This window comes from Podarcis bocagei (genome assembly GCF_964188305.1).
Source record: "Podarcis bocagei genome assembly, chromosome: 7".
Lineage (NCBI taxonomy): Eukaryota > Metazoa > Chordata > Lepidosauria > Squamata > Lacertidae > Podarcis > Podarcis bocagei.
Genome location: NC_138132.1, coordinates 79,129,344 through 79,415,631, shown reverse-complemented (window position 1 = coordinate 79,415,631; position 286,288 = coordinate 79,129,344). Strand labels below are relative to the sequence as shown.

Below are 286,288 nucleotides of genomic sequence, written 5' to 3'. Positions count from 1 at the left end.
AGAAAATATTTTTTTTAAAAAAAATATCTAAGTCCCCGGGGTCACAATTTCAGCAAAAATCTGACTTTTGGCAATTCCCTCAAAAATGTTGCCAACCGGTTGCAAATACTCCCCTGAAAACTTTGGCGATAGAAACAGAACGTTTTTTATCACAGGACAAGAAATCAGCCCTCAACAACTTAAGCAACGGAAAAGAATTTTGAAAAAATCCCTAAGCCCCGGGATCACAATTTCAGCAAAAATCTGACTTTTGGCAATTCACTCAAAAATGGTGGCAACCGGTTGCAAATGCTCACCTCAAAGGTTTGGCAGTCGAAACAGAAGGCTTTTTATAGCAGGACAAGAAATCAGCCCTCGACAACTTAACCGGCGGAAAATATATTTTTTGAAAAAATCCCTAAGCCCTGGGGTCACAATTACAGTTGAAATCTGACTTTTGGCAATTCACTCAAAAATGGTGCCACAAGCTTGCAAATGATCCCATGAAAGCTTTGGCGATGGAAACAGAAGGCTTTTTATAGCAGGACAAGAAATCAGCCCTCGACAACTTAACCGGCGGAAAAGACTTTTTTGAAAAAATCCCTCAGGCCCGGGATCACAATTACAGCAAAATTCTGACTTTTGGCAAATCACTCAAAAATGGTGCCAAAAGCTTGAAAATGCGCTCCTGAAAGGTTTGGCAGTCGAAACAGAAGGCTTTTTATCACAGGAAAATAAATCAGCCTTCAAAAACTTAACCAGCAGAAAACATTTTTTTTGAAAAAATCCCTAAGCCCCGGGGTCACAATTTCAGCAAAAATCTGACTTTTGGCAATTCACTCAAAAATGGTGGCAACCGGTTGCAAATGCTCACCTCAAAGGTTTGGCAGTCGAAACAGAAGGCTTTTTATAGCAGGACAAGAAATCAGCCCTCGACAACTTAACCGGCGGCAAATATATTTTTGGAAAAAATCCCAAAGCCCCGGGGTCACAATTTCAGCAAAAATCTGACTTTTGGCAATTCACTCAAAAATGGTGCCAACCAGTTGCAAATGCTCCCCTGAAACCTTTGGCGATGGAAACAGAAGGCTTTTTATCACAGGACAAGAAATCAGCCCTCAATAACTTAACCGGCGGAAAAGACTTTTTTGAAAAAATCCCTAAACCCTGGGGTCACAATTTCAGCCAAAATCTGACTTTTGGCAATTCACTCAAAAATGGTGCCAAAAGCTTGAAAATGCTATCCTGAAAGGTTTGGCAGTCGAAACAGAAGGCTTTTTATCACAGAACAAGAAATCAGCCCTTGACAATTTAACCGGCAGAAAATATTTTTTTGAAAAAAAACTCTACGCCCCGGGTTCACAATTTCGGCACAAATCTGACTTTTGGCAATTCACTCAAAAATGGTGCCAAAAGCTTGAAAATGCTCTCCTGAATGGTTTGGCATTCGAAACAGAACGTTTTTTTATCACAGGACAAGAAATCAGTCCTCGACAACTTAACCGGCGGAAAAGATTTTTTTGAAAAAATCCCTAAGCCCCGGGGTCACAATTTCAGCAAAAATCTGACTTTTGGCAATTCACTCAAAAATGGTGCCAACCGTTTGCAAATGCTCCCCTGAAAGCTTTGGCGATGGAAACAGAAGGCTTTTTATCACAGGACAAGAAATCAGCCCTCAAAAACTTAACCAGCGGAATTTTTTTTTTGAAAAAATCCCTAAACCCGGGGGTCACAATTTCAGCAAAAATCTGACGTTTGGCAATTCACTAAAAATGGTGACAATCGGTTGCAAATGCTCCCCTGAAAGCTTTGGCGATGGAAACAGAAGGCCTTTTATCACAGGACAAGAAATCAGCCCTCAACAACTTAACCGGCGGAAAAGATTTTTTTGAAAAAATCCATAAGCCCTGGGGTCACAATTACAGCAAAAATCTGACTTTTGGCAATTCACTCAAAAATGGTGCCAACCAGTTGCAAATGCTCCCCTGAAACCTTTGGCGATGGAAACAGAAGGCTTTTTATCACAGGACAAAAAAACAGCCCTCAATAACTTAACCGGCGGAAAAGACTTTTTTGAAAAAATCCCTAAACCCTGGGGTCACAATTTCAGCCAAAATCTGACTTTTGGCAATTCACTCAAAAATGGTGCCAAAAGCTTGAAAATGCGCTCCTGAAAGGTTTGGCAGTCGAAGCAGAAGGCTTTTTATCACAGAACAAGAAATCAGCCCTCGACAATTTAACCGGCAGAAAATATTTTTTTGAAAAAAACTCTACGCCCCGGGTTCACAATTTCGGCACAAATCTGACTTTTGGCAATTCACTCAAAAATGGTGCCAAAAGCTTGAAAATGCTCTCCTGAAAGGTTTGGCATTCGAAACAGAACGTTTTTTTATCACAGGACAAGAAATCAGTCCTCGACAACTTAACCGGCGGAAAAGATTTTTTTGAAAAAATCCCTAAGCCCCGGGGTCACAATTTCAGCAAAAATCTGACTTTTGGCAATTCACTCAAAAATGGTGCCAACCGTTTGCAAATGCTCACCTGAAAGCTTTGGCGATGGAAACATAAGTCTTTTTATCACAGGACAAGAAATCAGCCCTCAAAAACTTAACCGGCGGATTTTTTTAAAAAAAAAAATCCCTAAACCCGGGGGTCACAATTTCAGCAAAAATCTGACGTTTGGCAATTCACTAAAAATGGTGACAATCGGTTGCAAATGCTCCCCTGAAAGCTTTGGCGATGGAAACAGAAGGCTTTTTATCACAGGAAAATAAATCAGCCTTCAAAAACTTAACCGGCAGAAAACATTTTTTTGAAAAAATCCCTCAGCCCGGGGTCACAATTTCAGCAAAAATCTGACATTTGGCAATTCACTCAAAAATGGTGCCAGAAGCTTGCAAATGATCCCCTGAAAGCTTTGGCGATGGAAACAGAAGGCCTTTTATCACAGGACAAGAAATCAGCCCTCAACAACTTAACCGGCGGAAAAGATTTTTTTGAAAAAATCCCTCAGCCCGGGGTCACAATTTTAGCAAAAATCTGACTTTTGGCAATTCACTCAAAAATGGTGCCAACCAGTTGCAAATGCTCCCCTGAAACCTTTGGCGATGGAAACAGAAGGCTTTTTATCACAGGACAAGAAATCAGCCCTCGACAATTTAACCTGCAGAAAATATATTTTTTGAAAGAATCCCTAAGCCCCGGGATCACAATTTCAGCAGAAATCTGACTTTTGGCAATTCTCTCAAAAATGGTGCCAACCGTTTGCAAATGCTCACCTGAAAACTTTGGCGATGGAAACATAAATCTTTTTATCACAGGAAAATAAATCAGCCTCCAAAACCTAAACGGCAGAAAAGACATTTTTGAAAAAATCCCTAAGGCCCGGGATCACAATTATAGCAAAATTCTGACTTTTGGCAATTCACTCAAAAATGGTGCCAGAAGCTTAAAAATGCTCACCTCAAAGGTTTGGCAGTCGAAACAGAAGGCTTTTTATCACAGGACATGAAATCAGCCCTCAACAACTTAAGCGGCAGAAAATATTTTTTTGAAAAAATCCCTAAGCCCCGGGGTCACAATTTCAGCAAAAATCTGACTTTTGGCAATTCACTCAAAAATGGTGCCAACCGTTTGCAAATGCTCACCTCAAAGGTCTGGCAGTCGAAACAGAAGGCTTTTTATTACAGGACAAGAAATCAGCCCTCCACAACTTAACCGGCGGCAAATATATTTTTGGAAAAAATCCATAAGCCCTGGGGTCACAATTACAGCAAAAATCTGACTTTTGGCAATTCACTCAAAAATGGTGCCAACCAGTTGCAAATGCTCCCCTGAAACCTTTGGCGATGGAAACAGAAGGCTTTTTATCACAGGACAAAAAAACAGCCCTCAATAACTTAACCGGCGGAAAAGACTTTTTTGAAAAAATCCCTAAACCCTGGGGTCACAATTTCAGCCAAAATCTGACTTTTGGCAATTCACTCAAAAATGGTGCCAAAAGCTTGAAAATGCGCTCCTGAAAGGTTTGGCAGTCGAAGCAGAAGGCTTTTTATCACAGAACAAGAAATCAGCCCTCGACAATTTAACCGGCAGAAAATATTTTTTTGAAAAAAACTCTACGCCCCGGGTTCACAATTTCGGCACAAATCTGACTTTTGGCAATTCACTCAAAAATGGTGCCAAAAGCTTGAAAATGCTCTCCTGAAAGGTTTGGCATTCGAAACAGAACGTTTTTTTATCACAGGACAAGAAATCAGTCCTCGACAACTTAACCGGCGGAAAAGATTTTTTTGAAAAAATCCCTAAGCCCCGGGGTCACAATTTCAGCAAAAATCTGACTTTTGGCAATTCACTCAAAAATGGTGCCAACCGTTTGCAAATGCTCACCTGAAAGCTTTGGCGATGGAAACATAAGTCTTTTTATCACAGGACAAGAAATCAGCCCTCAAAAACTTAACCGGCGGATTTTTTTTTTAAAAAAAAATCCCTAAACCCGGGGGTCACAATTTCAGCAAAAATCTGACGTTTGGCATTTCACTAAAAATGGTGACAATCGGTTGCAAATGCTCCCCTGAAAGCTTTGGCGATGGAAACAGAAGGCTTTTTATCACAGGAAAATAAATCAGCCTTCAAAAACTTAACCGGCAGAAAACATTTTTTTGAAAAAATCCCTCAGCCCGGGGTCACAATTTCAGCAAAAATCTGACATTTGGCAATTCACTCAAAAATGGTGCCAGAAGCTTGCAAATGATCCCCTGAAAGCTTTGGCGATGGAAACAGAAGGCCTTTTATCACAGGACAAGAAATCAGCCCTCAACAACTTAACCGGCGGAAAAGATTTTTTTGAAAAAATCCCTCAGCCCGGGGTCACAATTTTAGCAAAAATCTGACTTTTGGCAATTCACTCAAAAATGGTGCCAACCAGTTGCAAATGCTCCCCTGAAACCTTTGGCGATGGAAACAGAAGGCTTTTTATCACAGGACAAAAAAACAGCCCTCAATAACTTAACCGGCGGAAAAGACTTTTTTGAAAAAATCCCTAAACCCTGGGGTCACAATTTCAGCCAAAATCTGACTTTTGGAAATTCACTCAAAAATGGTGCCAAAAGCTTGAAAATGCACTCCTGAAAGGTTTGGCAGTCGAAGCAGAAGGCTTTTTATCACAGAACAAGAAATCAGCCCTCGACAATTTAACCGGCAGAAAATATTTTTTTTAAAAAAAATATCTAAGTCCCCGGGGTCACAATTTCAGCAAAAATCTGACTTTTGGCAATTCCCTCAAAAATGTTGCCAACCGGTTGCAAATACTCCCCTGAAAACTTTGGCGATAGAAACAGAACGTTTTTTATCACAGGACAAGAAATCAGCCCTCAACAACTTAAGCAACGGAAAAGAATTTTGAAAAAATCCCTAAGCCCTGGGATCACAATTTCAGCAAAAATCTGACTTTTGGCAATTCACTCAAAAATGGTGGCAACCGGTTGCAAATGCTCACCTCAAAGGTTTGGCAGTCGAAACAGAAGGCTTTTTATAGCAGGACAAGAAATCAGCCCTCGACAACTTAACCGGCGGAAAATATATTTTTTGAAAAAATCCCTAAGCCCTGGGGTCACAATTACAGTTGAAATCTGACTTTTGGCAATTCACTCAAAAATGGTGCCACAAGCTTGCAAATGATCCCATGAAAGCTTTGGCGATGGAAACAGAAGGCTTTTTATAGCAGGACAAGAAATCAGCCCTCGACAACTTAACCGGCGGAAAAGACTTTTTTGAAAAAATCCCTCAGGCCCGGGATCACAATTACAGCAAAATTCTGACTTTTGGCAAATCACTCAAAAATGGTGCCAAAAGCTTGAAAATGCGCTCCTGAAAGGTTTGGCAGTCGAAACAGAAGGCTTTTTATCACAGGAAAATAAATCAGCCTTCAAAAACTTAACCAGCAGAAAACATTTTTTTTGAAAAAATCCCTAAGCCCCGGGGTCACAATTTCAGCAAAAATCTGACTTTTGGCAATTCACTCAAAAATGGTGGCAACCGGTTGCAAATGCTCACCTCAAAGGTTTGGCAGTCGAAACAGAAGGCTTTTTATAGCAGGACAAGAAATCAGCCCTCGACAACTTAACCGGCGGCAAATATATTTTTGGAAAAAATCCCAAAGCCCCGGGGTCACAATTTCAGCAAAAATCTGACTTTTGGCAATTCACTCAAAAATGGTGCCAACCAGTTGCAAATGCTCCCCTGAAACCTTTGGCGATGGAAACAGAAGGCTTTTTATCACAGGACAAGAAATCAGCCCTCAATAACTTAACCGGCGGAAAAGACTTTTTTGAAAAAATCCCTAAACCCTGGGGTCACAATTTCAGCCAAAATCTGACTTTTGGCAATTCACTCAAAAATGGTGCCAAAAGCTTGAAAATGCTATCCTGAAAGGTTTGGCAGTCGAAACAGAAGGCTTTTTATCACAGAACAAGAAATCAGCCCTTGACAATTTAACCGGCAGAAAATATTTTTTTGAAAAAAAAACTCTACGCCCCGGGTTCACAATTTCGGCACAAATCTGACTTTTGGCAATTCACTCAAAAATGGTGCCAAAAGCTTGAAAATGCTCTCCTGAATGGTTTGGCATTCGAAACAGAACGTTTTTTTATCACAGGACAAGAAATCAGTCCTCGACAACTTAACCGGCGGAAAAGATTTTTTTGAAAAAATCCCTAAGCCCCGGGGTCACAATTTCAGCAAAAATCTGACTTTTGGCAATTCACTCAAAAATGGTGCCAACCGTTTGCAAATGCTCCCCTGAAAGCTTTGGCGATGGAAACAGAAGGCTTTTTATCACAGGACAAGAAATCAGCCCTCAAAAACTTAACCGGCGGAATTTTTTTTTTGAAAAAATCCCTAAACCCGGGGGTCACAATTTCAGCAAAAATCTGACGTTTGGCAATTCACTAAAAATGGTGACAATCGGTTGCAAATGCTCCCCTGAAAGCTTTGGCGATGGAAACAGAAGGCCTTTTATCACAGGACAAGAAATCAGCCCTCAACAACTTAACCGGCGGAAAAGATTTTTTTGAAAAAATCCATAAGCCCTGGGGTCACAATTACAGCAAAAATCTGACTTTTGGCAATTCACTCAAAAATGGTGCCAACCAGTTGCAAATGCTCCCCTGAAACCTTTGGCGATGGAAACAGAAGGCTTTTTATCACAGGACAAAAAAACAGCCCTCAATAACTTAACCGGCGGAAAAGACTTTTTTGAAAAAATCCCTAAACCCTGGGGTCACAATTTCAGCCAAAATCTGACTTTTGGCAATTCACTCAAAAATGGTGCCAAAAGCATAAAAATGCTCTCCTAAAAGGTTTGGCAGTCGAAACAGAAGGCTTTTTATCACAGGACATGAAATCATCCCTCGACAACTTAAGCGGCAGAAAATATATTTTTGAAAAAATCCCTCAGCCCGGGATCACAATTTCAGCAAAAATCTGACTTTTGACAATTCACTCAAAAATGGTGCCAACCACTTGCAAGTGCTCCCCTGAAAGCTTTGGCGATGGAAACAGAAGGCTTTTTATCACAGGACAAGAAGTCAGCCCTCGACAACTTAACAGGTGGAAAAGACTTTTTTGAAAAAATCAATAAGGCCCGGGGTCACAATTTCAGCAAAAATCTGACATTTGGCAATTCACTCAAAAATGGTGCCAGAAGCTTGCAAATGATCCCCTGAAATCTTTGGCGATGGAAACAGAAGTCCTTTTATCACAGGACAAGAAATTAGCCCTCAACAACTTAACCGGCGGAAAATATTTTTTGGGAAAAATCCCCAAGCCCCGGGGTCACAATTACAGCAAAAATCTGCCAAAAGCTTTAATATGCGCTCCTGAAAGGTTTGGCAGTCGACGCAGAAGGCTTTTTATCACAGGACAAGAAGTCAGCCCTCGACAACTTAACAGGTGGAAAAGACTTTTTTGAAAAAATCAATAAGGCCCGGGGTCACAATTTCAGCAAAAATCTGACATTTGGCAATTCACTCAAAAATGGTGCCAGAAGCTTGCAAATGATCCCCTGAAATCTTTGGCGATGGAAACAGAAGTCCTTTTATCACAGGACAAGAAATTAGCCCTCAACAACTTAACCGGCGGAAAATATTTTTTGGGAAAAATCCCCAAGCCCCGGGGTCACAATTACAGCAAAAATCTGCCAAAAGCTTTAATATGCGCTCCTGAAAGGTTTGGCAGTCGACGCAGAAGGCTTTTTATCACAGAACAAGAAATCAGCCCTCGACAATTTAACCGGCAGAAATTTTTTTTTTGAAAAAAATCTCTATGTCCCGGGGTCACAATTTCAGCAAAAATCTGACTTTTGGCAATTCACTCAAAAATGTTGCCAACCGGTTGCAAATGCTCCCCTGAAAACTTTGGCAATGGAAACAGAATGTTTTTTATCACAGGACAAGAAATCAGCACTCAACAACTTAAGCAGCGGAAAAGAATTTTGAAAAAATCCCTAAGCCCCGGGATCACAATTTCAGCAAAAATCTGACTTTTGGCAATTCACTCAAAAATGGTGCCAACCGTTTGCAAATGCTCACCTGAAAACTTTGGCGATGGAAACATATGTCTTTTTATCACAGGAAAATAAATCAGCCTTCAAAAACAACCTGCAGAAAATATTTTTTTGAAAATCACAATTTCAGCAAAAATCTGACATTTGGCAATTCACTCAAAAATGGTTCCAGAAGCTTGCAAATGATCCCCTGAAAGCTTTGGTGATGGAAACAGAAGGCCTTTTAACACAGGAAAATAAATCAGCCTTCAAAAACTTAACCGGCAGAAAATATTTTTTTGAAAAAATCCCGAAGCCCCGGGGTCACAATTTCAGCAAAAATCTGACTTTTGGCAATTCACTCAAAAATGGTGCCAACCGGCTGCAATTGCTCCCCTGAAAGCTTTGGCAATGGAAACAGAAGGCTTTTTTATCACAGGACAAGAAATCAGCCCTCAACAACTTAACCGGCAGAAAATATTTTTTTGAAAAAATCCCTAAGCCCCGGGGTCACAATTTCAGCAAAAATCTGACTTTTGGCAATTCACTCAAAAATGGTTCCAAACGGTTGCAAATGCTCCCCTGAAAGGTTTGGCGGTCGAAAAAGAAGGCTTTTTATCACAGGACAATAAATCAGACCTCGCCAACTTAACCCGCAGAAGAAGAATTCTTTGTAAAAATCCCTAAGCCCCGGGGTCACACTTTCAAAAATATGTGACTTTCGGCAATTCACTCAAAAATGTTTCCCAGCGGTTGCAAATGCTCCCCTGCATTTGGTGGTCGAAACAGAAGGCTTTTTATCATAGGACAAGAAATCAGACCTCGACAACTTAACTTGTGGAACAAGATTTTTTTGAAAAAATCCCTAAGCCCCGGCGTCACAATTTCAGAAAAAAGCTCACGTTCTCCAATTCACTCAAAAATTGTGCAAAAAAAGAGTTGCAAATGCTCCGCTGAAAGGTTTAGCGGTCGAAACAGAAGGCTTTTTTTTAAAGTAATATTAGCTAGCTTGACTGGTGTCATGTACCACCTATGACTGGTGTCATGTACCACCTATATATCATTTTCATAATATTCTCTCTTAAGGCATTACATGCCATAAATTTTATACCTGTGGTCCACAACTGTTCCCAGTCAGCAAACATAATGTTATGGCCAACATCTTGTGCCCATTTAATCATAGCAGATTTAACCATTTCATCCTGAGTGTTCCATTTTAACAGCAAGTTATAGAAGGCTTTTTTTAAAAGTAATATTTATTGAAATTTTACAAACAATAAAAAGTTACAAAGTTTAAACATAAAAACTAAGAACAAAGAATAACCCTAATAAAAGAAAAAGAGATACAAAAATAGAAAAACAAAACACATGAAAAGTACAAAATAGTAAACAGTTAAGAAAGAAGAAAAAAAGAAAGAAATCAATATTTTCATGTCTTATACTTCATTTACTTGTTTCCTGACCTCCTCACACCTCCCTTTTTGTATTCCAGTTCACATATTTAATTCAGCAAGTCCTTACCCTCTATCATTTGTCCTTACTCAACATCTTAACCTATTATAAATATATATTTTCAACCATTATCAATCCATATTTACATATTCTTATTGATCTTTTTACCAATACCGATTGTTTTCAATCCAACATCCCTTTAACATTCATTAATTTTACAGTATTTCTGCAAGTAGTCTTTAAATTTTTTCCAATCTTCTTCCACCGCCTCTTCTCCCTGATCTCGGATTCTGCCAGTCATTTCTGCCAATTCCATGTAGTCCATCACCTTCATCTGCCATTCTTCCAGTGTGGGTAAATCTTGTGTCTTCCAATACTTTGCAATCAATATTCTTGCTGCTGTTGTTGCATACATAAAGAAAGTCCTATCCTTCTTTGGCACCAATTGGCCGACTATGCCCAAGAGAAAGGCCTCTGGTTTCTTCAGGAAGGTATATTTAAATACCTTTTTCATTTCATTATAGATCGTCTCCCAGAAAGCCTTAATCTTTGGGCACGTCCACCAAAGGTGAAAGAATGTACCTTCAGTTTCTCTACATTTCCAGCATTAGTTATCGGGCAAATGATAGATTTTTGCTAGCTTGACTGGTGTCATGTACCACCTATATATCATTTTCATAATATTCTCTCTTAAGGCATTACATGCCATAAATTTTATACCTGTGGTCCACAACTGTTCCCAGTCAGCAAACATAATGTTATGGCCAACATCTTGTGCCCATTTAATCATAGCAGATTTAACCATTTCATCCTGAGTGTTCCATTTTAACAGCAAGTTATACATCTTTGACAAAATCTTAGTTTTGGGTTCTAACAGTTCTGTTTCCAACTTTGATTTTTCCACCTGGAAGCCAATTTTTTTATCCAAATTGTATGCCTCTCTTATTTGGTAATAATGAAGCCAATCTCGCACTCTGTCTTTTAGTTTCTCAAAGCTCTGCAGTTTCAATTTGTCTCCTTCTTGCTCCAAAATCTCCCAATATTTTGGCCATTTGGCCTCCATATTGGGCCTTTTATGAGTCTTTGCCTCAATTGATCACAACCACCTTGGGGTTTTATTTTCAAGTAAGTCCTTATACCTTATCCTGACAATATGGTTTTTAAATGCTTTATGCGCTTTAACCTTGCCGTACCACAAGTATGCATGCCACCCAAAAACATTATTAAAACCTTCTAGATCCAAAATGTTAGTGTTCTCAAGAAGCAGCCAATCTTTCAACCAGCAGAAAGCTGCTGATTCATAGTAGAGTTTAAGGTCTACTCTTTCTTTTGCATCAGTTAGTATTTTAAATTTTATTCTGGGCTTCTTGCCCTGCCAGACGAATCTAGAGATGTCTCTCTGCCACTTCTTGAAACAATCCATCTTGTCTAAAATTTGTAATGATTGGAACAAAAATGACATTCTTGGCAATACATTCATCTTTATAACAGCAATTCGACCCAACAAGGAAAGCTTCAGATTTGACCATATTTCTAAATCCTTTTTAACCTCCGTCCAGCATTTTTCATAATTGTCTTTAAATAAGTTCCCATTTTTAGCTGTCATATTAATCCCCAAATATTTCACCTTCTTAACCACTGTTAAACCTGTCTCATTCCGAAACCTCTCTTTCTCAATCATTGTTAAGTTTTTCTCAAGGACTTTAGTTTTTAACTTATTCAATTTAAATCCTGCCACATGACCAAATTCATGGATCAGTTCTAATACTCTTTTAGTACTAGATTCTGGCTCCTGTGATGTCAATACTAGGTCATCTGCAAAGGCAGATTGTTTAGCTCCAACCATTATGCCTTTAATCAAACGGTCCCTTCTAATCATATTTAACAGAACCTCCAGGGCCGAAATAAAAAGTAATGGGGAAACTGGGCAGCCTTGTCGTGTCCCTTTCTCTATCTTAAATTCCTCTGTCACCACATTATTAACTATTAATTTAGCCTTTTGTTCTGAATAAATTGCACTTATACCATTTTCGAACTCTTGACCAACCTCCATCCCCTGAAGATTTTTCTTCATAAAACTCCAAGAAATATTGTCAAAGGCTTTCTTGGCGTCCACAAAGATTAAAACTGCTTTGGTGTTAATATCTTCTTGCAACTTCTCCAAAATGTTAATTATATTCCTCGTATTGTCAGACAAGTGTCTACCTGGGAGAAAACCGGCTTGGTCCTTGTGTATCTCTTCCCCTAGTACTTTTTTTAGCCTTTTAGCCAAAATGTCAGCAAATATTTTGTAATCCACATTTAACAGGGATATGGGTCGGTAGTTCTTACGTTCTGTCTTTTCAGACTCAGTTTTCGGTATAAGTGTAATATATGCTTCTTTCCACGACTCTGGCGCTTTTCCCCCCTCCAAAATTTCATTACAAACCTCCTTTAGTGGTTGAATTATCCAGTCCTTCAAAGTTCTATAGTATTTTGAGGTTAAACCAGCCGGCCCTGGAGATTTTCCCAGCTGCATATTCTGAATGGCACCTTCTACGTTCTGTTCCGTAATTTTGTAATTCAACATTATCTTATTTTCTTGAGAGATTTTTTGCAATCCGTTTGTTTTCAAGAACTGGTCTATATCAAACTCTTTCTGGGGCCCTTGTGTATATAATTGTTTAAAATACCTCTGGAAGCATTTTCTAATCTCCACTGGATTCTGGATATTTTTCCCTTCCACTTCCAAGTTGGTAATAGTGTTAAGTTTTTGTCTTTTCTTCATCTGCCAAGCTAACAGTTTCCCACATTTATTTGCCGATTCAAAAGTCCTTTGTCTCATTTGTTTAATTTTCCATTCAATTTCCTGATTTAGCATCTTCATATATTGCACTTGATATAACTTTATTTCTCTCAAAATCTCTTGTGAGTTGGGTCTCACTCTCAATTTCTTCTCGCCCTCTTTTATTTTTTCCAGGATTTTTTCTTTTTTCTCATTTTGAGCTCTCTTCTTTAGTGAATTCTGTTGAATCAGAAACCCCCTCATAACTGCTTTATTTGCGTCCCAGATTACTCTTTTTTCCACATTAGTTTTCAAATTTATCTCAAAATAGTCTCTCAAAGTTTTTTGGGCCTTCTTTATCACCTCTTGATCTCTAAACAAGGTGTCATTCACCCTCCATCTGAAGGAACCAGTTGGTGTTAATTTCATCTCCATTTTCACAGCATTGTGGTCGGAGCACGTCTTAGGGCAGATCTCAACCTTCCTAATCTTTGGTGCCAATCCTCTAGTTATCCAGATTTGGTCAATTCTTGTCCATGTCTTTTGGGCTTCAGAAAAGAAGGTTCCCTCTCTAGCCAAGGGATTCCTAGTACTCCAAATGTCAGTCAAGTCCATATTGTCAGTCAATTCAAAAAGGTTTGTGGTAGTCTCCATCTTTAGTAACTACCTGTCTCTGCGACTTGTCCATATTTGTGGATACCACTCCATTCATATCTCCCATCAAAATAATGTTATAGTCCATATAATCCAGCAAAGTCTCATGCAACTTTTTATAAAATTCAGATTTCCCCTCATTCGGTGCATATACTCCAATTATCAAAAAAAATTCTCTTTGTGTTTGAATTTCAATTGCAATAAATCTTCCTTGATCATCTTTAAAAACAAATTTCGGTGATAGGCTCTCTTTTGCATAGATAACTACTCCTCGCTTTTTAACCTTGTCTGGTGAAATAAATTCTTGGCCCAGTCTCTTATTAATCAATACTTTCCTATGTAGCCTTATCACAGGTGTTTCCTGCAAGCAAATCAGGTCCAATTGTTCCTTTTTCAATAAATGAAAAACTTTCTTCCTTTTCTCCGGGGAATTAAATCCGTGAATATTCCAGCTTAATAGTTGCAGAGACATGATGTATTTAAATTATTTTCCTCCAACTGCTCCCAATAAGTCCTCTTGTTCTGACGGTGGTATCACTTTCTGTAGTTTGTCCAATCCCAAAGGTGGTAATGCTTTGTCTAGTATTCCTAGTCGTAAGGCTCCTGGCTCTCCTTCCACTCCTTTTTGCAGGTCTTCTTCGTGATCTCTCAGAAATTTTTCTTTCTCCTCCACTGATCTTATTTTAAACTTTTTACCTTTAAAGGTAAAAGATAGGCCTTGAGGGAATTCCCACCTAAAGATGGTTCTATTTCCTTTCAGCAAGGTCACCAGGTCTGTATAATTGGACCTGAGGTCCAAAAGTTGTTTCGGAATGTCCTTAAATATCTCCACTCTTGAGTCCTGAATTGTCAAGGTATTCTGGTAATGCAGGTTCAATATTTTGTCTCTCTCCTCTTTTGATCGAAGGGTGATCAAACAGTCTCTCACCCTGTTCTTTCTCCCTTCTCTTCCAAGTCTGAAAGCCTTTAGTATCTTAAAGTCTTGCTTATCATCCAGTTTCCAAAATCCTGCAAATTCCTGTGTCAAAAAGTCACTTAAATTATCTTTCTCAAGTTCAGGTACCGCCCTGACCCTCAAGTTGGTCTGCTTCTCCTTCAATTCAATCATAGACAAAAGTGTCTGGTGGGCCCCAAGCTGTGACTGATGGTCCCCAAGCTGTTTACTTATCGGAATTATGTTTTCTTCTATTGCCACTGCTTTTTCTTTTGCTTCCTGAGCTGTCTTTTGATTTGATGCTGATTATTGCAGCAGTTTTTCAATTGATTCTGTATTCGAATTCACCTTCTGGCTCAAATTGTTAATACTTGTAGTATTTTGGTCAATTTTATTTGCTGCTTCTGTAACTTGTTTACTTAATTTATCCAAAGTCTCATAAATCTTACTTAGAACTGAAGTGAATCCCTCTTCTGATATCATCCCTTCCCCTTGTGGTGCAGGAGGACCAGATGCAGATGCTCTACGTTGCTGCGGTATTGCACTGGTCTGTTGGTCTCTAACCTTGCCAGATCTTGTTGTCTTTTCATCCATAACAGTTTATCTACAAGTCAAGGTCACTCCCACAGTCAGACTTGTTTTGCAGTGGAGCTTTCACAGGCTAGTTGTAAATGGAAAATTCCGCAACCAGCTGTAACAGTTTCAGTAAGCCTCTAGGGGGACAGAGTAACAGTCAATAATGTGGGATGTAAACACAGGAGCAGTCAATGACAACATTCCTAGAGTGTACATGTTAGAACATAGGGAGGGATGTCTGTCCAGCAAGCAGGTAAACTTCCTGGGGACGGACTTCCTCCGCATGTGACCAGAGGTGGGTGTGGCCTCACCTGTGCAGGTAATGACAAAAGCACAGGGCAGGCAGCCATCTCTCTCTCTCTGCCATTTTCCTTCGATGAGGAAGCATCAAAAGATGCCCTCTTGGTTCTCAGCCAAGAGAGGAGATAAGGTCTATCTTGCAACAAGATAGATTCTAAATATATGTAACCTTTTTAAGCCTGTCTGCCGTCTGGGATCATATTGTGAACAGATCGTGAGTAAACTCTTTTATACTTTTATAAAGACTGTGTTGTGTCTTGTATTTTAAGAGGGAACAAAGGGGAAATTACCAGAGTAATTATTATAGAGGTTCTAGCGAACCTGTGCACACGTTGCCGTTGCGAACTATAAACTCTGCTGATATTTTGGGAACTTGTTAGCACAAGTTGGATAAGGATATAATTAGTCAATATATCCTCTCCTGCACCCCAGAACATTCCCACAAATAATAATGCAACAAAATGTCTTGCCAAAAGCCCCCTTCAGCAGAATAGATAACAGCTTCAACAGTTTCACTTCCAAAATATCTCACTTGCTGAGTTAACTATCAGCAAGATATATTGTCCATAAAAAATGCGACTCACAATACAACAGTTCAATTTAATCTTGGCAGTCCGTTCTCAGGATTGGAGTGGTGGTCTTATATCTCTTAACCCTTCTCTTCTTTTTCCTTTCAATTTTTAAATAAGCAGAAAATACTTTCCCTACTTCCCTCTCTCTCCTTCAGTTCAGGGAGGGAATTCCTTTAGCTTGACGTTTGGATTTTGAGTCTTTTAAACACACCTCACCCGGTCTTAGCTTAAACAGTCTTTGCTTTGATCTTTATACAGAACGGAAGGTGGACTTCCTGTTTACACCTTTCCGTTTCAGTGCCAAATTTAATCTTATTTTCTCTTTAGTTTCCAGTCTTTAATCTTGACCTACTCACTGATTGTTGTTTAGTAGCCGAATTATCACAGGAAAAAAGGTCAGCGCTCTCCGGCAACAGCTGCGCGGCTTCACTCCACGGAAGTAGCGATTGACTCTCAGCATCGTGCCATCCCCCATTCCGCTCCGGAGCCCCTCGCGGGATTCCCTTGCTAGTTGGGGGGGGCGCTTTAGGTGCCCGCCGATTCCCACGGTCACAGGCTTCGCCCACCTGTGGTTTTCGACAGGGTCCCCGATTCGCCGTAGCAGTAAGACCCGATTTCCACGGAGCTTCTCCCTCTAAGCTAGAGGGAATCCGCCATTGCCGATGGCGCCACCTCCGGAAGTCTCCGAAACAGAAGGCTTTTTATCACAGCACAAGATATCAGACCTCCACAACTTAACCGGCGGGAAAAGATTTTTTTGAAAAAAAAAAATCCCTCAGCCCCGGGGTCACAATTTCAGCAAAAATCTCACATCCTCCAATTGCAAATGCTCCCCTGAAAGGTTAGGCGGAGGAAACAGAAGGGTTTTTATCCTAGGTTAAGAAATCAGGCCTCGGCACTTTAAGATGTGGAAAATCTTTTTTTGAAAAAATCCTTATCTAGCGGGGTCAGAATTTCACAATTCTCATTCTCTTTTTTTATATATAATATTTTTTATTGCTTTTTTCCAGGTTCAAAAACATAGACAGTCTCTCATCAAAAGCGACTTTACAGAAAAAAGAAAAAAGAAAAATAAAAAAAGAAAATGTTCATGTTTTCCATACAATTTTTCATAGTCTATTGGACTTCCCCACATCCTCCACACCCTGCATTCATTTCAATAAAAATAACAGCAAATTGTTACCTTGTTTCATGCGTTTTTTGTATTTTCATCTAATTGTATTTTAGATTTAGGGTACTTATTGTTAAATCACTTTTCCCCTAAAAGAAAGACATTACTCTAAACTTTGATTTTTTCATGGTTATAACTTAGTTTCCACCATTTTCAAATTTGATTACTGAAGCTAATTTCACCAGAACTTAGCAAATTCTCAACATTCATATAACTTATAATGTTTTTGTAAATAGTCCTTAAATTTTTTCCAGTCCTCTTCTATTGTTTCTTCTCCCCACAATTCTCATTCTCCACCCCCATCATTCAGCCTCACTGAGGTCCACCTCCAAAGGTCTTCTGGCAGTTCCCTCCCTGCGAGAATTGAGGTTGCAGGGAACCAGGCAGAGGGCCTTCTCGGTGGTGGCGCCCACCCTGTGGAACACCCTCCCTTCAGATGTCAAGGAAATAAATAACTATCTGACTTTTAGAAGACATCTGAAGGCAGCCCTGTTTAGGGAAGTTTTTAAAACTTGATGTTTGATTGTGGTTTTAATATTCTGTTGGGAGCCATCCAGAGTGGCTGGGGAAACCCCGCCAGATGGGCGAGATATTATTATGATTATTACTATTACTATTACTATTATTATATCTGCTTCTCCTATCAGGCTTCTCTCCCCCCCCCCCCACCAAGGGAACAAAACCTTCTTCACAGTCTATTTAATCCCTCTGGATTTTTTAAACAGGGTGGGAAATAGTGCCAGTCTGGGGATTTTTCTCTTCCGAGGGGGGGGGAAGAATCTGATTCTTCTGTCTATAAGCGAGGCTCAGGGCTCCCTCCGTTGTGGGCTTATCGCCTGGAACTGCGCAATAAGAGCTTGAGCGAGGTGTGGGGGAGGAGTGGGCGGAGAGGGGAGAAAAAAAGATTTAAAACTCTTAAAGAATCAAAGGATTAAAATCTTAAAGGGTTCACGTGCCTGGCACTCTTCAGTCGGCTCTGCCAGAATCCTCAGAGAGACACAACGTGCATCTCTTTATTACCAGTGACTGGGAGAGGGGTTTGGGGAAGTGGGGAAGAAGTATCTTTATTACAAAGGCTCAGTAATGGAATTGTGAGGCTGCAGGGGTAGGCAGACAGCTTTGGCAGATCTCTCCTTTCTTAAAACCCTCCATTTCACCTTGTAACTGCCGATCCAGCACTGGTGAAATGCCAGGCATTCCACACCCTATCTGCCTGGGCACAATAGCACTGCCACCATGCTGTGGACAGACTCGGTGCATTAAGGCAGCCTTGGGGAAGCTCAGGTTTATGGGCTGAATGAGGTCGTCTAGCCCTCAGGAAGCTCCCCAGGCCACATCGCCTCCTCCTATCCACCCCTTTCCCCCCATGCCATGCCCCCTTGCCAGCTTTGCATCCTGAGAATGTGTAGAAACCAGCCGACCATCCAGAAAGATAAAGTTTGTGCTCTTTGCTCCACCGACTTTTGCCTCTGGCTTCCCCTCCCATCCACTTAGATTGACTAGAAAGGGTTAGGAAAGTGTTCCCCCACCCACTTCAGGGCAGGTGTAAAGAGGAGGGAGTTTGTCGCCTCTCGGCAGGAGTGCCTGCTCGCTTTTGCCACTTCCTATTCAGCCTTGGCAACTCTGCTCCCTCTCTCTACCTGCTTCTCCCTTCCTTCTCCCTTTTGTATCAGGCTGATTACCGTATTTTTCGCCCTATAGGATGCACTTTTTCCCCTCCAAAAATGAAGGGGAAATGTGTGTGCAAATGCAGGCTTTCACTGAAGCCTGGAGAGCGAGAGTGGTCAGTGCGCACTGACCCGTCTCGCTCTGCAGGCTTCAGGAAGCTATCCGCAAGCCGTGGGAGAGCTGCGCGACTTCACGCAGCTCTCCCACGGCTTGTGGAGAGCTGCCTGCACCCCAAAGCCTGGGGGCACGCTGAGCTCAGCGCCCCCAGGCTTCGGGCTTCACACAGCTCTCCCACGGCTTGTGGAGAGCTGCCTGTTCTGGGGGCTGGGGTCGGGGGAAGCTCGGGCTGGGGAAAAAATAAATATTTTTTTCTTTATTTCCCCCCAAAAAAACTAGGTGCGCCCTATGGGGCGAAAAATATAGTACATTGTAAACCAGGCATGTCCATGATTTATGGTGCAACTTGTCTGGGAAAATTAATGAGCAGACGCTTAGATTTTATTTCCTCGGAACTGAGAAAGATGGCGCCTGCCGCCCGAGCAGGACTTTTGGATCAGCATGTCAAGATTTATTGCAAACAAAAGACTTACCAGCTTTTAAAAAGGGAGAGCATTACAAAGTTTACACAGAAACATAATAATGTTTACTTTTACTCGCCTGTGGAAACAACTCAGAGGCCATTAAGAAGGAAAAAGATAACAACAAGAAGAGCGAAAGATGGGATTGGTGAATACTAAAAGCAGCAGAAATATGAGATGACTGGACCCTTACTGAACTTGAAGCGTTTGAACCCCCAACAAAAATTTATAATTTGGCAAAATATTTGTACTTTATGATATGTATTGGTACAATTTGGAATAATTAATGTGATATGATTGGATTGTTAAATGGAAAACTTAATAAAAATTAATTTTTTTAAAAAAATAAACCAGGCATGTCCAAAGTCCTTTTCGGGGGCCTAACCCGGCCCGCCAGTTGGTTTAATCTGAGCCTTGTGGCAGTTTATTTCCTAGGAGTAAAATCCTAAAAAACAACTCCAATCTTTAAAAAAGCTCAACTACTTCAATACAATAAAAAGCTCAACAACTTTGGTCGGCCCTCATGCATGTACACTTCATCAAATCTAGCCCTCTTTGAAAAAAGTTTAGACACCCCTGTTGTAAACTTACAGGTAGGAACACCTGTTTTAAAAAAGAGAAAACTTCTCCCCTGTTTCCCAACCTTTAATTAAAGTCCCAGAGAAGATGATGTCATGGGTTAAGTCCTCCCATAGCACTGTTTACCCCCAGATCGGCTGCTGGGAAGCTGCAGAGCCACAGGGCTGGAGCAGAGGTCACCTGTACGGACTTACAGTACAGACTTATTTTATTCTAAACAGATGCTGTTCCAAAGCACCCAACTCGCATCTTTTGACGAAGGATTCATAGGACAGTTTGCTAGGTTTCCATAGGATTCCAGGGGTTCCAGGCACTTACCCAGGGTTCATGTTTCCTTTTAGAAATGAGACACAGCAAAGACTTTGGTGCCTTTAGGAGATCTTCTTCTTTGGAGATCACTTGTTGCCAAGTAAGATTGTCTTCCATGAACACGGTTTTAACAGTGAGGCTGTAAGTGACCGTGGAGGCCAATTCCGGATCCACACGTCCTTCCACAGTGGGGACATAGGTTTCCAGGCAGGAGTTGATCATGGTGAGGGTTTGCCAAGCGTGCCTTCCTCCTAGCACATTTCTCCCTTTCGTCCTGAGTTTGAGCGTCTTCAAAGTCCATGAGGCCTTTGGTCAAGGCTGTTCTCCAACTGGAGCACTCGCAGGCCAGTGTTTCCCAGTTGTCGGTGTTTATACTACATTTTTTAAAAAGATTTGCCTGTAGAGAGTCTTTAAACCTCTTTTGTTGACCACCAGCATTACGCTTTCCATTTTTAAGTTGGGAATAGAGTAGTTGCTTTGGAAGACGATAATCAGGCATCCACACAACATGACCAGTCCAAAGAATCATGGCTTCAACACTGGTGATCTTTGCTACTTAGGATATATGGTTTATTTGTACATATACGCAACCTGCACTGGAGGGATTCACAGCATTAACACCTCAAAAGGGTATTGCTTCTCCCATCGCCACAGCCTTGGATTCAAACAGAAATCAAACATTGCTCTCAAGCATTGCTCTGACTCTCTCCAGTTTACTGCTTTGCTTCTAGGACATATCACTCCCCTTTCAACTCTAAACTCAGTCTCTGCCCTCAACCCATTTGCTGTCCTGCATACACAGCCCTTTCCTTTGTTATTTTAATGAACTGTCACGCAGGTGATCATCTCAACACTGGAAGTTAGCCTGACTTATATCGGAACTCTTGCTGGATCCAGGGGTTAGGAATATCTCACATGCTGCCTACTTCCTCCCTGCTAAACTCATAACAATATCTATTTCTCTCAACTGTCAAAGATAATGCCGAAGTGTGTGTAATGGGAATTGGGGTTGCTTGTGCGTAAACTGCAAACTGCTCCAAGCTGGTTGTATAGCTAAACCTTTCCCTGGTTTGACAGCCCTTACAACGCGACTGTCTCAGTCACTGGCAGAATCCGTCAGTGGGCGTTTCCTAAATTTCCTCCAACATAAAAATTCCTTGACTCCAAGTCTCCTCCTAGATTCTCTGCGCGGAAGCTTTCTGCGCAGCGTGGGCATGCCAAGCGGAGGTCCTGTGCTCTCTCCGCTGATTTCACTGGAAGAGTCTCGGAGCCTCCCCTCCGCCGTACTCTCAGCCTCCCCTTTCTCCCTGGTGTCCCCTGGATTTCCTTCCCCAGTGGAAGCTCTCTCTCTCTCCTTGCTAGTTCCCTCCCCTGCATCATTGGAGCGTCTTACCTCTCCTCTCGCCTCTGATGGCAGTTCCCTGACAGTTTGTATTCTTTGTTTTGCATCTTTCTCTGTTTCTCTCTCTGTCTGTGCTGATGCATTTGACACATCAGTGGTAGCTTTAATTTTCCATGGCTGATATGCAAACAGACCACAACAGGAGTGGGGAGAGCCATCTCAACCAAGAAAGCAGACGAGATGTTACTGCTAAGAAAGGCTGGACTCACAGGGTTCAGCAAACGTTTTCAGCAGGGGGCTGGTCCACTGTCCCTCAGACCTTGTGGGGTGCCGGACTATATTTTGGAGGGAAAAAATGAACAAATTCCATGGCCCACAAATAACCCAGAGATGCATTTTAAATAAAAGCACACATTCTACTCATGCAAAAACACCAGGCAGGCTCCACAAGTAACCCAGAGATGCATTTTAAATAAAAGCACACATTCTACTCATGTAAAAACACACTGATTCCCGGACCGTCAGCAGGCTGGATTTAGAAGGCAATTGGGCTGGATCCGGTCCCCGGGCCTTAGTTTGCCTACCCATGGGCTGGAGAATGCTTATTGTTAGCATCTCAGGAATGGCAAAACAGTTCAGCAACTCATAGACCTCTTGTTAACTTTGTGGTGTCAATGAGCGAGGACAGTCCTCTCCTGTGCGTAGGGATGTCAGAGGATTCTGGCAGAAAAGGAAGTAGAAATTGCTGCAGTTCATTTGCCTTTGGTCAAGCGAGTATGGCCAGTATCCATTCACATCATCGTTGCTGGTTTCACAAAGTCCACAAATGATATGTACGGTAATTGATGGCTTTTCGAAAACATGCTTTTGGCATTTCCTTTACATTGAAATGAATGTAAGTGGTGTAATTTGTGTAAATACGGTAGTTATGTCAAGCTCCGTAACTTAAATAGTAGAGAGTGAGACAAATAATGTAGTGTTTGGTGCAAACCAAACTGCAGCGGAACAGAAATGGGAATTGTGATGAATATAGATCAGAATGGAAATCCCTGCCCTCCTGCATCCCTACATCCCTGAGAGCCAGTGTGGTGTAGTGCTTAAGAGCGATAGACTCGTAATCTGGTGAACCGGGTTCGCGTCTCCGCTCCTCCAAATGCAGCTGCTGGGTGACCTTGGGCTAGTAACACTTCTCTGAAGTCTCTCAGCCCCACTCACCTCACAGAGTGTTTGTTGTGGGGAAGGAAGGGAAAGGAGAATGTTAGCCGCTTTGAGACTCCTTCAGGTAGTGATAAAGCGGGATATCAAATCCAAACTCCTCCTCCTCCTCCTCTTCCTCCTCTTCCTCCTCCTCTTCCTCCTCCTCTTCTATGGTGGTAATCTTGCAGATCTCTCGATCTCTCCCCCCCCCCCGCTGCCCTGTTCTGGTTTTATTGGGAATGTCCCCATGCAATTTTCCGTGTCAGTCATTAACGTCATAGGGAAAGGTACAAAATGTGGGTTATTTTCCTTCCGTGGAGACTATGGAACATTTTGCCTCTCCACCTTGGCAGGCACAGTGACAGGGCAGGAGAGCGCGTGAGTTTGGAAATGAAACGATTTATTGCAGCCACGGCTCCTTGATTGCTGTAGAGGAGGTAAATGAAAGTACACTTTGGTTTATTAGGAACACACCACAGTAAATACTCAAATTGGTGCCAGCCTCTGGCTTGGCAGATGGTCAGGCAAAGCATCCGAGTGGAATTTTAATGGGTCTGTTTTGCTCAGAGTACATTATCCTGCCAGTGTCTGGATGGCGACCAGAAGCACGAGGACTGAGGACACCTGACTTTGAAACCCTTTGAAACCTCTTGCGGAAAAGCAGCAAAGGGTCTTGTGGCACTTCCAAGACAAGAGTCCTGCAGCACCTTGAGGATTGTGAGGTGTATTCAAATAAGTTATGCTCAAAGTAGACCCATTAAAAATGAACCTGTTAGTCAGGTTGTTAAGCATCAATGTGTCTGTTCTGAGCTTTGGATGCAATTCATAGGGACTGTGGACAGGACCTCCAGTAGGACATATTCAAGCAAAGGGCTGTCGAACCCGCATCCCTCCAGCTCCCATCAGCCCCAGTAAGCATGGCCAATGGTCAGGGATGATGACGGGAGTTGGGGGCTGTTATGTACTGAAGTTCTCACCCTGGGTCAGCAGGGGGATACTGTAGATAGTTCAGGTCCACATATGCAAATAAGGGATCGAAAGTGACGTTCAGTGATTGGATAGTTACAGAAAGTTGTTACAGTTACGTTGTTCTGGAGCTCTATATAAGCAGGCTGGCTGAACCCTTCAGTTCAGTTCTGATCTAGCCTGTGAATAGACAAGAGCTGTTTGAAGAATCGCTGTGTCGTCTGATATGTTCACCCACAACTTAACAAGGGCAAACAACATCTGGAGGGCCAAAGGCTCCAGGAAAGCTCAGAGGTTCACTATGTTCCTTTAGAATGAGCTTAGCCAGTGGCATAGCATGGGGTGTGTGGCCCCGGGCACAAATTTGTGAGGGGGCACAGCCAGGCACCCCCACGTCAGGCTCCCTTACTGAGGCCAGAGCTGCAGCGAGGCAAACTGTGCCCAAGCTGGGACTCTGGGGCTGAGGTGGTGACGACAGCGCCTCCTTCTCTTTGTGACTGGCAAAGGGATGCCCCATGATCCACACTCCTGGGCCAGCTGAGAGGCAGGGAGGGAGGGGGAGGGCTCTGCCACCACCCACCAAGGAGGGAGGGAGGGAGGAAGAGAAAGATGGAGAGGGGCAGGCCAGCAAAGGGACAGACTGCCACCAGGGGGGCGCAAAACCTGCCCCACCCCAGTCCGGGCGCCAGCAACCCACGTTATGCCCCTGGTCTCAGTCACTTGCAAAATGAACCAGCAGAGAGAGAAAGAGAGGCCGAAAGAGGAACACATAAAAAGGGGAACTGCCACCACTCAGACTAGTGGGAAGCAGTTATTTGGTCTGACATCCTTAGGAACGTAGGAAATGTGTGGTATTATTAAATCAGACCACTGGCAACAGCTCTCCAGGGTTTCAGACAGGGAGTCTCTCTCAGCCCTACCTGGAGAGGTTGAACCTGGGACCTTCTGCATGCCAAGCAGGTGCTCCACCACTGAACAATCACCTTACCCTGAAGACAATGAGAAGACAGGAAGCTGCCTTCTGCTGAGCCAGGCCCATTGCTCCATCTAGCTCAGTGTGGTCCGCACTGACTGGCAGCACCACTCCAGAGTTTCGGGCAGGGAGCATTCCCAGTCCTACCTGAAGATGCCAGAGATCCAGAAGCCTCCCTAGTCCAACATCCTATCCACTGCACCACTCCTGCTCATGCTACTATGATGACATGTTCTCGCTTCAGGTTTACAGGGTTGGCTGGTGTCACCATGGCTGGCAAAACGTCCTCTCTCGCACACCTTTTGTGTGTGCGCACACATGCGCACCTGCCTCTGGAACAGTCAGAATGCTGTAATTGCAATGCCATGGTGCACCTGGAGACAATTTTATCACCCTCGGTAAAATGTGTAAATACCATTAAGTTAGACAGATTTTCTCATTAATTTTCTCTCCCACCGACAGGCCAGGAATTAACACCATTGATTTCCCAGGCCCTGCTCATTATCAATCATTCTGGAACTTAGTCACATTTCATCTGTTCCACCTGCTCCCTGGCATCCATTTGAAGCCCTCAACATATATTAAACTAATAAAGCACAATGGGTACCACAACCCTCAGTGTTCGGAAAGCCGGGGAAAGAATAAATGAGTTAATTCTCAAGCCTCTGTGCTTCTAGGCTCCAGTGTATGTGGCCTTTACAAAGAGAAAATGGGCACCAGGGCTGGGAATTGCTACGCCAGGCCTGATTTTTTCGCTGGTCTTTTCCCAGACACTGTCAGGTAAATAAGTCTCAGGGAATATACAGCATCTAGCTAGAACCAGAGAGTATGAAGGGACATTAAGCATCACCATGCAATGCAGGAATCACACACAAAGCATTCCTGATAGACAGGCTTAAAATGTACCATATTTTTCACTCTATAAGACGCACCAGACCATAAGATGCACCTAGTTTTTGGAGGAGGAAAACAAGAAAAAAAAATATTCTGAATCTCAGAAGCCAGAACAACAAGAGGGATCGCTGCACAGCAATCCCTCTTGCTGTTCTGGCTTCTGGGATAGCTGTGCAGCCTGCATTCGCTCCATAAGACGCACACGCATTTCCCTTTACTTTTTAGGAGGGGAAAAAGTGAGTCTTATAGAGCAAAAAATACGGTAGTTATACAGAATGGGGAGAGGAGCCGTGTTGTTGTTGTTGTTGTTTGGGGGCAGAGTGATGCGTAAGGGAGGTTAAAGAACTTAGAGCCAGACCCCTTTGCTGATGCAAGTAAGGGTGATGATTTACTTCCTGCTGGGACTGAGGATTACATCCATATAAGGATCCAGCAGAGAAATGAAGAAAAACCCTCACCACAGTCTAGGGCATTGCCAATGGTTATGATAAAAAGAAACTGGTAAAGGCCTTCAAGGAGAAATTTGCCTGCAATGGTGCTGTGATTGAGCACCCAGAGTACGGAAAGGTGATTCAGCTTCAAGGGGGTCAGCAGAAGAACATAGGCCAGTTCCTGTTATGTACTGAGTTGAATAGGATCCAAAAGGCAGCAGTCTGATTGGTCCTAGAACAATAGGGTCCAGAATGCAGCAGTCTGATTGGTCCACAGGAGCCACCCAATCCAGCTCCAGGTGGAAGTGAATCCGCAACCTGATTGGCCTACAGGAGAATCCCGGAATTAACCAATCACGTGGGGCCCATTGTGTAAATAATGTATATAAGGCAGACATTCTGGGGGAGCTTCCATTCCTCCTCACCACTATGAGCTGAATAAAGAGCATGAAATCCACTCTCGACTCCAAGTATATTGCAGTTCCTCATTGAGATTGGACTGGCTAAAGACGACCAGCTGAAAGCCCATGGGTTTTAAGTGCCCATGGCTTGCCAAAGTCTCAAGGGGGAAGACTTCCCTGAGATGGGAAATTCCTTGTGCCCCGCATCACTAGTTTAAAAACAAGCCAGCTTGCATAATGTTCCCCTTAGTCTAGACTAGTGTAACTCAGCAATGTAATAAACTGACAAGAGCCACCCCCCTCCAAATGTAGTTACAGTGGTACCTCGGGTTACATACGCTTCAGGTTACATATGCTTCAGGTTACAGACTCCACTAACCCAGAAATAGTACGTCGGGTTAAGAACTTTGCTTCAGGATGAGAACAGAAATTGCGCGGCAGCGGGAGGCCCCATTAGCTAAAGTGGTGCTTCAGGTTAAGAACAGTTTCAGGTTAAGAACGGAACTCAGGAACGAATTAAGTACGTAACCAGAGGTACCACTGTATATGGTTTAGATTAGAAGTGAAGTCTGAGCTGCGACTCAGACTCAGCACATGTCCTACATCCCTAGTCACGGATGAAGCAGCAAAGGGAAGAGATCAGATAGCAGGGGGAAGAAAGATAACAGACTGGGGACCTGACCAGCTTATATAGGCTGAGCCCCTTTAACTGACTGGACACAGGGGGAGAAGCTCTCACAGAGAGGATTTCCTGCAGATCGCGTGAAATCCAACTTCCTCTGGGTGTGCCTTTCTGGCAATCATAAGTACAGTGGTACCTCGGGTTAAGTACAGTGGTACTTCAGGTTAAGTACTTAATTTGTTCCAGAGGTCTGTTCTTAACCTGAAGCACCACTTTAGCTAATGGGGCCTCCTGCTGCTGCCGCGCCGCCGGAGCACAATTTCTGTTCTCATCTTGAAGCAAAGTTCTTAACCCGAGATACTATTTCTGGGTTAGCGGAGTCTGTAACCTGAAGCATATGTAACCTGAGGTACCACTGTAGTTGGTTTTGACTATCTTGTTTTAGTTATCCCTTCACTTACATGCCCCCAGTTTCTAGTACAGTGGTACCTCGGGTTACAAATGCTTCAGGTTACATACGCTTCAGGTTGCAGACTCCACTAACCCAGAAATATTACCTCGAGTTAAGAACTTTGCTTCAGGATGAGAACAGAAATCATGCGGTGGCGGTGGCGGCGCGGCAGCAACAGGAGGCCCCATTAGCTAAAGTGGTGCTTCAGGTTAAGAACAGTTTCAGGTTAAGAACGGGCCTCCAGAACAAATTAAGTTCTTAACCCGAGGTACCACTGTATTAAACAACCATCCCTCATTTGATCCGCTGTATAATCTTATTGTGCCCCTTCTTCACAGCAACCCCCCCCCCCCAAAAAAAAACCCTTAGAAGCCAAGGAGTCATAACTATATACACCCACACATGGGATTCGCTCCAGCTCCTTGATCGTTTCAGTCCCCCTTTCCTGCAACTTTTCTCCAGCTCGACAATCCTCCCTGCCTTTATTTTTCAAGGACAGGCGAGGAATGACAGCCTGTCTGACTTTCTGTCCCTGCACTTAAATCCAGAGCGCATCTGGGAGGCTTTGTTTACCAGAAGCTCCGTGAGGCTGAACAAAGCAGCACTTAGAATTTGCATGACAATTCGGACCTGATGTATGCAAAGGCGCTGATAATCCCAAACTCATCGTCTCCGAAGGGAGGTGGGCAGCAGACAATGATGGGGGGGGACCCTCACAGGTAATTTGGCCCACAAATGAGCCGAGGAGAAGGGAATTGGCGGGGGGTCTCACCAGTGGCGTAGCGTGGGGGGTGCAGGGGGGGCCGGCTGCACCGGGCGCAACATCTTGGGGGGGGCGCGCTCACACTCGCAGCTCTCTGCCCCTACCTGGCTCACTCTCTCTCTCTCACTGCAGTGCTGGCTGTGTGAATCCGATCCGAGCCGCTGGGTCTCCGCCCACTGTGGAGGGGGTGGGTGCCAGGCGTGTGGTGCGCTTAGAGAGCGAGGGACTGTCTGGTGGAGGGACAGTGCAGCGGCCGCCCAGCGCAGCGCTGAGCGCGGGAGAGAACCACACCAGACCAGACCAGGCAGCAGCAAGAAGAAGCTGGCAGCGGCGGCAGGTTAGGGGTTAGGGGGCGCCAATTACTTGCCTTGCCCCGGGTGCTGACAACCCACGCTACGCCACTGGGTCTCACCTGTCATACATTTCAATCCCCTCCCCCTTTCCCTGAATCACCTGCTTTGCAACCCAGCCTCAATTGCATGAAACTCTACTAATTGGACGCCCTTTCTCATTCCCATCCCAGGAAAGCTGCTGTCTCAACCCTACAGGGATTAGGTGTCCAATTAAGGGGGAGAAGCAGCCACTAGATTGCAGATTTCTCTCTCCCTCCCTCCCTCCCTCACTCACTCACGCACACACACCCCTCCCTGCCTCTTAATATTCCTCTCCTGTCCCCATCGCCTAGCACTGAAAGTTTCAAAAGTCACCTCATAAAAACAGATTAGGCTCCCCTCTTAAATGGCTTCCATAAAGATTATCATTATGTAGTGATAATTCCGGTTTAGGCGCCCCGTCTGGAATATGGAGAAAATCCTACACGGAGGTACGAAGCTGTCTTATGCTGAGTCACAGCCACAGTCCACATCTAGTTCGATATTTCCTACACTGGCCGGCAGCAGCCATTCAGGGTTTCAGAGAAGGGGCATATGCAGCCCTACCTCAAGATGCCATCGGGGATTGAACCTGGGACCTTCTGTCTGTGATGCACGTACTGTACTCTGCTAATGAGTTATAGGTAAAGGTAAAGGGACCCCTGACCATTAGGTCCAGTCGTGACCGACTCTGGGGTTGCGGCGCTCATCTCGCTTTATTGGCAAAGGGAGCCGGTGTACAGCTTCCAGGTCATGTGGCCAGCAAGACTAAGCCACTTCTGGCGAACCAGAGCAGCGCACGGAAACACCGTTTACCTTCTCACCGGAGCGGTACCTATTTATCTACTTGCACTTTGACGTGCTTTCGAACTGCTAGGTTGGCAGGAGCTGGGACCGAGCAACGGGAGCTCACCCCATTGCGGGGATTTGAACCACCGACCTTCTGATCGGCAAGTCCCAGGCTCTGTGGTTTAACCCACAGCGCATCCCCCTAGCTCCACCAATCTGGCTTCAATGAATGTTTGGCTCCCTGCCTTCTGCCCACTCATCCCATTGCTCACCTGTCACTGCTGGATAAAATGTGATCGAAGACAGCAAATATTATAATTTAACGACCCAATATTAACACCATTTAAAGTCATCTCTGACCACTGCCCATGTTTGATGGGGCTGACAAGAGTTGGAACATTTGAAGCCCACAGCCTAGCTGGCCATCCTAGTCTGCTAACTTAAGAACCTTTCCTCCAATGGCTGCAATTATTCAGTAGTGAGAGAAAGGCACTTTGAACATGCTCACAGATGCTCATTTTCCTCCCTACATGCTTACTGCCTGGACCCAATGAACAGTCTCCCTTAAAAAAAAAAAAAAGACTCCTGGGCACTTCAATATTTCAACCCTCCATACCAGTCTCATGCTACTCGTTCCCCCCACCTTAACACCATATTTCACCCTCTTCCCATGGAATATGACTGTGCTCTTCCTCCGTGTTCAGGGGCAGTAATGCTTCTGAATTCTAGATGCTGGGGATTGCAGGAGGGGAGAGCAGCTCTGGCTGACGGCTGCGAGACGAGGGTGCCGGAATAGATGGGTCCCTGGCCTGATGCAGCTTCAGGGCTCCTTTTATGCTCTTGCCAGTGACATGTTTCCCTCGCCTTGGTGCGCTTGGATTGGCAGCTGTGATTATATCCATGAGGCTGGCACCGAGCCAAGGGGATCTCTCTTTGCTGTCACACATTTGCCAGAGAGTAGAGCAATTTATAGCAGATTGAAGTGGAGAGGCTGGACAAGCCAAGGCAAAAAAGGGAGAGCGAAAGCCTCATTCATTGCCATCCGTACTTCCACCTGCAAAACATGCTTTTGAGAGGGAAAGGGCACTGGAAATGAGCCTGAACGTACATTGAGATCTGGCAGATTTTATGTGTGTGTGTATATATATGCGCACATGTCAGTGAGTGCACACACAGGACACAATGGAGTTTGCCTCCAAGGGTGAATCACAGCGCCTGCTGTGGCTGCAGTAACTGGTAACTCACAACTGCTGCTTCCTACGTTATTTTTGCTGCATTAGCAGCACCCAATTATCTTTCCCGGGTTGCAAGATTGGGCAGTGTGTATGGAGGTCCTGGGCTGTCCAGATGCCCAGACCCCCCTCTAAGCCTCGCTGATGTGGTCCGATGGAAAGCAGAGCAATATGTTGATAAGACAGTGTGGCATAATGGTTAGAGTGTTGGGCTATGACCTGGGAGATCAGTGTTCGAATCACTACTCAGCCATGAAGCTCACTGGGTGACCTTGGGCCAGTCACCATCTCTTAGCCTAACCTACCTCACAGGGTTGTTGTGAGGATGAAATGGGGGGCAATGTACACCACCTTGAGCTGCTTGGAAGATAAAGGGGGTATAAAGGTAAAGGGTAAAGGGACCCATGACCATTAGGTCCAGTCGTGGACGACTCTGGGGTTGCAGTGCTCATCTCGCATTATTGGCCGAGGGAGCCAGAGTACAGCTTCCAGGTCATGTGGCCAGCATGATTAAGCCACTTCTGGCGAACCAGAGCAGCGTACGGAAACACCGTTTACCTTCCCGCTGGAGCGGTACCTATTTATCTACTTGCACTTTGACGTGCTTTTGAATGGCTAGGTTGGCAGGAGCAGGGACCAAACAACGGGAGCTCACCCCATCACGGGGATTCGAACCACCAACCTTCTGATCGGCAAGTCCTAGGCTCTGTGGTTTAACCCACAGCGCCACCCACATCCCATAAAGGGGGTATATAAATGCAATAAATAAATAACTATTTGGCACCAGCTTAGCTGCAGGAGTGGCAGGAAGGAGGCGTACAAGGCACCATCCAAACATCTTAGGGACTTCACTCCAGATTTGTGTGGGGTTTACTTGGAAGTTTCACTGCATGACATAAAAGCGTGCACACCGTTCTCTTGGAACCTTGCATTTTCAGTGCTCCTAAATGCTTAGCTTTGAAGGATACGGAACAGCTCGTTTCCTGCATGCCTTCTCCAGGGTGATTGGGTGAATTTAGGATGCAGCAGACAGGAACCCTGCTGCAGAAATAGCAGTGGGTCTTTTGCAAGGTACAAAGAGGCCCGCGCCTCTCAGAACTGGAGGAACTGTTCCTCCTTGCTGGTGTTCCTTTTCAAGCCCATTTCTCTGCAAAACAAAAAAACAAAACCACCAACTCAATGATTTCCTCCACTGGTTCATTCATCTCTGCAAGTTATTGACAACACCGGCTGATTAACTACCAGGGAATCTCCCTCCGATAGATCTGTGGGCGGCAACCACCTTGCTGCACAAAGGATTGCAAAATTAGGGCTGGGTTGGAAGGCGGCTGCTTTTTGATTAATCATCTATTTTTTCATCAATTAATTAGCTCATTGATTGTGTCTAAATACGTTTCTGTATTACACAAACTTTTAGCCTGCTTTTAGGATGAGGAGAGAGGAAACCACAAAGAAGGGCAGGTAAAAGCTGAGTTCAAAGTGTTTTTTAAACACTTGGATAGCCAATTGTCGGGGATTCTCGGTTTCTGCATTGCACGAGGTTGGAGTAGATGACTCGTGGGGTCCCTTCCGACTCTACCATTCTATGATGGCGCAAAGCACCATTTTTCAGGGCTCACCTTTACTCACGTGGAAGTGGATGGATCTGTTTTAGGAACACAAGAAGCTGCCTTGCGTGGCGAGTCCCCCTCCCCCCTTGTGAAATAAAGACAATGGACACGTTATTTAAGGTTAATGGGCATAAAAGGCCACAACTTTATTGATTGCAGGAATTGAGTGGTATTGGTATTGGCTTAGGCATTGGTTCCTATCAACTAACCGGCTTCCGCCCAATTGCATGAAAACGGGTAAGGGTTAACCACCAATGGGGGGAGTCCTGCTGAAGTACGTCAACTAGGATCCCCTCGGGGTCACTGCTCGGGGGCGTGCCTTAGGCCCACACCTCCATAGGCTTCGGACAGGGCAACACCCCCCAGAATCCTTTACCGGACTACCCTTTTACCTTGGGGAAAGGTGATGGCGCTCCCCCCCCCATCATCTACATAACAATACCACTGCCAATGCCTAACTGCCAATACCAGGAAAGTTGTGGCGTTTGCTACGAGGTAGGCGAAAAAACCAAATGGCTGGTGCCAATTTGCCAAGTGGAAAAATTCCTACCAGGCCCCTTGACGGCGACCAACCGTAGTCCATAGCAAGGTCAAAGGACTAATCCTAAGGGAGGGCGGGGTGGGAAACCGGAGCAGCTGGCACGGGAAACAGAGGAAAGTCCTCAGGCGTGCTAGCCTTAAATGGGCCAGGCCATGCCTCCCCGGCCAGCCGATTGGTGACGTGCCCGAGGATTCCCTTACTCTCCCGGGAGCTGTAAGCCAGCCCCTCCGTGCGTGGGGAGAGTGTGGGCCCACAACCCCACCTCCTCTCCAGCTTGGAAGTGGCTTTATAAGAAATTGGAACCATTGGCCTATCGGGCTCAGTACTGACTGGCAGAAGCTGTCCGGGATTTCAGGCAGAAGTCTTTGACCCAGTCCTACTGAGAGATGCTCTGCCACTAAGTGCCTTATATGAAATCAGAGCATTGGTTCATCGAGCCTGTTAACATTGGCACTTATTGGCAGTGGTTCTCCAAGGATTCATGCAGGGGATATTCCCAGGCCTACCTGAAGATCCTGGAGAGTGAACCTGGACCCTTCTGAATGAAAAGCAAATGCTCCACTACTGAGCGATGGCCCTTCCCTGTCAACTTTTCTCCCATTGCTACACACACACACACACACACACACACACACTTTAAAGGGAAAACTCATTGCTCAGCGGTGGAGCACAGGCATTGCAGGTTCAAATTCTGGCATCTCCGGGTGGGTCTGGGAAAGAATCATGTCTGAAATCCTTGGGGAATGCTCTCAGGCATCATAGACACTGCTGAGCTAGTTGGACCAAGCAGAAATTGGACGCGGTCGTCTGTCATGGATGCTGGAGTTGCAAGGTTCCTGCACTGAGAAGGAAGGGGGCTGGGATGGAGGACCTCAAAGGACCCGCTGTACAAATAACGTTGGCATTTCAACCAGGCTGTTTCAGGCAAACCTTTGGTACTCCAGATATTTGCCAAACTACAGCTCCCATCAGCCGCAGTCAGTCTGGCCAATGGACAAGGATAATGGGAGTTCACCAAAATCTAGAGGGCCAATTGCCCTCCCATACCTGGGCTATTGGAAGAGGGAATGAATTCAACAGGTGCAGCAGTAGCTTCAGCCTGGATTTAAGCTTAGTTTAGGGTCCTGCCAGCTCCCAAGCTGGCTGGATCAGCACACGGGTGTGGGTGGGTGTGAGTCCGACTTACCGTACTTTTCACTCTATAAGACGCACCTGACCACAAGACGCACCTAGTTTTTGGAGGAGGAAAACAAGAAAAAAAATATTCTGAATCTCAGAAGCCAGAACAGCAAGAGGGGTCTCTGCTTTCACTGTGCAGCAATCCCTCTTGCTGTTCTGGCTTCTGGGATAGCTCAGCAGCCTGCATTCGCTCCATAAGACGCACACACATTTCCCCTTACTTTTTAGGAGGGGAAAAGTGAGTCTTATAGAGCAAAAAATACGGTAATTCTTGCAGAAGCCTTGACTCTCCTTGTTACCACCCACTTCCTTCCTTCCTTCCTTCCTACACACCCACATACACAGAAGGCCCTGGGTGCTTTGTGGTGTTTAGTTTAATCTTCTGCACCAAGGGTGACTGACTCTAGCGCAGAAACTGGGACAGGTGGCCACATGTGCGGCAGTTTCCAAGGCAACAGATGCAGCCAGCTTGTGGCGCTCATGATGCTTTGTGCTGTTCAACAAGGCCTCTGGGCGCCTGGCAGAGTCCTTCTCACAAGGAACTTCCTGCAGTCTCTGAAGCGGAGAAAGGGAAGAAAAGAGGGAGATGAAAGACCGCATCTCTGTTGGCAGAGCAACTGCTCTGCATGCAGAAGGCCCTGGGTTCCGTCTCCAACGGCATCTTCCAGGTGGGGCTGTGAGTGACTCGTGCCTGCCAGTCAGTGTAGGCAGTATGGAGCTAGATGAACCCAATGATCTGACTCCGTATAAGGCAGATCTCTACATTCCTTTCGAAAACTTCTATATGCAGGGCATGTGTCCACATTTCCTGGACCTGCTGAAAACATGGGTGGGCCACCTCACTCCAGCAATTGGATTTCTTCCTTGACTTGTCCTCCCCCTGTGGAAATGATAGCAAATGTTTCCCTATGACTAGAATGCCCCAAGGACACAGAGTGCAATGAGATTGATTGATTATTTATTTATTTATTTATTTATTTATTTATACCTTGCCCATCTGGCTGGGCTTCCCTAGCCACTCTGGGCGGCTTCCAAAAAAATATTAAAATACTGTAATACATTAAACATTAAAAGCTTCCCTAAACAGGGCTGCCTTCAGATGTCTTCTAAAAGTCTGGTAGTTGTTGTTCTCTTTGACATCTGGTGGGAGGGCGTTCCACAGGGAGGGCGCCACTACCGAGAAGGCCCTCTGCATGGTTCCCTGTAACTTGGCTTCTCGCAGTGAGGGAACCGCCAGAAGGCCCTCAGCGCTGGACCTCAGTGTCCGGGCAGAACGATGGGGGTGGAGACGTTCCTTCAGATATACTGGACCGAGGCTGTTTAGGGCTTTAAAGGTCAGCACCAACACTTTGAATTGTGCTCGGAAACGTACTGGGAGCCAATGTAGGTCTTTCAAGACCGGTGTTATGTGGTCTCGGCTGCTCCCAGTCACCAGTCTAGCTGCCGCATTCTGGATTAGTTGTAGTTTCCGGGTCACCTTCAAAGGTAGCCCTACATAGAGCACGTTGCAGTAGTCCAAGCGGGAGATAACCAGAGCATGCACCACTCTGGTGAGACAGTCCGCGGGCAGGTAGGGTCTCAGCCTGCGTACCAGATGGAGCTGGTAAACGGATTGAGTGTTTTGGGGGGGGGAGGCTTGGTTAATTTCATTGTACACAGGTTGTACATTGACAATAAAGGTATTATTATTACTGTTGTTGTTGTTTTTGTTGTTGTTGTTATTTTGAAGGTCTCAGTGCCAGAAACCCTGCAGAGGTCCTGCTAACCCGTGCTAGATGTGCCATAGCTATCCTTTGTTCCTACGATGGAATGGAAGTTTGATGGGCGTTGGAAGATTCAGGACAGATAAAAGAAAGTCCACATGGCACCTGCTGAACCTATGGAACTCCCTGCCACATGAGGCAGTGGTGGACACCAACTAAGAGGATTAGATGAATTCATGGAAGAGGATTAGACAAATCCATAGAAGAGAAGGCTGCTGATAGCTAAAAGCCATGATGGCCAACTACACTCTGCCTCCACTGTTGGGAGGCAGCAATGCTTCTGAATAACAATTGCCGGAAACCACACGAGGGGAGAGGGCTCTTGAGGTCGAATCCTGCTTTCTGGTTTCCCACAGGATGCCCAAGCAGAGAAGCCATTGGCCAGTTCCTGCCTGCTCTTCTTACCATCCTACGAGACAGAGGAAGAGATTTCTCCTCTTCCTCAAATTATAAGTTGGAGGCACCAAAATGTCCTCTTTCCAAAACGGTGGCGGGTTGCCCAAGACTTCAAGAAGAAGCTGGGCTGTTCCTGCTTCTCCATTCTCCACACACACTCCACCCCGTCCCCAGCCCCTCTGCTGCAATAACACAGAGTTTTATTAAGCCTTATGAATTTTTTAGCAGTGCTGGGAGCTATAGATTTTTTAACTCAGGCAGATATTTCGCTCCACCTTAAAGTGAAAAACAGCCTCCTGAAAACTAGAGCAGCAATTCACCACTTAAGGAGGAAATCCCAACAGAGAGAGGGCAGAGGCAAAGAAAAAGACCTCTCCAGGCAAGGCCAGAGAAGGCCACTTACTGTCAAATGCTTTGGGGGAAGATTCAGTGAGCAGGACAGTTTGGGTCCAAGTGGGACCAATAGTTCTGTTTTGTTATCACCAAGGCCTACATGAGAAGGGTTTGTTGTCTGTGGATGACCTGTCCCAAACCTATCTCCTCTGCCCAGCCACTGGCTGAGCTTCCGTGATGTCATGGAATGTTCAGAAACACACTGGAGCGGCCAGTCTCAAATATTAAAAAAAAACTAAAGTCAACAGGGCCTGTAACCATGCGAAAAATAATAGATGTTACCCAGTAGACATAACAATTCAATATATAGTGACAGTAATGTATTATAAAACAGATATGCACTAGACTAATATTAGAACACATTGTGGTACATAGAATCACATATGAGACAGATGAATATGGTAGGCAACATAAAAATAAAGGCATTGAATGAGCTAAGAAAAATTCCATTGGGAAGGTCGATATCGGAAACGTATGTTGGGTTGTTGGTGACATCTCAGATTCTATCTCGTTTTTTTCCATCCAAGCCAATTTAGAAGTAATGGAAGGTGCAGAATCCTGACAACTCTGGTTTGTTTTCTTCTTTTGCCTCTCTTCTTTTTCTTTCTAAAAAAAAAGAAGCTACGAGTCCTCATTGAAATAAAATTTAAAATGTGGCAATGAGGTCGACAAAGGTTTTAGAGGATGAGGTCCCAGAGTCCTCATAGCCCATCTGCATGAAGGAAGTGTTGGAGAGAGAGGTTTGGAAAAGAGAGCCCTACTCTCCATAGCAGAGTTAAGTACAATGGTGATTGCTCCAAGCACATTAAAACTTGGTTAGATTTACATCAGCCCTCACCAACCCTTAAACAAATGTTCCCCACAAAAATACTTAGGCTAGAATAAATCACAGACACTTCGCTTTGCAGGTAAGAGAATATTTTACTCACAAAGTTTCCAGAACATACAACAGACAAATCTCCATCTCCTGGCAGTGAAACGAAGAAGAAAGCTTCCAAACGACTTAAAAAGTACTTAGTTTCCTTACAAAAATGATAATGCAATATTTGGGATAGCAGGCTGTAAAATCTCCCTTTTGGAGAGATTCGGTTTCTTTGGTTTTTCTTGGAGCTGGGAGCCACTGGCCGCATGGCTCCTTTTTCCCTTCTTCCACCAAGCATAAAGAGAAAAAGATTGAGAAGTGGGGAAGCAGAGCCTGCCAAGAGCCTGCTAAGCCACACTCACTTGCAAAGTTTACCCTTTCATGCTAACAAGTGTGCATCAGTAACTTTCTATTACAACAGTAAGGTGGTCTTCTCCTAGGGAATTCTGGGTTCTGATCCTGCTTGGGACCCAACAAAACAGACCAGTCCTTCCTCCAGATCCCCCTTCCCCCACTCGTCCCAACTTTGAAAGGTAAGGTGTGGGTGCCTAGTTTGTTTCCCTCAAGCCTTCTTCATTTATTTTATTTATTACATTTATCTCACTTTGCCCTCAAGGTGGTATACATGCTTCTCCTCATCCTGAACCCCATTTTACCCTCACAACACCCCTGAGAAGTGGAGACACTGGCCCACGGTCATTATGGCTTTATGGCCGAGTCAGGATATGAACCCAGGTCTCCCCAGGTTTCTTCATCCCAACCACTACGCCAAACTGCCTTTCTGCATCTTTCTGTGCACTCCTAAACCTCCGTCCTCTCCCTTTCCCAAGGCGAGAAGGCCTGGAATGAGGGCAGCAAAGCAGCCAAGCCGGGGCTTTTTATCTTCTCGAGTCACCGGTCCTCCTCATTACACTAATGTCATTAAGGCTTTTCAATTACATGCAATTTCCCCAACCATTATTTCCGAGAGAAGAAGTCTCCCTGGTGTGGTGTACGGCTGAGATGTTCCACACATTTGCTCGCCCCGGATAAATTAGCTCTTTAAGGAAAGACTTGACAAGAGGGGGAGGGCAGCGGAGAGAGATAAGAGAGGACTCTGGCTCCAATACAAACCAGATGAATCATCCTCCATGACCTTGCTCAAAACACTGGCCTGAACCAGCAGACCCGTTTGAAATGGATTCATATTTTTGTTATGCTCACAATTTCGGTGGGGGGGGGGCACATAGAATAATAAAATCATAGAACTGTCAAGTTGAAAAAGACCCCAAGGGTCGTCTAGCTCAGGCACAGGCAAATTTGGCTCTCCAGATGTTTTGGGACTACAGTTCATGGGAGTTGTAGACCAAAAACATCTGGAGGGCCAAGTTTGCCTATGCCTAGTCTAGCTCTGTGGGTTAAACCACAGAGCCTAGGACTTGCTGATCAGAAGGTCGGCGGTTCGAATCCCCGCAACAGGGTGAGCTCCCGTTGCTCGGTCCCTGCTCCTGCCAACCTAGCAGTTCGAAAGCACGTCAAAGTGCTAGTAGATAAATAGGAACCGCTCCGGCGGGAAGGTAAATGGTGTTTCCGTGTGCTGCTCTGGTTCACCAGAAGCGGCTTAGTCATGCTGGCCACATGACCTGGAAGCTGTCTGTGGACAAACGCCGGCTCCCTCGGCCCATAGAGCGAGATGAGCGCCGCAACCCCAGAGTCGGTCATGACTGGACCTAATGGTCAGGGGTCCCCTTTACCTTTACCTTTTAGTCTAGCTCTAGAGATGCGGGTGGCGCTGTGGGTTAAACCACAGAGCCTAGGACTTGCCGATCAGGTCAGCGGTTTGAATCCCCGCAATGGGGCGAGCTCCCGTTGCTCAGTCCCTGCTCCTGCCAACCTAGCAGTTTGAAAGCACGTCAAAGTGCAAGTAGATAAATAGGAACCGCTCCGGCGGGAAGGTAAATGGCGTTTCCGTGCGCTGCTCTGGTTTGCCAGAAGCGGCTTAGTCATGCTGGCCACATAATCCAGAAGCTGTACGCCGGCTCCCTCGGCCAATAAAGCGAGATGAGCGCCGCAACCCCAGAGTCGGTCACGACTGGACCTAATGGTCAGGGGTCCCTTTACCTTTAGTCTAGCTCAACCCCCTGAATTTCAGGTGTCACAAGCAAAGAATTCCTGACACGTGGCCATCCAACTTCTGTTTACAAAACCTCCAGTGAAGGAGCTGTTTGACAGCGGAACAGGCTTCCTCAGATGGTGACCTCTCCTTCATTGGGGGTTTTGAAACAGACATTGGATGGCTATCCGTCCAGGATCCTTTAGCTCTGATACCTGCATTGCAGCAGGTCAGGCCAGATGCCCCACTCAGAATTGTCTCCACTGACCAGCCATAACTCTCAGTGGTTTCAAGCGAGGGTCTTGCCCAGCCTTAGCCAGAGAAGCCACAGACTGAACCTGCTGCACAGAGTGGGTCTAGCCTCTGAGATATTGAATTGCGATCTGAACAAACCAAGTCTCAGGTAGGTGGTGAAATGCTACCACCTGCAGGATACCCAGAGGCATAGCCGCGTGTCCCTGAAAATTTTTACACACCACCTGGAAAGACAGGCAAACTAATGCCCGTTTACTGGAAGAAGCAAAGATCTCCAGTGTCGAAGTGATGATTCTTCAACATCAACTTCGTCGGACTGGTCATGTTGTGCAGATGCCTGGTTATCGTCTTCCAAAGCAACTACTCTGTTCCCAGCTTTAAAATGGAAAGCGTAATACTGGTGGTCAACAAGAGAGGTTTAAAGACTTTCTCCAGGCAACTCTAAAACAGAGTAGGATAAATGCTGACAACTGGGAAACACTGGCTTGCGTGCGCTCTAGTTGGAGAACAGCCTTTCCCAAAGGTGTCATGGGCTTTGAAGACGCTCAAACTCAGGATGAAAGGCAGAAACGTGCTAAGAGGAAGGCACGCTTGGCAAACCCTCACCATGATCAACTCCCGCCCGGAAACCGATGTCCCCACTGTGGAAGGACGTGTGGATCCAGAATTGGACTCCACGGTCACTTATGGACTCACTGTTAAAACCGTGTTTGTGGAAGACAATCTTACCTGGCTATGAGGGATCGCCAAAGGTGAGTAGTCAGTCTTTGCTCATCACTTCTTGCTATAATGCAGTGTTTCTCAACCTGAGGGTTTCCAGATGGTGTTGGACTACAACTCCCATCATTCCTAGCCAGCATGACCAGTGGTCAGGGATGATGGGAGTTGTAGTCCAACAACATCTGGGGACCCACAGGTTGAGAACTGCTGCTATAACGTGATCAAAATTTCACCACAGGCAGCAGAACATGGATAGTAGTATCCTGGAGTTGTAGAGTTGTAAGGGACCCCCAGGGTCATCTAGTCCAACCCCCAGCAACGCAGAAACCACAGCTAAAGAATTCCTGATATATGGCCACCCAACCTCTGCTTGTAAAGGTAAAGGGACCCCTGACCATTGGGTCCAGTCATGGCCGACTCTGGGGTTGCGGCGCTCATCTCGTTTTATTGGCCGAGGGAGCCGGCGTACAGCTTCTGGGTCATGTGGCCAGCATGACTAAGCCGCTTCTGGCAAACCAGAGCAGCGCACGGAAACGCTGTTTGCCTTCCCGCCGGAGCGGTACCTATTTATCTACTTGCACTTTGACGTGCTTTTGAACTGCTAGGTTGGCAGGAGCAGGGACCGAGCAATGGGAGCTCACCCCGTCGTGGGGATTCGAACCACTGACCTTCTGATCGGCAAGCCCTAGGCTCAGTGGTTTAGACCACAGCACCACCCGTGTCCCCAACCTCTGCTTACATACCTCAAATGAAGGCAAGTCCACCACTTTCCAAGTGAGTTTGTTCCTCTGTCACTTTCCAAGTGAGTTTGTTCCTCTGTCAAACAGCTCTTATCACCAGAAGGTCCTTCCTGATGTTTGGTCAGAATCTTCTTTGTCATTTGAACCCTGCATTGCATGGGGTTGGACTAGATGACCCTTGGAGTCCCTTCCAACTCTACAAGTCTATGACTTCATTAGTCCAAGCGCTATCAGAGTTGCCATCTTCTCTAGTTGACGGAAGGGGCCCGACATAACATCCTGAAGTTGCACACATGGCATCACAACGAGTCAGGGGGGAGGAAACCCACTCTCTTTGAACATTGAAGGGACCCGGGGGAGGGGGCTCAAAAAAATACATGGGGGGAGGGCAAAACTGCCCAAGCACAAGAGGGTTTTCCCCTCCCGCAGTTTCTTAAGCAACTGGTATTGAGAAGCACTGACGCCTCCAAGTGCATTCTCTACTCCCTTCTTATAACCATCCGTTAGCGGCCATCGCCAAATCCTGTGGCAGTGAGTTCCATAGTTTAGCCATGCTCTTTGTGTAAAGAAGTCCTTCCTTTTGTGTATCCTGAATCCAGCCTCGCTGGATGCCTATGGGTTCTGATGTTACGAAAGAGTGAAAGGTACCTCTCTGGCTTTCTCACCCTGACGCCCCACATGCACAGATGCCTCACGCACCTGGTTCAGCCCAAGAGTCACCTTTAATAGCCCTCCTACTTGTGCTGTCAGCACAGCCTCTAAGCCTGCCTTAATCTGATTTAATAGCCGGCAACATTTATATAGCGAGGGCTTCCTAAAAGTTGTGCAAGTGGCGTTCTCTCTTTCACATAACATTAGCTGAACATTGGATGACTCAAGACAGATAAAAACGAACTATTTCTTCATGCAGTACATAGTGAAAGTTTGAAACTTGATTCCCCCAGGAGGCAGGGATGGCCGCCAACCTAGATGGTTTTAAAAGGATCGGACAAATTCAGGGAGGAGAGGGCTGTTGATGGCAGCGATGCTTCTGAATACCATTTCCAGGAAACGGCAGGAGGGGTTTTGTGCTCAGATCCTGTTTGTGTGTTTTCCACATGCATCTGGCTGGCCACTGTGGAAGCAATGCTCTTATGTTCTTACGAACTTGGGTCCATTAATTCCAATGGGTCAACACTCTTGATGATGCTACAGTGGTACCTTGGGTTACATATGCTTCAGGTTACAGACTCCGCTAACCCAGAAATAGTACCTTGGGTTAAGAACTTTGCTTCAAGATGAGAACAGAAATCGTGCTCCGGCGGCGCGGCAGCAGCGGGAGGCCCCATTAGCTAAAGTGGTGCTTCAGGTTAAGAACAGTTTCAGATTAAGAACAGGTTAAGAACCACTGTACTAGTACAGTGGTACCTCATGTTACATACACTTCAGGTTACATATGCGTCAGGTTACAGACTCCGCTAAACCAGAAATAGTGCTTCAGGTTAAGAACTTTGCTTCGGGATGAGAACAGAAATCGTGCTCTGGCAGCGCGGCAGCAGCAGGAGGCCCCATTAGCTAAAGTGGTCTTCAGGTTAAGAACAGTTTCAGGTTAAGAACAGACCTCCAGAATGAATTAAGTTCTTAACCCAAGGTACCACTGTACTAGTATTCGACTTCCACTAGGAAGGCTAGCAAATCGAATCCCTCATCAAGAGGCAAGACTTGGGTGCTTTGGAATGCCATCTCTTGGAAACGAAACACTACGCAGCTGGTGGTGTGGCATTTGAGGGTGTGAGAAAACCAAGCAGGATTGAACGCCCAGAACCTAGCAGGATTGAACTCACCCTGCACCAGCTGGTGGGAGGAGGGTATGATGGGTAGGGTTTGGGCTCATGCAAGAGTTCCACGCGCAGGAAACACTCGCACACCTGGGCCAGAGAGGATTGAACTCCCTGGGCATCAGCTCTTGGCATGTCTGCGTGCTCCTCAGAGGATGTTGCATATGGTAAGGTAAAGGACCCCGTCATGGTGTCCTACTGTGCCAGAAGCAGTTTAGTCCTGCTGGCCACATGAGCCGGAAAGCTGTCTGTGGCAAACGCTGGCTGCCTCGATCTGAAGAGTGCCACAACCCCATAGTTGCCTTTGACTGAGCGTAACCATCCAGGGGGACGCAGGTGGCGCTGTGGGTTAAACCACAGAGTCTAGGACTTGCCGATCAGAAGGTTGGCGGTTCGAATCCCTGCGACGGGGTGAGCTCCCGTACCTCGGTCCCTGCTCCTGCCAACCTAGCAGTTCGAAAGCACATCAAAAGTGCAAGTAAATAAATAGGCACCGCTCCGGTGGGAAGGTAAACGGCATTTCCGTGAGCTGCTCTGGTTTGCCAGAAGTGGTTTAGTCATGCTGGCCACATGACCTGGAAGCTGTACGCCGGCTCCCTCAGCCAATAAAGCGAGATGAGCACCGCAACCCCAGAGTCGGTCAAGACTGGACCTAATGGTCAGGGGTCCGTTTACCTTTAACCATCCAGGGGTCCTTTCCCTTTACATTATGGGGTGCTGCAGTGCACGGCCTTATTCTCAGTGCTACTTAATATCTACACAAAGCAGTGGCCATTGGCAGTTTCAGGGCAAGATGTCAACAGTATGCTGATGACACTCAGCTCTATTTCTCCATAGGATCTGAAATCAGGAGAGGCTTTGCAGTCTCCTTTTATTAATTAATTTTATTTTAATTAATTAATTTTATAATGAATGATTTTAGAGTGTTGTTTGTGCTGTACTTTTGTACTGTTTTATTGTTGTTAGCCGCCCTGAGCCCGGCTGGGGAGGGCGGGATGTAAATTATTATTATTATTATTATTATTATTATTATTATTATTATTAATCCACTGCCTGAATGCAGTGGTGAAATGGACGAGGGAAAACAAGCTGAACTTGAATCCTGGAGGCACTCATGTGTTGGAGAAATTGATCAGCTGCGTACCATGGATGGGGTTGCACTGCCCCTGAAGGAGGAGGTTTGCAGTCTGGGGGTGTTTCTCTGTCACCAGAGGCTCAGGGGCTGGAAGTGCCTTTTAGCAACTGAGACGGGTTCTACTGCAAGCACTTAGCAATCATTTGCCATTATTTCTATGCAATTTCCCCCCATGCTTTGTTTACCAAGCAAAACTAAATTATACTGACTTAACCAAAATACCTTTTGAATTCCCAAGTCATGCTACGACATTTTATCACAAATGTGGAATTCGAAAGCTGAAAAATTCAATGTGCCCCAATACGAGCTCGGCACCGGAAGAGCTGTAGAAAACGCCCAGGAAGAAAATATCCCGTGCAGTCGGCCCATAAAGCAGAGGCGTAAATAATTCCTCTGTTTCATACACGTAATTTGTGTTGACACAGGGAGTGTGGAAACCCCAGCCATTATGGCACTCATTACAGCGGGGTTAACTGAGCTGGTTTGCTGCAAAACCAGCAGGCCTGGTTGGAGCTCCCTTCTGGTTACGACAACTAAACCGCAGAGGCTTCCAGGCAGCTAACAGCTTCCCCGCGTGGAGTCACCATCCCTCTTGCCAAGGGTGAGGCAGGCTCAATTTGTGACATACCTGCCCTCCTGCTCTGGAACAAGAGCGAGCCAGCAGGACCCAGTAGGAGGAAGACTTGACTCAGCTTGCCCAACCCTGAATCCGTGGGATGGGAACCCAAGGCTTGAGCTGAAAGTGATCACTGATGAAATAGGGCAACGTAAGAAAGGAGCAGGGAAAGGAAAGGAGGGACAACCTTCAGCAGGAGGAGAGATGAAAGGAGAAAGCCCTCGACATATCAGGCCACAGCATGGTTCTGCAACAAACCACCCTAAACACCAGGACTTTTTTTTTCAGCTGGAACGAATATTCCAGCCCCTCTCAGGTGGGTGCCATTGCTAGTATAAGAGAATGAGGGAGGCGTTCATGGCAAGTTCTGGCACCTTTTTTTCTAGAAAAATAGAATTGCAAAACACCACCCACAATCTGCCTCTGGTAGCTGTTAAGGTGAACACATCACAAGGGAAAGGCCGTCACTAGGCCGAGACACCAGTGGCTTTCCAAACATACATGGAAGATCACCTACTAACCGCTCCCAAAATTTCCTAATAATGCAAATTCGTCATTTCGGGCTGCCAGCGGCCCCTCACCACTCCTTGTCAGCTGACATATTTTGGGTGTCTGCAGGCATGAACAATCCAAGTGCACCTTTTCCCTCTCAGCCACCTCTTTTCAGGCAGGGGATGGGAAATTTGCAGCTCTCCAGATTTGGTGGGACTACAAATCCCACTATCCGTGACTATTGCGGCTGATGGGAATTGGGAGTCCCAACAAGTCCGGCTGGACTACAGGTGAGCCATCCCTGCTTTAATCAGTCTTAATTAAAAAACAAACAAACGGAGCAGCCACTCATACAGAGGCACAACAGGGAGTTTTCTTTGATGTTCCCAGCTCCCAGGGGCCTTTAGTTCAGGGATGAGAAATGGGTGGTTCTCCAGATGTTGCTCCCATCATCCCTGATCTGGCTGGGGCTTATGCGAGATGTAGTCCAAAAACGTCTGGAAGGGGTTGCAGGGTTCCCTTTAGGGAGTGCTGTAAAAAGGAGGGGAGTGGAGAACTCAGCTGCTGTTCAACTAAAGCTCTAACAAGCACCATTAGGAAGCATAACACTCCAGTAATTTTTGCAGCCTGGTATTTAAGGGGCCGTTTCTCCACCAGAGAGCACAAAAGAAAAAGGGACCCTGGTTCTCTTTTTTTAGGACCGTTTGTGATCCACCCTCAATACAAAACCGGTTGCCATTTCAAGCCTCATCACCTGGAGACACGGCAAAACAGCCAGATTTGCCCGTTCTGCTCACCTTTCAAACTCTCTGGCAAACAACATTTTTCTTAAGCCACAGGACGCCCAGTCTATGGCTTTAAACTAAGATAAAAGTTTTGCTTTATTTTTCAAGAACAAACTCTTCCCAGGAAACATACAGGAAGGAGGGGAGGAAGATCTTTCGGGGGCCCTATTCCCAAGAGGCCCAACCTACTGACCACCCCCACCAACCTCAATAGGCTCAGCACATCACTAAAATTAGAAACATTGCAACCGTCAACACCTGGGCTTCCAAGCGCCGCTGTCGCCACCACTGGTCCCTTGAGCTTTTTGGCAGTGGTTAAAGTGGGGTACCTGTTAAATAAGGAGGATGCCTATTATAGAACCATATGGAGGATTTAATAACCATCATCAATATCCAAAGGGTAGATCCGTCTTGGCACCCATTTCTCTGGAGAAGAGAGAAAATGAACCAAGGATTTCTGTGTCATGGCGTCTGGAAGTCCTTCCGATTAGAGGTCTGGTGGAGCTCCACCTACAGGGATGCTAAGAGGATGGGGAAGACACTTCTTTCTTGATTCAGGCTGTGCATTTAAATATTTGTTTTCTATGCCGTTATATGCTTAATTGGCCTTCCCCAAACAATTCTGAATCCAAACTGTTACTGAATTCCAACTAGGGCTGGGCGATATATATCATCCAAAACCAGTTTGAAGTCCATATTGTGCGATCCGTTTCATAAATTTTGACCTGGCAATATATCGCGAATTATGATGCGTGTGTGCTATGTAAAAATCTGTGTGGGGAAAACTGTGAAGTCAGCCAATGCCTTTACATAGCTCCATCCTTATTTCAGACATTGTGATATATCAGTAATATCGCAATGTTTAGCTGGTGATATGACACTGAAAACCAGATATCGCCAAAAATAATTTGGAGTAAAAATGATATGCAGCTGAAAATAAAATTTAAGGAACCAGGGGTGGGGGGAGAGGGAAGTCACAGGATTTGGAGAATCCCATTTTATGAATTTGATATTGTTTTTGTGTATATTTTTCTTTGTATTTCTTATTGTATTTGTTATTGTGCGTGTTTTGTTTTTGTTATTTTTGTTGAAAATTATATATGTGTGTGTGTGTGTGTGTGTGTGTGTGAGAGAGAGAGAGAGAGAGAGAGAGAGAGAGAGAGAGAGAGAGAGAACCAGATACCGCCCAGCCCTAATTCCAACTTGCTGGGCTGATAAGAGTTGGGAGTCCAACAGTTTTTGGATGGTCACTTGCCCTTACTACCCCCTAACTAACTCCTGACGTGTCTCTACCACGCCCAGATACCTCCGTCATAACTCAGCATTCTTTTAATGCAGCAATGGGCAACCTATTGATGACCTGATGCTGATGGACCACAACTCCCATCATCAATTGGACCACACTGGCTGGGGCTGATGGGAGTTGCAGTTCAGTGACATTTGGGCACCTGCTTGGCAAAGGCTGCCTATCCTTCAGGGTTCCTTGAATTCCTTGCTCAGCTTACTTTCAGTTTCCACTAGCTCTGCAAAGTACGGCACATCCTTCCCTAGAAAGCCGGACAGTTTCTTTAAACATTTATTTTCCAACTTTTCGGGAGTGGTGGGAGAACAAACAAAACATTGGGGGTTAAGCTTTAATATCTCTTTCCACAACCCCCCCCACTTAAAAGAAAATACTTTTGCAGCATCTTTACAGAGGGATCCCATGAGCAGGACTGCTGCAACTCCAGGTCACGGCCTGGCCACCTAAACCATTAAGACAAAAAAAATTAAAAAGCTCAATTGAGAGACCTCTTATTCTTGTTCTCTGAGAAAAATAACCCCACAAGCACTGCCCAGGCAGTGGAGGCTTGTGCCCACCGATACAGGTGTGGCAGAAGGCAGAGAGGCCCCCGAGAAGGTGGGGCCAGAGAGAACGACAGGTAGAACCAGCCAATCCCAGCTTTGCCCCCATCCTCCTCCTCTTCCTCCATACTGAGTTCTATAATGGCAATACTGAGACTAAGGAGGAGGAGGAAGCCGATAGCCAAGACCACCACCCTGGACTGGATGCAAGCCGAAGTTGGTGGGGCAGTGACCTCCACTGCACCCAGTTCTCAAGGGAAAACCCAGAGTTCCCAGCCACAGTCACCTCCATAGAACTTGCCCCCCAACTAGAGCTTCGGAAGGGCCCCCGGGGGCGCCGAGAGGATGGCGAAGACGTAGAAGAGTCCCAGCAAGAGGTTGAGCTTGGCTGTCCTTTGCGGAAGCTTGACGAAGCTCCGGCTGCGGAACTGCCTCTCCAGGGAGAAGGCCATGGGGATTGTGAGGAGCGGGAGGGCCATCGTGATGGTGTAGCGGGTAGCCAGGACGCAGAAGGCCAGGTAGGGCAGGAAGAGGAGGGCGTTGTACAGGAAGTAGGAGAACGTCGGTCCAATGAGGATGGCCAGGGTGACAATGCCGGCCTGCCGGTCCGACTCCATGTCCCGGGTGTTGTTGCTGTGCAGGATGGCCTCGGTGCTCAGGGCCAGCGGGACGGCGTAGAGCAAGGGCGAGACCGACAGGTAGCCCACCTGCACGGCATAGGCGAACATCACGGCCAGCGGCCCAAAGGTGATGAGGATCACCACGTCGCCCAGTGCCACGTACTTGAAGCCAATGCCTGCAGTCACGACAGAACAGAATGACAGAGGAGGCAGCGAAGGTGTAGTGGTTAGAGCGGCAGGCCGGGACCAGGGTTCGAATCCCTTCCCTTCTCCCCTCCCCATGCCATTAAGCTCTTTGGGTGAGCAAAGGCCAGGCACTGCCTCTCTCAACGTAGCCTAACTCACAGAGTGGTTGTGGGGATTAAATGAGAAGAACCACATGCACCACCTTGATCTCCTGGGTGGGGGGGAGGGATATAAATGCAATAAATAATACTATCATAATGAGAGCCCGACAGGATCAGGGCGAAGGCAACCTGATCTCATGGTGGCCAATCAGGTGGTCCCATCATGGGAACGCCACAAGCCAGACCCATGTGCAACAGCGCTCTCCCTGCTACTGATTCCTAGAAACTGTTGCTTGCAGGCCTGTGGCCTTCAATAGTGGAAGCAGAGCATAGCCGTTGTGGCTAGTGAGCACCGACAGCTTTATCACCCCTGAACTGAAGACCAGGAGGGTGGAAGTCTTAAACTTACAAAAGACCTTCTGCGGCTCAGAGACCCCAGATATTAAAAGAGTCGATTAACTCTTATGTAACAAACATACAAACAAACAAACAAAAACACCACCCCACAATTATCATATATAAATGTTCCTTAGCAGCAAACCAGTTGGATACGCAGTTATGAAAGGAGGAATGGAAAAAAGAATTGGGGATCTCAATCACAACCAAGCAATTGTGTTAAGTTCTATAACAAGGGTGTCTCTGGACCTCAAATTAAGACTCATAGAACAAAAAATAATTTTTAGAACTCCATTGCACTCATTTATGAAAGGATTATCTAAGACATCTAGCTGCTGGGGATGTAACAGGGATAATGCTTCTCTAAAACCTATGTTTGCAAAATGCCCTATATTGATAATTTTTTGGCAGAAGGCAACATAGATGATCAACGGCAAAAATCACAATGCAGGGAAAACTGTGAAGCCGATGCCTCTGCGTAACTCCATGCTTATTTCGGTCACAGTGATATATTGGTATCTCGCCATGTTCAGCTGGTGATATATCGCAATATTGAAAACGAGTTATCGCCCAGCCCTAAACCCAAAACAGAATTCTGGCGCAGAACCCCTGTTGCCTCAGCTACTGAACCTGGCTAGGGCTGGACGATATACTGATATATTGTCCAAAACCAGTTTGAAGTCCATATTGTGAAATCAATTTCATAACTTTTTACCTGGCAATATATCACGAATTGTGGGTGTGGGTGCTATGCAAAAATCACAATGTGGGGAAAACTGTGAAGGCAGCCAATGCTTCTCTCGATTGCTGCAGCCACTGTTAACTCTGCCGGCTGAGCTCTCCCCTGCATCATGCATGGGGCAGCGAATCAAAGAAGCAGATGCCAGCAAAAACCACGATGCAGGAAAAACCATGAAGCCAGCCAATGCTCCATCCTTATTTCAGACATTGTGAAACATGAAGATTCCACCTAAACATTAGGAAGAACTTCCTGACAGTAAGAGCTGTTCGACAGTGGAATTTGCTGCCAAGGAGTGTGGTGGAGTCTTCTTCTTTGGAGGTCTTTAAGCAGAGGCTTGACAACCATATGTCAGGAGTGCTCTGAGGGGGTTTCCTGCTTGGCAGGGGGTTGGACTCGATGGCCCTTGTGGTCTCTTCCAACTCTATGATTCTATGATTCTATGATACAGTGGTGCCTCGCAAGACGAAAAGAATCCGTTCTGTGATTCTCTTCGTCTAGCGGTTTCTTCGTCTTGCGAAGCAAGCCCATTGAAGGATTAGCGGATTAGCGCTATTAGCAGCTTTTAGCAGCTTATCTGCTGATCGGATCAGCTGATAAGCGGCTTAGCGGCTTAGAAAAAGGGGGGAAAGGAAAAAAAACCAGCAGGAACTCGCAAGACATTGTCGTCTTGCGAAGCAAGCCCATAGGAAATTCGTTTTGTGAAGCACCACCAAAACGGAAAACTCTTTCGTCTAGCGAGTTTTCCGTCTTGCGAGGCATTCGTCTTGCGGGGCACCACTGTATATTGGTATATCACCATGTTTAGCTTGTGATATATAACAATGTTGAAAACCAGATATTGCCCAGCTCTTCTTAAACAGCCTACACCTTACGTTTGGTGCCCTTCAAAAGCTTTGGACTCTCGCATCCCAGGGATTTGGGAGCCCCACACACCTGGAGGGCCCCACGTCGGGGAAAGATGCTCTGCAACAAGAAAAGGTCTGCAGGTGTTGGTGAGGATTCCTTACCTCCAGTATAGAGAAAGGAGCTAGAGAGCCCTCCGAAGTAGATCAGGGCTAGATGCTCCAGCTTGAGGGTAGAGAGGCAATAGAGGCAGGCCGCAGATATGCAGCCGAGGGTGTACAAGAAGACCCCAAATCTGACCACGTCCTGGGGCTCCAATATCTGGTCCACCAGGGTCCGGTCGTCGCTCTTCTTGTGATCGATCCCCTTGGAGAAGTCGTAGTAGGTGTTCACGAGGTTCCCGGCCCCGTGGACAGCCAAGACGGTCACTGCGCTGCCGACCAGGAGCCCAGGGTCCAAAGTCCCCAGGGAGCGGTAGGCGAGAGCGCTGCCTAGGGCCACCGGGGTGAGGGAAGCGCTGAAGCTCCAGGGGCGGAGGGCCAGGACATAAGAGGCGCACTTGTGCTGCCAGGTGCTGGGCAGGCTCTTCGGGCTGCCCAGCAGCGCCGCCCCTTGATCTTCCGGCTCGCTCTCCTGGTTGTTTTCACTGACAATGTTGATCTTTTCCATCTCATCCTCCGCCTCCATTGTTCAAACAGGCTGATGCAACGCCAGGTGTCAGAAGTGAACCTGAAAAGGGGAAAGGAAGAAGAGAAATTAGTGTGGTGGTCCATTAAATCTGAGGAAAACCTGGACCTTACCCCTTTCACAATAGCCTTCGCCTCCTCTTTAGGGGAGTTATTTCCTTGACGGAGAGAAGTGGGCACCTCTCTAGAACTGTGTAACACAGGGGTGGGGAGGCCTCAGGACCCAGGGAACTAATTTGTCCACTCCTCTCTTGCCCCTGGGACTCTCTACCCATCCCCAACATTTCCCGTTTTAAAAAATGTAGCTAAGTTGGGGAAAGAGCTCCGGCTTGAGATTTTGCAGAATGATCCAGCAACAGGCTGACTCACAATGCTGAATCAGGTCTTTATAGTCCTTTTATGGGACTCCTATGACTTAGTTCAGCCATCTGATGCCCTTCGGATGCTTTTGGTTACTGGCTGGGATTATTATTTATTAAATCTGTATGCCGCCCTTCATCCGAAGACCACAGAGCGGTTCACAACACAAAATGGGACTGGTGGGAGTTGTAGTCCAAAATATCTGGAGGGTTGCAGGTTTATCTAATAAAATTTCAACAGGTGCACCCCCCCATACCCTCTCAAGGACATTGAATTACAGAATCATAGGACTGTAAAGTTGGAAAGGCCCCAAAGGGGCTTTGACTCCAATCCCCTGCAACTCAGGGGCCATCTAACCTCTGTTTAAAAACCTCCAACGAAGGAGAGCCTGACACTTTCAAAGGTTTCAGGTTTGATTTAGTTTACTGATTAAAAGATTTTCACAATAGCCATTGCTTAAACCACCTTCCAGCCATTTTTTAAAAAAAAAAAAAATCCACATTTTCCACTGTGCTCCAAGCTTCAGAGAAGGCAAACGTTCTGCAATAGCACAGGGCACACTGGTCCCTGACAAAACCACATAGGACACGCCATAACAGAACATAAATCTAGTCAAAAAAAACACCCAAATTGAAACCAAGGAACAAAGCCTCCCTTCCCTTCACCAGCGTAGTGTAGCCAAAAACATTTGGAGGTCATAAGGCTGATGAAACTTGCCTTTAAAATGAGCACTGAATTAAAGCACGGGGATTAATCAGGAGCGGACTGAAATAAAACAATGTGATGGGCATTTGAAGCATTTCTTGCCCAACTTCCACCTGTCACCTTGTTGTTTTCCTTGAAAGTCTGCCTTAAGCCTTTACAAGCCAAGGAAGTCCCTGTGATCTGTCGGAGAGTTTCTGAGGTCTCTAAAATGTCAGAAGCGCACAATAATTCATAGCAGGCATTTCAGCAATAAGTTTTAAAGCAACACTTTTTAATGACCTCTCTTTAGTGGTTTTTGTATTGTTTTTAAACTTATTTTAAGTTATTTTAAAATGCATGATTGTAGAACTTACTGAGATTAATTTAATCTAATATTTTTACATACCCCCTTAACAACAAGACATTCTCCAAGTGGTTTACAAAAATAACAAACAGAATATGTACTAGACAGATAAGTAATGAAAGCATCAACCAGCAATTCAGACAAGTTTGATCCGGAACTGGTTAAACATTCAAACCATATATTTATTAAAGGTGACTAACAGAAAAGACATTTTACACCCTTATGGCAATATGGAAGCTAGAACAGTTTGCCTGTTCAACATTCAACATTCCTGTTTCATTAACCCCTGTAATAAATACAAAAGCAAACCAAAAACAAGCAAACCAAAAACTGGATAAACACAATGTACTATAATAGACTTCTTATTCTTTTTTGCTATTCTAAAGCTGTTTTAAACAGCTTTCAATATTGAACTCCGATGTTAAATGCTGGGTGCTAATAATAGCAATAACAATAATTATGCCAGAGTGGTTGCAGATTCAGACTATGACTTGGGTTCGAATCCCTATGATGAAGCTCACAAATGTAGACCGTGGGCTCTCGGCCGAACCTACCTCACAGGGTTGTTGTGAGGATGAAATGGGAGAGGGGGAGTGGGGGGGGGGAAGAAAGGTGGCATATAAATGTAATTGTTTTTGGCGTCTACCTGCCTCAAGAGACAATAGGGTCCGACTCTAGTCGGTGGAGGGTGGGGAGTTAAGTCAAATCCCTGGGTGAAATGATCTCCCCGGCAGACCCATAGCTATGTCTTTGTGTGTTTGTGTGTGTGAGCCAGGTGTTTTTTTTTTGCCCCAAATGAAGCCTCCAGAGGGGCACCATTGAGGTGGGGGTACGCAATTTTTTTTTTGTGTGTGTGTGTGTGTCAAACTGGGTCTTTGAGTATGGTTCTGCCCCTGCTCTCCAGACAGAAAAATCTAAATATACAATCTGTTACTACATTGGGAAACAAAAGACGAGCTTCTCAAAGCCTCTATGACACACTGGGCAATAGATAAAGGACATAATATAGATTTAATCTCTGGGAAAAGCTTTGGAAGAGCAATCTGAAGTTTACAGTTTGTTATTCCTTGGAGGAGAACTACCTGAAAATGATTCACAGATGGTGTGTAATTCCGAGTGGGCTTGCTAAGATGTATAAGACTGAATCAGATAAGTGCTGGAGGTGCAATGAGACTGAGGGTATGTTCTGTCATATGTGGTGGATCGGTAAAAGGTTAAAAGAGTATTGGGAAATAATTTATAATGAATTGAAAAAAATGTTTAAAAGTTCCCAAAAACCCCAGAGTCCTTTCTGTTTGGGATAATTCTGACGGAAATTCCCAGGTGTCAAAAAAGGTTATTTATGTATGCCACTACGGCAGCCCGTGTTTTGTTAGCCCAAAAATGGAAAATGAGCAAAGTCCCAACTAAAAAAGAATAGCAACTTAAACTGATGGAATATGCACAGCTTGCGGACCTAACATATAGAATAAGAGAACAAGAACATGCGTTTAAAAAAGACTGGAAAATGTTAATTGAATATATGGGGGGAAATGGTGTACACTGAAAATGTGGGCGGTATTAAGATAAATTCAACAGTGTAAATAAGTTTTGATGGATGTAATAATGGAATATTGAATGGTTTGGTTTATATGAAATATGCAGGGATTTATGTTATGCAAAATGTACCACGCAAAGAGAAGGGGGGAAGTCATTGACATTTTAAGGTTGTTTAAATGAATATTCTAAAATGCAAAACATAACATTTAATAGAAAAAATGTGGGGGGGGGGGACAAAATATAGGATATATAAAAGTAACATATATAGCCAAACTGGGTCATTGAGTCTGGTTCCGCTCCTGCTCTCTGGACAGAAAAATCAAAATACAGGATATATAAAAGTAACATATACAGTGGTACCTTAGGTTAAGTACTTAATTCGTTCCAGAGGTCCGTACTTAACCTGAAACTGTTCTTAACCTGAAGCACCACTTTAGCTAATGGGGCCTCCTGCTGCTGCCACGCCGCTGGAGCACGATTTCTGTTCTCATCCTGAAGCAAAGTTCTTAACCTGAGGTACTATTTCTGGGTTAGCGGAGTCTGTAACCTGAAGCTTTTGTAACCTGAAGCATCTGTAACCCAAGGTACCACTGTATAGCCAAACTGGGTCATTGAGCCCGGTTCCGCCCCTGCTCTCCAGAGAGAAAAATCAAAATACTGCACAGGATATATAAAAGTAACATATATAGCCAAAGTGGGTCACTGAGTCTGGTTCTGCCCCTGCTCTCTGGACAGAAAAATCAAAATGCAGGATATATAAAAGTAACATATGTAGTCAAACTGGTTTTTTTGAGCCCCTGCTCTCCAGATAGATAAGTCAAAATGTCGGATATATAAAAGTAAGCTATACATTACAACCAAGGGAATGAATTCCATACCGGTCACGCAAGCCCTACCCCGCCTTGTCCCCTTCTGCCGTCCGAGGAGGTGGAGAGACGCCGAAGCCCCGCTTGCCCGCCGCCTCCTCCTCCCGCGAGCCTTGAGGAAGCCGGGCCACTTCGAGCCCAGAAGAAAGGCGAGGCCCTCGGCCCGGCCCCTCCCCAGTCTCCTGCCTCCGCGGGGCGGCAGCCTCCGCAGCAGCGTCCTACCCTGCAGGGGTGGCGGGGCGCAGGCGAAGTCCGGGCGGGAGGAAGCCGGAAGGGGGGAACCTCTCCCCGCTCAGGACTCACCCTCCGCCCAGAGAAGGCGGCTCCCGAGCAGCCCCAGCTCCCCCGACGCCTCCGCCGACTCCGGCTCGCCTCTGCCATCGGCCGGTCCACTCCCTTCTCCTCGCCCCCGCCAACGGGCGCCCGAAGCGCGTGCGCTTCCGAAAGCGGCCCGGCCGGAAACAGAACTCCCTCGGAGTCAAAGGTTCCGACCTGGGAAGGCCGGCGAGCTGAACGCCCGCGTGTCGGGTCTGCTTGCTTGCTTATTTGGTCTTCCGGGGGGGGGGGTTATTCACGCCAGATTCTTCCTGGAACCCGGCCTTTCATTCATATATATATATATATATATATATATATATATATATATATATATATATATATATATTATAATATAATATATATATGTATATATATAATATAATGTTTGTGTGTGTGTGTGTGTGTGTGTATACTCACATATACATACACACACATTCACTATAAATACATTCACTATATTCACACACACACATATAGTATATATATATATACATACATACATACTATGTATTTATATATATATACACACACACACGTCCTATACACACACACACACACAGTATATACATACACTACACACACAGACACACACAAACACACTATACACACTATATATCATAGCTGTCAACTTTTTCCTTTTTTAAAGGGAAATTCCCTTATTCCGAATAGGATTCTTTGCAAGAAAAGGGGAAAGTTGACAGCTATGCTATATATATACAGTCATACCTCGGGTTACAGACGCTTAAGGTTGTGTTTTTTGAGGTTACAGACCCGCCGAAACCCGGAAATACTGGAACGGGTTACTTCTGGGTTTCGGCTGTCGCGCATGCGCAGAAGCACTAAATCGTGCTTTGCGCATGTGCAGAAGCACTGAATCACAACCTGCACATGTGCAGACGCAGTGCTGCGGGTTGCAAACGTGCCTCCCGCACGGATCACGTTCGCAACCCGAGGTCTGACTACACCAAACTGGGTGTGTCATCCTGGCTTCAGATTGCGTTTTCATTGACGACTGTGTGGCATTTGTAGTGGGGAGACACTGCACACCCCTCGCTTGTTCATACGTTGCAATGGCAAGGTGGTACAGCCCTGCCACAAGGGACTGTACCAGCTCAGTTGAAACTTAGGAGTCATTTTAAAAAATTATTAAAAATTTCTGAGTTTGCAAAAATCAGTCTCTTTTTTAAAGATGTATTTTCTACAGATCAGTTTCATTCATTGTGAGACATTGGCGTTGCATACAGTGTTAGGTTAGGAAGAAAAGAGGGATAAAGAAGGGGAGGGGGGGCTTAGGAGTCATTTACTGGAAAGCACACATTTATGGGCTATACCTCCCATACATGGAAAATCACACCCCCACACCAAAAAAACCAACAGGCTGGAAAGAAGGCTTGGGATCACCCTTTTCACGGAGGGTGCAATTTGCCGACAATTCTCTTCCCACCCCCAAAAAGGAGGCAGTGTACTTTTATTCATTCATGTTATTTATTAGTTTACAGTGTTTAGGGGCCAGACTGCATAGCAGAGAGATCTCCAGGACTGGGTCACCTCACTTATGCTCTCTCTTCCACGAATATCTCTTGCAATAGTCAGGTGAAAAGTCTCTGCAAGGCAAGGATGCTGACCTTGCGGCACTGCAGAGATTGCTCCCATCTCATCCATGGACTTTGGCTGTGCTGGTTGGGACTGACGGGCGTTGTACACCAGCAGGATCTGGAGGGCGACAGATGTTCCTCTGACTCGAGAGATGTCAAAAAGAAAAGTCATATAGGGATCCTGGCGCTATCCTTGGCACATGTGACAATAAATGTCAACTGTGTAAAACAGGGGTCAGCAAACTTTTTCAGCAGGGGGCCGGTCCACTGTCCCTCAAACTTTGTGGGTGGGCAAACTATAATTTGGAAAGAAAAAAAAATAACCCAGAGATGCATTTTAAATAAAAGCACACATTCTACTCATGTAAAAACACGCTGATTCCCAGACCATCCGTGGGCCGGATTTAGAAGGCGATCTGGCCCCCAGGCCTTAGTTTACCTACCCATGGTGTAAAACAATCCTTGATCATTGGTCACACTGGCGTCCAACAACCACTTTGTTGTTTAGTCGTTTAGTCGTGTCCTTCTCTTTGTGACCCCATGGACCAGAGCACGCCAGGCACTCCTGTCTTCCACTGCCTCCCGCAGTTTGGTCAAACTCATGCTGGTAGCTTCGAGAACACTATCCAACCATCTCGTCCTCTGTCGTCCCCTTCTCCTTGTGCCCTCCATCTTTCCCAACATCAGGGCCTTTTCCAGGGAGTCTTCTCTTCTCTTCTCATGAGGTGGCCAAAGTATTGGAGTGAATCTCAGCTTCAGGATCTGTCCTTCCAGTGAGCACTCAGGGCTGATTTCCTTCCAACAACCACTAGAGGGGGGCAATTCCCCAATCCTGTTTTATCTGGGATGAGGCGCAAAGGAATGTGGCAGTAGAGAGATGCTCGCTCTCTGCCTCCAGGGGTCGCTGTCCCCATTGGCCGCTTCCATGCATTTCCTTACTATTCAGAAATGTGGTTTTCCTCCTTTGTTTCATCGTGGAATTCAGCACACACACCCCTTAATGATGGCTGCCTGGGTGAATAAGAATAGAAAGCGATAGGCTGAGTAAACTGGCGTAGCCTCCACCTGCCTGCCACAATCCATCTTGTGCATTTGGGCTGTTCAAATGTTATAAGAATTTTAAGCTCTTTTATATTTAAAATAGGTAACGGTAAAGGGACCCTTGACCATTAGGTCCAGTCGCGGACGACTCTGGGGTTGCAGTGCTCATCTCGCTTTATTGGCTGAGGAAGCCGGCGTACAGCTTCCGGGTCATGTGGCTAGCATGACTAAGCCACTTCCGGCGAACCAGAGCAGTGGACGGAAACACCATTTACCTTCCCGCCGGAGCGGAAACTATCTACTTGCACTTTGACGTATTTTCGAACTGCTAGGTTGGCAGGAGCAGGGACCGAGCAATGGCAGCTCACCCCGTCGCGGGGATGTGAATCGCCGACCTTCTGATCGGCAAGTCCTAGGCTTTGTAGTTTAACCCACAGCGCCACCCACATCCCATATATAAAATAGATGTTCATAAATGTACCAAGGAAACACGTACAAATATGTAAACCACATGTCTGAAACCCACAGAAAAGTACTGAAACCATTTTCTCTCTCCCAAAATGACCTCAAATATTCCTTTGCAAGGTCGAAGGAAATAGGAACTCTCCCCATTGTCTCTTTCACAAATCCTGTCTTAAGGGCACATTTAAAAGGTGTGAGCCTGTGCCCTGGATTCAGGAACTGAATAACAAAAGAGTGGCTAGGATTCCCAAGTAATCCAATCAAGCAACCTAGCAGACAAGAGGAAAAAACCAACGCACTCAGATTTCTGTTGTAGTCCGCCCTTTCTGTGATGTACGTATGATGTTTCTGGAAGTGGTCTTGAGCTCCAGGGTGGGCAATTTCAAAGTCTATTTAAGGGCTTGCACACCTTTGTCCTGGGTCCTCCTCCTCCTGCGTGTGGGGGGAACACCCTGTTGCAACAGCTTTAATAAAGACCAGGCATATAGCAGCTTTGCTTTTGTATATCCTGGTCTGGTCTCTGTTCATTTCCCGACCGGTTTGAGCCTTAAAAGGTACGCTCTCTCCGAAGGTCCAGTCTTCCTTAAGAAGCTGAACCCCTTGAAGGGACCCCATTTTTATTCTTATTTCATCAAACATCCTTGGAGAGAGGAGGAAAGAGAGTTAATGGAAGGCCAGCAGCACCGTTACTTGGAAGCAAGCCCCACTGACTTCCGTGAGACTTACTTGAGATTAAACGGAAGGCAGCTCAGCGCAGGGAATCATTTGAAAGCTTGCAATGGAGAACTTTAAATGTGCAGTGCTATGCAGCTGGTCCCATCACCTCCTGGCAAACAGAAGGGGAAGAAATGGAGGCAGTGAGAGATTTTACTTTCTTGGGCTCCATGATCACTGCAGATGGTGACAGCAGTCACGAAATTAAAAGACGCCTGCTTCTTGGGAGGAAAGCAATGACAAACCTAGATAGCATATTAAAAAGCAGAGACATCACCTTGCCAACAAAGGTCCGTATAGTTAAAGCTATGGTTTTCCCAGTAGTGATGTATGGAAGTGAGAGCTGGACCATAAAGAAGACTGATCGCCGAAGAATTGATTCTTTTGAATTATGGTGCTGGAGGAGACTCCTGAGAGTCCCATGGAAGAAGAAGATAAAATAAGAAGAAGATCAAACCTATCCATTCTTAAGGAAATCAGCCCTGAATGCTCACTGGAAGGACAGATCCTGAAGCTGAGGCTCCAATACTTTGGCCACCTCATGAGAAGAGAAGACTCCCTGGAAAAGACCCTGATACTGGGAATGATGGAGGGCACAAGGAGAAGGGGACGACAGAGGACGAGATGGTTGGACAGTGTTCTCGAAGCTACAAACATGAGTCTGACCAAACTGCAGGAGGCAGTGGAAGACAGGAGTGCCTGGCGTGCTCTGGTCCATGGGGTCACGAAAAGACGGACACAACTAAACGACTAAACAAACATGCAGTTGTGCTGGACCCAACACAGTCCTTCTCAGAGTTGATCCACCGAAATTATTTAACCCAAGTTACTCTTGTCCACGAATGTCAATGGGCCTACTCTGAGTAGGACTTGCACTGCAGACAGCCCACTGCCTACTACTCAGAAGTAAGCCCTGACGATTTCAGTCTGAGTTACTCTTGGGTAAGCAAACCCAGGATACCCCCCAGAAAATGATTAAGAGGATAAAGAGCAAAGCCACAGCAGCTGTGCGTAAGGCCCTCTAAATCGTATGCAAATGAGCCTTGCCCAGGATTTCTATAAAGGGAGGGGCTATGGGAGGAGGAGGGGGACACGCCCAACTTCCATCTTGCTCCTCCCTTTCCTGCTGGTTGCTCAGCGGGGCAGAGACTCGACTTCAATTTGGAGCCTACACGGTTTTGTTTCCTGCACCCTTCCCAAGTCAGTATTATTTATTTTGTTTTATTGCCTTTAAATCCCACCTTTTTCTCTAAGAAGCTCAAGGTGTTGTACATGGCTCTGCCCCCTCCTCATTGAATCTCTACAACAACCCTGTGAGGTAGGTTTGGCTGAGAGATAGTGAGTCACCCAGTGAGCTTCATGGCTAATTGGGATATTTGAACCCTGGTTTCTCAAGGCCCTAGTCCGACACTCTAACCATCGCACCACACTGCCCCTAGAAGTTTTTAGGCAAATGAGGAGCCTCTTAGCTTTGGGCTGTTAACAGAGAACTCTGTCCCTTGGACAAAAAACAAGGACACCAGCCAGGAATACCAGAGCAAAACAGCAGCCAGTAGGCTTGGTCTTTATTGAAGACTTTCGCGACAGGACTCCCACCTGCCGCAAGGTGGAACAAGATGGAAGCCCCGAACAAAAAAGCCCCCAAACTTTTATTAGCTGCTTATCCCCATGTTACACCCCGCCCAAACTACATCACTAATACATCATGGTTACATCATGAAAGGAGTTCTGGAGGCAGTAATCTGAGCATCCTAGACCCTGCCCCATGGTTCTCCTTGCCCTCCACCAAACACCCATCAAGTGTAACAAAATAGATATTTACATTTCCCTGTTTCCCAGCCAAGTTAATCACACCCTTTTGTCTTCATCTGGGTTTGTTATTTCTGGAATGGCTACCTGTCTGGCACTCGGGTATCAGGATGCCAGGAGTCACTCAGGCAGAGAGGGCTGCTGAGTAGCTGAGCTCACATGTCTATATGAATTTCCGGTGTTTTCCCTGTGAGCCAGTACATAGATAAATTTATCAGTGAATTGTTACATTTGGCATCATGCAGCAAAGGCCCTTTGAATAGACAGGAAGAAACTGCGATGAAGTGTTTTGTGGGGATAAATCACAAAAGTCACAAAAGTGATTGTGCTGATTTTGGTAGTGGGCTCCATGTGCATATCTGCTGGAGGGGCAACCCCCCCAACCTATACATAAATTCCTGCAACTGGGCAGGACCCAAAGAATGAGAGAATTGAGCAGTTAAGCATCTTTAAGTCTCTCTAGCTAGTTTCCAACTCAGAGTAGACCCAGTGGAGTTAATGGACATAACTAGCAGGTTCATTCATTGCTATGGGCCCGCTCCTGAGAATAATTTAGCTGGCTACAACCCTTGGAATGAGAGGTTTTGCAAACTCCTCTCCCTCTTGGTGGTTCAGGGTGCCTTGGTGCATGTTAAGAGAGCTGGTGGAGTGGACCAGCCCCATCCCTGTTGCCAGTGTGCTCCCACTCACCCCCAAAAAACTCCTGTGTAGTGTGTATAATGGGAGAAAGTTACTCTTTACCCCCCACCCTGCCTCAATGAATTCAATATACCTCACAATCTATTTTAACCCAGATCGAAAAAATAAAAGGCATTTGGTTCCCCAGCCTTCTAAAAATGCAGCTGCAGAGTTCAGGAATTTTATACACAATGGACCAGGGATGGAATTTAGAGTTGTCTGGCCTGTCCACTTAATTTTAAAGGATGGGCCTAGCCTGCAAGGTGTGGCATCATGGTTAAGAGTGTTGGAGTAAGACTTGGGTTCAAATTTCACACTGGGCTTTGAAACTCACCGGGTGTGACTTTGGGCTAGTCACTGCCTCTCAGCAAAATGCACTTCGCAGGGTTGTTGTGGGGGGTTAAATAATGCGGGGGCAGAGCTGGGGTGCATCACCTTGAGCTTATGGAGAAAGGCGGGATATATCATCATCAACATTACAGTATCTGTTTATTTGTATGCCACTTTCCCACAAAATTGTGCCCAAAGCAGCTCACAACATCTCATGTCATCAACTAAGTACAACAGTTTTAAAAAATGCATGTTAGAAACAATTAGAAATAATAATATCGACCAATTAATAGATATAAATAATCATGCACATTTTATTTGAATGCATAATAATCGCAACGAAGGTCTGCCCCATGAACCTTAGCCAGCCCCTGCCTGCCTGCTTTTTTTTTTTACAACCAGCCCAGGGATTAGTACTGATTGATGGCACCTTCCTCCTTAAGACTGCAGAACTCAGCAGGGAAGAAACCAGACTTAGATGGCTCTCTTTGTCATTGGCGCCACCTACTGCTGGTCTCCCTGCATTCCAGCCTATGGGCAGCCTCCGTCACTGGGTGGCCCTGACACAGCAACATTGTGTTGCAAGGGCCTTCCTTGGCGTTGTCTATTTCCATGCATGCAGGTGGTATCCCAGCTCAAGTCCCTGTCATCATTAGGTAAGGCTGGGGGACAGTCTTGTCTAAAATCCTGCCAGTGGGTGCAGACAAGACTGATAGATCAATGGTTTGACTTAGTGCAAGGCAGTTTCTGGTATCTGCTATTTATGAGAACATCAGAAGAGACCTTCTGCATCAGGCCAAACACCCATTTGTCCAGCTTGTAGGAATCCCACAAGCAGGGCATGAGCACAAGTCTGACCCTCTTTTAAAGCCATCCATGCTTGTGCTTCAAATGGGAGAGAGTTCCACAGTTTAACTCTGCATTGCATGAAGAAGTATTTTCTGTTATATGTCCTGAATCTTCCTATAATAATAATAATAATAATTGTACTCCATCTATCTGACTGAGTTGCCCCTGCCTCTCTGGGTGGCTTCCAACGTATAGAAAAACATATTATAACATGTTTAAAACTTGCCTTTACAGGGCTAGGGACGCGGGTGGCACTGTAGTCTAAACCACTGAGCCTCTTGGGCTTACCGATTGGAAGGTTAGTGGTTCAAATCCCTGTGACAGAATGAGCTCCTGTTGCTCTGTCCCAGCTCCTGCTAACCTAGCAGTTTGAAAGCAAACCGGTACAAGTAGATAAATAGGTACTGCTGCGGAGGGAAGGTAAACAACGTTTCCATGCACTCTGGTTTCTGTCACAGTGTTTCTGTTGTGCCAGATGTGGTTTAGTCCTGCTGGCCACATGATCCAGAAAGCTGTCTGTGGACAAACGCCATCTCCCTCGGCCTGAAAGCGAGATGAGTGCCGCAACCCCATAGTCGCCTTTGACTGGACTTAGCCATCCAGTGGTCCTTTACCTTTACATACAGGGCTGCTTTCAGATGTCTTCTAAAGGTTATAGAGTTACTCATCTCCTTGACATCTGATGGGAGGGCTTTCCACAGGGTGGATGCCACTACCGAGAAGTCCCTCTGCCTGGTTTAGTTTCAGTGGATTTAGTTTCAATGGATGCCCACTTCACTGGATGTCCCCAAGTTCCAATGTTGGGAGAGAAGGAGAAAAACACTTCTTTATCCACTTTCTCAATGGCAAGCATAATTTTTATAAACTTTTATCATGTCGACTCTTACTCAGCTTTCCTCTAACCTTATACAGTGGTACCTCAGGTTAATAATAATAATAATAATAATAATAATAATAATAATAATAATAATATTTTATTTATACCCCACCCTCCCCAGCCAAGACCAGGCTCAGGGCGGCTAACAACCAATAATAAAAACAAGTTGATTAAAATACAACTTAAAGAGCAAGATTAAAATACAACATTAAAACATTAACAGGAGGAGAAAGGAAAAAAGAAAGAGGGGAAGGGAATCAAATTGATTCTAAGCCAAAGGCCAGGCAGAACAACTCTGTCTTACAGGCCCTGCGGAAAGAAATCATATCGCACAGGGCCCTGGTCTCATGAGACAGAGCGTTCCACCAGGCCGGAGCCAGTGTTGAAAAGGCCCTGGGTCTGGCTGAGGCTAATCTAACTAACAAAAGAGGGCCCAGGACCTCTAGGGTGTTGCTATTTATGGACCTTAAGGTCCTCTGTGGGGCATACCAGGAGAGGCGGTCCTGTAGGTACGAGGGTTAAGTACGGTGGTACCTCAGGTTAAGTACTTAATTCGTTCCTGAGGTCCGTACTTAACCTGAAACTGTTCTTAACCTGAAGCACCACTTTAGCTAATGGGGCCTCCCACTGCTGCCGTGCCGCCGGAGCACAATTTCTGTTCTCATCCTGAAGCAAAGTTCTTAACCCGAGGTAATATTTCTGGGTTAGCGGAGTCTGTAACCTGAAGCGTATGTAACCTGAAGTGTATGTAACCTGAGTTACCACTGTACAGTGGTACCTCGGTTTTCCAACATAATTCATTCCGGAAGACCATTTGAGTTCCGAAACGTTCGAAAACCGCAAAGGGCGGCCTGCAGAGGCATGTTCAAAAATGGAAGTGTTTACTTCCGGGTTTTCGGCGTTCGGAAACTGAAACGTTCATCAACGGAGACGTTTGAAAACCGAGGTACCACTGTACGTCCCAAACGTTTCAATCTTTCTTCATAGGGGAATCGTTCCATCCCCTTGATCATTTGGATTGCCCTTTCCTGTGTAGAAGATTTAGTGTGATTACATCCTTCTTGTGTGCTTTTCTCCCTCCCTCTCCCAGTTCTCCTCTCCAGGTGGAGTGAACCTCTTTGAAGGGCGATGGCAAGCCTCTGCGTTTTGCCCGATCACCTCCTGTTGGATATCTTGTCTCTTGTCCCTATGGGTGACCTGATTCGAAACTGCCGTCCAGTCTGCTCCCGCTGGCGGGACCTGGTGGACTTGCCAGTTCTCTGGAAGCGGCTTTTCCGGCGGAAGGACAGCAACAAACGTGTGCCAGTTGTGCCACGTGATATAAAGGCCTACTACATTTTGGGCCGCCTGGAGAAGAATTTGATCAAGAACCCCTTTGGAGAAGGCAAGTCCCTGCTTATTCAGGAGAAATACGAACCAGCCTGCCTTGAGCAGAGAGGGAACTGATTTGCACAGTCCTTTCCGAAAGCCTCTGCTTATAGTCCTTAAAAAAAACACTCAGTGTTGGGACATCTGGTCTGCGTGCAGCAGGTCCCAGGTACTACTACAACTACTATTACTACAATGGTACCTCTGGTTAAGAACTTACCGGTAATTCGTTCCGGAGGTCCGTTCTTAACCTGAAACTGTTCTTAACCTGAAGCACCACTTTAGCTAATGGAGCCTCCCGCTGCTGCTGCCACACAATTTCTGTTCTCATCCTGAAGCAAAGTTCTTAATCCGAGGTATTATTTCTGGGTTAGCGGAGTCTTTAACCTGAAGCGTCTGTAGCCTGAACCATCTGTAACCCGAGGTACCACTGTACTACTACTAAATTATTATTTATACCCCGCCCATCTGCCCTCCCATCAGATGTCAAGAAAATAAACAACTACCTGATTTTTAAAAACATCTGAAGGCAGCCCTGTATAGGGATGTTTTTAATGTTTGGTGTTGTATTCTGTTTTCAGTCTGCTGAGAGCCACCCAGAGTGGCTGGGTAAACCCCGCCAGATGGGTAGGGTATAAATAATAAATTATAATTATAATTATTATTAGTAGTAGTAGTACAGTGGTACCTCGGGTTACAGATGGTTCAGGTTACAGACTCCGCTAACCCAGAAATAGTACCTCAGGTTAAGAACTTTGCTTCAGGATGAGAACAGAAATCGCGCGGTGGCAGCAGGAGGCCCCATTAGCTAAAGTGGTGCTTCAGGTTAAGAACAGTTTCAGGTTAAGAATGGACCTCCGGAATGAATTAAGTTCTTAATCCGAGGTACCACTCTATCTACACCACTCAATGCCACAAGTATTTAAATTATGTTATTTAACATGCCCTTTCATAAATTTCCCAGTAATTTATAGGTTGTGTGAATAGCATGCTGGACTAGATGGACCTTGGGCCTGATCCATCAGGGCTCTTCTTATGTTGTTAACCCTTCCCTATCACTTGTCTCCTTTTCCTACAGATGGCTTGGACTATTGGACAACCAAGACTGTTGGAGAGGCCCAATGGAAAATTCAGGAAGTGTCTGAAAAGGCCTCACTGCAACTTGGAATGAGGGACTTTCTTCTGCGGAACCGCCCTGTGGATGATGGGCCCTGTCTTCAGGTTAAAAAATGCTTTGCTGCTTGTGATGGGTAAGGATAATACCGTTTGATCTGGGATTCAGCTGGAGATGGGGAGAGCGATTCACTGTTTTCCTGCGGGGAATCTTGGGCAGGCATGGAAGCCTGCCTTTAGATACCCTCTCCTCAATCCTGGACCAGTTTCTTATAATATTAATAATAATCACGACTTACCTCAACAACTTCAATCTAATGAGTTCTTTTTAATATCCAATAAATTGGTATAGGGTCAGACATACCTGCATGAAACTACAACCATTCCCCCCCACCAAAAGAAACCCCAGGGACAGTGGTACCTTGGTTTTCGAACTTAATCTGTTCCTGGAATCCGTCCGACTCCTGAAACCATTCGGAAACCTATTGGTGTTTTGCAACGTTGACCTGTTGCAGGACCTTAGCCAGACCTTAGCAGTGCATATGCAGAGTTCTAGAAAGCAATCAGTTGCAGGCAGAATGGACGAAGCAGGAACAAAATGCTGCTAAAGGTAAAGGGACCCCTGACCGTTAGGTCCAGTCATGGCCGACTCTGGGGTTGCGGCGCTCATCTCGCTTTATTGGCCGAGGGAGCCGGCGTACAGCTTCCGGGTCATGTGGCCAGCATGATTAAGCCGCTTCTGGCGAACCAGAGCAGCGCACGGAGCGGTACCTATTTGTCTACTTGCACTTTGACATGCTTTCGAACTGCTAGGTTGGCAGGAGCAGGGACCGAGGAATGGGAGCTCACCCCATCGTGGGGATTCAAACTGCCGACCTTCTGATCGGCAAGTCCTAGGCCGTGTGGTTTAACCCACAGCGCCACCCATGGTACCCGGGTACACCTGCTACTAGTAACTTAATTACTTATAAGGTGTTTACAAGTTACTGTATACATGAACAGATACACGGATCTTAACTAGCTCTCTCTTAACAAACTCCAAATGACTCTCAGAACACCACACTGACCAACCAACACATTCCAGTCAGTAAGGTCATAAATCATCATGCCTGTGTGAGACTTCAACCAATGGTAGAGCTGTTTCCAAGTCTTCATATCTCTAGGCAGATAACTCCTCTGCTCAGTCTTCTTGGCCTTTGGCCAACTCCTAATTGACTCTGTGTGAAGCTGCACAGAATAGCACGTAGTCAAAAAACCCAACAGGCGCGGCTTCTGATCGGTTGCAAGGAGCTTCCTGCACTCAAGCGGAAGCTGTGTCGAACATTTGGCTTCTGAAAAGCGCCTGCAGACCGGAACACTTACTTCCAGGTTTGCGGCGTTCAGGAGCCAATTTGTTCAAGTGCCAAGGCTTTTGAGAACCAAGGTACCACTGTATTAACTTCTCAGCCCAGAATGTAGGAAGGGCCACAGCTCACCTGCTCTGAATGCAGAAAGTCCTGGGTCCAATCCCTAGGATCTTCAGGTAGGGTCAGGAGAGATTTCTGCGTGAAACCCTGGAGAGCCACTGCCAGTCAGTGTAGGTAATGCTGAGCTAGATGGAACAATGGTATAAGGCAGCTTTGTATGTTTTATATGCTGATCAGAACACCATGCTGCCTCTCAGGAGGCTAACAGACTCCATTATTATTATTATTATTATTATTATTATTATTATTATTATTATTATTATTATATTATTATTATTATTATTATTATTATTATTATTATTATTATTATTATTATTATTATTATTTATACCCCGCCCTCCCCAGCCAAGGCCAGGCTCAGGGCGGCTAACAAGCAATAATAAAAACAAGTTGAATGATTACAACTTAAAAACAAAATTAAAATACAACATTAAAATATTGAAACATTAAAATATTAAAATATAGCCTCATCGCAGGAGGAGAAAGGAAAAGAAAAAAGAAAGAGGGGGAGGGAATCAAATTGGCTCCAAGCCAAAGGCCAGGCGGAACAACTCTGTCTTACAGGCCCTGTGGAAAGAAATCAGATCCTGCAGGGCCCTGGTCTCGTGAGGCAGAGCGTTCCACCAGGCCGGAGCCAGAGTTGAAAAGGCCCTGGCTCTGGTTGAAGCTAATCTAACTTCCTTAGGGCCCGGGACCACTTAGCAGACCACTATGAAGAGCATTCCCACAACCTCTGTTTTCTGGCCTCCTTTCAGCTTTGTGGGTCGTGTGTTCCACAGGACTTTTTCAAAGCCCTGCCACAGGGAGTGGATTTCAGGTTTGCAACTTTCTCCTTGCACACTAAACCAGGCAGGATCCAGTACCAACCAACCAACGTCCCCAAAACAGAGGCCAGGATTTCCCTAGAGCACCCCGTTAATAAGTGGCCAAGCCCCAGTGCCCTTCTGCAGTGAGGCTTGCTAGCCATCTCCACGGGTGGGTTGATGAGCCTCCTTCAATGGGCTGCATTTGGTTTGGCGCTTCTGGCGGCCGACTTCCCCCGTCCCCAAATGCTTGGAGCAAAAGGCAGGATAGTGATGGTGTTACTTTGTGGTTTTCACTTAGGCTCTGCGCCAAGTCTCAGTTCATCATCTTGAAGGACGAAGGCTACTGGGATGAGCTGATAGACAGGGTCAAACCCACCGTTGTGGTGACTGACTGGTGAGTGCAGTGTATGCCATTGTGGCTGTTGGTGAGTTTGTGTGGCAAGAAGACATCTCAAAGGTTCCAGTAGATCGAAAGGATAGAAGTGGCCAATGGGTTGGCCATGTCATGGAAATTCTACTCCATATTGATCCAGAGTAGATTCCAATGTACAGTGGTATCATGGGTTAAGTACTTAATTCGTTCCGGAGGTCCGTTCTTAACCTGAAACTGTTCTTAACCTGAAGCACCACTTTAGCTAATGGGGCCTCCTGCTGCCGCCGCACTGTCGGAGCACGATTTCTGTTCTCATCTTGAAGCAAAGTTCTTAACCTGAAGCAGTATTTCTGGGTTAGCGGAGTCTGTAACCTGAAGCGTATGTAACCCGAGGTACCGCTGTATAGTTAGTAGAGTAAAAACTCAAACATGTTGCAGGATTCCCAAAAATAGATCAGAGGCAATTATATTTCATCCAGCAGAGCTTTACTGCTGCTGAAGGCAAATGAGCATTATGGTCGCAAATCCAATACATTCAGGATTGGCACCGTCCATAAGAAATCCAGTTGCAGCAGAATTAACTTAAACTTATAATAAGTTTAAATCTTAACACTAAACATACTATGTACAGAACACCACACCCAAAGGAAGAGAGATAGAAAGAGAAAGTGAAACCCAGGCTCCTTCTGGCCTTACTTTTATAGTCTGCATGACCTTGACTGAAAGAGATAACAGAACCAATTTAAACCAGCTGTACTCGGCTTCTCTGAAGGAATAACCCAAACATCACAAACCTTCTGCTTGTTTCTTTCACATAGAGAAGCTTCCAGAACCCTCTTGAATTAATTAGGTTAGGAAAGATCTCTACACATCAGATCAATGTTTTCTGGACTAAGAAATGCAAATGGACAGGACAATGGGGCAGATCTGATAGGACCTGGACTTCAGGACCACGGACAGTTCCAATGTTGGCAATAGGCTGCAACAGTGGTCCAACTTTTTTGGACCTGTGCAGGCAAAGCTAAGCCCAGCTTTGGTGGCGTGACAGCTTCCTTAAAAGATACACATTGCTTTCCTAAGGTGGACAGTGACTGACTGCCAGTTACCCTGGCCAACAAAACTCTGTCATCATGGCTTCTAACAACATGGGTGGGGTGGGCTCCTGCAGGGGTCTCTGGCTAGTAGCTGGAGTGACCAGCCACAGGGTCATCCGCCACTAACTGCCCAGCGGTGATTGGCAGGAGAGGGGCCAAGATGATATATGTTACAACTTTGACAATTATTAGAGGAAGAGAAGAGGATTCTGGGCTAAGATGGGCCATTGTCCTGATCCACCAGCCAGGCTCTTATTAGATTTTAGCTCCTTGTGAGAGTGAGGATTCAGTACGATATTTTTTAAAAAAATATTTATTAAGGTTTTACAAATTATAACAAACATATCGATACATACAAACACAAACAAAAATAAAATAAGGGGGGAAAAACTAGTATAATTTCAATACCTTATTTTCTTAAAACTTATTTCACCGACCTCCTCATACCTCCCCTTTCTGCATTCCCATTTCAAAAATTTAGTTCAGCAAATCCTCTCCCTTAATTTTATCTTGTTATTATCCTCACTTTCCTTTCACTTAATCTTTACAGCTGTACTCCATTTAATTTTAAAAACCACATCATTCTAAATTTCATAAATTTTACAATATTTCTTAAGATAGTTCTTAAATTTCTTCCAATCTTCTTCCGCCGTCTCCTTTCCCTGGTCTCAGTACGATTTTTATGATGTGGCATATTCTCTGTTTCTCTGACTCTCAATATAGTTTTTACTGCACCAAAGGCACCCAATACCAGCTGCGGGTACAGCTGTTATCAGCAGACTTCAGGGTCCTAAGAGAGCGGTGTTCTGAAGACTTGTTCATGAATGGATCTAAACATGGAAGGTGGCGAGAGGTAAGAAGGAAGACGGTTCGGAAGCTTCAGCTGGTGCAGAATTTGGCAGCCAGGTTGCTCACCAAGGCAAGATGGTTTGAGCATATTACACCTGGCACCAATTGCACCGGCTTCCAATTAGTTTCTGGACCCAATTAATTCAAAAGTGCTGGTTTTGACCTATAAAGCCTTAAACGGCTCAGGACCGTAATACCTCAAGGACTGCCCCATCCCATATAAACTGACCCGGATCCTGCAATCACCATCTGAGACCCACCGTGTGCCCCTTCCAGAAGGTGGCAACCCAAGAGCCGGGGCCTTTTCTGCAGTGGCTCCTTGTTTGTGGAATGCTCTCCCCAGGGAGGTTCACCTGGTGCCTCATTATATATCTTTAGGTGCCAGATGAAAACGTTTCTCTTCAACCAGGCCTTATGCTGATTAATATTCTACAGCCTTTTAAATATGTTTGTGGAAGGGAGGTTACTGTTTTGTTGTTTTTGTTTTGACTACGTGCTTTCACCTTGCATTTTCACCTTGTGAACTGCTCTGAGATCCTGAGATGAAGAGTACAGTGGTGCCCCGCAAGATGAATGCCTCGCAAGACGGAAAACTCGCTAGACGAAAGAGTTTTCCGTTTTGGAGGTGCTTCGCAAAACAAATTTCCTATGGGCTTGCTTCGCAAGATGACAATGTCTTGCGAGTTCCTGCTGGTTTTTTTTTCCTTCCCCCCCTTTTTCTAAGCCACTAAGCCGCTTATCGGCTGATCCGATCAGCAGATAAGCCGCTAAAAGCCGCTAAAAGCCGCTAAAAGCCGCTAAAAGCCGCTAATCCTTCAATGGGCTTGCTTCGCAAGACGAAAAAACCGCTAGACGAAGAGAATCACAGAACGGATTCTTTTCGTCTTGCGAGGCACCACTGTATATAAGTCGAATAAATAAATAAAACTTAACTGTAAGCAATCCAGAGTGGCTGGGGAAACCCAGCCAGATGGGCAGGGTATAAGTAATAATAAATTATTACAGTGGTTCCTGAACGCCTTGGTACTCGTACGTTTTGGCTTCTGAACGATCGAAACCTGGAAGTGAGTGTTCCGGTTTTCTAATGCTTTTGGAAATCAAACATCCTTGGTTTTGGAAGTCAAATGGACTTCTGGAACGCAGACTGTTCAGGAACCAAGATACCGCTGTTTGGTTTTATTTATTTATTTATTTATTAATAACCCAGATGGAAGTTTGGGGCCAAGGAGTCGCAATCTGCAGCAAATGGGTCCTAAAAGAGATCTCTGCCTTGCCCCCTATCTTTGTGGGGTTCACCTCTGTTGCACAATTTCTACTGTGCTCTTCCATTTTGGAACAGTTGTGTGTATTCCATAACTGTCTCGATATATTCATTCCTTTTACAGCTTTTAAAAGATTACTGTTGCGTTTTTGTTCCTCTTGCATTTATGGCTGTTTTTATTACGTACTCTAAAGGTAAAGGTAAAGGTAAAGGTAAAGGTAAAGGTAAAGGACCCCTGACAGTTAAGGCCAGTCATGAACGACTCTGGGGTTGCGGCGCTCATCTCGCTTTACTGGTTGAGGGAGCCAATGTTTGCACCCTGACAGTTTTTCCAGGTCATGTGGCCAGCATGACTAAGCTGCTTCTGGCGAAACCAGAGCAGTGCACGGAAACACTGTTTACCTTCCCACCAGAGTGGTACCTATTTATCTACTTGCACGTTGACGTGCTTTTGAACTGCTAGGTTGGCAGGAGCTGGGACTGAGCAACGGGAGCTCACCCCGTCGTGGGGATTCGAACCACCAACCTTCTGATCAGCAAGCCCTAGGCTCAGTGGTTTAGACCACAGTGCCACCCTCGTCCCTTATTATGTACTCTAGACGAATTTTATTTTTGCATTTGCAAATCTTATTTTGAAAATTACAGTGGTACCTTGGTTTCTGAACGTCTCTGTTGACAAACCTTTTCGGTTTTTGAACGCTGTAAACCCCGAAAGTAAATGCTTCAGTTTTTGAACATGCCTCGGAAGTCGAACATGCCGAGGTACCACTGTATGTTATTTTTCTCAATTTTGTTTATTAAATTTGCAGACTTTCCTTTGCGCCTCTGTTTTCAAACGTTTCAGAACTCGAACGGTCTTCCGGAATGGATTATGTTTGGAAGCTGAGGTACAACTGTACTTTGAAATAAATGCTGCAACAGCCTTCCCTATGGGACATTTTGGTGAAGGGACAGGCAAGGAATAATAATGCATAAATGAAACTTTACCCAAATCACCACCCATCTTTCTCTCTCTCCCCCCCCCCCAATCCTGTAGGTTTGTTACTCCATCTTTGGCTGCCCTCCTGGTGTCCGCTACATCTACTTTGAACACCGAGGCCAAAATGTCAACGAACGTAACCATAAAGGTGTGCGCATAACTAACACCAGCATCACCCTTAAGTTTACTTACACTGTTGGTCAACGGAACTGATTTGCTGAATTCCCTTTGAAGCTGGAGAGAAAAGAAAGCACACCCCTTCTTTGGCTGGGCCAATTGTTTTTTTACTTGTTCTTGTGCGGGTGAGACTCTTACAAGGTATTTTTTGGTACCGCAGAATAAATGCATTTTAAATTATTTTTGTGATCTGTTGCTGTTGCCACATGTCTGTACAGCCTCCCGCTTTCTGAGGTAGGACACATATCAATATATATATTGAAATGTGGCAAAATGGTCAGAGTGTCGGACTAGGACCTTGGGAGATGCCGGGTTCAAATCTTGCCCCCCCCCCACTTGGCCATGAGGCTCACTGGGTGATTTGGGGCCAGTCATGGCCTCCTGGCCTAACCTACCTTGCAGGGTTCTTAGTGGGGATTAAATGAGGAGGGGAAGAACCATGCAAGGCATCTGGAACTCCTTGGAGAAAAAGGTGGGATATCGAATTCAATAAATAGACATTAAAATACAGGAAGGGAAGGCAACAGGGGAATGTTGTTGGCATCCGTCTGCCTCGGAAACGTCTGCGCTTTTGGGAGTGAAGTCAAACTGTTGGGAGGTTGCAGCGTATCCTGTGGCTGCAGAGACCAATGCCAAATGAGGGAAGGTGAAGGAATAATAATAATAAATAAATTTATTTATTTATTCATTCATACATACATACATACATACATACATACCCCGCCCATCTGGCTGGATTTCTTCAGCCACTCTGGGTGGCTCCCAACAGAATATTAAACAGAACAAAACATCAAACATTAAAAACTTCCCTAAACAGGACCGCCTTCAGATGTCTTCTAAAAGTCAGATAGTTGTTTATTTCCTTGACATCTGGAGGGCGTTCCACAGGGCGGGCGCCACTATCAAGAAGGCCCTCTGCCTGGTTCCCTGTAACCTCACATCTCGCAGTGAGGGAACCACCAGAAGGGCCTCGGTGCTGGACCTCAGTGTCTGGGCTGAACGATGGGGGTGGAGACGCTCCTTCAGGTATACTGGGCCAAGGCTGTTTAGGGCTTTAAAGGTCGGCACCTGGTTGTGCTGCTGCAGATGCGCCATGGCTGTTTCTTTTTTCTGCTTTCTGCTTTCTGAACCAACACCATCTTTCCGGACTTGATGAGGCCCTAAGCTACTGAAGGTAATGGGCCCCTTTATATGTCCAGCTGTCCTTTGTCAACAACAAATGGTCGCTGGTTTTTTCTGTTGAATACATGCTATATGGTAATTTATGGACCTAATAGGTATCTAAAGCCATTTTTTGTTTTTTATCTTATATTTTGGAAATGTACATCCAGTCCCCCCCCTTTAAATTCTTTGGGGCCCCCAAGAGAGTGGGGCCCTAAGGCAGGGGTCTGCAACCCGCGGCTCTGGAGCAGCATGTTGCTCTTTTACACCTTTGCCGCGGCTCCGGGGCAGATACTAGCGAGGGGAGGAGGAGCGTTGTGCGCCCCGACACTCCCCACTGTGGCGGGCGCTGTACTGGCTGTGACGTCGCATGGGGGCGGTGCGTGCGTTAGTCACGCACCATCCTGACGTCACCTTCCCGCCCACCTGCCCGCTACATTGTAAGGGGCATGTACGCTGGTCACTGCATTGAAAGGGGGCATGTATGCTGGTCACTGTTTTGAAGGGGAGTGAAGAACACACACACAAAAAAGGTAACTTGTTAATTTAACGTTTATTTCTATGAGGAGGAGTAATTCTGAGGGGTCAAACAAAGAAATAATAAAAAAGTGACAAAAAAGTTATTTTTATAATGACAGGTTTTGCGGCTCCCAGGTTTTTTTTCTTTGAAAACAGGTCCAAGTGGCTCTTTTTGTCTTAAAGGTTGCAGACCCCTGCCCTAAGGTATAGCTTGTTTAGCTTATACGTAAATCCGGCACTGGGTTGGCAGAAATGTCCAAATGTTTCTTTGAGTTGTCCTTGGATCTTCCTGCCCCACTTGCCATCCTCCTCCCCACGCCACATTCCTTGAGAACCTTTCGTAATTTAAAACATAAAAGCAAGAAGATGTCCACCTCTCTCCCCCTTTTCTTTCTAATGTCTCAACAAACAAAACTGATCTGTTAAAAATATTACTTGGGGGGGAAAAGGAGAGAGAGAGAGAGAGAGACATTGCACATACTTTTGTAAACCAAGAAAATCTGTAATAAAAATACATTAAAAAAAAGAGCAAGAAGATCAAGAAGCTGCGCTCTTCTGACACGAGGCTAAGACCCGAAGTCCGTCGTGGGATTTAACTTCCTAGTTAACGTCACACCTCACGCGTTGGACTGCAGGAGGACCGTATCTGCAAGGAGCTGCGTGAGGACAGCAGACGCGCGTCATCGCCTTGCCCGGGATTCCCATCTCCGGACCGCCCACGGAGGGGGAGGCGCCGCCTGCGTAGTCCGCCCCGCCCCTCCCCGGAGGAGGCAAAGCAGCAGCGGGGTGAAGGGGGAACGGTTCCTGGTTCTTCTTCCCACTTGTCCTGCCTGCCTGCCTTCGGAAGCTGGAAGCCGAGCGGGGCAGAGACTGCTCATCTTTCCCAGCTGGATCCTGCTCGCTTCCTAGCCCAGGTAAACGCCCCCAAAGGCGGTCCTTTGAAAGTAAGGTGCGCCTGGCTGGGGTGGGGGGACGTCTTAAGTCTTGGGTAAAGGTAAAAGGTAAAGGGACCCCTGACCATTGGGTCCAGTCATGGCCGACTCTGGGGTTGCGGCGCTCATCTCGCTTTATTGGCCGAGGGAGCCGGCGTACAGCTTCCGGGTCATGTGGCTAGCATGACTAAGCCGCTTCTGGTGAACCAGAGCAGCGCACAGAAACGCCGTTTACCTTCCCGTTGGAGCGGTACCTATTTATCTACTTGCATTTTGACGTGCTTTCGAACTGCTAGGTTGGCAGGAGCTGGGACCGAGCAACGGGCGCTCACTCCGTCTCGGGGATTTGAACCGCCGACCTTCTGATCGGCAAGTCCTAGACTCTGTGGTTTAACCCACCAAAGTCTTGGGTAGGATCAGCAAAAAGGGAGTTAGTTGGGCAGTGGTCCCAAGAAGGCTCAGGAGCCGTTCGGTAGCAGGGGGTGGTGAAAGAGGATGCCCCTGAACATGTGCAGAGTGCCACTCTTCCAACATGCTCATGGCCTCAGGTCAATGCGAGAGAGCAGGAACTGAAACTGGAGAATTGTCTTGCTCATAAAATCTTAGGGTTCTGAAGACCCTCTCTAGTCCAACCCCTGCAATGCAGGAATAAACTGTCCCACATGGGGATTGAACCTGCGACCTTGGCGTTATCAGTGCCACACTTCTAACCAACTGAGCTACCCATAATGTATCATGCTTATTAGGGTTTGCACGGAATGTTCTTTTATGCCCCCGGCGACAACCCTGCGAGGCAGCCCAGTTCCTATATGCAACCTCTGGATTTCGGGATCTGAGAATACCACTCAGGGAGTGGAGTGGGGGCTGCTGGCATCATGCCCTGTTGTGGGCTTCCTGGAGGGACCTGGTTTGCCTGCCCCCCCCCCCCGAAGGGGCACAGGATGCTGCATAAGATGGCCCTTTGTGGTCTGATCCAGAAAGGCCCTTCTTGTCTCCCCCTAAACCTCCCCATCGCAAAGGGCCGTAGCTCAGAGATCTGCCTTGCATACAAAAGTCCCCAGCATCTCCAGTTACAATTGGGAGACTTCTGCCCAAAATCTTGCCAGTCAGTGTAGACAATACTAAGCCAGGTGGGCCACTGTTCTGGCTCAGTATAATAAAGTTCCTATTTAATGTAGCCGTAATTTGGAACCATGAGGACTAGACTCTTACTTTGTTTTTAGGGAAAAGACCGCAGTAGTAGAGTGTACAGAAAGTGCTAGGTTCAGTTCCCAGCATCTCCAGGTTGGGTTGGGACTATCCTCTGCCTGAAGCACTGGAGAGCTGCTGCCAGTCAGTGTAGGCAATACTGAGCCAGATGGACCAGCTGGCCTGACTCTGTATAAGGCAGTTTCCTGTGCTCCTATAAGAAGCAGAGAGGGATAGGGATGGGGAACCCGCAGGCAAATCCTCTCTTCCCAGGCTTTGCCCATCACCAGCCTTATTTCATACCTTCCTTAAGAGTTTTTGCCTGGCCTGAATGTGTTCTTGAACTCAGATCCTGCATCTGGCTTGCCTGGATGGAGGACAAAGAAGTGTGTGAGCTCCTCTGCTGTACAAAAAGTTCCAAATTAATATTTGCTGCTCTGCCCTATTTTGCTTCTGGCCCCACCCACCATTGGCCCCCGGGAGACTCCCTAGAAAGGAATGTGGCCCTCATGCTGCAGAAGATTCACCACGCAGATCTATGGCCCACCTATGCAGCAGAGGCAAAAAAGTCTGAACCGGGGACCACCTGAACCTGCTCTTCTCCTTTTGCTTCTGAAGGCCTCTGACGCTTGGAGACAGCTTCCACGTCAAGGATGCTCATGAGACTGGCATCTGCTTCCTGCAAATGGACTTCATGTGACCCTCTTCCCTTTTATGGTTCTGTTTTGTTTTTCTTCTTCGCAGGCCCTTGAAGGGAGATGACGAACATTGGCAACTTGCCAGACCACATCATGCTGGACATCTTGTCGCTGATTCCTATGAACGAGCTGATTCTCAGCTGCCGGCTGGTCTGCTCCCGGTGGAGAGACCTGGTGGACTTGCCCATCCTCTGGAGGAGCAAATACCGCCATAAAAATGAGATCTTGAAGAAGACCAAAGAGTTCTATGTTTTTTCTCACCTGGAGAGGAACTTGATCAAGAATCCTTGTGGAGAAGGTGTGGCCCTTTTGACCTTTTCTTTCTTTTTTCTGAAATGTCTTTCTCAAAGAATCTGGTATTGGGAAAGCTTTGACCCTGCAGGTGTTGCTGAACTACAACTCCCACCAGCCCCAACAAGCATAGCCAGTGGTTCTGCAATGTCTGGAAGGCCAAAGCTTGCCTATACCTGGCCTGCTGGTTGGTGGGAGACCACATGTTTGGATTCTCCCCTCCATCAGATAATCTCCTTGCCTGTGGAAAGGAGGCATCTAAGACCACTGGAGTCTGGTTCATTAGGGTAGACTCCCAGTCTCAGTCTGCCCTCAGGTAGCCCTTGCTTGTCCTGCCTTCTTACTTGTGCCCAGTCCATGGGGTAGCACTGCCTGTTAATTTCCTCCACCTTAATCCCTGCAGAATTCAGCAAGGTGGGGGATGGGGACAAAACTGGAATCAGTTGGCTCTGCCTGCCATTGGGTCTAGCGCCACCTACTGTTGGGCTCCCTGCCTTCCACCCTATCAGTCCCAGTGGGCACCAGTCAGCAGTGGACTAGTATGCGGGTGGCGCTGTGGTCTAAACCACTGAGCCTCTTGGGCTTGCTGATCAGAAGGTCAGTGGTTTGAATCCCCGCGATGGGGTAAACTCCCATTGCTCTGTCCCAGCTCCTGCCAACCTAGCACTTTGAAAGCATGCCAGTGCAAGTAGATAAGTAGATACTGCTGTGGGAAGATAAACACTTACTGCGCTCTGGTTTCTGTCACAGTGTCCCGTTGCACCAGAAGTAGTTTAGTCAGGCTGGCCCCAAGATCTGGAAAGCTGTTTGTGGACAAACACCGGCTCCCTTGGCCTGAAGCGAGATGAGCATCACACCCCATAGTTGCCTTTGACTGGACTTAACTGTCCAGGGGTCTTTTATCTTTTACCTTTATGTCCACAGTTGTTATTATTACATAGTGGAATATTGAAATGTCTGTGTTCAAAATAAGGTTAGCTGGACCGCATTATATTTCTGAATGAGAAATTTTGGGGCTTCTAGATAATGGCCACTGGGCCCATCACCTCCTGGCAAATAGAAGGGGAAGAAATTGAGGCAGTGAGAGATTTCACTTTCTTGGGCTCCATGATCACTGCAGATGGTGACAGCAGCCATGAAATTAAAAGACGCCTGCTTCTTGGGAGAAAAGCAATGACAAACTTAGACAGCATCTTAAAAAGTAGAGACATCACCTTGCCAACAAAGGCCCGTATAGTAAAAGCTATGGTTTTCCCAGTAGTGATGTATGGAAGTGAGAGCTGGACCATCAAGAAGGCTGATTGCCAAAGAATTGATGCTTTTGAATTATGGTGCTGGAGGTGACTCTTGAGAGTCCCATGGACTGCAAGAAGATCAAACCTATCCATTCTTAAGGAAATCAGCCCTGCGTGCTCACTGGAAGGATAAGATCGTGACGCTGAGGCTCCAATACTTTGGCCACCTCATGAGAAGAGAAGACTCCCTGGAAAAGGCCCTGATGTTGGGAAAGATAGAGGGCACAAGGAGAAGGGGACGACAGAAGACGAGATGGTTGGACAGTGTTCTTGAAGCTACCAGCATGAGTTTGACTAAACTGCGGGAGGCAGTGGAAGACAGAAGTGCCTGGCTTGCTCTGGTCCATGGGGTCACGAAGTGTCGGACACGACTAAACGACTAAACAACAACAACAAAGACATGGTTGGGGGGGGGGGAGTTTAGGCTGGTAGCAAGATTGGAGATTAGTAAAATCTTATGAATAGGCAGTAGAGAGAATGCAGCTATAAGTTCCCATTTCCCCCCAAATATTCAGATACGGACACATTTGAGTGGATTTGAATGGAGACAGAAAAAGGGCAATTTAAAAGGACACAAAGTTAGCAAATATACATAGCAGTGGGCAGAAACCCCAGACCTGGGGCAACTGTAGAGCTCCACATCTCTCTTAAAGGTAAAGGTAAAGGACCCCTGGATGGTTAAGTCCAGTCTAAGGAGACTATGGGATTGTGGCGAGAACAGGATATTGGACTAGATGGGCCATTGGACCCATCTTATTGCTCTTACGTTCTCATTTTTTTCTCCCAGAGGGCTTGGACTTCTGGGAAACCCAAACATCTCCAAGGGGCCAGTGGAAAACTAAAGAAATGTCAGAAGCGGATTCCTCAAAACTCCAGAAGTGGGATTTCCTTCAGAGGCATTTCTATGTGAAAGATGACGCCATCCCTTATCAAGAGGTTAACAAATGCTTCGCTGCCTACGGTCGGTGAGGATCACAGCGGTGGCTGAGCCATAATTCATGCATGTAGATCATAAGAGCTGGAAGGCACCCTGAGCATCATCTAGTCCAACCCCCCTGCAATACAGGAATATGCAGCTGACCCACTGAAATGAATGCTCATTACTAACTTAGATTGGCTTCAACCTTTGTGTTACCACACTCTAACCAACTGGGCTATCCAGGAGATAGTACCTCCTTTTCAAATGCAATACAGTGGTACCTTGGTTTTAGAACAGCTTAGTTTATGAACAACTTGGAAATAGAACGCTGCAAGCCGAGAAGTAGGTGTTCTGGTTTGTGAACGTTGTTCTGGTTTGTGAACGTTGCCTTGGAAGAGGAACATGTTCTGCTTCCTGTTGAGTGTGTTCCATTTGTAAATTGAGTCCCCTGCTGCTAATCAGAGGCTTCCTGTTGAGTCTACTGGCTGTTGAGTTCCGAGCACCAATGCAACACAGAGGTGATATTCGGAGCTTTTGTTTTTGCTATTTTTTGCTCTTTTGTTTGTGTGGCTTTTTTGGTTTTTTGACTGCGACTTGTTCTTCGTTTTATGGGACTGACTTGTGGCTGTGGCTTATGACTTCATTTTTGTGATTGTGTGGAACCCAGTTCAGCTACTGACTGATTGTGTGACTGCAGAAATGGATAAAAGCCCCGCATCCAAACAATGACTATTATCAGTGCACGTAAGGTGTTTTTTTTAGTTTTTTTATTACCTACAATACTGTCTTATTTATTTTATAGTACAGTACATTGATACTTTCATTTTATGGATCAGTGGTCTTTTTGATAGTAAAATGCATGATAAATTGCTGTTTTAGGAGTTGTTTTTAAAAGTTTGGAACAGATTAATCCATTTTGCATTACTATCTGTGGGAAAGCATGTCTTGGTTTTAGAACGCTTTGGTTTTGGAACAGACTTCTGAAACAGATTATGTTTGGGAACCAAGGTACCACTGTAATCACAGAAGGGGATAACTCTACACCAGGGTTTTAATTTTTTGGGGGGGAACTCCTCAGATGTTGTTGGGCTCCATTTTTCCTCTGCCCCAGCCAGCATGCCCAGTGGTCAGGAATGTTGGGAGTTGGATGTGTGTGTGTCAAGCAATAACTAAAAGGCCAAAAGTTGTCCATCCCCTCTTTAAAGCTTACAACTGTAGGAACCTTGCAGGATTAGGGTAAAGCCCCATATAAGCCGCTACACTCTGATGTCACTTCAGTAAGTCATGGCTTCCCCCAAAGAATTCTGGGAGCTGTAGTTTAAGGGAGCTGAGAGTTGTGAGGAGACCCCCTATTCCCCAAACAGAGCTACAATTCCCACAGTGGCTTAACCGTCAACCCCTTTTTTCCCAGGGAGCTCTGGACATGGTAGTTCTGTGAGGGGAACAGGGGTCTGGTAACAACTCTCAGCACCTTTAACAAACTACATCTCCCAGAATTCTTTGGGGGAAGAAGCCATGACTGGCTAAAGTGGCATCAGAGTGTTTATAATGGTGTGAATGTGGGTATCATCTGACATTCTGCTTCCTGCAACAGCCAACCCAATAGGTGTGCGAAGCATGTATTGAAAGCAGTGTTGTCCAAACTCTCAGGGTGGTTTTTGATGGCTTTCCCATTTTGTGCCTTAGGCTCTGCGTCAAGTCTCAGCTCATCACTTTAAAGGACGAAGGCTACTGGGATGAGCTGATGGATGAGGGCAGGCCCACGATTGTGGTGAAGGATTGGTGAGTGACTGAGCAACTTGTCCTGGCTGGGGGTGCGATCAGACCAGGAAGTACACAGTGAGACAAAGTTCTAAGGTATCTATGAGTTCCACACAACAGGAGGGGCCAGTGGGTTGCAGACAGAGGAACAGGTTTTGGTGGACCATGGACAAATCCAGAAGTGGCCAGTGGTTTGGACACAGAATAGTGAGTCTGGCTAGAGGTTGGTAAACCATGAGACTCATAATCTCAGGGTCATGCACTACGCTGGGCAAAAGGATTCCTACATAGACTACATGAGGAGGAGGAGGAGTTAGGATTTGATATCCCGCTTTATCACTACCCTAAGGAGTCTCAAAGCAGCTCACAATCTCCTTTCCCTTCCTCCCCCACAACAAACACTCTGTGAGGTGAGTGAGGTTGAGAGACTTCAAGAAGTGTGACTAGCCCAAGGTCACCCAGCAGCTGCATGTGGAGGAGCGGGGAATCGAACCCAGTTCACCAGATTACGAGTCCACCGCTCTGAACCACTACACCACACTGGCTCACAGTGACCCTCATGGTCCCTTCCAACTCTACAGTTCTGTGATTTTATGCCAAGGCATCCTAGCCACGGGTGGGTGGGGACATGCTGTCTACTCTCACTCAGCATGGCATGCGGATTCAGTTGAGTTTTTCACAATATGGGATATGTCGTTTTCTCTTACTTCTCAGAGCTAGGTAAGGTAAAGGTACCCCTGCCCGTACGGGCCAGTCGTGTCTGACTCTGGGGTTGCGCGCCCATCTCGCTTAAGAGGCCGGGGGCCAGCGCTGTCCGAAGACACTTCCAGGTCATGTGGCCAGCGTGACAAGCTGCATCTGGCGAGCCAGCGCAGCACACGGAAATGCCGTTTACCTTCCCGCTAGTAAGCGGTCCCTATTTATCTACTTGCACCCGGGGGTGCTTTCGAACTGCTAGGTTGGCAGGCGCTGGGACCGAGCAACGGGAGCGCACCCCGCCGCAGGGATTCGAACCGCTGACCTGACGATCGGCAAGTCCTAGGCGCTGAGGTTTTACCCACAGCGCCACCCGCGTCCCTCAGAGCTAGCAGAAATGAAATGAAACACTACGGCTGGGACTGTTTGGGTGTGCTGACTTTACAAGGAAGCAGCCTGTGTTATCGGAAGCTGTATTTTGTGCACATCTGAAGGAGCAAAGGCTCGTTCCCGGGCCCCCTTTGCTGACTGTAAGGCAAAGGGATGGGGAACCTTTGGCCATCCTGATGTTGTTGAACTCCCAGCTCCCATCACGGCCAACTGCAAGGAGTGATGGGAGTTGGCATCTAGCAACACTTGGAGGGCCACAGATTCCCCGGACTAAAGGAGATGTCCAAGTAGTAGCCATTCAGAAAAAGCTGCACACGTTGATTATACCCGTGAACATCCAAATGTGTCAACTGATAAGGGAAAGGAAGGGCCTGGTGGCAGCCCAAAATGACATATTTGTGCTAGTGAACTTCAGTAGTGGTTATTAGGTCACACAAACACACCACTTCTCTGCTGTGTAGCGATATGCGTGAAGGCCACCATTGTGCCTTCATGAAGGAGAAGGGGACATTGCTGCATCCCAGGTTCTCTGTGGAACATAACTCACCTTGGCAATTTCGAGTGGTACCCAGTTCAAATTTGATAGCAGAAGTGCCCATTAGGGCTTCATTGATTTCTTCATTTTTAATACCTCGTGAGCCAGTTCTCTGCCAGAAGGCTCCTGACAGAACAAGCTCAGCAATGTGATGGTCTTTGCTCTTCCTCTCTCCATCCTGGGGCCAGGGAGATGCTTACATAGGAAGCTGTCTTACACTGAGTCAGGAGATGCAGCGAATCTAACTCTTGGTGTTCTTTTTCCTTGGTCTGCTCTGCCCCTAAAATAAATAGGTTCTATGGTGTTCTTGGCCGCTGCTACCAGCTCTCTGTAAAGCTCTTGTCTGCAGACTTCACTGTGATCAGAGAATATTGTTCCAAAGGCCGGTACACGTGCTATTCAGAAGATGAGGAATGGCGCGAGGTAAAGTCAGCTCGGTTCGAAGAGTGGGGTTGGCTGTGGCACTTGGGTGCATCCAGTGGTAAATGGTTCCTTGCGTATTGGGGGGGGGGGTAAGTGCCTTCTTCCCCTGCCCAAGTGGCCAATCTGTCCTAAACCCAAGCAACTCTGCCATCACCCCCTCTCTCCCCCCAACTGCTCATCACATTCAGGTTTCGCACACATTTCACAACTTCCCTCCTGGAGTCCGCCACATCTTCTTCCAACACCAAAGCCAAAATCTGAACTGGCAGGAATCCGGCCTTCTGATGAGAATAGCCAAGCTCTTCAGAATAGCCAGATGCATGAAAACAGACCGAAGGATGAGGATCACCAAAAGCAGCGTCACCATTGGCCCGTTTTCCTTGGACAAAACCATGTACTATAAGGACGGCAGAGAGTTGAGCAGCTGTAGCTTTATTTATTACCGCGGCATCCAGTGTCCCTGCCGTGGCAACTATCTCCACTGGTAACAAGTACTTTTGTTCTCTCCCGTGAGTCCTGCTTGGAGTTCTTCCCCTTGTCCTCCTCTAAAATTTGCACTGGTCTCTATGCAGATTTCAGATGTTCTGAGCTTCTGTCACGTTGTATGCCTGCACCTGCTCACTCTCTCTATAATGGGCATTTCTGGAATTAAAGAACGCAGGCTCTTTCTCGGTGGGCTATGCAGGAGGAGGATGGAAGCTAGCTCTGAAACTGAGATAGTTTTCAGGCAGCAGATGGTCTTCCGTTTTCACAGCACAAGGTGCAGGGACATGGAACAGGGAATTGACCCATTGAGTGGATAAAACAATCCGTCCGTGCTCTGTCTAGTTAAAAGGGCATTGGCTATTGCCAATTATTTGACTTTGTAGCTCTTGCATTGTTTGACTTTGTGGCTATACTTTTTTGGGGGGAAGAACAGTCCTGTAATTCTCTGTGGACTCAGTGTGTTTTTCTATCTGACTACTTAGTGACCATGCCATTCCTGTGACTTGTGTGTGGCCTATGCCTCAGGCAAGCTTCTGCAGAAGTAACTCTATTAATCTGTAAGGTTACTATCCGACTGCTGGTTAGGTTTGCTCACTTGAAATTCATGTCTTTTTTGCTGGCAGGCTCCATGTAGAATTGTTACAGAATGAATTTCATTGCCATTTGACCCTGCTGTTTACATTCTCCCATATACCTCTGTCATATGTGTGTGTTTATACAGAGGACAGCACTTTATGCATCTGATGAAGGCAACTCTAGCCCACAAAAGCATCTGCCATAAAAAATGATCCAGATTTTAAAGATACCACAAGGCTCTTGATTTTGTTGTTGTTGCAGCAGACATGCAAGGCTACCTGCCTGGCTTTTTGAAGGATCTATAAGGGAATGACAAAGGTTCCCCCATCCCTGCTCTACAGAAAATATTAGGTGGATGGACTAAATGCAGTATCAATGTGTTAAACTCAATGTAAAGCTTTACTGGGAATGTTGATAGCAGACGGGCATTAATTATCGGGGGGGGGGATTGAAGATTAAAATGGGATAGCTCTAAACAGACTTGAAGCAATCACCCATTTGGTTTATCCCTGTGTGAACTTGTTACCTGAATTGTATAGATGGGTCAGAAAGTGACGTGAAATGGTAACAGTCCTAAGTGCAGAGACTACGATGGTGTGAACTGCTGGGGGTGCTTTACATAATATAAGTGCTGAAATAAATAAATGAAAAGACCATGCCACTTCCTTTCTGCATGTGGGGGAACTACGTGAACATTGCACCCCAGGTGAAGGAGACAAGTTTGGAGACCATCTAGGTTTCCCATCTGGTGGTGTAAGTTTCATCACTGGGGGCAATATGCCCATGTGTTTTCAATGGACGGATCTGAAAGTGAAACCAAGGTGATCCATTCCCCCTCTGCAAGGACTGCACTGTCCCTTTTCATTACAATATGTGAACTGGCATAGGAATGTTTCCCTGCTCATTTGCTCCCCACTGTCCCGAGTCATGCAGTCATGGATGAAAACATTCAGAATCCAGCTTCACACAGTTTGGTGTACTTTTTATTGGCACAAAAATTATCCAACTACAACATGGCATCTAAATATCAGTACACTTCTTTGTGCATTTTACTTTATATTTGTTTCATTAATGAAGTCATGACATTATGGGTTCACTCCAGGCTTTCCAAGCACCCATTTTTATACCCTTCCAGGCCCGTCATCACTGGCTTTATGCTCAACATTAATGCTCCCCCCCACCCCCATTTCTCTCTTTGCTCTGTGCGAGTATGGAAGACTTCCCAGAGGCACAAGCTTGTCTCTTGCAATCCCCAACCCAATTATGATGTTCAGCTCTTACAGAGTCTCTGGTGATTTCTTTGGGCTCTTCCATGCACATTTAGCCAGAAACATGCTTACAACTGCGTTTTCCAACACAAGTGTCAGTCACAATCTGCTTGGGGCAATGTCAAGCAACGAGCAACAGGCTGCAGTTCTAAAGAGGCCTCTGTGCCTTTCCAAAACCTGATCAAGGTCACTTGGGTCATGGAAGTGAATTCACTACTGCTTGGCCACGTTACTGACTTCCTGTATCTTGAAAATACAGTCTCGCTCCTAATTTTTTTCTTGCCAAGTCATCCCCCAGTGACCACATTAGTCAACGTCTGGTCAGTATCAGTTCCTTTTTAAAGCACTCTGGAAACTCTGTTGTGTTTCATTACTGCCCAGCGTGCATCAGCAGTTGCAAATCAGCTCAAAACAAACTTTTAATACACAGTTCTCATTTACAGTTCAAAGTATTTGATGAAAGGCAATTCTCACCCTGCCCACACAGTCCTTGTTCCCCTCTCAGCTTCTGAGAAGAAACATGCTGGGAGCGGAGAAGCCTTGAGAAGGAAAGGCTAAGGATGTTCCATCATGTGTCTTCTGTTACCAAAAAGGGCACCTAAGGGAATAAAGGGACAAATGTGATAGACTGGCTCATGATTTGGCCAGGATGTCCCATACAACAGGGGTGGGGAACCTTGGCTCTGCGGGCCAAACTTGGCCCGCAGGTTTTGGGCTAGGCATGCCCACCCACTCCACCCCTGACATCAGGTTTGTGTGTCTGCTTGTTGCATTTACAGTGGTACCTCGGGTTATATACGCTTCAGGTTACATATGCTTCAGGTTACAGACTCCGCTAACCCAGAAATATTACCTCAGGTTAAGAACTTTGCTTCAGGATGAGAACAGAAATTGTGCTCCGGCGGCCCAGTGGCCGCAGGAGGCCCCATTAGCTAAAGTGGTGCTTCAGGTTAAGAACAGTTTCAGCTTAAGAATGGACCTCCGGAACGAATTAAGTACTTAACCCGAGGTACCACTGTATATCCCACCTTTTCTCTAAGGAGTTCAAGGTGGCATATACTACTCTCTTCCTCTCCATTTTATCCTCACAACAACCCTGTAAGGTAGGTTAGGCTGAAAGACTGACTGGCCCAAGTCCACTCAGTGAGTTTCACACTTGAGCAGGGATTTGAACCCTGGTCTGACACTCCAACCATGACACCACTGGAGTTGCTTCATATTACAAAGAAGAAACAAGCATACAGAAGTAAGACATGAGTCCACATCCAGAACAGATTTATTTTATTATCTGAACCTCAGCACACCTACCGTATTTTTTGCACCATAACACTCACTTTTTTCCTCCTAGAAAGTAAGGGGAAATGTCTGTGCGTGTTATGGAGGGAATGCCTACAGGTGGTGGTGGGGATCTGCTGCAGTCGTGAGGATCCTTGGTTCCCCTTCCTTTCCTCTTCCGTGGCTCGCTTTGAGACAGCAAAGCGGGAGAGGAGAGGAGCCTTCTCCTCTTGTACCCCTCTTCTGCATTATGAATAGCATCCTTCTCCACCCAACCCACGCGTGTTCCTTGTCCCTTGAGTGCTTTTCCTTCCCTCCCCACTTAAAACGTGGTTACAAAGCATGGATCCACATGGATCCTCAGGATTTTTGCACTGGGCTACTCCAAACTCACCGTCAGATCACATGTCTGTGGCCACAGCCACAAAAATCATACACCCACTGTTTCGTTTAGAATATTTTTTTTCTTGTTTTCCTCCTCTAAAAACTATGTGCGTGTTATGGTTGGGTGCGTGTTATAGAGCGAAAAATACGGTAATACCCCATCCTATAGATGATTTGTCAGCTGCCAGCATTTTGGACTATAAGCTGATTGGGACAAGGACCTGGATTTTTCTGTTTATATCAGGTATGGAACAGATAAGGGCTTGAAAGGAGCGCCTGATTATTCTTTTGCTGATTACTTCTGTTCCTATTGAATGGAAATTGCCTCTCCTTCCCAACACTGCTCCTTGAGCCTCCTTGGCTAGTAAGGCGAACAAACCAGTCATTCTGTTTGCTTCCTACTTAGGGCATCTCATGAGGAAAGAGTGAAGTTTGTGAAGTTACAAAACTTACCATCCGATGTAGCACTGGCAAAGGTTCTCGTGGGAGGTAGCCTGCTTAATTAGAAGTTCTACTTGTGTGGGCACATCCAGTGTTTCGTCGTGAGAGAAGTCCCGTCCTTTGCAGCAAGAAAGAGAAAGAGAGAACAATTAGGAGTGTCGCAAGCTCACCTGCGCATTTCTGTTGCTCTGGAACAAAACCAAATACAAAAGAAACAGGTTGAATGGTGTATACCGTAGTTAGGACCAGGTGTGAGGAAAAACCTTTGGCCCTCCTGATCTCACTAAACTACAACTCCCAGGACCCCTGGCCCTGCTTGCTGGGGCCGATGGGTTGCAGTTCAGGGAAATCAGGAGGGGCAAAGGTTCCCCACACTCGATAAAGACAAAGGGTCATATCCAACTAAGTCCTCCTCACAGCAAACCCACTGAAATTAATGCTCATGACTAACTTAGATCCATTAGTTTCAAGGGTCTACTCTGAGTAGGACTAACCTTGGCAGCAACCCAAATAAAGTATATAAGCATCTACAGTGGATTCTCTATGAGTTTTTCCTCCTCCCAATAAGTGGCTTTTCTTTTTCTTCCAAGAGGAAAGGGACTCTGCTTCAGTTTAGTGGCCCTCCTCCATCCCATGGTTCAGCATCTTGCCCCCCACTTCCCTCCTCTCCCCTACACAGTTGCACTGAATTTTAAGACTGTAAGCTACAGCACCATCCACACACGGTTATGATTCTATCTAAATAAATAGGTAAGTAATAAGCACCAACAAAGCACCTGGATTCAAATATAATATAAGTGTTTATATTCATCTTTTGTGTTTTGCAGAATATGGCATTACTTACCAGTGAGTTTATCACGGACCCTGTTGATAATCTGTATAGCCTTTTTATTTAGAGCCTCTGGTTTCACAAGACCATCCCCTACTAAAAGGCAAACACACAAAAGAGAAAGGGATAACCTTAAGACCTGAAACCTAAAATAAATGTGTAGCGGTGGCATAAAACCCTCGGCCCCTGACACTGGTTGGAAGGGAGAATCAAGCGAGTTACAGGTATTTTTTTGTACAGTTCTGGCCACCCCCTTCTTCAGAGAACTAAACTGATCAGAGGTTGGTAAACCTGCCCTGTAATAAAAAAGTTATAGCACTTGGGGCTTCTCAGTTTAATGGGAGGGAAATATGACTGAAAGGAGAATATGACAGGGGTCTATAGTATTATGAGTGACAGGAATATTTGGCCTCTCTCCTGATACTGGGACTTTGGGTCACACATTGAAAACCAATGAATGGCAGACACAGGATGTTTTTCACACAACACGGAATTAGGAACTGGCTGCCCCAAGGTGTTGAGATGACCACTAGCTTAGATGGATCTGAAAAAAGAAGTGTAGACAAATTCAGAGGACAGGCCTATGCAACGGTTATTAGATAAGACATTGCTTTAAATTAAAAAAAAAATGGAAATAAAATTTCAGAGGCAAGTTAGCTCTGAACAAACTTGGTGCTATGAATATCCAGTGGGGGAGAGCTGCAGCCTTCATGCCTTGCTTACAGGCTCCTTGGAAGGCGTCTGGTTGGGAGATGGGAAGCTGGACTAGACAGACCTTTAGGTCTTGATTCCACAGGGCTCTTTTTATGCCCACTCTACCCCATCAGAGGCAGTTTGGAGTCCACATTTCGGGCCCTTAACACCAACAGGAGCAGAACAGAAGACCCAAGTGCTCCCTCAAGGAGTCCAAACTTACTGAAGGAATGGATGGATTCAGGCACCGTGGTCCCAGCTTTCTTGTGGGCCGTTTCACCCAGCTCCACACTGTCCAGCATTTCTAAGAGGGAAGGAGGGAGGGATGATCAGACCAAAAGACAAATATGCAATTCCTTCCATGACTTTGCTGCTTGGAGCTGCCTCACTTTAGGATGCTGGATGTGTTGGGAAACTGTGTACGTGCAGCTACTCACACAGAGTCAATTAAGTTTTGGCAGACAGCCAGAAGGCAATCTGAATGAGTAAGTCTGCCTGGTGATAACAGAGGCATGGAGACAGCTTCCTGATTGGTCAAGCTCTCTCAAGGGAGTGATAATTAATGGCCTACTAACTGGAATGTGTTAGTTCGTGAGTTCAGAAGTTCAGTAGTTCAGTGTGGGAGTTGAGAGTTGTGTCAGAGAGAGCTAGCAAAAGATCCGTGTTCTATTCCTCTAAGTAGTCCACTGTATATAATAAACACCTAACTACAAATTCCTGGTTCCTGCTTTGTCTATCCTGTCTGCAGCCAAGTCGCCGATTGCTTCTGTGGATTCTGCGTGTACTTTGCTAGGTCTGGCTAAGGTCCTGCAACTAGTCAGAAAGTTGCGAAACACCAAATAGGTTTTACCAAAGGCTGTTGGTAAGAGCTGGGCTTTGCTTACTGGCCACTGTGTTCCCATAGAGCAAGACAGGGAAATCTCTGACCTGGGGGCCAAATACAGCCCCTCCCAAGCTTCTCCGCCCCTCACTATCCCTGCTGGTACAAAAGTTAAGAGTCACTGACTGTTGCCCCATCCACTACCAAAAAATGGCTCCTGGAAGGTTTCCCCCTCAAGGAAACACTGCCTTTGGGTTAAAAAAGGTTCCCCACCTCTGCCACCCAGCAGCTTTATAAGGGCTAACTAGTTTGGATTGTGGGAATTGCATCAGCCTTAGCTGAAAAGCTGCTTCACTGCAGCACACTTAGGTGCAACAAAGCAGCCTCTGTTTTAGCACCTGCCTGGTGCTCTCATCTCGCCACCCCTGCCTGAGTTTAAGCATATTTCCCATGAGGAAGGGGGAAAGAGAAAACTGTTCAATGCCCCATTTCAGAAACCAGAAGGACTTTGGCCATGGAATCCTGGGCCCACCAAGCTCCCTTCTTGTTGCAGTTTAATTAGGGAAAGGGAAACTATTCTGGCGCTACCTAAATGAAGGATATGCCACACAAAAGGACAACAACAAAAAGCACTGTTTGGGCCAATACTCACCTACTGACTGGCCAGCAGAGTAGGAGTCCGTCCGTGTCCGTGATCGCTTGTTGCCTTTTGTGTTTGCTGCAAAAGAGACAGAAAAAGAAAGGTTCAATGCATTGCAGGTTTTCCTTATGGGCCTTAATTTGTTCAGCTGCTGTTCCAGACAACTAAGTCTGGGGACAGGCTTCCTCCATAAGACCAACTTTGGTGGATCAGACTAGTAAGTTTGTCTAGTTCAACATTCTGCTTCTTACAGCAGCTAGCCAGTTGCCACTATTTATCCCAGGGCATGAAGGCCACCACTCTCCCTCCACAGTAGTTCCACAACCACGGGCAGTCAGCAGCAGGCCACACTGCTCAGAAGACAAGTTGGCCAGGGCAACTGGATGCCTAAACTGGTCGTCTTCTGCCTCACTTCTCTCTTATTCTCCAGGCAAACTTACTATCCATCAGCCTCCAGTTCAGCAAGGGGTCATAGACAAAGGCTTCCAGCACAGCCATGACACTGTCTTTGTGTTCTCGCAAGACTTCCATGACAGTGTGGCAAGTGATTCTGTAGTTTCCATCTAAGCCAGTCACCTGCAGGGGGAGAGAGAAGAGAGGAATCATTTATTTATGATTTGCTTCCGAAAACATACACAACACTCTGCTGCAGCCTTACATTACAGGGAAAATCTATAGCAGGTAAGTAACAGGAAAGCTTGGCACAAGACTGGCCCTTCTCGTTCAAGAGCCCCTGATAAGCCTCCAAACCAAGGATGGGGAACCTGTGGCCCTCCATGTGTTAGAACCCCTGAACTCCCATCAGCCCCAGTCAGCATGGCCAGTGGTCAGGGATGATGGGAACTGTAGTCCAGGATGAGAGTCACAGGCTCCCCATCCCGGCTCCAAATGAAAGCAAACGACTGAACTAATTGTCTGTTGAAGAAGAAGGGGAAATGTCTATTGCCTTTTGATGGCATCCTTATGTTTCTCATATTGTAGCTCCACAGTTAAGAGGCATTTCTCCTCCTGCTTACCTCCATGGCGTTTGTCAGCATCCTTGTCAGCCTGAAAGGAATCTTCTCAGGGAACTTTTCCCTGGTCATCGCCACCTAGAACCAAGATGGAAGAAAGGCAATTAAATTAAGACATATGTTGTAAGCCGCCCAGAGTGGCTGGGGAAACACAGCCAGATGGGTGGGGTATAAATAATAAAATTATTATTATTATTACACTGATGGGGCAGGATTCTTAAGGCCAAAAGAAATTAGTGCAGGGGGCAGTGGCAACTGAATTCCCTGACAATTTAATTTTAACTTAAATTAACTGGGGCTTCCTCCATCCCACCTGAGTAGGGTCAGGGCAGCAATGCTAGGAAAAGAGGAGGGTGGGAGAGAGAAGTCCAATCTTTTTCCTCGTGCCATTTCATAGATCTTTATGATATTCCTGCAGCAGCTGCTATTAGCCCTGCCGCAAAACACACACGGATCTCTGCTTTCAAGGGCAAATTAAAACATCCATATTGTTTCAGTTTTGGCTCCCAGTGCATTATGGAAGTCTTTCTTCAGGAACTGGGAATACAAAGGTTGTAAGACTCCAACTTCCAGCAACCCAAACAGCCAGCATGCCTGGTGGTCAACGATGATGGGAGCTGTACTCCAGCAGCATCTGGAGGGATGTACATTTCTCAGCTTCCTTCCTTCCCACCCGCTGTGCCTTCACACTTCTAACTTCCATCCCGCTTTCTGAAAACAGAATCGTTTTACCTCAAAACAGTCTCCAAAATCAATGTGCAGAATCTTGCCACTCAGCCTGTCGAGCATAAGGTTGGAGGGATGCCTGTCGAAGCAACAGAACAATGAATAATTAGTGAACAATTCTCCACAAACTGCTTTGGTCCTCTATGTCCTGTCGGAACAGATCCTTGATTGTGGCCCAAGAACACTGTAAATGCACGTTCTTCCCATGTTTTATCACTATTTCATCTTCCTCTTGCAGGGCAAATTTTAGATAGTTCTTACTTATTTTGTTGGCACATGTTATTCCTTGAGATATTGTTTTAAACCAGGGGCGAATAATCTCTGCCCCCGTCTCCCAATGTTGTTAGATTTCAACTCCAGCCTGCAAAGGAAGATGATGGGAGTTGGGGAGCCCAACAACATGTGGAGGGCTGCAGGTCTGGTCCCCTGTTTTAAACAGTTGCAAGCCACCTTTGGTCAAAAGGGTAGAAATACTTTATACCAAGAAAAGCACTGGCAGCTGATCCAGGAGACAAAGGCACGGATATGAACTTAAGATGAGTCTGCTGGATCAAGCCAAAGGCCCATCTAGCCTGGTCTCACAGTGGCCGCCAACCAGATGCCTCTGCTGGGAAGCCCACAAGCAGGGCCTGAGCACAACAGGACTCTGCCCACCTGCAGTTTCAAGCAACTGGCATTCATAGGCATAATGCCTTTGAAAGTAGAGGGAGAACACAGTCATCATGTCTAGTAGCCTGAGATTTCATTGCCTGCTTCTCCTGCTCCAGGTGCAATGATTGCTTTGATTACTGAATGCATTTTTTTTAAAGGGAAAAAGAGTTCAGTTCTGCTTGCCTGTCACCAAGGCCCAAAATGTAGCCAACCATCGACATCACTGCTAACGACCGAGTGTAATTTGTTCTTCTGTCGAACCACACCTAAAGAGGAACACGGATCATAGACGTGCTTGAAACGTATTTGCCAGAGAAATGGTTTGAGATAGGGCAGCATTAAGGAACAAATTCTCCAACTGTTAAATTTATGCAAGGGAATGCCAACCGGAGATTGGGCTGGATATTTTAAAATCCATGGACTAGACCCAGGGTAGACTCAGTGAAATTAATGGACACGACAAACTTGGGTCTACTCTGAGTAGGACTTAGTTGGATACAACCTAAAGTGAAATCGAGCCAGAGCTTTCCCTGCTCTCTTGCACAACTATTTGCACGCCCCATATATTCCTTCCAAACCCACACAGGTATGAATCTCAAGTGTCCACTGGAATGCTCCTTTCCTTTCAGAACCACCAACCATCTATAAAAGGCCCTTCCCTGCAATGAGGTTTGTGAACATTTCATGCACAGTCAGGTTAACAGGCACTGTTCAGCCTTTTCTATTCACAGAAACACAAGTTGTGGCTGTTATGACTGTGGCTTTTGTTCTTCAAGTCGTAGGTAGGCGTTACTTTTTATTTTTTGCTAGCAGCAAGCTCAAAGTGATTTTGCCTGGCACATATTTTTAAATCTGAGGCCTTTGTATTTTCTATCAGACTTGGACAGTTTAGAGGGCTGGAAACTAGTCTCATATTTGTCCTTCTTCTCATTACCCTTCCTGTGTTCTACCCCCCCTTTCATTTCCTGGGTTGTGCAAACCAAAGTTTACCTAGTGCAAATGTCACAGTAAGCATTGGCTTGCTTAAACCAGGAAGCAAAGGGAGTAAAATTGGAGTGTGTGAGCCTGAGACTTGCTTCCAATTCTCCAAACCATGGTTTGAGATTGACCCAACCTACCACAGAACACGCAATATCTAGCGCTAGGGAATATAAAGTAGCAACTTTGATAACTAGAAGTTGTATTCTATCATTCTTCATTCACTGATTGAAATATGCCTGATCGAAGTCTGCAAGTACTTCAGAAAGCATTCAGAGCCTGTTGTACCTCTGAGCTGGGACTCTTCAGCCAAAGAAGCTTGGCGAGATCATCCCCGGCTGTATTATTAACAGCATGTTCAAACACCTCCACCTTCTGCATCAGAGTGAGGTGATCGTAATCAGGAGCCATCTGAAAATAATTGGAGAAAGACAACATTTAACAGCTACCATGTTTCTCAAGGAGACACAAGAAGATACATTTTTACGAAGTACAGGAAGGGAACATAAGAAGCTGCCGTATACCAAGCTAGACCATTGGGTCCATCCAGCTCTGTAATGTCTACACTGACAGGCAGCAGTTCTCCATGGTTTCAGTCTGAAGTCTCTTATAGACCTAACATGGGTTGTCAAAGATTAAAACATGTGCTTTACCACTGAGCTATGGTTCTTTTCTACGTAAGAGCTCCAAAGGCAACCTTAACTCTTCCCCCCTGTGAAGAACTTAGAATCTTCTATTGCAGGCCCAGCCTTACCCTCAGCATGATGCGGTGTTCAATGTTGAGCAGAATCTTCTTCTTTTCTCGGTAGTCTCGGATGAGTGCGTGCAGAGTGTCACAGTGGGGCACCCAGCCAATAAGCCCTGAGTTTGTAGAAAGTGGAATAACTGCATATCTTTGGATGCTGGAAGCAGAGGGAGAAGGATATTCAACTTTTGAAAAAATTGCCTGCCCCAGCTTTATTGAAAATACACTCATTCCAACAACCGGGTTTCCTGCAACACACCTGAGATTTTTACGCAGGGATGTTGGGTCGTTGGCTAGCAGAGTGTTCACAAGGCCAAAAAGCTGCATCACTCTTTCATCCTGACGCAGATCTTCATGGCCCTTCAGAAGGAAGACGAATTCGTGCCCGTTGCTACCTGTGTGGGAAAAGGAGAAGGTTTCTTAAGTTGTGTAAACTCAGATGAAGGTTTGGAGGGAGCTGGGTATGAATATGCCCCCTAGTCAAAATTGAGGGTTTCTCTCTCTCAACAATCAAATAGTATATACATTTTATGACATAAAATAAAGTTTTGTGCTCTCTTTCTCTTGTACCGTGTTTTGCATGACATTGCTTTCCATTCCAGTTCTTTCAGTATTCTTCTGGTCAAACAAAAACTCAAATAATTCTGCTCTTGTTAAGCTACTTCTGGTCAGTTCAAAAAGTGCTAGCAAGCTTGCCTTAAAGAATCACAGAGCTGGAAGGAACCCCAAGGGTCATCTTGTCCAACCCCCTGAAATGCAGGAATCTCAACTAAAGCATCCATAACAATTTGCCTGTCTTATCACTCATAAGCCAGCTGCACTTTTTTTTTTTAAATACACAATAAAAAGTAAAGAGAGACTTAATGAACAATGATTAAGAACAAGTTGCCCACACATCAGAGAAAAACCAGGGCACTTTGGATGGATATGTGATCATCAGCAAGCCTAAGAGAGGAAAATCTTTAAAGGGTTTTGGGGACAAAGCCATCAACCACTTCTGCATACTGGGGGGAAACTGACAGAGGCCTCACACCCCCCTTCTGGCCAACCCTCTGGAGGGGCCATATCCCAGTGGTAGGAGAGGCCAGAGGCAAAAGTGGGTGGAGCAATGAATGCATTTTTTTACCTTGAATAGTGTACAGTAGGCTGGTTTCTACACAAACTCACACAACCGTCTCTATCTACCCATGCAAGCAAAAGGCATTACTGGGGCTCAAGGGCACATTACAGTCAGCAAAAAAACTTGGGGAAAGTAGGCCGGTGAGGGACACCTGGGGAGAGTCCCAAGAGGCTGGAAGACTGCACTTGGTCCCAGGACCAGAAGTTCCTCACCCCTTCTTTACCTACTTTGGCTACTGACAAACCTATGTATTGTACAGTTTATGAGTACATCTATTCCCCCTCCCTGGGATGTGGGTGGCACTGTGGGTTAAACCACAGAGCCTAGGACTTGCCGATCAGAAGGCTAGCAGTTCGAATCCCCATGATGGGGTGAGCTCCCGTTGCTCAGTCCCTGCTCCTGCCAACCTAGCAGTTCGAAAGCACGTCAAAGTGCAAGTAGATAAATAGGTACCACTCCAGTGGGAAGGTAAATGGCATTTCCGTGTGCTGTTCTGGTTCGCCAGAAGCGGCTTAGTCATGCTAGCCACATGACCCGGAAGCTGTACGCCGGCTCCCTTAGCCAGTAAAGTGAGATGAGCGCCGCAACCCCAGAGTTGGCCACGACTGGACCTAATGGTCAGGGGTCCCTTTACCTTTTATTCCCCCTCCCATCCTCCCCCCTCTAAATCAGTGATCATCAGAACACCAGAGAGAAAGACAGACAGAGAGACTGAAAACTAAAGCTGGGAAGAAAGTATGTGTGCTTCTTCACCCATTGAAAAAAAAAGTCAATTTCTTACCCATTAAGGTTAATTTCCTAGGCCTCTGTTTGGACGTGATGACTTGCAATGATGGCGCAATAGACTGGATGCGGATGACTTGCTGGTTAGGGTCGTATGTCCCTGGGACTGCTAGCTCCAAATCTCGGCACATCAGGAGTTTGGGCGAGACGTACTGGAGCTCCAAGGAAGTCAGCTGCCAGCAAAAAGGCAAAGCGGGTAGACAAAAGTATGGCATTTTAGTACAGGCAGTTTGAAGTGCCTGTTGAATGGTTGTCAATGGTAGATCCCACCCCTACCCCCAAGGGGAAAAACCCTGTGCCTCTCAGTCTACCTGTGGCAGCTGCTTAGAGATGCGCCTGAACACGTGATAATAGAGATCCCAGGCTTGGGTGAGGTCCTTCACATTTCCTGATTTCATGTATTTCCTGCACCATTCCTGGGCCTCCATCAGATCTCTGCCATAAGCCTGCCGAGCAAGGAGAAAAATTAGCCCATCACTCTATGGTTGCTGACCACTGCGGAGACTGCTGAGGGGTTGTACTGCCACATAGTACTCAACTGTGCTAATTTTTTTCAGAAAAGGTGGGCAAATCTGCCTCAACATATAGGGTTTTTTGTTTTTCTTTCTTTCCCCTAAGCTTCAATCTTGGCCAAGTTCTTATAACTTGCTACTTCCAAAAGACCGACCCATGAAGCAAAGAGCCTGAAACACCTTGTGATTAGTTGTTTGTGTACTGCAGGTTTTGCTGGGACCAGCCAGCAGGGTCAATGGTCAGGGCTGATGGTGTTGTAGCATCCAAAACACCTGGAGTAGCCACGTATGTGATTATTCAATGGGGCTGCTCATTTCAGGATTAAAACATTCCTAATGTGAACCACTCGCAATTCTTGCTTTGTGGACCTGGACTAGGAATTGCAGCAGATGTTGGCAGTCCTCGACTCTCATTTTCATACCTGGTTGAAGGAAGTTTCCTTAAGAGTCTGAGGCCCACGCTCCATCATGGCATGAAGGGGCTCCAGCACTTCAAACATCCCTTTGACGTTCCTCTCTCCAAAATAGAGACGCGATGCCTCCTCCAGCCCCTCGTGCCACATCTCATGCCAGAGGATGGCCACACGGATCAGTTCTTCACTCACCTGAATGGAACACATGATGGAAATCACTGCCTTGTATATATACAAGGGCCCACCTGAACCTTTGGCAGCAGCAGTTTTCAGGTTGGGGTGTCTCTGTGTGTGTTCCCCAGCCCTGTTATCTCGGGACAACCTGGGGTGGGGAACCTGATTTTAGCCAGAGGGACGCACCCTTCAGAGCCACTTCCTGGGGTCTACGTAACGCAGCGGGCAGGGCCAGTGGCACAACTGATGTGACTCTTACCTTTGCACACAAGGCAACTTTCCAAACACACAAGTCACGTTCTCTGTACCACACAGAGACAGACACAACTCTCTGTGTCCCATATCAAAACCTCCGGGTATAGAGAGGTATATAAATTCTATAAATAATAATAATAATAATAATAATAATAATAATAATAATAATAATAAGAAGAAGAAGAAGAAGAAGAAGAAGAAGAAGGAGAAGGCTAGCAAGAGGTATTATCTGTTGCAGGGGTTAATAGTACTTCTGACTGACCACAAGAGGGAGCTTAAGGAGCGTCTTAAAACACTGTGGTGCTACGTTGTGCAATCCCAACATCAGCATGTGAGCATATGAGCCTACTGTACCAAATTACAGGATACAGTTCTATTTATTTAACGCATTTTGCTCCCACTCTCCATCCAAGAAAGTCTCCCAGAGCAGAATTCAATGAAGAAACATTTCTCTCTCACTTTCTGCCTCCCCCTGATGTTCCTGCACCTGTGAGCTCATGAGAGATTTAAACATGCCCCCCCCCGTGTTTTCGTTAACCATTTGACTTTGAAAGTGGGGTTCAGGGAGAGGAGAAGGACAGGGGCTTTCAGTGGGGAGAGCTAAGAACAGGCTTCCTCAACCTCGGCCCTCCAGATGTTTTTGGCCTACAACTCCCATGATCCCTAGCTAGCAGGACCAGTGGTCAGGGATGATGGAAATGGTAGTCTCAAAACATCTGGAGGGCCGAGGTTGAGGAAGCCTGGATAAGAATGTAAAAAGAGCCTGGCTGCTGGATCAGGCCACAAGCCCATCTAGTCCAGCACTCCATTTCCCACCGTGACCAATCAGTTGACTCTTGCCATTGTGATCCAGGCACCAGCAATTCAGAGGCACTCTGCCACTGTTTCCGGAGGCAGCAAATGACCACCACGACCGTAGCCACTGGTTGCCTTACCCTTCACAAATGTGCCTTTTAAAGCCATCTAAGCTGGTGGCCGTTGCCACATTTTTATGGCAGCGAGTTCCACAAGTTCACTACTATGCGGGGGGGGGGGGAGAACACACGGTGAGGCGGAAGGAAATGAAAGATGCCTGGTTTTCCGCAACTGTTGCTGGAAGCACATGGCATGGTTGTAGCTCGGGTCGGGTGGAAGGAGGGAGCAGCCTCCACTTTGAATCATAGGCCTGGAAGGTGCCCCAAGGGTCATCTGGTTCAACTTCCTGCAATCAGTGGCAGACGTTAGGCTCTCAAATTTCAGCAGTTCCCTGTGCAACGCTTAACTTCTGCACCCGCACTGCCTCTAATGCTCCATTCCACAGAACTGCACCAGTTGTGCTACTCTAAAACCGCCTTTGCTGAAATGCAGGAATCACAGTCCTGACAAATGGCCATCCAATCTCTGTTTAATAACTTGATGGAAGGGAGGGGGTGCTGGGTGCATTCTAGAGATTGCTGCTTCCGTTGCAGAAGAGATAGCATCCTGTTCTCACAGTAGCTTCCCAGATCCTTTTGGGGGAGCTTGCAACAGAGTTCTCCCCACCTGTGTCTCCCAGCAGCTGATATCCGCAGTGATATGGCCTCTGATCATGGAGGCAGAACATACAGTAGATAGCTATTGTAGCTAGTAGCAACTAGCCTCACCCACCATGATTTTACTTAATTCTGTTTTAAAGGCATTCAGGCTGGTGGCAACCACTACATCCTATGCAATCGAATCCCAAAATTCAACTATAAGCAAATAAAGAAGTACCAGCCCACTGGTTCCGGCCCCCAATCACCCTCTTTGAAATTCTGTATGCTAGCATTAAAGAAAAAGATCACACACATTCTCAGACAGAAGAGTCAAGTGGATCAATCCTTGCTGAAACTGTAATTAGAATCGTTTCAGAATACAAAGGGAAGAGTGTTAAAATAAATAGCACACACAACTCCCTAAGAGTCAGGCAGATCAATCCTTGCAAAACCATAATTAGGAATGTTTTTGAGTACAAAGGGGAAGACAAAGAGAAGCTCATAATGGTTACTCTTGTCGACCAAATTGCAAAGCAGAGGGATATATTAATTAAAACAATACAACCCACCACTGAGGTTATAGACAAGGAGGGGTAAAAACCTAAATGAATGCCCCAACCTGGAATGTTGCACAGGGTGGAAGGAGAAGCAAAATGTGTGCATGCATGCAACACTCACCATCACGGCCTGCTGGACTAGTGTGTTGCTGTGTTCGCACATATTCTTCAAGATTTTGTTGGCGGCATTGTGACGGGCCGTTGTGGTTGACTTTGAAGCGACAGTCAGTGGGTAGATCAAAGCCTAAAGTATCAGAAAGCAGCAATTTACAAAACCGGAGTTTGTTTACAGTCTGGAGCCTCAACGAGGGTTTTTTTTGGGGGGGGGGGTGCTGGTGGGAAAAGAAAGCAGGAGTGCTTACCTGTGGGTGGTACCTGCCAATATCTGTGAGAAGCTGGTAAATAAGTCGGCCCACCAAAGGACGAGGGGTGTCGATTCTAGCAATGAGCTGGGGGATAACCTGATTTTAGAGGACAAGAGAGGTAAGGGGTGGGGGTGGGGAATGAACTCAGACATTTCTCAAAAGATGCTCTTATTTCATACAAAGCTAAGACAAGCAAAGGAAAAATGGCAGAATAACAAATTCAGGTTTTGAATGATGGGGCTTGGGAAATCCAGACATGACCATGGATTATTTTCTTTAGTTCGCTGTTGTACTTAGGTCTAAATAATACAAGGGATGCTCACAAGAAACCAGTCCCTTACCTGTAACCAGGTATCAATCTGGATGGCCTTCACCCCTTCCACCAATGCCTCATTGACTTCTGGCCAGTGGCCGTAGTCGAACCATAGAGTAAGGACTCTAAGGAAAGAAGATCAAAACACGTCAGGCTCATAAGAATGCAAGAAGAGTCCTGCAGCTGGATCAGGGCAGTGCCCCACTTAGTCCAGCATCCTGTTCTTACAGTGCCCAACCAGATGCCCTAGTGGGAAGCCAGCAAGCAGGACCTGAGTGCAAGAGCAGTTCTCTCCCCACGTGTGCTTTCTAGCAATTCAGAGGTGCACTGCCTCTGGTGGTGGAGAGTCTCCATCAAAATAAACAGGGCAAGGGCAGCATTGATTCACTGCCACTGCACAAGGGCCCATTTTTTTTGGGGGGGGGGGAATCCTCACCTGAGGGTATCCTGTAAATTGTTTCCTCGTGACAAAGAGATGGACCGGAAGAAACCCTGCACTGCTGGAACAGTGTACATCAGGAGTGTTTTGGACAAGTCCTGCCAGGGAACAAACGTTTTGCAGGTCACTCCGCATGAAAGCAAGTGACAGCCAAGCCAAGGATGGGGAACCTGTGTCCCCGCAGATGTTGCTGTGCTACAATGCCCACCATCCCCGACCCTGGGCTGGCGGGTGTTTTGCCAACATCTAGAGTGCCACAGCTTCCCCACTCTTGGTGCATATCAATTGGAAGGGTGAAAGGAAGGGGAACCAGCTGGACACATAGCCCACTGGGTCTGGAGAGCCAAAGGGGAGACAATTGGATTGTACCTCCATGACTTTCTTCTGCACGGGAGATGGGACGGGGCTGTTTTCGGTGCTCTCTGTCTCGCTCTCGCTGTTGCTGCCCTCCGTGTTGGCACTGGTGACACTGGCTCCGCTGGCATGGCGAAGTTTCTTCTTCTCGTCCCTGGCCTGGTTCTGATGCTTGTAGTGGAGGACGGCCTCAAAATTCATGACTGCCCATGCGTGCCAAGCCTGCCGGGTGTGGGTGCATGCACATTAGAATAGCCAATAAACAACGCCCCTGCTGATCCCCAAGCCAACACTCTGCTGCAAAAGGTGGCGGGCAGAGGTGCTTAAGTGTTTTGTATCCTGAACTGACAGGCGCCACCAGAAGCGCTGCTGCTACTCTGGGCGACATGGGAACCTTTTGCTTACCTTGTACCAATTGCGGTCATGCTCTGTGGAGGCACTGTAGTACTGCAGGACCTTGGGGATAGTGCTCTCATTGATACCTTGCAGGTTCAGCTGCCACTCGCCCAGTTTCAGGAAACACCTGAGAGCATATGCCAGGAGTAGTTTGGTCAGAATTGAGTATACACTTCCAGAGTTAACACGAAATACATTACTTCTGGTAAATGAGCCACCATAGCTGCTAGAGGACCATGACAATTTGGGTCCCAGGCTTTTCAGATCCGTCTACCCATGTGCTAACTGAACTGAACCCCTGTACTAACTAACTAACCTGAAACCAAAGGGACACATGGGTTGCTAGATGTGATGTGAAATATATTGGCATTCTTTTCATCTCTCCTACCCCACTAATTCTCTATTAAAGAATCCAAGTTGGTGGTCATCGCTGCTCATGGGAGCATTGTTCCACAGTTTAACTATGCGCTGTGTGAAGAAGTGCTTTCTTCTGCCTGCCCTGAATCTTCCAGCATTCAGCCTCACACTTGTTTACACTGAAATGCATTTGCTGTTTTACTGCCCATTCACTTGGTTTGTGGAAACCCTCTCAGAATTCTTTTACCATCTCTTTTCATTTTAAGCACCCTGAAAATCATGCCTCATCTTATTAGCGGAGGCTTCAGGAGGTCGGTGCACATAACTCAGGTGAAGGAACCCTACAGATATTTCTTGGGCAACAATTCCCAGCATCTTTGAAGGCTGGTCATGCTGGTGGGATGGCTAGATGGGAGTCCGACAAAAGCTGAAGAACCACAGCTTCCCCATCCTTGCAGTAAGGAATCAACCCAGCTTACATAATGCGGAAAACACAGCAAACTGGTCTCTGCTGTGCAGCTGGCACAATGATGTTATCAAACGAAAGCAGAATAAATGGTGCTAACAGTGCTGGAATGGTAGAGCTTTGGGAATAGCAAGCTTCTTGTAGCTACTAGCACAGGTTACCGATGTCGAAAGAGCTGTTTCAGAGTGTGCATGGTTTCAGCTGGTCAGGCCATCGGCCGACACTTGTGTTATCTGCAGCCTTCAGCATGTCACTGCTTCTGGCCTGGTTGCTGAGCCTCGGGGGAAGGAAGGTACTGACCGTGCCATGAGCTTGTGGAGCTCCTGCCTGTGCTGCTGATCCTCAGTTGCGATGGCATGCTGAGCCTGCTGCTGCATGGTCTGAACAAAGTGTTGCATGTGCTGGAACGCGTCAATCTGCAAAATGAATGCATGTGTGCTTTGAAGTGCATTGCTAGGCTGTTATCAAGCATTGACAAAGGGGGGACTTTGCAGCTAATACACATACCAGGAATCATTGGGTTGTATCCAATGTGGGCCCTACTCAGAGCAGACCCATCTAAATAGGCATGGCTAACTTAGGTCCATTGATTTCAGTGGATTTCCTCTGAGTAGGTCATAGTTTGACACAACCCAAGGCGTTTTCTCTCTTTCCTCTTCCATCTCAAGCCTGATTTCCAGCCATTTGTCAGATGTCCTAGCCAGTCAATGATAAAGTGATTCAAGGTCTCACTTTCCTTCATACAAGCTGTCAGCTTGTTTCTTTAAAAAAAAAAGTGGATTTTTTTTTAAAGCCTTGGAAACAATAGGGGAAAACGAGCTAGCAATCACACACCAAGCTGGTAATTCATCTGTGCCATGCAGAGCAGCTTTTGCACTAAAGAGGAAGATGAACATCACCATTTTCTTCCCGTCTCTCCTCTCATGGGTACACTTCTGTACCCAAGCCAGAAAGAGAAGGGAAAGATTCTTTGGACATGCCGTAACAATTCATTAAAACTACATAACGAAAGTGGATTTCCTCCTGCACTTCTGTGGAAGTGTAAAGGAATCATTCTCAGCCTGAGGGCTGCCGTGTTCCCTCATGGGCAAACCCTCTGGGGGTGACATTCCATTGGTAAGTGTGGCCAGAGGCAAACATGGGCGGAGCAGCATTCGGCTACATTCCAGTCATGTAAAAGACAGGAGTTTCTGTGTGTGTGTGTGTGTGTGTGTGTGTGTGTGCGCACACACACACACACACACACACACACACACCCTCCATCCAGGCAAGCAAGCATTATCATCGCAGTACAAGAACACATTCCAGGCCAGGCAAAGGCACTTGAGGAGGGCTCTGAGCAGGACTGGTAACAAGGGTGCCCTGGGAAGAATCTTAATGCCAGATATAGTGTCTTCTGGTTCTCAGCACCCATCCCTAGTGCAAAGGGCACGCACGCACGCACGCACCCACCCACCCACAACTCCATAACTACACCATAGGTGAGGCACAAGACCCTTTCAGCAATGCCACCTACCCCCTCTTCCCTCTCAATGAGCTTAGCTTGTACAAATTTACAACTTCTTCTGAAAATTCAAGGATTACTAGATTATTATTATTTCTTAAGGTGTTACATTAATACTTGATGTGGTTTACACACACACACACACACACACACACACACACACACACACATGCAAGGTTGCTTCAATTTCCCCCCACTGTGAGTTGAGCTGGCTACAAGAAAAGCACGGATGTAAACCTGTCCAATTCAAAAATAGTCAAAAGATTAGCCGCTGGTGGGGTGGCCCTTTCTGCATTTCAGAAGGTGTGCAGCTGAGCCACACAATTATAAGAGCTTTAGCCTCCACAGTCAGCAAAAACCAAGATGGGTTTGGGGTGGGGGCACTGAATAGAAGGAATGACGTGGCAGCACATTCAGGACTAAAAGAGAGACTTTACCATATATTAAACAGGAATAAGAAGGGATCCAGACTGAGGTTTATTGGATTTGATTATGTAAATTCCCCTCACATGGCTGTGCCAAAGAGACTCGGCCGTGCCCCTGCAAAGCCAAGTGATTTGGCCTTACATAGCCCTGTGCATTCTCCAGCTGTTTGTTGGCTGGGTATCTAAGTCTGCAGAGATGTTTTGTCTGTGCAAAAAAGCCCCACCCCTAAACCCTTTTCCGGTTTGCCTGGTGTGTTTGCTTGTTTCTTTACTGACCACTGACACAACACACACAAGGGTATAGAAAATGCTGGGACACGGTGGAGAGTCATCCACTTCGAAACCAGAAAAGGTGGCTGGGCAAGGAAGGGAGAAGAACCTTGTGCATTTTGCTCCTTGCACTGCAGCAGTCCTAGGAAGCAGGAGTTATCAGCAAGAGGGAGAAAAGCATTTTCGAAATTCTTTCCAACATTTTTACCTTGCGGGCACTTTTCCACATGTGCTTCATGTATGCGTAGGTCACCTGAGGATGAACAGTTGGCAACGGGTGATCCAACTGCCGGGACGGGTCAACCCCAAGAAGCAACACGAGGGTCTTATGAGCCAAAGCCTTGAATAAACAGAAAAGAGGAGGGGTGGGGGAAGGTTACTGTGGATTTTGGCGTCCAACTCTTTTTCCTGTTCTCATACCTGCTGGAGTTGCAAGACACACTCACCAGCCGCCCACTCTTGCCGCACAAACTGGCGTACTTGAGCCAAGTCCTCATGTCCTCGTGGGGGTTAACGACAAGGGACCGGACCATAAGTATCCTTTGCCAGTCCTCAACAATCCGCTGGCAGCCCTAGAAAAAGAGAAGCACAGGCAGAGACCTCTTAAGACCATGTATCTGTTGGTTAATTTCTTATTCCTGCCGTCCTTGGAAATTAAAATAGGGAATAGGCTTAAGGCAAACAAGAAGCAGCTGCACATGTTGCACCAGCAGCCTACGCAAGTCATTTCCACCTGGTGTGATGGTAGCTATCTACACAAAGGGTCGTGGCTCAGTGGTAGAGCATCTGCTTTGCATGCAAAAGGTCCTGGGTTCAATCCTCAATGGCATCTCCAGGTTAAGGCTGGGAAAGACTTCCTGCCTGATAGGCTGGAGAGGGTCTGCCAGTCAGAACAGGGAATACTGAACAAGATGAGCCAAAGCCCTGGCTCAGTACAAGGAAGCTTCCTCTGCTCCTAAACCTTTGCATAAGAGGATAAGTCAACTGGTAGCCACTAGCTGTAACAGGCAGTGGAGCCATGTCCATGAACAACATCATCTTATAAGATTTGCTGAACTCTCTAGGTCAGAGGACGTTTTGCCCTGTTTCTGCTAACATCAGGCATTGGCCCTGCTTCCCTTTCTAGGTCTTTAAAAAGGGCTCACTCTGTTGCTACTATCTAGCAGGGAATCTACAATCTTGCAGATGTAGCTGGACTACAAATTCTCATCACCCCGACCAGTGGCCATGCTGACTGGGGCTGATGGGAGTCTGAGTACAACAACATCCGGCCAAATCTTCCCCATCCCTGCTGAAAGGATAGGAGGTTGTCTTATTCCAAGGCACGCCACTGGTCCATCTAGCTCAGTCTTGTCAACACTGACTGGCAGCAGCTCTCCAGGGCTGTTGGGTGGGGGACATTCCCAGGCCAACATGGGGGTGCTGGGATTGAACAGGGGGCCTTCTGTATCCAAAGCAGAGGCTCTGCCACTGAAGCTATAGCCCTTGCCTTGTTAGGTGACAACAGAAGCAGACATACTTCATTCCCGCTTTGTTCTTGCTGTTCAGTGAGTTACTAATTTTCATAACTTGAAATGGAAATTATTTCATATTGTGCATTTTTGTTATTATGTTGGACTGTTTTTATGTGGATAGTGGTATTGAGTGGTCTTTTGTAATGATTTTGGTTTTTTGTCATGCTTTGAGCATAACGTATAGAGGAAAGTGATAAAGAAAACCATAACCATGGCACGATGGAAGAAGAAAAATGGATCGGGAGGTGGAAATACACAAAGGCAGGTACAAATTCTTAGCTACCAGTTGTTCTAATGACCAGCTGGAAATGCAAAAGGGGACACAGAGGGAGAGACCAATGTGTTTTCCTTGAACCATTACTCTTGTGGCCCTCAACAGAAAAAAGGCTGTCTTAGGGGAGACAGGGATGGAAGGAGAAGAAAATAAAGACTGCTGTATGTTGCAGTTAGTAGAGAATATCTAACCTATCTTGGGTCCAAACAAGCAGCTAGTGCTCCTGCTAATGCTGAACACAGACAACTTCTCCTAAAGAGAAAATGTCACTGCTTTATTACATCAAGCAATATGCATTTAATTTTCGCAGTTTGCACACCACTCTATCCTGCACACACTGCTAAACTTCAGTCCTTGGGGACTGTAAACAGAAGTCAGATCCAGGAGCCGGCCAGGTTCTCCAGTGTTAACTATGTTCGTTAATGGAAAAAGGGGGGGGGGCAATTCGGAGAGGAGGAACGATCAACCCCCAGTAAAAGGAACAGACTTGAAAACATAAAGCAGTAACGTCTGTGTCCTTCTAAATCCCTTTCAAAACAAGAAGACAGGGGTCTGACTCAATTTCCGAAAAAGAACATGTTATTTTGAGTTCCAACGACAATTTGTTCCTGCATCAAAAAGGAAGAAAAACAAGGAGAAAGAGAAGGGTTTTTTGGGGGCGGCGGCGGCGCTGAGCGAATACATTCCCCACACAGATATTTTTGCATTTCTGCTTTGGCTGTTGTTCTCCCTGCCTAGTGTTGGTGTTTTCCTGCTGCCTCGCTGACCTGGCCATCCCTTTGAATTAGGCTGCCTTGTAGGCAGGCAGGCTGAGCCAGGAGAGGCATCTCTCTCTCACCTACCTGTGCTGAGTGCCACAATAGCTCAATGCCCACTGCCATGGCGGAGACAGAAGGAAAGCCTGAGTCAAATTGGAGAAGGCCATGCCAGCTTTGAACAACAGTTGGAGGGGTGGGATGGGAAAAGACCCTTTAGTGGCACAGCATCAGCCTTGCATGTAGAAGCTCCCAGGTTCAATCCCCAGTACCTACAAGTTTAGGGCTAGGAATGTCTTCTGTCTGAAATGTTGGGGAGCCACTGCCAGTCAGTGTAGACAGCACTAAGGTACATGGACCAATGGTCTGGCTCAGTATAGGCAGCTTCCTATGGAACCAATGAGAAATTCAGAGAGACCCAGAGCCCACCTGGGCTTTTCCCATCTTCCACAAATGGTGGCAATTTGCACCAAATGAAAACAAGAGTTTACATCTCCAAGAGTTTACTTCTGCTGTAGACCTTGCATTCAAAACAGAATATTAAACATTGGTTAGAAAGACTGAAGAGGTTTTCCTGCTCTGGAGAAACAGAGAGAGTATGGTGCCTTTATTAGATAGCCAGGTATGCCATCCCACATCCAAATTAGGTAGGAAATCTAAAGCTCCCTGAGGTCCATATAAGGTAGGCCTTTTTGTATTTGTTAGGAAGATGCTGTAAAAACACACAAGAACTCGGTGTCCTGTTTTTTTCTTTCTCCCTTCCTTTTCAAGGTCTATAAACAGTTGCAGTTGCAGACTTCACCCACCCCGTTGCTCCGGGCTATTCCTCCTGGGCGGAATGTTCTCTGAGACTTTCCAGACAGGAATGCAATCTTGGAGGCAAAGAGCTTTGTCACAGCTTCCCAAATGGCACAAAGAGAGAGAGGGGGGGGGGCAAAAAGCAAGCCGTTGGCAGCAACAGGTAAACAGCTTCTTGTGCCGCACGGAAGCACACGCAGGAACAACAGGAAGGAGAGCGCCACGGTGGAAAAAATTCTTCCTCTGGGTGGGTGCTGGAGTTAATATGGGTCAGCAGCCACTGGCTATCAAGCTGCAAGCCCGCATCTGCTCCAAGGTAGGGAGGTAGAAAGGATGGATGGATGGAAGGAAGCTAAGATTCAGGGGAGCTAGAGAGTTTGGTGTCTGCTGACATGGCTACTGCTCTAGGTACTCTACCTATCTCCAACTTTCCTCCAAGAGACAAAGGGTGGTTTACACGATTCCACATTTTATTCTCACAACAACCCTGTGAAGTAGGTTAGGTAAGAGAGTGACTGGCTCAAGGTCAGTCAGTGAACTTCATGCCTGAGTGTGGATTTGAACCCTGGTCTCCTAGATCCAAGCCCAGCACTCAATTATCACTGCACCATACTGGTGTTATAAACTTTCCACAGTGTCTTTACCTGGAGTCTCTCCCACCAGATCTGGCGAATAATCTCCCGTCGCTCCGGTACAAGTTTATATTGGATGACTTCTTCCAGCTCCGAAAGCATCTGGCAGGATACCATCGCCTAAAGGAAACAGCCAATCACATTCCATCCCAATCACCACTGCGCCGGAACAATTCCCAAACAGAGGGTCATCACCCGAGGCCAGGAGCAAAGTACTCACCCCGTAGGCACGGCTGTAACTCTCTCCTGCCATAGCTGTCAGCTCAGCATCTAACAGATCTCGGGCTTTGTCAATGCACTGATTGAGGAAAAGAAAGGAAGGGTCTACTAAGGCGATGGAGACATTGAAAACATAGTACAAGAAGCTTAAAAGTAAAGACAAAAAAGGAAGTCAACAATGGAGAGGTGAAGAGAGGCTGCTGCACTTTAGCAAAAAATGACCATGTACATCTAGAACTTTGTTTCCTTCACTTGTTCGGGATAGTGGCACTTTTTCAAGATCTTGTGGACTGGCCAGGGTCTTTCTTGGGTTGTCCATTATTACTGGCTTCTTCCTGTTCCTGCCTGTTGCTCTAGAACAGATACCTTGCCCTGCTTTGTACACAGACCCCACTCTTGCATTTCCTTCAAAGTACTGACAGTGACTCCATATGCCCAGGAACATACAAGCTGAGTCAGGCTTGCAGAGGGGCTGTAGCTCAGTAGCAGAGCACCTGTCTTGCATGCAGAATCCTCAACATTTCCAATTCAACGTTCTCAGACCCTCTGCTTGAGACCCTGGAGACACACCAACTATCAAGAGGTGTACCAGCTGAAAAGCTTCCCAGAATGTCATCCAGGATCTGGTCAAGGTGCATCTACAAGGACCAATCCTCGACAGCAGTGGTGGAGAACCTGTGGTCCTCCAGATGCTGCTGGAATACACCTCCCATATTCCCTGATTATTGGCCTTGCCAGCTGAGGCTGATGGGAGCTGGAGTCCCAACAACAACAGCTGGATGGCCAGAGTCCCACCCTGCTTATGTAATTTATATATCGGGATTTTTTTCATGTTGTAAGCTGCCTTGAGCCTGGCTTTAGCTATGAAAAGGTGGCATACGAATATTATGGTGCCTGTATGACGTATGCTTGAAAGCGCACTGCCTACTATGACCTAGGCACATCCCATAGTTTTTCTCCAATAGGTTTTGAGGTTTTATGTGTGCCAGAGCTTCCTTTTCACATTTTACAGGCTCTGCACAAAGAGAAGTCCAAAACATTGGGTGTTGTGCCATATATTATATAATCTTTCCTCCAGAGTTTTCCCTCTTCCCCCACCCCCTTCCCAGAATGCGAAAAAGGTTAATTACAGAGGCCTTAGCTCTTTCAAATGCCTGGCTGAATTTTCTTGTGCACATCAATAGACACAGACAGATTCTGACAGGGCTTATTTGGATTTTTTTCTTTCTTTCTTAAAGAGGAATTCATTCTACAACTTCAGCTCTTAATACAGGGTGCGGCAGGATGGATGTAGCCCCCTCCACCCCCCCAAAAAAAATAATACAAGATCCCGCCCCTTAAAATTAACAATGTATTTCACATTCACAAAACATCATAAGTTGAATCCTCAACAGAAGCATAGGAATATCCATGCAGGATTAGACCAAAGACCAGTTTGCGAATTGCTGCTTGCCTGGATGGTGGGTAAGACTTGCCATATAGGGACACTTTACAAAAGTGCCTGATCAACAGCCATTTGAGTCTGTTACAGCATAGTCCTGTGGCACCATAAAGGCTGAAGAAGATTTATTGTGTCCTAGAGCAGCCTCCCCCAACTTGGTGCCCTTCAGATGTTTTGAGCTACAACTCCCATCAACCCCAGCCAGCATAGCGTGAATTACCATGGTCAGATCCCAACATGGGTTGCCGAGGGAGGGCCCCCTTGTGTAGGAGGCCCACCAGAGGGCATTTTGCCAGGGGTCCCCTCAAGCAGGAGCCTTCCCTGCCATACGGGAAAGCAATACCCAGTTGCTGCTCTTTAAACCACAGCGGGTGATGGCAAAAAGGTTCACACTGTACCTGCTGAGCCAATGAAAAGAGGTCCTGATGCAAAGCCAGCACAGCCCGATAGAAGGCGCCATCATGGGTATCCCTTGGGATCATACAGGTGTACTCCTCCATGCTATCCCACTGACCTGCAGAGACAGACATGACCTGCATAAGCCAGAAGAGTTGGGAGGCATCCAGTGGGACATACTCATCTATCCCCTCTAATCTACCTGAAGAAAGGGATTAATCCCTGTACCGGAGGTAGCCAACATGGCGCCCTCCAGATGTCCCTGGACCACAACTCCCATCATCCCTGGCAAAAGTCTGTGGCTGTTGGGAGTTGTAGTTGAAAACGTTTGAAGGGCTACGTCTGTAGAGATATAGCTGCCCCATAGCGCCCCTGAAAGAAATGAGCTTAAACCTACTCAATGGAAGAAAATTTGATGACCTCCCTATATCTACTGCAGAACTGCTTCTCCTATGTGGCAAATGCACCCCCAGCGTTCAACAAATCATTTGCCATCCCATGTCTACCTGTGCTATACATCCTTCTCTGTGAAACAGCATTTTAGAGGGACTGTCTGTTTCAGTGCTTAGATTAGGCACTTGGCAAAACTCCCCACCCCACCCCCAATATATATGTGTGTGTGTGCATGCAGGGAAGAGAAGGACAGTCCTAAGGCCGGGACTTACCTAAACCCCATGCAGCTGCTGCCGCCATTCTTGCCATTTTCGCCTGGGTTTCATCATTCACCAAGGTCCATTTCTCACAACACTGCTGGTGAAGTTGTCCCCTAGGAAGAAGAAAAAAGCAAAGATGCAAAAGTTACAGTTTGATGAAAATCCTCTTCCCTGCTTTTATTTAAAATGTACATTTTATACAGCCTTTCCATTAAGGAAACAGTATTCAGTATTTGTGAAAAAATAAACCCAAAACTGCAGTTTGCTGATGATACTGGAATACTATTCATACTCACACAGAAGCCCCATTGAGATCAGTTGGATTTACTGGGTTATAGCCAGCCAAATTTTACTCAGAAGACCCATTAAAATTAATTGACCACAGTTAGTCATGTTCATGAATTTGAAAGGGTCTATCCTGTATGGGACTAATGCTGGAGACAACTCACTCCAAGGGAATTGTAATTGTAACCTAAGGTTGTAACCTAAAATACAGTGTCATTAAACACACCCACCCCTGAAACCAGTCTTTAAACGCATACACACACACACACACACACACACACACACTCCAACAAGACAGTGTTAAAAGGCAAATAAAACCACATGCAGAAAAGTTGGCAGCTAATGAGCAACAACACTGATTGAAAGTGAAAACTGATCAAAACAGCAGCAACATGAAACAAAATATTTAAGGTTGTCAAAAGGGCTGGAAGGACACAAGAGACTTCACTGGGAGTCTTAAAAGACAATAAAGGCAAGGGTGGCAGGCAGGTGATTCTCAGAAGGAAATGCCACAGGTGGGTGAAACTACACAAATTCTGCTGCAGTACTTTGCCACTGTTTGTTTTTTAAAAAGTTGGTATTTAAATTTCCATGGGTTTACCCTATGTATGACTTAGCTGGATACAGACTCCCTTCAGGTATTTGGGTCTTAAGCTGCTCTGTTTAGCACTAGCATTAAGTACTAATGCTATTTCCTCCTCTTTACTGATTTCATTTGTCAGATTTGTACTCGTTTTAATTGAATCTGATGGTTCTTTTAATATGATGTTAGCTGACCTTTAGGCACCAAAGCCGCATTCCACAATGGCAAGTGGGGAGACTGCTCTTGTGCTCGAATCCTGTTTCCAGGCTCTCCAGAGGCATCTGGTTTGCCCCTGTGAGAACCAAATGCTGGACTAGAATGCGTCAATGACCTGATTCAGCTGGCAGAGCTTCTTTTGTTCTTAAACGTTGCGTATTCAGCTGAAGACTTGGCAAAGCCAATGCAGCCTATCTTCTCACTCCCCACAAAGTCACCTGGCTCCCCCCCCCCCCCGTTCTGCCACCCAGGATGCAAAAAGATGGGAACATCAGGTACAGGTTGTGGTGCTTCAGGTAATTCTGTGCAGCCCCCTTGGTCTGCGGAGTGACTTCAATCGACAGGCATCTTCCCCTCCCCTCTCCCACTCCCCTTGTGCCATCAACCTGGGTTCACGTCAGGACCCATCGAAACAGAGAGGCTCAATGACATGAGGCGTGCAGCAATTTAGGCAGGACTGGCTTGGATTTGCTGAACCCTCCAGGTTGAACTGCACAGTACGTTATGCAGGTTCTGTCTTTTCCAATTAGGCTCCAAAAAAAGCACATTCCCTTTCTCATACACACATATGCACACTCAGTGTGCATGCTGCAGATCCCTGCTAGGGATAAAGACTCCTCACTTCACAAAGGGTCTTGATCCACGCAAGCCTGCAAAAAGCAAACTACCCACATCTCCCACCCTCCTTCGGAAGGGAAGTCATTTTGCAAACTCTTATATGGGCTAATGGGCAGTTACCTTATTTTAATATACTCCCACTTTCCAGCAAATTTTTTTGAAGTAGTTTAAACAAGGAGAGGGGGAATCAAAATATATATTTCTAAGTCATTAATCAGAACCATGGAAAGGGTTGTAACTCGGTGGCAGAGCACATGTTTCATATACCAAATGTCTGTTTTTGTTTCCCATAGGAGTTTAGGAAGCTGGCTTATTCTGAGGCGGACAACTGGGTCCCTCTAGCTCAGAACTGCCTACTCTGACTGGCAGTAGCTCTCCAGGCCTTTAGACAGATGTCTCCTGCAGCTCTGCCTGGAGATACCTGAGGATTGAACATGGGACCTTCTGCACGCCAAGCAGATGTTCTACAACTCAGCATGGTTCTGAATAAAGTTACAGATTAATAGGAAGCTGCCTTGTACCAAATCAGATAATTGGTCCGCTTAGCTCAGCTTTGTCTATGCTGACCGGCAGCAGCTCTCCAGGCTTCTGACAGAGGACAAATACCACTCCTTCCTGGAGATGCCATGGATTGAACGTGTGGCCTTTAGCATGCTAATAAGATGCTCTTTATTTATGTATTATTGGATCTATAACTGACTTTCCCCTTACATTGCTCAAAGTGCCATACACAGGTTACCCCTTCTTCATTTTATCCTCACAATAACCCTGTGAAGTAGGCTAGTTTGAGAGACAGCCCCCCCCCAATGTGCATCTGAAAGTAGGGATTTTAACACAGCTCCTTGTCTGACACTCTTAACCACACCACGCTGGCTCTTCTTACCATTCCCCCAGGGCTTCCAGGCAGCGCATGCGCCCCAGCATCAGTTCTGGGTCATCCTTGTTTGTATCCATCTTTTTGTCATAGGCCACCAGAGCATCTTCCCATTCATGCAGTTTCTCATACCAGGTTGCTTGAATTTCCTATAAAAGGGGGGAAGAGGCAGGAAGAGAGGGTTAACAAAATAGCAAATTTTAGTGTGGGAAAGTGGCAGGAGTAAAGAAGAAGACCCAAGAGAGGCAAGTCTCATATGCTTTCATGTCCCATCTCACACGAAGTCTATAGTTATGCCATTAGCATGATGGGAGGGAACGCTATGTGTAAGCAGCACTGGGAAGATGTTTGCAGAAAGGAAGGGGGGAAATAAAAACCTAGGAATTATATCCAATGCTAGTCTGCCTCAAAGTAGGCCCACTGAAGTGAATGGACATGACTACCTTGGGTTCATTAATTTCAATAGGTCTACTCTTTTTAAAATGTTGTTATATGTTTATTTTTTAATAAGACACGACATACAACAAGAGATGCCAAAAAGTAAAGGGGGTACCTAGAACTGAACATGGTAGAATAAATATCCATACCAAAATCAAGTACAGTGGTACCTCGGGTTAAGTGCTTAATTCGTTCCGGAGGTCTGTACTTAACCTGAAACTGTTCTTAACCTGAAGCACCACTTTAGCTAATGGGGCCTCCTGCTGCTGCTGTACCGAAGCATATGTAACCTGAAGCGTATGTAAACTGAGGTACCACTGTATAACAGACCACTATTACAAGGTTCCAACTAACACAAATTAGTTTACATTACCCTGCACCAGTCAATCTACTCTGAGCAGGGCTCAGCTGGATTTAAAGGTAAAGGCAAAAGGTAAAGAACCCCTGGACGGTTAAGTCCAGTCAAAGGAGATTATAGGGTCGCGGCGCTCATCTCGTTTTCAGGCCAAGAGAGCCAAGCATTTGTCGACAGACAGCTTTCCAGGTCATGTGGCCAGCAGGACTAAACCACTACTGGCGCAACGGAACACTGTGATGGAAACCAGAGCGCATGGAAATGCCATTTACCTTCCCGCCGCAGCAGTACCTATTTATCTGCTTGCACCGGTGTGCTTTCGAACTGCTAGGTTGGCAGGAGCTGGGACAGAGTAAAGGGAGCTCACTCGTCACAAGGATTCAAACTGCCGACCTTCTGATCAGCAAGCCCAAGAGGCTCAGTCGTTTAGACCACAGCACCACCCATGCCCCTAATCAGTTGGATATAGCCCTAGGTAAATGGATGAAAAATAAAGGGATGGATAATAATCAGTCTATTGGTCCATCTAGGCTAGTATGACTGGCTGGTTTGCCTGGTCACGTGAGAAAGGGCAGCTGTGTGCCTGTGTGTGTGTGTGTGTGTGTGTGTGTGTTTCCACATGAGAGTCACTGCTGGCATGTGGCCCCCAGAAGGCTAGCGAAAGATGAATGTGGCTCTTGGCTCCCTCCCCTTAAAATCTATCCATCCCTTTTCAGCATCAGCAAACACCACTGGGAGACCCAAGGACAAAAGTAGAGCCTCCCTTGCAAACACTGATGGCTGGTGCCCACTGCGGGCAGTAGGGCAGAAGGCAGAGACACCAGCAGGTGGTGAAGCCAGAGCCAATGGCAGGCAGAGTCAACTCATTCTAGTTTTGCCCACCCCCTTCTCCTGCCTGCTGAGTACTGCAAGGGCAACACAGAGACTAAGGAAGAGGAGGAAGCTGACAGGCAGGTCTGGATGTACGGTAAGTAAGAAGGCAGGCAGGTGGGGGCTGGCTGAGGTTGGTGTGGCAACATCCCCTTTGCCCTAACAGAGCCAGTCTCCACTGCCTGCTGTGCCATCAGCTCCAAGTCTAAGTAGCACCAACACATATAAACAAGAGCAGCAGGGGATGAAGTTTGGAACAGCCCAGCAGACAGACAGCCTACAAGCACGTGGGGCATTGTACAGCAACAAGGGAAAGGATACTAAGGCCTTATTACTGGCCTTAGCAGTCCAGATTTTCTGAAGGTGAGCAGTAAAAAAGAACAGAAGTGCCGACCAATGACAGTTTTCAAATTCCCAACACTTTCACCAGCCTCTCATTTCTTTAAGGATTTTCATTTTCAAGGGATTAAAAGGGGGGGGGGGAGAGGGGGAGGGGACAAGCTACCACTTGGATTTCTTTGGGATTTTTTTTGCTTCCCGCAACCCCCTCCTGCCCGCCCGCCCCGACATGGGCTCTAGGCCAATGTTCTTTTCTGCTCAGCCCTTGGCAGTTCTTGCTGCGACGTTATGCCAAGCAGCGGATTCTTTGAGGGCCCTGCAGGCAGGATAAAGCTGCACACACACACACACAACACATGCCACACTTCAGTGCCCCTCCACGTGAGACGTTGCAGGTCTGGCCTCTGGGGCTCCAAAGGCAGATCATTTCAAAAGAGGCGAGGATGCAGAGCTTGCTGATGTGATCAGGGGATTATGGGTTCCACTCATAGGCAGATAGAAAGCTGTCTCATACCAAAGTCAGACTATGAATCTGGCTGCGCTGACTGGCAGTGGGTCTTCAGCATTTCAGGCAAAGGTCTCCCCCGCCCCCAGCCCTATTTGAAGATGCTAGGGGACCTTTTGCATGTAAAGAAGATGCTCTAGTCTGAACCCTCCTCTAAAACAGTGGCTCTTAACCTTTTTTGGGTGATAGACCTTGTTGGAAATCTAATGGAAGCTCTCCCCAGAATTTTTTTTCACAAAGACAATTTTCAAAGAAACAGGAAGGAAATGGGGTGTGTGTGTCATATTTTTACACTCTCTAAAGTTCATGGACCTCCAAAGCCCGTGATCCTCAGAATCCAAGGATCACAGGTAAAGGACCTCTGCTCTAAAAGTAAAGTAAGATTCTGGTCCTCAAGGTTACGGATGAAGGGCTAGCATAGGAAGCTGCCTTATACTAAGCTGGAAAAAAATGCGTCCCTATCGCTCAGTATGGTCTACATGGACTGGTAGCAGCTCTTTCAAATTTCATGCAGGAATCCTTCTCAGTCCTGCCTGGGGATTGAACCTGGATCTTCTGCAAGCTGAACAGATCTTCTACCATGGAGCTGTGGCCCTCCTTCTCAAAATGAAAACAGGGAGATGGGGAATTAAGAGGCTACTCACCAGCTCCCCAAAGTGTTTCATGGCATATTCCAGAACCCCGGCTGCTGCCTCTGGTTGCTGCAGTTTATTGTTAATACTGGAAAGAGGTAAGTGGGAATAAAAAGTCATTTAGGGCAGATCCTAGTGTTTTATTTATTTATATTTCACTTTTCCAGCTTCCACAAACAATATTTTTTGGGGAACAAGTTCAAACCAAACTAGTATAAATACATTTTTAAAAAGCACCATAAACAATCATAAAATGGCAGTTTCCCCACTGCTACCAATCTTCCCCTGCTATATGTGCAATGACAGGAGAATATAGAGCAGCCTTAGTCAACCTGGTACCCTTCATATATGGCTGGACTCCATCGCCCACCAGCCCCAGTCGGCATGGTCAATGGTCAGAGATGATGGGAGTTGTAGTCCAGCAACATCTGAAGGGCCACAGTCTCCCCATCCCTGCATCAAAAGATGGCAGGTGTGTGATGGGAGGTAGCATGCAGCAGTAAAGGCAAGTGACAGTCTAGTTCAGGGATGGGAGACCTGTGGCCCTCAGGATGTTGTGGGACTTGAGTTCCTATCAGCCCCAACCAGCATGGTCAATGATCAGGGTTGATGGGAGTTGTAGACCCACAACACCTGGATGGCACAATTGTCATAGTGCAAGTCACATCAGTAATGTATGCGGACAACTGATGCAGTTGCTAATCTGGTACAAAGTGGATACTGAAGATGAGAAGCCATCTGTAAAAAAAGAAGACCAGCATTGCCCATTTCATAGGCAGGATTCTTCCACACACCTTTGCTGTAGTTACTGTTCTCAGCCACCAAGCCTTCCATTCCCCCAAACAGCTGCTGCCGCGGCCGCCACATGATTTTAGGCTTTGAACAAGATTTAGCAGAGTTGGCAGCAGGGGACTTCAGCTGAGGCTCACATGTCTATTGCATGTCATTGTTTTAATTTCCTCTAGGCTGCGTTCCCTTAAGCTAGGACTTCCTACCCGCGGCCTATTCCTCCTCTTGAACATCCACATATTCAAGGGCTTTAGGGGCATCCAGTCATAACAGGGTTTTTTTTATAAAAAAAAAATATTGGAGGAAGTCCCCCTCCCCGCTCCCTTTAGAAAGACTACTAATCCCTCAAAAGAATTAGAGGTTTTAAGCGCCCTTAAGAAAGATCTCATAAGGACTGAAGAAGAAATAAACATTTTATATTAAACAGCTGCCTCTCCCACTTCAGCCCTGCAGTTTGCTACTCTCTTGAAGAAGCATCAACTGTCCCCTTTCTGCAAAAGGTGGGGCAGAAACGCCCAGCAAATTTAGGGGGCAGGATCAGGAAGCAAAGCGGCAGCAGTAAAAGTGAATGTCCAATGAATTTTGGACCTCTCAGGTCCTTCATTGGGGAGTTTCAAATACAGAAGTTCAATCTATGTATTATACTGTTTTCTTCTACTGAGAGAGACCAAGAGACTGAACTTCTGTATATGAAAAGCCTTGATGAAGGGCCTGCACGCATTGGACATTCACTTTTTCTCTTGTCCTTTTGTTTCCAGTTCCCCCAACAGTTGGGAGGCAGAAGCAGTGCTTCTGAATACCAGCTGCTGGAAACCACAGGAGGGGAGAATGCTCTTGTGCTTGAACCCTGCTTGTTGGCTTCCCATTTGGGGTATATGGATGGCCACCGTGAGAATAGGATGTTGGACTAGAAGGGCCACTGGCCTGATCCAGCAGTTTCTTTTTAGGTTCTTAGTGGTGAATAAAGGTAAAGGGACCCCTGACCTTTAGGTCCAGTCGTGGCCAACTCTGGGGTTGCGGCGCTCATCTCACTTTATTGGTCGAGGGAGCCGACGTACAGCTTCTGGGTCATGTGGCCAGCATGGCGAACCAGAGCAGTGCACAGAAACACCGTTTACCTTCCCGCCGGAGCGGTACCTATTTATCTACTTGCACTCTGATGTGCTTTCAAACTGCTAGGTTGGCAGGAGCAGGGACCGAGCAACGGGAGCTCACCCTGTCGCAGGGATTCGAACCTTCCGATTCGCCAACCTTCTGATCGGCAAGTCCTAGGCTCTTTAGTTTAACCCACAGCACCACCTGCGTCCCTTTAGTGGTGAATAGCTTCACTTTATTTCCCTGGCTGGTGCATTCTTCTCCTCACCCTGCTTTACCCACTCCCCTTCCGCTATCTGAGTTCACCAGTTTCTGGTACGGATGGCTCGATGCTCACATTCTTGCAGTTGATGCAGCAAACCAACAAAATAGCAAAGAGTTAACAACTACTGACACTGAGGCTGATGGGAATTACAGTCTGTGGGGCACCAGGCTGGCAAAGAACCATATGCAAGGATGGAGTCGTCCACAATTCTTGCATTGGAGTCTGTCAAATAAGAAAACCCACCCCAAAACAAGCCAGCACAAGATGTGCCGATGAGCTTCTCTTTTGGCAATGCTTTGAGAACACTGCATTAACGTGGTAGAACAGCAACACCTCGTTGTCCTGTCTCCTGTCTGGAGAAAGCGTAGGCCAGGCCGGTACCCTCTGAGCCTAGCAGACCTACCCAGCTGAGTCCAGCGCTGCAATCCCTATGAAAGGATTCAAATTCATGCCGGGTTTTATGGGCTTCTGGAGAAAACCTGGCCGACTTATAAAAGGGCAGGCAACGACACTCTGGCCACACACACTCGCTTTGCGTTGTGACTTTCTAGTTTTATAGGGTTGGCTGGGATTTCATGAAGCCCGCTTGATGGCAACCTTTTGCCTACGCACTCCCCTTCATTGTAAGAGCAAATCGTAAGTGCTCAGAGTAAGTTTACCACTAGGATATTGCACAAGGAAAAGAGAGGACCTTTTTTTAGAGCCCTGCTAATACGTTCCCATTTAGACAAACTGCAGGCAATAGTCAGACAGAACTGCAAATGCTTATCACTCCTCTGGATAATAAGAATGTACAGAACTGTAGCACAGCTCTTAAGAGGAACAGCAAGGAAGTCCTGGCTCAATTTTTTTATCTTAGTCATGAACCTCTTTCTAGAGCATCCTCTCTCAGGCTTCTCAGCACGTGCGCACACACATTTACAATATGGGAGATGTTTACATTTACATTGGAACACAGGAAGCATTACATGTCAGTATATTTGTCAATGAAGCCCTGCTCTGGCTTCCCAGTGTCTCAGGCAGGGTTTTGTCTGTCACTTTGTACCTGATACTTCTAACTGGAGTTAGAAGACTGAAACTAGGACCTTCTCCAAACAAGGTACGGGGGCACCTTCTCTGAGCTATATCCCTTCACTCAAGATATAGGGTGTTGCCTTATACCAATACAGGCCTCTGGCCCAGCTAGCTCAATCCTGTCAACTCTGACAGACAGCAGGGTCTCTTTCACTACTTGTTACACAATCCTATTTGTGACTGCGATCTTTTGTGAGAGCCACCACTGAATCACAACTCTTCTCCTAAGCCATTGCCTCATGTACAGTGCTTAAAAACAGACAAGTTCATAGTCTGTTGACAGAATCAAGCCAAGAATGCAGGCATACACCAATGGTCTAGGTGCCAAACAGGAATTCCTCATCCCTATATTCTGGGACCAACCCATAAGCAGGGATCAGAGCTACTGCAAAATAGCATCCTTTGGTTCTGTCCCTGGCAGGAAGTCCAGAAGCACACCATGCCTCCTGACAGTACTGAACGTCACCAAGAGACTCACAGAACCAACAAGGTTAGATCCTGGCGAAGGTCAAGCCCCAATTATGAGAAGCTATGCAGAGTTTTAAGCACTGGTGTAATAAAACCCTGGTTATCCATCCCCTGCAGCAGGCTGCAAGCTTCCAAATCGTCACCCAATTACTTGCTAGCACCAACATTATCCTTATCGACAAAACAGCAAGCCAGGGTTCTTTCACCTCTGAGACAATAGATGGACTTGGGAGATAAATTTCTGATGTTCTAGGAAGGGAATTAAGGACGCCCATGTCTTTCCTGCTCCTTGAGCAAGAGTGATTCATTTTAGTACACTGTAAAAGTGATAAATGGCCGTCACAGTCCCATTGGCAGGCAGAAACATCACTCCCTGTATGTCAGGCAGTTAATTACTTCCAACTTTATCTCTCTTGTCAACACCTACTGACAAATTGGCCATTATCCTTTCCCACCCTCTATCATAATTATGGCTGCTCTGTTACTGCCACTTTCTAGCACTAACTTCTCTCTCCTTTCCACAGCTTGTCAAAAGGGAGAACGAGACAAGATGTTTTATACTTCAAAACAAAAGGCTGAGCGGGACCACACATATTCTTAAATCTTGGAAGAAGCACAAACGTTTCTTTTTTGAAAAACACACACATCATTTTCAATTCCCTCTCCTCAAGAGAGCCGAATCCACTTGACAATAATGTTGATCCTTAAAATTTATCAGCTTGCAGATGGAGACTCAGATATACAACCTGCTGGGATCTTCTGTTTGAAATACAAACAGGAGCTGCGTAAGAGCATTTTGAAAGCGTTTGTGCTTGTGTGTGCACCCCAGACTTTATACTGGAAAAAAATCAAGACTTTGGGGAAGATGCTGACCCCAAGATGAACAGACCCTGCCCTCCTGGCCTGGACATTGTCACTTGCTCTGCTCCTGGATCTAATCTTGGGCAGGTGGAATGGGGGGAATAGTGCTTTCAGAGAAAGAAAGACAGAAGGAATCACCACTGACAAGGAGTTGCTGGTCTTCTGGATAGCCAGAATCTGCATAGCCAGAACTATCTAACTGTGTTACAACAACTGTGATTTTATACACATGAGCTTGTTTTCCCCTCCCTCCTTCCCTCCTGTCTCTTTTTCCTCATGTGCTGTATCTTTGTACCGTGAACCTCGAGAGCAGAGATTATCTATTTAAATCAAACTAATGAAAAAATAATAAACAAATCAGTTTTGACCATTGGATAATATAACAGGGCTTGAAACTGGGTTGAAATAGAACATCAAGTTAGCCTTTGGGGCCTAGCCAACATCTGGGCAACTTGAGTTCTGCATAATAAAAAAAAAGGTTATAAAACTACTTGCACGTTACATATACCAGGGCAGGGGTGGAAAACAATCTGGCTGGTGGGCAAGATTCTAATCTCCTCCCTGCCCTCATGGGGCCACTTACCTGTCAAATACCTGGGCTCATAATTACACCAGGTGACCCATTTTTTGCCCGTACAGATGTCATATATGATGTCTGGTTTAGAGCAGGTAGGTGTGACTTGGCTCAGATGGTCCCGCAGGCCAAACAGAGCCGTCTGGTAGGCCTAATTGGGCCTACAGGTCCAAGGTCCCCCACCAAAGACAACAATAATTTCTTCCAAGTATGAAAAATTTGTCGCGTGTCTTTGAGTGTGTGTGTGTGTGTGTGTGTGCGTGCGTGCATGTGTGAAAGCAGCTGTTATTAGTGGCTTATTGACAGATTATGGAAGTTGTTTTATCATCAGTAACTGGAATGTGTGTTTTTGTAAGGAAGAGAGTCACTTAAAACAGATGGAAGTTCTCTTTTGAGGCTGGAAAAGAGCAGGGTCAGATGGGATGTGAAAGAATATAGACTTTCCTAGAAGCTTGTGACTAACTGTTTAGACAACCAGCTTCCAAGAAGAACTGTGACAGCACCTTTAAAAAAACATACATTTTTTTAAAAGCTCAAGGGTAGCTTTTGCCACCTCCACAGGCAACTGGCAAAACACACTCTGGCCCCAAACCATCAAATTGGACACTCAGGCATCAACTTTTGAAATTCTTTAACATTCTTAAGGAATTACAAGACTGTTTTCCAGTTACTGTTCAACAAACGGGAAGCATCAGAGAAAGAGAAAAATATTTTTAAGCTCATGCATATCACCCCAAGGGGCTAATATTCCTCTCAGACAGAACTGCCACATGCTGTTGCTGCGATTCCCAACATTTGTTGGTAAGAAACAGGTGGATGTTTTTCCTCACTGACTGGCTGGCTCTGGAGAAATAATTCTCTCTGTTGATCATCTCAACAGAGCAATCCTAAGAGCGTTTACTCAAGAGGTAAATCCCACTGTGTTTAATATGGTTTATACTCTGCAATTATTTGGTTTAGGGTTGCAGCATAAGTCCTTGGGACTTTAAAATGGTTTTGGTAGATTGGCTACCAAAAGGTTGAAGTCCACAGAGATGTAGAGGAGGCATGGGGAACCACAAGCTGCATTAACCTGCCATTTTCCCCAGACACCTGATGTCTAGAGCTAGGTTTCTCTCTTGCATATGGCAGCAGGAGGCTGAATAATGCATGTGTCCATTTGGGGGCTGAATCTCCAAAGCCTCAGCTTTTGACATATCAATACCACCATGTGAAGTCTAAGAGTGTATACACCAACCCAGCATTCCCAGTCTCAGGGTTTGTGAATGTGAATTTTAGCTTTGTAGTATAGGCCAGTTTTTACACCCTTCCCTCTCTCTATTCTCCATCCAGGCAAGCAAGAGGGACACATTCTAGCCAGGCATAAAAATCTGGGGATGGTGAGGGTGCAGCTGAGGAAGGGCTGTAACCTGGGGAAGAGTCCAGAGGGCCAAATAGAGAGGCCTGGAGAGCCATATTTGGCTCCTTCACACCCCTGCATAAGGGTTTCATGGCCAATTCAGTTTGCAAGCATGCCCTCCATGCACATTTAACCCAGCATCCCATCTGAAAAATAGGCCCTGCTTAAATGGTCTTCAGAGACAAGTCAGAAAACTGCTCAAAGGAGTCATACCAACGATAGCAACTGTCAGACTCCAGAACTTAGTTGGATACAGCCATGGTGAGGTTTTGGTGTTCCTGCATGGTTTAGAGCAGGCACAGATTCAGTTTCATAAGTGGCATTGAAAAATCAGAAGATAAGAAGCAACTTAGACCAAAATGGGAAAGCCAAGGATGAGCTGGGGATGAGAGTGGGAGCCTCTGAGGTCTTCTATTGTGAGAAAAACATGTCAGACAGAGGAGAGGTGCCAGAGGCTGAAGCTTCATAGGGCAGAGATGTAGAATCTGTGGTCCTCCAGTTATTTTTGGACTGCAATTCCCATCATGCAACTCCCCTGATCACTAGCCATGCTGGCTAGAGCTGATGGCAGCTGGAGTCCAACAAAATCCGGAGGACTACAGGTTTGCCATGCCTGATCTTGTGCATAGGCACTGGTCTTTGGGGGTCAGCTACTTAGCCAGTGCTGTACTTAGCCACTTGCTGTACTGAGATCAGTCTGCAATGCTAGTAGCTGGCATAGTGTGGGTGGAGCTTAAAACCAGTCTTGAGTTTTAAAACATTTGCGCAGTGGCCATGCAGAGGAATGAGAACAGCTGGCAGAGGAAGAACAGAGCAGAGACACAAAGGGTTTTATCTAATACTAGTCCTACTCACAGTAGACCCACTGAAGTTAATGGACACAAGCAACTTAGATTCATTTCAATGGGTTCAAGCTGGGAGAGACTCCCTGCCTGAAACCCCAGACAGCTGCTGCCAGTCAGTGTTGATAACACTGAGTTAGATAGGCCAATGGCATACACAGCATAAGGCAGACTCCTATGTTTCTAGGGATGGAGCTTTCTGTCAGACTCTAGTAAAGCTAGCAAAATTTATTTCAGGCTTGTAATTTTTGTAGGTTTATTTAAAAGGCTGGTTAAGTTGGCTTGAGAAAAAGACACACACCACATGTGCTTTATAGCAACAGGATACCATTTGTTACTGGAGATTTCCCACCTTGGCCCTGGAATGTCACTCTGCCTGTCCAGCCAAGACCTGCAGAACTTTATGCAGCTAAGGCATTGTACAAAATAATCCAAGACAAGGGTTCTCAACCTTTTGGGGCACATTGGTATCAGGTGCAACCCCAAGAAGCTGTCATAGTCACTACAGGCATATCACAACTCTCTACTCCCTAGCTGTAAGCACCTCTACCCTGAAATGGCACCTGTGCTACAATTTAGGCTAAAGCTATTGGCTAAAGAAGGCTTCCCGCTTAATTTCAATGAGAAGACAAGCAAACTAAGGACTGCGGGCCGGATCAGGTCCAATTGCCTTCTGGATCCGGCCCACAAACTGTTTGGGAATCGCCACGTGGATCGCCAGCGCACACATTCTTTCCCTCTCCCTCACAAGGTGTTGGCGGCGACAGCGCCTCCTCCCTCCCTCCTCCTGGCTTCTCCCTGCCCTGCCTAGAGGAGGAAGGGGGCTGGAATTTGTTGGTGCCAGCAGCAGCAGCAGCGCTCAAAGCAGCCGCCATTTTAAGCATGCCGCTCATTGTCCCTCTGCTGCCGCCAGCTCCTGCCGCTCGCAAGACACAGGTAAGCAGCCACCAGGGCTCATGGTGCTCTTGAATCATTCCCCCCCCCAAATATAGTCCGACCCTCCACAAGGTCTGAGGGACAGTGGACCAGCCCCCCGCTGAAAAATTTTGCTGACCCCTGATCTAAATGATAGTCCACCTGCATCATTAAATTGAGCACACACATTCTAAGAAACACTGGCATAGAAGCGACAAAACAAAACACCCTGCTGAAATCCTAGCAGAGGGATACCAGGGCACAAAGGCGACAAATGCAAAAGGAAGAAGGACAACTAGGGGAGGCAACAACTGACACACAGAGCATCACGCTTGTCTCCTTGGCCTTCAGTTTGACAAATATGTTTCTCATCACAAGAGGCCCAAATAAGAATTTGCCCCTAGGAACAAGCGAAACTGTGGCTGGGAGGAGACTCAGATGGGATTAGAGAGAGAATGAAAAAGGTCAAGGGTCAGGACTGTGTGGAGAGGGGTCAACGCCCCATGTATTTCTTTAAAAGCAATTCCATTCAAGAAACTTTTGTACAAAACAATCTGCGTCAACATGAGCAAAACGTGGATCTTTCATCCCCGTTGTTTCCGAGTGCAGAAATTTGGTGGCATCTCAGGTCACAGAAAGCATGGGAGCCAGGGACCACGGGTGCGTGCAAGTGAGCAGTGCTGCTTGGGACAGGAGGATGAAATTCCAGAAATTCTTCTCCCTCCCTCCTACAGGGAATATGTGAAGCTATTAGCATGTTGATATCCTGCCTTCCTTCCAAAATGGAAGTCAAGGTGGCATGCATGGAGCACCCATAGGCATTCTACTACGGGGACAATGACCAAACTAAAGACCTTCTTAGTTACAGCAAAGTGGCTGGCTTGTGTGGCTTTGCAGCATTCCTGGGAAAAATCTGCTTTATTCTTCTTAGCTGGGGGTGCTACAAAATTTGTGGAATGGTTTTACTTTTTCAAAAATGGGCTTTTTTGTGTTTTTGACTGCAGAGGCAACTACTGATCTTGCTTAAGTTCCTTAATGAGAAGGATAGTAATAATCAACAAGATTCCATGAGAGGCAGCTGGCCCACTTCAACTGATCTTTCTCAGTAAAATGCAGACTTGGAAGAGCACTGATTGCAGCATGTAGGTTTCCCTGGACTAGCTGTGTGCTTTAGACACACCGTATTGGCCTGAATATAAGCTGCACCTGAATGTAAGATGCACCTTAAAAATTGGAGGGGGGAAAAGAAAAGAAAATATCTGAATATAAGCCACACCCTTCCTCACTGTAGTGTAGTGGTTAAGAGCGGTAGTCTCGTAATCTGGGGAACCGGGTTCGCGTCTCCGCTCCTCCACATGCAGCTGCTGGGTGACCTTGGGCCAGTCACACTTCTTTGAAGTCTCTCAGCCCCACTCACCTCACAGAGTGTTTGTTGTGGGGGAGGAAGGGAAAGGAGAATGTTAGCCGCTTTGAGACTCCTTAAAGGGAGTGAAAGGTGGGATATCAAATCCAAACTCTTCTTCTCTTCTCTTCTTCTTCTTCTTCACTGCTCCTAGCTGCATAAGGGGGGGGGGGAGAGCCAACCTGTACTGCTGGCGCCCTTTCCCCTTCCTCGCTTTCTCCCCCTTCCTGGCCTTGGGGGAGAAGACGGGGGACTACGCACGGGACGAGCACTGCTTCACCGTGCTCCTGGCACTGATTGTCCCACACTCCTAGCTGCATACTGTAAGGTCGTGAATATAAGCCACATTTTAACTTTTCACGGTTGGAATTTGGGGAAAAAGTGAGGCTTATATTCAGGCCAATACGGTATAATTCACAGATGTTTGTGTGGCAGACATGAAGGTGCTCCTCGGTAGACTGGTCAATGTGGAAAGGGTGGTTCCTTAAAAGGTAGGACCATAGGAAGTTACTTTATATCATAAAACAAAGATTGTAATGAAATCAAGTCAAGCCAGACCATTGGTCCATCCAGCTGAGGATTATCTACACTGACAGGCAGTGGCTCTCCAGGGCTTCAGACATTAAATCTAGGACTTTCTGCATGCAAAGAAGATGCTCTACTTGCTACAGCTCTACCCCACCCCTTTTAAGAGAACACTACCCACCAAAAAGGAAAAAAAAGCAAAGGAAATAAACTGATCCAGGAAGACCTAAAAAAAAAAATCTACTGGAGGTTTCGTGTTTTATTTATATCAGGTTTCATCCATGCATGAGCCATTTCATGCAGAAATGCAATTGCAGAACAAGAATCTGGCTCCATGGCAGTAGTTGAGATGACAGCATAAGAACAAAAAGCAGACTTGCTGGATCAAACCAAAAGGGGTCCATCTAGTTCATCATCTTATTGTCACAGTGGTCAATCAGATGCCCCAATGGGAAGTCCGCAAGCAAGACCTAAATGCAATAGCAACTCTCTGTACTTGCGATTCCCAGCAAAGTATTCAAAGGTTTGCTACTTTTGACAGTGGAGGGACAACCCCGGTTTATCCTTGACTGTTTCCAATTCTAAAGAGTTGTAAACACATTACCACAGCTAGTCTCTACGTATTAGGTATCTGGGAGCTAAAAGAGATGCACTGAATCCCCTTTGGACATGCATCTGCCAGCAGAGTAGTTTCCACCCTGGGGTCCCCCTTCTCACTATGTCTATGACGTGAGTGACTGTACCTATCAGTGTTCAAATCTCCCATTGTTCTAATCTACGTGCATTTTGCGACAGGAAATTTCATTAGCGCAAGCAGTTTCTGCGCTTTGGGTGCACTGCTGGGCGTAAGATTTCAGATTAAAGCTGCCCAGGGGAAAGAAAGGACTTTTATCTGCCTCCCCAATTCCACCTACTCTCTGAAGACTGGAGAAGAGACCCTCTTAAGAATATTAGGGGGGTGGGCAGGAGAAGGACTAGACCATGTGAAAAATGAAGATAATATTTTAGCTGCAGTTCATTCATTTTCAGCTTTGTTATTAAAAAAGCGTGCATAGACATTCTGTTGCTGCATCCATAACCTGGGTTGAAAGTAGGGTTACCAGATGTCCCCTGTTCCCGGGGACAGTCCCCGGATTTGCAAATCTGTCCCCGGACAAATTCCATCCCCAGAATGTCCCCAGGTTTACAAATCTGCCCCCAGAAAATGTGGCAGTGGCAGCCTCAGCAGCCCGGAGCCAGCCTGGTAGCACAGTTGGCTCTGGCTAGCTTCAGGAGCTGCTCGCTGCCGCCACCACTGCCAAAGGGGAACCAGGGACATCCAGCGGTACAGATCTCCTGCCCCCTTCCTCCTTTGTTTTGACAGATCAGGGGAGGGCTTGGGTGGGTGTTGCCCAGTTTTTTAAAAAAACTTTGCACATTTATGTTTCACAGGGTGTGAAAGAAGGGCTTTGCACCTTGCCTGGCAGAGAAACCGTGCTCCTTGTGCTCCTCCAGGGCAACGGCTGGCTGCCTGCCCACGACTCCCAAGCCTCCCCTGATCTGTCAAAACAAAGGGGGAAGGGGGAAGAAGATTGGGGAAGGCTCAGGAGTCACGGGCGGCCACGCGCCATTGCCCAGTTTTTTAAAAACTCTGCGCATTTTTGTTTCACAGGGTGTGAAAGAAGGGCTTTGCACCTTTATACAATATGCATGTGTGCTTGGGCCCAGGGTCTTTTGCCTCGCCATCCCCACTCCTGACTCACTGTTGCTACTCTGCTTAAAAAAAAAAATGGTCCTCAGATTCATTGGGAAAAAAAATCTGGTAACCATAGTTTAAGGTGCCATTTAGCTCCTAGCTTTCATATCTTAGTTTCTCACACTGTTACTTACTGTATTATAATGTGAGAACTGTACCTACTGAAATTTCCCCTAGGGAATGGGGTTTGCTCGTGTTCACTGCTTGATGGATCAGGACAGACTCTGGACCAGTTCAGATTTGCTACTTGTTATATCACCTGCACCTGGCAGTGCTGAGGTTGGGCTCGCTTGCTTGAGTCACAAGACTTTGCAGGCACTTTCTCCCTGCATGCTGGGCATCTGATAGGTGGCATGACACAGCCCTTTCCCTCCCAGTTCCAAACCAGTTGACTTTTGGGTCCCTTCCTCTGAGGCAGTCAGAAAAACATACCAGAAATCCAAGTCACCCTTGCTTTCTTAATAAAGGGCTGCTAGAAGTGGGATCAGCCCCCCCCAACCTCTTATATAATCTTTTGACCTGCAGAACCCCCTTCCATTTACCAAACTTGAACTCCTGCTTTGTCCCTTAACATGCTGCCAGAGGATTAGTCACCAGAAAGGCTAAAATCCAGTAGGAGGCATTTACTGGCAACTCCCATGCCTTCCCTGCACTCCCCCCACTCCCAAATCTGAGAGAATGACAAAGTTGAACAGAAAAAGCCTCCAAGCTGCCCACCCTTAACCCCCCCCCACATTCACGCAAACAAGCCCTAAAAAGTATTTGTTTCCACCTGATATGAGCAGATGAGTGGGGAGTGGCTTAGCAGGCTGTGTATGGGCTGCAAGGGGGGGGGGGAGGTACCCAGAAGCAATAGATATTTAAGATGCAGTGTGCGAGGGAGAGGCACACACATTTCTCGAGAGCAGAGACTCCGACAGGAGCGATCCACCTTTGAGAGACTTGATTCATTGAGAAAGAGAAAGAGGGAAACAATAGCTTTGGCTTTACAGAAAACATCTGTACAAATACAGTTCAACTACAAAAGCAACTCCTCCTCCTCCTGGGACAGGAGATAAGAATTTCTGAAGCAACCCCTAGGACCAAGTGAGTGGGGGAGCAGAGAAGAAGAAAAATCCCTAGACACAGCATGCAGACCACATTCAGCACTCAGCTGGCTTGGTTATGTGCAGTAACCATCTCTTTGGCCGTGTACCCAGCCTGGCTGCAGAAACCTCCAAAGAGGAAGGTGATCAATGGGAACCCCAAGAACCTAGGCTGCTGTGAGGAGCTGAAGGAGCTGAAGATGCATGTGGCCAACCTGTCCACCTTGATACAGGAGCTGAGCAAGAAGCAGGAGGATGAATTGGGAAACGCCATCATGCAGGTGATGGAGCTGGAAGGAAGCTTCAAGCAGATGGACCTGCGCCTCAATGACGTGGAAGGGAAGTACTCGGAGATGAACAACCAGCTGGGCATCGTGCAGCTTCAGGCAGCTCAGACTGTCACGCAAACATCCGCAGGTAAGGAGGACCAGCGGTATGGCAAATAAATGCATGGAAAAATAGAACCTCACGAGGCTGCTACCCTCAGTTAGGACCCCCAATACTGCAAGCAAACTCTGCTGGGCAAAATGTACCCCAGGAGAGGTGCTTTTAAACAGTTGAAAGGGACCACAATCTTGTGCATTTGCTTTTGAGTCGTTCAACTATTTCATTTACAAGAGAGCTTCAGTGTTTTAAATAATAATAGCTTAGTTCTGCATGTAAGACCTGCAGACACTCAAAACACAATCGCTCTTTAGAATATCAGCAGAAAAGTGAGGAGAGACAGTCCTACATTGAGATTATGGTCTCTCTGTCTTTGTATGTGCTTAAAGATAGGAAAGTGCAGCCAGATCCCATTCATGCTTTTTTCCAGAAGCGGTCTGTGAGGAAAGAGGGAAGGTTGTGAGCACATGTGTGATTTCGCACAAAGAACTCTGTGTGAGAATATGAGCAGTCATATCCTGAGATGCACGGATGCTAGGATTGCCATCTTTAACAAACGCTGGTTGGATTAAATAGTTTTAAAACCTCAGTAAATCAAACTGAAAGGCATTTCAGCTCAATGACAAAACACTTAAAAAAGAAAAAAGCCTGCATGAAAACTGTGGATGGCATCTTCTTCCAAGAGGCACCCCACCTTTATGCTCACTCAAGAGGGAATGTTGTGAGATATTTTACATATATTATCTGCACCATTCAAAATTAAAGAACCAAGTCACTATCTAGCTCGATACTGCCCACACTGACCAACAGCAGCTCTTCAAGATTTCAGGCAAGACTAATTTCCAGCCTTGCCTGGAGACCCCCAGAATTGAACCTGCTGCCCTCTGCATGCAAAGCAGTTGTTCTGCTACTGATCCGCAGGCCTTCCCTAAAAGAAAATATGAATTTTCCTTCAACACTATATGTATAGCTATATTTTTAAAAACTCCACCCCAATAATCAATTAAAACTCATCCGATTTAATTGAGTAACATGATCTTGGTTACCACCTAGTCACCTTTTCCCACAGGGGCCACCCTTGGCTATATAGCCATACACACTTTTAATAACACACCTTTTAACTAGCCGGTTCATCATTTGAGGTTTACAGTGAAATAAATAATCAACTCAACTTAGCTTCTAGGCATGGTCACCTGGAAGCAGCTCTTTCCCTCAATTGTGAGCAACCAAGCTACATACAAGTGTGACCTGGGGTGGGCAGGGAATCCTCACACTGAGGTATTCGCAGTATTCACATAAATAGCCCAGAGTGTGCCTTCAAGGTAAAAAATTATTAAACCACATGTCTTATTACAGGCATGGTAAGGCCACACTGCATGTGGAAGACAGCCACGTAGGGACTTGAATTGCTGGCTGCAAGGAAGCCCCAGTTGGCACCTAATCTTTCCTAATAGGTGGAAATCATTCACCTTGCACTCTGTTACACCTGTCAGGATGGATAAAAGTTAACCTCGGGAAGGGTCTCTCCCTTCCCCTTGAAGCAGCTGGATGTTCAGTTCTTAACATGGAAAGGGAAGCAACCATTTCCAAAAAGGCTGATAAGCTCGCCGGAGCGGGAATGTAATTTCCAAGTGGGAGCAGGCCATGATGGAGAAAACAGACCGTGCACAGTCCAAACATGTCAGATGTGCTGATTTGGCTCATCTGCCTGAGAGCACAACTGCAAACTGGGGAAGCTGTCCCAGGCATGGCCATCTTATCAGATCAAGAGGTTGGGCTTTGCGGAATGGCAGCAAACTGTATTTGCCTAGCTATTCCCCATTGCTTCAGTCTGGGGGCTTTTGCAATAAGATAAGTTTTTGGAGGAGAAACTGGTTCTCTCTCACTCAGAAGTAGTAACACTACTGCTTCGCATCTGTGAAATGCTGTTTCTGAGTGTTCAGGTCACTTTACACAATCTTGCTATAGTAAATTATTGTGAGGCAGGCTGGTATGGGTGCGATATGCCCCTATTGCAGGACAAAGCATGCAGCAGAGAATGCCTGCCCTGAGGCTACCTAGAAAATTCAAAGTGAGATTCAAACATGAAGTTTCTAGATTTGCAGCATAGTCTGTTGGTTATACCAGCTCTTGCACTTGCCATTTCTGAACAGATAAGTACTTCTGCTACACTGCTAAAACAATTTCTCTTTCACCTTTAAAAGACCATGGTGAGATATGTTGCTATTACGTCAACTTTACAGCTGCAGTCAAGGCTAAGGGTTTGTAAACTGCCCAAACTCACCCAGCCGAGCTGGGATTAGAACCTTAAGTCCCCAAAGTTCAATACTATGGTTACTGGTTCTTTGTTCTTTACTAATCAGGATAATGTTTGATTAATTTTAGAATGTTTTTTTGTTAGGCGCACATGCCAAAGCCATCAAATCCCCCTTGTGCCACTGAGCCTCCCTTTCTGCTAGCCTGATCCCGCTCCAAGTCCTTGCTGCTCAATGGTTGTGTTTTTGAAGGGTTACAGAAGGAGCTGGAGAAGTTAGCGCCCAAAATCTGCACTTATATATGGACAAGAGAAAAATAACTTGAGCAGTCTCTCTGTAAGCAGGATCGCCCTCCTGATTCCATGTGTGCCAATCAATTGCTGAAACAGCCTACTAGGTTTGGGAAATGCTTCTAGACTGCAGCCACCATCATGCAGATCTGAAGGCAACCCTGTATCGTGAAATTTTAAATGTTTAAACTTTTACAGTTTTTTATGTGCTGTAAGCCACCCAGAGTGGCTGGGGAAACCCAGCCAGATGGGCAGGGTATAAATAAGAAAATTATTATTATTAGCTCTCCCAAACTGGGCAATGGCTTCATTCACCAGTAGAACACAGTTTGGCTCACTTGCTTGAGGAAAGCATCAGCTGCAAGCATCCTGAAGACATACACAGCTGTCCTCTTATTTGTGGAGCACATGGCTGTCTCAGTCACATAGGTTAATGTTGGAGGTGGTTGAGGCTTCATGGTCTCAGGGTTCCCCTTCTGGGTTTGAAATTCTAGGGAGGCTTTACTAAATATTGCAACGTACGTTTAAAACTAACATGCTGTTTTTGGAGGAACTGTAACATAAGCAAGGTTACATTTAATAAAAATGTGTCAAAAGTACAGTGGTACCTCGGGTTAAGTACTTAATTCGTTCCGGAGGTCTGTACTTAACCTGAAACTGTTCTTAACCTGAAGCACCACTTTAGCTAATGGTGCCTCCCACTGCTGCCGCGCCACCGGAGCATGATTTCTGTTCTCATCCTGAAGCAAAGTTCTTAACCTGAAGCACTATTTCTAGGTTAGCCGAGTCTGTAACCTGAAGTGTATGTAACCTGAAGCATATGTAACCCGAGGTACCGCTGTACTTAAGAACTTATCACAATTTGTGGGTTGGGGGTGTTGAATACTCGTCAGTCATTGCTAAACATTTGTTGCTTCCCATTCCACCCCCTCCATTGACACAGATGCTGTGTACGACTGCTCGTCGCTTTATCAGAGAAATTACAGAACTTCAGGGGTCTACAGACTTCTCCCTGATGAATTCCTGGGAACGCCAGAAATGCAAGTAAGACGTCTTAATACAAATGCTATGACTTACTTATGCCCCAGTTATAGTCCAGATGGGCAGCTTTGGGCAGTTTTCAGGACAGGTTCCTACGGAAGGAGCACACATTTACTCTCTCTGAGCCTCCATGACCCACAGAAGGTGACCCTCTAGGGGTGTTGGTAAGAGCTTCTCTACAATGGTCCAATCTACGTGGCTGAATGGCAGCAGTAGGGAAAACTGCCCAGGATTCCAGGACTGATAGAATGACACTTAGGATTATTATTATTTTTTAAAAAAACATTTTGATGTTCATGGATTTCCCTTTCTTGGTACTCAAAATGGCTTTCTGAGAAAGTAGCTTCATTCCACCTGTAGCATCACAGAGAACATCTCTCCTAAACTAAAAAGCAGCTGACCTCATGGTAAATGCTGCTACCCAGTGCCTAAAATCCCTTATTCTGCCATTACTAATAATACATGTTTTCACTTATATTCATACTAATATGGTTTGTGGGGTGAGAGGAGGGGAAGAACAGATATTCAAATTAACTGAACTATTCAGTCCATTTGGCAACAACAAATACATGCCCCCTCCCCAAAAGGGGCCTAGACAGTCCCTAGTCTCCATGAATGACTGGAATCAACACTCTTTCCCATCGCTCCAGGTATACTGTGACATGGAGACTGATGGAGGAGGCTGGACAGTCATCCAGAGGCGTAAAGTTGGCCTGACTTCCTTCAGCCGGGACTGGAAGCAGTACAAGCAAGGGTTTGGCAGCATCCAGGGAGACTTTTGGCTGGGAAATGAGCACATCCATAGGCTTTCCCGGCGCCCGACAGTGCTGCGTGTGGAGCTCGAGGTAAGGGAATGATTTCCAAAAACCAGGCTAACTTTTGGTAATTTATCTACATTGAACAGCTGAGGAATTTAGAAGGACGAGCAGTCTCCAGCAGCAATTTAAGATACAGTCAAACCTTGGAAGTCAAATGGAATCCATTCCGGAAGTCCGTTCGACTTCCAAAACTTTCGAAAAACCAAATTGTGGCTTCTGATTGGCTGCCATGTTGGACGTTCGGGTTCTAAAAGAACATTAGCAAACTGGAACACTCACTTCTGGTTTTGCAGCGTTTGGGAGCCAAAACGTTTGAGTTCCAGGGCATTCGGGATCCAAGGTACGACTGTATTGCAATTTCTAGGTACTGCTTTACACAGGCATCAGTATCTGGGGTTGGCACGTAAGATATCTCCCCCACCCTCCATTATGCCCTCTTAACAGTGCCCTTAAACTCAAAAAGCAAGGGCACATACCCAGATGTCCTCAGCGGCTGCTCCACAACTACAGAGGTATTTTCCTTTGGAAGTCTTGCCAAACTGCAGGCAGAGCATGAGGTTTTGCTGAAGGGAGTCAGCTATGAGAAGTAGTTTCAGTGGAGCTAGCAGACAAGTTGCCCTGTGGTTGAACACATGAATGAAATGCAAAAGGTTGAGGAAACGGCCGTATCGTTTCCTACGCAGGAATCCATCACATCCATTTGAAAGAGCAATGGATGCCTGAAGATATGGCACTCCTTGCAAGGAGGGATAGGTGCATACATTCCTGGAAACGGTTTTCCTAGATAAATTTGAAGATGTTTCCTCTTCACCTTCATCCACCTCCTGTTTACCCTTGCAGGACTGGAATGGCAACATCCGCTACGCTCTGTACAACCACTTCGCTCTGGGCAACGAGCTAAACAGCTACCGCCTCTTCTTGGCCAACTACAGTGGCAACATTCCACATGACTCCCTGAGGTACCACAACAACACAGCCTTCAGCACTAAGGACAAGGACAATGACAAGTGCGTGGATCACTGTGCACTGTTACGCAAAGGTAAGCATGTAGATGGGATCCTCCTCCTACCCTAAGTTTTAGCTGAACAGGGCTGAATGCCATTTTGCAATTTAGAAACATTTCCAAAACCTGTATTCGCTTTGATATGTGAAGCACTTTCTGGAGCAAATAGGAACACAGGAGGCTGCCTTATAAAAGGTTAGACTATTTGTCCATCAAATTCAGGGGAACCTTTGGGCCTCTAGATGTTGCCGAACTACAACTCCCAGTAGCCCCAGCAAGCATAGCCAATGGCTGGGGTGATTGGAAGGGCAGTTCAGCAATGTACCGGGTGGGGGGCAAGGTTCCCTATACCTAGTCTAGGCCAGCTGGCAATGGCTCTCTTAGATCGTGGGCAGAGAAAGCTATTTCCCATTGCCTGCTACCTGACCCTTTGGCTCAGGGGTAGGCCAATGCATTAATGAAACTGTGTGTGCCCCAGAATGCCTTGCAATTTGCTTGGTCCCATGATGGCAGATGTCAGTGCAAAAGGAGGTTCCCTGAAGGCGAAAAGTTTCAAAACCCACTGCTTTCGAAGACAGATCAAAAGATTTTCTCCGCTTTTGTTTCTCAACAGGCGGCTACTGGTACAACTGCTGTACAGACTCCAACCTGAACGGGGTTTACTACCGCAATGGAGAGCACAACAAGAGCACAGATGGGATTACTTGGTACGGATGGCATGGTAAAACATATTCCCTGAAGAGGGTCGAGATGAAGATTCGGCCGGTAGACTTCAAAGCCCAGAGGGATACCAATAAAGTTGAGTAAGGCAGCAGAGACACAACTTCATGGGGGACAGGGAGAAAGATACACACAAATGCTAACCAAAAAATAAACCACAACCACTGGTCTGAAATACAAGGGCTGTACTTCTGCATCTTTCTCATCACAATGCTCTCTTCCAGTAGGATGTTCAAATGTCCCAGGACATGTAGCCCCTGGCAAGCAGCATCCTCATAAGAGAAGGATTTTGTTCCATTCACAAATATCACAGAGTTGCTATAGCATTCCCCCCCGGAGTACAGGGTTGCAAAGTGTGGTATTAACTTTCCCAGCTTTTTAAAAATGTCCACCTTGCAATCACTCCCTGTTTTAGGTTGACTCAAGTGCACAGATACAACAACGGCCAAAATGAAGTAAGGGAATGGGGGAGGGAGGGAAGTGCTGAGTTAGGAAGTTGACTGCAAGCGAGGTGATCCTTTTTTCAAAAGCATAGGCCCACAGCCCACAATTTAAAAGAGAAAAAAGAATCAGATTGGGACGTTGGATGAATCGTAATTGGAGTTCCCCACAGATCTTCCTATTGATGAATGGACATCAAAGACATTCCAGATTTAAAAGCCTACTATTTATGCCTTGAGCTTTTGTGTGTGTGTGTGTGGGGGGGGTGTTACTACAAAAGGAAGGTGCCAACAACAATAAAAAATATACATTAATATTCTGAGATTTTATAAGCCAGGGATGAGGAATCTCTTGCAACCCAAGGGCTACATTCTATCACAGGCAACTCTAAAGGGGCCTCAAGACAGTGGTGGGTGTGGCCATAGGAAAAAGTGGATTGAGCAATGGATGCAACTTTTAATCTTTCTACAGCAGGGTCCATTCCAGTCACACTAAAACCAGAGGTTTCTGCACACCAACACACATCTCCCACCCACAGACACTACCACAGCTCAAAGGCACATACCACAGCCACCCAAAAGCACCCAACTAGGCTGCAGAGCAGGACCAAATAGAGATGCCACAAGGATCACATGCAACCACCAGGCCTGAGATTCCTCGGTCCTGTTAATATACTGTGCAGTGTTCAATACAAATAAAGAGATGTGAGGAATAATATTATGCACACATTGCAATGCATCACAACTGGGGAAACGATTTGTTTTAAAAAACCACAAGTTACCAAGGACTCCTCTCACAGCTCAGTTCCCTGCTTAACTTCGTTGCCAGAGTGGGTTCATAGTTAATATATCTATTTTTTATTCACTTTTTATTATTTACAAGAGGAATCTAGCATAATTTAAAGTTGCTATCTTGGCACCAGAAGACATTGGTTTCCTGGAAAGTGTCTTGTACATGTTAACTGGCCAAAACTTGGGACCATCCCTCCAGGAACATATTGTTGTTAAAGATGGTTGCTGAGTGGGTGATGCTCCAGGTGGATCTGTGTGTGCTGTAAATTGAAAGAGCGCTCTGTACAAAATCTGCCATGCCTCCACAATGGATTTTTTTGTTTTGTTTTTTTCAGATTCTATAATAAACTCTCTTGTTTTTAAACTGGGTCTTGAGTCTTTTGTCAAAATACCTAACAAGCAGGCAGATTAAAATCAGAAGTCCTTGAAGAAAAGAACAAGCAAGGCTCCAGGAGAGGTGACAGTATGTGTTGTGTGGCAGACACAGCGTCTGAAAATAGCTCAGCAGGCAAGAGAAAAGAGCAATGGATGGATATGATATGGAAAATGAGAGACACGCAGAAGATAACAGGAACATGGCAGAGATAAATTGGGCAATGCACACAGGGACAGCCACACACAATTAATAAAACGCTGAGCTGCCAAGCAGGTTTACTAGAGAGTGAGCACCACTAGGGACTTGCAATTCTATGCACAGTGACCTAATGCTGCCCAGGATTGGTCCGTAGGCATGCTAAAGCTACATGTCCCATTTCCTTCAGAGACTCAAGCATGCCTGGTTTTCCATAGATAGAGTGAAGGAAAGGGACAGGAGCTGCTTGGAACATTTCAGGAAGAGCTATTGATGGGGCTTGGGGTCCATGGGGGATGTAATAATGACTGCCAGTCACAGCAGACAAAACCCTGGGCAGCTCCCAGTGGGATCTGCTTGCCTTATTAGAAAAGGTGCTGCCTCACCCAGAGACTAGCCAGCCCTCCAGATGTTTTGGGTCTACAACTCCCATCATCCCTAGCTAACAGGACCAGTGGTCAGGGATGATGGGAATTGTAGTCTCAAAACATCTGGAGGGCCGAGTTTGCCTATGCCTCGACTAGCGTCACCTGGGGGCTTTTAAAGAAGCCTGGAAAGGCTTCCCCCTCCAGTGGCTCCACTCCCATGCCCCTCCTTGACAGCAACTGCCTGTCATTGTAGTCAATAATGAGCTAGAAGACTCAGAACTAGGCAATTTTGTATGTTTAAAGCATGGGCAGTAGCAGTTCAGAAGCATGTTATAAACATCATTAGGTTGTGCACCAGTCCAAAAAGCAGTTTAAGCATGACAATATAGAAGCTGCTATCCCTTCTCTCTCTCTCTCTCTCTCTCTCTCTCTCTCTCACACACACACACACACACACACACACACACACACACACACACGTACATTTTGTTTGCTTGGGAAGAGGAAGAAAGTAATTGCAGCCTGTGATTGATTAACAGATCTGTCAGAAGCAGGCAGGCAAAAGGCACATGGCTTAACCCAAGAGGAATTATGCATCTCCAGGGACAGAAAATTCTACAAGAAGTCCACAGTTTGAATTAAGCCAAGACTACTGGCTGGGAGCAGAACAGAGACTGATTAACAGCAACAAAATGCTTAGTTCCAGAAGTGAAGTAACATAATGAAGTCAATACACCAGACTGGAAAAAGCCCTAAATAAACAAGGAAGCAAACAGTAAAATAGGCTAATAAAAAATAAGACGTTCAGGCACAATTCCAGTTGCTTGCGACAACTGAGCTTGTAAAGACATTTCTATTTAAACTGAATCCATTTCAATTTAAGATGGACTGAAACTAGGGTACCAGAGAGCACACTTCAAGAGCTAATTAACACCAGGATAATTATTCTGCAGATATAAGTGGCCCTTCAGGAAAGGTCCTTGAGGAAGTCAAGCTTTGATTCCAGCCTCTACTGGCTGGGGCTGATGGGAGTTGTAGTTCAGCAACATCTGGGAGGGACAAATCTTCCCCAACACATGCACTAATGAGAAAGCCCCCTCTGGATTTATTTATTTTTTAACAGTTGAAAGCGAGTCACATTTCAATCTCCTTTCTTGTTGCACAAATGGTTATTAAGTCATCCTAGCTTCATGAAGCTTCCATGTTCCAAGGCAATATACCAACAAATAGCAGCTGTTCCTGTGCAGCAAGAGCAGGGGAAGGACTGTGGCTTTCAGAGTGGCATATAGTTCGCCACTCTAGGCTAGGCTAGCCGGGTTTTAATTTAAAACTGTTTTAGGGTTTATGCTATTTGTATAGCCTCCCAAGTAGAAAGAATGGGAACATAACTGAAAATAGTTAGCTCTGCCTGTAATTAATCCACCTACTTTCTACCTCACCAATCCAAAGGGACACCAGGCACCTCTGAGACAGACCATTGGTCCATCAGTCCCAGCACTGTCTGCTCTGCCCAGCAGTTTTTCTCAGGCAGTGGAACTGCAACCTCAAGGTCCTTTTAACTGAGGCTGCTCAGGGATTTCAACCTGAACACCTTTGCATGCAGAGCACATGCTCTGCAAGATTCCTTCTCCTCCTCCCTGTTGAATTCTACAAGGGCAACACTCAGTCGGAAGAGGAGGAATCTGACAGGCAGTGCCACCCCCTGGACTGGATGCAAGTAAGAAGACAGGGCTGGCTGAGGGCAGAGTGAGGTTGATTGGGCACTGCTCCATTTGCCCTAATGGACTAGCCTCTGCTGGTCTGTCTCTTTGATAGGGCAGCTTCATATGCTCCCGTATTCATAGGCACATTGCAAGAAGAGGAAGCGCAGACATGGCCCTTTCAAAGAGCTATTCTTTCCCCCTGCCATTAAATCATCATCATTTAAAAGCAGCTGCTCTTGTTCTTTCATTAGATTCAAGCACACCTCTTGCCTGATCTCCAAGCTGACAATCTGTCATCAGCTGGGAATGACTACCATGCAACTCAGGAGAATTTCTGGGAACGCCAGCTGAGAAAAGTTGCCTCACTAATATCACTCTGACCATGGTATGGGAATTTACAAAGAGATCACTTTGTGGCTGGCTGACAGCAATAATAAACCCCAAATCCAGAGACCCCAACTGGACAAAACTGTGTGGAAGTTATTGCTGGTTTGCTGGCTCAGAAACAAGGAAAGGGGGAACACAACACACACACACACACGCACACACACACACACACACACACACAGAGGGAGAGAGAGAGAGAAGCGTTTCTCAAAAACTGTATGTCCCACACAAGCCAATGGACAAGCCAAACACAAACAGCCTGCCATTGCTTTAGCCAGGTATATCAGATTCCTGCCTCCACAGGCTCAGAGGCAGACACGGTAGCTGCAGAAAGGGTGCCCAAGGATGCCCGGAATATTTCTGCACCTTGCCCTCGCCACACCATTGAAATGGACATCAGAAGCAGGCAAAAATGTTGGCTTGTAATTTGTTTGGAGGTGAGAGGGAAGAGGACATTTGAGATGGGGAGAGGAGCCAGGAAGGGAGGAAAGACAGTGTGGTCTATAGGAAACTGCAAATGAGTATTGTACTAAGTGGATGGAAATAAATCTCTCTCTCTCTCAGAATGGATTAGCCCATGAAGTGCAAGATCCAAACAAATAGGACAGGGAGAAAAGGTCAGAGTTGCTCACAGAGGCACCCAGCCTAGGCCCAGGCAGGAGCACAGAAAAGAGGAAAGTCTGCAGAATTTCTGGCAGTGAGTTGTACCATTTCTATTGTACTTGGCCCCAGGCATTTAAATACCAATGATGGTATTTTAAGAAACAGGGAGGGTCAATTCCCGGAGTTTTTATGAGCTTATATTGTGCTGAAGTGCTTCTGCTGCTGTTGCCAGGCCAATCGATACTGAAATCTCTACTGATCCCCCCAAGCCACTGTGATGTGGGAGTCCAAGCACTTTATAAACTGCACAGCTATTTAGGGTATTTCTGTGTGTTCTAAAAAGGCAACAGCCAAATGTCTTCAAAATGTCCTTTATATAAAGTCTCTTGAAAGTCACTTAAATTTTTTGGCCGGGGATGATACGCAGAGGGGAGACCTTCCTAGTGCCAAGATTTGCCTTAAAATGCTTTTGCCTAAGTGGAAAAAGGAATAGTTTTAGAGATACATGCCCCATCCTCCTAATAAAGTTTATGAAGCAACCACATTTTATGCCCTGAACCAGCTTTCACCAATGTGGCACCCTCCTGTGGTATAGACTACAAATCCCATCAGCCCCATCCAGCACAGGCATTGGCTGTGGCTGATGGGAGCTGTAGTCCCAAACTTCTGGAAGGGTTGTATGCAAGTTCTGCACTAATGCAGCACAACATCTCATAATGCTAGCTTCATTCTCCATTTTTGTCATTGCACCCAAGCACCAATTTGAAAAAATAGCAAGGAAACATAGATTCACACTTCAATACATAGACAAACACTATGATAGTGTGCTACATAGGTAGAAGCTTACTATGTAGAGAAACACGTTTGTTGAATGCTTTTTTTTCAGCTGCCAGGAACAGCTTTTCTGACAAAGGAAGTTCAAAAGAAATGGCCCTACCTGATGAGAGACTCCAGGATTGCTGGGGTTGGACCCTTCTGGAACTCCAGCTCCTTGTAGTGCAGTGCCTTAGCATATGCCCGGCATTTGGCTGCCCGCTCCCCCAGCAAGACAATGCCATTATCATCCCCCAAAGGCAGCGGCCCCTGCAAATACAGAAAGGAAGGCCAAAGAAAGTTCAGGAGTCTGGCCTATAGACAGTAGGTGCGCCCAGGGGCAAGAACAAGGTTGGAATATGGACCTTTGGGAGATGGAGGGGCCATAGCTCAGTGGTAGAGCATCTGCTTTGCATGCAGAAGGTTCCAGGCTCAATCCCTGGCATCTCCAGATAGGGATCAGAATGTCCCCTGGAGAGCGGCTGCCAAACTGTGTAGAGTCATAGACAGTTATGAGCTATATGGACCCAGTGGTCTGACTCAGTATATGGCAGCTTTCTGTGACTGGGTCCCATCAAGCACCAGAGGCAAGGCGAGGTGAGATATAAGCAGTCCACAGCAAAAGCAGCAAGAGGCAAACAAGGGAATGGAAGCAGGACTGAAAGACATAAAAGCTATCCTCCTCACTGGTTGGTTTTCAAGGCTGATGTAAGTAGATAATCTCTTTCCCCATCCCCTCTGCTTCCCCAAAGGGTTCCTTCAATGGCATCTTTACCTTGTCACTGTGCTCCATGAACTCTGCCAAGTTCAGAAGGGTCTGGGTGACCTCTGCTATATCTTGAGAAGTCAATGCCAACTCAATGCTGCGGATCAGCTCATCCTGCTGGTCTTCGTTGAGTTCAGACCAGCATGAAACAAATGCGGCATTAAAAAGATCTCTGGGAAGGGAGAAGAAGAGGGAAAGAGTGATGTGGCATTAAGCAAGCAAGTCATTAGTCTCCTTATACTAAGTTAAGGAGTAAAGAACGGGGTAAGCCCCCCTGTTCCACAGGCCTAGAGTTGCAAATGTCAACAAACCCCGTTCACTAGAAAGGCCACCCAAAACAATGGAATGTTACTCAGGGTTTTTTGTTTTTAAAAAACATAAAGCAGGATATCTGGACTGAGTCACAGCACCTGCTGCTTCAGCAGTCTATCCGAAATTGATATTGGTCTCAGAGATCCAATGAAAGAGCCTATGTATTTCTTGGAGCAGGGTTAGCTTGAAAAGGCTAGAAAGGGATCTTGATGAATTACTAGAGAAATTAGGATCCAAACCCACAAGAGACAACAGGATTACAGCCTTAACAGATGCAGAATCAGCTGTGGATACAACTGTGGCATGGGTCTGAGGTTATCTGGGGACAAAATTTGGAGTATAATGAGACTTCTAAAGCAGAGATGGGGAATCTGTGGCTCTCTAGGATACAGCTGCACTCACATTCCCATAATCTCTAACCACCTGCAATGCTGACTCGGGCTGATGGACTCCAACTCCCTTTTGGAAAGGCTGCAGGGGTTCCACCCCTGGTCTAAAAATGCAGCCTCGAATTTGCTGTGAGGGAAGCCTCTTGCTGCTGAAGCACATAGCTAACCTATGTAGCTCACTCACACAGGAGGCAGTGATGGCCACCAACTAAGATGGGTTTAAAAGAGGATTAGACAAATTCATAGATGCCAAGGCTATTTGATGGCTACTAGCTATGATGGCTGTGCTCTGCCCCAACAACTGGTAGCAATAAGGCTTCTGAATACCAGTTTCTGGAAACCACGAGGGGAGCAAGTGGGTAGAGTGCTCTTGTTCTCATGTCCCACTTGTGCGTTTCCCACAGGCCTCTGGTTTGTCACAGTCAAAAAAAGATGCTGGACTAGAAGGGCTTGATCTAGTATGCTCTTCCTATGTTCTTATATTCTACAGCTCCGGGTACATGCAGGATCAAATGATTGAATTTTACCATTTGCATACATAAGAAACAGGACATCTAAAACAGATATAAACAATTTCATGCTTTGCCTCTGGCCTGATCACCAGCAACTCCACCTTAAAGGTGATCAGGCTGAGAACGGGCTTTGCCCGAGACCTAAAGAGAATGACAATCCAAGTCGGCAACTTCGTGTCTGTTCTGAGCTCTCATTTGTACCCGTAGTAGCCACCATAAAATATTTTTCACTGCACCTAACCTGTTTGCCATCTAAGTAGATGTTCTCCCACAACAGCATGGAGTTGAAACTAACAATTGCCAGTCGCAAGGGCTGCGTATGCTACCTGCAGGATCAGAAGCAGCAGAATCTTTGAATACCAGCCGCCCTCACTGTGGGCTGGCTTCCCATTAAGTGATCTGGTTGGTCACTGTGAAAAACAGGCTGTTGGACTAGATGAGCCTTTGGCCTGATCCAGCAGCTAGGTTCTTCTAATGTTCTTACAGTGAAGGGAGTGTTTCTGGGGTGAAGGGCCAACAACCTCACAGCTATTTGTAAGGCAATCTGCCCAGAAATATATGAAACTGGTCACCCAATGGGACCTTATGCCAAGAAACAGATGCCTGTGGGAAAGACGGCTGGCAGGGAAGGAGGCCTCCATTCTGAAGGTCAGAGGTGAGAGGCGCCAACATGACTAATTGTTTCCATTTCCCTTTTAGGTAACAGGCTGGCTCTGTGCTTATGGCTCTTGAGATTCCTGTTCCCAATGTGCAGCATCTCTGCTTGATCCCTCCTGGCTGTCCCCTCCACACCACTCTTTTTCAGCTTCTCTGGTTATCCAGAAACCACAAAGAAGTCAATAGTTTTCTGTGTTCAGAGACAGGACACCCTTGCATAGCAGATGCTGAGAACTAAAGCAAAAGAGCGCTATTGCTTTCACCCTGCTTGGTCACAGTGAGAAACAGGCTGCTGAAGTAGAAAGACCCTTGGCCCAAATCAGCGAGACTCTCCTTACTTTATTCTCGAACCCATCCCCTGAGAGGGAGTCCCATCCTGCTGCTACTTCTCATTCCCTGTCTCGGGATTGAACAACAGGACCAGACTAACTGGTGCCCTCCAGGGTGAAAGTGGGCCAACTTGTCTGCATTAGAACGCTGAATGGGACACACAGAGAATAGCTTCCTTCTCAAACATGGGCAAACTTCTTCACTTCTCTTAAGATGGCTAAAGGCGGCTTCATCTGGATTTGAACAATCCAATAAATGTTGGAACTCCTTAATTCTGTGAACCACAAGGCAGCTTAGAGGTTAAAGTGAGACTTTGGGGGAGGTCTATCTCTTCCTCCTCCATCCAATCCTGCCTGCCACACACATGCAGTTACAGCATTGATTGTGGCAACAGTTCTCGAGTTCCTTCTGCTAGAAATATGTATAGAAACCTCCAACTCTCTCAAAGCAATTAAATTAGTGAGAGAAGTCCACCAGTTGTTACACACACACACACACACACACACACACACCAGTGTGATCCAGAGCATTGGGAAAGATTAGGGCAACTTTGATAGCAGAAGTCGCAGAAGCATGGAAGTACCTTTATTGGAGACATCATGCCCTCAAACTAATTTCACTGCGTTTTACAGCACCTTTTCTGTTTACTATTATATGCTGGAAATAGCAGAAGACGTATTAAAAAAAGAAAGCAGCCGGCGGGGGGCAGGGTTTCCTGTCTGTGATCTCTTTAAAAAACCCAGAACACCTTAAGGAGCTGCCAGTCCAGGGGGACGGTGGGGAAGTTGGCTATGAAATCAGATTCCCAAATGGTTTTATTTGCCCCTGGACAGCAGTTAAAAGCTCTTTCCATGAATGCCTTTGCCCTTCTATTTCCACCTCTTTTATGGCACTTGGCTTCAGCGGACGCACAGTTAGGAGAGGCAGGAAATGCCAGTACCTGGCCATAGGGTTGTAGGCCTGGGCCAAGGCCCAGCATGAGCGCAGGGATGGCGATGAGGAATCCTTCAGCAGCTCCAAGCTCAGTCGTCGCAGCCACTCCAGCCAGTCATCTTTGGAAACTCTCCGTGCTGCTCCCCAGGCCTGATGGAACGCACACAAAGGTCACTTTCATTGCACCGTGTTAAAAAATGAACACAAAAAGCCCCAGATCAAATCAGCTACGGAGTGGGCCACAACTCCATTGTTTTCTCCCCCTCCAGCTATTAAAATTCCAAAACAATTTAGCTAAGTGCAAAGCGTAAACAGCTAAATGCATGTCTTGGCTCAGAAGTATAATGAACTTATCATGTTTTTAAGTAAGGTTAAACAGACAGCTTAGTGGTATAGCACTTGCTTTCCATCCAACAGGCCTCAGGTTCAATGCATGGTCTACCTCCAGTCTGGGAAAGACCCTCCTCTGCCTGAGATCCTGGGAAGCCACTGTCCACCAGGACAGAAAGTACTAGGCTAGATGGCCAGATAGTCTGACCTAGCAGAAGGCAGCACCCAATACATTTCTCCTACATTAAGCAAGAAAAAAGGAGAGAGAAATATATCCCAAGCAACAGTTTTGGAAGCAATTTGATTTTTTTTTTTTTGAATAATCAAACATGTTATGCTTAATTGGCTATCACTGCTTTCTGAGAATTTAAAAGCAACCAAGTGACTAGGATGCCAACTACAGGTTTTTGTTCCATGTGATACTTTATACAGAACAAGCAGGTCATAGATCTTTTAAAGCCATCCTATTATTACACAGCGGGAGCCATTCCATCAGGCTGCTAAGCAGGTGAAGGACAGAAATGAAGCAGGCTATTCCATCAGCTCTGCTGAGGGAACAGCTGCCTTTGGCCCTCCCTTGACTGCCACTAGCAGACATTCCATCAGGCCACCACAAGCATCGCCAACCCAGCTGGTCATTATAAGTATACTGGTATCTGAACTTGCTTGATTTCCTCCTCCCTTCCCATCCGTTTTTCCTTGTGTGTCATGTCTTTTAGGCTGCAGATCTACGGGTGGGAACTGCCATACTACTGATCTTTGTATGCCACACTGGGAGTCTTAAGAGAGGCGTAAAAATGCTTCCAAAAATAAATAGTTCCCTTCTGCTTCCCCATTAAGCTGCCACCTAGAGTTCAGTTCTCTTCATGTACCCTTCCCTCTTACACCCAAAAATGTTCTCTCCAAGTACTTAAGAACTAACATACATGTTTGTTTTTCTTTTTAGTGTTTATATTATTAACTTGTAAGATATGGATTTGGGGTTTTTTGTATGTTGGTTTTTGTGTTTTGTGTATCCTTATTTTTTGATATTTTTTGTGTTGTTGTTGTTGTGTGGAAAATACTAATAAAATTTAAATTAACTGGGGGGAAAAGACTTAAGAACTAGCCACCTAAAAAAGGAGGCCCATGCACAGTGTGTCTGCATGAAGCACAGTTCTGGGCATGACTCCACATGAAAAGGCAAGCCCAGAACAGGGATTGGTGCAGAGATCAAACATAAAGCATCCTCTGAAAGCAGGTGATTTTGTGGCATCGCTACATCAGTAGTGAGTAGATGACCCAATCACATCCGATGCACATTTGGCAAAATTGCCTAATCTACCAGCAGAGATGTGGTGCCCACTTCCCCCAAATCATGCAGAGATACAGCAGGTGGCTTCTATGGCTGCCACTTTTGGCTCATAACTTGTTTTTCTTCTTGGTACAAACACATGCACACAAATATGGGCGATGGTAACATAATTTTAAAAACTAATTATGTACGCCTTGCATGCCACACATGGGAAAAATTCAGGGTTTATTTTGTAAGGTACAACAATCACAGGGTTGCCCTACTAATTTCATAAAAAGGCATCCATTCCACAGGTGATGTTTCTATACTTTTAATAGCTCGAGAGAGCACCGCAAACACAGGCACTTCCTTTTAGATCTGGCCAAGGGCTACACTTTGATCATACCCATTCAATGTAATTGCATTAATGCCCAACTGGGAACAGCTGGAGGGGGAAACGTTATGATGAAATAAAACTCCTGCAAAGCTACTAATTTTCCTGGCAGGAGCCTGGGAGTGGGGTTGCACAGTGGTTTGCTGTAAAGGAAGGGGCAAAAGGACCTCTGGACTTAAACATGGTTCTCAGGGTCATGGGGCCACTTTCCACAAAGCAGGAGGCTCAGAGTTTGAAAAGCATTTTAAATACATATGGGTACATCACCCACCTTGTGCAACGATAACAGTGCAGGAAGAATTTTGACCAGTGAATACGTGAAAAGAATTCACAAGATAACATAACATAATGCAAGCTCTGACCCAGAGGCAATGCAAAAGCTTGTCCCTTTCGTGTTTGCTCTGCAATGGTCCATTCACAAGTCGCCACTTCGTGCCACTGTAATTGATCAGGAAGTGTGTGTGTGTGTGTGTGTGTGTGTGTGTGTGTGAGAGAGAGAGAGAGAGAGAGAGAGAGAGAGAGAGAGAGAGAGAGAACCAGCTGCTAACTGTGTACTCTCCAGTGGAAGGTTAGCCTCTAAGAAAATGCTAGGTTTCCTTCTTGGTCCTTCTCAATATATGCACTTCATAAATTTCCCTAACACTCTGTTGTAGGAGGAATACTCATACTTTGCTTACACACATCCCAAGCAACATGCTCTGACCTGGAAAAAGCGAAGGTTCTGAAATGGACCTCACCATGCCTAGGGAAGCCTCACTTAAAAAACAAAAAACCCCACAAAAAACACAACTTTTTTTTAATTTTGGAGATTCAATGTGGACAAATTTGAGGGTCACTGAAGCAATTCCTGAAGCTTGATGGAAAATGGAAAACTGGCCCTGGAGGCATTTCTAAATCATCATCATCTTCTTCTTCTTTAATAATAAAAGCACCCATTAACCTCAACTAATGAATCTCTGCAGCATGCAGTGCCCCCCCCCCATGTCTACCTTTTGCAAGTTGATGGTGCTGACGTGCAGCTTCTTCATAGGGCCTGTTTCCACAGGACCACTGGCTAAAGCCTCTCCTTGGTTGCTCCTTTGCATGCGGTGCTGGTAGATCAAGGGATCTTCTTCTTCATCAGCAAGGGTGTAGCCCTAATTTGAGAGCAGATCTGTCATTAAACCGTGCTGCGCCTGACATTGCTGATTTCAATTAGCTTATTGCTCCACCAAGAGCCACCACTGAATGGCTTAACACCTCAACACGAATTCATCCGCCTCCCCTCCGCCCTCCATGTGACTACTTTAAAGAAGTCTGACCTTCACAATCCTGCAGATGAGGACATCGTACCGCTGGTGGTTTATCCTGTGGCGCACCAACACCTTGTTGACCATCGGGATGAAAATTTGGTACTGCAAACGAAAGGAAATGGTCACCAAGAGACTGTGGGCTGGTCCACTCAGAATGCGGAACTGTGATTTAAGCACTACATGGGAGAGTTGAAATGAGTCGAAGCAAAGTGGCAGGCTCATGCACATCCCTTTGTCCACAGCCAGGAGTTGATGTTTTAAAGCAAGCTATTGGTTTGTTAAAACAAGTCAGCTTCCTAATCCAATTGCTGAAGCAGGCTTGGCTTGAAACTGACTAGTTTGCTATAAACCACTTATCCCTGGTTCATATGTGGTAACAAGCCAGGATTCTTTGAAACTGGAAAATAAATGCTAGCAAACTCCATCTCCTTCCTGCAATAAATTAATGCCCCATTTGAAGTATGTGGGTGTACACAGCTGTGTACACTAATAGGGACAACATTCCAGCCAAGCAAAGGACTATTTGAGAAGCCACACACCACTTTAGGGGGAAAGTATTTTTCCATCTATAAGACTCCCGCATGTATAAGATGCCCCCTATTTTTGGGGACTCCAATTTAAGAAAATGGGGGGGGAATCTATGAGTGTACAAGACACCCCCAAATTTTGGACATTTTTTTAAGGGGGAAAACTTACGTCTTATACACAGAAAAATATGGTAAATTAGAAGACAAAAGGTTTCAAGTCAAATACCACCCACTGCTCCAAAAAGCTCTATCTCTTGAAAAATGACCTTTCTTACCTTCTTCCCTAGCTGGAAGACCAATGATGACAGCGTGTCCATGGCAGTCGTCCGAAGCTCTGGGCTCTGGTCTAGGGTCCGCACTATGGGGTGGATGATCCGTGAGGCGTAATCAGTGAAATCTAGGGACTCTGTCAAGCGATCCACAGTTTCTAAGGCAGCTCTGAAGAGGGGTGGGGGGTTTTTTTGGGGGGGGGAGGTAGCAGCAGAAAAGAAGCATTGTGATTATTATCTAAAACGAACTGAACACTTGTGGTAAAGATACACATTGTAAATTCTTTGTAAATTCTTTGCATATGTGTGTAATTTAAATTAATAAAGATTATTTTTTAAAAAAGATACGCATGGTCTATGTAAAAAAACAACCTACAAACTCAAGTTGATAAAGCTTTGGGAAAATATACAAGCAGTACTAACTGCATCCTTTATTCCCTCTGAGAAAGAGGGAGGGACTGTGGAATTGGCTTAATATTCACATCAGGTAAAGAGGTATTAAAAAGGGGGGAGGAAGATATGATCTTCTCTTTGAACAAAAGCATATTCTTCTGCCTTTCTTTGTCCAACAGTAATCATATCAGTGAGCAGAGAGAAAGGTTGGTGTTGACTTCTGAACACCCCCTGACTATCAGCTTCTTTTTCCTTGGAGTGACAGCAACTTTGAGTCAAGGAGGTTACAGTTTTTCTGTTTCGTGAGAGGGAAGAGAAAATGGATAGTGGGAAGACAAGGCATAAAAGAAAGCCACAAACTGATTTTATGCATGTGCTGTTTTTTCAAAGCTTTTTCAAATTCTTAAAAAACCCAAAAACATTATTGTATTGTTTATTGTATCGCCACAGTGGGCTCCCTAGAGGAAAGTGCAGGGTGAAAATCTAATGAATAAATAAAAAACATATGCATTTGTTTTTAACTGTGTTTATATACGTAAAACCACACCACAGAGCCTAGGACTTGCCGATCTGAAGGTCGGCGGTTCGAATCCCCGCGACAGGGTGAGCTCGTGTTGCTCGGTCCCTGCTTCTGCCAACCTAGCAGTGCGAAAGCACGTCAAAGTGCAAGTAGATAAATAGGTACCGCTCTGGCGGGAAGGTAAACGGCGTTTCCGTGCGCTGCTCTGGTTTGCCAGAAGTGGCTTAGTCATGCTGGCCACATGACTCGGAAGCTGTACACCGGCTCCCTCAGCCAATAAAGCGAGATGAGCGCCACAACCCCAGAGTCGGTCACGACTGGACCTAATGGTCAGGGGTCCCCTTTACCTTTTTATATATGTAACTGTCATATATAAGCTATTATATTACAAATTGTTTATGGATGCCTCACTGACAGGGATTCATAACTGAAACAACAACTGGTTGTAGGCAATGTTTGCCCCACTCAAAGTAGAGCCATTCAAGTTAATGAAGATGACTAACTTAGGTCCATTAATTTGAATGAGTCTACTCTAAGAAAGTTTTATTTGGATAAAACCCAATAATAATAGTAATAATAAATGTGGCATCACCAAGGAACATACTTAGGGATTACCCTGCAGAGAGCAGTATACAGGAGAGACCAGCACTTACTTGCGAGCTGACAGTGGGGCATCTGGGGCATCAAAAAGCTTTACAATGGGAGGTAGTAATAAATGTAGGTAATCGTCCAGATTGGCTCCAAATAGCTGGATGGCATTCAACAGCTGGAAAGGAGAGAAAGCTCAATAGGAATGACATTCAAACAGTCACTGTAAGATTAACCACAGGGATGCTTTAAAGTGGAAAACTAGGGATGGGGAGCCTGGGACCTTCCAGATGTTGTTGGACTACAACTCCCATTAGCTTTGACCAGCACTTCCAATGGCTAGGAAAGAAGGGAGCTATCATCAAATAATATGTGGGAGGGCCACAGGTTCTCTGCCACCTAACCAAAAGCATCAAGTGAATGTTAGAGAATGATCAGTTCCCTGCTCAAGCCACGCACCTCCCTGTGCTTTTCCCAGGGTACCTCCACTTGGTAGAGAGGACTGGGATAATTTCACACCACTGAACAAAATACCTCCCTTGTAGAAAATGTATTGCAGCTAATCATGTTTGCCTGAATACGAAGGCAAGTCATGCCATTCATTTAAAGAACATGGCTTCCCCCAAAGAATCCTGGGTAGTTTACCCATACAGAGCAACAATTCCCAGCACCCTTAACAAACTACAGTTCCCAGGATCCTTTGGGGGAAGCTGGAGAGAGAGAGAGAGAGATTGATTTAATTCTATTAATGTTTAATTGGTTTTTAACCCCCCCCCCCAATGTTTTTATCTGTAATCCATCAAGGAGAAAAGGTAGAGAATGAATGAATGAATGAATGAATGAATGAATAAATGAAGTGCTTTAAATATATGAGGCGTATGCACCCTAATGGTATTACATATTCATCTGAATGCAAGAGCAAAGGGGCATTTTTAAATTAACGAGGTTTCCGGGGAAATGCTAAATGCCAGCTGAACCACACTCAATCCACATTTAAAAACTGTCCTGAAATATATTAGTGGAGACACCCAGGTGCCATCCAGGACCGCTGCCCCAATACAGCATTGTGCTCACCTTGGTGGAGACGCTGCGGCTGCTGCTGCTGTCATGCATGAAGACTCGCAGCATGTGAGGGATGAGCTGGGGAAGGTAGAGCTTGAACTCCCCACCCAAGGCCACCACGATTTGCTCAATGAGGAGGATAATGGTGCTCTGTATCGAGTTGTTCACAACCCAGAAGTCCTGGAGGGAGAAAGGAGAGTTAGGGGTGGGGACACTTTGAAAAATACAAATTAGGGAGGCTTCAGGGTGACTCTCAAGTCCTCCAAAACTTAAGATCCCACACAAACTGCATCTATTGCCCAGTCCAGCAGGCTGTTCTCACCGTGGCGAACCAGATGCCTATGGGATGTGCATAAGCAGCACATGTGCGCAACAGTATTCTCACATGCATGATCCCCAGCAGCTAGTATGCAAAGGCAGAACATCGTGGCTAGTGGGTATTGATAGCCTTACCCTACATGAATTTGTCCAATCTCCTTTTGAAGTGGTTCAAGCTGGCAGCCATCACTATGCCTTGCAGTGGTGCATTTTAGTTTTAACTATGTGCAGTAGGCCTCTGCACCATGCTGAAATACAATCCTCCTGCCTCTCACCTGGCTTCATAAATGGGTCTGCCTGTTCTGCAGCCCACCAGGCAGGCTGCCAGAAGAACCTGAAAGCATTATTACCTCCAACCCAAAGAGAAGGAAATGATTTTCTTGTAAGCAAAGCAAACTTAGCACACATGACCTGGAACAAAATAAACACCAGGGTATGGACCACCACAACCACCACCAACTCAATTTCCCTTTCCAGTGCAGAGCAAATAAAACCAAGCCAGGCTTGACTTCAATAAAGAGTTAAATCTTCACCACCTGATGCCTCTTAATAGGATCAAAGGGAATCTGGGCCCAGTAAAGCACAAAATTTTGCCTTAATACATCTGTGCCATATAAAATGCTTCTAATAAATTTTCAAGGTATATATCAGAACTCTTTAATGCCCAGCTGTACTTTTGGGAAGCCTCTTGCCAAAATTAAGGTGCCGAAGCTGGTGGCTCTCAAGCCTCCACAGTGCCTTAGCTGCAGGACTTTTCTGATGTTCTCAGCTGCTGCTGCCAGTCAAGGCAGATAACTAGATGGGCTAATAGCATGAAGTTGCTCCTTGTGCCCTTATAGAGTCCATGTTTTCTGCAAGGAGTCTTTTAGAAGAAGCACTGAGCTAAAAGGCCGCTATACTTACTCTCATAAGGGTGACAATTTCATCCATGTAAGGTCGGATGTGGCTTCTCACAAAGGACACCAACATCCCCAGCTGCTGGAACAGGAACTGAAAGGAGCAGGGAAAGGGGTTATAGAAACGTAGGTCAGGCTTGGGACAGAGCAGTTCTCAGGAACTCTTGCTCACAAGCTCTTTACAAGAACAGCCACCCACCATGCTGCTATGGCATGCTGCAAACACAGGGCTCAATTTTGCTTTGGAACCGTTTCTGTGAAGTTCACAGGCACTCCTGTGCACAATTCAAAACCTTGGGTGCGCACGCACAAGAGGCATTCAGACAAGCCACAAAGCATCAAGACATGCAAGCGCTGACGCCATGACTGGGGCGCCACGGAACTTCGCCAACTCATCCCGCCCCAACTTGTCCCACCAGCCAAACTCACCCAGGGTTTTCATGATATCCAAGCCATGCCCCCCTCTTGTACCCCACTTCCCTCTCTCTCAAACTCTTTTGCTCTCATGTGCCTAGATGCATTTGTAAGCACATGACACACAGCAAGAGAATCCACATCCTTTTCAGAAGAAAAGATGGCCGAGCTCTATGCTGAAAGTTCACCTTTTACTATCTAGTCAATATGTTTGGTGGTTCAGCCGAACAATGCAACAGAAAAGGTGGGGGGGGGGGACTAGCTCTGTAAATTTATTAGGAGGCTGTTACAGAAAAGTGTGGGAAAATAGTTGTCTGTGTTGAAAACTATTTTGTGAAAAACAGGTTCATTCACTGTTTCTATGACCGTATTAAATATAGGTATATTCACAAAAAATAATGAGTAAAATGGCTACTATTGTGACAGGGTAGGTTACATTTTGAGCAGGGAGACTACAGTGGTACCTCGGGTTACATACGCTTCAGGTTACAGATTCCACTAACCCAGAAATAGTGCCTCAAGTTAAGAACTTTGCTTCAGGATGAGAACAGAAATCATGCTCTGGTGGCACGGTGGCAGCAGGAGGCCCCATTAGCTAAAGTGGTGCTTCAGGTTAAGAACAGTTTCAGGTTAAGAATGGACCTCCAGAACGAATTAAGTACTTAACCCGAGGTACCCCTGTACTTGCATTTTGCAAGGACTTAACAGGAATGTGTTTCCTTTCCTGGGGCCCTTGTTAGCTTAGTTCTCGCCAGGGTAAGTTGTCCCCAAATGAAGCCTGCTTCTTTTTGCTTAGTTCCCATGCTGGGTGTTGCTTCGTGACATAGTGCCTTTGGGGAGAGGAGAACCATGTGCTGAAATAGGCTTAAAGCCTTTTGCCTGGCTGGCATGCCATCAGCTGAACAGTTTTGATGCCATGGTATGTTCATAAACTTTCCAAATTTGGGGTTGGGGGAAAGGGGTACAAGCAACAGAATCTGAGCAGCAAAGCTTTCATGAGGGAAGCAAAAGGTAAGTTTGGATGGGGTTCTGTGGGTTTGCCAGAAAGGGGAGCAGCGACAAGGGGTACAGAGTCAGGCGGGGTGGGGGATGAGGCCTGAAAAGGTACAGGCCAATAAGTCTATAGGGACTCCTAGGTAATGGAAAAACTGTGTGGTGTATACAGGAAGGGAGAAGTGAGCAGGCAAGGGAGCAGGGAGGACAAAGAGGTGAATTTCACATATTGCCTACAACTAAAACATCTATATTTGGGTCTGCAGGTTTCTTTTGTACAGTACTTCCATTTATTTTAATTTATTTTTATTAAAGATTTTCTCGGTTTACAAAAGTACATGCCTTGCCTCTTTTTTCAGGTTGTACAGTCTTTCTTACAAATCAGTTACGTTTGTTGTGAGACATTAGTGTTGAGTACAGTATAAGGTTGGGGAAGAAGAGCGGGGAGAGGAGGGGTTAGGTGGTGAGGCTTATATTCTTTTGTATAGTGTATGTGTGAGGTTTTGGGTCAGCGTCAACTGGGTAGGTTCTCTTTCTATTCATTTATTGCATTATTACCTTTCCTTGGCATTGCTAGGTATTGGGGGGCAGGGTGTGGTTGGTTGTGTGTGGTTGGTTGCAGTGGGGTTTGTTTGCATTTGTGACGGGAGAGGGGAGGGCTTGTTGGGTAAGCTAAGCTAGATAGATTCATATGCTGTCGGTAGATTCTTGTTGTCATCTTCATTACTTCCATTTATCAAAGATGTGTAACACCGAGCTTGACATAAAGCTGCCTTTGCTTGGGAATACGAAGATGCTTTATACACATCACACGAAGTGCCCTGTTTAGGTGTTTAAATGCCGTATGTACCCACCTCAGCTCTTCTCCCCAGCACACTTTCACCATCTTCTTTTACCTGAAAATTTGTAAAAAGAGTAGGCAAAAGTATGTAGCTTTCAAGGAAGTCAGATCAAGTCTGGTCCAGGCACCCAGAGCACCAGAATTTGGCCTTGAAATCCACAAGTTGTTTTGTTGTGGGAGAGAACCAGCCGGTGGCGGCTGCAGTCCTACAAAGGTAACTTTAACAGCAGCGCATGCCGGGAAAGCTCATCCCACATACAACACACAGCTCTAACCAAACATACGTTCCCAGCTTGTCCACTCTACATACATGGAGCTCAATCCAGGGAACAACCTGAGCCCTGTTCCCTCTTCAATGTTTTGAATATGTGCTAACGTTTTAAAATATTTTGACAGGACTTGCACAGGCCCTAACTTCCTCCAAATTGCGCTCCATTTGGGAAGCAAAATCAAGCAAAAAGCAGTTGAGGCCTTTGTGGGTCCCAGTGCAATTTCAATAGTTGTTTTCAGTTTGGCAGACAAACTGAAAACTCATGTCTCCCAGCCCACTGGGTATGCCAATGACAAAGCAAACACCCCTTTCTTTGTTTCAGATCCTTACCATCCATTATTATAATTATTTTAAAATGAATGATAAGAGCCTTGCAGCTTGCTTGAAGCAGAACATAAATTTAGGTGGCGGTTTAGTTCTTTGGTAGCAAGCGGAAGTGTATCCAAAATCAACCACAAGAGTTTCTCAAATCTGATATAAACACTATAGGTTATATCCAATCTTAGTCCTCTTCAGAGCAAGTCCATTGAAATTAATAAGAGCATAGGAAGAGCTTGCTGGATCAAGCCATGGCCTATGTAGTCCACAATGCCTGTGGGAAACCCTTAAGCAGGATCTGAGCACAAGAGCAACTCTCCCCTCCTGTGGTTTCCAGCAACAGGTATCCGGAAGCATTACTGCCTCCACTGTGGTGGCAGAGCACAGCCATCATGGCTGGTAGCCATGGATAGCCTCCTCCTCTAGGAATTTATCCAATCCTCTTTTAAAGCCATCCATGTTGGTGGCCATTACTGCCTCCCTGTGGGAGTGAGTTCCACAGTTTAACTATGCACTGGATAAAGACTTTTTTATTTGTCCCGAATCTTCCAACATTCAACTTCAGTGGATGACCTTGAGCTCTAGCGTTATGAGAGAGGGAGAAAGACTTTTCTATACAGTGGTGCCTCGCAAGACGAAAATAATCCGTTCCGCGAGTCTCTTCGTCTAGCGGTTTTTTCGTCTTGCGAAGCAACCCTATTAGCGGCTTAGCGGATTAGCGCTATTAGCGGTTTAGCGGCTATTAAAGGCTTAGCGGATTAGCGACTAAAAGGCTATTAGCGGCTTAGAAAAAGGGGGGGAAAGCGAAAAAAATCGCAAGACTCGCAAGACGTTTTCGTCTTGCGAAGCAAGCCCATAGGGAATTTCTCTTGCAAAGCGCATCGAACGGAAAACCCTTTCGTCTAGCGGGTTTTTCGTCTTGCGAGGCATTTGTCTTGCGGGGCACCACTGTATCTACTTTCTATGTGGGATGCATCAGTTTATAAACTTCTATCATGCCACCTCTTCCTCACCTTGTCTCTGAACTTAAAAAGTCCGAAACACTGCAACTTTTCTGCACAGAGGAGTTGTTCAACCCCCTTGATTATTTTGCTGGCTCTTTTCTGAACCTTTACAAACTCTACGACATCCTTTTAGAGGTGAGGCAACCAGAACTATACACCGTGTTCCAAATGGAGTAATGGGGATGACTAGCTTAGGTCCATAAATTCCAATGGATCTACCCTTATAAACTTAATTGGATACAACTCTATAGTTTTGGAATTAGAATTGAAACTTGCTCAGAGCAACCCAGCACCTGCCAGAACTGTGATGGGGACCAAGGTGGGGGAGTCTGGCCAGCTGCGGCATCACACATGTGCTTCCCCTGCTGACGGTAGTGAGGGCAGCAGCCACAACCACAACAAAAAGCAGCAGACGACTGGTATAGAGGTCTGAAGGTTACAACAGGCAGAAGGGCAAGGGAGACCAGCAAAAGCTAGCTCAGAGCAAAAGAGACTTCACAAAAGCGGAAGCCACTAAATAGCAGGTCTTCTAAGGCAGCAGCGAAGAATGGTTAGTAACAGACGATATTCCAAAAAAGATTGAAACAGAGACGGGAAGCGGTCACTCACTTTTGCAGCATGCCTGCAGACACGGACAACTCAGCAACGCCCCATATTTCAGGAATCGGCCTTCTTGGTTTTGTTTTCTCAAAGCCGATTCTGGTTTCAGGGGAGGGTGGAGGAAGACAGACAAGCGGGCACTCACCTCGCGGATGGCACCATCACAAACCCGAATGACGTTGAGAAAGGTCGGCATGACCTGAGGCAGGAACTGCACACACTTGAGCCCGAGAGACTTGAAAATGAACGTGATGGCTTGGACCACCATTGTGTGGTGGTGGGACAAGGACTGGTCCCGGAAGATCCTCATGAGGGCCACCATGGAGACGGCAGGGTAGAACTCATCCAGGGGGAGGTTGCCCATGTTGACCAGCATCTCGCTGGTGCTATAATCAGCTGAAAAGGGAGGAAGGATTAACTGCAGATATGGGGGAGGGGGGTAATTATGTGATCACTATAGAATATTGAGTCACTAACCCTAGCCACTGTGAAGACTCTTTGGAGCTCCTAGGCTGGGGCCTTAAGACTCTGAGCTTTTATTTAAAGAAGAAAAAGAAGAAGGAAGAAGTGGCTAGCCCTTTCAGAAAGAAAACTTTCTAAGTGATTTCTGTGAAATGTGCCAGCCAAGCTGCTCCTGCCTGTCAAGTGTTTTTGGCCAACAAGTGAAGTTAGAGCTGCGACTGATAAATGATAAATCAGAAATCCCTAGGGTCCTAAAATGCTACTGGTTCCACTTTAGTGCACTTTTCCTGCTTCTATCTTATCCTTGGAATCTCAATAATTTGCCCTTAGCTTCTTCCATGTGGTGGGTTCACCTGAGATCAGGTAGTCCCTGAAAATTATTTTCTGCAGCTACTATTACACAGTAAGCATGGGTGGATGTTAAAGAATTCCCCCCTCCCCACAAAGGCAAATGTGAAAACTTTGCAAGGAGGCTTAAGAATGCCTCCTGTTGTGCAGGTGCTAAGGATCAGGTACTCGTTAAAAATGCACTGTATAGTTAATTTATAGTACAATTGCATATGTGTCTCCTCAGAAGTAAGTCTCTGTGTTCAGCAGGGCTTACTCCCACAGACCCAGGATGGCAGCCTAGGTTTTGGTTTAGCATTGGGAGGAAACCAGGTTCATGTACCTTTAACATAAAATATTCAACAGATTAAATATTCTTTAGTATGGAAATATACCGTATTTTTCGCCCTATAGGACGCACTCAAAAAATGAAGGGGAAATGTGTGTGCGTCCTATGGGGCGAATGCAGGCTTTCGCTGAAGCCTGGAGAGCAAGAGGGGGCGGTGCGCACCGACCCCTCTCGCTCTCCAGGCTTCAGGAAGCTATCAGCAAGCCTTGCAAGCCCGGCGGGAGTTCCCGTGGGCTCGCAAGGCTTGCGGATAGCAGCCTGTTCTGGGGGCTGGGGTGGGGAAATAAATTTTTTTTTATTCATTCCCCGCCCCCCCCCAAAAGGCGGTGCGTCCTATGGGCCAGTGTGCCCTATAGGGCGAAAAATACAGTAATTATGGGAAAATCTATGCCATGACCACACTCTCTAATTTTGTGCTATGCCACTTCCTACACTTTGTGTCTGGTGCCCCCCGCACTCTCTCTGCAAATTTGAAATGTGCCCATTGCCCCCAAAAGGTTGGTGACTGTTGCTATAAATGACATATATCCAGCCTTAGTTTGCCTAATTTATTCTGCAGTTGTAAACCGTTTTGTTGAATCTATACTTCTGCCACAGAGCATAGGGAGAGCAAAGGGCTGAATGAAGCACAGTCGCCCCCTGGCCCAAAGGAAAGCTTATTCAGCCATTAATCTCTTGCTTCTGAGAACTGCCAGGCACTGCCCACACCCTTTCAAACCAATCATAATGTTGGTTTCTCAATCCTGGGCATTTCAGGAAGCTGAATTTGGTGCCTTTCCTGTACTTGTAGATTTGCAGCCATAACCCACCGGGGTATCTAGCATGCAAACACTGTGTTTAAACTCAACTGACTGTGGATAGTGCTTGTTTCAGCTCTATCATTACAATGGAGCAAGTATTTGAGGTATTACATGGTGCAGGGGAGTTGAAGAGAACCTCCATGAAACACTAACTCCTCTTTGCCAGGAACTTTCCAGATCCCATCTCTGGCCAAACAAGCATCTCCGTCAAACAATTTCCTTAATAAATGTTGATCATAAGTCACAGTATTAAGTGGCTTTTCAGTTCTCAGGAAAGCTTACAAGCTAATCAGTTATAGTCACAGCTGGAGAGAGGGAGATTTATAATATCCTCTACTTATTTTTGGCTTTCTTCTCTCCATTTGGCTCTCCATGCCAGAATCCTGGTTTTCCATCAAACCCTAAAAGAGCTCCAGCTCCAAATAGTGCAAAATTGGTGGGTGCTTCATTATAGCTGCTTGCAAGTTTAATTCTGTGGGTTCAGGACTTGGCCAGCAGGCATATCATGCCCAATTTTGTAAATCCAGATTGCTACATTTGGGTGCAGGGAGGGGACTCTTTGAACCAAAGGAGAGCAGACTGAGGCAAACATCTGGCAGGCAGCTGCATGGTTCCACCCCATCAAGTAGTTTAGCACCTTTAAACTTTCTAATTCAGGAAACAGCTACACAAACAGGCAGAAAGAGACAGGAAATGAGAAAAACTGAGCTGACGTGTGAGGTTTTCATGGGCAGCTTCTCCTCAAAAAGGGAGCCACAATTTTTGTGGATGTGGAGACAGTTTCACCATTTAAAACCAGGCTTCTATTGGGGGCTAAACTGCACATCAACTTCCTTTCTTTTAAGAAGAAGGCTGGGTAGATCATTATGTCTAAATAAATAAACTGAGTGGTTATTTGCAGGAAAGGTTACAAACAGAAAAGTCTATGATTGCCGCTTCTAGCCCATAGCTTGACTGAAATATAAAGGGAATGGAAGCAGCTTGGTGGGAGAGCACAGTTTTTTCATGTTCAATCCCCAGCATCTCCAGGGAGGGCTGGGAAAGATGTCCCGTCTGGAGATCTTTAATTCGGATAAAAAAACAGGTTTCCAGGTGGAAAAATCGAAACTAGAAACAGAATTGTTAGAACCTAAGACTAAGGTACTTTCAAAAATGTACAACTTGCTGTTAAAATGGAATACTCAAGATGAAACAGTTAAATCAGCCATGATAAAATGGGCACAGGACATTGGGTACAACATTATGTTTGCTGACTGGGAAAGGTTATGGACCACCGGAGTGAGGTTCACGGCATGTAATGCCTTGAAAGAAAACATTATGAAAATGATATATAGGTGGTACATGACCCCAGTCAAGCTTGCAAAAATATACCATTTGCACGACAATAAATGTTGGAAATGTAAGGAGACTGAAGGAACATTCTTTCACCTTTGGTGGACTTGCCCGAGGGTTAAGGCCTTTTGGGAAATGATCTATAATGAGTTAAAAAAGGTATTTAAGTATACCTTCCCTAAGAAACCAGAGGCCTTCCTTTTAGGTATTGTTGGCCAGAAGGTGTTAAAGAAGGACTGAACTTTCTTTATGTATGCAACAACAGCAGCAAGAATACTCATCGCAAAGCACTGGAAGACCCAAGATTTACCCACACTGGAAGAATGGCAGATGCAACTGATAGACTACATGGAGTTGGCTGAAATGACTGGCAGAATTCGAGACCTGGGAGAAGAGGCAGTGGAAGAGGACTGGAAAAAGTTTAAAGACTACTTACAAAAACACTACAAGCTGCATGAAGGTTGAGAAAATGCACGATAGAAAACAACATGGCATCAGTAATTTAGTTGAAAGATATATGAGAATAAAGAAAAGAATAAAGAAGGAATACATTTGATAAAATTAAGTTTAGGATTTGCTGAAATAATTTTGGAAATTGGGATGTAGAAAGGGGAGGTTTGGGGGAGTCAGAGAAGTGAGGGATATGAAAAGAAAGGACATGAAATTATACATGTTTGTTTGTTTCTTTTATTGTTTGTATTGTCTATAAAAATTTTGTAAAACCAATTAAAAAAATTTTTTTTAAAAAAGAAAGATATATGAGAATAAGTGATGTTTAAGAAAAATGAAATTTGAAGTAATATTATGTTTAAACTAAGCAGTTCAGTATTTTGATAAAAATATCTAAAGTTGGGGACATAATATTTGAGAATTACAAAATAAGAATTGAAATAAGGTAATAAATTGCTGCTTATAATTTTATTATTGAGAACGCAGGAAAGGGAGATGTGAGGAAGTCCAAAGCTTATGGAAATATGATTTATGAATTACTGTTTTTGTTATATTTTTCTTCTATTCTATGTCTATTTTCTTGTTTTTCTTTGCCTTCTTTTGTTTGTTATATTGTGGTGATGGTTTTTTATATGTTTGGTGATTTTGTGTTTAAAATTTGCAATAAATATCTTATAAAAAAAAAAAGGAAAGATGTCCCGTCTGAAACTCTGTGGAGCTACTGCTGGTCAGCATCAACAATTCTGAGACTTAGATAAACCAGACTCTGTATAAGGCAGCTTCCTATGTTTCAGCTCCCACCAGCTTCAACCCAGCACGGCCAGGGGTTAGAGATGATGGGAGCAATAGTTCAACAACATCTGGAGGACTACAGGTTCCCCATCCCTGCCATTTAACATGCAGGCTAGGGGGCCTGTGGATTACATTTCCCAGAATGCTGCTATCACAGAGAAAGAAGGTGCATGTGCTTCATTGAGAAAGGCTGATCTACAAACAACAATGTACATTTCTTTCTTCACATGTAAATAGATTGAATCAACCTGATCAATCAATCACATTCCATATAACTAGTCTATTAAATTGCAGGGTTTTTTGTGTTGTTGGTTTTTTTAAAGAAGGTACCTAACATCCCTATATATCACCCATGTACCCATGTCTTCTGAGGAGAATCAAGGAAGATCACTGCTTATCAACACTGCTGAGCTATTAATGTAATGTTGGGGGGGGGGGTTGGCAGAGGAGTGGTGGTAGAAACCATCCAGCCCATCCGCATGGCAGCCCTCTGAACAAGGTCTCCACCTATTTCCATTTTATCGATTCAAGCATGATGCACAAGTATTCCAACTCATGTATACATTTGCGGGTGGAACTGCAGGTTTAAAAAATCCACGCACCCCACACCTCATCCACCAGCCAGAGGTCGCCAATGGGATCCAGATGTTGCTTGAATTCCAACTCCCAGGAGCCAGAATGTACAACAGTTCAGGGGATGGTGCCAGGAGGTGGAGTCCATCAACATCTGGAGGGAAGCCACATTCTATATCTTGGTCATAAGAATTTTGGGGGACAGGAGACCCAGCCCCAAGGCTAAGAGCTCTTCCTTGAAGCAGACTGAACCCCTGGACCCTTTCTGAGTCTACTTACAAGAATCTTGGCTTGATTTAGACTCTGACAGGCTGACAGCAGAGGCATCCCGCGACTGGTCTATCATGCCAATGTTCACTTTGTGCTTGTATGGATCCAGAGCCCCCAGGAGGCCAAGGACACGGATAGCCTAACAGGAACAAAAGATTGGGGGGAGGGTAAGACTCATCATGCTTCAAAGGAAAGCATCATCAAAAGAAGCATCACCAACACAAAAGGCAGACAATAACTGTGAAAATAGGACTTCAAGCCAGCAATTCCAAGGACCAAATTGTGGCTTTTGGTGTACAGCCGGACAATCCTAAGAGTCTCAGATCTGGCTTAAATATAGATAGAGAGACAACAGTGACTGATTCAAAGCTGAGAATTTACCAGATGGGATGATTCTGCCAGCCAGCCATCAGCTAGAAGGCACTTTGTGTCACTGCGCAGCTCCCTGATTACTTCATCAAGCATTCTCCACCTATTTATTTAATTTGCATGTTATATAGCCTACAAATATGGTATAAAACCTCAAAGCGGTTTACAAAAAGCCCTATCATAAGCTTTGGGGATCTTTAAAAAATACACCACACATTTTTTTAAGAAAAAGTATTGATTTAAGTAATTCCCCCCCACAACCTGTGGAGCACAATTTTTCACAGTAAGAAATCAAAACTTCTCATATCTCACCATGGACACCTGTAATCATTCAACACACGATTGTGTGTGTTGGTCAAATTGGTCAAAGCACAAGAGAACATACTTCCATTCATCCCCTTTAGCACGAATTCAAGAGAATTTTTACTAAGCCTGCCCTTGTTTCTCAGCCCATAGATGCCTACCTCTCTCCGGGTACCCTGGTTCTGCTCCGTCTTCAGGAAGTTCAGCAACACCTCCAAGAGAGTTGGATATTTCCTATAGGGTTCCACCACATAGCCAGTGCTGGCCACCAGCTGACCCAGGGTCCAGAGAGCCACCTGGAACAGATCCGCCGTAAAAAAGAATGCTTTTTGTTTTTGTTTATGAGACATAAGTTAGGATTGTGGCTAATAACCATTGATATCATTCTACAGGTCACCAGATTGGAGAAGGTGGCCTTAGACATGAAAAAGAAAAAGACCGAGAGATATAGGGGCAAGGAATGGCAATTTGGCTTAAACGTCAAAGGTAGGCACTAAGTCCTTTGCTGATTTTTTAACATTGTGCCTCCCAGTCTTCCTGGCTTGGGGAATTACCAGTGTGGCAGTGAGCTCCTGTTTTGTGTAAGTTCAGTTCATTCAATTTATACATGGCTTCCTACTAAAAAATGTCCTAAATCAAAACTAAAGAAAATGCAATACTAAAATCAAAGAAATATTTTTACGAACAGTATAGTATTACATCATTGCTGCTGCCCCAAACACCTAGGAAAACAAATGTCAAGGTGGGCACCAGGTAAGTCTCCCTGAAGAGAGCATTCCATACATGTGTGGCTATCACTGAGAAGGTTGTAATTTCTGAATAAATAAAGGGAGGAGACGGCTTCCTGAATGAGCACTTTGCGGGGGTTTTTGTCCTATTTTTGTTCTTCTAAATTTGGTATTAATGTCTGTTATGCTATTTGTATTTTAAGAATTGCAAGTAGCTTAGAGGCATCTTTTGTGAAAAGTGATTCTTATTATGAAGTTTGCTTTGTGCAATATTCTAAGATTAGAGAGGAAAATAAAAAAGGCTTTCGTGAAAGCAGGCCACGCTGCTCACCTGTCTCTTAGCAAGTAGGGAGGAGTCCTGGAGCATGTCCATGATAATGATGAAAAGCTCATCCACCCATTTCCTCATCTCCAGCCCGCTAACCTGTTGAGGGAGGAAAAAGAGGATTTGGCGGGGGAGCAGAAGGAACAGAAAGTTTACAGGCATGAAGTGACCATGGCAGCGCTCACACTGCCATGAAAAGTGTGGCTCTGTCAAGCAAAATAAAATTCCATACTTCTAGAGGTTTACCTGTGCCAATTCACCAATGGTAGCCAGGACATTATTGATTACTCCAGGGTTCGGATCAGGGTCAGGGTCTTTCAGTTTCACAATCAGTGCCTGTTGAATGACATGCAGAAGGAGGAATTTTGATAAGGGAGGAAAATAAGTCTGCGTTTGTGGCCCATTTCAGCCAAGCATTCATGCCCCATTCAGAAAAGCACAGCGGATGTAAATCATTAAATTAACGGCGTAATGTATAAATGAATTCAGAAAAAACAAACCATCATCCTACATGTGCTATGAAAGGCCTACCTTGAGAATGGGTTCCATATAGGGGCGGATAAGTCTCGGGGCATTGGAGACTAGGTGCCCCAACATCCTTGCACTCTGCTCTTTGATCCTGCCAACACCACTGTGCTCCAGCTCTGTCAGGATCTGAAGGGGGGAAAAGATGCCATGGAGGTGAGAGCTACTATTTCCCCAGTGAGAAGAAGATTAGGAAGTAAATAACAGGCCTACAACTCCCATTCTCAAGCAGCAAAATATTATCTTTCTCCATCTGGTCCTTATCTGTATGGAATGGAACAGTGGACTTTAGCCTCCAATGGAAGAAGCAAAGATAATGAAGAAAAGACCTGCTTGTAACATCAGGCCAAGTCAGGGGTGGTTTCAGTTTTGGTCAGGACATGAGGCTGCTGGTTGGCTAGGAAGCTTCATCCAAGAACACACAATGAAGTCTTGACTCTCCACACCAAAGTTCTTCAACTTGAGTCCCCAGATGTTGCTGGACTGCAACTCCAGTCATCTGCAGCCAGCTTAGCCAATTGCCAGGGATTATGGGAGCTGTATTCCAACATCATCTAGGGACTGAAGAATGAAGAAGGCCAACTCAAGCATTCATATTCTCTCCATCAATTGTACAAACCCACCTTTTCCTCCTTAGTTGGGGCCTATGCAGGGAAAAGTCCAAGAAGAAAACTAAGAATGCAAAGGGGGACCTTTTAGGTCCTCCTCATCTGCCCTCAGGAAGCCCCCCCCCTTGTATGAGTGCGCAAACACATCCCCATCTCCAAGGGAAAGGTTATAGTTTAGTTGCAGAGCACTTGCTTTGCATGCAGAAGGCCCCAGGTTCAAACCACAGCATCTCCAGGTAAGGCTAGGAATGCCCCCCTGTCGGAAACCCTGGAAAGCTGCTGCTGGTTATTGTGCTAGATGGGCCAAGGATCTGTGTGAGAAGGCACCATAATGTTGTACCCTGGGTCCTATGCCATGTGGGGAAAGAGATCCAGCCAAGCAGAGTGTACACCTCTGTTTGTCCACACTTTCCTTTAGACCAGGGGTCAGCAAACTTTTTCAGCAGGGGGCCAGTCCACTATCCCTCAGACCTTGTGGGGGGCCGGACTATATTTTGGGGGGAAATGAACAAATTCCTATGCCCCACAAATAACCCAGAGATGCATTTTAAATAAAAGCACACATTCTACTCATGTAAAAACACACTGATTCCCGGACCGTCCATGGGCTGGATTTAGAAGGGAACTGGGCCGGATCCAGCCCCCAGACCTTAGTTTGCCTACCCATGCTTTAGACCTTTTCACTGCTACCAGGTGAATGAGTGGTTTGACCCTGGCTGCCTTTCACAAAACAGCCCTTGTGTCTGCTCAAGGACAACTCAAGGTCAGCATGGAACTTGGCTCCAGATGTAGGGATGTATAAACCAAGATGACAAGTGTTAATGAAATCAAGTTAACTATTAACTAAAAAGGGAAGGAGGGAAGTTCTTACAAAAATTGGTTTACATAGAAAAACCTATAGAAAACAGCATATCTCACCAATGGAGCAAAAGAACTAAATAAATGGTTAGCCACAAAACCAGCTCTCCCCCGCAGTCATATTCCCTAAGACCACAGACTTACCAGGCAGTTCTTCACATAAGACTTTTCTATGATCCTTCTCACTGGTATATATCCTTTGTGAGAGACCCTCCTTGATCTGAATACTAAAGAAGAACTGTGGGTATGGTCTGGGGCTAGGTGACTCACAAGCCTAGCAATCAACAAGGTTCAAGGAAGCTTATAGGTTTTAAATCTCAACCCAAGACAGGCTACGTGAGATCCCTCACATCTTCAATGGTTTTCCCACCTTCCAATCTGAGCGCCCAGGCGGGTCAGGCTTAACAAGTTAACTCCATTTCCCCAAGCAACGTTACTAGACATGACAGTTCAATTCATTTCCTTCCCCATGTGACACAGTACAAGGCAGATTCTTCTGTCGCTATGACAAGGTCCCTTAAACAAAACCTAGAGAAGTGCACCTGGAACGTGGCCAAAACAAGGGTGTAGCGAAAGAGTTGTATTCAACTCAGGCCACATTTACTCCATATGCTTAAACTTGCCATGACCTCCACCCAAAGAATTCTGGGAGCTGTAGTTGATTAAGGGTGCAGAGAGTTGTTAGACCTTCCTATTCCCCTCACAGAGCTACACATCCCAGAGTGGTTTAACAGTCAATCCCTTTTCTCAGGGAACTCTGAGAATTGTAGGTCCGCAAGGGGAATAGATATGTCTCCTAACAACTTTCAGCACCCTTAACAAACTACAGCTCCCAGAATTCTCTAGGGGAGGTCATGACTGGCTAGTGGTACCATACCACAGTACTTTAAATGTATGTTGCAAATGTGGCCTCAGAGTAGACCCACTGAAATTAATAAACTTAAGTGAGTCATGTCCATTAACTTCAATGAGCCAATTCTAGCATTGGATAAAACCTGATCACCTCTGAACTGGAGCAGGGCTCCCTCTGCTTGCAGGGCCAGACAGTTTCACTTTCTTGGTGCCTCTCCGAAATCATCCAACTCCCATTACCTGAATCAGCATCTTGCGTAGGAACGGCATGACGAAAGCCGGGTTCATGCTGCTCAGCCGGCCCACGGTGCAGATGCCGAGCTCGCGGATTTCAAACACCTGGTCATTTAGGGCTACAAAAAGAGCCTGCAAGTTCTCCGCTTGGGCCAGGTGTGCGTCAAATCGCTCATCCAGGGAGGCCAGCACGCAGTATCGGATGTCAGGGTCTGAAAGAGCACATTTGAGCAGCGGTGCTTGAGTGCAGTCTGGTTTAACAGTGCTGAATGATATAGTCAAATCACAGGGAGGGCATTGCTTCTGTGCCTGTTCTCTTGCTAGAGGGAGACTTAGAAATGCCAGAAGCTGCCTCATACTGGGTCCGTCCAGTCCAGTAATGTCTGTTCTGATTGGCAGTGGCTCTCTAGGGGAAGGGTGCCTAATTTCCAAAGACCCCACTGATTTTGGCAGCAATAACAGGGGAATACAAAGTAGACACCCCAGTGAGCCCAGCATCCCAATGACCCACTCTGATCCATCAACTGATGAGTGGGGAGAGGTCAAGAAACCCCTTCCACAGCCGAACTGAGAAGGTGTGCCTGGGCATGTATATTTAAGATTATGAGAACATATGTGGTGACCACACTTCTGACCACTAGCATGCATCCTCCAGCCCCTCAGAAAGTTGGCCAAAGGCGAATGTAGCCTTTTAGCCAAAAAAGGTTAGGCACCCCTGCTCTGTGTCTCAGGGAAAGAGAAATATTGCCCATCATTTACTACTTATTTTCACCAGAGATGCCAGGAATTGGATCTGGGACCTTCCAAAGAAGGTGCTCTGTTACTAAAGTAGTGTTGTTCTCCAGGAGTTGGCATATCACAGCACCCTGAAAAACTGATTATTGGGAGTTAAACTGCTGGCCTTCCCAATGATCAGAACAGCAAGATTAAAGCAGAAGGGGGTAGGCACTTCATATCCTTTGCTGGTAACCTGATAAAAGCACCATAGAAGTGACAAGCCTACCCCTGGCCTCTGCACTCACCTGGGTCTGTGATACCGACCACCAACAGTTTGCTGAGGACATCCGCCACCACCTGCACAGCAGTCTGGCTGACGACATGGGTGTGCCCGCTAATCAAGTGAATGGACGGCGTGAGCAGGCGCGAACATGTGCGAGCCGCCTCCATCCGGACCTCCTTGTGCTCGCTGTTGAGGAAGTGGTCCGCACAGTGCCGGACAAACTGAGTCAGTGAATGCCCTAACAAGGAAGAGGGGTGGAACAGATGGAGAAAATATTTTGCTGCCACTCTCATGCATGAGACGCACTTGCAGGGGTGACCCTGCTGCCCCTCTCATTTAGGATTTCAGCTTGTTTCCTCCCACTGCCGTCGCTCACCTTCAAACTCAAAGCTGCCCAGGGTGCGGAGCGCAAGTGTGGTACTGCCCACATCATTGGTCTCCGGGATATTGGTGAGGCTGGGAGAAGCCAGCTGGTGGGCCAAGCCTTTTGGCATGCCTGGGTGGCGCAGGGGCCTGTGCATCAGAACCATGGAGAGCATCTTCAGCAGCCCATCCTGGATCTCCTTCTTCAACTGGGGGATCTGGCGACTCAAGTCGTACAGCACGGCTGTCAGGGCAGGGCTAAGGGCAAGACAGAGGCCCACACAGGTCCTTTAGCTTGGCAAGCCATTAAGCATGGGTTCAAATCCTTTTGCAGTTCTCTCCACATCCTCTAGGCTGGGAATGGAGAACTTGTACCCCTCCAGATGTTACCAGGGTACAACTCCCATCAGCCACTGCCAACACAGCCTATGGTTAGGAATGATTGGAGTTGTAGTCCAGCAACACCTGGAGTTACAGGCTCCCCACTTCTGCTCCAGTCCAATAGTCCAGTCTTATTGGGCAAACTCTTTTGCAGGCTTTGGTGATGTCAAAGCCCACAAAAGATTTTTTTAAAAAAATCAAAGTCATTTGGGTCTATTAGGAAAAGTCTCTCTATCTTTCTGACACACAAATTAAAAAATCATCAGAAATGTCTTGGCAGAGTCCTTCCAGGCCTGAAAACAATTCCGGCCTCAAACTAGTTGCCTGGATATAATTCCCAAAAGTTGCCAGACTCCTACCAAGAGGGTTGTGGAAGGTCAAGAGACAAAAGAATTCAGCTCTCAAACTTGCCCCACCGGTAATAACGATTAATAAAAATTGCTTGCTTGTTTGCTTGGGCATTTGCCTCACAGGAGATATTTAAAATGACAGAAGTGGACATTGAGGCCTTCAGAGGAATTCATGTGGAATTCTGGAAATACTTTAAATACCAGCACACACTCCATTCTGGAGAGACACATGGAGAACTTGACATTTCACTGAAAAACATAAGCTTCTTCAGAGCTAACAACACATGCTGCACTCTGCATACCCCCTACACCTGACAGAGGTGCACAAGACAATTAACAGCACAATCCTAAACTTGCATGACGCTGGGATCGGAAATACCACCTCTGCTATGCCAGCAGAATGCTCACTGCATCCAATGCAAGGACAGCTCAAGGGGGGGGGGGGGAGAAAAACACAGGGGTTGAAAAGACAAAAACTTTGTCAGTGCCCACCAATTGGGAACTGTGCCAGCAGCAACACCCATGTACCAACAACACAGGAAGGTGAGCCAATGGATTCATGATGATGGGGAAACATGTGCTCCCAGCAAACACCCCTGCATCATTATTCATTATTATTAAATTTATTTCTGGTCCTTCCTCTCAGATGAGCCCAAGGTCCATGTCAGTAATACAACAATGCAATTAATACTTTGATGTATGGGCCTATGGCCGTAATAAATATCTATTCTATTAATACTTTGAAAAAGAGTCAGAACTTCTGGAATGCCTCAGCACAGATATGCACACATAGCCCAACACTCTACTGGCAGGTTAGCTGAAATAGGGTGAAGGAATGGGTGGCATATTTAAACTGTATCTTATATCCCTTCAATTCCATTCTTCAGAGGTGCTTTCCTGCATGGGCAATGCATGCCAATGTGGGATAGGGGCCAGAGGCAAAAGAACACAAATGGCTGGGGCAATGGATGCTGCTCACACCTTTGTATAGTAAGCGACCTTCCAAGTCAGGTGTTAAGACATCACAACACCCACATCCCTCCATCCCGGCAAGTGGGAGCAACTGTCACAGTTCAGGGACACATTCCAGCCAGGCAAAAGCACTCAAGGAGGAAAGTCATAGGGAGAGTCCAGAGGGCCAGATCAAGATGCCTCAAGAGCCCCATTGTTTCCCAGCCCTGTAGGGAACACTGCTGCACTTAAACATGAGGCATGTGTCTGCAACCATGAAGTGGGTATGCAACAAGGAGAAGCCACCAAGTGCAACAGCTCCGTGGCATAAGCCCACTTGATGTTTCAGATGTATGTGGGGTAGTACTAAGTTTTACCCAGGGAAGACCCACTGGGGCTAAGTTAATCATGGCCATTAATTTCAGTGCATCCGCTCTGAGTAGAACTAGAACTAGAGATAAACCCTGCCCCCTCCAGGGTTGCTGTGGTGTTTGCAGCAGGACCCAAAGAGAACATGCTGGAAATGTGGGTGGTGCTTAAAGCCTGAAGCGGAGCCCTAGCCAGTTGTATCTTTTGAAAAAAGGCTAGTGGTTAGCAGAGGGAAATGCAAACCCACAAGTGCCACATAGTGGCCGGCAGAGGTAACGGACAATCCCTACCTCAGTCCTACAGCCAGCATGGGTTCCAGAAGCTCCTTGATGTCTTGCTGGATGGAGGGCCCCATCGCACGTGCCAGCATACTGATACAGGTAAAGACGGTGGCATCCACCTGCACCGACTTCTGCCTCCTGCTGAAGTGCATCAGAATTACAGTTTCAAGATGAAGGAAGTGTCATCCTGAATATCATCCCATTTCTCCTGCCCCCTGCTGCCCCCAAGACAAAGGTTAACAGGATGCAAACACCACCTAAGGACGAGCCAGAAGAAACCCCAGTGGGCGTGTTATTATTATTACTATTACCATTATCAATTTGTAAGATCCCAGGGCAGGTTACCACAATTAAAATATAGGTTTTGTGTTTGTGTGTGTGTGTGCACGCGTGCGTGTGCGTAACATGTGTGCGTTCTATTTGTGTGTGTACATGTCTCTATATATGTATGTGTATAAATTATATCAATGAATCATAGGAGGTTTGTGTGAATTTGTTAACACTTTGTGTGAATGCATTAATGGAATAATGTAATTACACTTAAGCTTTTAAATATGTTCTGAGTAGCTTGGAAATCATATTAATTATAATTTTGGCACAAGCCCAATTCTTGGCAGCTTCTGTATGTTTCAAAAGAAACACCAGGCAAAAAATCATTCCCTCCCACAGATCACAGTTTGGAGATTATCATTTAAAAGGGAAACCCGTGAACACTTTAAAAGACATCACAGCAGTCTCCTGGCCTTTGCATGCAGCACACTCACTTATGGGTAAGATCCTTTGGTGGGAGGGCCGCCTTGATAATTTCAAGGACTTTGGGAAGGTACACCTGGAATTCTGACCGCACAGCCACCGAGAGCAAGCCCAAGGCCTGGAAAGCGGCAGTTCGCTCCTTCTCTTTTTTGACGCAGCTCAGCACGTGATTCATGGTGTCTGGAAGGTAGTGGTCAGCTGGCCACACATTCACATGAAAAGAGGAGAGAGGAAGCACAAGCAACATTATTTCAGGGCTGCATTTGTTCAGTGAGAAAGAGGTTACTGGCCAAATCTGCTCACAAACTTGTTTACCACAAGCCCGGCTTTCAAATGTAGGTGGGCAATTTTTGATTAAAAGTTGCTGGAAACAGCAAGAGGGGAGAGTGCTCTTGCACTTGAGTCCTGCTTGTGCGTTTCCCAAAGGCCTCTGGTTGGCCACTGTGAGAATGGGATGCTGGACTTGATGGGTCAATGGCCTGATCCAGCAAGGCTTTTATTATGTTGGGTCCTGCTTGTTGGTCCTTACCTAGCGAGTAAGGAAGGAAAGGCAGTTTGCTTATGCTCAGAGGTCATTCACAACCACCAGCCAGTATGCACAGAGAAATAACAGCTGTGGCTAAGGCATGGCTTTGGTTCCAGGTCACCAAGAAACACTCAGTTGAAAGTAAGCACAGAATCTGCAAGTTCTGTCCCAGCCTTTCCCAAGCTGGAGCACTTCAAATATTTTGGACTACCACTTCCATCAGCCTCAGCCAGCATAGTTGTAGCAGTAGGATATATTCTACCCAGTCATCATCAGTCTGTAGTGGAATAAGTATATTCCATTCTGTACAGGAATAGCAAATGGTTTTGCTCCTGCAGTCCCATCTCCTCCACCTGTTGCCTCCTGCAAAATGAAATTTTTACATCCCATCTCTAAAAAGCAGCATGCAAGAGTGCTTTTACCTGTGAAAGCAGAAGGACGAAAAGCTGCCAGGCGTGGCAGTAAGCTGAGGACAGTCATTTGGATCAGAGAGTTCTTGCTGCTTCGGCACTTCAGAACCCAGTAGCACACCTGAGAGACAGACAAAAGGTAAAAGGGTGTTATGGCAACAGAACAGAAAACGAGGCTTGAGGTGTATGGTTGGGCCATACCACTTCAGACTGCAGATGTGTGGGTTAAGAGATGTGAAGGGCTGAGACAGCAACCAGAGGGTCCTTTCCCTCCTGCAATTTTTCCAGTGGGGTAAAAAATGGAGATCTGGGGGTAAATGGGGGCAAAACCTCTCATGAACAATTTTCTTTTGTAGAATAATGAGAAAAATGCACTTTAAGGGATAGTTTTAAAACATTGTTTGAGATACACTTCAGTCCCTCTAAAATGGTTTAAAATCTGCAGTACACAGTAAGTTCAATGGCTGTCTACTGTAGAAAGACTGATATTATTTATCAGTAATGTTCTATATTATTGGTTGTTGTTGTTATTATTATTATTATTTTCAATTTATATATTGCCCTTTATCAAAAGATCATAGGACAGTGTACAACATTAAGAACACTTTATGGAGCATAGTTGTAAAAACATAATAAAAAGTATAGCATAATAAAGAAAATCACAGTAACTGTAACTTTAGTATTAGACACATACATTGGTTTGTATCCCACTCAAGTCTCACCGAAAGCAGACCCACTGAAATTGATAGACCCAAGTTAGCTATGTCCATTCATTTCAAGGGGATGTATAGCCTATACAGAGTAGGCCCACCAACATTAATGGACATGGCTAACTAAGGCCTGTTAATTTCAATAGGTACATTCTGAGTAAGACCAGTACAGTATTGGATATATCCCACCAGACCTACTCTGAATAAGACAAATTCTGGCTATCTGAATGGGAGCCGGAGTCAACTCATATAGAACCAGCAGAGAATCAGAACCAAATGGGAGGGATCTCATTACCTTTTTCTGGGAAGTTGGGACTGCTGCATTCAATGTAAGACTGTCTGTGGGAGCTGGCAAAGAAGGGAAGAGGTCCCTGAAAGTTGTGGCTAGTAGCTCTGAAATGAGCATGGTGAGGTTATTCCAGTCCTTCTCTGTTCCTTTCCAAGATGGAAAGGATAGAAGGTTTGTATGGAGAGGTTCTCCGTCCATCAAACCTCATCTAAACAAATGTCCTTTGCTCCTTGTATTTTTGTATTGATCAATGGTTTCTAACAAATAGCTCTGACTGTCATCTACCCACAAAACAATGTTTTATTTAAACACTACTGATTTTCACATTTGAACCCATGTCAGATCATAAGCTGGGATATGAAACTATGGATGAAGTTAATCTACAAAACCATCTGCACTGACTTGAAGTTATGTCTGATTTCACAAACTATACTATGGGTCTTTGCTCTGCCTTAAGAGGCTGGTGCACCGCAGAAAGAAGGACCTTACAAGCTGAGCAGACGAAAAAGCAGTGCGGTATCATGGTTGGTCTGTTGCATGCATGGAACAGATTGCCGTAATGGCTGAACTGAGCCACATTCACTGCTGCACTCATCAACAAATAAGTATAACTGCAGAGTTTGTTCAGAGGGAAATTTTGAACTGGGCGCATAAATGATCTCTCTTCAGCAACAGGTGAAAAGATGAACAGAGGGATTCCATAACTCCAAGGGATGCTGTTCAAGCTGTGCCTGTTTTGTTGCAGTTTGAAGGGTAAAATGGGGGGGGGGGGAGGTTTCAAACTCACCTGGTCAAACTTCTCTTCCATGAGTTCTCTGCAGCACCGACTTTCTACCAAGGTTGACTTGGGTGGGACAGGTGATGCGCCAAAACCCATTATTGGGTGGGGGCTATAGCCCAGTAGCCCCACCAAGGCATTGGACTGTTGAGGCTGTATAGACTGGAAGCTGGAAAACGGGGTGATGTGGCGAGGTTTGGTCCCAAAGCCCAGCAGGTCTTTGCAGTATTTGTCGTGCACCATCTGCTGCTGTGTAATCTCCTCCATCTCTTCTCTAAGACGCTGTGGGGAAGGGAAGGAAGAGGATGTTTAATGCTGCTTGTCCTGGCTACCCACCCCAGCATGGAAGGCAACAGAACATCAGCCCACTTGGGCTTCTCTTACCAGATGCCCTCCAGGTTTTTTGGGCTACAGTTACATGTCTACACCTGAGCTCCCATGCAGCCTCCTCCACTAAATACACACAGAACTATCATTCCCAAGAACCCCTAAGGCAGGCACGGCCCAACTTGGCCCTCCAGCTGTTTTGGGACTTCAATTCCCATCATCCCAGACCACTGGTCCTGTTAGCTAGGGATGATGGGAGGTGTAGTCCCAAAACAGCTAGAGGGCCAAGTTTGGCCATGCCTGCCCAAAGGAGATGGAATCAGAGATAAATCCAGTTCATCCGCTGTGCAGCTATGTCCTAAGAAAATGAGCAAGAAGAGTAAGGGGAGAAGGATATATTTTAAAAAATCAAAACAAGATCCTTTGTTTCAGGTTAGCATTGAAGATGGGGACTCAAGCCTGGGAACGTTGATGAACCCAACCCGAGAACATGCTCCTAAATTGTCTGGAACACTCAAGAGAGTCATTGGGTTCTATGCAAAATCTGGACACATAATTTCTTTGGCCTTTTACAGTCTTGGCATATTTTGGTTGCTTTTCTGCCATTTAATGTAGAGGAGGAGGAGGAGGAGTTTCAAGAGGTTGTTGGCACCTGGGCACTGCAGGCAAGTAACAGCTCACAAATATTTGCAATGCAAGCTGACTCTAAAAGGTCATCATTGGCCCAACCAGTCCAACCTCAATATACTTGTGGGCTCTGATTCAAATCAGCAACCTTAAACTAGCTGACAGAAGAACCCTGCTGGATCAGGCCAGCGGTGCATCTAAGTCCGGCATTGTGTTCTCACAGTGGCCAACCCGATCCCTGTGATGCTCACAAGCAGAACCTGAAGACAATAGTACTTTCCCTTCCTGCCGTTTCCAGCAACTAATACTTTGAAGCATTGCTGACTCCAACTGTGGAGGTGAAGCAAGGCTAGCAGTCACTTATAGCTATATTGTCTCATGAATTTTGTCTAATCCTCCTTTAAAGCCGTACAAGTTGGTGACGATTGCTGCCTCCTATGGGAGCTAGTTTCATAGCTCAACATCCAGAGTAGTGCAGCCCAGCTGTGCCCCCCTCCTTATCAACTCACCTCTCCTTCCATGCTGCTGATCCTCACCAGCTCATTAAGAATGAGCAAGGCCCCATGGATGCGGTCATCGCGGTTCATACCCTTCTCCTTGGCCACAGTTTCATCAAAACCCTTCTCAGCTTCCTCGTATGTTTGCTAAAATGACATTATTATTATTACTTGGCATTTATATAGCTGTTTTTCTTACTGCTCAAACACTTGTATCTTATTCCTTCACACTGTCAAGCAAGTCAATGTTTTATCTTCATTAACACAGAGTTGGGCAGCGAGGCTGAGAGACATGCTAGCAGATTTATGGCTGAACTGAGATTTCCACCAAGAATGCCAAGGCTTACAATGCTGAGAGCCAGTGTGGCATTGGATGATCTTGGGTCAGTCACCACTTCTCAGACTAACCTTACAGGGTTGTTGTGGGGATTAAATGAGGAGGGGGAGCACTATTTACAATAGTATGGCATAGATAGGAGCTTCTTCCACCCACATCAGCCCCAAAAGCTTTCTCCTTACTCGATACCACTGCGGCTTCTGCATCTCTTTTGACTCTCGCTGGGTAGTCAGGATGAGGCAGGCTCGTAAGGCAGAAACGGCTCCCTCACGGATGGCCTGCTTTGGGTCCCACACGGCCACAAAGATGTTGTCAAAAAACGGTTGCACTTGCTGGAAGAAGAAGGTGGGGACGCTGATTGCCAGCTCTCGCAGAACCAAGACCTGGAGGGGAGGTAAGAGTGAAACGATAGGAGTCAGGAGGCAGAAACAAGAAATCAGATGCTTACTAACAGTGCTGGCAGGCACACGCATGATGGTCATGTCTTCTGTCTGAAGCTCATACAAAGAGCAAGGTGGAGATTTGTTCATACCCAACTTCTAACTCACGAGGCCAAACTAGATACAACAGTAAATGCGGCTCTGCATTTAACACACAGCATCTGCTGGGGGAGGAAGTTTAATAATTATCAAGGTCACAACAGGAGTGGATGGAGAGTTTAATTGTTTCCTCCCCTGCTGTGGTCCTAAGGAGAAACATATCTGAATCTGGTGCTTGCTTGGGGGGTGGGAATCCCCCATTGAGCAGGGTTGAGCATCATCAACAGGTTACAATTCCAAAAGTTAATCTGGGGAAAGCAGAGAGTCTTAAGCTGGTATAAACCCAAACACATGTTTCATAGCACAATATGCCCTTAGAGCAGTTAACTTCCTGGACAACCCTGCCTTATGTTATGGTGCAAAGTTTGGTGTTTCAAAACTGCACTGGTTAATTGTATGGTGGGTAGGGAAGACACTGAGATGAGGAAGGAAAAACAGCGGAGGACATGGCTAAGGCTCAGGCATTTGCTCACAGCTCCGGATCTCCCCTTGAAGTACCACTCCTGAAATCCTCAAAAGCCCTGCAAGCTGTTTGCATCCAATGAATGGACTCTTACCGCCGCGTGCCTCCGTCCTTCATTCCTGTCGGCTCCCAGCCACTCCAGAGCCCGCTTGACTTCAAACTCCACATATTCCGCTGTGAAGGTGTCACCCGCCATGGCCAGGCGCCCAATGGCCTTGGAGGCCATCTCCATAACAACGGGGTCATTCGAGGGAAGGAGATTCCTTAGGTAATTGGCAAACCTGCCAATGCGGGTGACATTGCCTCCCTCAACGCCAATAAGGCTCGCTGGGGGAAAAAAAAGAAAAATGCCAGGGGGTGTTTCAAAGGTGCCATAGCTGGGTAAGACATTGGAAGAAAGCGAATATCCCCACAATTCACTAATTTAAACATATCCCTGCTACCTCTTCCTATACCGCAAACCACCCTAGAGAAAGACAACCCACCATTTTTGAAAATCGTATTTCATAGGCAGGGGACCTTTATCAGCTCAAGGGCCACACTTCCACCTGGGCAGCCTTCTGAGGGGCCACATGCTGTGGCCGGATAGGCGAAAGGGGTCGAAGCAATTAATGTAAACATTAGCCTACTGTACTACACACACTCACATGTCACTCCTTATCCTTCTTCCAGACAAACAAGAGGCACTGTCAGAGTTCAAGGGCACATTCCAGCCAGGCAAAAACATTCCAGGGGGATATGAAGTAGGTCTGAGGAGGGACGCTCTGGCCTGGGGAGAGGCCAGAGATCCAGATAGAGAGGCCCAGAGGGCTTCATTTGGCCCCAGCCCTGAGGTTCTCCATCCCTGGCTTAATTGGTAAGGTATATACAATTATCATCCTGCACAGTAAGAGTGAACTCCAAGAGCAGATTCTTACACAGCAAAACATAAGAGAGGTAACAACAGGCTTGAGGGAACCCCGGGGTTTGCAGAAGGGGGAAAAAAATGAAAAGAAAGAAAAAAATATTTAGATTTTAAAAACCCAAAGGATGGAGGGAACACACCCACACCAACAGTCTAATGATGGCTTAGCATGCTGAAGGCTGCTGAACTTCTATTAGGAAAGTGGAACAGAATAGAGTATCTTGGGAAAGGAAAGGCTGGCTAGAACCCAAACAGGAATATTTGACGCTGCCATATACTGAGTCGCAGGTCCCACTTGCCCAGCAGATTCTGCAGGCTTCTGCTGCTTACAGAACTCTGCTCTGCCGTTTCCATTCCCAATACGCAAATATCCATCTTTTTGACAAGCTTTTTCCTAAATAGGCCCAGCTAAGTGGAGATGAAAAATGGACAATGGGTTCACTCACTCACCCCCTCTCCAGGTAAACTGGAGGTTTAGGCACTCTGGCAGGAGAGGAGACAGCATTTCAGTTATTTACAATATTGTTTGAAGTTGTGTTTTTATGGACCGTAAGCCACTTTAAACGTTGCAAAAAAGAAAAAGAGGCTAATAATAATAATACTGCATGGTATAAGGCAGGAGTGAGGAATATCAGGCCTGAGGGCCAAATGTGCCCCCTGTCAAGTCTCTCTATCTGGCCCTTGAGACTCCATCCAGTTCCCCACCCCTAGAATAAGGGGAGGCTGTAAGGCAGAAGAACAAGCTGTTACACAGGCTTTTTTAAAATGTCGGGAATAAAATAATTGTTTTTTAAATGTTTTTTAATTGTTCTTTTTGCATTTTGAATGGCTTTCTTGTCAAAACATTGGGTTACACTGGGTTATTTGTTAAACAAAAGAACTATTTATAAATTTTGTGTGTGTGTGTGTGTGAGAGAGAGAGAGAGAGAGAGAGAGAGAGAGAATGAATATACTATAACCCAATGTGGCAAAAAATAAAGGAACTATTAGGGTATCAAGATTTTTGTTAGACAAAATATGCAGGCACTTACCTATGGCCAAAATACCCCCTTTCCTCTCATTTGCATCTGAACTAGAGACAAGCTCAAAGATATGATGATTCAGCTGGTCGTAAAAACGGGTAGATTCCTCTTGGCTCATCTGTGCAGGAGAAAACAAACAAAAATGTTTGAAAAGCAGTTCTTGGCCATGAATAAGGAAAGGCTTTTCCAGGCTCTATAAATTGTATGGGGGAACAGGGGAGGAAGAATTGAATAAAAAGTGTTAAGAACATATGACTGATCCTAACTCAAAGAAATCTCTTAGGCTTTCTCGTTTGTGCCTTGGTGGAAAGGTGTTGGATGTTGGAGAGGAACCAAAGTTGGGTATTGCAGCATGTGCTTTGCATGCAGGAGGTTCCACGTCCAATCCCAGGCTCTCCAATTAAAAGGGTTCAGGTATGGACAGAATGGCCTGGTGGAGGACAGTTGCCTATGAAATTTGAAAATGTTTTTAAATAGCCTGTGGGTCAAATTACAGTGGTGCCTCGCAAGACGAAATTAATTCGTTCCGCAAGTTTTGTCGTCTTGCGATTTTTCCGTCTTGCGAAACACGGTTTCCCATAGGAATGCATTGAAAATCAATTAATGCGTTCCTATGGAAACCGACTTCAGACCAGGTCCGGGGACAGTCTGTCCCCCGACCTCTTCTGAAGGCTGGGGGGGGACCAAGGGCTTTTCTTCCCACCCCCAGCATTTTAAAAAACCCCGGGACAGCGGGGGACTTCTCCGCTGTCCGGGGCGATCTTAAAATGCTGGCAGGCGGGAGCGAAGCCTCCGCTGTTGCCCGCCAGCATTTTAAAAAACCCCGGGACAGCGGGGGACTTCTCCGCTGTCCGGGGCGATCTTAAAATGCTGGCGGGCGGGAGCGATGCCTCCGCTGTCGCCCGCCAGCATTTTAAAAAGCCCCGGGACAGCGGGGGACTTCTCCGCTGTCCGGGGCGATCTTAAAATGTTGGCGGGCGGGAGCGATGCCTCGGCTGTCGCCCGCCAGCATTTTAAAAAGCCCCGGGGCAGCGAGGGACTTCTCCGCTGTCCGGGGCGATCTTAAAATGCTGGCGGGCGGGAGCGAAGCCTCCGCTGCTGCCCGCCAGCATTTTAAAAAGCCCCGGGACAGCGGGGGACTTCTCCGCTGTCCGGGGCGATCTTAAAATGCTGGCGGGCGGGAGCAAAGCCTCCACTGCCACCTGCCAGCATTTTAAAAAGCCCCGGGACAGCGGGGGACTTCTCCGCTGTCCCAGGGCGATTTAAAAGCCCCCGGGAAGGCAGGCAGGGGGGACAAAGACTTTTGCCCCCCGCTGGCCTTCAGAAGAGGTCCAGGACCTCTTCTGAAGGCGGGTGGGGTGCGAAAGTCTTTGCTCCCCCCTGCCTGCCTTCAAAAGCCCTCCGGGACAGCGGAGAAAGGCGCTGCGTTTCTCCGCTCTCCCGGGAAGGCAGGAAGGGGGGAGCAAAGATTTTTGCCCCTGCCGGCCTTCAGAAGAGGTCCTGGACCTCTTCTGAAGGCGGGCGGGGGGCGAAAGTCTATGCTCCCCCCCCCGCCTGCCTTCAAAAGCCCTCCGGGACAGCGGAGAAAGGCGCTGCGTTTCTCCGCTCTCCCGGGAAGGCAGGCAGGGGGGAGCAAAGACTTTTGCCCCCGCCGGCCTTCAGAAGAGGTCCTGGACCTCTTCTGAAGGCGGGCGGGGGGTGAAAGTCTTTGCTCCCCCCCCCTGCCTGCCTTCAAAAGCCATCTGGGATAGCGGAGAAACGAAGGCTGGCGGCGGGAGGAGGTCTCTCCGCCCGCCGCCAGCCTTCGGAGGAGGTCCGAGGACAGTGGGGAAGACGCGCTGCGCTTCCCCGCTGTCCCGGAGATTTCCCTATGGGCTTTCGTCTTGCGAAGGAAGCCCATAGGGAAATTCGTTTTGCGAAGCGCCTCCAAAACGGAAAAACCTTTCGTCTAGCGGGTTTTCCGTCTTGCGAGGCGTTCGTCTTGCGAGGTACCACTGTATTATTTAAACAGCACCCGTTTACATGATGTACACGTCAAACAAAATCCAAAGAAAGGTATCTGCCCCCAGGAAGATTACAATCTAAGTCTGACAGCAAGGACATGCTTCCACTCCCAGGAAGAACATATATGGAGCTCTGCCCAGCTCTCCTCCCATCTCACTCACCTCACGGAGCTCCATGGTGACATAATGCTGCAAATCTTTGGCAGCTTTTGCCCTGGCCTCTTCGTTTCGGCTCTTGAGGCCACCAGCAAACTGCTGAAGGATAATGACCGTCCCCGACATGGTGGCAGCAAGTCAGAGTGAGGAGCATCAAGTCCTCTGGGCCCTTAAGGAGACAGAATGGCAGAAAGGGGCCATTATGAACTGGTGAAAAAAGAGAAGGCTGCAGGTCACTTCATCCCAAGCCTCTGTCATGGGGGTTATGTTTCCGGTTTACTTTGGAGATTCTGCAAAAATGGGACAGCTTCAAAAGAGAGGCATACATCATTCATCTCTATTGTCTTTTCAGCACGTATGGAAGTTTTTCCTTTTTCAACAAGCTGTTGCAATATTTATTTAATTTCTATACCACTTTATATTTTTTAAAAAAATCGCAAAGCGGATTACAGCATATCAAATCAACAAAGCATAAATAAAACAGTAGAATTCTTTAGCCCACTGTTGGATAGTTCACAAGTAGTTCATGCACTGGTTGCTTCTAGACTGGATTACTGCAATGAGCGCTATGTGAGGCTTCCCCAACGCTTGATCTGGAAGCTGCAGTTAGTGCAGAATGCTGCAGGACGATTGCTGATGAGAGTGAGACTTTGTCAGCATATATCACCTGTACCCAGAGATCTGCACTGGTTACTGATCCGCTACCATTTCAAAAACCGAGGCGCAAAGGGCAGTCTGCAATTTCAATGGAGAAAATTGGGGAAAAACTCAGAGAAAGCCGGTAGACTTCCGAGGCATATCCGAAAACAGAAGCATTTACTTCTGGGTTTTCGGCATTCCAAAACCGAAATGTTCAGCTTCCGAGACACTTGAAAACCGAGGTACCACTGTGTGTGTGCACACACATACATATAGAGGTGTGTGTGTGTGTGTGTATATATATATATACATATTCTAATTAGCAAGGACTAAATAATAATGCTAATACCAATGACAAGCAATAAAGCCAGTGCCATCCTTCACAGGAAGCCTAATCGAAGAGATGCAACCCTTGCAAGACCAAGTCCATCATGTTACAGGTCTCTGATCTGATGCTACCCACTTGGATTAATGGGCACAACTAAGTTAGGCTCATCATTTGTTGTTGTTGTGTTGTTTATTTAAGTCCCGCCTTTTACCCTGACAGGGACTCCAGACTGTCTAATGGATAAAGAACAGCTGAAAATAAAGCTATGATGGGACTACTCTGAGTAGGACTAGCATTGAGTTGGATACCACCTAGAAGAATCTCTCTCTATATATATATGTACAGTGGTACCTCGGGTTACATACGCTTCAGGTTACAGACTCTGCTAATCCAGAAATTGTACCTCGGGTTAAGAACTTTGCTTCAGGATGAGAACAGAAATTGTGCTCCGGCGGCGGAAGGCCCCATTAGCTAAAGTGGTGCTTCAGTTTAAGAACAGTTTCAGGTTAAGAACAGCCCTCCAGAACGAATTAAGTACTTAACCCGAGGTACCACTGTATGTGTGTGTACATATACATGCAAATGCATATATACATATATACATACAAACACGTGTGTGTGTGTGTGTGTGTGTGTGTACACACACACACACACACACACACACACACACAGTGGTACCTGAGGTATCACTGTATGTATGTGTACATGCACATACATATATACATATATACATACATGTGTGTATACACACACACGTGTGTATATACTGTGTATGTGTGTGTGTATGTATGTGTATATATATATATATATATATATATATATATATATGTATATGTATATAAATATGCATATATATGCATATGGCTACTACCTCTTAAGAACCTATACATATGTGTGTTTACACACACACACACACACACAAAAGCTGTTACGTTAAAACGTATTATTAATAAGGAAAAAGGCAATAAACAGTAATTGGAACGTAACTGAGATGCGGACGGCCCTAACTGGGAGTAAGCTCCACTGGCGAAGTTTACTCACGAGTAGACACAAATCCTGAGGTAAAAATTGAAATGCAAACCCCGAGGTAATTCCTCCAACCCCTTTGCCTCCCATATCCCCGAGTGTCACCTTTCCCTTTCCTTCCTCTTCTTCTCTCACCGCCTTCTCGGCCTCATTCTCTCCTTCGCGGCCCGGCAGAGCGCTCGCCTTCTTTCCCCGCTTCTGCGCCCGCCCTCAGTGTCAGCACCGCCCCCTAACCGGCTAAGCTAACCAACCAGAAGCCTCCTAGCTGTTGACGGATAGGGGCCCTGCTAGTAGAAATAGAGAAGAGGAGGGAGTGACAGGGTGTTGTCCCCGCCCTCTTTAAAAAATAAATAAAAAGAAAGCCACCTTCCTCTTTTCCCCGCCCTCTCAGGGAGGTACGGAGAAACCGTCTAATCAGAAGAGAAAAATTGGGAGATTGACATTCGCAGGGACCAGTAGGACGCTAGTTAAGAGGGACGGTGGGGATGTCGCGCAGTCGCTTCCGCCCAGGACCGAGCAGTAGTCGCAAGTGCGCGTGCGCCAGGCTTATCATGAACCATAGAGAGTTCAAGGCTTCAGCCTTCTGAAGGCTCTATGGTTGGGGTGGGGTGGGAAGCAGCTCTCTCTTTTGCCTTCACAGAGCCGAAGACTCTCTGACCTTCCCTACCATAATTACAAGACTTAATTTGATGGACCCCACTGCGCAGGAATTTTTAAATTTCATAGCTAATATTGAAAAAATAAATTTTAATGGTTGAATTATTTTTGTCCTATGGTATGCTTCATTTATATATTGCTTCAACCTAAGGTTTCCAATGCAGTGAATATATAATCAAAGTGCAATGCAGTACATAAATCAGTCCAAATTCAGTCAGCAATACAAGATCGGACATTTTCCTATCCCTCAATAATACAGAATAGGATTATTACTAGGTGCATTGCACCGGGGAGGGTTGCAAAAAGCTTCCATTCTACTTTGCAATATATGTGTATTTTCATCTATCTCCACACACACACACACACACACACACACACACACATATATATATATATATACACACAAACACACATATGTATATACACACATATATATACACATACAGTACACACACATATATATATATACACATATTTATATACACACACACACACACACACACATATGTATACACACATATATGTATACAAGCACATATATATATACAAATATACATATTTGCTTTCCTAGATTTTCACGGGTACAGGAATGCAGGTTTTGGTGTCTTCGGGTGTCTTCCCGTGTAAGAGTTGGGGTGTCTAGGCGACGTTTCGACGAGGTCTCACTCGTCATCTTCAGGCTGGTGCTTTCGGCTTCTTGTACAATGCATATACATTCAGGCTGGTGCTTTTCGGCTTCTTGTACAATGCATATACATTCAGGCTGGTGCTTTCGGCTTCTTGTACAATGCATATACATTGAAAATATACATATATATATACACACACATATATCATGGAACTTTGGAGTGTCAGGCATAGCCCTACTGGCTTTAGCCCAAACGTAGCAGAGTTTTCCTGCACAGTGAAGAAGCTAGTTGCGGCAGTAATGACTACTCAGCTAGACTCAGAATAACTATTTACAGGATTTATTAAAAGGAAAAATAAAACCAGCAGAGTTTCTGCATACAAATAAAAGCAAAATAAATCCTTCCTTCCTTTCTCTCTCTCATAACCATACACAGCACTTCTAACTCCTAACACACCTCACACCAAACTGTGCTAGCAATCCCTAGATAACAGAGTTGAGTGCTGCTCGTTAACCAATCAGAGTGAGTAGTTTCTAGGTCAAGCAGACCTGGGCTTTCTGCCAAGAGTAAATTGACTCCAGCTTGAGTTAATTGGTGAAGCTAGAATCTGCAAGTTTCCCACGAGAACCAATTAACAGAAACTGAACACCCCCTCACAGATTCTGCTGAACAATTAACACCAAATACACCTATGTAGGAGATCATTTTTCCAGCAAACCTAAACCCTTGCACATTCGCTTGTTCTTTATCTTTGCCAATGGTTTAGTTAACACATCTGCTACATTTTCTTCACTTGACACATAAGTACAGGTGATTACATTGTCTTGTACACAGCAACGTACATTTTGGTATTTTACAGAGATATGTTTAGAACGTGATTTGAAACCCTCTGTTTTACTTAAGGTTATACAAGCCTGATTATCAATGTAAACTTGTACTGGTTCTCCACAATTCACATTTAAATCTGTTAACAAATGCTTGAAATAAATCACCTCGTTGCACAATTCACTCAATGCGGCGTACTCTGATTCCGTTGATGACACACTTACAACGTCTTGTTTGCGTGACCGCCAGCTGATTAAAGCTCCACCGACCATTATGACTAGTCCTGTGACAGATTTTCTATCTGGCAAATTTCCCCAGTCACTATCACAGTAGCAACTCAACATTTCATCCTTTGAAGAATTTAATTGTAACATATAGCCAATTGTCTGTTTGAGATACCTCAGAACTTGTTTTACCCCTTTCCAGGCATTTAGTGTGGGTTTTGAGACCAATCTACTTAATATGCCTACTGCATAGCTAATATCAGGTCTGGACCACTGTGCTATATACAATAAACTTCCAATTACAGAGTGATATACATCAGGGTGTTCAAATTCAGGACTCTCATCTGTATGAAGTGTTTTTATGAAACCTGGATCCATAGGCACCACTGCCCCTTTGCAATCCTGCATCCTGTATGTAGTCAGTAGTTGCTTAACTTTGTTCTGCTGACTAATTAGGCAGCTGCCATCTTGGGCCCAGCACACTTCCAACCCTAGATATGTCCTAACCGGGCCTAAGTCTTTTGTACACCCACCTGCAGCCTACAACCTTTGCCCCCTCAGGCGCTGCTACTGGTGAAAAAACCTTGTGCTCATTCAGAGAGGACATCTCTTCCTCCATTGCCTGTTTCCAGCGCTCTGCCTCCTCTTTTGGTAACTTTAACACCTCCTGAAAACTCTTGGGTTCTGCAATTACACTAAACACATTTGCAGTATCAGGAGAAAAACGCACCGGAGGCACTCCTTTGTTTTGTCTTTTAGATCTTCTGGGAGAAAATTTTTCTTCTGACCCACTTTCCTCCTCAGAACTACGACCTCTCTTTTGTTGCTTAGCAACTGGTCTCTGGCTAACTTCACTTTCCTGAGAGCTCTTATCTGAACTTTCCTCCCCCTCAGACTCTGACTCCCTGTGTCTACCTTCAGAGTCATGAAGCTCCTGGGAAGGTTCAAACCAAACCTCAGTATTGGCATGTAGTCTCTCCCAGCCACTATGTTCACAAAAACTGGCATTCCTGGAGATCACAATGCCATTTGTCCCTTCAGCAAAGCGGAAACCTTTTCCCAGCTCCTGGTAACCCACAAACACTAACTGTTTGGTCTTAGGATCTCCCTTCTTTCTCATTTGTTTCGGAATTAATACCCAGGCTTTTGATCCAAACACATGCAAGTGGTCAATTTTAGGTTTTTTCTGAAACAATTTAAAGTACGGGGTTGTACCTATTGTTTGATGGAAGAGCCTATTTTGGAGATAACACGCGGTGAGCATGCTCTCCCCCCAATAAGACATGGGTAAATCAGCATCATCAAGCATGGCAAACATCATATCTTGTAAAGATCTGTTTTTTCGCTCTGCAACGCCATTCTCCTCTGGGGAAAAAACGTTCGTTTTTCTATGCCCAATGCCCCGCTTTTGTAACCAATCTTTAAAGGCATTTGACATAAATTCGCCACCTCTGTCTGTCTGAATCCTTTTGAGTTTAACAGACAGAAATCTTTCCACGGATGCCACCCAGCCTTTAAACTTAGTGAACACGTCACCCTTATTCTTCATGGGAAAAACCCAGGAGTAACGTGTGGCGTCATCCACAATTGTTAGTGAAAAACGCGATCCACCCCTGCTTACAGCAAATGGACCAATTACGTCCATGTGAACCAGCTGTAGCGGTGACTCACTAACTCTGTCACTTCTGGGGTAAGAGACTCTGTGGGTTTTAACCTTTTTACACACATTACAATCAAGGTACTTGTTACAACTCTTTAAATTACCCCCATCAGCCAATTCAGACATTTTTAGTACACTTTTCCAGCAAGCATGCCCCATTTTCCTATGCAATAAGTGCACACAGTTGTCATGTATAGCTTTGTTATTCACTGCAGGCTGAGATTTACTGACTACTGCTGCAACTTGAGATCCTGCTTTAAGCCAAAACAAGCCTCCCTCTGACTTAGCAGTGCCTAAAATCTCACCAGCCTTCTTAATAATGCAACTGTTTCCTTCAAAATACACTTTAAACCCAGCTTTTAGCAAACAATCTACAGACATCAGATTGCTCCTTAATGAAGGCACACAAAGTACATTTTGCAGGCATTCACGAAGACAAGGGACAAAAACTGCACCCCCCGAAATCACTTCGGATGTACTTCCGTCTGCTAGAGCCACCTGGCTGCGCTGTGCTGAGTTCTTGGAAACAAACAATTCATCTGAGTTCACGATGTGGCGAGACGCTCCCGAATCGACCACCCAGACCGCTTGTTTCTCATCAGCAATCTTGACCTCGCCGGTCACCAGCTGAGCCGACTGTTTTCGTTTGAAGAATTTCTTTTTACGCTGCTGCTGCTGCTGCTGCTGCTGCTGATCTCGTCTCTGCTCCTGCACCGGCAACTGAGACTTGACCAACTCCGGACATTGTCGTTTTAGATGCGCTGAAGACCCACATCGGAAACAACGCCTAACAGCAAACGCTGACTCCTCACCAGTACGCTGCTTTTGCTTCACCTCTGGCACGGCATGAGAACTCCTTCCAAACCGTCCACCTGTAGAAGCCTCTGCAGCCACCGACCTTTCTTCCCTCTTCTGCCATTCTTCAATCAAACGCCCAGTAACGTAACTGACTGATAAATCATGCTCCTGCATACCTTCTAGAGACAAAACTAAATTATCCCAGCTTTCCGGGAGAGAACTCAAAATAATAGCCACCTTCTCCTGCTGGTCTAATGCACAGTCTCTTTCCTGTAGCGCAGTAAACTTTAACTGTAAACTGTGTAGGTGTTCCTGCATTGTAACCCCAGGCTGTAACATTGCCTTGTACAATGCCTTGCGAATGAACAGCTTGGAAACCGCTGTCTCACGCACATGGAGTTCTTTAAGTGCTTGCCACACACCTCTAGCTGTCTTGATTCCCCTCACATACGGCAACTGGGAATCTTCCAGCCCCAAGACAATTGTGGCCCTTGCTCTTTGGTCTTTATCGAGGTCTTCATCATCAGGCTTCGTAGGAAACTTACTCACCACTTGCCAGAGACGATCCCTCTGCAGCACTGCCTGCATGCGTTCCGACCACAGCAAGTAATTGGAGTCATTCAGACGCTCAAAAGCCATCTGAACTGGTTGTGAGGCCATCTTGAGAGCGATGTCCCTGGAACCCGGAACCAGCTACTCACGACCACCGAGAGAGAAAACAGGAACCACAGCACCCAGCACTCACACGCTGCAGCTGTTGTCCTTGTGTCCACTGCGTCACCAGCTCACCACGGTCAGGAACCAGCCAGAGAACAACAACTTCTGGAACTACTGGAACCAACGCCGTTGATGCTGACACCACCGCAACTCAGGCTGGCAGCACAATGCCCATAACCTCATGGAACTTTGGAGTGTCAGGCATAGCCCTACTGGCTTTAGCCCAAACGTAGCAGAGTTTTCCTGCACAGTGAAGAAGCTAGTTGCGGCAGTAATGACTACTCAGCTAGACTCAGAATAACTATTTACAGGATTTATTAAAAGGAAAAATAAAACCAGCAGAGTTTCTGCATACAAATAAAAGCAAAATAAATCCTTCCTTCCTTTCTCTCTCTCATAACCATACACAGCACTTCTAACTCCTAACACACCTCACACCAAACTGTGCTAGCAATCCCTAGATAACAGAGTTGAGTGCTGCTCGTTAACCAATCAGAGTGAGTAGTTTCTAGGTCAAGCAGACCTGGGCTTTCTGCCAAGAGTAAATTGACTCCAGCTTGAGTTAATTGGTGAAGCTAGAATCTGCAAGTTTCCCACGAGAACCAATTAACAGAAACTGAACAATATATATATATACACACACACATATTCAAGATATCCCTCAAGTAATTAATGAACAAAAGAAGAAAAGGCACATTAACCTAGGAACTTCCTCTCTGCCCAGAACGTTGGAGGCTATACACCACACCCCCTCAACAGTATTTATAGGAACTCAAACACTGAGATCCTGCTCTGTTCTAGTAACAAGAAGCCGAAAGCACCAGCCTGAAGATGACGAGTGAGACCTCGTCGAAACGTCGCCTAGACACCCCAACTCTTACACGGGAAGACACCCGAAGACACCAAAACCTACACACACACATATATATATACACACACATATATATATACACACACACATATATATGTACAGTACACATACACACACATATATATATATGTGTGTGTGTATATATACACACACACACACACACACACACACACACACACGTGCACACACGCGCGCGCAGATAGATGCACAAAAACACGCACTCAAAAAACTCTCCCTAAGTGAACTCGGAAATTTAACCTCCGAAGATTCAGTCACCTCTACTTCATTACGTCTGTGGTTCGTTTTTCTCGCGAGAGAAAAACGAGATGAGCTCTCTCCTGCGGGAAGTGTGATCCCAATATGGCGGCGGCCCACTGAGTGGCGAAGCGGCCGCAGCTGGTAACGGGAAAGGAAAATGGCGGCCAAGGAGCGCGGCGGTGGCTCAGACAACAACGCCGAGCCGCCGGGGGCAGAGAGCGACACGGCAGCGGACGCCGTGCTGCCTGGGTTCAAAGACGCCGATTCCTTCGTAAAGGTATAGGAGGTGAAAACTCGGGAAAAGTCGTTACGGGTGCCGCTTGGCTTGCCGGGAAGAGCAAAGCATGGCGGGATTTGTAGTCTCTTGGGGGACCCAGCAGCGTGGGGAAAGATATAGGAAAATGCATCTAATTTTGGGCTGCCGCTGTTTCTGCGAGTCATTGCAAAATATATAATAAGCCTTATTTATTTAGTCCTTCATTCGCCATATTCTGCCAAAGCAGCTTACAGGGGTTTTTTTTTAGTTATTTATTTCATGAAAGTTATTCACCGCTTCACTGTAAAAAAGGGAAAGCAAAAACCCACCGTCAAAGCAGTTTACAAAAGAAGTTTTTTTATAGTATTAATCCTCCAACATTCAGCTTTATTGGAAGACCATGAGTTCTACTGCTGAGAAGGAGAGAGAAACTATTCTATTTATCCCTGCCGTTCATAATTTTACATGCCCCTATCATGTTGCCTCTTAACTCTAAAGTAGAAAGGCACAAACGCTGCACCTTTCCTCGTAACAGGAGTCCCTCCATTCCCTTGATCGTTTTGGATGTCCTTTTCTCAACCTTTTCCAACAATATCCTTTTTGAGTTGAGGCGACCGGAACTGTACACGGTATTCCAATGTGCCCACACAATGTCCCCCTCTCCCTTTGGAAATTAGGCTTGAAAAGAGTTTTTTTATTGTAGCTTTGTATTTGAGGGTCGTAGCTTAGTCGTCAAGCATCTGCCTTGCTTCAGTGGTGAAATAAATAGATAAAACTGTTCGGCAATGACCACTGCACTGTCCTTTTCCCCACTGTCCAGCATGCCCTTGGCACAGTGGTGTCAGCCACCAAGGCTTCTGGTGGCCTTCCTCAGCCTGGAGACGAATACGATTTCTACCGCAGTTTTCCTGGTTTCCAGACCTTCTGCGAAATGCAAGGGGATCGGTTGCTGCACTGGTGAGTCTTGCTGCTCTCTTGCAAGCTGGTTGTGATACCAAAATTGACTTTTCTTTTTTTTTGAAGCTGGGGCACTTTGCACATTGCTTTTGCCCCGTGTTCCCAAGTTGTGAACCAACCACCCTGAGATCTATGGGCGCTATACAAATTTAGTTAATAATAATAATGAACTCCCCATCAGTCTTGTTTTGTCAGGGACTGGTTGGGTCTGGAAAAGGAGATCCAGGAAAGCTCAGGGTTGGGACAACAGGAGGAAGATCCCAGGGGTTGCCACTGTGGGTGAAGACCCTGAGAAATGGTGACACAGGCAGTGGGGGAGGGAGCTGTTCCCTCGCTGATGCCCTCCCCCAAGTGAGAGCTGCTTGTCCCTCCCAAAAACCCCATCAGCTCCCCCACCCGGGGGGGGGGGGGAGGAGGAGGTTCCTGGGAATGAGTGGGTTCCCACACAGTTGGAGACAGAAGGTGGGTTAGGAGACCAGCCAAGGGAGAGGCAGCTGCTGGAGACACCACCACTGTCTCTTAGGTCTAGCAGGAGCCAGAAAAGGCAGCAGCAGGGACAGAACTTGTACCACAGCTTTCTCAAACTGCCAGATGACGTAAGGTAGGAACCCCAGGTCACTTCAGCCTAGCATTTCGGAGGGCAAAGGAAATTGGCATCAAGTAAAGCTGGATACTGGGACGCGGGTGGCGCTGTGGTTTAAACCACAGAGCCTAGGACTTGCCGATCAGAAGGTTGGTGGTTCGAATCCCCGCGACAGGGTGAGCTCCCGTTGCTCGGTCCCTGCTCCTGCTAACCTAGCAGTTCGAAAGCACGTCAAAATGCAAGTAGATAAATAGGTACCGCTCCGGCGGGAAGGTAAACGGCGTTTCCGTGTGCTGTTCTGGTTCGCAAGAAGTGGCTTAGTCCTGCTGGTCACATGACCCGGAAGCTGTACACCGGCTCCCCTGGCCAATAAAGTGAGATGAGCGCCACAGCCCCAGAGTCGGCCACGACTGGACCTAATGGTCAGGGGTTCCTTTACCTTTACATAAAGCTGGATAGGTGATTAGTATGAACTGTGGAGCCATGAGGGGCTGATGTACCAAAGTCCTTGTATCAATAGAGATCGTAGGACTAAGATTGCAGGTTCCGGTCACAGCTTGATTTCGAGGAGCCGAGACATGCTGCTAAGGATTGTGTGACACACTCCAACACCCTGTTTTTTTCTCTTCCAAGCATGAGCAGAGTGATGCAGTACCATGGCTGCCGCAGCCACCTCCGGGACAAGGTCACGGAACTGGAAGACAAGTTTGACCTGCTGGTCGATGCCAATGATGCCATCCTGGAAAGAGTGGTGAGCATCGTTGGGCCTTGTGCACTGCTTCTCACTCCCCACCCCTGAATACCTAGGTGTTGCCGCTCCATGAAGATCTCATGTTGGGTGTGCTAATAATAATAACAGTAGCAGCAGCAGTAGTAGTAGTAGTAGTAGCAGTAGTAGTAGTAGTACCCCGCTCATCTGACTGGGTTGCCCCAGTCACTCTGGGCAGCTTTCAGCAAATATAAAAGCATAATAAGATATCATACATTAAAAACTTCCCTAAACAGGGCTGTTTTCAGATGTCTTCTAAAAATCAGATAGTTGTTTATTTCCTTGACATCTGGTAGGAGGGTGTTCTACAGGGCAGGCACCACTACCGAGAAGGCCCTCTCCCTGGTTCCATGTAACTTCACTACTTGGAGTGAGGCAACCACCAGAAGGCCTTCAGAGGAGGACCTCGGTGTCCGGACTGAATGATGGGGGTGGAGACACTCCTTCAGGTAGGGCTTTTTAGGGCTTTAAAGATCAGCAACAACACTTTGAATTGTGCTCAGAAACGTGCTGGGAGCCAGTGTAGGTACTTTAGGACCAGTGTTATATGGTCCTGGTGGCTGATCCCAGTCACCAGTCTTGTTGCTGCATTCTGGATTAATTATAATTTCCGAGTCACCTTCATAGATAGCCCCAGGTCCTTCCCCCAAAATTGCATCCTCTGCCTGCCACCCCTGGTCTCACACTGTGACCTGCAATTTCAGGGCATGCTATTGGATGAAGCAGCAGGTGTCAACAAGAACCAGCAGCCTATCCTGCCCTCGGGCTTGCAGCCTCCTAAGACCATTGTCTCCAGCTGGAACCGCAAGGTGAGAAGCTTCCATTCTTCCTTTGTCCTTTAAGGGGTTCTTTCTCTTTAAGCCAGGGGTGGGGAAACCTGTGGCCGTCCAGACGGTGTCAGACTACATTTCCCATCAGCCCCCACCCCAACAGTCAGGGCTGAAGGGGGTTGTCTGATTTTTCTTTTCCAGCAGACGGGGGAAGCCAACAAGCGAACAAAGTCAGAAACCTTCCGCCTGCTGCACGCCAAGAACATCGTCCGCCCTCAGCTCAAGTTCCGTGAGAAGGTGGACAACTCCAACACCCCCTTCGTCCCAAAGCTCTTTGTCAAGCCCAATGCTCTGAAGCCACTGCCAGAAGGTAAGGGCATGCCATCTCCAAGGCAAGGCTGGGAGAGACTCCCTGCCTGAAACCCTGGAGAGCTGCTGTCAGTCAGTGTAGACCAGTGTTTCCCAACCTTGGGTCTCTAGCTGTTTTCGGACTACAGTTCCCATCATCTCTGACCACTGGTCTTTCCTAGCTAGTGATGATGGGAGTTGTAGTTGAGGCGTTCTCAAAGTAAAGGAAGGATTGAACTCTGATTAATAAGAGTACACACAGAGGCTTGAACCAGCAAGACTCTGGGAAGGGTGCATATAATAATCTCTGCCTTTCTCTCCACCCCTTGGCCTAGGTCGTTTTATTCACAGAAGAACTTTTACAGAGTGTTCGTAAGAACCAATCAGATTTCTTCTGAGCATTTCAACAAACCCCACGTGGGGACAAAGTTAAACTACCAAAACTAATGAAGCACACATACTTTTGGGGTAAACAAAACAGAACTACAAAGGAATGCATTTGGCAACCCCGAGCAAGCAACATACATGATAAGAAGGATGGCCAGGAGGACAGCGATCATTATCACCTTTATGTGAGACCTGTTTCCTGGCCCTAAGATTAACAGTCTAAGATTAACATATCAGAAAAGCTACAACAAAGAAACTGGCCCAGAAACTGGGCTGTGTACGTGAGTTGTCAAGCAAAAGAAATGTGCAGTAGAGGAAATGGCCAGAGATGCAGAGGGTTGTGGGATTTGGTCAGAAATTATTGTCAATGCATTCACCGTGGACACAATGGCTTGATGCATATTTTATAATTCCTCATAGTAATCCCACCTGACCCCACACTCTGGATATTTGCACTCCTACAGTAGTCAAAAAAAAAAGCAGCTGGATACCCGTGGTTGGGAAACACTGGTGTAGACAACACTGAGGAAGATGGACAAAAGGTCCCTAGCAGCTTGCTGTGTTCCTATGCTCAGAGTGCAAAGGTTATTATTGCAGAGGGAAAGCAGCAGGCTGCCAATTAAAAAATAAATAAGTCCTAGAAAGTAGATCCATCACCTCTAACCCTTTTTTCCCTCTCCGGACATCCAGTGCTCTCAAAAAGCAGGCGGGAACGGAAGGAGCGCCCAGAGGATTTGGATGTGCCGGCTGCCTTGGCCGACTTCCTGTATCAGCAGAGGACCCAACAGACTGAGCAGGACATGTAAGAGAGCGATTGGTCAAGCAGGTCGGGGCCTTTCAGTTCCCCCGAGTTTGACAGGTGGCCGGGGGTGGGGGCAGGCACCCACTTGTCAAAATGCCTGGCAGCACGACCAGCACAAAGCTTTGCAGGACCCAGGGATCAGCTTGATTGTGGAGGCTCACACACCCTGTAGTGGCCCAACCATGTCCTTTGTTGGCTACTAGCCAAGAAGGTTACATTCTCCCGCCTCTGTCCAAAGCAGTATGCCTTTGAATGCCAGTTATTGGGAATCGCAGGTAAGGAGAGAACTGCTGTTGCGCTTAAGTCCTGCTCTTAAGCTTTGGGGCATCTGTCTGGCCACTGCGAGAACAGGAGGCTGGACTAAACAGGCCCCCTTTGGCCTGATCCAGTTTCGGGGCTCTTCCTGAGTTCTTATGTACCTGCCCCCACACCTGCGATGCCATGTTTGACGTCAGGTATACAGCAGGTGTGTGAGGTTTGTCCCTAAATGGCCTGGCAGGCCTAAATATCTCCCTAGGCAATTGATTCTGCATCTGGAGCTTGATCAGAGCTCTCTAACTTTCCCTTCTCCTTCCTCTCATCCTAAAAGGTTTGCTCACCCTTACCAGTACGAATTGGCACATTTTTCACCACCAGCCGAACTTCTTGAAAAGCCACAAGTTCAGGTAAGCTTTCTTTCTTTCTTTCTTTCTTTCTTTCTTTCTTTCTTTCTTTCTTTCTTTCTTTCTCAAATAATGTTTCATTGAGTAGGTCACGCACAAAAGTTAAAGCCTTCTGGCTTCGTGCCTGCCGAGCCATAATGCCTTGCTACACCTTGTGGTTTAGTGGTTAAGAGCGGTAGACTCATAATCTGGGGAACTGGGTCTCCGCTTCTCCACATGCAGCTGCTGGGTGACCTTGGGCTAGTCACACTTCTCTGAAGTCTCTCAGCCCCAATCATCTCACAGAGTATTTGTTGTGGGGGAGGAAGGAAAAGGAGAATTTTAGCCGCTTTGAGACTCCTTCGGGTAGTGATAAAGCGGGATATCAAATACAAACCCTTCTCCCCTCCCAGATGTTCAGGCCCCTGGAGGAGACACCCTGCCACTTCATCTCCACCTTGGACGAGCTGGTGGAGTTGAACGAGAAGCTAGTGGGCTGCAAAGAGTTCGCCCTGGACTTAGAGGTAAGAATTTGTCCTTGGGTTTTTGTTTTGTATCCTGCAGCAAAACTTTTGCAACCGGCTGACAAGATCCAGGTGTGAAGTGCTCATAGCTTGGGTGCGAAATCTAAAGGTTTAACATTCAGCTTGGATCTTATGTTAATTCCACAATCTTTCAAATCGTTTATTTGATTCATGAGCCCAGGAAGCTGCTTTTTATACAAAACCAGACGATCGGGTCCATCTAGCTTGGTATTGTCTACACTGACTGGCAGCTGCCCACCTGGCTTTCAGACAAGGATTATCTCCCAGCCCTACCTGGAGATGCTGCCGGGTAATTTATTTATTTCATTAAAAAAATTACACCGCTGGATTGTAAAAAAACAAAAACAAGCAGTTTACAAAGGCAATGAAACAATGACACAATCAGTAAAAGCAGTAAAAATAACTATTAAACGTTCAAAAAATTAAAACCAGCCGTAAACTAAAAAACTGATTAAAACATACATCAACATTCTGCATGCCTGGGTAAAGGTAAAGGGACCCCTGACCATTAGGTCCAGTCATGACCGACTCTGGGATTGCGGCGCTCATCTTGCTTAATTGGCCGAGGGAGCCGGCTTACAGCTTCTGGGTCATGTGGCCAGCATGACTAAGCCGCTTCTGGCGAACCAGAGCAGCGCATGGAAACGCCGTTTACCTTCCCGCCGGATTGGTACCTATTTATCTACCTGCACTTTGACGTGCTTTCGAATTGCTTTCGAGCAGGGACCGAGCAACGGGAGCTCACCCCGTCACGGGGATTCGAACCGCCGACCTTCTGATCAGTAAGTCCTAGGCTCTGTGGTTTAACCCACAGGGCCACCCGCGTCCCTGCATGCCTGGGTAGGCTTGTCTAAACAAAAAATGTTTTTAGCAGGCTCTGAAAACAGTGCTTCCAGTTACCCACCCAGGGAAGGCGAGCTGTTGCGTTTGCTGTGAATTGATGGACCCCTTTCCTTTATTTCTCTCCCTCTCTCATGCTGCCCTCCACAGCACCATTCCTACCGGAGTTTCCTGGGCTTGACATGCCTTATGCAGATTTCCACCCGGACAGAAGATTTCATCATCGACGCGTTGGAGCTGCGGAGTGACTTGTACATCTTGAATGAGACCTTCACAGACCCTGCAGTGGTCAAGGTGAAGTCCTTTTTTTTTTTTTTACTATTTTTATTTTACAAACGGCAGAAGGGTCAGGTTTGGGTTTGCCCTTCACCCCGCTCTTCCAGTCAAGCTTAAAACAACAAGCCGATGCAAATAAAATCTAGCAGGGTTGTCCAGGTGTTTCTTCTAAGGACAGATTCCTCAAGCTGAGGAACTGAGCCTGGAGGAGCAGCCGGGCTCCTCTTGGTTCCTCAAGTCACCTGGCCAGGCTGGGCCGATGAGGTTCAGTGCCCTTTTTGGCCATTTGCACTAACGGCTCTGTAGAGCAGCAGACACTAAGCCCGTAAGCCTAAGGATGGGCAGGCTGTGGCCCTCCAGATGTTCTGGGGCTCCCAGCTCCTATCTGGCATCTTCTCTTGTGTCTAGGGACAACAGTAATTGTAGAAACACTGGGGGGGGGGACCCTTGCAAAAAGCTGTGAACTGCCCCATGGGTGCAGGAATTCAAGTGCTTAGGGTGGAGTTTCCCAAACTTGGGTCTCCCTGTTTTTGGACTACAGTCCCCATCATCCCTGGCCACTGGTCCTGCTAGCTAGCGATGGTGGGAGTTGTTGTTGTTTTTAAGTTGTTATTTATACTTCTCAAGTTTATACATTTCATTAGTTGTACAATCAATTTAACATTTCAAAGTTTGACTTCCTTCCCCCCTTTCTGCTGTTCCTTAAATTTATTTTTTAATAACTTCTTCATATCCAAATTAACTTAATTTGCTCATTTATTTGTTTTCTTTAAATATATACTCTTATGAAATGCAGGTTATTACAGTAATCCTGCCAATGTTTTTATCTGTTTGCAATTTATCTGTAAGTGTTCAATGAACCATTTCCATTCTTTTTATAAAAAGTTTGTTATATTGATTTCTTATTCTTCCGGTAAGTTTTGCCATTTCTGCATATTCCATAAGTTTTTGTATCCATTCTTCCTTTGCTGGGACTTCTGCTTCTTTTCACTTTTGAGCTAGTAGCATTCTTGCTGCTGTAAATAAATAAATTTCTATACAATTTAGTTAGTTCTGTCCCTATAATTCTCCAAAGAAAAGCTTCTGGGTTTGTTTGTTTTTACAAAAGTTTATTATTATTATTATTATTATTATTATTATTATTATTATTAATACCCCACCCACTCTGGGCGGCTTCCAACAAAATATTAAAATACAGTTATTTTGAACATCCTTTTCAATTCATTATATGTCATTTTCCAGTAAGCTTAAACCAGGTGTAGGCAAACTTGGGCCTCCAGATGTTTTGGGACTACAGCTCCCATCATTCCTAGCTAACAGGACCAGTGGTCAGGGATGATGGGAGTTGTAGTTCCAAAATGTCTGGAGGGCCGAGTTTGCCTATGCCTGCCTTAAACCTTACTACAAGACCACCAGGAATGATGAGAGTTGTAGTCCAAAAACAGCCGAAGACCCACGTTTTGGAAACCCTGGCCCAGGCAATGCCATCCTGAAATGACCAGAAGGATACATACACGGGTGTGTGGGAAGACAGGGAACCTTCTTGACATTTCCCCCGCTATTTATGGCTCTGGTGCTTCACAGGTCCTGCACGGCGCCGACTCGGACGTGGAGTGGCTCCAGCGAGACTTTGGCCTCTATTTGGTGAACGTCTTCGACACCCACCAGGCGGCTCGGCTCCTCAATCTCGGCCGGCACTCCTTGGACCACTTGCTCATGCTCTACTGCAAGGTGGATGCCAACAAACAGTACCAGCTGGCGGACTGGAGGATACGGTATGGAGGGGTGGGGGTAGATTTGGGATGTTCCAATCCCATCTTGAGGTTATAGCAATGTGAGTCTGTACAACAAGCTTCCACCCGCCCTGGTCTCCCAGAACCAGAAGAGGCATGAAGTGGGAGGGGCAAAGATAGGCACGCAGGCGCAGTCTTTGATTGCTTGGGGGAAACCCTAGAGAGGAGAAGACATAGATGGCTGTAGGGAGGTGGGGACCTTTAGTCTTGGCAAGTGATCCATTAGGGAAGACCTGCTGGGGGTGAGCTGCTGTCCTCATTAGGCCCTATCCTCCACCAAGTTTGTGCAGATCCTGTTCTTTTATTATTATTTTATTTATACTTTTGAAATTCATACATTTCATTAGTTTTACAATCATTTAACATTTCAAAATTTGACTTCCTTCCCCCTCTTTCTGCGGTTCCTTAAATTTATTTTTAATGCCGTCTGCATATCCAAGTTCATTTAACTTGCTCATTTAATGATCTACTGTAAATATACACTCTTTTAAAACTCTAATCCTGCTAATGTTTTTATCTGTTTACAATCTATCTGTAAATATTCAATAAACCATTTCCATTCTTTTATAAAAAAAGTTTGTTATCTCAATTCCGTATTCTTCTGGTAAGTTTCACCTTTTCTGCATATTCCATAAGCTTTTGTATCTATTCTTCCTTTACTGGGACTTCTGCTTCTTTCCACTTTGGGGCAAGTAGCATTCTTGCTTGCTGTAGTAGCATACATAAATAAATTTCTATACAATTTAGCTAGTTCTGTCCCTATAATTCCTAAAAGAAAAGTTTCTGGGTTTTTTAAAAAATAAAAGTTATTTTGAACATCCTTTTCAATTCATTATATATCATTTCCCAAGGAGATGATAAAGAGTTAACTCCGCTTCGTGTGATTTACTGGCCAGTGTGGTGTAGTGGTTAAGAGCGGTAGTCTCGTAATCTGGTGAACCGGGTTTGCTACTCTGTTCCTCCACATGCAGCTGCTGGGTGACCTTGGGCCAGTGACACTTCTTTGAAGTCTCTCAGCCCCACTCAACTCACAGAGTGTTTGCTGTGGGGGAGGAAGGGAGAGGAGAAAGTTAGCCGCTTTGAGACTCCTTCGGGTAGTGATAAAGCGGGATATCAAATCCAAACCCTTCTCTTCTACTGCTGGCTCCCTCCTGACCACCACGCCTGAGATTCCCCCGCTCCTTGCGTAACCCATGTTTCTCTGTCTCTCCTCTAGACCCCTCCCAGAAGAGATGCTCAATTACGCCCGCGACGACACGCATTACTTGCTGTACATCTACGACCGGGTCAGGGAGGAGCTTTGGGAGAAGGCCAACGGGCAGCCTACTCAGCTCCAAGTGGTGTGGCAGCGGAGCAAGGACATCTGCTTGAAGGTGAGCTCCCTGTGTTGGGCAGAGGCATGCAAGGCAAGGAGGAGCGCGTGCGCGCGCGCACACACACACACACACACACACACACCCTCCACCCCCAGATAGGAAGATGCAGCACACTAGACAAGAGTTTCAAAAAGCATGGTGGAAATGCAGAGAATACTTCACAAAACAGTGCCCTAAAATACATACCTGGGCTTGTTTTGATTAATGTCTACAGGAGACTTTGTGGATATTTAAGTTATAATTAGAAAAATCTTAATCATTATTCATAAAGGAAACAGTTTATAAGAAGTAAATAAGGAGGCCAGATACAGGATAAAGGAAGTCTTTCATTTGGTTGTTTGTATTGTTGTATGTTATTGTATGTTATGTTCACGTTTAATGAGGGTGGATTTGTGTTTTTTTTTGGGGGGGGGCTTATGTTATGTTGTAAATAAAATTCCAAGAAAAAGAGAAAATGCAGCATGGAAGGTTTTGAGTGGGTGCTGGGAAACTAGAGTTTAGCACAGGGGCAGCCAACCTGTTGCCCTCCCAGCCGTTGCTGGACTCCCACCTGCGCCAGGTAGCTGGGGGTCAGGGATTCCCCCTGCCAGCAGCAGCACACAAGTCCTTGCAGGTCGCTCATGCCGCTTCCACCTGCCTCTTCTCCCTTAGAAATACATCAAGCCCATCTTCACCGAAGACTCCTACCTGGAGCTCTACCGGAAGCAGAAGAAGCACCTCAACAGCCAGCAGCTGGCGGCCTTCCGGCTCCTCTTTGCCTGGAGGGACAAGATGGGGCGGCAGGAAGATGAGAGCACGGGGTGAGTTCTTTTACAGGGGACTGCCAGAGCGGGCTATAGGACCCAGTGTGGTGTAGTGGTTAGAGTGTCTGACTAGGACCTGGGAGAGACAGGTTCTGGTCCCCACTTGGTCCTGGAGCTCTCACTGACCCAGTCACTTCCTTGCTCAATCCAGCCTATCTCGCAGGGCCATCGTTGGTATTAAATGAGTGGCGAGCCGTCCACTTGGGCTCCTTGGGGGAGAAACGTGGGGTATAAATGCTATAAATAAAAGGGGAGCTGTTAGAATTGGAAGGGAACAGAGCCCTTGCTCGGCAAAGGAATCCTTTCAAAGCTGCCTGGACCACTGAGCCTCTTGAGCTTGCTGATCGTAAGGTCGGCAGTTCGAATCTGCGCAATGGTGGAGAGCTCCTGTTGCTTTGTCCCAGCTCCTGCCAAACTGTTGTTTGAAAGCACGCCAGTGCAAGTAGATAAATAGGGATCGCTGTGGGAGGAAGGTAAACGGCATTTCCGTGCGCTCTGGTTTCCATCATGGTGTCCCATTGCGCCAGAAGTGGTTTAGTCCTGGTGGCCACATGGCCCAGAAAGCTGCTTGTGGACAAACACCGGCTCCCTCGGCCTGAAAGCTAGATGAACGCCACAACCTCATAGTTGCCTTTGACTACATTTAACCATCCAGGGGTCCTTTACCTTTACCTTTACCAGTAGTGGAAAACTGAATCTGGCCAGGGGGCCGATATTTCACCCACCCACCCACCTCTTCCTCCGCAGGCCACACTTGACAGGTGGGCAGAGTCATGGTAGGAATTGAGGTTTCTATCTGTCCCCTACAGGCTTGTTTCCCTTTCTCTTCCTCTCTAAAAGGGGAAGGAGAAAGAGACCTAAAGCTAGTAATATATTTGGCAGGTCTCTTTACAAGACTGATCTCAATGTACAGCGAAAGTAGTGGCATTTAACATTTAGTTAGTAATTGATTCACTGAAGGTTTTGCAACAGAGGTTGGATGGCCATCTGCCTGTGATCCTCTAGCTGTGATCCATTGTGGGGGGTTGGACTTGATCACATTTGGGGGACCCCTTCGAAATATATGACTCTACCATTCATTTCTCCCCTTGTCCCGCAGGTACGTGCTGCCGAACCATATGCTACTCAAGATAGCGGAGGAGCTGCCCAAGTAAGTGTGCCTTTTGCTTTGCAAGGGGAAGAACAGGTGTTTATTTGCAGCAGCAGCAACAAAAATACACGCATGTGCTGCCAACACTTGAGAAAAAATATACATCATGGCCACGAACAGAATAAACTCCCCAAAGCCAAATGACATCCCCATTAAACAAATGCACGGAACACATCACTAATCAGTAGATCCAATTAATAGTATTTGAAACATTAGCTGGGTCACCTCTTTGGGGAAAGCATGGGGTGAACAGGTGAATTTTGAAATCAGGTGCCCAAATAGTAATTTTCCTTTCCCGCAAACTGGCGGGTTTTCCATGAGAAAATTTGATCAGAAGCTAGGAAGGAAAAACGCTCCTCCTATCGGAATTCTTTCTGCTTTCCTTCTTCATCCTCTCCCAACCTTTACATCTCTGTTGGGGATAGGCATTGCAGACACCCCTGAGGCTTTTCTTCCTTCTTCTCCTGTGATTGATGTGTGGCTCCGTCATTCTGCTGTGCCCCACCCACATTTCTTTAAGGACCAGCTCTGGGACAGGAAGTGGCTAAGATAATCCCGGTCCTATAGCATCTCAGGGTCAACACCCTGTTGTTGCTGCTGCTGCTGTAGTTGTTATATTGCAGGGGGTTGACCTGATAACCCTTTTTGTCCCTTCCAGATCCACAATGCTATGATTTTCATTGGCTAGCGTTTTTTTATCTCTTTTAAAATGTCCTCTTCCTTTTGTTGATTTGCAGGGAGCCCCAGGGCATCATCGCCTGCTGCAACCCAGTTCCTCCCCTCGTTCGCCAGCAGATCAACGAAATGCACGTCTTCATCCAGCAGGCCAGAGAGATGCCTCTGTTGAAGGTATGGGGGGGGGACAGTTTTAAGTACAGGACAGCTGTGTTTCAAAGCAACTGAACAGGTTAATCCCAGGCATCTCTATGGTGTTGAAGAAGAAGAAGAAGAAGAAGAAGAAGAAGAAGAAGAAGAAGAAGAATTCTATTATTTATACTCCACCCATCTGGCTAGGTTTCCCCAGCCATTCTGGGCGACTTACAGCACATAAAAAATTGTAAAACATTGGACATTAAAAATTTCCCAATACAGGGTTGCTTTCAGATGTATTCTAAAAGTCAGATAGCTGTTTATTTCCTTGACATCTGATGACAGGGCGGGTGCCACTACCGAGAAGGCCCTCTACCTGGTTCCCTGTGACCACTTCTCACAGTGAGGGAACTGCCAGAAGGCCCTCGGAGCTGGACCTCAGTGTCCGGGCTGAACGATGGGGGTGGAGATGCTCCTTCAGGAGAGACTCCCGTCTCTGAATTCTTGGAGAGCTGCTGCCAGTCAATATAGACAATACTGAGGTAGGTGGGCAACAGTCTGACTTGATAGAAGGAAGCTTCCCATGTTCCTGGGTTCATACCAACTCTCTTCCCTAAAATCAGCCTGCTCCTATGCCAAGTTAGCACCAGTTACGCAATAAGAATAAAATTTTGCACTAACTGGCAGCCTTCTAGCACATGTTTTCTTGAGCAGTTAGAATTTTTATGGGCATTCCTTGACTGCTGATATCATTGCTGTTCAGCCAGTGACTGGGAAGTAGACTTGGAGGTGTCAGGATGGAGTGTTTGTGTGTGTGTCTGTCTGCAAGAGATCTTTAATGTGATCTTAATTTTATCCTTATAATTATTTTTCCTTGCCCCTCTTAGTCTGAAATTGCAGTTGGAATGAAAAAGAGAGGACCACTTCGAAACACAGAGGTAAGCTTTTTTTCTCATGCCAATCTTGCATTTGTTTTACTTTTTCATGTACCGAATTTACAGTACATACCACTTGACTGGAGTGAGACATCTAAGCGGCTTATAGGGAAATATTTAAAATTATCGATAGAAAAACAGCTTGAAATAATTTAACCTGAAGTGTAAGAGATTGAGACACATTGATGTGTGTGTATTTGGATAGGCTTGCCTAAACAAAAATGTTTTAAGCGGGGGGCTAAAAAGAGTGCAGCGGCAGCTCCTGCCCGGTGTCAATAGGGAGGAAGTTCAGATTCAGCCACACTAAGAGGTCAGTTAATAATAATAATAATAATAATAATAATAATAATAATAATAATTATTATTATTATTATTATTATTATTATTATTATTATTATTATTATTATTTATTATTTATACCCTGCCCATCTGGCCACTCTGGGCAGCTTCCAACAGAATATTAAAATACAATAACCTATTAAACATTAAAAGCTTCCCTAAACCGGGCTGCCTTCAGATGTCTTCTAAAAGTCTGGTATTTGTTTCTCTCTTTGACATCTGGTGGGAGGGCGTTCCACAGGACGGGTGCCACTACCGAGAAGGCCCTCTGCCTGGTTCCCTGTACCTTGGCTTCTCACAGCGAGAGAACTGCCAGAAGGTCCTCGAACCAGGATCTCAGTGTCCGGCAGAATGATGGGGGTGGAGACACTCCTTCATGTATACTGGGCTGAGACCATTTAGGGCTTTAAAGGTCAGCACCAACACTTAGTTTCTTCCAACTAAGGAACAAGTATTATGTGGCATCGGCAGATCAATGCAGCTGGGTGGGCACAATAGTGAGTACAGCGATCCTGCAAGTACTGCTTGCAAGAGGTTAAAGGCTTTACCTGCCAACAGTAAGTAAGTAAATAAAAAGTTTAAGGGTTCTGGGTGTTGTAGCTTTGCATGCAGAAGGTCACAGGTTCAATCTCCAGCTAGGTCTGAAAGCCTGGAGAGTTTCTGCCAGTCAGTGTAGGTAAACCTAAGGGAGAAGGGCCAATGGTTTGACCCGATATCAAGCAGTGCCCTATGTGACCAGCCCTTCCTTCAGAATCACGATGACTAGGATATCTTTAATTTCCTTTGGCAGAAGCCGGAGAATAATTTGTTTGGACCTCACGACAACTCGCACTTGCCTCAGGACGAGAAGCCGAACCACATCGATCCAGGTGGGTCTGGAAAGAGGGGTGAAGAGGGACCCCCACCCCTGGGTTCTAAGTGCACAAACCCCTGTAACCGGTTCACTTTGTTGGCAGGCTCCCATGATTCCATGGGGGAAGCCATGAAAGTTTAAAGTGGTATAAAAGTAAAGGGTAAAGGGACCCCTGACCATTAGGTCCGGCCGTGGCAGATTCTGGGGTTGCGGCGCTCATCTTGCTTTATTGGCCGAGGGAGCCGGCGTACAGTCATGTGGCCAGCAGGACTAAGCCGCTTCTGGTGAACCAGAGCAGCGCACAGAAACGCTGTTTACCTTCCCGCCAGAGCAGTACCTATTTATCTACTTGCACTTTGGTGCTTTCGAACTGCTAGGTTGGCAGGAGCAGGGACCGAGCAATGAGAGCTCACCCCATCGCAGGGATTCAAACCGCCGACCTTCTGATCAGCAAATCCTAGGCTCTGTCGTTTAACCCACAGCGCCACCCGCGTCCCTCTTAAGTAAATGTTATTATTTGTTTAAAAAAGGTTTATTTATACTTTTCAAGTTTATACATTTCATTAGTTTTACAACCAATTTAACATTTCAAAGTTTGACTTCCTTCCCCCTCTTTCTGCAGTTCCTTACATTTATTTTTTTAGTATCTTCTGCATATTCAAATTAACTTAATTTACTCATTTATTCATCTTCTTTAAATATATACTCGTATGAAACTGCAGGTTATTACAGTAATCCTGCCAATGTTTTTATCGGTTTGCAATTTATCTGTAAGTATTCAATGAACCATTTCCATTCTTTTTATAAAAATGTTTGTTATCTTGATTTCTTACTCTCCCGGATAAGTTTCACCATTTCTGCATATTCCATAAGTTTTTGTATCTATTCTTCCTTTGCTGGGACTTCTGCTTCTTTCCACTTTGAGACAAGTAGCACTCTTGCTGCTGCTGCTGTAGTAGCATGCATAAATAAATTTCTATGCAATTTAAAGTAAATGGTAGTCTTAATTCCCTGTGCTTTTGTTTCCTTCCCCCTCCTCTTGTCATTCAGCACCTGGGCTGAGCCGGGAGCAGGCACGTCTCTTTTCAGAAGCAGAGGAGGAGACGGAAAGGTTGGATGAGTCGCCAAGTCTGTCCTGCCTCCTGCCGAGAGCCAGCATTAACATCTTTAATGTAGGTTATGTTTCAGAGAACATGGCAGGGGACCAAATGAGCTAGAACAGGGGTAGGGAACAGTATTCAGCTGTTGGCCCACAATCCTGGTCTTTCCCCCAGCCACTTGGGAGCGGGGACACAATCTCTCTCTCTCTTCGCTCCCCTGCTCCACTGAATGGGGCATGATCCTTGTCTCTGCCCATGTTTGACACCTAGCTTGGGTTGCCCACCTATCAGTCACCTGACCTCACAACAGATTAAAAAGCAAGTACAGTCGTACCTTGGCTGTCAAACGGAATCCGTTCCGGAAGTCCGTTCCACTTCTAAAACATTTGGAAACCAAGGCGCGGCTTCCGATTGGCTGCAGGAGCTTCCTGCACGCAATCGGAAGCCACAGAAGTTCGGCTTCCAAAGAACGTCCGCAAACCGGAACACTCACTTCTGGGTTTGCAGCGTTCGGGAGTCAAAATGTTCAAGTTGCAAGGCAGGGCGTTCGGAATCAAAAGTACGACTGTACTAAAGTCTCTAGGTTACAGTGGAACCTTGGTTCTCGAACGGCTTAGTTGACAAATCAGCTGCTGAATGCCGAAAACCCGAAAGTGAGTGTTCCGGTTTCCGAACGTTTTTCGGATCCTAAACATCGGACTTGACTTTCACTTGAGTGCAGGAAGCTCCTGCAGCCAATCGGAAGCTGCGCCTTGGTTTTCGAACGGTTTCAGGAGTTGAACAGACTTCTGGAACGGATTAAGTTTGAGAACCAAGGTTCCATTATATTTATTAATTAAAGCAACAGTGGACCAAAATGCTATAAACAGCCAGCCAAACCAGAAGTACAATTCAGCAACTGTTTGCTTCTACATACTCTTCTTTTAAAGCAAATGGGAGGGTGGGGAACCTCCTGATATTTAAAATGCAATCTTAACCCATTCAGGAGATTTCCAGGCAGGCCTCTCCAGTTCTGTACTTTGTCCCACTAATCCATATTTCTGCCTCCCCAAAGGAGCCTGAAGTGAGTGAAGAAGAGGACAAGAGTTTGACAGTCACCCAACGGAAAGCCCGCCAGATCATGGAATCCTTCGAAAACCCATTCCGGATGGTAAAAAGTCCTTGTTTTCCTACCCAGTGGTTTGGCTCGTATGGAACACAACCATGGTTTGCTTAACAACTGTGAGCTAACCACAGATGATCAAGCAAACCACAACTCATTTATTCCAAAGTCTGTTCTGTCTTCCAGCTTCTTGTTGCTCATGCCTTTGTGTTTTGGGGTGCGGCGGCCAAACAAACCGTGGTTGATAAAGGGTACTGAGTTCACACATAATGCCAAGCTATAATTAAGACAAGCCAAGGTTGGTAAGACAGCAACAAACCATGTCTTCAGATCATGGTTTGCTAACATTCGAACAAGCCATTGGGCAGGATTTGCACCACACTAAACCCTGGGTTAGTAAACCATAGCTTAACATTATGTGTGAACCTAGCCAGTGTTAATAAGCAAACGACAACTCCCATCATCTCTAACTTATTGGCTGTGCAAATTTTTAATCATAATGTTTTCCTGCCATTCTGCTTGTAGGGAGAAGGAAAACATTTCCAAGTTTTAAAAAAACAATTAAAAAAGGAAACCCAGAGATTTTTCATGTTGCCCTTCTTTCTCTCTTTTTGTCTTGGCAATGTGTTTATATATGTAAATGGATATATTGCTTGTTAATGCATCATCTGAATTGCACAAACTCCACAGCTGGGAAGCTGTTGCTTCTAGGGGGCTTTGTGAGTCTCCCCACTCCTTGGGAGTTGCAGAATTCATACTGCAAGATAGATTCTTGCTGCACAAATCCTGTTGGGGGAGTGAAGTGGTCCCTTGGAATTCTGATTTTTTTTTAACTAACATGCGGTGCACCCCACTTTTAATCCAGGATTAGTTCTCCCAAACAGCTTACAGTTGCAAGCTGTAGTCAAGCTCAGAAGTGGGAAATCTGGCCAGGACAGCAAGCAGGATGTGGCCCTCCAGACCTCTCTGTGCGGCCCTCTGGCCTCTCCCCAAGCCACACCTCTTCACTGTTCCTGCTTCAAACCCTCCTTGAACGCTTTTGTCTGGCTGGAATATGTCTTTGAACTCTGAGTATGTCTTTGAATTCTTGCTTGTCTGGGAAGAAGATAAAGAGAGCTGTATGTGTGAGAGAGGCAGGCAGATAGAGACAGAGAAGAAACTAGTTAGGCGAAGGCAAAATTCACAGTAATTGCTCTGCTTGCTTTTGCCACATGGCCCCTGGAAGGTTACTCGGAAGGGAAATGTGATCCTCGGGCTGAAGAGGGTTCCCCAGCCCTAATCTAGATATTAGGGGATATCTATATACCTACGGGATCGCCTCTCCCGGTATGCCCCACGGAGGACCTTAAGGTCCATAAATAGCAACACCCTAGAGGTCCCGAGCCCTAAGAAAGTTAGATTAGCCTCAACCAGAGCCAGGGCCTTCTCAACACTGGCTCCGGCCTGGTGGAACGCTCTGTCTCATGAAACCAGGGCCCTGCGGGATCTGATGTCTTTCCACCTGGCCTTTGGCTTAGAATCAGTTTGATTCCCTCCACCTCTTTCTTTTTCCTTTCTCCTCCTGTGAAGAGGCTGCATCCTAATGTTTTAATGTTGTTTTTTAAATTGTATTTTAATCAGCTTGTTTTTATTATTGGTTGTTAGCTGCCCTGAGCCCGGTCTTGGCTGGGGAGGGCAGGGTATAAATATTATTATTATTATTATTATTATTATTATTATTATTATTATTATTATTATTCCCACAGTCATGTTTTTCCTTCCCTCCAGTATTTGCCAGCGGACCAGAACCCCGCTCATATCTCCCAGTTGGCAAAGTTTGACCCGTCATCGAAAATCTACGAGGTAAGAACGGTTATTTCACAAAACTGCCCCCTGCTCTGGTTATAAGCCGGAGTCGTCCACGCTGGCTGCCATGGGCCTTTGGGCTGCGGTCCCCTCCAATGCTGCCGCCTGATCCCGTTAACTGGAGAGCAACAGGAGCATGGGTGGCAATCTGCCTCACACCACGTCTGACCATTGCTTCAGCTAGCTCAGTGCTGTCAACACTGACAGGCAGCGGCTCCACAGAGTTTCAGATGGGTCTCCCTGCCATACCTGGATCTGCCAGGGATCGAACATGAGACCTTCTGCACACAATGCAGGTTCCTCAACCACTGTGCTACTGCCTACACCCTCCCTGGAGATTGGGCTGGCTTGGCCACATGCACCAGAATACGGTGTAAGATTGGCAGAGTTGCAATTTGTGTGTGTTTCCTCCTCCCAGATCAGTAATCGGTGGAAGCTCCTAAGCCAGGCCCAGCTTCAAGCAGGGACAAAGAAAGAATCTGCTAAGAAGAAGATCCAGGAGACAGGTGTGATGCTGGCCTGTTTGTTTTTGTTTTGTTTTTATTATATTTTTATTAAAGATTTCTTAGTTTACAAAAAAATACATGCATCATCTCTTTTTTTTCAAGTTGCGTTTTCTACAGATCAAAGGTTTTTTATTAATAGCTTTAATTAAATTTGACATGGGCTGCCACACGTCCTGATTTTCTGAGACATTTCAGCTATTATGAGGACTGAATACCGGCTACATCCGGGAAATCCCGGACGTATGGCAACCCTAGGCTTGGGTGTCCTGGATTCTCAAAGCTCTGATTGACCACAATGCATTGCTAGTTGTCTGCCAGCATGGCAGTCCTTGTGCTAACTTTGCCCTTTCCATCCTTCCCCAACCAGCAGCTCATGAAGTCCCCAAGAAGGAAAGCAAAGGCAAAGCAGAAAACGCAGTCTCTGTCCGCCAGCTGGTTGCGGTAAGTGGGGTCCCTCAACCCAGCAAACGTTTGCAGATCTAGGGCCCATCTTTTAGCCCATGGGTAGGCAAACGAAGGCCCAGGGGCCAGATCTGGCCCAATCGCCTTCTAAATCTGACCCGTGGACTGTCCGGGAATCAGCGTGTTTTTACATGAGTAGAATGTGTCCTTTTATTTAAAATGCATCTCTGGGTTATTTGTAGGGCATAGGAATTTGTTCATATTTTCCCCAAAAAAATATAGTCTGGCCCCCCACAAGGTCTAAGGGACAGTGGACTGGCCCCCTGCTGAAAAAGGTTGCTGACCTCTGTTTTAGCCCAAACATACATTTGGGGACCCACCCCCAGCCACACTCATTTGTAAAAATAATATCCCAATTTTTAAAAAAACGGAGTGTCGACTTGCATGTAAAATATTGTAGCTGAGGACCAGTGATCTAGATCTAGATTTAGGGGGCCCTGCTTCCTTGGCTCCATAAACCCATCCACAGTGTGTCCTACCCTATAAAAAGCATAATTCAGAATAGTGGTTATCTGCGGCCATACTATCCTGAACACACCCAGTCCCGTCTGATCTCAGAAGCTAAGCAGGATCAGGCCTGGTTAGTACTTGGATGGGAGGCAGCTCAGGAATACCGGGTGCCGTACCCTTGAAACTATGGATTTGTCATGGCTTTTGGCTAGTACAATAAATTTATTAGTGATGGTGAACAACCCACCAAGGTAGACAATAATCCAAGGAAGTTTAAACCAGCAACACTTAATTTTACACTCATTCAAAATCTAGTTAAAACTATTTACATTCTTTACATGGAGGTCAACCTATAGATTTCTAGGAACATGCATGTTTGTTTTGTGTTTATTTACTCCATCTTCTTTGCCACATTTCCCCCAAGGGAGGCTGTAGGTTACTGGTTCGCTAACTTTTTTCTCTGGGACACACTTCCAGAATAAAAAATTGTTCGTTCAGTAATGTATTTCTTTATTGATAAATAAAAAAACATCACAACTGGGATTGCCCTCAGTATCATTGATGCTCTTGCTCTAATTTTGAAAAGATATCTACCCAGATTCAGCAATTATTATTATTTTTAAATTGATACTATACTAGACTAGACTAGACTAGTATACATGTTTAAATGTTTCCTTGATTGACCCTGGATCTTATCTTCCCAACTCTCTTGCCATCTTCTCCTGCCAAACCCTTTGAGAACCACTGCTCTAGGTGGTGTACATGATTCTCCTCCACCTCCCCATTTTATCCTCAAAACAACCCTGCTTAAGTAGGTTAGGCTGAGGGATGGCGACTGGCCCAAGGTCGCACCCAGTGAGCTTCATGGCTGAGTGGGGATTCGAACCCTGATCTCCCAGGTCATATAATCCAACATTCTAATAACTTTTAAACTACAATACAGATAAAAGCAGCGGCCGGATTACTGGCTGGTGTTCCCTTTGGGTCCCATATAACCCCTGCTCTAAAGTAGCAGCACTGGCTTCCAGTTTGTTTAGTTCAAAGGGCAATAATAATAATAATAATAATAATAATAATAATAATAATAATAATAATAATAATAATAATAATTTATTATTTATACCCCACCCATCTGGCTGGGTTTCCCCAGCCACTCTGGGCAGCTTCCAACAGAATATTAAAATACAATAGTCTATTAAACATTAAAAGCTTCCCTAAACAGGGCTGCCTTCAGATGTCTTCTAGCACTGATAGCCCTAAATTAACTCAGGCCTTGAATACCTGAAAGGCCGTCTCCTTCCCTACAGACCCTCTGGGGTGCTGAGATCAAACAAGGGGGCTCCCTTGGTAGTTTCCCTGACCTCAGGGGTGCCAGGGGGTAGCCTGGATGAGGGCATTCTCTGTGGGAGTACAGGCGCAGCCCCACCTGGAAAAAAATGTCAGGGTTTAACCTGGGACCTTCTGCATGCAAAGCAGATGTTCCTCTGCTGAGCTGCAGCCCTTCCCTGCTCTCTTCTTCCAGGCTATGTTTTGAAACTTCTTCCTTCCTCCCTCCTTTGGTTTTACAGCAGGAACAAGCAGGCCACAAGCGGGAGAGAGTGGAAAGCGATCCGGGTACCGAGACTCCCCGGGCCGAGAAGAAGAAGCCCAAAGCTTCCCCGCAGCCGGAAGAGCCAGAGGCCGCTCCAAAGCCCTTCACCCCCTTTGATTACAGCAAATCCGACCTCCAAGTGTTTGCCGGTGAGGCTGCTGTCGGCCACTGTGAGCTCAGCAGGCTGGACTCAGGATCCACTAGGGCTCTCCTTATGTAATAGTCATGTGTGGGGAAGGTGCCTAACTCAGTGGTCCCAGGTTAGATCCCCAATGGACTCTCCAGCTACAGCTGGGAGAGATGGAAATGCCAGAGGGCTGCTGCCAGTCGGTGCAGACAGTACTGAGCTGGATGGACCAACAGTCTGTGTACAGCAGCTTCCTAACCTTTTTATCACCAACATTGTTACCATATTTTTTGCTCTATAAGACTCACTTTTTCCTTCCTAAAAAAGTAAGGGGAAATGTGTGTGCGTCTTATGGAGCAAATGCAGGCTGCACAGCTATCCCAGAAGCCAGAACAGCAAGAGGGATTGCTGCTTTCACTGTGCAGCGATCCCTCTTGCTGTTCTGGCTTCTGAGATTCAGAATTTTTTTTTTCTTGTTTTCTTCCTCCAAAAACTAGGTGCGTCTTGTGGTCTGGTGCGTCTTATAGAGCGAAAAATACTGTATTTATTTTATTGCTATTACTACTGCTGTTTAGTTTTGTTTCCGCCCTCTGCTTTGTTTCGACGCCAAGGCAAAATAAGACGCTGCCTAGTTCCTTTTTTAGAAGTCTTGTCTGTTTGAATTCTTCCACTGCATGTCTGTTTCACAGCCGGCGCTTTTTATTCATGCCTAAACTTTGCTGGTCTTGATGGCTCTTGAAATGATCTATTCTCTGCAAGAGCGATCTCCTTTGCTAAGATTTGCTTTCTGCCCCCATCTTTCTCCCTCTCTCTCTTTCTCAGGAAGCAGCAGGCCTAAACCCTCAGCACAGTTTGATCCCTCCAAGCAAGCTGGCAAGGTAAGGTTGTTTTCTGCACACAGGAATTTTGATCAATCTCTTGAGGCAGGGGAGCCCATGAAGGCTAGTGGCAGAGGATGGCTCAGTTCTGCCTCCATGCTCAATAACGCTTTTGAATATCAGCTGCTGGAAAACACAGGAGGGGAAGAGTGCTCAGGTTCTGGGCTTCCCTTGGGGGCATCGTGAGGACAGGATGCTCAGCTAGATGGGCCAGTGGGGTAGTGGTTAGAGGCTGGACTAGGATCTGGGAGACCAGCTTTGAAATCCCCACTTGGCTATAAAGCTCACTGGGTGATCTTGGGCCAAGAACTGCTGTTTTGACATGACTACCTTCTTTCCCCCTTTTTCTCTCTCAAAAATAAAAACCAAACATAGAAGTTTCCCGGAGCCGGCAAAGTCCAGCAACCAGCCGGAACGAAAAGCATGTCGTACATGGCTGGGAAATCCAACAGGTATGTCCGGAGAGTTGTTTGCTAGAACATTCGAGCTGCCTTGCAAATACGACTTTAAAGCTTCCTAGTCCTCAACGTTGTTTGTTCGGGGGACGGGACGCTTTTTTCCAAGTACATTCTGCATCAAGAGAGCATTTGCCGTATTTTTCGCTCTATAGGACGCACCTTGTTCTAGAGGGGGAGAACAAGGGAAAAGAATTCTCCCCCTCTCTGCTCAGCACCCCTTCAGCGAAGCGGCAGGAGAAACAGAAACGGAGCCCCTTCCATTTCTCCTCCCGCTTGGCTGAAGGGGCGCTGCACAGTCTTGCTCTCCTAGCTTCAGCGAAAGGAACCTGAAGTCTGCGGAGTGCAGCGGGAACTCGCGCTGTGCTCCGCAGGCTTCAGGTGGCTATCCCTGAAGCCTGGAGAGCAAGAGGGGTCAGTGCGCACCAACCCCTCTCGCTCTCCAGGCTTCAGCGAAAGCAACGCGAAGCCAAGGCGCTCCCTCTGCGCTTTGGAGGCTTCTCGTTGCTATCGCTGAAGCCAAGGAGCCTGCATTCGCTCCATAGGATGCACACACATTTCCCCTTAATTTTTGGAGGGGAAAAAATGTGTCCTATAGAGCGAAAAATACGGTAAGCTTCAGCTGATGGTTGGAACGTCCCCTGCTAAACTTTATTCTGAAATAAGAATTTATAATACAATTCTCTTTGCAGAGGCTTCAGGCATAACTGGCCGAAAAGATAGTACGAATCCTGGAAGCTTTTGGAAGGAGCCGTGGAATGGAGAGTTGGAATGGCTTTTAAACGAAAGGGGATGCTGTTTGCCACTGCCATTTTTTGTACGGATACCTGCTGTTGCTCTTTTTTAAAAAATAAAAAAGATATATATTAATCTGCTTTTCTTTCCCCCACAAATGATGGAGGAAAGGGAGCATCTTAATAGATTCGAGTGGCTGTTTGTTTGTTTGTTTCTTCTCCCCTTTTCCTTCATTCATTCAGAAAAGCCTGTGGAGAGAATCAGAACCTGCAGGGTTAAGAGGTTCTGTGTGACGTCTTACATTCTGAGGCGTGGTTGAGTTTACTGAGGGGAGTGTTTCCTGAGTTCAGTTCTGTTTCGCTTTTGCGGAGGGAGGATGCAAGATGTGTGTGTTGTCGCCTGGAAAGATTTAAGAGTTGTTTTTCTACATGAATAAAGACTTTTAGAAGATAAGGAAGACACCGTGCGTGCAGCCTGATTTATTATTTATTATACACACCCGCACAGCAACAGTTTCACGCTGTGTGCACTCTGCCCCCCTGCCTGGGTCAGCTTCCAGCTTCCGAGCAGAGCTGTGCAGGGGAAGCGCTGGCTGGACGGCAGGGCAATTTGCCAAGAAAGCCACATCCCACTTCATGCAGCCCCGAGAGGCTCTCAAAGCATCTTTATATAAGATCCTCAAGATTTAAAATTGCACATTTGAGTCTGGTAGTGTAGCCTTATTAGACTTTACCGACTGATGGGGTCTGCGTTGCTCCTGGGAGGGAGAAAGGAAGTCAAATGACACTGAGGTTGATTAAGAGAAAGAGTTTATTCTGCTCTCCGGATAGCAGAAGGCATTTGCGTGGTCAGCTCACAGCAAGTCCAAAGAAATGAGAAATTTCATGCAGTATATATATCCTCCAGGCACCCTCTCCCCCCTTCCCCAGGAATTCAAGCATGTCATGTCCATAAACAGTTATTCCTGTTCTGGCACTTGACCATAAAAGGTTGTTCCTGTTCCTATACTCTTATCTTGGGGCAGGAGGTCACCAACTCCTGGCGTCGTTCCCGGGTCTCTTGTCAGACTTGACAAGGTCTGTGCGTCTTTGTGGTCAGGATGTAAGATAAGACCCAGACGCGTCATCCCTGCTCTACTGGAACTGGCAAGGCCACTCATTGCCGTCACGGACTGATAAGGGATAAAGCTTTGAGCACTTGCTTATACAGCAGGGTTTTGGCTCAAGAGCTCAAGTTAGAGCATTTTAGAAATGCTCCCTTGGAAGAGGAAAAATGGGGATTTTGGGTCAGTTTCAAACATACTGCACAGAAACCCATTCCTTCAGTAGAGCGAGAATTCACAGCTCACCTGATCGTCGTCCTTCCCCTCCCTGCCACTAAAGGAGAAATGATGCTTGTTCCATTTAGCTCAGTACTGTCTGCACTGACAGGCAGCGGCTCTGCAGGATACCAGTGTGGATCTCAGCTGCCTTAACTTGAGCTGACCACTGGTCCATCTAGTGCAGTATTGCCTATCATCATCATCATCTCACCTTTTCCCTAGTCCCAGACTCAAGGCAGTTTACACAGATAAAACAGAGCTAGCTAAAAAACATAGAAAAGACCATTGTCAAAATGTAATTAAGCACTAATAGAATTAAAATTATATAAAGGAGGATCCTTTGAAAACACAGACAATAACAAGAAAAGCGCCACAGCACCAGCCCTTTCCTCTGAAACAGTCCGTTCCTAAAGGCCTGTTGGAAGGAAAAGTCTTCACCTGCGGGCGGAAGAAGGCCAGCAAAGGAGGAGTCTGGCTTCTCCAGGGAGGGAGTTCCAAAGACGGGGGGGGGGGGGCAGTCACTGTTCCCATCTGGGCAAGTTTGCATGGGAGAATATGGCCTTTCAAATAGCCCAGGCCTAAGCCATACAGGTCTTTATAGGTGATAATCAACATTTTGAATTATGCCTGGAAACAAGAATAGTAGCCAGTGGAGCTGTTGTAACAGGAAGAGTTGTCTGCTTCCTATTATCGGCCGTGGTCCACATTAAGATAAATTTAACAGTGTAAATAAGTTTTGATGGAAGTAATAATGGAATACTGAATGGTTTGGTTTATATAAAATATGCAGAGATTTATGCTATGCAAAGTGAACCATGGAAAGAGAAGAAGGGGAAATTGATATTTTAAGGTTTAAATTAATACTCTAAATTGTAAAACAGAATTTAAATTTTATTTATTTATTTACAACATAAATCCACCACAACTCAAATAAACATATCCACCACCATTAGACATAGACATAACATAGCATAAACATAACATAAAATATAGCAAACAATAAAATAAAAGACTTACTTTATCCTGTACATGGCCTCCTTGTTTACTTCTTATGACTTAAAAAACCCCAACACCCCCCCCCCCAGTCTCCTGCAGACATTAATCGAAACAAGTCCAGGTATGTATTTTAGGGCACTGTTTTGTAAAGTATTCTTTACATTTTCCCCATTCTTTTTGAAATTCTTGTCTGGGGAGTCCCCTAATTGCCTCTGTTAATCTAGCCAATTCAATATAGTTTAATAATTTCTCCTGCCATTCTGCTTTTGTCGGCACAAATTCTTTTTTCCAATTTCTGGCAATTAAGGTCTTTGCCGCACCTGTGGCATAGAGGAATGTTTTCTGATCCTCTCTTTTTATACCTGTGTCCGTTATCCCTAATAGGAAATCTTCTGTATTTTTCATAAAGTTATTGTAGTAACGCGCCTCTCGCCCCCTACTGCTCCTCCATCACCTGACTTTGCTCTCCGGCCAGACCAGGTTTCTTGAGCAGGTTGGCGAGGGGTTACTTTTCACAAACACAGGCCGAAATAACACCGGTAGGGCTGCCACCACTCCCTTTGTTCAGGGGAACCCAGAGCCACATCCCCGGGAGAAAGGTGTGTCCCATTAACCTGGCAATTCCCCCCTCCACAAGCTGAATCCACAGACTTGCAGACAGAAATTCTACGGTAGAGCGTAACTAAGCGGAAGGCTTGGATTTAGCTATTCCCTCGGAAAAGGCACAAATACCAAACAGTTTCTTCTTTAAAAATTTATTTTAAAAGAATAACAGAAAACATGTTGAAAATCAACAGGCACTTCTTTTGAGTCTTACAAACAAAAAATAAAAACGCTGTATAATCTAACTAGCTTAACATACTCACAAAAGATACTCAGTTAGAATAGTTAAGAGTCCTTTCAGGCATCTGCTTACAGAAGGTGTTTGAAGATTTCCATTTCAAAGGACTAAACGACGGCTATCGATGTTACAGCCGGGCATCTTTGCAAGTTGCAGAGCAATGGCAGAGAGCAATTCACAAACAAAACCTTGATCCTTTTATTTACAATTCTTACTTGGCGTCATAACTTTTTAGCCAATCAAGAGTCCTAATTTGATCAGCTCACTCTTTTGCAGCTGGGTCAATTTTAGGTTTGAACCCTAATCAAAGAATCTTCCTCCCACCTGTGGAAATTAACCAGATCCCCAATTCTCAGCAGTTTGAAAAACAAATAACCTCCGGGAGGGGGAAGAGGTTCACACCCCCAACCCAGGTGTCAAGCCTTTCATTAAATCAAGGACTCCTTTCCTCCCATAAACCTCTCACAGCACAGAGCCGAAAAGTCTTGGTTTAAAGATACACAGCTCCCTTTCCCAGGGTCCTTGTGGCTGATAAAATACCCACAAGGCCACATTCTTTTACTTGACCAAGGAATGATTTTCTAACAGTTATAACTTTACTACAGTTATACTTTAATATTTTTTTAAGTTCATCACACACTATGTCCCAGAAGCTTTTGGTTTTTTCACAGGTCCACCAGACATGTATGAATGTCCCCTCTGCTTTACCGCACCTCCATCACAGATTTGTTTTTGTTTTATACATTCTAGCTATTTTGGCAGGTGTTAAATACCATCTATAAACCATCGATTAAATTTCCCTTCAATGCTTCACAGGCTGTACATTTCCAGTTCTTTTTCCATAGTTCTTCCCATGCTGTTGATAGTTTCCCCTATATCTAAAGCCCACTTGATAGTTACCTCCTTGACCTGTTCGTCTTTGACCTCCCACTCCAATAATGTATCCTACATTTTAGATATTACTTGTAAAACAGAAAATTTAATAAAAATGATAAAAAAGGTAAACCCTACACAAATCCAGAGTGGGGTCCCTAAGAGGTTGACTCGATCTTACAAATAATAATTTTTTATTGTTATTCTCTTCTGGCAGCCCTTGCACTCCAGCAGTCACTTTGGTGCTGTCTATCACAGAGGTTTGTTTTAACCCCTGAAAGGCACACTCCGTTGTTTCTTGAGACAGATGCCAACAAAATAGGCAATGTGCTTCCCCGACCCCAACTTTAAGCTTTTATGTTGTTTAGTTGTGTCCAACTCTTCGTGACCCCATGGACCAGAGCACGCCAGGCACTCCTGTCTTCCACTGCCTCCTGCAGTTTGGTCAAACTCATGCTGGTAGCTTCAAGAACACTGTCCAACCATCTCATCCTCTGTCTTCCCCTTCTCCTTGTGCCCTCCATCTTTCCCAACATCAGGGTCTTTTCCAGGGAGTCTTCTCTTCTCATGAGGGGGCCAAAGTATTGGAGCCTCAGCTTCAGGATCAGTCCTTCCAGTGAGCACTCAGGGCTGATTTCCTTCAGAATGGATCGGTTTGATCTTCTTGCAGTCCATGGGACTCTCAAGGGTGTCCTCCAGACCAGAATTCAAAAGCATCAATTCAGCCTCCTTTATGGTCCAGCTCTCACTTCCATACATGACTACTGGGAAAACCACAGCTTTAACTATATGGACCTTTGTTGGCAAGGTGATGTCTCTGCTTTTTAAGATGCTGTCTAGGTTTGTCATTGCTTTTCTTTTAAGTTTTTAATACTCGACTGAGAATATCAGGCTATGCATGGCACTTAAAGAACCTTGGAAGAAGCCCCGCCGAGTTTAATGGACTTGCTCCATTGGCAAAAAAAACCAAAAAAAAAACCCACCCCGTGCACATGGGTTGAAGATGCAACGTGGCCTCACTTGCCCTTGCTGAAGAGCCACGTGGAGAGAGGCTTCAGCCTTCCCCTCCTTCCAGCCAATCAGGAGCGCGCATCGCCCTCCCTACCGCAGCTGCTCCGCGACGTCTCTATCTCGCTCTCACGCGCAAGGAACGCCCAGCGCCCCACGTGGCCCGCCCGCCCCGCGAGCGCACCGTACCCTGCTCGCTCGCCTCGCCTCCATGTCGAACCCTCTCCGCCTGCAGCCAACCAGAGGCCGGCGCTGCCTCCGCCGGCCCCGCGGCCGCGGCTCCTCATTGGTTGGCGCCGCGCTGGGGCGCGCCTCCCTTGAAGCCGCCGCTGCGCCGGTTTGGCTGAGGCGTGCACAGGTGGCCTGCGCTTGCGGAGGCGAGGCGGAGCGGAGGGGCAGCCGCTTCGCCTTGCCCAGTTCGGCCGGCCATGGAGCTTGGCCTGGGAGGAAGAGAAGGAGGAGGAAGGAGGGCGGCAGCAGCGGGAGGGGAGGCGGAGGAGGAGGCGGCAGCCCCAGCAGCCGTCATCCAAGAGGGCTGGTTCCGCGAGACGTGCAGCCTCTGGCCCGGGCAGGCCCTCTCTCTGCAAGTCCAGGAGGTCCTGCATCACCAGCGGTCGCCCTTCCAGGAGATCCTGGTCTTCAGGAGGTAAGGTGCGGGAGAAAGGCCAGGATGCGGGTACTGAGCACGTGAGGATGGCGTGCACGGGTGCACTGCCCCGATCCTGTCAAAAGCACAGGGCGGGGCTGCCCTTTGGTGGCGTTCATACCGCCCACCTTTTTGTCCAAGGAGTCTTCCCACCCATCCAAGCACCCCCAGAAAAAGATCTCATTGTTTCACTCCCCATAACAACCCCATTGAGCTTTTGTGGCCAAGTGGAGCATTTGAACCTGGGTCTCAGTGGGACATCCTCCGCCCTTGTTTCTCAAACTCTGGTCCCCAGCTGTTGTTGGACTGCAACTGCCATCATCCTTCATCACTGGTCCTGCTACGGTAAGGATGATGGGAGTTGTAGATGGAGACCCAGGTTTGAGAAACGCTGCTCTAAGCTCTCCCTCTCACTCAAGGTGACTCCTTCCTGGCTGGTGGCAGCTGCTGCCTTGGAATTTGACAACTGGTCCATCTAGGTCAGCGTTATCTGCACTGACTGGCAGTGGCACTGTTGGGATTCCGAGGCAGGAGTCTTCCCCAGCCCTACTTGGGAGATCTTGGGGGGGGGGGTCTTTGTATGCAAGGCAGGTGCTATTGGGCTCTAGTCAACTATTAGGGATGATGGGATCTGTAGTTCAACAACATCTGGACAGCTGTATCTTCATGTGCCTCTGTATTAAAAAAAAAAGGCAGAGTTATTTCAGAGGTAGATAGGGGCAGTGAAGGCAAGTGGCAGTCTGGTTCAGGAACAGGGTCCTCACAAGCCCCAGACAGCAGTCCCTGTCCTTGCCTTAAAGGTAGCTTAGGGGCAGTGAAGGCAAGTGATGGTCAGATTTATGATGGAGGTAACTTGGGGCAGGAACGGCAAGTGATGGCCTAGTTCAGGAACAGAGACTCTTTGCACCTCTATACGTTGTTAGATTCCCAGTTCTCATCAACCTCAGCCAGCATGGCCAGAGGTCCCTGTCCTTGCATTAAGGGCACCTTAGGGGCAGGAAAGGCAAGTGATGGCCTAGTTCAGGAACAGAGACTGACAACTGATGGCCTACTTCAGGGATGGGGAACTTGTGGCCATCCAGGTATTGTCCCTGGAGCTCTGCAACGTTGGTGTTCAGGGACTTAAAGGGGCATATTTTGGAGACCGTACACCTTTGCCCTGCTATTCACACCCATCATTTCCCCTGCTCTCTTCTTCCTCTAGCAAAACATACGGGAACGTCTTGGTCCTCGATGGTGTCATCCAGTGCACAGAGAGGGATGAGTTTTCGTACCAGGAAATGATCGCTAACCTTCCCTTGTGCAGTCACCCAAACCCACAGAAGGTAAGCCTTGTCCTGTCGTCCTCCTGGGGGATCCATCTCTGGACATGATCCTATGAAGAACTTTGCTGCATCAGGTCCTCTAGGCCAGCACCCATTTTTTTTGGGGGGGGGTAACCTGCATATTTTGCCACATTTGATTCTTTGGACTGTCTCCAACTAAGTCCTACTGGAGAGCAGACCTGCTGAAATTAATGGGCCCAATTTAGTCACGTCCATTGACTTCATTGAGTCTGCTGTGCACAGGGCTAGCATTGGATCCAACCCTTTGTTAATTTTTATTGGGCGGCCATTAGCTTTTAGGGTTACATGTAAAGGTAAAAGGTAAAGGACCCCTGGACGGTTAAGCCCAGACAAAGGCGACTATGGAGTTGCGGCGCTCATCTCGCTTTCAGGCCGAGGGAGCCAGCGTTTGTCCACAGACAGCTTTCCGGGTCATGTGGCCAGCAGGACTAAACCGCTTCTGGTGCAACAGAATGCCGTGACGGAAACCAGAGCGCACAGAAACACCATTTACCTTTCCACCGGATTGGTACCTATTTATCTACTTGCACTGGCTTGCTTTCGAACTGCTAGGTTGGCAGGAGCTGCGACAGAGCAACAGGAGCTCACCCCATTATGGGGATTTGAACCGCTGACCTCCTGATCGGCAAGCCCAAGAGGCTCAGTGGTTTAGACCAGTGTTTCCCAACCGGTGTTCCGCGGCACACTAGTGTGCCGTGAGACACCGGCTGGTGTGCCGTGGGAGGGAGGCGGGCGAGAGGCGGCGGCGAGAGGCGGCAGGGAGGATCCGCGTCGAGCCGGGGCGGCTCCGCGGTGGTCGTGCCGAGCGGCGGGGCAGCGCGCGCAAAAGGGAGGAGCGCGAGACAGCGGAGGAGGAGGAGGCCGGCATGTCCGGGCAGCAGCAGCAACAGCAGCAGCAGCAACTCCCGGCGACGGCTCCTCCTCCGCCCGCTATCGCAGCCGCCGCCGCCTCAGCTGCCGCCGCCGCCTCAGCTGCCCTCGCTCTGCTGCCTCCTCCCACCCCGGCAAGGGGGAGGGAAAAAACTTTCATTTTTGTGCGTCCCTCCCGGCGTGACGCTGCGCGCTGACGTCACGGGGGCGGGGCTTTAATGGTGGTGTGCCGCGAGATTTTTTTCTGGTAAGCAGGTGTGCCGTTGCCCAAAAACGTTTGGGAAACACTGGTTTAGACCACAGTGCCTCCCGTGTCCTATAGTTACATGTATTCCTGGTTCAACTGTAAGTTGCTTTGGGTCATTCTTTGAGAGTGGGTGGTAGGTAATCTAACTTAAGAAGTAGAATATTGTAAAGTACAGAAAGGGGTGAGGGCAGGTTTAATTGCTTAGATTAATGACCATATAACTTGACAGAAGGGAAGGTTGCACTTGGCCAGGGGTGGGGATCCTAGATTCATTGAATTGTAGAGTTGGAAGGGACCCTGAGGGTCATCTGCTCCAACCCCCTGAAATGCAGGAATGTCAACTAAAAAATCTCTGACCACACACCCTCTCTGCTTTGCACCCTCCTTCCATGTTTTTGCCTAGCTGGAATTTGTCCCTGGGCCGTGACTATGCTTGCTTGTATGGATGGAGGGCAGAGAGGGGCGTGTGAGTGGAGTGGGGAAACTAGCCTACTGTCCAAAGGTAAAATTCGCATTCGTTGCTCCACCCACTTTTGCTTCTGGCATGTGGCCCCCGAAAGGGAACACGGCCCTCGTCTAGGGGGATAAATGGGTGGGTGTTCTCAGAGCAAAGTAACAGTGCCGTCTCCACTACACAGGTGCTCATCATCGGGGGTGGCGATGGAGGAGTCTTGCGGGAAGTGGTCAAGCACCCCTCCGTGGAGTCCGTAATACAGTGCGAAATTGACGAGGTAATAAAGCTAGTTCTGCTTTAAAATTGCACAGCGTCTCCCATGACACATTTATGATTGCTACAACAAGGGGGTCTGTTTGGTTGACCAGTAAATTGGTGGCCAGTGGTCCGCCAAGACCCCTGGCGGTTTCCAAGAGGTCCTCCGGCAGCGGGGTGGGGTGATGGGAAACCAGTAAGAGAAAATTTAGAAGGATTTGACCTCAAGAGCTCACAATGGGTGAGAGCCAAGGTTAGGCTTGATAGAGTTGTAGGTTGGAAGGGACCCTGGCGGTCATCTAGTCCAACCCCCTGCAAATGCAGGAATCTGCGCTAGAGCATCCATGTCAGATGGCCACCCAACCTCTGCTTAAAACCTCCAAGGAAGGAGGAGAGTCCACCACCTTCCCATGGAGCCAGTAGACCCGTTGAAATAAATAAATGAAGATGACTAACTTTGGTTCATAAATTTCAGTTGGCCTAGGGCTTCGCTGGCTGCAAGCCAAAGTTTCTGTGTTAGTATCCTAATTTCTTTCCTCTTGCCCAAGCTCTGAGGGCGTTGGCTGTCTTGTTGCCTGGTACATTTTGGAGCTCTTTGGCAGGATAAAAGCAATTATCAACCTATCCTTTCCCCGGGGCTATGATTTCTTAACCGCCTTCCTTATTAAAGACCTACTTCCTTGTCCTCTAGTTGTGAAGAATTATAGGACTGAAGGAAACTATGCAGCTTATCTTGTCAAACCACTTGCAGGGCAGGAATCTTTTTGCCCAGCGTGGGGCTCAGGCCCTCGACCCTGAGATTTAAGAGTCTCATTCATGCTCTACCGACTGAACTCAAAGAGGGGAGAGGCGGGTACCACATCCTCCTCCACCCAACCTTGGAAGTTTTTTTTTGGTTTTTTGCAAGATGAGGCAGAGAGAGAAAAATGCATTTTGCATCATGCTAATGAAATCTTGCCAGGGCAAAGTCAGGAGGAATCCAAATTGGGGTGGGGGGTGGGGATGGCAGGTTTGCACAGGTAGCAGCTGCAACAAAATGCTGCAGTGCAAATCAGAAATTAAGGTCACAATGGATATGGTTTGAAGAATATATGAGTAAACACTTCTCTGAAGATAGCATGCTGATATGTTTAGACTGAGTTGTAAAGTTGACCTAGAAAAAAACAACAGTTTAATAAGAGAAGTAAGGTAGAGATACATGAATTGCAATGCAAACAAGAACTTTAAAGTAATAAAGATGACGAGCGCTGGTGGGGGGAAGTCACATGGGTGTTTACCTATTTTATGTATTTTTCTTTTTCCTTTACCTTTTCTTTTTTTGTCTGTAAGTGTATGTACATTATTGTTATGTATGTATGTATGTATGTACAGTGGTACCTCGGGTTACAGACGCTTCAGGTTACAGATGCTTCAGGTTACAGACTCTGCTAACCCAGAAATAGTACCTTGGGTTAAGAACTTTGCTTCAGGATGAGAACAGAAATCAGGTGGCAGTGGAAGGCCCCATTAGCTAAAGTGGTACCTCAGGTTAAGAACAGTTTCAGGTTAAGAACAGACCTCCAGAACGAATTAAGTTCTTAACCCGAGGTACCACTGTATGTATGCCTAAATAATAATAATAAAAAAAATGCTGCAGTGCCGCCTTTCAGTCCCTAACAGGAGCGTTTGTGTTCAGAGTTCCTCCAAAAATGCAAAGCAGACCAGCTGAGCCTTTCCTCCCCATCCCAGGGCTGGTTACTTCTACAGCCAACATTCCTTAGAGATGCAAGGCACATTGCCTCAATGGGAGGAGATAAGCTGAACCACTTTGGTTTGGGATTTCTTTAAATCCCCAAACTTCTCTACGTGCTTCTGGATTCTCCCGAGCATCCCTGAAACCTCCCTCTCTGTTCCCCGTGGTCCTGATTTGGCTCTCCGAGCCGAATAGGGGTCTCCTAACAACTCTCTGCACCTTTCACAAACTACAGTTCCCAGGATTCTTTGGGAGAAGCCATGACTGTTTAAAGTGGTATGATGCGGCCTAGAATGTATCGTGCGGACAGGACCCAAGTGTGGTTTCCAGTGATTTATTTATTCCAGTGGTTTTAGTGATTTATTACTGTTGCTTATTTAAAGCAATTTCCCTGCCTAAAATCCTGTTCTTCATCCAACCCAAGCTCATGGAATCTCAGCTTGGAGTCTTAGCACAAAAGGAAAAGGGGATAGGGAAGGAGGAGGAAGAAAGCAAACTCGGGCGCATTTATTAATTTATGATTTTGTTTGTTTTTCTTACTGTACACCTAGGACTTGGTGGGAGGTTTGCCATCTAAATGTGTGGTTTATCAATTGGGCAAGTAAATAGACAAAACTATTCTCTTTCTTTTTTTGGGGGGGGCAGGATGTGATCCAAGCATCTAAGAAGTACCTCCCAGGAATGGCTGTGGGATATTCCAGCCCGAAACTCACCTTGCATGTTGGGGACGGCTTTGAATTCATGAAGCAGAACCAGGAGGCTTTTGATGTGATAATCACAGACTCTTCCGACCCCATGGGTGAGTGTGGAGGGCGGAGGGGATCTTGACCAGCGACTGTGATTGGATCATGAATCTTGTGTACATGCTGGGGCATGCACTCTTGGGGTTGACCTGGAGGCTGCAGCTTGTACAGATCGCACACCTAAGTGGCTTGTGGGGGCAAAGGACTTCTGGGATTAGCACCATTGGCCAGTCCACTTCCAGGTCAGTTTCAAGGTGTTGGAAGTCCTTATACAGCTCAGGAGCAGGTGACATGGGAGACCGCCTTATGCACCCAGCAAATCACTGCAGTCTGTGGGAAAGCTTTCTCTGCCAGTTCCAAAAATCCCTGAATCCTGCTTTGTGGGAACTCCTAGGCCACACAATGACCATATACATACGTACAGTGGTACCCCGCAAGACGAATGCCTCGCAAGACGGAAAACCCGCAAGACGAAAGGGTTTTCTGTTTTGGAGGCGCTTCGCAAGACGAATTTCCCTATGGGCTTGCTTCGCTTTTGGCTTTTGAAGGCAGGCAGGGGGGGGGGAAAGACTTTCGCCCCCCGCCGGCCTTCAGAAGAGATCCTGGACCTCTTCTGAAGGCCGGCGGGGGGCGAAAGTCTTTGCTCCCCCCGCCTGCCTTCCCGGGAGAGCAGAGAAAGGCAGCGCCTTTCTCCGCTGTCGCCGACGGCTTTTGAAGGCAGGCGGGGGGGGGGGGGAAGACTTTCGCCCCCCGCCCGCCTTCAGAAGAGGTCCTGAAGGCTGGCGGGGGGGCAAAAGTCTTTGTCCCCCCTGCCTGCCTTCCCAGGGGCTTTTAAATCGCCCCGGACAGCGGAGAAGTCCTCCGCTGTCCCGGGGCGATTTTAAAATGCCGCCCGCCAGCATTTTAAGATCGCCCCGGACAGCGGAGAAGTCCTCCGCTGTCCCGGGGTTTTTTAAAATGCTGGGGGTGGGAAGAAAAGCCCTTGTCCCCCCCCCCCAGCCTTCAGAAGAGGTCGGGGACAGACTGTCCCCGGACCTGGTCTGAAGGCGGTTTCCCTAGGAACGCATTAATTGATTTTCAATGCATTCCTATGGGAAACCGTGCATCGCAAGACGAAAAACTCGCAAGACGAAGAGACTTGCAGAACGAATTAATTTCGTCTTGCGAGGCACCACTGTAATAGACAATCTTTATAGAATTCTTACAAACCGTAACAAATTCAAAATGAAATATTTACCGTATTTTTCGCCCCATAAGACGCACCGGCCCATAAGACGCACCTAGATTTTAGGGGGGGAAATAAAGGAAAAAAATTTTATTTCCCCCCCAGGTGCGCTGCGCTACACCAGGAGCTTGGGGCGTGCGGAGCTCAGCGCGCGCCAAGCTTCTGCATCCCGGCAAGCAGTCCGCTGCCGCCCCAAGCCTCCCGCACCCAGCAGGAGGTCCCGCTGGGTGCGCAAGGCTTGGGGCAGCAGCGGACTGCTTGCGCGCCCCTAGAAGCTTGGGGCGTGCTGAGCTCAGCGCGCGCCAAGCTTCTGCATCCCGGCAAGCAGTCCGCTGCCGCCCCAAGCCTCCCGCACCCGGCAGGAGGTCCCGCTGGGTGCGCAAGGCTTGGGGCGGCAGCGGACTGCTTGCGCGCCCCTAGAAGCTTGGGGCGTGCTGAGCTCAGCGCGCGCCAAGCTTCTGCATCCCGGCAAGCAGTCCGCTGCCGCCCCAAGCCTCCCGCACCCGGCAGGAGGTCCCGCTGGGTGCGCAAGGCTTGGGGCGGCAGCGGACTGCTTGCGCGCCCCTAGAAGCTTGGGGCGTGCTGAGCTCAGCGCGCGCCAAGCTTCTGCATCCCGGCAAGCAGTCCGCTGCCGCCCCAAGCCTCCCGCACCCGGCAGGAGGTCCCGCTGGGTGCGCAAGGCTTGGGGCAGCAGCGGACTGCTTGCGCGCCCCTAGAAGCTTGGGGCGTGCTGAGCTCAGCGCGCGCCAAGCTTCTGCATCCCGGCAAGCAGTCCGCTGCCGCCCCAAGCCTCCCGCACCCGGCAGGAGGTCCCGCTGGGTGCGCAAGGCTTGGGGCGGCAGCGGACTGCTTGCGCGCCCCTAGAAGCTTGGGGCGTGCTGAGCTCAGCGCGCGCCAAGCTTCTGCATCCCGGCAAGCAGTCCGCTGCCGCCCCAAGCCTCCCGCACCCGGCAGGAGGTCCCGCTGGGTGCGCAAGGCTTGGGGCGGCAGCGGACTGCTTGCGCGCCCCTAGAAGCTTGGGGCGTGCTGAGCTCAGCGCGCGCCAAGCTTCTGCATCCCGGCAAGCAGTCCGCTGCCGCCCCAAGCCTCCCGCACCCGGCAGGAGGTCCCGCTGGGTGCGCGAGGCTTGGGGCGGCAGCGGACTGCTTGCCCGCACCTAGAAGCTTGGGGCGTGCTGAGCTCAGCGCGCCCCAAGCTTCTAGGTGCGGGCAAGCAGTCCGCTGCCGCCCCAAGCCTCGCGCACCCGGTGGGACCTCCTGCCGGGTGCGCGAGGCTTGCAGACACTCGCCGGAAGCAGGGGGAGCCCTCCAGAGGGCTCCCCGTGCTTCGGGCGACAGGCTGCCGCCCCAAGCCTCGCGCACCCGATGGGACCTCCTGCCGGGCGCGCGAGGCTTGCAGGCATTCGCCCCATAAGACGCACCCCGATTTCCCCTTCATTTTTGGAGGGGAAAAAGTGCGTCTTATGGGGCGAAAAATACGGTAGTCTCAAAGTCTCTGAAAGATTGTCTATTATGTAGGTATATATGGTCATCGTGTTGCCTAGACATTGTTGACATTCTCTTTGCAACACGGGTTTGTTTGGTTACTTGTGGGAACTGCCTATGTCTCTGCCCCTGTTATCTTTCAGGTGGTTTTTGTTTTTTTGGTAATATTAAGCAGTACAGTGGTACCTCGGGTTACATACGCTTCAGGTTACAGACTCCACTAACCCAGAAATCATACCTCGGGTTAAGTACTTTGCTTCAAGATGAGAACAGAAATCGTGCTCCGGCGGCACGGCGGCAGCAGGAGGCCCCATTAGCTAAAGTGGTGCTTCAGGTTAAGAACAGTTTCATATTAAGAACGGACCTCCGGAACGAATTAAGTCCGTAACCAGAGGTACCACTGTATGTAAATACTTTTAAACACTTTGGACCTTTTGGGTCAAAAGGAAAAGAGAAGAGGCGGACGACTCTGGGGTCGTGGTGCTCATCTCGCTTTACTGGCCAAGGGAGTTGACATTTGTCTGCAGACAGTTTTTCCAGGTCATGTGGCCAGCATGACTAAGCCGCTTCTGGCGAACCAGAGCAGCGCACAGAAACACTGTTTACCTTCCCGCCGGAGCGGCACCTATTATCTACTTGCACTTTGACGTGCTTTCGAACTGCTAGGTTGGCAGGAGCAGGGACCGAGCAATGGGAGCTCACCCCGTCACGAGGATTGGAACTGCCAACCTTCTGATCGGCAAGTCCTAGGCTCTATGGTTTAACCCACAGCGCCACCTGCGTCCCTTGCTAGGTGGGATTAGCATAGAATAAATGCTCTTTTTCTTTGTTAGGTGGGAGGTTTGCCCTCAAAGGTGTGGCTTGCAGACTGGGTGAATAAATGGATGAATGCAATTTTGCAGGGTGTGATCCAAGTGATCCCAGAAATACCTCCCAGGTATTTTCATACTGAACCCTCCCTGGTGCTGTTCCTTCTCCTCCAGGTCCTGCAGAAAGCCTCTTCAAAGAATCCTACTACCAGCTGATGAAGACAGCTCTGCGGGAAGACGGCATTCTCTGCTGCCAAGGTGAGGGACAGCTGAAATAGCCTGTGTGCTAATGACCAGTTGGAGGCACTGAGCAAGTGTTGGGTTCCCCCCACACACACCAGATTTTTTTTTAAAAAAGCAGGGATGGAAAGTCTGGTGCCCCCTAGATCAGGGGTCCCCTTACTCAGGTCCATGAGCTTCATTCAGGTGGTCCGCAGCACACCCACAGTAAATATTCGTATTGGGTTTTGTCTTTGTATTTCTTCCTGTATTATTTTTCATTCTATTTCAGTTCAAAATAACGCAGCAATTTTAATCAGTAATGGGGGAAATTTATAATTTATCTTAAAAACCATTGTACACAGTTAAAATCGTTAGTAGGGTTGGAATAACATAGTTTAATGGTGAATTTTGGACACAATGGAGAGGTAAAAGATTTGGATTGTCGTAAAAGATGCTGGAGGAAATGATTAACAACAGGACCCACAAAGGGGAGATTCTTTGGAATCTTGTTTTTATGTTGTATGTTGGATATGTGACTGTAAAATTTTAATTTGAAAACCAACGAAATATATATATATACACAGCAAAAAAGCAATATGTAAGAAATGAAGCAAGGTATAAAAGTACAAATTGAAATACCATGCTGCATTTAACACAGCATATCAGGGTTGCTGCAACAGCCTAAAAATTATGTAGGGCCTTCTCAGTGGTGGCACACGTACACTGGAACTCCCTTTCAGGTTTCTGCGTGGTCCAGCTCAGATTTAGTTCTTTGGAAGCCTGCCCCCTAGTGCCTGGGAGGTGGAAGGGCCGCAGATTCTTGGCTAACCAAATACCAGCTCTTCTTTCCCCCAGCTACCCAGGAAGGCTTTGATAACGCCCCCCTCCACATTTGTCTCTCGGCCAGGTGAATGTCAGTGGCTGCACCTGGACCTCATTAAGGAGATGCGCCAGTTCTGCAAGTCGCTGTTCCCCGTGGTCGAGTACGCCTACTGCACCATCCCGACCTACCCCAGCGGACAGATCGGCTTCATGCTCTGCAGCAAGAATTCAGTAAGGGATATTGCCGCCTCTTTCCATTGATCAGGGCTTGGGGAGCAGAGGCTTGCATGCCAGAGCAAGCCCTATGCAGAGCATTGAAACTTACGGGTGTGAATCAGTCCGGTCCGTTAATGTCACTGGGCCCGCTCTAAGTAGAGTGGTACCTTGGTTCTCAAACTTAATCCTTTGCGGAAGTCTGTTCCAAAACCAAAGCATTCCAAAACCAAGGCGTGCTTTCCCATAGAAAGTAATGCAAAACGGATTAATCCGTTCCAGGCTTTTAAAAAGAACCCCTAAAACAGCAATTTAATGTGAATTTTACTATCTAACGAGACCATCGATCCATAAAATGAAAGCAGTAAACAATGTACTGCAGCCACACAATCAATCAGTAGCTGAACTGGGTTCCACGCAGTCACAAAAACGAAACAAAAAGAGCGCAAAAACAAAAACACAAAATGAATAGCAAAAACAGGCAGACCACAGCATAACACTCAAAACTTAAGTGTGTCACTTAAATTGGAAGTGTAATACTCAAAACGGAGCACGTTCAGCTTCTGAAAAATGTTCGCAAACTGGAACACTTATTTCCGGGTTTGCAGTTTTTGGTTCCAGGTTGTTTGAGTACCAAGACGATTGAGAACCAAGGTACTACTGTAAATGTGGGTTGCATTCAGTCCCCCAGGGACTTCTGGTTGGCTACCTCACAGGGTCATTGTGAAGGGGGTGGAGGAGATGCATGTACGCTGCCTTGAGCTTATTGGACTATAAATGCAATAAATAAGGATAAAACAGGGAGATGGAGAACCTTGAGCTCCTTTGGCAAGAAAGAGTAGGGTGGGTGTAATACAGGCAACATGCCATTGATGCGGGGATTACGTTACTTATGCATCAGTAAGCCCCCCCATTTCTGCCCCTTTGTGGACGCAAACAGGGATGTTCCTGCAAATAAATCCAATTTTTATTCTTCCTGCAGAACACTAATTTCAGGGACCCTGTCCAACAGTTGTCCCAGAAGGAAGTGGAAGCAATGAATCTTAAGTATTACAACTCGGATGTCCACCGGGCAGCCTTTGTCCTGCCTGAATTTGCACGAAAGGTAAACCACCGGGGCTGAGATGCTGTCCTTTCAAAGTGAAGTTTTCTTTTCCAAAGCTGGGATGGGGTGAAGCAACTGGTATTCAGAAGCATTGCTGCCTTCAATTTGCTATTTCTCCAGGAAAAGCCACAATCACACCATACAGTGGTACCTCGGGTTACATACGCTTCAGGTTACAGACTCCGCTAACCCAGAAATAGTACCTCGGGTTAAGAACTTTGCTTCAGAATGAGAACAGAAATTGTGCTCCGGCGGCAGCAGCGGGAGGCCCCGTTAGCTAAAGTGGTGCTTCAGGTTAAGAACAGTTTCAGGTTAAGAATGGCCCTCCAGAATGAATTAAGTACGTAACCAGACGTACCACTGTACATCTAAATTATTACTGTTAATAATGATGATAATTGTCATTCACCCAAGGTCCCAGGGCGGATCCCAACATTAAAACATAATATGAGAAACAGTTTTAAGGCTACTTGTCATCACAGAAAGAAGGCAAGTCCTAAAAATTACTGAACTGTGATACCACTTTTAAGTAGTCACATTTTCCCACCCCCCACCCCACCCCCCAAAGCATTCTGGGATCTGTAGTTCGTTAAGGATGCTGAGAGTTGGTAAAGGTAAAGGGACCCTTCTTGGCTCCATAGGTCATACTAATCGCCTATCCAGCCTTAGGTGAAGGTAAAGGGACCCCTGATCATTAGGTCCAGTCATGACCAACTCTGGGGTTGCAGCACTCATCTCGCTTTATTGGCCGAGGGAGCTGGCGTACAGCTTCCGGGTCATGTGGCCAGCATGACTAAGCCGCTTCTGGCGAACCAGAGCAGCGCACGGAAACGCCGTTTACCTTCCCGCCGGAGCAGTACCTATTTTTCTACTTGCACTTTGACGTGCTTTCAAACTGCTAGGTTGGCAGGAGCAGGGACTGAGCAACGGGAGCTCACCCCGTCGCAGGGATTCGAACTGCCAACCTTCTGATCGGCAAGTCCTAGGCTCTGTGGTTTAACCCACAGCGCCACCCGCGTTGTTAGGAGACTGCTATTCCCCTCCCAGAGCTACAATTCCCAGAGTTTCCTTTGAAGAAGGATTGGTTGTGAAACTCTGGGAACCGTAATTCCTGGAGGGGAACAGGGGGTCTCCTAACAGCTCCCAGGACCCTTAACAAACTACAGTTCCAGGAATTATGTGGGGGGAGCCATGGCTGCTTAAAGTGGTATCACAGTGTTGTGAATGCGGCCATGGAAAGCCCCGAATGAGGGTCGCCCCATCCTGTTGATTATCCTCGTTTCCCTTTTCCTTCCCACCAGGCTCTGAGCGCCGTGTGAGAACCCCGACGCACTTCTGGCCTCGGATACCCCGGCGGGACGGAAAACCCCGGAAGCCTCACTCACCTAGCGGATCGTCTCTGGTGGGCGGGCGGCCTGATGTGGTCCTCGCTTGCCTTGCGGCCTCTAGCCTGCCAGCTAAACATTCCTTCCAATTATGTATTTAAAAAAATGAAAGGACTCTGGGTTTGAACCCAACCGCAGGACCCAACTTCCAAACAACCCTGCCCCCATCCACCTAGTTCAGGCTAAGCTGTTGGCCTATTGCTTGAACTCGTGTCTCCAACATGTGGAGTATTAATGTAGAACCTTCATGCGCCTGCCTGCTTCCTTTTTAACATCCCCCCCCCACCCTGAAAATGCTGTATTTATAACTGACAATGTATCTCCCTTTAAAGTGGTTGCCATCTAGTTTGGAAGGACCAGGCACAATGGTTTGACGCTCTGCCTTTCAAGGGGGCATGGGGATTGGCATCAGGTGGGGTGGGAGGTGGCATAGTTGGATATGTTTTCCCTGCTCCCCCTCCCTTGCCTTGCTCCCCCTTGCCCCCCACCTCCACGGAATGCCCACACCTCTTTCCTCCTTGCTTGGTCAGGTGGTTTTGGTCACCTGCCCCGACTCCTGAGCCCATCAATGGGGTCTCTTCGCGGCGTTTTAATTGGCTGAGCGCAGAAAGACCAAAGTTGTCTGTAGAGAACCGTTAACCTCTTTGTATAGTAAACGGACTCAAATAAAATTTAAGTATCGTTTTCTTAAGGGTTGGGTGGGTGGGTGGGTGAGCTTTTGAGATAAGCCCCCCTCTCTGTACGATCAGGGTGCCTTGCTCATTACGATCTTGCCGGGCCCTAACATCAGCCGGCGCCTCGAGCGAAACATTTCCAACGGCTGGTCATCACCTCGGCGCCCAAATTGCGGCTCTAAATCATGTTTATTTTTGGGGGGTGGACCTAGAAATTAATTGGGCCTCTTCTCCTCTCCCCAGTTACTAAAAGACCTACTCCCATCAGCATTCAAGGCCTCAGCAGTAGCACCTGCTTTTGTGGGAAGAGTTAATGGAATTTCTTAAGACTCACAGAATTGTTGGTCCTTGAGATCGTTCGGTACGACAACTTCCATCATCACTGGCAGTGCCTGCTGAGGCTGATGGGAGTTCAGCTGCAGCTGGGGTGGGGGGCATTCAGCTTACCCACACGTGTCTTAAGAACTGCTGGGTTGGGATCCGAGGATCTTTTTATCTTTAGTCTTGTTGTTTTAGAGCAGGTTTTCCCAAACTTGGGTCTCCAGCTGTTTGGGGACCTCAGTTCCCATCATCCCTGACCACTGGTCCTGCTAGGTAGGGATGGTGGGCGTTGCAGTCCCAAAACAGCTGGAGGAAGTTTGGGTAAGCCTGTTTTAGAGCTCTGCTCATGCATCTGGTTCCCTCCCTCTTAGCAATATGTATTATTGTCAGGTAACTGTGGCCTTCCAGCTGTTGTGAGGTGCTCAGCAGCGAACATGACTGTCACCTCTCCAAGAATTCTAGACCATCTTGGACCATTTATATGTGATTGCAAAATGTCTGTTTCCAAAGGTGATCTTGGGTTGGGAGGGGGGGATCCGTTAATATCAGCCTGTGCTTGAAAATCACCTGAACTTTGCCCTGTGATACAAGAAAGGTTTGCCCAAAGTATTGAGTTGGCTTTGTTCTCTCCCTTTTTAAAAAATGTCATGAAGGTGGAACAGTGCATGTACAGTGGTACCTCGGGTTACATAGCTTCAGGTTACATACGCTTCAGGTTACAGACTCCGTTAACCCAGAAATATTGCTTCAGGTTAAGAACTTTGCTTCAGGATGAGAACAGAAATTGTGCTCCGGCTGCGCGGCAGCAGCAGGAGGCCCCATTAGCTAAAGTGGTGCTTCAGGTTAAGAACAGTTTCAGGTTAAGAACGGACCTCCGGAACGAATTAAGTACTTAACCTGAGGTACCACTGTATAGAACGAGGCACAGAGAGGCATTTATTTCCCCTTTAGGGCATTTGCTCTGCCTAAAGCAGAGGAGAGGGAGGCTGTGGCCTTCCACATGCTGTTGAACTCCCATCCCTGTCATTCACAGCCAGCGAGGGCCAACAATCAGTTGGGTGATGGCATTTGTAGTCCAGCAACATCTCGAGGGCCGCAAGTTCCTCCTCCCTGCCTTGTATACCCGAAGGAGCGTCTCCACCACCATCGTTCAGCCCGGACACTGAGGTCCAGTGCCGAGGGCCTTCTGGCGGTTCCCTCCCTGTGAGAAGTGAGGTTACAGGGAATCAGGCATAGGGCCTTCTCAGTAGTGGCGCCTGCCCTGTAGAATGCCCTCCCACCAGATGTCAAGGCAATAAGCAACTATCTCACTTTTAAAAGACATCCGAAGGCAGCCCTCTTTCGGGAAGTTTTTAATGTGTAATGCTGTGTTGTGTTTTAATATTCTGTTGGGAGCTGCCCAGAGTCGCTGGGGAAACCCAGCCAGATGGGTGGGGAATAAATAATAAATTATTATTATTATTATTGCAAGTTGCCTTGAATGGAGGACTTGTGGCCTTCCTGTTATTCCTGGACTCTAGCTCCCATCATTCCCAGAAACCTGGGCCCAGTGGTCATGGATGATGGGAGTTGTAGTCCATCAACATCTGAGAGGCTCACAGGGCCAGCAGCAGGAGAAGCTTCCCCTCCTCCCCAAAAAACCAGCCTTTTTTCTATTCTGTTTACACGAGAACTTGATAGTACATGTAGAGCTTAACTTAATAAGAATCTCATTACTTGCATGGCTCTTGTTTTGTTTTTAAATCTAGGAATTTAGGCAGCCTCTAAATAACCCAGTCAAACTATTGGACCACCTAAGCCAGTATTGTCCACACTGACCTGCAGTGGCTCTCCAAGGCTTCAGAGAGAGAGGGCAGTTTTCCAAACCTACCTGGGGATTGAACTTGGGACCTTCTGCATGCAAAACTGGTGCTTTTCCAGTGAGCTACTGCCCCCTTGGAGCCATAAGAGATGCTTCTAACGTTTTAGCTGCATCTTCAGTTTTATTACGTTCACTGGTTAGAGAGCTCTAACCTGCTTCCACTGTCTGACAGCAGTCCAAGCAGGGAGTCTCTCTCCCAGCCCTTCCTGGACTTGAACCTGGGACCTTCTGCTTGCAAGGCAGGTGCTCTGTTACTGAGCCACAGCCCTTCTCTAGTTTCTGCCTGGCAGTTCTTGCCAGGAGAGAGAGAGAGAGAGGCAGGTGGGATGATATGCCATGAAATCTCAGTATCAGCTCAGCATGTTTCCGGTGGCGTGGGAGAGCTTGGGTACATGGGCACTAGTAGGGCAATGGCAAATTCAGGGGAGCAGGCTTTCTTTATGACACAGCCACACTCACTTCTAAGATTATACAACTAAGATTATACAACCATCTTATACAATAATAAGAATTCAGGATGCATTGCAACTATCAATGCACATCTCCCATGTGTTGCCTTTCAGCTAGATCTGCCGTTTTCTGGAAATGTAGATGGGCAAGTGATTTGGAGGGCTCCAATATCTGCTTTCGGAGCGGCTTAAGCTGTGTTTTCCTATTGTATGCAGCAGAACGTGCTACTGAAGCACCTTGAGTTTTCAAAGTTACCAAAGGCTTAGCTTTAGAGCAGTGTTCCCCAAACGTAGGTCTCCAGCTGCTTTTGGACTGCAATACCATCACCCCTGACCACTGATCTTGCTAGCTAGTGATGATGGGAGTTGTAGTCCAAAAGCAGCTGGAGACTCAAGTTTGGGAAACACTGCTTTAGAGCAGTACACAAACAGCTCCATGTTATTCCCACGCACCTTCTCCAAAGTGACCCTAGGAGCCGATCACCAGTGACCGACTCGCCTCTTTTCACTCAGATTGGCTCCAATCAGCACAAAGGGCGAGAGGACTTAATCAGCTGCTAAATAGTTCCCATTTTGTGCTGACTGGGCAGCCCTAAGACCCTAGAGACAGGGATCCTGCTACAAAATTAAAAATGGGTCTTTGGCCCCCTGCAACCCCAGATTTCCCCCCTCAACACTGGTGGGTACTACTCTGTTTTAGGGATACAGGTGGCGCTGTGGTCTAAACCACCGAGCCTTGGGCTTGCTGATCAGAAGGTTGGCGGTTCAAATCCACATGACGGGGTGAGCTCCTGTTGCTCTGTCCCAGCTCCTGCCAACCTAGCAGTTTGAAAGCACACCAGTGCAAGTAGATAAATAGGTACTGCTGTGGCGGGAAGGTAAACGGTGTTTCCATGCACTCTGGCTTCCGTCACAGTGTCCTGTTGTGCCAGAAGCAGTTTAATCATGCTGGCCACATGACCCAGAAAGCTAACACCGCAACTCCCTCGGCCTGAAAGCTGTAACTCCATGGTCGCCTTTGACTGGACAACTGTCCAGGGGCCTTTTACCTTTACCTTTTAATCTGTACATGCTGTGAGCCTCTGGAACAGAAGCTGCAGAGGCTGTTCTCAGGGCTGTACGAAGCTGCAGTCTTCTGTGCCAAACCATTGCCCCACCAGGTTCAATATTGTCTACACAGATGAGCCATGATTCTGCATGGTTTCAGACAGGAGACATCGCCAGCCCCTACCTGGAGATGCCAGGAATTGAACGTGGGACCTTCTGCATGCAAAGCAATTGCTTGGCCACTGAGCTACAGGCATAGAGGTGTTTTAAGCAGGTGCTGAAAAGAACACAGCAAAGGTACCTCCCTGCTATCAACAGGCAGGGAGTTCCGAAGTGTAGGTGCTGCCACGCTTTGTAAAACGGTATCTTGCAAGTGTGGAATAAGTAAGATGTGGCGCCTGTAGGAGTGCCGGTTTTGATGATTGAAGCAGTCAAAGTGGGTGCTTATGGGGGAAGGCGATCCCACAAGTAAACTAGTCCCAAGCAGTTTAGGGCCTTACAGTAACGCGTTGGTCTGGTAGCAAATTGGCAGACAGTGCAGAGCTTCTGGGCAGAGGTGCCAACAGAATCTCACTCCTACCAGCAATTGTGCATTCTGAACACAAGCTGCAGTTTTTGGATAAAGTGCAAGGGAAGCTCCACATATTGTGCATTCTCCCATTTTTTTAGGGTTTCTGTTCCTAAAAAGAGACCATGTATGACATGCTCCAGGCCCGAGTCACTGACGAAGGCCTTGCTAAAGTGCATCAAGGAACAAGTCATGCCACGGTCCAAGGAGGCTTTGCAAGTGAGGAGGTGTGTGGCTCGAATTGTGTGGGGAAGAGCTAACGGATGCAACACAACAGGCTCCAAATCCCTCTCTGCTGGCTGATGGCAGAATTGTTTTGCATTTGTGCTGCTTTTCTAATTAGAAAAAGGACATTACGACCCATAAAGTTAGGCTTAGCACAGAACCACTGCTGTCCTGTCCCTATTAAGAGGAGGAAATGTAAAAAGAGGCTATTAAAAAGATGGAGGCCCCCAATAATCATATTTTCAAAAAGGAGTGTAGGAATCTGCCTTGCCCTGAGTCAGAGAATTGAATGTTGGGCCCATCTAGCTCTGTACTATCAACACGTGGCTGGCAGCGATTCTCCAGGGTTATGCAGAGCAGATAAACCTGGTCTCTTGAGGGCCCTGGGACCCATCCAACTTATTCTGAGAGCCAGTGTGGTGTAGTGGTTAAGAGTGGTGGACACGTAATCTGGTGAACCAGGTTCGCCTCTCCACTCCTCCACATGCAGCTGCTGGGTGACCTTGGGCAGTCACACTTCTCTGAAGTCTCTCAGCCCCACTCACCTCACAGAGTGTTTGTTGTGGGAGCGGAAGGGAAAGGAGAATGTTAGCCGCTTTGAGACTCCTTAAGGGGAGTGAAAGGCGGGATATCAAATCCAAACTCCTCCTCCTCCTCCTCCTCCTCCTCCTCCTCCTCCTCCTCCTCCTCCTCCTCTTCTTCTTCTTCTTCTTCTTCTTCTTCTTTGGTGATCACTCGTAGTTGAGTAAGATTGTCTTCCATAAACTAAGGTTACCGTATGTCCCCTTTTCCCGGGGACAGTCCCTGGATTTACAAATCAGTCCCCTGACAAAATCCATCTATTTATTAGGAAATTGAAAAGTGTCCCCGGATTCATTGAAAAAAATCTGGTAACCTTACCATAAACACGGTCTTAATAGTGAGCCCGTAAGTTACAGTGGAGGCCCATTCTGGATCCACACGTCCTTCCACAGTGGGGACATAGGTTTCTGGGTGGAAGTTGATCATGGTGAGGGTTTGCCAAGCATGCCTTCCTCTTAGCAGGCTTCTTCCTTTCGTCCTGACTTCAAACGTCTTCAAAGTCCATGACGCCTTTGGTAAAAGTTGTTCTCCAATTGGAGCTCTCGCAGGTCAGTGTTTCCCAATTGTCTGTGTTTATACTACATTTTTTAGATTGAGAGAGTCTTTGAACCTCTTTTGTTGTCCACCAGCATTACGCTTTCCATTTTTAAGTTTGGAATAGAGCAGTTGCTTTGGAAGACGATAACCAGGCATCTGCACAACATGACCAGTCCAACAAAGTGGATGTTGAAGAATCATCGCTTCGACACTGGTGATCTTTGCTTCTTTCCAGTACACTGGCATTAGTTCACCGGTCTTCCCAAGTGATGTGTAAACTTTTTGGGAGACACTGTTGATGGAATCTTTCAAGGAGTTGGAGATGGTGTTTATGAGTGGTCCATGTTTCACAAGCATACTGTGAGGCCTGTAAGCACCTTTGCAAACTGGAGGGACTGCTCAAGTCATGCATGTGGACTGTGGACACACACAGAGAGAGGCATGCATGCAGCTGCACACAGTGACAGACCTTGGTGCTTGAAATTTCAGTGGTGCCCCGTGCCATGCCAAAATCTGGCGCCCCTGCCCCTTGCCTTCCATTGAATTTCATAGCTGCAGCACCCCATAAACTCCCCCTCTCATTACACTACAATTCATGTACTTCCAAAGAGGACGAACATTGGAAGCGTCAAGGCAAAAGCTGCAATCTTTCCTTGTAGGGAAGTTTCCCAACTCCCCCAAACCAACTCAAAGGTTCTCCTGCACTTTCCTGTTGTGCAGATCCAGAATTGAACCCAGTATCAGTTGTGCATGTGTTCATCAGACAGAGATTGCTTCAAGCTCCATAAAGACCAGTGCTATACACTGAAATTCAGTTGTATCCAATATTACTTCTGTTCAGAGGAGAGCTGTTGAAATTAACAGATAAGCGTACTTCATGACTTGCTTGGCTTCTAAATCAGTGGTGAGGAGGTGCTGTTGCAAAGTCAATGAACACAACCTGAAAAATGGACTAGAACCATTTTTCCTCTTTACATTTATGGATTATTGATCACAAGTGCCACGGGCAAGTAATAGCACCATCACGAAAAGTTAGAGGCATCCAGTAGTCGTAACCTGCTGGGAACAAAACAAACCCTGAAATACTCAGCAAAGCCTCCTCTTGTCGCACACACCCCTCTCATAGATCACTTGGCATAAATGGTTTGAGAAAAGGACCCCCCTATACCATGCTTAGGACTGCGCAGTAGGTAGATAAAACTGGGCTGTCTTTTCAATAGAAAATCAAGGTTTATCTCAGAGCTTGAAGGCAAGCTTGTGGCCTTGTTCCTGATTGTTTGAAGTGGGTCTGAGACAGTGCCGGATTTACAAGCTATAGCTTAGGGCCCCACTCTCTTGGGGGCCTTCAAAAAAATTAAAGGAAAAAAAACCCCGGATGTCCATTTCCAAAATCTAAGATAAAAAACAAAATAAAACCTACATACAGCAACAGTGTTTTGTGTTGTGTAGGCTCCTATTTGTTATGTGCAAATGGCTTTAGATACCTATTAGGATCCTTAAATTACCATATAGCATATATTCAACAACAAAAACAGTGACAATTTGTTGTTGACAAAGGTCAGCTGGACATATAAAGTGCCCCGGTACCTTCAGTAGCTTAGGGCCTCATCAAACCTAAATCTGGCCCTGGTCTGAGACCCTCAAAATAAAATCTGAACAAAATTGGTGAAGCAGCAAAGAAATTATTGATTACAAAACGTTATTGCAAGAGCGGGTGTCCAAAGTAGGCACACCCAAAATTGACAAAGCATAAACATATATTCCCTATTACTCGAAGTGCAGGTTCCCTCCCTTCTCTCCCCATCGGCTGGGGTACCACAAGGTTTACAGCCCATCATGACTGCCTAATTACCCTGCCTTTATTTGGTCTATAGGTAAAGGTAAAGGGACAACTGACCATTAGGTCCAGTCGTGGCCGACTCTGGGGTTGTGGTGCTCATCTCGCTTTTATTGGCTGAGGGAGCTGGCGTACAGCTTCCGGGTCATGTGGCCAGAATGACTAAGCTGCTTCTGGTGAACCAGAGCAGTGCATGGAAACGCCTCTTACCTTCCCGCCAGAGCAGTACCAATTTATCTACTTGCAGTTTGATGTGCTTTCGAACTGCTAGGTTGGCAGGAGCTGGGACCGAGCAAGGGAACTCACCCCATCAAGGGGATTCGAACCGCCGACCTTCTGATCGTCAAGTCCTAGGCTCTGTGGTTTAATCCACAGCACCACCTGTGTCCCTTTATTTGGTCTATAAAAAGGTAAAGGGACCCCTGGCCATTAGGTCCAGTCGTGTCCGACTCTGGGGTTGCCGTGCTCATCTCGCTTTACTGGCTGAGGGAGCCGGCATACAGCTTCCGGGTCATGTGACCAGCAGGACTAAGCTGGTTCTGGCGAACCAGAGCAGTGCATAGAAACGCCGTTTACCTTCCCGCCGGAGCGGTACCTATTTATCTACTTGTACTTTGATGTGTTTTCGAACTGCTAGGTTGGCAGGAGCAGGGACCGAGCAACTGGAGCTCACCCCGTCGCGGGGATTCGAACTGCCGACCTTCTGATCAGTAAGTCCTAGGCTCTGTGGTTTAACCCACAGCGCCCCCCGCGTATCCCTATGCAATTCTTTGCTAAGCCAAGCAAAAATACCTGGAGACAAGTGTGAATTGAACTCTCTGCTTTGCTGTTGCTTATCTGCTTATCACACCCACATTCTGACCACCAGCAGGTGTCAGAAAGTTCTATATTTGCTGACCCCTGTTAATCTACTGTCTAAAGTTATCTAGAGCTACGGCCTTGTAGCCCATGTGAAGAAAAGTAACGTTCTATCTGAGGTTGTTTTTAGCAGCTGCAGCCTTGAATGAAAAAGCAACATGAATGAAAAAGCAAAATGTTTCATCATTTCTCACACTGATGAAACAAACCAGCTGAATGGCTGGGCACAAACCCAGATTCTTCCTTTCTCAGGGAGGAAAGGCTATATAAAGAGAGCTAATGACATCACCCAAGACAGAACAGACCGAAGGAGAAGCCCTTCATCTCCATTGACCAACGTGGAGCCATTGCGATGGGAATTTTGAGGTCTTAGATCTATGGAAATGTTCATAAATGTACTAACCAAGCACGTACATAGATCAGCACAGGAAGATGACCTGTTGATGACCTGGTTAGTGGGGTAGAAGTGGAAGGATCATTAGGCGCGAGTGATCATGCTCTTCTGAAGTTTACTATACAGCGGAAAGGAGCAGCCAAGCATACTAGGACTCAATTTCTTGACTTTAAGAAAGCCGACTTCATAAAACTTAGGGAAGTGCTGGGTGAGATCCCATGGACAGTAATACTAAAAGGAAAGGGAGTTCATGATGGCTGGGAGTTTGTTAAGAGGGAGATACTAAAAGCACAACATCAGGCAATACCAATGAGAGGGAAACATGGAAGGTGCCTAAAGAAGCCAGGGTGGCTATCTAAAGAACTTTTAACTGAGTTAAGATTAAAAAAGGATGTGTACAAAAAATGGAAAAGGGGGGAAACCACCAAAGAGGAATTCAAACAAATAGCCAGCACGTGTAGACACAAAGTCAGAAAAGCTAAAGCACAGAATGAACTCAGGCTTGCTAGAGAGGTTAAAAGCAACAAAAAAGGCTTCTATGGGTATGTTCGTAGCAAAAGGAAGAACAAAGAAACAGTGGGGTCACTCAGAGGAGAAGATGGTGAAATGCAAACAGGGGACACAGAAAGGGCTGAACTCCTCAATGCCTTCTTTGCCTCAGTCTTCTCCGATAAGGAAAACAATGCCCGACCTGAAGAATTTGGAGGAAATGATTCAGCAAAGGAAACACAGCCCAGAATAACTAAGGAGATAGTACAAGAATACTTGGCCAGTTTAGATGTATTCAAGTCTCCAGGGCCAGATGAACTGCATCCAAGGGTATTAAAAGAACTGGCAGATGTGATCTCAGAACCACTGGCAGTCATCTTTGAGAATTCCTGGAGAACAGGCGAAGTCCCGGCAGACTGGAGGAGGGCAAATGTTGTCCCTATTTTCAAAAAGGGGAAAAGAGAGGACCCAAATAATTACCGCCCAGTCAGTCTGACATCAATACCAGGGAAGATTCTGGAGCAGATCATTAAGCAAACAGTCTGTGCGCACCTAGAAAGGAATGCTGTGATCACCAATAGTCAGCATGGATTTCTGAAAAATAAGTCATGTCAGACTAACCTGATCTCGTTTTTTGACAGAATTACAAGCCTGGTAGATGAAGGGAACGCAGTGGATGTAGCCTACCTTGATTTCAGCAAGGCATTTGACAAGGTGCCCCATGATATTCTTGTAAAGAAACTGGTAAAATGTGGTCTTGACTATGCTACCACTCAGTGGATTTGTAACTGGATGACTGACCGAACCCAAAGAGTGCTCATCAATGGTTCCTCTTCATCCTGGAGAAGAGTGACTAGTGGGGTGCCACAGGGTTCTGTCTTGGGCCCGGTCTTATTCAACATCTTTATCAACGACTTGGATGATGGACTCAAGGGCATCCTGATCAAATTTGCAGATGACACCAAACTGGGAGGGGTGGCTAACACCCCAGAGGACAGGATCACACTTCAAAACGACCTTGACAGATTAGAGAACTGGGCAAAAACAAACAAGATGAATTTTAACAGGGAGAAATGTAAAGTATTGCACTTGGGCAAAAAAAATGAGAGGCACAAATACAAGATGGGGGACACCTGGCTTGAGAGCAGTACATGTGAAAAGGATCTAGGAGTCTTGGTTGACCACAAACTTGACATGAGCCAACAGTGTGACGCGGCAGCTAAAAAAGCCAATGCAATTCTGGGCTGCATCAATAGGTGTATAGCATCTAGATCAAGGGAAGTAATAGTGCCACTGTATTCTGCTCTGGTCAGACCTCACCTGGAGTACTGTGTCCAGTTCTGGGCACCACAGTTCAAGAAGGACACTGACAAACTGGAACGTGTCCAGAGGAGGGCAACCAAAATGGTCAAAGGCCTGGAAACGATGCCTTATGAGGAACGGCTAAGGGAGCTGGGCATGTTTAGCCTGGAGAAGAGGAGGTTAAGGGGTGATATGATAGCCATGTTCAAATATATAAAAGGATGTCACATAGAGGAGGGAGAAAGGTTGTTTTCTGCTGCTCCAGAGAAGCGGACACGGAGCAATGGATCCAAACTACAAGAAAGAACTCGATGGCCCTTGTGGTCTCTTCCAACTCTAGGATTCTAGGATTCTATGATTCTATGATTCTAAGACCAACCTGGAACCATTTTGATTCCTAAACTGACCAAATGTTTTCTCTGCAAGGTCAAAGTGGGAAACCTCCCCATTGTCTCTTTCCTCACAAATCCTGTCTTAAGGACACATTTAAGATATGAATAGGGTGTGAGCCTGTGACCTGGCCCAGGAACTAAGTATTTATCATTACAAAAGACTGGCCAGGCTACCCAGGCAATCCAATCAAATAACCTGCCAGACAGGAGATAAACAAGACAGGAGAAAAACAACATTCAAATTTCTGTTTACACCATCTTTTCTGTGATATAGGTGTGATGTATCTGAGGGGTGGTCTTAGGTTACACTCCTTCTGTGATGTATGTATGATGTTTCTGGGGATGGTCTTGATCTAGGGTAGCAATTTCAAAAGTCTTTATAAGGCCTTGTGCACCATTTTTCTGGGTTCCTCCTCTCTCCTGCGGGTGAGGGGAGCACCCTGTTGCAACAGATCAATAAAGATCAAGCTTACTAGCTGCTTTGGTTCTCAATATTCCCTGGTTGGCTTCTGTTATTCTCTCCTACCAATAGGGAACCTATGTAAGGACTCTATATGGGCTCTTGGATACCCCAAAGGGGAAAAGAGCAATTTTTGTTTACAACACCATCATGAAGTTCTTGGCTGGCCTCTTCGCTGTGGTGCTGCTGATCTGGTCCGTGATGCCAGAATTTTTGGATGCTTTTGGACCACAGGGATGTATTGGATTTAGAAGGTATTAATAACACATTCAACTGGCACGCTTATTTGTGGCATGACAAGGTACATAGAGGTTTCTTAAACCACATTATAAGAAAATTAATTTATGAGGTCTGGAACAGATATAAAACATTATTAGAATGGAAAACTCCATGGTGGCTTTAGTGATTGGGCTACATACAAAGACTTGGTAATGGAAGTTGATAAATTGAAGCTAAAGTCATTTGAAGAGATAAGAGGTGAGCTATCAGATTGGTTGCAGTACCATCAATTTCAAGATGTATTTAAGGAAGATAGTATGAAAAATGGTTTTGGTAACACTAAATCAAAACTAGAGACAGAGTTGCTAAACAGCAAAAAGAAAAACACTGTCAAAAATGTACAGTGGTACCTCTGGTTAAGTACTTAATTCGTTCTGGAGGTCCTTACTTAACCTGAAACTGTTCTCAACCTGAAGCACCACTTTAGCTAATGGGGCTTCCTGCTGCTGCTGCGCCGCTGGAGCACGATTTCTGTTCTCATCCTGAAGCAAAGTTCTTAACCTGAAGCACTATTTCTGGGTTAGCGGAGTCTGTAACCTGAAGCGTATGTAACCTGAAGCGTATGTAACCCGAGGTTATTATTAGAATGGCATACAAAGGATGAAGAAGTTAAGTCGGTTATGATTAAATGGGCTCAAGATTTGGGTCATAATATTGAATTAGATAAGTGGGAAAGATTATGGACAAAAACAATTAAATTTACTGCATATATGGCACTTAAGGAAGATGATGTATAGATAACTGATGCCAACTAAACTTGCTAAAACGTACAGAGCTCAAAATAAGGCATGTTGGAAATGCAAGGAGAAGGAAGGGAACTTCTACCATATGTGGTGGGCATGCAGTAAAGTTAAAGCCTACTGGGACATGATATACAACGAATTGAAAAAGATCTTTAAATATACTTTTATTTTAAAAAGGAGGCTTTTCTATTGGATATTGTGGGAGAAGAAATTCCAAAAGTAGACTTAAATATGTTTATGTATGCTACCACGGCTGCAAGGACACTTTTAGCCCAGAAATGGAAGCAGAAGGAACTTCCAACTTTGGAAGAATGGCAGATAAAAATGACTGAATATGCAGAACTGGCAAAGCTGACACGGAAAATCCGAAACCATCATGAAGAACTGTTTGAAAAGGACTGGAGTAAATTTATACAATATATGAAAGAACATTGTAAAAATTTGAGAACGTTTGCAGGTTTGATTTAAAATATTTTGTAACAATAATTTTTGAAACTGATTTACAAATACTAAAGTAATTTTTTTAAGTATAGTAGGAAGGTAAATAGGGTGATATAGAGATGCTAAGAGGATTGTGATTGCTTAAGAAAGCCAGGGAGTGGTGGTGGGGGGGAGGTTGATGCACAGTATGAGCAAAGTTGTATGTGATGATATCATTTGATATGAATGTGACAAAGGAAAAATATGAAAACTTGATAAAAAATTATATGTGTGTGTGAGTGTGTGTGTGTAAAGGAAAATGTCCACACTGCCCAGATAGGGACACAATAATGGCTTCTAAGAGCCGTGCTACATCTGAGCTTCAGCAATCAGCTCAGACCTCTTTACTGAGACTGAGAGAAGAACCATAGGCCTGATTCCCTAGCTCCTCCCAAGGTGAGCTAAGCCTGGCAGGACAGCTTACTCAATGGTCTTAACCCCTTTATGCCTTAAGTAGACTTAAGCATGTTTGTTATATGAGGCTGGTTAGTCCACAGAACTTCGCAGCCAAGAGGGAGTGTAAGAAAGGGGACTATCTTTCAGATATTTCGAGCATGACTCCTTTAGGGCTTTAAACACAAATAGAAGTACACTGAATTGAGCCTGGAATCAAAGGGGCAACCGATGCATCTGGTTTATATGTGATGAAAATGGAACTCCTGCTAGTAATCTGGCTGATGCATTATGAACCAAAGGAAGTTTCTGAGTTGTCTTCAAACCAGCCCCATTTTGCAGAGGTCCACCTGGAAGTTACCAGAACATGGAGCACAGAGGTCAAGTCATCTGTGTCCAAAAGGGGCCATAGCTGGTGAACCAGTTGGAGCTGGAAAAAAGCACTCCTTGCCAAGGCCACCTGAGCCTCCAATGACAATCACAGCTCAGTGGGGCAGCCCTAGTGATAAACCTCTGTTGCTTGAAACTCAACTGACATGACATTAATCCCAGTTAAAAACAGACACAGAGAAATGCTGGATGACCTTTATTTTGTGAGAGAGTGAGAGAAACCAGCAGTGATGGGCCGATGTTTGAAGACCATGTGCTGAACCTCTGAGCATCTTTCGGGGGGAGGGAGGGGTTGGAGGTTAGATCAAAATGAACCGGAGCATCGCAGGGTCTGGTTGCAGAAGTGCAGCAGGCAGGAAGTCGTATTCGACAAGTTGTCAATTTATACCTAAATCGTTGTCTGGTCCAGGACGATTTACGCCCCCCTTAGGCCCTTTAACCGGTCCGTTATTGCCATTCCTTGCCTTTGGGGCACGTTTCCTGATGGCATGAATCCCATCGTTCAATGCCCCCTGTTGGCAGGAAAGAGAAGACAGCTGGTATCATGACCCAACATCTGCAGACACCCTTCCTCCCGTGACAAGTGTGGACTGGAACCTTTGTCCCTCTGGTCAAGCATGGAAGAGCCTGTCCTACAGCAAACTGTAGCTCAGTGTTAGAGAATCTGCCTTGTGTGACAAAGGTCCCAGCTTCAAGCCCCAGTGGCTTCTCCTGGTGGGGATAGAAACCCTTGCAGCCCTGGGGAGCTACAACGCTTCAATCCATAGACAATACTGACAAACCAATTGTCTGACTTGATTAAAGGCAGCTTTCTCCAGGTTGCTGCAATTAATATTACTTTCGTTATTGTTACTATTACCACAATAATTTATATCCTGAAACCGTCAACAGTACAGTGGTGCCTCGCAAGACGAAATTAATCCGTTCCGCGAGTCTCTTCGTCTAGCGGTTTTTTCGTCTTGCGAAGCAACCCTATTAGCGGCTTAGCGGACTAGCGCTATTAGCGGTTTAGCGGCTATTAAAGGCTTAGCGGCTATTAAAGGCTTAGCGGCTATTAAAGGCTTAGCGGCTTAGCGGCTAAAAGGCTTAGCGGTTTAGAAAAAGGGGGGGAGCGGGGGGGAAACGGAACACTCGCAAGACGTTTTTGTCTTGCAAAGCAAGCCCATAGGGAAAATTGTCTTGCGAAGCAGCTCAAAAACGGAAAACCCTTTCGTCTAGCGGGTTTTCCGTCTTGTGAGGCATTCGTCTTGCGGGGCACCACTGTACTGTACAGAAACATGTTACATTTACAGAGCAGAATATCCTCTTGAATTATATACCCAGTACATGGAACCTTAAAAAAGGACCATACAAGTGGACTTTCTGTGTCCTTACCCAGCAAAAAGACTGATGCTGAGGAATGGGAAAAATAAAAAGGTGGCTCCCTTCTATGATTGGATTGAAGACTTTTACAGACTCGCAACATATGAACAACTTGCATATAAATGCAGACTTGCTATGGACAAATTCAATGATATTTGGAATCCATTCTTGCAAATACTGTAATAGGTTAAGATATGGTGAAGTACAATAAAAACCTTGCAAAATATACACTTTTGGGTTTCCCCCCTTTGTTTCCCCTTCTGCACGGGTTCCGTTCCTCTTTCTCTTTTTCTCTTTTTCATTTGCATCTCACCATGGCTGGTGCACATATAGTTACGTACTTTTTGAACTTTCAATGAAGACGTTTTAAAAATTAAAAACAAAATAATCCCCCCCTCAATAATTTATATCCTGCCCTTCCTCCAGAAGGAACCCAGGATAGTACACACAAAAGAGATAAACCTATTAACAACCGAAAGAGTCCACAAGTCCTAGAGATCATAGAATCATAACATTGTAGAGTTGGAAGGGACCCTGAGGATCAATCCACTGCAAGGCAGGAATATGGCCACATTCCATTTGAAACAAGTGGCAAATCCTTGGCAACAGGATGGAGACCCCTTGCTTGAGCCGCCTCCTTTGATATCCAGCTTTTCCTACAGAAATCAGGGCACCCCTGAATGGCGGTTCCTGGAAATTCCAAGTAGCAAGGAGAGTGGCTGTTGTATCCAGGGCCTGCTTGTGGGCTTCCCCTTCAGTTGACTACTGTGAGAAGAGAATGCTGGACTAGATGGACCCCTGGGCTGATCCGGCTTCAGGGCTCTCCTTATATTCTTCTACTTACCGTCTTGCCCTGGGCTGAATCCTCAGCCTGGACCTCATCCAGAGCTATCACGGACCAGATCAGCAACACAGCAACAAAGAGGGTGGTGGAGAACTTCATGATGGCTCCACGCTGGTCAGTGAAGTGGAAGAGTTTCTCCTTTGGTCTGTTCTGTTCCAGGTGATGACACCAGCTCTCTTTATATATCCTTTGCTCCATGAGCAAGGAAGAATCTGGGTTTGTGCCCAGCCACTCAGCTGGTATGTTTTATCTGGCGTGGCTTGGGTCGTAAGGCATTGTTCGCTATGGAGCAGGAAGAAGATTAATGGGGACACCATCTACCTTTGGTCTTGGCAGACATCTCTTTTCCACGTGGCCAGTTTCCGAGTTTGCTGTGTCAGCATTGCCCCTGAGCCAGTGCCACCAACTGGACTCATCCACTTCAGCCCCGACTGGGCTAGGTGAGCTGGGTAGCACTTCAGAGACCACCTTCTGCACAGGAACAGGTCAAAGTGCTGTGGACTCACAGCTTAGAGTTGTGAGCACTGGATTCACTTCCACAAGAAGACAGTCGTCGCCCACAGCAGAGTATAGCAGAGTATAGCAGAGCATAAACAACTCGGAGAGCAGCTCTGTAGAATATCTTCTTTATTCTATTTACAACTATAATACAAAACTATATACAGAGCTAAACGAGGTCTAAACTAAAATGAATGAACTGCACTGAGTGTCTGCAGCTGCTCTTAGCAGCAACCTTATCTATACACACAATCTCTCTCTAACACTCAGTCTCTGTCTCTCTCCGACACTGACTGACACTTTGATGTGGTGCTGGAGCGGAATAAGTAGAGAGCAGAAATCCGCCCCTACTCTCTGGAGAATCAGCAGAGAACATCAGCAGATTCTTGAATATGGGAGGGGTGAAATATCCTCATCCTCTCCCATTTCATCCAACCATTCCAGAATCTAAACATGACTGCAATTTACGCACACTCAAAAGTTGTTCTCTGCTTACAACCTTTGTTAACATATCTGCAGGTATCTCTCTCCCCCTTTATCTAAGACACTAATCACATCATTGAACAGTTACTGTAATCACTCTGTGTTCATTAGGGAAAGAGTTAAAACATAAACATCAATCTGTAACCCACACAAAATACACACTGTGAATATACAAATGAATAAGCAGCTTCTAGAAAAATCTTCATACAAGTTTCTTCCTCTCAGATGCAAATTAATATTACTAATTAGAACAAACCACTTTTGTACTCAAACACACGCTTGCTCCTTCAATCCTGATCCTTTAAATCAGTGGCGTAGCATGGGTTGTCAGCACCCAGGGCAAGGCAAGTAATTTGTGCCCCCTAACCCGTGGATTTGCGCCCCCTAACCCGTGGATTTGCACCCCCTAACCCTAACCCCCAGATGTTGCGCCCGGTGCAGCCGGCCCCCCCTGCACCCCCACGCTACGCCACTGCTTTAAATATATTACACATGAACCACTTAAGGTCAGGTAAGGAAATAAATGAAGCGTTTTGTGCTATTACTGTCAGCACACTTTATGCCTGGTTAAAAAACTCCACCAGAGTTGCTCGTGACCACAGCCTTAGCGAACTCTTCAGAAAACCTTTTCGGTGGTACACCTTTGGTTGTTCTTTCGGATCTGCGCAAAACTCTCTGATCCTCTTGTTCTGGTGCTTCCTCCTCTTTGGGAGAATGGGGAGCTAAAGTATACGAAGCTGCTAAGTTTGAATCAGCGTCAGACTCTCCTGAGGCTTTTGGGCTCTGATAATCTGTGCCACCATCCGGAACTACATTGGCATCAGAATTATCATTAGCTACAACACTTGCCTCCCTCTTAACTGTCTTTGCCCCTTTTGCACCATCAAAAAACCTTGAATTGCCTCTAGAGAGCGCTAGAGGCCCCACTAAATCTGCATGAATGACTTCATATGGTTTCTTGGCCTCTCTCCCAGACTCTGTACCTTTGGGAGCTTGCCTTGCCTTACTCTCAGCACAAGAAACACATTTCATGTGATAGGGACATTCTTTCAACTTCATTTTTTTGTTAATATAATAATATTTATTAATTTTCCAACAAATTGAAGACAACACTACAAAAAAACCAAAAAAGAAAAAACATACAATAATACAATACAATAATAATAGAAAAAAATGCAAAACATTAACATACAACTAACAAAACAAAACAAAAACCATTTAAAACACAGTCCAATTTCAATATTTTATCCTTCTTTCACTAATTTCCATGACCTCCTCACACCTCCCTTTTTGTATTCCACTTCTATTGATTGCTTCAGCAATTCCTTTCCATCTTCCTCTATTTTCTATCCTATAATTGTCTTAACACACTCTATATAATAATAATAATATAATAATTTATCATTTATACCCCGCCCATCTGGCTGGGTTTCCCCAGCCACTCTGGGCGGCTTCCAAAAGAATATTAAAATACTAAACATTAAACATTAAAAGCTTCCCTAAACAGGGCTGCCTTCAGATGTCTTCTAAAAGTCTGGTAGTTGTTGTTCTCTTTGACATCTGGTGGGAGGGCGTTCCACAGGGAGGGCGCCACTACCGAGAAGGCCCTCTGCCTGGTTCCCTGTAACTTGGCTTCTCGCAGTGAGGGAACCGCCAAAAGGCCCTCGGTGCTGGACCTCAGTGTCCGGGTAGAACGATGGAGGTGGAGACGCTCCTTCAGGTATACTGGACCGAGGCCGTTTAGGGCTTTAAAGGTCAGCACCAACACTTTGAATTGTGCTCGGAAACGTACTGGGAGCCAATGTAGGTCTTTCAAGACCGGTGTTATATGGTCTCGGCGGCCGTTCCCAGTCACCAGTCTGGCTGCTGCATTCTGGATTAGTTGTAGTTTCCGGGTCACCTTCAAAGGTAGCCCCACGTAGAGTGCATTGCAGTAGTCCAAGCGGGAGATAACCAGAGCATGCACCACTCTGGCGAGACAGTCCGCAGGCAGATAGGGTCTCAGCCTACGTACCAGATGGAGCTGGTACACAGCTGCCCTGGACACGGATTTAACCTGTGCCTCCATGGACAGCTGTGAGTCCAAAATGACTCCCAGGCTGCGCACCTGGTCCTTCAGGGGCACGGTTACCCCATTCAGGACCAGGGAATCCCCCACACCTGCCCGCCTCCTGTCCCCCAGAAACAGTACTTCTGTCTTGTCAGGATTCAATCTCAATCTGTTTGCCGCCATCCATCCTCCAACCGCCTCCAGACACTAACCTTATTTTTCCCTTTAATGCTCTAATAATCTATTTATACTTAATTCCTAATAACATTTCTACTAAAGCCATATAACTTCATTCCAACATTTTTCTAACATTCATTAATTTTACAGTATTTCTGTAAATAGTCTTTAAACTTTTTCCAGTCTTCTTCCACCAACTCTTCTCCCTGGTCTCGGATTCTGCCAGTCATTTCCGCCAATTCCATGTAGTCCATCAACTTCATCTGCCATTCTTCCCTGGTGGGTAAATACTGTGTCTTCCAATATTTCGCGATGAGTATTCTTGCTGCTGTTGTTGCATACATAAAAAAAGTTCTATCCTTCTTTAACACCAATTGGCTGACCATGCCCAGGAGAAAGGCCTCTGGTTTCTTCAGGAAGGTATATTTAAATACCTTCTTCATTTCATTATAAATCATTTCCCAGAATGTCTTAATTCTTGGGCATGTCCACCAAAGGTGAAAGAATGTACCTTCGGTCTCATTACATTTCCAACATTTATTATCGGGCAAATGGTAGATTTTTTGAAGCTTAACTGGTGTCATGTACCACCTATAAATCATTTTCATTAAATTTTCTCTTAAGGCATTACATGCCGTGAATTTCGTACCTGTGGTCCATAACCGTTCCCAGTCAGCCATCATTATGTTATGTCCAACATCTTGTGCCCATTTAATCATAGCTGATTTCACCGTTTCATCCTGAGTGTTCCATTTCAACAGCAAGTTATACATTCTTGACAAATTCTTAGTTTTTGGATCTAACAATTCTGTTTCCAATTTTGATTTTTCCACCTGGAAACCAACTTTTTAATCCAATTTATATGCCTCCATTATTTGATAGTAATGAAGTCAATCTCACACTTTGTGTTTCAATTTTTCAAAGCTCTGCAATCTTATTCTCTCTCCATCTTGTTCCAGAATTTCCCAACATTTCGGCCATTTGGCCTCCATATTGAGTTTTTTCTGTGCCTTTGCTTCCATTGGTGACAACCATCTTGGGTTCCCCCCCCTAACAAATCCTTATATCTTATCCAAACATTAAACAATGCTTTTCTAACAATATGATTTTTAAATGCTTTATGTGCTTTTACCTTATCATACCACAAATATGCATGCCATCCGAATACATTGTTAAAACCTTCTAAATCCAACACTTCAGTACTTTCAAGAAGCAGCCATTCTCTCAGCCAACAAAAAGCAGCTGATTCATAATAAAGTTTAAGGTCTGGCAAGGCAAATCCACCTCTTTCTTTAGCATCCGTTAATATCTTAAATTTTAATCGAGGCTTCTTGCCCTGCCAAACAAATCTAGAAATATCCTTCTGCCACTTCTTGAAACAATCCATCTTATCCAATATTTGCAATGTTTGGAACAAAAATAACATCCTTGGCAGCACATTCATTTTTATCACAGCAATTCGGCCTAACAATGATAACTTCAAATTTGTCCATACTTCTAAGTCCTTTTTCACTTCAGTCCAACATTTTTCATAATTATCCTTGAATAGGTTCACATTTTTAGCAGTCATCATTCTTTCAACTTCATACCCTCAACCATATCAGGCATTTTTGCCACAGCCTGAAAATTCAAATGACCATAAACGCGGTGGTAATAATGAATACATTGGTCATGCAACTTCTTATTCTTTTCAACAGATAAATTGCAACACTCTTTCTTAGTTGCTTCTGCAGTACCTGTACCTGTAACAAAAGGCAATTGGTACAAACCATTAACACATTTTGCATATAGAATGAGCTTGCCATCTCGACGAATTTCATAACGAGATTTAGCAAACACCACCTTAAACCATAGCTGTCAACTTACAGATTTGAAAATAAGGGACCAGCAGCCTTGAAAATAAGGGACCAACAGCCAAAATAAGGGACCTGCAGCCTCACCTGTTCCAGGCACTCCAGTCTTCCTGTCCTCCTGCAGTCTGGTCAAACTCACGCTGGTAGCTTCGAGAACACTGTCCAACCAACTTTGTAATCAGAGGTTCAACTGAATAGAATCTGAATCACATGCACCACAAGGCCTGTGCAGCCTCAACTTAAGATGGCTCCCCGGCCTGGCTTTGCACTGCAAAGTTTGCAGCAGCACGTGCAACAAAATGGCATCCAGCATTCAAAACCTCCCTCAGCTTGCATTAACTAGCCCCACACAAGGCTTGCAAGCTCCACCCCCCCAGTCGTTCTTAGACTTCTTATTGGGTGAGCAACACAGCCAAGCAACACAGTTGGAGCCTTCCTCCTCCCTGGCCGGCAGGGAGGGAGGGAGATGAGCTGCTTCCTTTGAAATTTAAGGGACATTTAAGGGACATCCATCAATAAGGGACAGCAGTGGGACATGGCACTGGAATAAGGGACTGTCCCTTCAAATAAGGGACACTTGACAGCTATACCTTAAACCCCTGATGATCAAGCTGGGACACACTTAACAAATTGTCCTGAATATCAGGCGCATACAGGACATTCTTAATTGTTGCATTCAGGCTCTTTAAAAACACAGTTCCCTGAGCCAAACTCGTGAGAACAGTCCCATCTGCTTGATGAATTTCTTTCTCTTGCTTCTCAAGCTGAACAAAGAAACTTTCATCGTTGGTCACGTGGTTGGAACAGTCAGAGTCGATCACGAAGAAACTCCACCCACGTTGATTGGAGCAGCGAGAGATCAAAGCCTTTGAAGTAGCAGGTGATCCTTGCTCCGACCCTTTTTAATCTATTTATAAGTGATATGAGGGCGCCTCTGATAGAGTCTCAAGAAACGATCCACGCCCCCCGTCTTGCCCAATATCGTTGCCCCCTTCTACTCTATGCAGACGACGCAGTGATCCTATCCTTCTCAAGAGTCGGCCTCAGGAGGGCATTAAAATTTTTTGATGTTTACTGCAAATCAAATTTTCTTACAATTAATCATGTTAAGTCCAAAGTCCTAATTTTCACCAAGAGTCGAAAAACCTATAATTGGAGAATAGACGGAAAAGCTATTGACCAAGTCTTTAAATTTCAGTACTTGGGAGTCTTTCTCCAACACAACATGGGCTGGAAGGTCCATTTTGCATATGTAATAAACAGAGCTAAAGCCCTTTCCTATGCGTTATTGCGTTTCTTCTTTTCAGATGGGGCTTTCCATATTCCATCAGTGTTAAAAGTTTTCAAGGCAAAGGTGATTGCAACAATAGCATATGCAATCCCATTATGGGGGTCCTTTGTTAACCTAACCCAGTTGGAGGTAATCCAAAACTAGCTTCTAAGAAGGTTGCTAAAATTTTCCAGGTGTGTAAGCAATACTGCTATACGACTGGAACTAAATGTTACATCTCTAGAAACCACATTATGGAAATGCATCCTCTGTTACTGGTTGGCATTATGGCATAAACTTCCAAATCTCCACTTGATACAGTGTCTCTGGAGAGATGACTTCCCTAGCCCCTGGGCAAAAATAATACATGGGAAACTTGTGTCCCTAGGACTATCTCCATCTGAACTATTAAAATTAGATTTAATTTCTGCCAAAAGAATTATAACTCACAAATTAGAGGAGATGGATTTACAATTTAATATTGCGACAGGTGGTGGCACCTGTTCGCCGATAAACCTTGGCTTAACACCACCAACAAAACTTCCATCTTACTTAACTACCTTATCTGTGGTGACGCACAGGTATGCCTTTATAAAGGCTAGATTCAATGTTTTCCCATCAAACGTGTTGGGTAACAGACTCTCCAACGGACAGAACTCACTCCTCTGTGACTGTAAAAGTGGATCTATAGAATCGTTATATCATATAATCTTCTGTTGTCCATTACATTCAGCTGCACGGTCCAAGTTTCTGGCCCCATATTTATCGAGAATTGCTGACGGTCCTCAGGAAGCCCAAATAATATACTTATTAAACGACAAAGATACAAGTAGATACCTTGCAGTCACTAGATACCTGATTAATGTTTTATTTCAAAAGAGGAGAAATGGATCACTGTATGTCTCTGACAGCTTAGCTAAACTTAAGAACCATTAATAAGTGCCAGAACTAAGACGTATACCCCCCAAAATCTGATGGATCTGAATTGCGGTTTACATAGAGGGAGCTTATTGTGTATAGTGTTTACTTAACTGAAGTAAAATTGGTTCTATATGGGTGTTTTAACTTGGAACTGTTTAATTTGTATTGTTTATGGATAAATTCTGATGTATTGTTGTCGATATGGGCCAATGGCCGTAATAAATCTATCTGTAAGTAGCAGGTGCTTGGGGATTTCGTCCTCCTCCCCCTCTGCCTCTGAAGTTGAAATCTGCTCATGCTGGGGCCCTAATTGGTTATGAGGCTGTCATGGCTCAGATATTCAGCTCATGTAGCTCTATATGCAATTATATAGAACTTCTCAAAGACAAAAGAAAGTGTCTGTTTCTTTAAATATAGCCTTTACATAATGTATGCAATACCAAAATCATTTTCAAGTGGAATAGACCAGAGAAAACTGGATGATCCTTTAGCAAGAAGTAGACTTAACCTTTAGAATAAGAGAACAGGAAGAACATACCGTATATTTAAAGAACATTGGAAAACATTTATTGAATATATGGGAAATACCGTAATTGTGTCCAGCTGAAAATGCTGGCAGCATTAAGATAAATTCAACAGTCAATAAGTTTTGATGGATGCAGTAATCATGGAACACTGAATGGTATACTTTTTGTAAAATATGCATGGATTTATGTTATGTAAAATGAATCATGGAAAGAGAAAAAGGGAAGTCATTGATATCTTAAGGATGTAAAATGAGTATCTTAAACTGTAAAACAGGAAACTGAATAAGAACATTCTCTCTCTCTCTAAGCAACGAGTATACTTTTTGAGATTCTTTTCTATTTCTTAAATGAATGAACACTCAGACAGAACATTGGTTTTGAGATATCCTGTATTGCACTTGAACATGATTTTGATATTGCATACATTATGTAATGGCTATATTTAAAGAAACAGACGGAGGAATATAAATGTCTTATTATTTTGCCTTTGGGAAGTTTTGTATCATTGCAAACAGAGTTATATGAGCTGTGTTTCTTTATTTCTCTGTATTCCTTTCTGTTGGGTATGGTTTGGATATTCCCTGGCCAATGAGTGGAAGGGAGACCCACCCCTCAGCATTTTAGTGCCACAAGGAAGATAAGAAGCCCAGAAGAGCCAGTGGCCAATCTAGTCCAGCATCCCATTTTCACAGGAGTCAGCCTGTAGGAAACCTTCAAGCCAGACCTGAACATAAAAGCCTTTTCCCTTCCTACAAACCCCAACCCTTTAAGTCTGGGAGGTGGGCTCAATTTTCTTGATGTACAACAGCAAGGATAGTAGTGGGGAATCTTTGGAGTTGGTGTTGAGGATGGTTGAGAGACGGGCAACCAAGAGCAACTCCTCTTTGAGGAAAGGCATAGAGTAAGTGGACAGAGAAAGGTTCTTAGAATCATAGAATCATAGAATCATAGAATCATAGAATCATAGAGTTGGAAGAGACCACAAGGGCCATCGAGTCCAACCCCCTGCCAAGCAGGAAACACCATCAGAGCACTCCTGACATATGGTTGTCAAGCCTCTGCTTAAAGACCTCCAAAGAAGGAGACTCCACCACACTCCTTGGCAGCAAATTCCACTGTCAAACAGCTCTTACTGTCAGGAAGTTCTTCCTAATGTTTAGGTGGAATCTTCTTTCTTGTAGTTTGGATCCATTGCTCCGTGTCCGCTTCTCTGGAGCAGCAGAAAACAACCTTTCTCCCTCCTCTATGTGACATCCTTTTATATATTTGAACATGGCTATCATATCACCCCTTAACCTCCTCTTCTCCAAGCTAAACATGCCCAGCTCCCTTAGCCGTTCCTCATAAGGCATCGTTTCCAGGCCTTTGACCATTTTGGTTGCCCTCCTCTGGACACGTTCCAGTTTGTCAGTGTCCTTCTTGAATTGTGGTGCCCAGAACTGGACACAGTACTCCAGGTGTGGTCTGACCAGAGCAGAATACAGTGGCACTATTACTTCCCTTGATCTAGATGCTATACTCCTATTGATGCAGCCCAGAATTGCATTGGCTTTTTTAGCTGCCGCGTCACACTGTTGGCTCATGTCAAGTTTGTGGTCAACCAAGACTCCTAGATCCTTTTCACATGTACTGCTCTCAAGCCAGGTGTCACCCATCTTGTATTTGTGCCTCTCATTTTTTTTGCCCAAGTGTAATACTTTACATTTCTCCCTGTTAAAATTCATCTTGTTTGTTTTTGCCCAGTTCTCTAATCTGTCAAGGTCGTTTGAAGTGTGATCCTGTCCTCTGGGGTGTTAGCCACCCCTCCCAGTTTGGTGTCATCTGCAAATTTGATCAGGATGCCCTTGAGTCCATCATCCAAGTCGTTGATAAAGATGTTGAATAAGACCGGGCCCAAGACAGAACCCTGTGGCACCCCACTAGTCACTCTTCTCCAGGATGAAGAGGAACCATTGATGAGCACCCTTTGGGTTCGGTCAGTCAGCCAGTTACAAATCCACTGAGTGGTAGCATAGTCAAGACCGCATTTTACCAGCTTCTTTACAAGAATATCATGGGGCACCTTGTCAAATGCCTTGCTGAAATCAAGGTAGGCTACATCCACTGCGTTCCCTTCATCTACCAGGCTTGTAATTCTGTCAAAAAACGAGATCAGGTTAGTCTGACATGACTTATTTTTCAGAAATCCATGCTGACTATTGGTGATCACAGCATTCCTTTCTAGGTGCTCACAGACTGTTTGCTTAATGATCTGCTCCAGAATCTTCCCTGGTATTGATGTCAGACTGACTGGGCGGTAATTATTTGGGTCCTCTCTTTTCCCCTTTTTGAAAATAGGGACAACATTTGCCCTCCTCCAGTCTGCCGGGACTTCGCCTGTTCTCCAGGAATTCTCAAAGATGACTGCCAGTGGTTCTGAGATCACATCTGCCAGTTCTTTTAATACCCTTGGATGCAGTTCATCTGGCCCTGGAGACTTGAATACATCTAAACTAGCCAAGTATTCTTGTACTATCTCCTTAGTTATTCTGGGCTGTGTTTCCTTTGCTGAATCATTTGCTCCAAATTCTTCAGGTCGGGCATTGTTTTCTTTATCGGAGAAGACTGAGGCAAAGAAGGCATTGAGGAGTTCAGCCCTTTCTGTGTCCCCTGTTTGCATTTCACCATCTTCTCCTCTGAGTGACCCCACTGTTTCTTTGTTCTTCCTTTTGCTACGAACATACCCATAAAAGCCTTTTTTGTTGCTTTTAACCTCTCTAGCAAGCCTGAGTTCATTCTGTGCTTTAGCTTTTCTGACTTTGTGTCTACACGTGCTGGCTATTTGTTTGAATTCCTCTTTGGTGGTTTCCCCCCTTTTCCATTTTTTGTACACATCCTTTTTTAATCTTAATTCAGTTAAAAGTTCTTTAGATAGCCACCCTGGCTTCTTTAGGCACCTTCCATGTTTCCGTCTCAATGGTATTGCCTGACGTTGTGCTTTTACTATCTCCCTCTTAACAAACTCCCAGCCATCATGAACTCCCTTTCCTTTTAGTATTGCTGTCCATGGGATCTCACCCAGCACTTCCCTAGAAGGTTCTTCTCCTTCTCTCCCTTCTATCTTGCACTCTTTATAAAGCCTCTTTTATTGTCCATTCCAGGTTGCCCAACCACTGCCACAGTGTCCTTTCCCTTGGCAGATCAAGATGAGCAGGTGACAGCAAAGGTTGCAAGGTTTTTAGCTGGGGCAATCAGAATAAGAGCCACTATTGGACTATTGATTCAAAACCCTAAAATGTATTTTATATAATTGACTTTTTATTTCTATGGTTTATATATTGTATTGTTCTGTTATTGCTATGGCCGATGGCTGACGCCAATAAAAATTTACTCATTCATTCTTCTACCTCTTTCATAAGACTAGAATTCGTGGGCATCCAATGAAGCGGAATGTTAGGAGATCCAGGACAGATAAATTGAAGGGCTGAATCACACAGCACATAGTTAAACTATGGAGCTCCCTTCCCCAGGAGACAGTGGTGGCCACCAACCCAGATGGCTTTAAGACAGGATTCAACAGATTCATGGAGAAGGGTTATCAGTGGCTGCTAGTGATGGTGGCCATGCTCTGCCTCCACTATCCCTGAATACAGTGATGGTATCTAGGAAAGAGGTATGTGCCATTTCTAATATCTAATCTACAGACGCATGCAAAGCCTCTCTTCCTCCTGGAGGGCAGGGATTTTGATCAGGAACCGTTCCCATGCTTGTAGGGGGCGTGTCACCCCCTGCCGGATGTCACAGCTGATGTGCCACGTCCCCCGGTCAGTCTTCCAATCGGTGGGAAGCCCAGGGCGGGGTTTAGCTGCTCAAATGCGGCCGCGGCAGGTCTTCCCCTCATTGCGCTGCCGGATTTTCATCGAGTCACCCACCCAACCTTCCCTCTAATTGATCCTTTATGCTTGACCTTGCTATGGACCTGTGGTTGGTTGCCTTGGTTGCCCAAGGGGCCTGGTAGGAGTTTTTTCCCAATTGGCAAATTGGCACCGGCCTCTTGGTTTTTTCGCCTACCTCGTAGCAATTCGTCACAACTTTTCCAGTATTTGGCAGTTAGGCATTGGAATATGTTGTCGGTGTATGGAAGGGGGCAGGGTGTGGCCATCGCCTACCCCTTCACTTATGGGTATTCCATTAAAGCCACTTCCGACCCTAGGGAGGAGGTGGGGTTGCGGGCTTCACGCCCACCCCATGTGTGCAGGGGCTGGCTTCAGCCCCCACGTGACTGAGGGAATCCCGGCTGTGTTGCCCACCCAGCCAGCCAATTGGGTGGATGGGGGGCGTGGCCTGCCCTATTTAGGGCCGGTGCGGCCGGGGCTCGCCCTCTTTTCGCCGCACCAGCCAGCTGATTTTGGAGGTTATCTGCTGTAGTAAAGTTAGTGTTTGTTTAGAAGCTATTCCTTGGTCAAGCAACGAGAGTGAGGTCTTGTGGGTAACCAACAAGCCACAAGAACCATGGGAAATAAGTCCTGTCCCTTTAACCCCAGACTAACAGGCACCTAGGGTGTGAAAGGTTTAGTATGGGAAAGGAAACCCCTGATTTAATGGAAGGTTTGACACCTGGGTCCGAAGTTATGTGCATTCCCTCAGTGATGTTATCTGGCCTTGATTGCCTGGGAATGTGCATCTGCATAAGCTCCACGGAAGGGAGGAAATCCCTTTGATTTAGGCCCTGGGTTCTTAATTGGCCCAGCTGCCAGAAGTTAGATTGATTAGCCCGCAAGCCGGTCATTGGAGAATTTAAAAATAATCAGGAGTTATGATTGGTTTCGGGGGTTCCGACGCCACATGCAAATCGGGGATAAAAGATCTTCGGAATGGCTGAGAAAGCGCGCTCTGCAATCCGCAAATCGCCCGGCTGCTGATGTTCCATCTAAGTAGCTGTCCTTACGTCCTTTGTGATGGAGAATTGCGAAAGCCTCTGAATGCGGAACTTTGAAAGGACTCTATCTTCTTTGTGCTTTAGTTGTGAGTATGTAAGCCAGTTAGATTTTATAATGTCTTTATTTTCTTGCCTGTAACTTTCTAAAGAAGTGCCTGCTAATTTAGCATGTTTTCTTAAGTTCTTTTAAAATAAATTTTAAATAAGAAACTGTTTTGGTTTGTGTGCCTTTCCGGGGGAAAAGCTAATTCCTAGCCTTACGCTTGGTTACGCTCTACCGTAGAATTTCTGTCTGCAAGTCTGTGGATACAACTTGTGGAGTGGGGTAACCAGCAATAACGGGACACAGCCTTCTCCCTGGGTTGTGGCTCTGGGTTCCCCGGAACAGAGGGAGTGGTGGCAGCCTTACCGGTTCTATCTTGTCCTGTTTCTGTATAACATAGACTTGCCTGCCAGCCCTGCTCAAGAAACCTGATCTGGCCGGAGAGCAAAGACAGGTGAGGGAGGGGCGAGTGGCTGGGGGGCGGAAGTTTACCACATGTGCTTTGTGGTTTGTATTGGGTTTGTTTCGTCTCTTCCTCACCTTGCTTTTAGGTCTTGTTTTGTCCCAGGGCCGTGGAGCAGCATCGGACCCCTAACGCCTCTGTGTCTTCGGCGATCGTATTTCCTCTGTTGTGCCGGCGCTTCGCTAATCACATTTCCCTCCATTTGGATTCTTTGCTGCAAGCCCGCAGCTGTGTTCTGAGTGAAACCGCGGAAATAAAGCCTCATCAATAGGAGTTGTTTTCCCGGGTTTCCGGATCGCTTACTACAGAGGAGCCTTGTCGGTCGGCGGAGCCTTGCCGGGCACGGTTTGCAAGTCTCGGCCAGCTCAGCTCCAGCTTTGCCGCTAAGGAGCTTTGTCGTGCTCTTGCGCCCGCACGTTTCCGGGAGATCCCCACTTTCATCTTGCCTGGGGAGGATTCATCACCCTGAAGAACAGGTCGTGTGGGGTTTTATTACTTCGGGCCGCAGTTGCGGGTCTTTTGAGCTCCGTGTGGGCTTGGCTGGGGCTCAGTGGGGTCTGGGCGGCGCGAAAGGAGGGAGACTTGAGGCTGCTCCAGAGGGGGCTTGTCCGTCGACTTAATTCACCGCTATCTTAGCGTTCACAGCATTGCCTTTCCCAGGGGTGTGTGGGCTTATTTGCGGACCAGCTTGTGCTTTTGGAGGGAGCTTTATTTCCACGCTGAAGTTGAGAAATAAGTGGTGGCTCTGTTACCAGCCTGTCCCGGGTGCCATTTTAACAACCACGTGGCCTGGGAGCAGCCGCCATCTTAATATAGGCAACCCCACGTGGGAGGATGTCATTTTCTGTCTATTTCTATCGCAAATCGGCCGCGAAGGCAACGCCTTTTTCAGCGCAAATTAATTTTATTAGCAATATTACTGTAGGCAACATTAATTGGCGGATCCTGCTGCATTAGCCGCTTAGCATTGGGCCGCGTGAGTGCAATTAGATCTGCCGAGAGTTGTGGTGTGTTTCTGGTACAGGCGGCAGCCTTTTTCATTGTACAGTATCGGAAGCATTTCACTGGTAATTCCCTTTATTAGCGGATTCGCGGGAGGCCCCCCTGGGGTCACCTTTTGCCTTGCCCTGCCCTCTCTGGATCCATAAGCAGCTAATTCAGGCCTCAAGTTTTGTTACCTTTAAATTTATTTTGACTTTGTGGTGTGCTGTGAGAGTTATTTCCTTCAATACACTGGCTAAGCATTTTATTTAGGTTTAGTTAATCAATATTATTTGGCCAAATAATTCATTGGGTTAATTTTAATTAAGGTATGCAAGGGCTCTAGGGAGCTTCTCATTTGGGCTGAATAATTCATTAGAGGAATTTTAAGTAAAGTGCACAAGGGCTCTGGGGAGCTGTTTATTTTGTGGGATCAATTAGCCAATCTTAAAGTGCAAAAGGGGCTCCAGGGAGCTTCTCATCTTTGGTTCTCAGTTCATTTGGTTTATTGCAATTCACAGTGTTTCTCGGCCCCAGGATGCTTCTCCTCTTTAGCTAAGGTCATATAGATTTTGCTAAATATTTCATTTGTCTCATCTTAATTCCTAATTGTTTTGGCCTTTATCAACACACCTCTGCACCACTGGATCTCTGGGTTCTTATTCATTTTCCTCTGTAAGTTTTGCTCATAGCTGTCTACTTCTCAGAGGTACTCTTGTACTCATATTTATAGACCCAGGTCAGTGCTAAAGACTAGGCTTTTGCATCTAGATACCTTGGTTTGAGGTTTGGGTAGGCATCTTTGATTTCCTTTAAAACTTGCTAGTGCAGACACTGCTGAACTATTGCGGTAATACTTCCGACTTGCGTATTCAGGACAGGACCCGCCCTACTACTAGGCAATCCAAACCAGCCAGTGTAGATTTTACTGAACTATCTTATAAGGGTATTTGTCTCTAATTATGTCTGCTCAAGAGAACCAACAGACCCCTGGCGGATCTGGGTTGGCGCAGGGAAATCAGGAAGGGACCCAGGCCTTGGTAATGCCTTGTAACCTGCAGGCATTTGCCCAGTTCTTTTGAGGCGTTTTATAGACAATGCAAGCCTGCAGGCCAGTTGGCCTTGCCTCCTGTGCCGCTCTCGCAAGAATGCATCCCCGATACCCCCCTTTGCGATTTGGATCGCCCCAGCACTTCAGCTGCCAGCGCGGCCACACTGAGGTTGAGCAATGATTCAGCAAACTGTCCCAACACGCGGTTGCAATTGTCCAGTGCAGGCAAGACAAAAGGGGGTCAGAAGGGTGGTAAGGCTGGCAAGGCAAATGCTAGAGGCCCTAATACTACTAACCCCCACAAGGATGTAGGCATCCCTAGTCTTTTGCAGGATGCACCACCGCAAGCTGTCAGGTTCCTCTTCTGATGAGGAGGCGCAGGAGCACCAGGGCGACCAGGTGACCAGTGTTCCAACACTGGTCCCAGGTGAGGGCCAAGCTGGAAAGAGGAAGGAAAAAAGGAAGCATACCTCTAAGAAGAGCAAGAGAAGCAGACGGTTGGAGTCTGAGGAGGGATCAGGTACCTCATCATCAGATACTGATAGCGACACACCTATGGAGGAGTACTGGGGTTGGGGGAAGACAGCTCAGGGCTCCCCTTATGGGTGCATGAAAGAAAGGCTAATTCATACCACGAGTCCTTCAATGGTTCCCTGGAATGGAAGGATGGTGCTTTAGTCCAGGATGTAAAAACATCCACAAATTTATCTACTGATTTTTCAAATTCAAATTTTATTAAACAGTCACAGACCAGATTAACTCGTAGAACTAGTCAGTGAAGCTTAGCACTGGAAAAAACAAAGGACAATTTCAATACAGATTAGGCCAAAACAGCAATTTAAAATTAGACAACATACATAAAATTAAGTATTTGCCTTCGCCTGCATATTGACATTGGAAAGCTCTTGTTTCCTACGCCTAATAGCGGCTACACAAAATTTGGCCACATTGATCGTAATTTCAGGAACCTTATCTTCTATCAAGGCTCTCATACGTTGGAGTTCTGGTTCATTTTTACGCTTTTGTAGAACTGGGGCAATAAAGGTCAGGCGTAGATCCTCGTAGTAACTACAGTGTAGCAATACATGCATACTTGTTTCCACTTCCGATGAGCCACATGGGCAAACACGTGACGCATATGGTTTGCCCTCATATCTGCCTAGCAACAGGGCAGAGGGCAAAACGTTAAATCTGGCCAGGGTAAAGGAGTGTCTGTACTTAGATATTTGTAAATCAGCCAGATAATTTGCGGGTGAGAACCCACTCCCAAAGTCTCTAATTGTGGCATATTTATCCATTTTGTCCATGTGACATTGCAGCTCTATCTCCCTAATGCATTGGAGCACTTGACTTCTGGCTCTCATATCCTGCCGCTATCAAGATCTGCGGGGAGAATCCCAAGCTTCTTATCTTTTCAAACAGGGAAGCTTTCCAGGTGGAGTGAAAGGTTTCTAAGAGTGTTAAAGGAGCCAGACCGGCCGGGGAAAAAATAAGTTTTAGCCAGTAGTGTATCTTTAGAATCCAGAACCGCGTGTTAACGGGTGGTTGTCCAACTTCTAAGCGGACAGCTATATTAGATACACGGGGGGGATCCCCAATAAACACCGATATAATTTTGTTTGAAATGACTCCATAGGCGCAAAATTTTTAAAACTGCAAACCTGGGATCCATAAGTGAGTTGTGGAAGTATTTTTGCAGCAAAAACCTGGGAGGCCGCCAGAACGTATTTACCCCCTTTCCCGTGAAAATATATTGTAAGGGCTTTATTGGCCCTTCCTGCATTGGCAATGGTGTTTTCCATCTGTTGATGCCACGAGACCCTTTCCTGAAAAGTTATTCCTAGATATTTGAAAGTTACTACCTGGTCAATAGGTTGACCATTAATTCTCCATTTGTGTTTCCTTCTTTTTTTTGAAAACACCATAATTTTAGATTTGCTGTAATTTATTGCTAGTTGTTCCGCTTGACAATAGTCAGCAAGTGATCTCAGAAGCTTCCTCAAGCCGACGCAGGAAAAGGAGAGTAGGACTGCGTCGTCCGCATACAGAAGCACCGGGAGGGGCATACCTGCCAGTTTGGGAGGGTGGGCATTTTCTTTCGCCATATTTACTGCTAAAGAGTTGATATAAAAATTAAATAGCGTTGGCGCGAGGACACAACCTTGTTTAACCCCATAGTGCGTTTGAATTTCTTTAGTTAGATGGCCTGACCGATCGCATCTTACCCTCACCCTGGTGTTTTCATATAGTCCACGGATAAGGCGTAATAAGCGTTTATCTATGTTTGTAGCGCCAAGCTTTTCCCAGAGTCTGTCCCTTGGTATTAGATCAAAAGCCAATTTAAAATCCACAAATGCTGCATATAAAGACCCCCCTTTTCTGGAGTATTTGTCTGCCAGGTGTTGGAGGATAAGGGCCTGGTCTATAGTTGAGCGCTTTGCTCTAAAACCAGCTTGAGCTTCTGATAGAATATGCTCTCTTTCCATCCACTCCACTAATTTATCACATAAATGAGCAGCGTACAGTTTACTAATAATACTTAATAGACTGATTGGTCTATAGTTAGCTGGCTCAGTTCTGCTTCCTTTCTTGAATATTGGAATGATAATGGCTAAACCCCAATCCTCAGGGATAATAGCCGCTTGATTTATACTAGTGAACAAGGCGGCTAGCACAGGGGCCCACCATTCAACGTTTGCCTTAAGAATTTCTGGTGGGATATTGTCAGCACCCGGGGCTTTCCCTGATTTAAGAGATTGAATAAGGCCAGTAATTTCTTCTGTGGTTACAGGGGGCCATTCCTTGCCAGATTCACTTGAAGCAGGAAGCAGAACTGGGGCCAGTTGATTTGATGAATATAATGAAAGGAAATAGGCCTCCCATGCTCCAGCGGGTATAGAGTATTCGATTTCAATCGGGGAGTCTCTCCAGCTTTTTGCAATTGTTTTCCAAAACGTGGCAGAATCTTTCCTTTGGGAGGCCTCCACTAGGCACTGCCATTCCTCCCTTTGCGCCTGGAGCTTTTTCCTGTTAATCAAAGCTTTATAACTGTGTTTTAGCTCAAACCAGTCTAATGGAAGCGAAGGTAAGTTCGCTAATCTATAGTTCCTGTACTTATCCAGCAGGAGGCGTTTCATAGCCATGCATTCTTGGTCAAACCAAGGTTTGGACTTATTAGAGTATAGAGATTGCCGTGACTTTTTTTGTTGGTCAGATAAGGTTGTAGAGACGAAATCAGTTCCCGGAACATGTCTAATATAACCTCAGGAGTTGGTGAATTAACAAGGTTCTCCTTTCTAACAAGAAAAGTATCTGAGTGAAGTCTTTCCGATATTTCATCACTCAATTTGCTGGACCATTTAATGCGTGAGTATCTTAGTTCCATGTTTTCGAAACATGGGGCTGCAAGTTTATCAGAACATAATAAATCTTGTCTTACCTCCAGTATTAAACAAAGCGGTAGATGGTCGCTGTCAACCCTCTCCACCACTTTACATTCCCGTGCTCTGCTCAAAAGGTTAGATGACACTAGGACGTAATCGATAGTGGAGGCTCCCATGTTGGATATAAATGTAAATTCCCCACTGGGTTCTCTGTCAACACGACCATTTAATACAGTCAAATCCAGATTGTTGGAAAAACGTAGAAGGCATAGGCCTGCATAGTTGCAGGTCTTGTCTTTTGAGAGCCTTGGGGGAATAGAATGGGCTTCTTCAGAAATGGGAGGTACATCATGAAAATGAGCATATAACGCTTCGTCTGATTGGCCAATTCTGGCATTTAAATCCCCAGCCAGCAGCACTGCTGCTGCAGGAGTTTGATTCATTAGCTCATCGACATATGATTCTATTCTATGCCAGAGATTTTTGATAAGCTGCTTGCCTCTTTGGGGGGGGGGGCATATATATTAATCAATAGAAGTGTGCAATATCTGCATTTCATTAATAATGCCATGGCCACACTGCTCAGAGGCTCCAGCTCGACGAAAGATGCTCTCAGCCTTGTGGATATTAGAATGCCTAGCCCACCCTTAACTCGTCCCCCTTTGTTGCTCGGTGAACCTGCGAGCGAAAATGAGGCAAAACCATTTATATCTAAATCTCCTGTTAGCCATGTCTCTTGCAGGAAGACTATATCATGATCTTGAATAAAGGTGACAAATGATTGGTCAGTCGCCTTGTTGAGCCAACCAGCAATGTTCCATGATAAAAATTTAAGATTGGCTTTATCACAATCAAGTCTTTGTCAATTATTAGCTAACGTACTTTTAGGGTTTGTTGCTTTATGTATTGGTCGCCTATCGTCTTTGTGTGGCGGGCTATCCAGCCGCTCTATGGTTTCAATAGGTGGATGCAGAGTGCTCACATTTGTAAACACCGGATCTTTATTATGCATAAATTCCTTCTGTGGATATTCTGTTGCGGCCTGATTTTGGCTGAATTGTGTTTCATCTAGGTATCTCATTTTGTCCCATACGTCTGGTGGTGTCACCTTAGGGGTATTTCTCCTTCGGGGGGGGGTGATGGAGTGCTCTCCTTGAGGGGTGGCACTTTCTTTCTTGGTGGGAAGTTAATCTCCGCTTTAATCTGAAGGTTATGTGTTGTGGACTTTTTTTGGTCCCCCTTAATAACCTCAATGCCTGAAGCTCTCTCGGTCAGCTTATCTCTTAGCTTGTCTAGTCTTCCCAAGATGTCAGTTTGTATTAATGGTGGGAACATCCAGAATTGGTCAATTAGGGTATTTTCTTCCATAGTAAAGAAATCCTCGCCTTTGCTTGCAAGGCAATGCGGGTTCTGTTTGTCAGGCCAGAGTTGTTTCCCCTTTCTAAGATTTGCCTGCTTGATTTTCAAAAGGGGGCTCAAAGGGGCCTTGTTTTCAAAGAGCCTAAGTATTGTTATCTGTGCTTTTAAAAAGGCAGGTCTTGACCTAAAAATAAACTTGGCCAGGTTCTGATCCCTAAAAGTGGTCAGTACTCTCACTGAGTGACCATCATAATGTAGATATTCCACCGAGGTGATATCATTAGAATTAACCATTCCTGGCAGTATGTCATTTAGGCTAGATACAAAGTTCATTATTCGCTGTTTCCCTGTAAGGAAGCCCTTAGTCTTCGGGAAGTTCGTGAGTACCAATTTTTGAGGATTTAAGATCAAATTCCAATCTCTTTCCTGACTGGAGGCTTGCCAGGTCTGAAGAAGGGTATCATCTCTACTAAACGCTTCCTCTTCCCTGTTGTTCGATTTGCTAAGTGTTTTATTGCCTTCGTAGTTTGAGGCCTCTACTTCCGCAGCATCAGGTTTATTAAAAGGTTGGTTATCCAGGGACTGAATTGTTACTTCTGCCTTCTCTCTTGCTACTGGAGTCAGCCTTGGCGAGTCCTCCTTAGCCGGTTGCTGTGTAACTATCTTTGTTTCTCTCTTTTTACCCTTCTTTTTGCTGCTCCGTGTGGTCAATTTATTTGGGGCTACTGATTTTATCCTGGGGAATCATTTGTCTCAAAGAAAGAGGACCAAAATACTTAACGGTGATTTCATTGACATATTTACTTTGTTGCCCCCAGCTAAGATGACCGGGAAGGGGGAAAAGAAGCATAGCTACAGCAAGCGGCGTTATAGAACACCACGAGCCGAGCGTAACTTTGAAAATTGGCTGGACGGGTTCCAGGTGTTCATGGGTGTGGTCAGCGCAGCTTATCTGAAATGTGCGATGTATCTAATAGCTTACTTAGCACATGTCAGGAGGGCACAGGAATTAGCAGGGGAGACCATGGCTCTAAATTATGATGAGGATTTCCGTAGAAACGCTTCTCTGTTATCATCTACACGTTGGGATTTCAGGGACCAAAATTATTGGATGGAGCACGTCGGTCCCTACGTAGAGAAGTCCCAGGATTCATCCAAATTTGGAAAGGCCAACTCAAAGCAGAGGCGGCTGTGTTGGGAATTCAACAAAGGGGTTTGTACGAGGCCTATCTGTAAGTATAGCCACGAGTGTGAAAAATGTCTCGGCAACCACCCAGCCACTGCTTGCATCAAAGGAAGGCAGCCCTTTTGGGGCGGGAGAGGCTTCTCCAACTAGGGTGCTAGGGGCTCCCATGGTGCTTCCTTCAGACCACAGCGTAACCGATAATAACTTGGAACTCGGCCTGGCCTTTTCTCCCATTAAGCTGACCCCTTTAAAAACTCTTTTAGCCCTCTACCCCAACAGGACAGCAGCACTATATCTTTGGGAAAGTTTTAGTTTAGGCTTTGGGATTCCACTCGCCTTTTCCCCCAGTTCAGGTGACCCACCAAATCAGAAATCAGTCAGAGAAATGCCCGAAGTTGCGCGCAATAAAATTTTCTTTTTTTCTTTTTTAAAAAAATATTTATTAAAGGTTTTAAACAATACAACCAACCTCACATTCACAACCAACAAGGAGAAAAGAAAAGAAAAGAAAACACCATCACACTCAATACCCGATAAACATACAAAGCATACCAAAAAAAAAAAGAGAAAAAACATAAAAAGGCATGAAAAAAAAGAAAAAAGAAAAATTCAATTTCTTAGGTATTATTTCCATAGCCCTCTTTCTTGACTCCCTCACATCTCCCTTTTCTGTGTTCTCATTTACAAAATCTTACTCAGCAAAACTTCGCCTTCTTTCAAATCTTGTTTTATATTATACATTTCCCCTATTATGTCTCCAATTTCCCCCCTTTATTATCTATTATTTAAGCTTGACATAATATTGTTCAGTTTTCACCTTTGTTCTTACAAACCAATTTTGCATACATCTCTCAAATTTGTCACTAATGCCGTGTTATCTTCATATCCTGCATCATTCTAACATTCATACAGTTTACAATACTTTTGCAAATAGTCTTTATATTTCTTCCAGTCCTCTTCCACTGTCTCTTCTCCCAGGTCTCGGATTCTGCCAGTCATTTCTGCCAATTCCATGTAGTCTATCAGTTGAATCTGCCATTCTTCCAGAGTGGGCAAATCTTCTGTCTTCCAGTACTTTGCGATGAGTATTCTTGCAGCTGTTGTTGCATACATAAAGAAAGTTCTGTCCTTCTTTGGCACCATTTGGCCGACAATGCCCAAAAGGAAGGCCTCTGGTTTCTTAAGGAAGGTATATTTAAATACCTTTTTTAGTTCATTATAGATCATTTCCCAGAAAGCCTTAACCCTTGGGCACGTCCACCAAAGGTGAAAGAATGTTCCTTCAATTTCTTTACATTTCCAACACTTATTGTCTGGCAAATGATATATTTTTGCAAGCTTGACTGGGGTCATGTACCACCTGTAAATCATTTTCATAATATTTTCTTTCAAGGCATTACATGCCGTGAATTTCACACCGGTGGTCCATAACCGTTCCCAGTCAGCAAACATAATGTTATAGCCAATGTCTTGCGCCCATTTTATCATAGCTGATTTAACCGTTTCATCCTGCGTGTTCCATTTTAACAGCAAGTTATACATTCTTGAAAGTACCTTAGTTTTTGGTTCTAGCAGTTCTGTTTCTAGTTTCGATTTTTCCACCTGGAAGCCTGTTTTTTTGTCCTTATTAAAAACCTCCCTAATCTGACCATAGTGTAACCAACCCCGCACTTTATCCTTCAATTTCTCAAAACTCTGCAGTCTCCATGTATCTCCATCCTTTTCTAGTATCTCCCAATATTTTGGCCAGTTGGCCTCCATATTGAGTCTTTTCTGAGCCTTAGCTTCCATTGGTGACAACCACCTTGGGGTCTTACTTTCTAATAAATCTTTGTATCTTGTCCAGACATTAAACACTGCCTTCCTGACAATATGGTTCTTAAAAGCTTTGTGAGCTTTAACCTTGTCGTACCACAAATATGCATGCCACCCAAATCTATTGTTGAACCCTTCCAGATCCAGAATATCAGTGTTCTCTAGAAGTAGCCAATCTTTCAACCAGGGGAAAGCTGCTGATTCGTAGTACAGTTTCATGTCTGGCAGGGCAAACCCCCCTCTTTCTTTAGCATCAGTTAATATTTTAAATTTTATTCTGGGCTTTTTGCCCTGCCAGACAAACTAGAAATATCTCTCTGCCACCTCTTAAAACAATCCATCTTGTCCACAATCTGCAAAGTCTGAAACAAAAACAACATTTTTGGCAATACATTCATCTTTATAGCAGCAATTCGACCCAACAAGGAAAGCTTCAGTCTTGACCAAATTTCTAAATCCTTTTTGATTTCTGACCAACATTTTTCATAATTATCTTTAAATAAGTTCAGATTTTTAGCCGTCATATTAACCCCTAAATATTTCACCTTTTTGACCACATTTAACTCAGTCTCCTTCTGAAACCTTTCTTTTTCCAAAGTTGTCAAGTTTTTCCCCCAAAACCTTAGTTTTCTGCTTGTTTAATTTAAATCCTGCCACCCGACCAAATTCTTGAATCAGTTCTAACACCCTTTTTGAACTAGATTCTGGCTCCTGTAATGTCAAAACCAAGTCATCTGCAAAAGCCTTAAGTTTATACTGTTTGGCTCCGACCCGGATTCCTTCAACCAACCGGTCCCATCTGATCATGTTCAGGAGCACCTCCAGGACCGAAATAAATAGCAATGGGGAAATAGGGCAACCCTGTCGTGTTCCTTTCTCAATTTTAAACTCTTTGGTCACCACATTATTAACTATCAATTTTGCCTTTTCTGAATAGATTGCATCTATGCCATTTTCAAACCCCCGTCCCACTCCCATCCCTTTAAGGTTTTTCTTCATAAAGTTCCATGAGATATTGTCAAGGGCCTTCTCCGCATCAATAAAGATCAGCACTGCTTTTGTATTAGCATTCATTTGCAAAATTTCCAAAATGTCAATAATGTTCCTTCTATTATCAGACAAATGTCTACCTGGGAGAAAGCCTGTCTGGTCTTTTTGAATCACTTCATTTAACACTCTTTTAAATCTATTTGCTAAAATGTCTGCAAAAATTTTGTAATCCACATTTAAAAGGGAGATGGGACGGTAGTTCTTAAGTTGTGTCTTTTCAGTTTCAGATTTAGGTATAAGTGTGATGAAAGCTTCTTTCCACGATTCCGGTGCCTTCTTCCCCTCCATAATCTCATTACAAACCTCCTTCAATGGTTGAATCAGATAGTCTTTCAAAGTCTTATAATACTTGGAGGTAAGCCCATCCGGCCCTGGAGATTTGCCCAGTTGCATATTCTGAATGGCACCTTCAATCTCTTGTTCTGTTATTTTATAGTTCAGTTGTGTCTTATTTTCTTGAGATAGTTTTGGTAATCCGTTGTTTCTTAAAAATTGATCTATCTCAGTCTCTTTTTGCAGCCCTTGAGTATAAAGTTGTTTAAAGTATCTCTGGAAACATTTTCTAATCTTCACAGGGTTCTGAATATTTCTCCCTTCAATCTCTAAGTTGGTGACCGTATTCAATTTTTGTCACTTTTTCAACTGCCATGCTAGCAATTTTCCACATTTATTTGCCGATTCAAAAGTCCTTTCACTTCCGGAGGCGGCGCGAAACAGCAATGGCGGTCCTCTTCGGTCTCTGAAGAGGGGCTCTGCGGAAAAGGGACGTCAGCTGCGGCACAGCGACGACCCATTAAGAAAAACCACGGGTAGAGTGAGCCCGTGGCTGTGGGACTCGGCGGGCACCAGGAGCGACCCCAGAAGCGGGGAAGGAGCCTCGTAAGGGGTTCCGGAACGTGAAAGGGGAAGCGGTGCTGTGAGTGCATCGCTCTTTCTGCGGAAGCGAAGCTGCGCGGCTGCTGCTGATGAGCGCTGTCCTTTCTTCCTGGAACATTTGGCTACAGAACTTTCTACTCGTGAGTAAGGATTTACAAGTACCCATTTGAGTCTAAATTTTAATAAGAAATTCGGCTGAAAACGGGAGGTGAAAACAGGAAGTCCGCCTTCCGACTTTGCTAAGATCAAAGCAAAACCTTCGCAAGCTGAGAGCGCTGCGGAAAGGACCTTAAAAGGGAAGCTGTCAGAACTGTGCAAATTGGAACTTATTTACTTGAAAGGGGAAAAGATTAAGAGGTTGGGAAGTGACTGATTTGACTGGAAACCTCTCCTCTTCTTTACTAAGTGGACTACAAAATAACCAAATGCTGGGGCTGCCAGGACAGCAGGAACTGTCAATTTGCAGAAACTGTAACTAAAAGTGGATGTGCTACTGTTAAGCATGATTGGATACAAATAAGAAAGAAACTGTTTCTTGCACCTATTATTGAAAGTCTGTTGGCACTTTGGGAAAGCTCTTTAACTATAAAGGGACACTGAAGGCACCTTTTTAATTTTTTCACTTTGGTCTTCTGCTTAAGGGGAGGAAAAGTTTATTTGTTCATTGAACTACAGGGAAGCTCCCCCTAGTGGATTTAGGACTAACTAATCTCTGGGAACTGCCTATTATTTGGACTATCTTCTTGGTGGTTGTTTTCTTTTTCCTGGATTATTTTTCCCATGGGACTTACAATTTGACCTTGACGCATAGACAGCTGTGGAATGAGTGGCACAAGGAAAAGGGCAGCTAAAACAAAAGCAGAACAGCTACTGCTACAAACAACATTGCCTGTACAGCCTGTACAGTCATGTAGATCATCTGTCCCTACGGTTTTAACACTGAAAGAAGGACAAGGTGCTCAACCAGCCCAAGAGCCAGTTTCAAAAGATATGGCTTCAGGAGGGGTTGACCCAGTTTCGCAGAAAAATTTGGACCAGCTTGCTGCTTTAAACACAAAGTTTGATCAAGTTACAACTACTATCAACAAGCTGACTGACCAAGTTTCCCAAAATACACAAGTAATTGGGAACCTCCAAACAACAACTTTAGAAAATCGGAAACTGGCTGAACAAGCAAATCAGAAAGCAGAGGAAGCCAATAAGAAGGCAGAGGAAGTTAAAAGGGAAGTAAGGCCACTTTGCAGGCAAATCAGTGAACAGCAGGCCTATCTGTCTATGGTGGAACTGAAAAATCGGGAAAATAATCTTAGGCTTCGATCAATACCAGAACTTGAACAAGATAACTTGGTTGGCTTTCTGACATCAGAATTATCAAAGTTCTGGGCTATAGAAGAAGATAAGGACTTTAAAATTGTCACCGCTTTCAGATTGGGAAGAGTGGTGAAGAAGGACAGAGCTAGAGATTGCCTGATCATTTTGAGATCTAGGCAAGAAAGCGACAAAATACTTGGCCTACACTTCAAAAAAGCATTGGTGATTCAAGGCAAAAAAGCAGAAATCTACAGAGATATCCCGAAGCAACTATTGGACTTAAGATCTACATATAAAGATCTAACAGGACTATTGAGAAACAACGCAATTCCTTATAGGTGGGAATTCCCTCAAGGACTATCTTTCACTATCAAAGGGAAAAAAGTTAAAATTAGAACAGCAGAAGACCAACTAAAATTCTTGAATGACTACAGAGAGGACCTTCGGAAGGGAGTAGCAGGAGCTGGGCCAACACCTCTACCTGAACCAGCACCTGTTTTGCCTCCGGGCCAGGACGAAGAAGACACACCTCAAGAGGATTCTTAAATTGACCCAGGATGTCTCTGCAGCTTTTAAGTTGGAACATAAATGGCGGGAATTCTCCGGAAAAAAGAAGGAGGATCTTTCACATATTGAAAAAAGAAAAATTGGACATTATTTGTTTGCAGGAAACCCACGTGACTAGGCTCCATAGGAAAGTATTAATCAACAAAAGACTAGGCCAAGAATTTATTTCATCAGACAAGGTTAAGAAAAGAGGTGTAGTGATTTATGCAAAGGAGAACCTGTCACCGAAATTTCTATTTAAAGATGAGCATGGAAGAATTTTGGCAATTGAGATACAAACACAAGGAGAAAAGTTTTTGATAGTAGGAATTTATGCACCAAATGAAGGGAAGTCAGAATTTTACAAGAAGCTGCACGAGACATTGCTGGACTATTTGGACTATTCTAACATCATTTTGATGGGAGATATAAATGGGGTGGTCTCTACTTACATGGATAAGTCGCAAAATCAAAATCTTACCAAAGATGGCAGGCTACCGAAAACTTTATTTGAATTGACCGACAGTATGGATTTGATTGACATTTGGAGGACAAAGAACCCTCTAGGTAAAGAGGGAACATTCTTTTCTGAGGCTCATTTGTCATGGACAAGAATAGACCAAATTTGGACATCTAGAGGACTGGCACCTAAGACTATTAAAGTGGAAATCTGCCCAAAAACATGTTCCGACCACAATGCTTTGAAAGTGGAATTGAGACTTACTCCAGTCGGTTCCTTCAGATGGAGAATGAATGACACCTTGTTAAGAGATCAAGAGATTGTTAAAAAGGCTCCAAAAACTCTAAAAGACTACTTTGAAATAAACTTGAACACTTTGGTGGAAAAGAGAATAATCTGGGACGCAAGCAAAGCAGTAATGAGAGGGTTTCTGATACAACAGAATACGATCAAGAAAAAACTCTGGAATGGAAAAAAGGATAAGATATTAGAGAAGATAAGAGATGAAGAGAAAAAAATTGAGACTAAAACCAAAATCTAAAGAGATTCTAAGAGAAATTAAGTTTTATCAAGCACAATATGTGAAATTAATAAATCAAGAAGTGGAATGGAAAATTAAACAAATGAAACAAAGATCCTTTGAATCGGTGAATAAATGTGGGAAACTGCTAGCATGGCAGTTGAAAAGGAGACAAAAATTGAACTTTGTCACCAATCTGGAGGTGGAAGGGAAAAATATACAGAAACCGGAAGAAATAAGAAAGTGTTTCCAGAAATATTTCAAAAAACTTTATACGCAAGGGCCTCAGGAAGTGACGGAGATAGACCAATTTGTAAAAGCAAATGGATTACCAAAACTATCTCAAGAAAAGAGAACAATCTTAAATGATCGAATAACACAACAGGAGATTGAGAGTGCCATTCAGAATATGCAACTCGGCAAATCTCCAGGCCCAGATGGACTTACCTCCAAGTACTATAAGACTCTAAAAGACTACTTGATACAACCACTAATGGAGGTTTGTAACCAGATTATGGAGGGGAAGAAGACACCGGAAACGTGGAAAGAAGCTTTCATCACATTGATTCCTAAATTGGAAACTGAAAAGACTCAACAAAAGAACTACCGTCCCATCTCACTCCTAAATGTGGATTACAAAATTTTTGCAGACATTTTGGCAAGTAGGCTTAAAAGAGTGCTAAATGAAGTAATTCACAAGGACCAGGCGGGCTTTCTTCCAGGCCGACATTTGTTGGACAATACTAGGAATATTATTGATATTTTGGAACTTTTACAAACAAATATCAACACAAAAGCAGCGTTAATTTTTATCGACGCGGAGAAAGCCTTTGATAACATTTCTTGGAAGTTTATGAAGAAAAACTTGGAAGGGATGGGAGTGGGACAGGGGTTCGAAAATGGTATAGAAGCAATCTACTCAGAACAAAAAGCTAAACTGATAGTGAACAATGTGGTGACAGATGAGTTTAAAATTGAAAAAGGAACACGACAGGGGTGTCCTTTATCCCCTCTCTTATTCATTTCAGTCCTGGAGGTGCTTTTGAACATGATAAGGGAGGACCGGTTGATAAAGGGAATATTTGTCGGAGAGAAACAATATAAACTGAAAGCTTTTGCAGATGATTTGGTTTTAACACTACAGGAGCCAGAGTCTAGTATAAAAAGAGCTTTAGAGTTGATTCAAGAGTTTGGTCGGGTGGCGGGATTCAAGCTGAACAAGCAAAAAACCAAGGTTCTGGTTAAAAACCTGACACCTTTAGAAACAGATGAGTTACAGAAAGAAACAGAATTAATTGTGGTTAAAAAAGTGAAATACCTAGGGGTTAATTTGACTTCCAGAAACTTGAATTTGTTTAAGGATAATTATGAAAAATGTTGGCTTGAAGTTAAAAAGGACTTAGAAATTTGGTCAAGACTGAAACTTTCCTTGTTGGGTAGAATTGCAGCAGTAAAAATGAATGTATTGCCAAAGATGCTGTTTTTGTTTCAAACCCTTCAGATTGTGGACAGAGTTGAATGTTTTGGTAAATGGCAGAAGGATATTTCGAAGTTTGTTTGGCAGGGCAAAAAGCCCCGAATAAAATTTAAAATACTAACTGATGCAAAAGAAAGAGGGGGATTTGCCCTGCCAGACTTAAGGTTATACTATGAAGCAGCAGCCTTCTGCTGGATGAAAGATTGGTTTCTATTAGAAAACACCGATGTCCTAGATCTAGAAGGGTTCGACAATGCTTTTGGGTGGCATGCATATCTGTGGTACGACAAGGTTAAGATCCATAAAACATTCAAAAACCATATTGTCAGAAAAGCAATATTTATGGTCTGGACAAAATACAAAGACTTATTGGAAAGTAAGACCCCGAGGTGGCTATCACCAGTGGAGGCTAAGGCCCGAAAAAAACCCAATATGGAGACCGGTTGGTTGAAATATGGGGAAATGTTAGAAAAAATAGGAGACAATTGGAGGTTACAGAGCTATGAAAAAGTAAAGCATAAGTTGCAAGATTGGTTTCATTATGCTCAAATTCAAGAGATTTTTAAGTCGGACAAAAAAACAGGATTCCAGGTGGAAAAATCGAAACTAGAGACAGAACTGTTAGAACCTAAAACTAAGATTCCTTCGAGAATGTATAACTTGCTGCTTAAATGGAACACTCAGGATGAGACAGTCAAATCAGCCATGATAAAATGGGCTCAAGACATTGGGCACAACATTATGTTTGAAGACTGGGAAAGGTTATGGACCACTGGTATGAAATTTACGGCATGCACTGCCTTGAAAGAAAACATTATGAAAATGATATACAGGTGGTACATGACCCCAGTCAAGCTTGCTAAAATATACCATTTGTCTGACAATAAATGTTGGAAATGCAAGGAGGCTGAAGGGACATTCTTTCACCTCTGGTGGACCTGTCCAAAAGTGAAGGTCTTCTGGGAAATGATTTATAATGAGTTAAAAAAGGTATTTAAGTATACCTTTCCCAAGAAACCAGAGGCCTTCCTCTTGGGCATTGTCGGCCAGAAAGTGTTAAAGAAGGATAGAACTTTTTTTATGTATGCAACAACAGCAGCAAGGATACTTATCGCAAAATATTGGAAGACACAAGATTTACCCACACTGGAAGAGTGGCATATGCAATTGATGGACTATATGGAACTGGACGAAATGACTGGCAGAATCCGTGATTTGGGAGAAGAGACTGTGGAGGAGAACTGGAAAAAGTTTAAGGACTATCTACAAAAACACTATAAGCTTTATGAATGTTAACAATTTGCATGAATTGAAAAACCAAGCTCCAGCAATAAGATTTTGTATATTGGAAATTAAGATATGATTAGGAAAGGACTAAAGTTTAAAATAATATGTTGTTTTGTTTAAAGTAAAAGTAAATTGATAATAAGTATTTTGAACCCAAAAGAGAATTATTCGAAAGTATTAATAACACATGAAACAAGCCATTAATTTGCTGATATTTTATTGTTAAGAAAGCAGGGTGAGGGAGATGTGGGGAAGTTCAGTAAGATTTGGAAGGATGTAACTGAAAGTTGGATTTCTTTTGTTTTTCTTCTTTTCTTTCTTTCTTATTTTTCTTTTTTTCTGGTTGTTTGTTTTCTGTTATTTGATATGTTATCTGGAAAAAAGCAATAAAAAATTATTATAAAAAAACAAAACAAAAGTCCTTTGTTTGATTTGTTTGATTTTCCATTCGACTTCCTGGTTTATCAATTTTGTATATTGTGCTTGATAAAGTTTAATTTCTCTCAAAATCTCCTGTGACTTTGGTTTCAATCTTAATTTTTTCTCTCCTTCTTTTATTTTCTCCAAGATCTTATCTCTTTTCTCATTCTGAGCTCTTTTCTTTATCACATTCTGTTGTATCAGAAACCCCCTCATGACTGCTTTACTTGCATCCCAGATTACTCTTTTTTCAACTGTAGTTTTCAAATTTATTTCAAAATAATCACTCAAAGTCTTTTGGACCTTCTTAACAATCTCCTGATCTCTTAATAAGGCGTCATTCATCTTCCATCTAAAGGAACCAGTTGGAATTAGTTTCATTTCCATTTTTACTGCATTATGGTCGGAGCAAGTTTTTGGGCAGATTTCCACCTTTCTAGTCTTAGGTGCCAGTCCTCTAGTTATCCATATTTGGTCGATTCTTGTCCATGTCATTTTGGCTTCAGAGAAGAATGTCCCCTCTCTTCCCAAGGGGTTCTTCGTCCTCCAGATGTCAATCAGGTCCATATTGTCAGTTAGTTCAAAAAAGGTTTTTGGCAGTCTGCCGTCTTTTGTCATACTTTGACTTTGCGCTTTGTCCATATTCGTAGATACCACCCCATTCATATCACCCATCATAATGATGTTATTGTAGTCCATATAGTCCAGCATTGTCTCATGCAGCTTCTTATAAAATTTCGATTTCCCCTCATTTGGAGCATAAATCCCCAAAATCAGGAATTTTCCCCCTTGTGTTTGAATTTCAATTGCCAAAATTCTTCCTTGCTCATCTTTAAAAAGAAATTTTGGTGACAGGCTCTCTTTTGTATATATCACAATTCCTCTCTTCTTCACTCGGTCTGATGAAATAAATTCTTGGCCTAATCTCTTGTTAATTAGCACTTTTCTGTGGAGCCTGGTCACATGTGTTTCCTGCAAACAAATGATATCTAATTGTTCTTTTTTTAATAAATGAAAAATCCTCCTCCTTTTTTCCGGGGAATTACAGCCATTAATATTCCAACTTAAAAGCTGCAGAGACATCCCGAACAAGCTATTCTCCCTTTGGTAATGGTGATATCTCTCTCTCCTGGTCCTCAGGCCCCAAAGGTGTAGGTATAGGTCTTAATGGCCCTGATCCCGAGGCTTCTAAGAGCAGGGAGGGTTGCCGGTCCCTTTCTGGTCCCTCCCATAGAGGGTTTGCACATATCCCCATTAGGCACTGTCCCCCAAAAAACGCCCGGTGAGTTTCGCATGATTCACAACCTGTCCTACCCGAAAGGAGGGTCTGTCAATGATGCGATACCTCAAGAACTCTGCTCTGTGAGATATGCCTCCTTTGACCAAGCAGTCAAGAATTCCCAGGTGTCAGCAAAAGTTATTTATGTATGCCACTACAGTGGCCCATGTTTTGTTAGCCCAAAATGGAAAATGAGCAAGGTCCCAATGAAAGAAGAATGGCAACTTACATTAAAATTTTACATTAAATTTTCTGTTTTACAATTTAGAATATTCATTTAAACCACCTTGAAATATCAGTGACTTCCCTTCTTCTCTTTCCATGGTTAATTTTGCATAACACAAATCCCTGCATATTTTACATCAACCAAACCATTCAGTATTCCATTACATCCATCAAAACTTATTTACACTGTTGAATTTATCTTAATGCTGCCAACGTTTTCAAGTGTACACAATCTCCCCCCATATATTCAGTAAACATTCTCCAATCTTCTCTAAACATATGTTCTTCTGGTTCTCTTATTCGATGTGTTAGGTCTGCAAACTGCAGATATTCCATCCGTTTATATTTCCATTCTTCTTTAATTTGGACCTTGCTCGTTTTCCATTTTGGGCTAACAAAACACGGGACGCTGTAGTGGCATACAGTACATAAATAACCTTTTTTGACACCTGGAAATTTCCGTCTGAATTATCCCCAACAAAAAGAACCCCTTTTTTTTTGGAAAGTACTTTTAAACATTTTTTTAACTCATTATGGATTATTTCCCAATATTACAGCTCACCAACTCTAAAGTTAGATGACTCATTTCTTCTGTCTTGGTGGATGTGCCTCTCAATGGAACACGGTGCTGGTAATATCTGGTGTTGGCCATGTGGAAAGAACAGAGTTGATGAGGCTGAGGCATAACACCATGCCCTTGGTTTTTCTTCCTGCTCCATATTTAATGGCCAAAACCTTTCCCGATCAGATACGCCCTTGAATGGGTGTCCTTGATCCCAGCTCAGTCCTGTACACCAACAAGTGGGGATATCTGGCCTGCACTCCACATCTGGCCTGCCACCATTTCCAGGGGCAGAGAATTGCATGCATCTGTGGATTAGATACAGAGAGCAAGGACATTTTTATTGGCGACACTGCATATTGACTGGAAGATGTGCACAATGCCCAGAGAATGTGCAAAAATTTCCTCAAGTATTTCCGCAGGCTCAGTTAGATATTATCTATTATGGCTTGGTCTCAGATCAGGCTCCTGGCAGTTTCTGCTGCTGCCCATGTGGAACTAACACAGATGATGGAAAATGGTATGCTCATTAATTTTCTTTCTGCTTCATAGACACTAAACCTGAATGACCAAAATTCTTCCTGATTAGATATCCCCCTCACATTGGTGGACTTTGATCTAGGTCATTATGAGCTCTTTGTGGGTTATGAGCTCTTTGTAATGTGTGTGGGCATTATGGTCTTGGAAGATGTTTAGCAGGGCCAGTTCTGGGGTGACTTTTAATACTTGCTTGGTTATTTTGAGGAGGCTCGAAGCCATCATCTAAGACAGGGCATTCTTTAAGGTGGTTCTTCCCTGCATAACCATTCAGGAACACCTTCCTGTGTACAGCCATCATGGAAAGTATCAGCTGTCCTGCTTTCAAGCCTGGTGCTCTTCTGGTCTGTGATGAGAGCCACAAATGAAGCAGAAGCTCAGCCCAGGGGAATTTGAGTAGAAGGAGCAGCTGTTCTTCCAGGCACCAGAAATTTGGGGGAAAGAGCTGGAGGGCTGCACCCAATGTTCATGCTCCTCAGAGTAGATCCATTATAATGAATGCACGTCATGTGGAACCATTGATTATGCTGGTTGGAGCTCTTGGGAGGTGGAATCAAGCACAATCTGGAGGACCAATGGTTCCCATACTCTGGTGTAAAAGCTGCTGGGGTGGACATGATCGCTATCATGAGAATTGGGGTTGCTTGTGTGTAAACCTCCAGCTGTTCCAACTGCTTAGGGGTGGTTGTGTCTTTCCCTGGCTGAGCAGCCCTTTTGCGCGGCTG

The 286,288-nt window shown here is 45.8% G+C and overlaps 7 protein-coding genes across 16 annotated transcripts; 5 read left to right on the top strand and 2 right to left on the bottom strand.

Annotated features, from left to right (window-relative positions):
- Nucleotides 1-45,977: 45,977 nt before the first annotated feature.
- On the bottom strand, nucleotides 45,978-55,586 carry UBIAD1 (UbiA prenyltransferase domain containing 1). 4 transcript variants are annotated; one of them, XM_081203189.1, is made up of 3 exons: nucleotides 55,442-55,586; nucleotides 50,804-51,368; nucleotides 45,978-48,547 (listed from the first exon to the last, which is right to left on the bottom strand). In XM_081203189.1, exons 2-3 carry the CDS (start codon nucleotides 51,324-51,326, stop codon nucleotides 48,060-48,062), a joined length of 1,011 nt encoding a protein of 336 aa, XP_081059315.1. In that variant the 5' UTR covers nucleotides 51,327-51,368; nucleotides 55,442-55,586; the 3' UTR covers nucleotides 45,978-48,059. The 4 variants fall into 4 exon arrangements, with proteins under 4 accessions (XP_081059315.1, XP_081059317.1, XP_081059316.1 ...); XM_081203191.1 differs by having other exon boundaries at nucleotides 55,361-55,571; XM_081203190.1 differs by lacking the exon at nucleotides 55,442-55,586 and adding an exon at nucleotides 55,151-55,352.
- Nucleotides 55,587-66,261: 10,675 nt separating this feature from the next.
- LOC308592027 (F-box only protein 6-like) lies at nucleotides 66,262-73,510 on the top strand. Of its 2 annotated transcripts, none has more exons than XM_081203291.1 (4): nucleotides 66,262-66,429; nucleotides 68,863-68,958; nucleotides 70,755-70,884; nucleotides 73,178-73,510. In XM_081203291.1, exons 1-4 carry the CDS (start codon nucleotides 66,347-66,349, stop codon nucleotides 73,331-73,333), a joined length of 465 nt encoding a protein of 154 aa, XP_081059417.1. In that variant the 5' UTR covers nucleotides 66,262-66,346; the 3' UTR covers nucleotides 73,334-73,510. The 2 variants fall into 2 exon arrangements, 1 of the variants encoding a protein (XP_081059417.1); XR_014010310.1 differs by lacking the exon at nucleotides 66,262-66,429 and adding an exon at nucleotides 67,639-67,715.
- Nucleotides 73,511-75,717: 2,207 nt separating this feature from the next.
- On the top strand, nucleotides 75,718-84,966 carry LOC308591982 (F-box only protein 44-like). The gene is made up of 6 exons (XM_081203216.1): nucleotides 75,718-75,891; nucleotides 77,842-78,093; nucleotides 80,169-80,346; nucleotides 81,987-82,082; nucleotides 83,976-84,105; nucleotides 84,294-84,966. Exons 2-6 carry the CDS (start codon nucleotides 77,856-77,858, stop codon nucleotides 84,591-84,593), a joined length of 942 nt encoding a protein of 313 aa, XP_081059342.1. The 5' UTR covers nucleotides 75,718-75,891; nucleotides 77,842-77,855; the 3' UTR covers nucleotides 84,594-84,966.
- Nucleotides 84,967-86,128: 1,162 nt separating this feature from the next.
- Nucleotides 86,129-186,068, bottom strand: MTOR (mechanistic target of rapamycin kinase). 4 transcript variants are annotated; one of them, XM_081202865.1, is made up of 59 exons: nucleotides 185,934-186,068; nucleotides 183,842-184,004; nucleotides 181,686-181,794; nucleotides 179,845-180,077; nucleotides 178,931-179,131; nucleotides 178,424-178,558; nucleotides 176,970-177,242; nucleotides 175,196-175,304; nucleotides 174,259-174,445; nucleotides 173,504-173,635; nucleotides 171,176-171,420; nucleotides 170,822-171,037; nucleotides 169,806-170,011; nucleotides 167,254-167,376; nucleotides 166,969-167,058; nucleotides 166,729-166,821; nucleotides 165,831-165,965; nucleotides 165,007-165,136; nucleotides 159,788-160,038; nucleotides 157,463-157,504; nucleotides 155,209-155,295; nucleotides 154,000-154,167; nucleotides 152,991-153,103; nucleotides 151,431-151,593; nucleotides 150,638-150,730; nucleotides 150,326-150,472; nucleotides 147,347-147,489; nucleotides 144,216-144,378; nucleotides 143,565-143,710; nucleotides 118,236-118,311; nucleotides 115,094-115,233; nucleotides 112,521-112,621; nucleotides 111,858-111,973; nucleotides 110,020-110,097; nucleotides 109,812-109,919; nucleotides 106,273-106,398; nucleotides 106,035-106,166; nucleotides 103,928-104,043; nucleotides 102,814-102,931; nucleotides 102,424-102,630; nucleotides 102,052-102,152; nucleotides 101,644-101,740; nucleotides 101,300-101,398; nucleotides 101,059-101,181; nucleotides 98,468-98,650; nucleotides 97,845-97,979; nucleotides 97,532-97,706; nucleotides 95,890-96,025; nucleotides 95,640-95,787; nucleotides 95,174-95,296; nucleotides 94,091-94,173; nucleotides 93,263-93,335; nucleotides 92,534-92,608; nucleotides 91,958-92,093; nucleotides 91,530-91,595; nucleotides 90,281-90,361; nucleotides 89,380-89,460; nucleotides 88,548-88,653; nucleotides 86,129-87,033 (listed from the first exon to the last, which is right to left on the bottom strand). In XM_081202865.1, the coding sequence occupies exons 2-59, from the start codon at nucleotides 183,959-183,961 to the stop codon at nucleotides 87,018-87,020; spliced, it is 7,608 nt and encodes a 2,535-aa protein (XP_081058991.1). In that variant the 5' UTR covers nucleotides 183,962-184,004; nucleotides 185,934-186,068; the 3' UTR covers nucleotides 86,129-87,017. The 4 variants fall into 4 exon arrangements, with proteins under 4 accessions (XP_081058991.1, XP_081058992.1, XP_081058993.1 ...); XM_081202866.1 differs by having other exon boundaries at nucleotides 173,504-173,632; XM_081202867.1 differs by lacking the exon at nucleotides 157,463-157,504.
- ANGPTL7 (angiopoietin like 7) lies at nucleotides 131,000-139,359 on the top strand. Its single transcript, XM_081203772.1, has 5 exons — nucleotides 131,000-131,669; nucleotides 135,125-135,225; nucleotides 135,873-136,067; nucleotides 136,881-137,079; nucleotides 137,657-139,359. The coding sequence occupies exons 1-5, from the start codon at nucleotides 131,297-131,299 to the stop codon at nucleotides 137,848-137,850; spliced, it is 1,062 nt and encodes a 353-aa protein (XP_081059898.1). The 5' UTR covers nucleotides 131,000-131,296; the 3' UTR covers nucleotides 137,851-139,359.
- Nucleotides 186,069-192,543: 6,475 nt separating the features above from the next.
- EXOSC10 (exosome component 10) lies at nucleotides 192,544-217,143 on the top strand. Of its 3 annotated transcripts, none has more exons than XM_081202979.1 (25): nucleotides 192,544-192,744; nucleotides 193,544-193,680; nucleotides 194,897-195,014; nucleotides 195,737-195,841; nucleotides 196,004-196,172; nucleotides 197,228-197,339; nucleotides 197,929-198,004; nucleotides 198,394-198,504; nucleotides 199,516-199,659; nucleotides 201,226-201,416; nucleotides 202,651-202,807; nucleotides 203,462-203,610; nucleotides 204,713-204,763; nucleotides 205,501-205,612; nucleotides 206,461-206,511; nucleotides 207,638-207,716; nucleotides 208,751-208,872; nucleotides 209,855-209,950; nucleotides 211,670-211,744; nucleotides 212,166-212,253; nucleotides 212,624-212,694; nucleotides 214,734-214,905; nucleotides 215,706-215,761; nucleotides 216,137-216,213; nucleotides 216,909-217,143. In XM_081202979.1, exons 1-25 carry the CDS (start codon nucleotides 192,625-192,627, stop codon nucleotides 216,937-216,939), a joined length of 2,670 nt encoding a protein of 889 aa, XP_081059105.1. In that variant the 5' UTR covers nucleotides 192,544-192,624; the 3' UTR covers nucleotides 216,940-217,143. The 3 variants fall into 3 exon arrangements, with proteins under 3 accessions (XP_081059105.1, XP_081059104.1, XP_081059103.1); XM_081202978.1 differs by having other exon boundaries at nucleotides 192,545-192,744; nucleotides 196,007-196,172; nucleotides 212,621-212,694; XM_081202977.1 differs by having other exon boundaries at nucleotides 192,545-192,744; nucleotides 212,621-212,694.
- A 5,189-nt stretch (nucleotides 217,144-222,332) lies between these two features.
- Nucleotides 222,333-236,219, top strand: SRM (spermidine synthase). Its single transcript, XM_081203202.1, has 8 exons — nucleotides 222,333-222,636; nucleotides 223,841-223,961; nucleotides 225,738-225,830; nucleotides 228,186-228,339; nucleotides 231,976-232,059; nucleotides 232,931-233,076; nucleotides 234,041-234,163; nucleotides 235,465-236,219. Exons 1-8 carry the CDS (start codon nucleotides 222,419-222,421, stop codon nucleotides 235,480-235,482), a joined length of 957 nt encoding a protein of 318 aa, XP_081059328.1. The 5' UTR covers nucleotides 222,333-222,418; the 3' UTR covers nucleotides 235,483-236,219.
- Nucleotides 236,220-286,288: the final 50,069 nt, after the last annotated feature.

Bases quoted from the DNA above. Each gene is read 5' to 3' on its own strand.
- UBIAD1 (XM_081203189.1), bottom strand. From the start codon at position 51,326: ATGGAGGCGGAGGATGAGATGGAAAAGATCAACATTGTCAGTGAAAAC. The intron at 48,548-50,803 runs GTAAGGAATCCT...TCGTGACTGCAG, and splicing joins CTCCTTTCTCTATACTGGAG to GCATTGGCTTCAAGTACGTG.
- LOC308592027 (XM_081203291.1), top strand. From the start codon at position 66,347: ATGAGGGACTTTCTTCTGCGGAACCGCCCTGTGGATGATGGGCCCTGT. The intron at 66,430-68,862 runs GTAAGGATAATA...GTTTTCACTTAG, and splicing joins TGCTTTGCTGCTTGTGATGG to GCTCTGCGCCAAGTCTCAGT. The intron at 68,959-70,754 runs GTGAGTGCAGTG...CTCTCAATATAG, and splicing joins ACCGTTGTGGTGACTGACTG to TTTTTACTGCACCAAAGGCA.
- LOC308591982 (XM_081203216.1), top strand. From the start codon at position 77,856: ATGACGAACATTGGCAACTTGCCAGACCACATCATGCTGGACATCTTG. The intron at 80,347-81,986 runs GTGAGGATCACA...TTTGTGCCTTAG, and splicing joins TGCTTCGCTGCCTACGGTCG to GCTCTGCGTCAAGTCTCAGC. The intron at 84,106-84,293 runs GTAAAGTCAGCT...CATCACATTCAG, and splicing joins AAGATGAGGAATGGCGCGAG to GTTTCGCACACATTTCACAA.
- ANGPTL7 (XM_081203772.1), top strand. From the start codon at position 131,297: ATGCAGACCACATTCAGCACTCAGCTGGCTTGGTTATGTGCAGTAACC. The intron at 131,670-135,124 runs GTAAGGAGGACC...CCATTGACACAG, and splicing joins TGTCACGCAAACATCCGCAG to ATGCTGTGTACGACTGCTCG. The intron at 136,068-136,880 runs GTAAGGGAATGA...TTACCCTTGCAG, and splicing joins TGCTGCGTGTGGAGCTCGAG to GACTGGAATGGCAACATCCG.
- MTOR (XM_081202865.1), bottom strand. From the start codon at position 183,961: ATGTCGGGGACGGTCATTATCCTTCAGCAGTTTGCTGGTGGCCTCAAG. The intron at 150,731-151,430 runs GTAAGAAAGGTC...TTTCGTTTGCAG, and splicing joins TCTTCCAGCTAGGGAAGAAG to TACCAAATTTTCATCCCGAT. The intron at 102,932-103,927 runs GTCAGTACCTTC...ATATGCTCTCAG, and splicing joins CTCCACAAGCTCATGGCACG to GTGTTTCCTGAAACTGGGCG.
- EXOSC10 (XM_081202977.1), top strand. From the start codon at position 192,625: ATGGCGGCCAAGGAGCGCGGCGGTGGCTCAGACAACAACGCCGAGCCG. The intron at 206,512-207,637 runs GTAAGCTTTTTT...TTCCTTTGGCAG, and splicing joins GACCACTTCGAAACACAGAG to AAGCCGGAGAATAATTTGTT. The intron at 212,254-212,620 runs GTGTGATGCTGG...TTCCCCAACCAG, and splicing joins GAAGAAGATCCAGGAGACAG to CAGCTCATGAAGTCCCCAAG.
- SRM (XM_081203202.1), top strand. From the start codon at position 222,419: ATGGAGCTTGGCCTGGGAGGAAGAGAAGGAGGAGGAAGGAGGGCGGCA. The intron at 223,962-225,737 runs GTAAGCCTTGTC...TCCACTACACAG, and splicing joins GTCACCCAAACCCACAGAAG to GTGCTCATCATCGGGGGTGG. The intron at 228,340-231,975 runs GTGAGTGTGGAG...CTTCTCCTCCAG, and splicing joins AGACTCTTCCGACCCCATGG to GTCCTGCAGAAAGCCTCTTC.